The sequence below is a fragment of the Hemitrygon akajei genome, chromosome 17, assembly GCF_048418815.1.
Source record: "Hemitrygon akajei chromosome 17, sHemAka1.3, whole genome shotgun sequence".
NCBI lineage: Eukaryota > Metazoa > Chordata > Chondrichthyes > Myliobatiformes > Dasyatidae > Hemitrygon > Hemitrygon akajei.
In genome coordinates this window covers 56965983-57254340 of record NC_133140.1, presented here as the reverse complement: position 1 = coordinate 57254340, position 288358 = coordinate 56965983, and the positions used below count along the sequence as shown (strand labels likewise).

The following is a 288358-nucleotide window of genomic DNA, read 5'->3' as shown; positions in this document are numbered from 1 at the left end:
CTCCAAAGAAGCAATCCTGGTGTATTGGTTGGAATTGAGGATCAAGAATTTTCAGAAGCTTTAAAGTGGAAGAAATATAGATCAGGAATGGAAAATTGTCAATATTGAAATGTCACTGTTTCAGTAACAGGAGTTGTCAATTGGCTTAAAACATAATTTACAATGTCATTGCCATAAATTCTGTGTGTAATTTGCGGGGTATTTTAAAACCATCATTCCCAGAAGGTACACCAGGGAGAAAGGAGCTACTGTTGATAGGATGAGGTGAGGGCATCTGGATGGGATGCAAACAGATCTGTTGGATAGAACGACGAACAAGAGAAAATCTGCAGATACTGCAATCCCAAGTTACACACACAAAATGCTGGAGGAACTCAGCAGGCCAGGCAGCATCTATGGAAAAGAGTACAGTCGATGTTTCCGGCCAAGACCCTGGAGAGAAAAGGATGAGGTGTAGATTTAAAAGGTGGGGGGAGGGGAGAGAGAAGCACAAGGTGAGAGGTGAAACCTGGAGGGGGAGGGATGAAGTAAAGAGCTGGGAATATTCCATCTGGGTAGCCTCCAACCTGATGGCATGAACATTGATTTCAACTTCCAGTAAAGTCCCCCCCCTTCACCAATCTCCATCCCCTTTTCCCTCTCTCACCTTATTTCCTTACATGCCCATCGCCTCCTCCCTTTTCTATCCTCCATGCCCTTCTGTCCTCTCCTATCAGAATCCCCTTTCTGCAGCCCTGTATCTCTTTCACCAATCAACTTCCCGGCTCTTTACTTCATTCCTCCACTCCAGGCTTCACCTCTCACCTTGTGTGTGTCTCTCTCCCCTACCCTACCTTTTATACCTACTCCTCAGCCTTTTCCTCTCCAGTCCTGCCGAAGGTTCTGTCTTGACTTTTGAACTCAGTGCCTCAACTAATAAAGACAAGCATGCCACATGCCTTCTTAACCACCCTATCAACCTGTCTAACCACTTTCAGGGAACAAGATCCCTCTGCTCATCAACATTGTTAAGGGTCTTGCCCTAACAGTGGACTATCTCTTTATATTTGGCCTGCTTAGGTGCAACACTTCTCATTTGGCTGGGTTAAACTCCAATTGCCATTTTTCCACGCATATCTGCAACTGATCTACATCCTGCTGTTCATTGCCAGTTTTATACACTATCCACAACACTACCAATCTTTGTATCATCTGCAAACTTACTAACCTACATTTTTATCCAGGTCATTTATATACATCGCAAACAGCAGAGGTCCCAGCACAGATCCCAGTAGAGCACCACTACTGGCAGACCTCCAGCTAAAATCAGTACCTCTGTCTTCGTGGGCAAGCTAGTTCTGAATTCAAACAGCCAGTTCACCATGTGTTGTGTATTTAATATTTCAGTAATATTTGAGCAATAATGTAAATATATTGTTTAAGTTTTTTTATTGTTTACATAATTCAGAATCAGGTTTATTATCACCAGCACGTGTTGTGCAATTTGTTAACTTAGCAGCAGTGGTTCAATGCAATACATGATAATATAGAAAGAAAAGAAGTAAATCAATTATGGTGTGTGTGTGTGTGTGTGTGTGTGTGTGTGTGTGTGTGTGTGTGTGTGTGTGTGTGTGTGTGTGTGTGTGTGTGTGTGTGTGTGTGTGTGTGTGTGTGTGTGTGTGTGTGTGTGTGTGTGTGTGTGTTAAATAGTTAGATTAAAAATAGTGCAAAACAGAAATAAAAAAAGTGAGGTAGTGTTTATGAGTTCAATGTTCATTTAGGAATCGGATGGCAGAGGGGAAGAAACTGTTCCTGAATCGCTGAGTGTGTGCCTTCAGGCTTCTGTACCTCCTACCTGATGGTAACAGTGAGAAGTGCGCATGTCTTCGGTGTCATTACAGATTAGATGTAAAAATATGTGAATAGCATATGTCATGATGCCAGCACATCATAAGTGCGTACCTCACTAAAGTAAAAAGCAAAACTAAGTGTACACATATCTCTTGGATCCCATGCTTTTTTAAAAAATTAGTTTTATGTTTTGGAGTTACAAAAATAAACCTGAGAAGACCACCTACCTGTTGAAGTGCAGCGAGACATTTGAGTTTTAAAAAAAAGCACAGCATGATTTCTTCACAAGAGGAGAAAAACTGTTGAGTCAAAAAAGCACAGCATGTGCCTCTTCAGAAGAGGGAGAAAAAGATGGTCAAGTTAAATAAAAGGCAGAAAATGGATTAAACTCAAGGGGTTCATAAACAGTGAGTACCAGGTGATAATAATCAAATTAAAAAAGCAGAAATGGGAATACATCAGAAAGGTTATGTATACTGAATGAATTGAGCAGTATTTTAAAGCATGGAATAGCCAATGAGAAACGAGTGACAGTTTTACTGAGTGCAGTTAGTGGAAGAGCACACAGTTTGCTTAGAAGTTTTACTGCTCAAAACAAACCAGCCAAAATGAGCTTTGCTGATATCATGAAAGTAATGCAGGAACATTTAGAGCCAAAACCATTCGTGATTGCAGAACACTTTAGGTTTCATAAACGGAATCAAAAGGAAGGGGAGACCATTTCAGAATGCATGGCTGAATTGAAGAGATTGTCTGAGCATTGTGATGGACTTAATGATAAACTAATAGATTGTTTAGTTTGTGGAACCTTACAAGAACAGTTTATAAAATGGCTCCTAACTGAAGCACAGCTCGCACTTAAAAGCACTGTATCAAAGGAAACTGTGGCCAGAGGTGCAGCTGAGTTGCAGTCAGGAATGAAAGAGAGCACGAATAAAATTGCAATGTCTAGACAGAACCAATCTGAACAAAATGTGTTACTGTTTTGGCAGGGGCTCACCCACACCAGACCAATACAGGCTTAAAGGTGAACCTTGCAGAGAATGCAACAAAGTAGGACACATAAAAAGAGCATGTTGGACAGACAAAATAAATGGACTGCACAGGGAAGATAAAAAGATTAAAAGTTAATGAGCAGTTTCAAAAAGAGCAGTTAAGGAGCAGTTTCATCTGCATGCTGCTGATGAAAGATCTAATAGTAATAATGATGAGAATGACACAGGACCAGGTAGGTTTGAGATTTACAATGTGAAAACTAGCAAGAGACAAGCTTACGCCAGAAGTGAATGACAAATTAATTTAAAAGCTTGGCTGTTTTAACCACAAAGTAACTGAGACAATTACAATGTGATGGCGATCCATCCACTATTTGCATGCCACGTCCGTGCAACCGAGTCAGCTGAAAGTGGACAAGCACTCGATGGTGCCGCAACAGTGTTCGAGGATTACAATGGAAAACTCAAACATATCAAAGGTAAAATAGTGTTAAATGAAAATGCCACACCCAAGTTTAACAAAGCCCATCTTGTTCCTTATACCATCCATGATAAAGTAGTCAGGGAACTAGACTGCATGGAGGCTGAAGGAATTCTTTCCAAGGTTGACTGGAGCACTAGTTCTCCCAGTAGCCATGAAGAATGGGTCTGTCAGGATGTGTGGTGATCTTGAGGTCACCACCAATCCAATCAATATCCTCTGCACAGAGTAGAGGATATCTTTGCAAACCTTTCAGGAGAGAAACACTTTAGCTGAGGCCTACCTACAGATGGAGATGGAAGAAGAGCCCAAAGTGTTTCTCACCATAAACACTCACAAAGAGCTTTATCATTATACTAGGCTTATTTCTGGAGTAGCATCTGCACCTGCACTCTGGCAGAAAGGTATGGATCAGGTGCTGCAAGGCTGCTCGGGCACTCAGTGTTACCTGGATGACATCATTGTTACCAGTGAGGTTGACCAGGGTCATCTCCAACATCTTAAGACAGTGTTAAAAAATTAGAAGGTTATGTGCTCAGAGCACAATGCAACAAGTGTGAATTATTTAAACCAAACATTACTTATTGTGGTCACACCATTGACACACAAGCATTAAACAAGTGGGCTTAGAAAAGACAAGTTGCGGTGGATACCTCAAGGCCAAAGGACGTGTCACAGTTGCAATCCATTTTGGGATTTGTCAGTTACTATAACAGGTTCCTGCCAAACCTGGCACTGCACTCCACCCCTTCAACTCATTACTACAGATTGGGAACAAATGGCAATGGACAAAGCAGTGTGAGGTGGCTTTTCAAAAGACGAAGGAAATGATGACATTAGACACTGTATCCACATTGTTCAGTGAAGCTTGCCTGTAATTCCTCGCCTTATGGTGTATGTGCAGTCATGTCACATGTTATGAATGATGGAAGTGAAGGCCCCATAGCCTTCGCATCACATTCCCTTACCGCTGCAGAGAAAAATTACACACAGTTTTTTCAGAGAGGCCTTGAGTCTGGTTTGGGGTTTTTCAACCAGTACCCATATGGGAGAGTTTACCCTCATTACTGATCCTTAACCGCTGGTGTCCATTTTCAGTCCAGAGAAGGGTGTTCCACTAATAACAGCAGCAGCACAAATGCAGTGATGGACTCCATTTCTTGGAGGGCACAATTACAAAACTGAATTCAAGAAAACAACTAATCATGGTGTTACGTACCCGTGACACGTGACAGTGGTGTACTTGTCACATGACAGGTGTTGAAGCTATACTGGACTTGAGGTAATGGTCTTGTGATGGTGGAATGATGTCATTTTCCTGCCAGTAGAGGTCATGTGACAGGTTCTTTTTACAGGGTATAAAAGGAGGACCCCTCCCTGTGAGGAAGGGCAGTTCGTGGCTGGATTTGCCATGTTGACTTCATGCCACTGCGTGATTTAATGTTATGATGCAGTTTAGTTGAAAGATGGAGTTTTATTTAATGCCTAAAGTTTAAAAGGTCATTGTCAGCAGTTTTCTTATAATACTGCTAGTTAAAAATCAGTGGAGAGTGAAGATCGGAGTTCGGGAGTTAAAAGATCGAGGAAAGTCTATTTCGACGGTGAAACAGGTTCGACCTTGTTTGATCCTCATTCGGAAGGAATTCATTGACTGTGCTCGTGTTAATCCCTGTGAATAGCAGAAAGGATTGAGTACAGTTTTGTAAAGGAAAGGTCAGTGCCTTTAAGCCGTTTCATTTTCTATCTTCGTAAATTCTTCGTGGGAAAAGTAGTTCGACTGGGAACCGCAGCAAGACGACGTGAAAGAGTATTTAAATCATCTTAAAAAGTCTCTCCCTTAAATGGACTGTAAGCATTTTGAACTTTTGCAATACTACTTTGAAGAACTGTTTTTGCAACATCGCTTTAAAAACTGTTTAAGCTTCATTGCTTTAAGAACTGTTTAAGCTGCCGCACAGCAGCTGATTTCCGGATACGTTAGTGATGTTTACTTTTGGGGGTTTGTTTTTCAGTGTTTAATAAATGTTTTATTTGTTATAAAAACCCCTGCCTCACTCATATATTTATTGTTGCTGAATCCGTAACAATGGATATACTGATAGATTGTCCCCTTTAACCTCGGAAAAGTAAATAACTGAAAAATATACCTCTCTTGATGTAATCTCCCTAGTGCAAACTGGAAGTTTCCCTATTATGGCAGAGATGATCCAAAGGAACCCAGAAAAGATTCCACACTGTCTCAGGTCTACATGACAACCCAAAATAGTGGAATGTGCAGCAGAGACTCCAGTTTCCCTTTTTTTTAAACCAGCGATGGGATGAACTTGTGGCTTATGTGTGAATTTAGAGTTATTGTACCATCCAAGCTGAGAGCTAAAGCACTACTCGCCAGTCATCTAGGCATGGTCAAAATGAAAACATCGGCTCTAAGGTGGACCAGTCAGATTGAGCAGCTTGCTAGGCACTGTTTGGGATGCCAACATGTCCAGTTTCAACGTGTCCAGAGCTGTCAGAACCACTTCCTGCAGTCCCAGAATCAATTCCAACAACTACCAAGGAGGAGACCCCAAAACCTGAGATTGTTTCACAACCACAAGTCTCACCTCCAAAGTCAAAGTGCATTTATTAACAAAGTATGCCCTCCATGTACAACCCTTGAAAGTTGTCTTCTTACAGGCAGCCACAAAGACAAAGAAACCCAGTAGAACCTATTAAAAAAACCCATCAAAAGCCCAATGTGTGAAAAAAGAACAAATTGTGCAAACAATAATAAGTAAACAAATAACACTCAGAAGTAAAGTTCACGAAAGTGAGTCCACAACCACAAAGGCAGTTCACCGCAGCAGCCGATCAGGAGCCTGTTAGTTGCCTCAGTTCAGCGCAGAGATGAGTAGGCCACAGTTTTCCAAATGCTCATAAATCCGATCCCTAAGAATGCTCTCCCGTAACTTCCCCACCATTGACGTGAGACTCACTGGTCTATGGTTTCCAGGATTATTCCTTGGTTTCCTTCTAGAAAAATGGAACAAGTTCCTTTCTTGAATAATGGAACCAAATAACTTAATAACTACCCTATGTAATTTTTCATGCATTTTCTTTTAGATTACAAACAACAATTTCATTGTGCTACGTGGTTACAAGTTGTAATTGAAGCCACTTCCTGGGAGCATAAACGATACAGCTTTAATTTGTAAATCTTAATAAGTGTGCAAAAGTTTTGTATATAGATGGCATAATTAGACAATTAAAGATGGATCCTGACCTCTAAACATTGTATAATGCCCAATGTGTTGGCACTTTTAATAGGCCTTCAAGAAATCAATTCTAATAAATAGACAGTTCCATTATAGAATTGCTGCTGGTTACGTTCTGGTAGTTCATCTTCCTCTGTGTTCTAAACCCGGAGCCTCATATTGTAGTTGCCATTTTTATGAACAGTGATTCTCTATTGCTCATTATTTTTGTACAGTAATTACTGCAGCATCTCAATATACATGTTGTTAGATGGCGCATCAAGAATGCTAACAGTCATCCATTAGTACTTTAAACCAAAATCCAGAATCTATTCCTGATCTTTTTTTTAATTAGTAATCAGGGAAATAATCTTTCTACTTCTTCTATTCCTTTCAAGTGATTTCATCCCAAAGAAAATGTCCTTTTAATGATATTAAGAATTAGCAGTTATCAACTGCAACAGTTAGAGCCACATCTGGTACCCTGCATGAAGCTCATTAAATCATTAAGTCCTTTTCACAGAGAATAATTCCCTCCGAAAGCAGACGTGCCGTGGTTCTGAAATAATAAAAAAATTGCAAACTAAGATCAGCTAAAATGATTTACATAATGAAAACATTTTTAAGAACTGCAGATACTGGGAATTGGAAATGAAAGAGTAAATGTTGTAAACATTCAGAGGTCTGACAGCATCTGTGCAAAGAAATGGAGAAAATATTTCAGGTCCAAGATACAGTTAATCTTTGAAGGCCATGTCAGTATACTACAATCTGGTAAATATTTAAATAATAAACAAGAACAAGCCCCCCCCCCCGACCCCAATAAGGAAAGACCCACAGTAATTGCTTGCTTTTGTCATTTATCATCATAAACATCAAAGTTTAGCCTTCCTTCAGTAACTAGGCCCAGTGCGCAACAGCTTCATGCCTCAGTGCCCCTCACAGGATTCCCATTGGCATCATATTTTAATATCTTTCATTTATTCAGGAAGCTGGGCATAAATTGTCCATCCATTGTTGTTCTTCCAATGGTTGTTTTGAGGCATCTCCTTGAACTATTGCATTCACTGTGATGAAGCTATTCCTACAATGTTGGCTTGGGAGTTCCAGGATTTCGATCTAGTGATACCTGGAGTGAAAACTGCAGATTGTGGTGTTCCCATGCACTTGTTGCTTAAATCTTGCGGCATGTATAGCCAAGGCCAGCTCTATTTGTTCAGGTGTGTGAATAGAAATGAACATTGTGTAATCATTATTAGAAATTCCCAGTTCTGATCTTATGGAAAGAAATGTATTGATTTAGCAGCTGAAGATTAATCCTTGTTGCATGCGGAGAGTTGTTGTTAGAGGAGTTCTGATGATTAAGCATGTTGGGTTTTGCAGATGGTACAGTTTGCAGCCACTGTGTGCCAGAGATGGAGGGAATCAATAGTAAGGTGTGCCTTTAAACTGGATTGCTTTTTCCTGGATGGTTTTGAGATTCTTGAGAGCTGTTGCTGCTACAATCAACCAGGAAAGTAGAGGCTATTCCATCACACCCTGACTTGTACTTGAGGACAGTAGAAAGTCAATGGAGTTTCAGGACCAGTTGATAGTGGGGGAACTGAGTGATGTTGATGTCATTGCATGTCAAATGTGATTAGATTCTCTCTTGTTGATAGTTATCGAATGACATTTTGCTGTGATACTAACGTTACTTCAAACTTATCAGCTCTTGACTGAATGCTTAAATCGCGCTGCACGTAGGCAAAGGCTGTTTTATTTATTCAGGTGCGTGAACGGAACTGAGCATTGAGCATTATTAAAAATTTCCAGTTCTAATCTTATGGAAAGAAGTTCATTGATGAAGCAGCTGAAAGTGTGAGGAACTCTTGTGGTTACCGTTTGAGTTCAGGCTGGGTCGACTGATCTCCAACAGCAATCGTCTTTGCGTCCAAACATGAGTAGTTAGTCAAAGCAATGAAGGTCCTTTTGGAGAGTACGTTCAGAGATGTACAATCAATCAATTACACAGCCTCAACCAAGCCTTCTATGATCTGGGTGCCAGAACTGTTGTCTTTATAATAGAAGCACTTCGTTTAAATTCTGCGAATGAAACCACAGAGGGAATTATCTTTTACAACAGGGAAATCGCTTTTGAGAAACTCATGAAGGAAAATACAATTGCTAAATGTCAATGAAATTAGTATTTTGACATAATGGATTTGCACAATGCTTGAGAATCTAACATATGCAGTTTATTTTTCTCTTACACTGTTCCATGCTGTTAAAACCACTTTATGTGAGTGGATATATTGCACTAACTTCTAATGTCTGCATGAATTCTGTCTCTTGGTTCAGTCTGATGTTTTCTAATAAAAGAGAAATCAAACTCTCTAAGGGAGCAAAAATCACACACTGAGTGAAGTGGTTTAGTGCCTGTAGCCAAATCTTCAATCCATTGTTGGATTGCTTGAACCCAAGCAGAACCAAACATCCCCTTAACAATTTGGCAACCATATTCAAGTCATTTATAATTACTTTAAAAAGACTCTGGAGTTGTAATATTACATACTGCATTATATTTTGTCATAAAATTAGAGCAGTTTCACCTCAGCAACAATTTAGTTGTATCTTTTACTCTGTAACTCCGTAAATAGTTTATCACATTGTGATTTTTTTGTGCTTCGGAGCAATTTTACACAATTGTAATCTCAAAAGAGAGTACCATCTGCTGAAATACATATCAGGAAATCAAGCAGTCTTAGATCTGGATATTAAAATTAATGGCTAAAAACATTGCGCCAGAAGACCTATAAGCACCTGGCTTTGTGATTCATGTGGGCAAGGTTCTGTGCCAGGATCACACATTTGCCAAATTGGCTCTCAAAGGTAAACCACCACATGGCCACAGGGCTCCACCTAGTTGGATCAATGCCAGATTGGCTTTAATTTGTACTTGGTAAAATATCAAGTACTACAGGAACCAAACATAACTAGCTATGCATTTGGGAGTACGAATTTCTGTGGCTAGTAACACTGTAATTGGGTCCAAGAGAGAAATAAATATTCTCGTTTCTGTTTTAAATAACATACCAAACAAAGGGCCAGACTACAACTTCTATTCTGGGCAATCTGCCAGAACTTGTTGCATTTTCTCCCACCCACCACACCCACCAGAGCTACCTCCAGGCAATAGATCCCTTCATCATTAAGAGGTTTTAGGGTCTCAATGGATTATGGGGAGATTATCACTGAATATAGTCCAGGCTGAAGTAGAGAGGTTTTGAGCTATAGGGAGATGAGAGTTACAGGAACTGAGCAGGAAAATGCAGCTGAGGCCATGATTTTATCGAATGGGGAGCAGTTTCAAAGGGTACTGGCTTACCCCACTTGTTATTGACTATTTCTTATGTCCATAATGCCTTTAGTGTTTTATGACTGCAAGCTATGATTCTTATTGCATTATTGATGTTGTTCAGAATTACAGATATTTTCCATATGTCACTTAAAATTAGGGGGCAAACGCTTGGATATCCACAGTGACCGACAGAAATGTGATTGTTCTGGTTCAATGACATCATTCCATTAAGTCAAATATGATATTTCAAAAGCGGCTGTCAAAATACTCTTGATGTTAATACCGTTTCCATTATTTATGAACAAATACCATAACAAATTCATGTGGCTGAATTCAGGCGGTTGATTGAACAAATAAACTGAGAAGATTTTGATGGAGCAGACCCTAGTTCTGCAAAATGCCATCTCCAGTCAAACATCTTGAGCAGTGCACGGTAGATCCAAAGTAAATTTGCCAATCGTTCTGAATCAAGTCATTGTGCGTATAATTGTCATTAGTGTCAGAGTAAGCATTAAATATTACTAGTAGCTACTCCAGAGGTTGAATTGTGAAGTCTCATTCCTTCAGATTTTAATTGTTGAATAATTTTTTGTAAAGCTAAACATTTTTTCCATCTATCTCTTAATAACTCTTTTTATCTTTCCTTTAATGCAGACTTTAATATCTGCACTTTATTTCCTCCGTATATAATTTGACACAGAGCCCACCATTCTAACTTACACTTTCTTCAGAGGTCTTGTGTCATTGGTTTCACACATCTTCAGACTGATTGGTTGTATAGAGACATATTAGACACTAAGTTTGTGCAAGGCTCAGAGTGACTAGTAATAGCCTTCTATTCTTGCTGTCACAGAACTCGCCAATTTGCAGGACAAAATATCCTGACATTCAGCTGGGCAAGGACAAACACATTGAACGGCTTGACTCAGCAAATGATCCTTGTATCCAAGGCTGTGTAGCCCACAGATTTTACTTGTGGTATTTCATAATCACACAGTGACAGGCCTTGGGCTGAAGACTGATTCACAATAAGATGTCCTTACCACAAAGGACATCGTGCAGACTGTAGCAAAGAAACTGAGTTAGTAAGTTTGAACAGAAGAATATAAGAATAGAAGCAGGAGAAGCCTATTTGTCCCTTTTTTGTGTACTTTGTCTTTTGATAAGATCATAACTGAACTTCATTCTCATGAAACAATTTCTGTATTAACCCATATATTTTAATTCCCTTAATATTCAAAATCCTCTTGAGCTGGGAGGTTCACTACCAGTTGGGTGAACAAATGTTTTCTCCCAATCCTGATTGGCTGGATATTAATTGGAAACACTTAGAGCATCTGGCAGTCTCTTGTGTCTCCAAGGAAACAGTTATCCCTGTATTTATCCGATCAAGCCCTGTAATAACTTTGTATGATTCAACAAGATTATTTTAATTTCTAGAGAGTGTAGGCTCAGCCTCCTTAATTTCCATAAGAACACGATTGTAGCCATTATCTATACATGTCCAATTCTCTTTAACTTTTCCTTGTCTTAGTCAGGAAGCTAGATATTTCTCCTTCACTCATATTGTTGGTATTATCTCTTTAGTGATATTACATGTACAAATGAATTGGTTCAAGCTTTATGAATGACCTTTTAAGAGTATAATGGAAGTGTGTCTGATGATGCATATATTAAGGACAAAGTTTTTGAAGAGATGTGATTATATATTAGGAACATCCATTTTCATACTGTGAAGTTTTTGGATTGTGAAGCCTACAGCCATAGCCTAACCTATTCGAAGACATTGATAATAAATTATTGAAATCCACTGGTTAGACATCTTAATGCAATGAAAGTTCATACCCATTAAAAACATGCATTCTCAATAATCACACAATGTAGTTCCCACCCACTCATCACCGATGGTTAAGATCTTAAAACTTGTTTGATTTTGCTCAAACAACCTAAATGTCATGTGTAATGGGAATAGAAGTGTGTGATAAACATGAACCTGAACTCTAAATTGCTAACAGCACCAGCATCTACTGAATTAGTTTATTTATCATGGTTACCTTGGATACCGTGATTAGGAAAAGAAAAAAAATAAAGGAATCATGCTTTGCTAGCAATAGAAGTGGTTAATATTTAAATATTTGTCTTTTGTTTTCTTTGGATCTTAATATTATTTCTCTGAAAGATTCTTCAGGCTCACATTTTAAATCCATCTATTATTTCCAAAGCCATTTGATATACAGTCATAGAGTTCTACAACACAGAAACTGACCCTTTGGCCTAATATGTCCAAGTCTACCTGAGCTAGTCCCACTTGCTTGTGCTTGGCCCATATCCCTCTAAACCTCCCCTATCCACAGCCCTATTTAAATAACTTTTAAAAGTTGCTTTTGTATCTGCCTCTACTACTTCTCTGAAAACTTCTTCCATAAGGCCACCATCCTCTGTGTGAAAAGGATACCCCTCAGATCCTCTTTGAAATGTTTGCTTCTAACCTTGAAGCTGGTTTTAAAGCGGGGAAAAGACTAGCCATTCACCTTATCTATGTGCCTCATGATTTTACACTCCTGTCTAAGGTAAACCTCTCAGCTTAAGAATCCAGTGAAAAAAAGAACCAACCTGTCCAATCTCTGCTTACAGTTCAAGTCCTCCAATCCCATTTGCATCCTTGTAATTCTTTACTGCACTTTTTCCAGCTCAGTGACATCCTTTCTATAGCTGTTACCAGAATGGCACACGTTACTTCAAGTGCACTCTCGCCAATCTCTTGTACAGCTATAGTAAGACATTGCAACTCTTGTACTCTCTGCATTGGCATTCATCAACCGTGGGATTGAGTTCAAGAACGGTGAGGTAATGTTACAGCTGTACATGACTGAGAAGGGGGAAAAAAAGGAATTTGGAGTGTCACCAGCCAGGCCAAATAACCTGAGCCCACTGGATATACAGTAAGATCAGTCTTCTAGATTGAACCCCTGGAAAGCATCTGCCTGGGTCCTTAGATCTTGTGTAGATCAGCTGGTGGGGGTAGTTGCAGACATTTTTAACCTCTCTCAGTTTCAATCTGAGATTCCTTCCTGTTTTAATAATGTCATTATCTTCTTGGTACTTAAGAAAAATAAGGTAACATAGCTTAATGACAACACGGCTCTGACATGCATCATCATGAAGTGCTTCAAGATGCTGGTCATGGCGTGGATTAATTGCAGCCTCCCATTCAACCTCAATCCAATACAACTTGCCTACAGTTTGATGTAGCCACCACCTCCCTGGTTCTTACACTCATCTCTGGACCATCTGGACAGTAAAGACTCCTACATTAGCTTTCTGTTGATTGACTATGGCTCCACTCCAGTGCTATAATTCCAAGCAGACTCATCTCCAAGGTCCGATACCTTCAAAACTGGATCTTTGACTGCCTGACACAATAAGAATAGGCAGCAATACCTCCAGCACATTTAAAACAGAGAAGTGGAGAAATTTCTTTAGCCGGGGGTGGTGAATATGTGGAATTTTTTTTTACCACAGGCAGCTGTGGAGGCCGGAATGTTGGGTATATTTAAGGAGGAGATTGAAAGCTTCTTGACTGGCCATGGCATCAAAGGTTATGGGGGAGTGGGACCGAGAAGGGGAAAAAAAGGTGATCAGCCATGATTGAACGGTGGAACAGACTCGATGGGCCAAATGGCCTAATTCTGCTCCTATGTCTTAAGGTCATATGTTCTAACTCTGAACAATGTTCTAACTCTAATAACAATATGTACAGCAGATCTTCTGCATCCAACTGGATGCAGAAGATCTGCTGTACATATTGTTATTAGAGGCAAGAGTGGTGTTACTATGTATAAAAACACATTATCAAATAAAAAAGCATCTTTGGTTGCCCTTGAGAGGCTGGCTGTGTGTATACATGCTGCCATCTTACTAGAAGTCACCACTCCAGGGAACTTTGTGCTTTTATCTTTTGGCCTCTCTGGTCTACAAACTCTCCACGGCCCTGCCATTTACTGTGTATGTCCTGCCCTAGTCTTTGATACCCTAGACACTAGACACTAGGATACTACAGCACAGTACAGGCCCTTCAGCCCTTGATGTTGTGCCAGCCCATATATTCCTTAAAAAAAGTACTAAACCCACACTACCCCGTAACCCTCTATTTTTCTTTCATCCATGTGCTCTTAAATACCGCTAATATTTTAGCCTCCACCACCATCCCTGCCAAGTCATTCCAGGCACCCACAACCCTCTGTGTAAGAAAACTTACCCCCGATATCTCCCCTAAACTTCCTTCTCTTAACTTTGTACATATGCCCTCTGGTGTTTGCTATTTGTGCCCTGAGAAACACCATATCTATGCCTCTCATAATCTTGTAGACCTCTATCAAGTGCCCTCTCATCCTTCTATGCTCCAAAGACAGAAGTCCCAGCTCTGCTAACTTTTGCCTCATAAGACTTGTTTTCCAATCCAGGCAACATCTTGGTAGATCTCCTCTGCACCCTCTCCAAAGCTTCCACATCCTTCCTATAATGAGGTGACCAGAACTGAACACAATACTCTAAGTGTGGTCTCACCAGAGATTTGTAGAGTTGCAAAATGACCTCTCTACACTTGAACTCAATCCCCCTATTAATGAAGCCTAGCATCCCATAGGCCTTCTTAACTGTCCTATCAACCTGTGCAGCGACCTTGAGGGATGTATGGACTTGAACCCCAAGGTCCCTCTGTTCATCCACACTCTTAAGTAACCGACCATTAACCCTGTACTCAGCCTTCTGGTTTGTCCTTCCAAAATGCATCACCTCACAATTATCCAGATTGAACTCCATCTGCCACTTTTCTGCGCAACTCTGCATCCTGTCTAAATCCTCTTTTAACCTTCGACAACCTACAGCTCCATCCACAACTCCTCCAATCTTTGTGTCATCCGCATACTTACTCACCCATCTTTCTGCCTCTTCATCCAGGTCATTTATAAAAATCACAAAGACCACTTGCGGCAAAGATCCTTGCGGCACTCCACTAGTCACCAACTTCCAGGCAGAATACTTTCCTTCCACTACTACCCTCTGCTTTCTTCCTGTAAGCCAATTTTTTATCCAAACAGCCAAGGCTCCACTGATCCCTCATGACTTTCTGGATGAGTCTCTCATGTCAAATGTTGTCAAATGCCTTGCTAAAATCCATGTAGACCACATCTACCGCCCAACCGTCGTCAATTTATTTTGTTACCTCTTCAAAAAACTCAATTAGGCTCGTGAGGCATGACCTTCCCTTCACAAAGCCACGTTGACTATCCTTGAGTAGACCGTACTCCAAATGCTCATAGATCCTATTCTTAAGAATCCTTTCCAGTAGTTTGCAGACCACCGACGTAAGACTCACTGGTCTACAGTTCCCAGGATTCTCCCTATTACCTTTTTTAAACAAGGGAACTATATTTGCCATTCTCCAGTCCTCCGGCATCTCCCCTGCAGCCAAAGAGGATTCAAAGATCATAACTACTGCTCCAGCGATCTCTTCTCTCACTTCCCACAGCAACCTGGGGTATATCACATCCGGCCCTGGGAACATATCAACCTTGATGTTCTTAAGAAGATCCAAAATTTCTTCTTCCTTAATCTCTACATTGTCCAGCACACAGGCCTGTTCTATTTTGACCTCACCCTGATCAAGTTCCTTTTCACTTGTGAATACTGAAGCAAAGTATTCATTTAGAACCTCCCCAACCTCCTCCGCCTTCAGGCATATGTTGCCTTCTTTATCCTTTAACGGCCCCACCTTCATTCTTGTCATCCTTCTGTTCTTCACATACACATAGAACGCCTTAGGGTTCTCCTTAATCCTACATGCCAAGGCCTTCTCATGCCCCCTTCGAGCTCTCCTAAGCCCTTTCTTAAGTTCCTTCCTGGCTACCCTATATTTCTCATGAGCCCCTCCTGCTTCCTGCTTCTTATATCGAACATATGCTTCCTTCTTCCTCTTGATGAGTTGCCTCACGTGTTTCATCAGCCACTGTTCCCTTTTCCTACCATTTTTTCCTTGTCTCAGTGGGACAAACCTACCCTGAACTGGTGTTGGCGGCAGGAGGATGGTGTGAGGGTAGACACACACGACATGGAAGAGATTCCGGTGAGGGCCGTGTTGGTGGTGAAGGAAGGGAAGCCTTTTTTGAAGGAGGACATCTCAGTAGATCTGGAATAAAAAGCCTCACCCTGAGTGCAGATGCGGTGGGAGGGTCTTGCCCTGCAGCGTCGCCTGATTACTCTTTTCCATAGATGCTGCTGAGTTCCTCCAGCATTTTGAGTGTGTTGCAAGAGGTCACATACCTAGTTTTTGCTTAACATGAAAGCTGAAGAGATGGATCACATTTTAACTCCTTCCTGAATCTGCACATCTACATTTGATGTGCATTTCTTAATTGCCAGGCTGTTGCATTTGGTGCATTTTATTTTCTCAGTCCACAAAAGAGACCCATATCAGAATCAGGGTTATCAACACTCACATATGTCATGAAATTTGTTTTTTTTTGTGGCAGCAGTACAGTGCAATACGTAAAATTACTACAGTACTGTGAAAAAGTCGTAGGCACCTTAGCTATATATGCTGTATGGGCCCAAGACTTTGGCACAGTACTCTCTGTGTATTCATTATTTTACTGTTAATTAAAGTATAACAGAACAAGATTGAAATAAATGAAGCATCTTAGAAAACCTTTCAAAAATTATTAAATACCAGCTCTTTCTTATTCATCTCTATAGATGTTGCCTGACCAGCTGAGTTGAATAGGATAGGACTTTATTCCATGAACAGCAGGAGAACGAGGGGAAATCTTATAGAGGTATTCAAAAAGTGTGAGGGTATAAATAGGGTGAATGCATGTAGGCTTTTTCCACTGAGTTTAGGTGAGACTAGAACTAGAACTCATAGTTTAGGATAAAGGGTGAAATATTTAAGGGGAATCTGAGGGGGGACCAATTCAGCCAGAATGTGGAATGAGCTGCCGGGGGAAATGGTAGATCCACGTTCAATTGTAATGCTTAAGAGAGGTTTAGATTGGTATATGGATGAGAGAGGTAAATGGGTCCAAGGCAGAATACCAGAACTGCATGGACTAGATGGGCTGAAGGGTCTGGTTCTGTGCTGTAGTGCTCTGTGTCTCTATGATTCTATAATGCCTGTTTCCATTGGCTCATTATGTTCATTCCACCACCTCACCGACAACTGATTAAGTGCAACCAAATCGGATAACTAAAAATGATTGGCCCCGATTATGCCCTGGCTTGCTCCAATATGTTGTCTTTCACACGGAGGATATTATTGATACATCAATTATTTAGCTTTACAGTACCAGTGACCCGCCGCTACCTGTAAGGAGTTTGACCATGTGGGTTTCCTCCAGGTGCTCCGGTTTCCTCCCACAGTCCGAAGATGTACTGGTTGGTAGATGAATTGGTCATTGTAAATTGTCCTGCGATTAAGCTAGGGTTAAATCGGGGGATACTGGGCAGTGCAGCTCAAAGGACCTGAAGGACTGTACCACAATAAATAAATGAATAAATAAACAAACAAGCAGATCATGACTCACAGTGATTCAAATTGACTGCAGAAGAAAATTATTGTGGTACTTGTTGAGATTTCAATGATACCAAAGCCTTTTCCCAAGCATTGCGAAGCTCTATTGAGTAGAAAACTGTTATTTAACAGCGATTGAGTACTGAGCTCCTATATGGTTTGACATCGAGTTTTCATCTCAGATCAGTGGAGAGCAGAGATGAATCTGCTGTTCACTGGAGAATAGAGATGAATCAGTTGTTCTACAGCACACAAACTAGAAGCTAGTACCTAACGTGTAAAGAAAAAACAGAGAAAGCTAGAAACACACAACTGGGGAAGCAGCGTCAGTGCGGAGAAAAGTTTCATGTCAGGGACCCTTCATCTGAAGTGGAAAAGCAGTAGATAGGAGAAGGCGGAGAGAGAAGAAGCAATGTCTGTGACATGGTTCAGATCAAAGGCGTCAGGGTAACAAGTACTTCACAAACCACCAGCTGGAACCATCTGTACAACAACGTCTGTGGAAAAAATATTGAAGTCAGCGTTAAGTCCCAGCATTTGTAACATGTCTAATCTGAACATGAGGTGCTGTTCTTCAGGCTCACATTGGGCTTTGTTGGAGCAATGCAGATGTCCACAGATGGAGAGGTCAGAGTGGGAGGGTGTCAAGTGTGAAGGCTCAGGATGACCATCGCTGACTGTGTGGTCACCCAATCTGCTCCCAATTTGTTTTTCTCATTGTAGAGGAGACCAGATTGTGAACACTGAATGCATTATGGTTAATTGAAAGAAGAGCAAGTGAATTGCTGCTTAAGCTGTTAACTAATCACTCACTTACTTACAAACGTAACTTGCTCAGTGAGTGTTTTGTGATGTTTTCCACTAGTTTTCCACTAGTAAAACACTAGTTTTCCACTAGTGTGGAAGCTTTCCTTTTCAATTTTTGCCACAATGTTTGGTATGAACAGGCATTTGTGGATGTGCTAGGCATTCAGTTTTATGTGTTTTTCAATGTCAACGCATTGTTGCTTTCCTCAGACAAGAACGTTCTCTTGTACAATACATCCAAAACTCTTGTGATTTGGGCCTAACATATAGTACACAGCTAGATTTTTAGGCCAAAATATTTGGAATGCAGGGTAGCTTAATCACAAATTCTCTGAAAAAAAGAAATAGTTGATCCATTTATGACTTTAAATCAAAGCTTTGTGACTATTGATTCTAAAGCTTTGGATTCAGTAATAATATTGAGATATTTATATATCCTGAATAAAAACTTAATGAAGAAAACCGTTTAATTAAAATAGAGGTTCCCAACCTGTTTTTACGCCATGGACCTGCTGTATACCATTAAGCAAGGGGTCCGTGGACCCCAGTTTGGGAACCCTTGATTTAAAATAATTAAAGTTAAAGTTCTCCCACAGAATACAGCCTGGCCTGCGGAGTATTTCCATTAAATCATTTTGGTTTTTGCAAAGCAGAGCTCTATGTTGTGGTGGATATCAAAGTGTCAATGTTGAGCAGCCTGCGACAGAGGATTCTCCGTGCTAATATCAGAGGGGCCTTTGGGAGGCTTCTGATATGTTGCTGCCTTTACAGAAACCAGTATCATCCCAGTCCACTGCAGCATGCCTGTTGCTTGGAATAAACTTCCTGGCATTATTCTCATCTGGTGATGCATCCTTCTCTGAGGCCATTAACACCTTGTCTGTACCTTTACTTACCCATTCTGTTTCCTTATCTGGAGAAGCCCCCATGCCCAGCACTCTTGAGACAGATGATATATGTTAACTTCATTCTGAAGCTTTAAAACAACCAAACCCTATTTTTTTCATTATCAGCAGCTATTTAACTTTAGATGAAACCCCTTTTTCTTGGGCATTTCTGGAAATGCAGCCCGTTAACTCCTCGCTAACAGCCATTGGACTCCACGGTGAGAAACCCACCTTTCTTAGACTCTACTGTCTAGGGTTTATACGAATCTGGTTCTGCCAAGCCCGCGAGGTTGGGAAGTCTCGCCCACCCAAACCCAGGCTTATGTGAATGCTGTGTGATTCACAGCCGCTGCAATCGCCCGTCGGCAAGAAATAAAGGATCGTACATTGCATGCAACTATGAAGAAAATATATTCATGAATTCTAACCAGTTATTATAGAAAAGAAAGTAAAAAATAAAACAGAATTCATGACTAAACAGAGTGTGCATAATTGGAGCTCATCTTGCAGTTTTCATTTACTCACGAGCTGAACCCTCGGTCTGCTTGGAAACACACACCACCTTCTGAATGTCACTCGAAATCCACCTCAAACATACGGGAGAGTTCTCCAAGTTCTTCCTCCTTGGAGCCATTCATCTGCTCAAAGCACCTTGTCCAACAGGAACAGCATCCTCAGCCATTTTCCCTTGTCTTCTCCCTGCTCCCGCCAAAAGGACCAGTGTCCCTCACAAAAACCTCTCCACCCAGGACTTCCTCCCAATTCCACCAACCTGATTGGTTGAACAACAATCTCATCTCAAACGCAAACTGGCTGAAAGCAGAAAAGACTTCTCTTCCAGAGCTACCACAATGAAATACCCACAGCATAGCAGTAAGACTCTTAACCAGGTCGTTACATAAATCTACAATGAAAAGTAGCGTTTAATGTGAGCACTACTGAGAGAGGAAGTGAAAAAGGAATAGAAGAGTTTGTGGATAGGTTGAGATGTGATAGGAAGGGGTATGTGTAGGAGTTGGTGGTCTGACCCAGTGCGGTAATTTGTATGTTCTCAAGTTGCTCTGCGCAACTCTCAAATGTTTCTTTAACAACACCTCTTTTGAGACTGACCAGTGAGAAAGACAAAGGCAATGTGGAAAATTGCCCAGGTATGTTCTGTACACAAGAAACAGGACAAGTCTAACCCAGCCAATTACTGCCCTGTCAGCCTACTCTCAATCATCAGCAAATTAATGGAAGGGGCCATCAACGGTGCTATCATACAACACCTACTCGGCAATAACCTGGGTTCTATCAAGGCCACTCTGCTTCTGACCTCATCACCTCCTTGGTCCAAACATGGACTAAAGAGCTAAGTACCAGAGGTGAGAGTGATACCCTTGACATCGAGGCGGCATTTGATCAAGTATGTCATCAAGGTGCCCTGGATAAAATGGAGTCAATGGGAATTAGGGGGAGAACCACCGCTGGTTGGAATCATACCTGACATAAAGGAAGATGGTTGTGGTGGTTGGAGGTCAACCATCTTATTCACAGAACATCACTGCAGGGGTTCCTCAAGGAAATATCCTAGGGCCAACCATCTTTAGCTGCTTCATCAATGAACTTCCTTCCGTCATAAGATCAGAAGTTGGGATGTTCGCAGATGACTGCACAATGTTCTGCACCATTCATGACTCCTCAGATAGTGAAGCAGTCCATACCCAAATGTAGCAGGACCTGGACAATATAAGAGGAATAGATAGAGTGGACAGCCAGCGCCTCTTCCCCAGAGCTCAGTACAAGAGGACATGGCTTTAAGGTAAGGGGGGGGGGGGGGGTGGGAAGTTCAAGGGGGATATTAGAGGAAGGTTTTTCACTCAGAGTGGTTGGTGCGTGGAGTGCACTACCTGAGTCAGTGGTGGAGGCAGATACACTAGTGAAATTTAAGAGACTACTAGACAGGTATATGGAAGAATTTAAGGTGGAGGGTTATATGGGAGGCAGGGTTTAAGGGTTGGCACAACATTGTGGGCCGAAGGGCTTGCACTGTGCTGTATTGTTCTATGTTCTATGTTCTAATATCCAGGCTTGGGCTGACAAGTAGCAATGTTTGAGCCATGCAAGTGCCAGACAATGACCATCTCCAACAAGAGAGGCTCTAACAATCCTCCCTTGACATTCAGTGGCATCACCATCACTGAATCCCCTACTATCAACATCCTGGGAGTTACCATTCACAGGAAACTGAACTGGTCAAGTCATATAAATACTGTGGCCACCAGAGAAGGTCAAAGGTTAGGAATCCTGTGGCATGAAACTCACCTCCTGACTCCCCAAAGCCTGCCCACCATCTACAGGGCTCAGATCAGGAGTGTAATGGAATACTCACCACTCACCCGGATGAATGTAGCTCTATCAGCACTCAAGAAGCTTGACACCATCCAGTACAAGGCAGCTGACCTGATTGGTCCCCCTTCCACAAGCATCCAATCCCTTCATCATCAATGAACAGTTGCAGCAGTGTGTAATATCTACAAGATGCATGGCAACAGCATACCAAAGTTCCTAAGGCAGCACCTTTTGGACCCACAACCACTATCATCTAGAAGGACGAGAACAGCAGATACCTGGGAACACCACCACTTGGAAATCCTGCTCCATGTCACTCACCATCCTGACTTGGAAACATAACACTGTTGCTTCACCGTCGCTGGGTCAAAATCATGGAATGCCCTCCCTAACTGCACTGTGGATGTACCTACACCTCAGGGACTGCGGCGGTTCAAGAAGGCAGCTCATCACCACCTTCTCAAGGGCAACTAGGGATGGGCAATAAATGCTAGTTTAGCTGGTGATGCCCATATCCCATAAATGAATAAATAAATAAATAAATAAAAGCCACAATGCTGATTTGGAAACAGAACATTTTTTTTCACTGAGATTTTTGTTTGATTATCTATTTGAAGATTTGACAAGAAAAGATCCATTTACTTGTTAGGCTTCAGAGCGCTTACTTGAAGATTGGTAAGGGAACCGAATCTCTACTCAATCTGAAGGATCTGAGACAGATTGGTGAGCAATGCAGAGGCTTCATTCACTGATTCAACCAAACTGGTATTAAACCCAGGTGATTTCTCAATTCTAAAAAGGTCAAGGATTCATCTGATTCCTTTTCATTCCAATGTTCATTTGTGACAGCAGTTTAATTTGCCTCGAAGTGTAAATTTAATACTGTTGACTATAAATGGAAATTTTCTCACTCTTTCTTCAAATCTGATAATTTTCAGTAACTTTTATAAATAGGCTATTAATTTTATCTTTTCTCTACTTATTCATTTTCTTACAGAACAATGGCAGAAACAATCGAGAGAAAGATGTGCCATCTCTACAAGTTAGTGAGATGTTTTGCTCTGTAAGGATACGGCATTTGTTCACTAATGATTGCTTGCACAACAAATTTATTGAAATCAATATTGCCAGGAATAGTTCTGTTTGCATTCATTTCTTCAAAGATATGAGTATTTATACAGGACTGACAGATAAATTATTTCAACACAAAGTGCTTTTCTTTTTCAAAGGAGGTATGTTTAATTTAAAATGTCTGATGCTTGTGTCTTAGCCTGTGAATGTATAGATAATGGTACACAAACATGGATAGGAAAGTTCAGAGGGATAGGGGCCAAATATGGGCAAATGAGTCAAGCTTAGATGGGAATCTTAGTCAAGATAGTCCATCTAGGCTGAAGTGCCCATTTCCTTGTTGTATGTCTATAAACAAAAGAGTCTAATACAGAATACTATTTATTCTAAGCTGTCCCAACATCTAACAACATCTAAGCTATGTTGTTTCTGAATATCAGAACAACTGTAAAATTATACAACTGCAGATTTAATCTATACTGTTTATCAATAGCTGAGAAAGATTACACTTTCAAAATATCTGTATTTAGTGTATTTTAATTGAAAGCTTTGTCTCAAGCCTGCAAATTTCTTGCTTTTAATAGTCGCAGAGATTTTACGCACCATAGCAATTTATGTGTCATAGACTAGAATAAGGAGCTTTTATTAACACATAGAAATTCAAAGATTTTCCAAGGACCAATTATTGAATTAGTACCTGTAGTTTGTATACAGTTTAAATATGATGATAGTTATTATTAAAATTGTCAACTTTGTGTTTTCTCTAGATCTGTTTATCATTTAGTTCTTTTATACCAAACGGTGTTAGATGCCTTTTCTGCAATTCTTTGGTTTTGCTTTAGCAAAGCTTTAGAGAAAGTGTGGAGAAGATTTACCAGGATGCTGTTTGGATTAGACAATGTGTCTTATGAAGAAAGGTTGAGCAAGTTAGGGCTTTTCTCTCTGGAGCAAAGGAGAATGTGAGGCAACTTGATACAGATGTGTAAGATGATAAGAGGTAAGATGATAGAGTGGACAGCCAGCACCTTTCTTCAAGGACGACAATGGCTGTTACAAGAGGACATATTTTAGGATGATTGGTGGAAAGTACTGCGAGGATGTCAGAGGTAAGTTTTTACACAAAGATGGGTAAGTTCATGGAATGCACTGCTGGGGTGATGATAGAGGCAGATACATTACCGACATTTAAGAGACTCTTAGACAGGCACATGCATGAGAGAAAAATAGAGAGCTATGTGGGAGAGAAGGGATAGATTGATTTTGGATTAAAAGTTGGAATAACATCATTGGCTGAAGGACCTGTACTGTGCTGTATGGTTCTGTGTTCTATGATGTGCAAAAGATTTTTAGTAAATTCAAAGAGAAGTCTAGACTAGTTTAAAAGTAGATAGTGATTTATGATTCTCCACTCCAGGTGCTGCATTGTTATATTTGTACATAATAAAGAACTTCATTTCCCAGTAGGCAATGTGGGTGCTTCACCCGGAACCAGAAGTGAAATTGGTGATCTGGTAGTCACACACGATCGTGTCAAGCTGGAAGACATTAACTGTAAATAAGTATGTGCTAACATTTTTATCCATGCTGTTTGTTAAAAAAAACATAACACGGTGTCAGAAGTCGGAGTGAGGTCTAACCTCCGAGTGTAAATGAACACCGTGCTCTACCGAGAAAGAGATAACGCGGGGGAAAGGGGGAAAGAGAAGCTGCAGCCAGGAGGTCAGCCAAGGAGGCGACATAGCACGTTGTGTCCAGAAGTTCACTGGATTCACCAAAAGAGATTCAGGAGAGACAGCCCAAAAAGACCCATAATTGCTAACATAGGTCCTCCCGCACTCATTCAGTTTACTGGCAATCTAACTGATAACTGGAAAAAACTTCAAATAGCAATTCAATATATGTTTACAGGTGAGTAGAGCTGGTGGGACAGAGGAAAAATAGAAAGTGTTTATCTTTCTACATGTAATTGGCGAAGATGCTTTGGACATCTACAACAGCTTTCAAATTAATGAGACAGCCTTGACATTGGCTACTCTGATGACAAAAATCGACAAGCGCTTTGTCCTAAATAAAAACATCATGTTTGAATGATGTAAGTTCTTCTCCTGTGACCTGAAACAAGGGTTAGCTTTGGCCAATACTTAACTGCGCTTCACACGCTGAGTAAGTGCTGTGAGTTTGGAGATTTGAGAAACTCACTAGTTAAAGACAAATTCAAGCAAGAACTAGCACGTGTGGAGTGGATAAATGTTAAACAGAAAATTGAAGAACCAACAGATTGGGTGAGCTCACTGGTCATTGTGCAAACGCAAAATGGAGCATTGCAGATAGGTCTAGACCCAAGAGATCTCAATAAAGTCATCTCAATAAAGCATTTTAAATTGCCACCATGGGAGGAGATCATGTCCCAGTACGCAGGTGCCAAATGGTTTAGCAAACTTGATGTGCATTTGGATTTTCGCAGATGAAGCTTGATGAGGCAAGTTCGATACTGTGTACTTTTAAAATAGAAGAGGGAAGATATCAATTTCTCTGGTTACCGTATGGGATCCTGTCTGCACCAGAAATCTATCATAAAGCCATTCACATGATCTTTGAGGGCATACCCGGTGTTGAGACCATGATGGATGACATCATTGCTGCACATCCACCAAGGACGAACATGTTGCATGACTGAGACAAGTGCTTGACGAGACATGGAATGTCAATTCAAAATTAAATAGAGAAATGTGAGTTTGGTGTTAAGACACTGACTTTCATAGGAGATGTTATATCAGAAGAGGGAGTGAAACCTGACCCAAGAAAGACATCAGCATTGAGAACATGGAGAGACCCCAAAACAAAGCTGAGGTAAGACATTTCCTGGGGGTGGTGACTTACCTAGCTAAGTTCATCCCTCAACTGTCTACTGTGTCAGCACCACCTAGTTATTGCTTGAGTAGTGAGATGAGTGGATTTAGTTTAGAATATAGAACATAGAAATCTACAGCACATTACAGGCCCTTTGGCCCACAATGTTGTGCCGAACATGTAACCTACTCTAGAAACTGCCTACAATTTCCCTACCACATAACCCTCTTTTTTTCTAAGCTCCATGTACCTATCTAAGAGTCTTTTAAAAGACCTTGGTTTCACAAGCAAGAAGTGTGTTTCCAGAGGCTGAAAAAATCCTAACTGAACAGCCCATGCTGAAGTTTTATGACCCAGAAAGGTGTACGAGGATCTTGGCTGATGCGTCACTGTATGGCTTTGGAGCAGTACTACTGCAGCAGCATGATGACACATGGCAAACAGTGGCCTGTGCATCAAGAGCCTGAACAAGTACAGAAGCCAACTATGCACAAATAGAGAAAGGGCTTCTTGCCAGCACATATATATGTGAAAGGTTCCATCAGTACATCTAGTTGCAATGAACGAGGTGAACCCAAGTGCAGGACACAGGCACGGAGATTTAGTTAGGATGCAGACATGAACAGCAAACAGGCGGGAGAGCAGGAAGGCTGGAGACAGGAAGAATTTATCTTGAGAAGGGAAAACGGCAGACAAAACTCTTCTCAGCATGGAAGTAACGCAGTAACGCAGGCAAACCCCGGTGCTGAAGTAAAACTTTAGAAGACTTGTCTTGACACGGTGAGGCTGGGTTTCACAGGTAAACCTCGGAACTGAATTAGAACTTAGAAAACTGACCTTGACACGAAGAGACTGAGTTTCACAGGTAATTATCAGTACTGCAGCAACACTTAGGACACGTAGTCCTAAGCAGCTGGGAAACGTTAATTACCACACTGGCAAAACCAACCATCTGGCAACTAGTGGTTGTAACGCTGGGGTTTTTATGCTGCAGGCCTTGATGGAAACTAGGTGTGCCGTCATCAAACAGAATGAGGAGCAAATGGGGAATTAACGGTCGGAACCATGGCACAATAAAACAGGGATTAGGCGAAACTAGGGTATTAATGGTCCGGACCATGACACATCCATGGACAAGCTTTTGAAGTGGAGGCAGACCATAAACCATTGGTCTCAATTCTGTTGAAACCACTGAATCACAATCCAGTGAGGATACAGCACATGTTGATAAGGCTGCAGAAATATGACGTGAAGATGATCGACAGAATAGGAAAATATATGTCTGCTTCTGATGTGTTTTCTCAAGCAGTCAACAAGAAAGAAAAGAGTGACAAAGAGATTAATGCTGATATACAGGCCTATGTTTACATGATTGTTGCCTCCATTTCAGTATCTCCTGATAGAACCAAGAAGATTTGGAAAACAGCCGGGACAGATGAAGCAACAAAATCACTCAGACAGTACAGAAAGGATGGCCAGCAGCTAAGAATGACAGTCCAATGTGTATTGGGATTATTGGGCATGTAGAGCTGAACTGTCAGTAGTCTTCAAAGGGAACAGTTCTGTGATTCCAGTGTTACTACACAAGGATGTACTCCAGAAAATACATGAAAGGCACATTGGAGAGGAAAAATGTAAGCAAAGAGCTTGTGAAGTGACGTGCTGGCCAAGAATGTACCATGACACCAGCCAGACCCCTGCTTCATGTAAAATATGTAAACCAAAGCAGTAAGCAGAACTGCTTAGACTAGACTGTACCAGACAAGCCATTATTCAAAGTTGAAGTGGATTTGTTTGATTGTAATGGAAAGAGTCATATTGTTGTAACAGACTCTTTTCCAATTACCCTGAGTTTGCAACACTGCAATCAAAGTGGTCTTCCTTTCTGGACCATGTGAAGCAGTATCAGATAATGGCCCACAATTTTTGAGCTGTGAGTTTGAGTCCTTTGCCAATGATTGATGGTTTCAACATGTAACTTCAAGCTCACATCATCCAAAATCTAATGGCATTGCAGAGAGTTCGGTCGAGGTAGTGAAGGGTCTCATAAAGAAGGTGCAAGATGGACAAGAGGATTTCCACACAAGTCTGATGATTTACAGAAGTGTGCCACTGCAGAATAGCCTCTCACCAGCCCAAATGCTGAGGGGTTGATGCATACACACTAACCCTCCGGTGCATGGAAACGTGCTGACACCTAAAGAAGCACGCAAGGTCAAATTGGCTAAAGAGAAGGGGGAAGAAAAACAGAAACAGTATCACAAGACTGTGAAAACCCTACCAGCCCTAAAACCTGGAGATCAAGTGTGAATCCGAGGTCACGATTCTGGCACATGGTCCATGCAAGGATATGTTCAAAAGGAAGTAGCTCCATATTCCTACCAGATCCAGAAAGAGCGGAGAACACCTCTGAGAAGGAACCATGTAGATCTACGACCACAAGCTCCAACACATAACCCTGACATGTCACCTGTTAGTACACAAAAGAGACCTGCGGATGAGAAAATAAATTTGTTGGTCAGAGTTTACAAAAAAGCACTAATACTAACACAGGTAGTGAAAGCAATACATCTGTGAAGATGAACAGCAAACCAACAAAGATCATCAAACCATCTCAATGACTGACTGAAAGTTGATGAGGGAATAAAGGACTGTATTTGCTCATTTAAATTGAAATTAATGTAAACATCTTTGTTGTAAAGCATTATTGTTTCTTCCAGGTTTATGAGGACACAGTACTGTGTTTGTTTTTTCTTTACAAGGGGGAGATGTGTAATTATGTGTGTACAGTTCCCAGTGAGCAAAACAGGTAGTTCACCTGGAGCCTGAAGTGGCATTGGTGAGCTGGTAGTCACGTGCGCTTGTGTTGAGCTGGAAGCTAATAACTGTGAATAAACATATGTTGCTTTACCCATGGCAAGTTTGTCTTTTATCAAGAACAAACATGGTGTCAGAAGTTGGCATAAGGACCAAACACGGAGAGTAAATGTACTGAAGTGTCCTGTGAATAAAATATGCTAGCATTTTTACCTATGCTGTTTGTCTTTATTAAGAACAAACATAACAAGTGCAGCTCTCTTGAAGTAAGGACTTCAAGCACAAAAAGGTTTCAATGGAACATCTGTATGAATTAACCAACCATCTCATATCCTTGAGGAAGCCATTCTGAAGGCTTTTCAAGATTCAGTAGCACACAAGGAAGACAATGCTCAGCCTTACAACAGTCACTGATATTGCAAGTATTCATCATCAATAACAATAATTGATTAGACACAAACAGAATCTTAAAGAATATTAACTGACTATTACTTCTATTAGTTCATTTAACACTAAAATGTAAGACATACAAAACTAAATATCGCTGTGTACACCCCTCAGTTTCCCTGACCCTGCCTGAACAGTTAAAGAATAGTAAAGGTAATACTGGAGAGTAGAAGCCTACTCCAGCCAGGAGTTCCTCTTGATCCCGATGTCATCTCCACACTTCCAACATGGGGTCATCCACTTCTGCTATGGTTGGCCTCCAGGTTTGTTGCTGCCTCTACTCTCAATACCCTGCATTCTTAACCACATTCTCATCAGATCAAACTGTTGTTTAAGGCCCTTCCCCACCGTGTATCTATCCAAACACCTCTTAAATGTTGCAATCATACCTCCTCCTCCATCACCATCCAGGGACCTAGACACCATTTCCAGGTCAGGCAACAATTCACAGGCACCTTCTTCAACCTGGTCTATTGTACTTGAAGCTTGTGATGTGGTCTCCTCTACATTGACAAGATCAGGGGTGCAAAGCACTTGCACTCCACCCATAATGGCTAACGTGAGCTTCTAGTTGCATGGCATTACAATTCCCCTTCCCCTTCCTGCATCAAACTGTCTCCTTTGGTCTTTGCTGCTTTTAGTGGCGCCAAATGTAAACTAACTTTACCTCACATACCACGTGGGCAGCCTACACATCAAGGACATGAACATTGGAATTTCTCTTCTGCCCTTCTCACTCCAACCAATCCTCTCAGGTTTTCTCTCCTTATGTTTACTTCTTCCATCCCTCTCTGCCTCCTCGACCCAGTTCCATCTGCCCATCATCAGCCCCTGTTCCAGCCCTCCCCCCCCCCAATGCACCTCTATGTACATTTTCCTCTTCTCAGCTCTAATTCAAGGTCTTAACCTGAAGTGGTGACGCCTACCTTCGCCTTCACTGATGCAGCTTGACTTTGGAGATCTTCTGGCAGTTCGTTTTTTGCATGTTAATGTAAAATGGTCAGCTGACCAAAAGCTGTCATTTTTCCATAAAACAAGTTAGATTAAGTTGCCTTCAATACTACACACAGATGACCTCATCGACCCCTCTTACAAGTACGAAAAGAAAGCTCACCGTTTAGAAAGAATGTACAATGAATACAGGCTGCATACCAACTATTCATTGAAGTGAATAGGAGAAGAACTGAAAATGGACGAAGCTGCCAGTTCACAATTGTCTATGTTACTCAGGCTGCAAAGCTCAATTTCATTCCTTTCATCTTTTACGTTTCAGTCAAAACTTCATATCTATTCTGAATATTCTGTATCTGATCATCTCCAGATTTCCTTTCACTTTTTCAGTTGCAGCTTCTCTGAACTTTAACCAGCTGCACTGCGATGTTGAAAATCCTGCACTGCTAGGTTAACATAGGGATTATTTGCATAGAAACGTAGTGTTCCACTGAGTAATTCAGCCAATCTCTACTGAAAACATTTTTTGAAGACAGAATCAATTAATTTTGGAACCTAGATGACAAGTCAAACCTGCTTGAAGTGAAAGTAAAATATATAGGAAATGTGTGGAAAATTATGCTGCCTTTTATGAGATCAAGGATTGTGTAAACTGTGTTTATCTCTTCCCATTCAGGACAAGAGAGATCATTAATAGCACAATCAGTTAAGTATAAAAGAAATTATTGCCAGCAGTCATAGCTTTTAATATATTTATTTTTAGACTACAGATAGAATAGATGTCAAACTCAGTTTGATGTACGTACATGTTGATGTATCCAGAAGTATAATCATTTTAACAAACTAAATAGACCTCACACTGTGCTATCCATGCTGCCTTTCTTACCCCTCTGTAATGTTTCACTTGGTTAACCGCACATACACTTTGATTCACTTGTGTACCATTTGCTTAGCTTCTTTTTTATCTTTTTCAATGCAGCCAGTGCACCACTAATGGCAACTCCTCCTCTCACACAGAATGGCATAGAAACCACACCAAGCGGCTGTTCAGTGCAACGAGTCAGGCCAGTGCCTTATCTTCTGAATGTTTTACTGTTGCCCTTCATTTTCTCCAAGTAAGTGTTAGCTGCATAATTTTCTGATGCTCCCAATGTGGCCTTCTCTACATTGGTGAGCCCCGTTGTAAATTCTGGAAGAAGATGACACCAGCAAACAACGCAACCAAGGGCGACATCCTCCATTATGTTCATGAAACTACTTTCATTTCTTTTACCTCTTCTTTATCTTTCAAATGTGGTTCTGCTCCTGTTGGAGCCTGTGGTCTACACTTTGGTGGCATGTTTTCAGGCCAATTGAGGGATGTGGCGCTCTGCTGTCTCGGAGGGTGTTTCCTGAGGCTTCAAGCAAAAGGATGTGGCCTTCAGGCCAAGAAGGCTGGAGACGGGGTGCGAATCCATGTTTGACTCCTTCTCTCGTCAATCTTGCTGATTATAGCAGTGAGAAAGATTGAAATCATTGAGGTGAGTGCAGAGGACGAGCAGGTGTTCCACGCTATCTATCAGCCTCTTGCTCGCTGTTGCTGGAGGAAGATATCTGCGTATGATGGTCTCTCTCTCTCTCTCTCCCTCTTGCTTGCTGCTCCCGAAGGAAGGTCCCTGTGTCCTGTGTCCTGTGTTCGAATGTTCTGTCTGTCTGTCTGTCTCTCTCTCTCTTACTCTCTCTCACAACAGTAACACAGTTTGTTCGGCCAGGGAGCCCTCTGCCTAGACACTGAAATTTTGTTCATGCTCACTTTAATTCTTGGCTGCAACTCATTTGCGTCTCTGCTGTTTCCATTGAAACAGCGATTTCAACTGCTCTTTTAAATGTCAGTTGTGCTTCAGTTAGGAGTCATTTCTGAATGATTTCTTGTAAGATTCCACAAACTAAATGATCTCTCAGTGCAGTGCATCATTAAGACTATTATTGTTCTGGCAATGACCAGACAGTCTCTTCAATTCAGCCACATACGTCAAAATGGACTCCCCTTCTTTTTGATTCCACTTATGAAACCTAAAGTATTCTGTAATCAACAATGGCTTTGATTCTAAATGTTTCTGTGTTACTTTGACAATATCAGCAAAGCTCATTTCGCTGGTTGGGTTGGAGCAATCAAATTTTGAAGCAAACTTTACTTCTTTAAACCCAATGCACTTGGCAAAATTGGTGGTTGTTTCTCATTGGTTATTACATTTGCTTCAAAATAGTGTTCAATTTGCTCAGTATATAACATCCAGTTATCTGTTGTGTAATCAACCATGTCAATATCTCCAGTGTAGCCAGCCATTTCTGCTTTTTTATGATTATTATCACTGGGTAATCATTCATTATGAACTGGTGGGTTCTTTCATATTCTGACTTATTTTAAAATCACGTTAAATCTTCCCTTCCGAAGAACTTGTGTTGTACAGCTCTTCTTTTAACTCAAATGTCTCTGCATGTGCTGGGCTGTTTTTTAAAACAATTAGACCATCGCATTTTTTTTAGTCCAAACATTTTTCTGCACTTCAACAGGTTAATAGCCGACTCTGGTTTATTTTCAAACTACCTCGTTGCCAATGTTATGTTTTGTAACTTCAAAACTTTAAACTAATTCAAAGGAAGACAGTTCAGGATTGCAGGTCTAACTTGGTGTTTACTCAGGTGGTAGGTAGCGTGATGATGTTGCAAGTCATGTATAGGCCATAATTAATTATTTAAATGAACAAGCATGCTTAATCAAGCAATGTATTTATATATATATACACACACACACACACACACACACACTCAAGATTACTCAAATACAAGTGAAATATTAAATACACAATATCCTCTCCCCCCAGCTTTTTATTCTGGCTGTCATCTTCTCCCTTCCTTTCCTGTCCTGAAGAAGGGTCTCGGCCTGAAACATCGACTGTTTTCTCATTTCCATAAATGCTGCCTGGCCTGCTGAGTTCCTCCAGCTTTTTGTGTGTGTTACTTGAATTTCCAGCATCTGCAGAATTTCTTGTGTTTATTATTTTCCCAATATATCTCATTTAATTATATTTCACATTAAATCACTAAACTTGTCAATGATATTGAGTAGATGGTATAGAAAATTATCTCATGACTATCAAAAATCAGCATTTCAATTGGTAGTTAATTTTTTTTCATCTGCTGACCTTACAAGGAAGAAAAATGTGAAAAGAAAATGTGATATTTCACAATCTCATCGTTAAATGTGAAGTTTCCATTCAAGTAGTGTGTTAGTCTCTGAATGATTTGAGGCTCTCCCAAATGCCTGATGGTTAAGTTAGTGTTTTTGTTTAGATTAATGATCTGATTTTAGTGAAATATCACATTGTATCTGTGATGCACTATCAATTACTCCAAAAGACTGGAAGTAGAGTAAATACTGAAAGGCTTTTATTAACAATAAAATGGATCCACGTCCATGCTGGATGTCCCTCCTGGACAGTGGGAGGAGCAGTGACACAATCACCTTTATACAGGGGTCTGTGGAAGGAGCCACAGGAGCAGTCAGCAGAGGGGCGTGCCCAGGCAAGTCCAGACAGATAACCCAGTTACAACCTATATACATGGTTTACCACAATCTGCCTCACCAACCTGGGGTTATATAAACTGTTATATAGCTCTCTGTTAAATATTAAAGTGGTCCTACCACAACCTATTTCAGTATATAAATACTGTTCTCTATTCTGTGAATCACGATATGATTTGAGAACCCTGGAATCATAAGGACAGAAATTCTTGCATTAGCAACCAACGGGTGGCATGTCAGAGCAAAAGAACTCTTTGCAGCAGATAGGTGAGCTAGATGTATGATAAGAACAAGACCAGTTGGGGTAATTTTTTCACTGGACCATCCCTTGTAATCCTTGGTAGACTAGTGCTGGTTATGAGGCCTGGAGATTACTAATGGAAGTCCTGGGTGTGAGTGATCCTCACACTCAGTTTGTGTCCAGGTTTATTTGTTCACATTAAGTGAAGGAATTGCTGCCTTCCCTATTTGATACTCAACTGGTTCAAGGTCATGAGGGCCTGACCACAGGTCAGAATTGTTACAGAGAGTAGAATTCCTTCCCTGATCTAGAAGATTATAAGGCTAGCAGGAAGGAGCTTAAGAATGAAATTAGGACAGCCAGAATGGGCCATGAGAAGACCTTGGCGAGCAGGATTAAGGAAAACCCCAAGGCATTCTACAAGTATGTGAAGAACAAGAGGATAAGACATGAGAGAATAGGACCAATCAAACATGATAGTGGAAAAGTGTGTAAGGAACTGGAGGAGATAGCGGAGATACTTAATGAATACTTTGCTTCAGTATTCACTATGGAAAAGGACCTTGGTGATTATATGGATGATTTACAGTGGACTGAAAAGCTTGAGCATACGGACATTAAGAAAGAGGATGTGCTGCAGCTTTTGGAAAGCATCAAGTTGGATAAGTCACCAAGACCAGATGAGATATACCAGGCTACTGTGGGAGACGAGGGAGGAGATTCCTGATCCTCTGACAATGATCTTTGCATCATCAATGGGGACGGGAGAGGTTCCGGAGGACTGGAGGGTTGCAGATGTTGTTCCCTTATTCAAGAAAGGGATTAGAGATAGCCCAGGAAATTATAGCCCAGTGAGTCTTACTTCAGTGGTTGATAAGTTGATGGAAAAGATCCTGAAAGGCAGAATTTATGAACATTTGGAGAGGCATAATATGATTAGGAATAGTCAGCATGGCTTTGTCAAAGGCAATTTGTGCCTTACGAGCCTGATTGAGTTTTTTGAGGATGTGACTAAACACATTGATGATGGTAGAGCAATAGATGTAGTGTATATGGATTTCAGCAAGGCATTTGACAAGGTACCGATGCAAGGCTTATTGAGTAAGTAAGGAGGCATGGGATCCAAGGGGACCTTGCTTTGTGGATCCAGAACTGGCTTGCTCACAGAAGGCAAAGAGTGGTTGAAGACGGGTCATATTCTGCATGGAGGTTGGTGACCAGTGGTGTGCCTCAGGGATCTGTTCCAGGAACACTTCTCTTCGTGGTTTTTATAAACGACCTGGATGAGGAAGTGGAGGGATGGGTTAGTAAATTTCCTGATGACACAAAAGTTGGGGGTGTTGTGGATAGTGTGGAGGACTGTCAGAGGTTACAGTGGGACATCGATAGGATGCAAAACTGGGCTGAGTAGTGGCAGATGGAGTTCAACCCAGGTAAGTGTGAGATGGTTCATTTTGGTATGTCAAATATGATGGCAGAATATAGCATTAATGGGAAGACTCTTGGCAGTGTGGAGGATCTGAGAGATCTTGGGGTCCAAGTCCATAGGACACTCAAAGCTGCTGTGCAGGTTGACTGTGTAGTTAAGAAGTCATACGGTGCATTGACCTTCATCAACTGTGGGATTGACTTTAAGAGCTGAGAGGTAATGTTACAGCTTTATAGGACCCTGGTCAGACCCCACTTGGAGTACTGTGCTCAGTTCTGGTCACCTCACGACAGGAAAGATGTGGAAACTATAGAAAGGGTGCAGAGGAGATTTTCAAGGATGTTGCCTGGATTGGTGAGCATGCCTATGAGAATAGGTTGAGTGAACTCTGCCTTTTCTCCTTGACGGAGGATGAGACGTGACCTGACAGAGGTGTGCAAGATGATGAGAAGCGTTGACCGTGTGTATAGTCAGAGGCTTTTTTCCCAGGGCTGATATGGTTGCCACAAAAGGACACAGGTTTAAGGTGCTGGGAAGTAGGTACAGAGGAGATATCGGGGTAAATTTTTTACGCAGAGGGTGGTGACTGCGTGGAATGGGCTGCCAGCGATGGTGGTGGAGGCTGTTACAATAGGGTCTTTTAAGAGACTCCTGGATAGGTACATGGAGCTTAGAGAAATAGAGGGCTCAGAAAAATGAGAGGACATGATTTGAGAGTTAGGGGGCAAAAGTTTAAGGGAAACACGAGGGGGTATTTCTTTACTCAGAGAGTGATAGCTGTGTGGAATGAGCTTCCTGTAGAAGTAGTAGAGGCCAGTTCAGTTGTGTCATTTAAGGTAAAATTGGATAGGTATATGGACAGGAAAGGAGTGGAGGGTTATGGGCTGAGTGCGGGTAGGTGGGACTAGGTGAGATTAAGAGTTCGGCACGAACTAGGAGGGCCAGAATGGCCTGTTTCCGTGCTGTGATTGTTATATGGTTATATGGTTATATGGTTATATGGGTAACCCTAGGTAATTCCTAAAGTAAGTACATGTTTGGCACAGCTTTGTGGGCCAAAGGGCCTGTATTGTGCTGTAGGTTTTCTGTATTCTATGTTCTATGTTCTAACGCTACAGGAAGAGCATTAAGTATTCTATATTCTTGGTAAACCATACACCTAGTACTCCTTTCTCAATATATCTGGTTCCCTTCTCCTCCCCACCCCAGCCCCCAGAACCCATCGCTCAGCCTTGTTCCCCACTTCACCTGGTTCCATCTGCCGGTCACCCACACTCTATTCCTTCTGGTTTTCCTGCCCCCTCCCCACAGAATCTATCTGCCCATCATTCCCCACTTATCACATTCCTTACTTATCAATATCTAGAATCTGCAGCCTCTTTCTCCACTTAGACAGACAGACAGAAACAGACATACTTTATTGATCCCGAGGGAAATTGGGATACCACCTTCTAGTCTCTGTTTCTGCCTCCATCCTTCTCTTCCCCACTTGGCTCCATCAGCATCATTTTTTCTTTCCCTTCTTTGCTTCTAATAATAGTTATTACTTATAATTATTATCATTAATCACCAACAAGCCACCACCTCCCAACTCCAAATCCTTCCACACCTGGTTCCATCACTCCCCTTCTTACCCTGCTCAACCCATCCCCTACCAGCCCCCATCCCACCCCTCCTTCTTACCTCATTACAATGGCTATCTCTTCTCTTCATGTTCATTCTTTTTGCCTCCTCAGATGCTGCCTGACCTGCTGAGTCCTTGCAGCAGTTAGCATTTTTTCTCCAGACTTTCTTCCCTTGTGGATGTTAGTGACCAGTTAGAGCTTTGAAGGACACTCTGGTAATTCCGTGGATACTATTACAGAGGATACTTTTCCTTAAAATTCTAGATTTATTTAATTATTGGCATTTACATTTCCCAGCTTCTGTCACGTGCATCAATCTATGCTTCTGGATCAATGGTTCAGAACTATAAGACAATAAGACACAGGGAGTAGAATCAGGCTATCCAGCACATGAAGTCGATTCTGCTATTTCATCACAGTCCTAGTTGTTGGTTTAGTAACTTAACCACCCTGCCTCCATATCCCATCCTTGATGATGCTATTGGTCAGTTCTCAGACCGGGACCTCAACTTTAACAGCTCTTCAGAGTGCACGATATCTTAGTGCCTCATATCATACTATTCCCCCATGGGTCTAGCACAGCACACTACTAAATAATTAAACAAAATGTATTTTTATTACATTCCCTGAGCCAAAACAAAAAAGCTGACATATTGGTTTGACTTCTACATCATTCAATGCAATGACAGTAACATAATTTTTATTGTTAAACTACAGTGGTTAAATAACAGTGTAGGAAGATTTTTGATACAAAAATAGGCTTACATATTGATGCACCATCAATAACTCTCGGAGACGGGAGGCAAACGATAGGCTTTTATTAGCAGCAAGAGACCACCACACAACATCCTGGAGACTGAGGGAGGAGCAGTGCCTCCAATCGCCTTTATACAGGGGTCTGTGGGAGGAGCCACAGGAGCAGTCAGCAGGGGGGCGTGTCCAGACAGGTATATGTAGTTTACCACACATATTGCTTTATGGTAAAACAAAGGAGCCCGTTGTGTACTACAGGAGGAATGGAGACAGGCTAACCCCTATCGACATCAATGGATCTGGAGTTGAGAGGATGAAGAGCTTAAAGTTCCTCGGCATAAATGTCCTGAGGAACTCACATGGTCTGTACATACCAACTGTGTGGTGAAAAAGGCACAAGAGTGCCTCTTTCACCTCAGATGGTTAAAGAAGTTTGATACAGCCCCCCAAATTCTAAGAATGTTCTATAGGGGCACAAGTGAGAGCATCCTGACTGGCTGCATCATTGCCTGGTATGGGAACTGTACTCCCCTCAATTGCAGGACTCTGCAGAGTGGTGCGGACAGCCCAGCGCATCAGTAGATGTGGACTTCCCACTATTCACAGGGAAGTTACTATTCCCACTACACTGGACATTTACAAAGACAGCTGTGTAAAAAGGGACTGAAGGACCATTGGAGACCTGAGTCACCCCAACCACAAACCGTTCCAGCTGCTACCATCCGGGAAACAGTACCTCAGCATAAAAGCCAGGACCAATAGGCTCCGGGACAGCTTCTTCCACCAGGCCATCGGGCTGCTTAATTCATGCTGACACAACTGTCTTTCTATGTTATATTGACTATCCTGTTCTACATAATATTTATTATAAATTACTATAATTGCACATTGCACATTGCATATTTAGATGGAGACATAACGTGGATTTTTTACTCCTCATGTATATGAAGGATGTAAGTAATAAAGTCAATTCAATTCAATATAATGGGATATAACATTTTTATAGAGGTTAGATTTCTGCTATTTCTCAGTGATGACTATGAACTGACTGAAGCTCAGTAAATGGAAAACAGTGAAGCAGTATATTAAGTCTGCAGCTTCCAAGGCCATGATTGAACTATGACCAGGTCTGCTTGTCTCTTGTTCCATACACTATTGAGCTATTAATGTTAATGGAGCAGCTGTGAAGAGGGTGGGAAGGGATGGGTAGGGAGGTGGCAGAAAGCTGCTTTTCCCTAGTAGGAAGAAAGTTAAAGGAACTGATTGTTAGCAGATAACTTTAATATACTTGTTAACTACCAGTTTAGGAAAATAAAAGGTGGATACTTGTAAAAAAAAGTGGAACACACTGGAGGAATTCATAGCTTAGGCAGCATCTATGGAAGGAATTGAACAGTTGACATTTTGGGGTCAAGACTCCTTATCTGGACCTGCATCTGGACTGTTCATTTCCCTCTATAATTGATGCCTGCCCTGCTGAGTTTCTCCAGAGTTTTGTATGGAATTCCAGCATCTGCAGTCATCTGTATCTTCAGTTTGCAAGGAGGTACTAATGATGATGTAGATCCAAGAAAAACAATATTAACTCAGTGAAACTCACTACGTCCACCTCAAAAAATAAATATATGTGTAAAACTACTCAGTGTAGAGTATGTGGACCATTTACAATTCCATCATTATTTTCTTCATCTACTAAAATCTTGAACAATAGGGATTAATATCTCTATCTGGAACCTTTCTGTGAACAAGTTGGCTGTCAGGTTTTCTACATTGCATTTAAAATATACTCTATTAGCTCCAAAATATTTTGGATGTCCAGACATTGAGAGAAGCTCTAACATAAATGCAAGCTCATCCTTAGCTGAATTAAGAGTCAATACTCTAGTACATTCCAAATATTAATCTCAATTTCTATCCAGGAAACAATGAGTGAAAAAGTTTTGTATTATGTCTGGAAAAACCTCTGTAACATTAGGCCAAAAGGATGATTAATTATTGCTCACTATAAAATAGGCAGGGTCTTTACCCTGCCTATTATCACACAATTATTTCAAGTTCCGTACTGCTTAACATTTCTGTAGGTATCCTTGGTGTTACAGTGGCAAATGGTCTAAAGTCAACAATTAGCAACACTGCAAAAGAGTTGAGAGAGAGAGAAACCAAGCAGCTCAGTTGTGCTTCAGTGATTAGTATTAAACGCCTTTGACTAAGCACAGAGAAGCTCTGGGTGTGTGGGTTCTGCATTTAATATCACTTCCTTGGATTTACATGCTTTCTCCCTCAGTATTCTCAACTTTTTTGAAATCTGCATTGGTGCCTTTACTTTCAGTTTTTAAATTCAAACCATCTTTGCTTTCTGTGTGGAGATAGGTACCTGTAATTTCTATTTCACAACATAAATCAGAAAACCCTTCATAAATAGAACCCTTTGAGCTCCTCACTACCGGTCTACCAGTCTTTTGTTCTATTCAGTAGCATTAAGTCTTCAGAATAGTTTAATAAATTGTTTTTTTTAAATTACATTCTGATATATTCTATTCCATCCAGGAGAACTTTGATTCCCCAGTAAAGTTTCCTTCAACTATTTTTGGATTGATAATAAATGAGACATCTGTCTGACATCGGTGGTGGGGAAAATGCTAGAGTCGGTTATCAAAGATGTGATAACAGCACATTTGGAAAGAGGTGAAATCATTGGACAAAGTCAGCATGGATTTGTGAAAGGAAAATCATGTCTGACGAACCTTATAGAATTTTTTGAAGATGTAACTAGTAGAGTGGATAGGGGAGAGCCAGTGGATGTGGTATATTTAGATTTTCAAAAGGCTTTTGACAAGGTCCCACACAGGAGATTAGTGTGCAAACTTAAAGCACACTGTATTGGGGGTATGGTATTGATGTGGATAGAGAATTGGTTGGCAGACAGGAAGCAAAGAGTGGGAGTAAACGGGACCTTTTCAGAATGGCAGGCAGTGACTAGAGGGGTACCGCAAGGCTCAGTGCTGGGACCCCAGTTGTTTACAATATATATTAATGATTTGGACGAGGGAATTAAATGCAGCATCTCCAAGTTTGCGGATGACACAAAGCTGGGCGGCGGTGTTAGCTGTGAGGAGGATGTTAAGAGGATGCAGGGTGACTTGGATAGGTTAGGTGAGTGGGCAAATTCATGGTAGATGCAATTTAATGTGGATAAATGTGAAGTTATCCACTTTGGTTGCAAGAACAGGAAAACAGATTATTATCTGAATGGTGGCCGATTAGGAAAAGGGGAGATGCAACAAGACCTGGGTGTCATTGTACACCAGTCATTGAAGGTGGGCATACAGGTTCAGCAGGCGGTGAAAAAGGCAAATGGTATGTTGGTATTCGTAGCAAAAGGATTTGAGTACAGGAACAGGGAGGTTTTACTGCAGTTGTACAAGGCCTTGGTGAGACCACACCTAGAATATTGTGTGCAGTTTTGGTCCCCTAATCTGAGGAAAGACATTCTTGCCTTAGAGGGAGTACAGAGAAGGTTCACCAGATTGATTCCTGGGATGGCAGGACTTGCATATGAAGAAAGACTGAATCGACTAGTCTTATACTCACTGGAATTTAGAAGATTGAGGGGGGATCTTATTGAAATGTATAAAATTCTAAATGGATTGGACAGGCTAGATGCAGGAAGATTGTTTCCGATGTTGGGGAAGTCCAGAATGAGGGGTCACAGTTTAAGGATAAAGGGGAGGCCTTTTAGGACCGAGATGAGGAAAAACTTCTTCACACAGAGAGTGGTGAATCTGTGGAATTCTCTGCCACAGGAAACAGTTGAGGCCAGTTCATTGGCTATATTTAAGAGGAAGTTAGATATGGCCCTTGTGGCTAAATGAATCAGGGGGTATGGAGAGAAAGCAGGTACAGGGTTCTGAGTTGGATGATCAGCCATGATCATACTGAATGGTGGTGCAGGCTCAAAGGGCTGAATGGCCTACTCCTGCACCTATTTTCTATGTTTCTATGTTTCTATGAGACAATGAGCTGAATGCGTCAGTGATTGAGCCAATGATGAAAAAATAACACGGGAAATGTTCAAACACACACTGTAAACTTATGAAGCAATTACAGATCAAATTGCCCTAATGTTCAATGTTCGTCTCAATCATGGGATGTGTATCCTGCCCTAAGATGATTGAGTTAAACCCAGGAATCTTCACAACAGATATGGGCTGATTTCGTATAAGCAAAATGAATTATTTTCATTTCACTTAGAAGTATCGCTGATGGAAGGGGACTTCTTAAGGAAGAACAGAAAGAGATAAATCTCTAACAGAGATATAAACGATCTTCTGTGATCATCCTTGAGCAAAGGGCACAGGAATTTTTGTAGCACTTAGGTACTTAGTAAACTTACTGAGTGCAAACTCTGACATTTTGTGCTTTAATTGTATAGAATGATAAATCTAATGCACAAATTAATTTTATGCAGAGTGGACGTACCTGTGTCTCTCCTTCCAGAATCATACATAGCAGTGGCCTTGTTGGAGGATTGTCCGGTCCTTATCCCATGCACTCACCCGCCAAAGGAAGGCTCCTTCCTAGGTCACCCGTGAGCCAACTGCCTTTGAATAGATTTCAATCGTATTATTGGGTTCCATTTTCACGAACATTTATTCTGATTTTGGAATTTAAATCTATGGTTAATAATAATTCTATTTAAATGTCAAAATGTCCATGATATCAAGTCAACGATGAATTGCAGTGCTTATATTAGGATGTCTGTTCTGTGTCTGATGGTGTCTCTGCCAGAATGATAGGATGCCAATGAATGGTGACCCACTCTGAAATATTATCTAGGCCAGGGGTGGGCAAACTTTTTGACTTGTGGGCCACAAAGGGTTCTAAAATTTGACAGGGGGGCCGGACCAGGAGCAGATGGACGGAGTGTTTTGGTAATACACCTCATAAGAGAAAATAAAATATCATGGGATATGTAGAAAACATGTGCTTTAATTTCAATTGAAAATGAACAAATGCATTACAACAAAATATCTGTCTTTGAAGTCCCATGGTATTTAGCTATTTATTGAAATGACTTTTAAAACACTGAAAATTAAATGAATAAAATACAGCTTTTTTTAATAGTAACAGTTATTATTTTAAAGCACTGAAAATTCTGTTATCCTTCAAGATATTATCATCATCACTCTCCTCCTGACTGTCTTTATTTCAAAAACGGTAGGAGATGCAGGTCTACTTGTCCTGCTCCTTCTTATTCAATTGTCCCCTGTGCCAAAACTCAACAACGACCAGCACAAGGACAGAACAGTGACAGCGCGCCAGTATGCGGAGCGCGTTATTTGATCTGGAGCGCATCTTTTATTTTGAGAACGTACGTGCACCTGTGCACTACTCATGTCCATCACTTAACAGAAATGACATGTAACATGTAAGGCTTATTGAAAAAAATATTTTCAAATGCATTTTTTACATAACACAACGAAGAAACTTATTTTTAATTTCAGTGGGAACAGTGTTGTTGGTCTCCCTTTTTAGCCAGCGCATCAAAGTCTGAATTTAGTTTTGTTGTGGCGATTCTCAGGATGGATCTGAGGTGTTGGTCAGTTAACTTGGATCTGTGGCTGGCTTTGTTGATGTTCATGACGCTGAATGCCTATTCACACAAATAGGTCGAGCCGAACAACGCCAGCATCTTCTGTGCCGTCCTCCGGAGGTTTGGAAACACCTCTTTACCAAGTGAGGCATAAAAGTCATTCAGTTTAAGAGAGTTGAACTTCTCTTTTAAGACGGGGTCAGACTGAAGGTCGATCAGTTCCAGCTGTAGCTCCTCTGGTGCTGTTTCAGGATCTTGTGACAGGGGACAGGCCACCAACTGAAGTGACTTGTCAATTTTTTCAAAATCAGAAAAGCGACGGCAGAATTCTCTGTGCAGCGCATCCAGTGACTCGCTGTATTTTTTCACATTTGCGCCGGCCTCTTCCAGCGTGGCTAGTGTGGGAAAATGAGTGAATAACTTATTCAAAATTTGCCTGGAGAAAAAAGCCAGCTTGGATTTAAAGGCTTTCACGTTTGTGTACATGTCATGCACAAACTGATCCTTCCCCTGTAGCTTCATGTTCAGTTCATTCATGTGTGAAAATATATCCACAGCAAACGCAAAGTCACAAAGCCAGCTCTTGTTGCTCAGCTCAGGAAATTCGCCGGCCTTCCTCAGTAACTCCAAAAATGCACCAATCTCCTCTTTGAGCTCCCATACTCATTGAAACACTTTGCCCAAACTTAACCAGCGGACACGGGAGTGATAAAGTAGGTCCTGGTGATCCGCATCAGTTTCCTCCAGGAACGTGATGAACTGACAGTGCTGAAGTCCCCTTGCACGTATAAAGTTGACAAGTTTTACGACAGGATTCACAACATGATTCAGCTGTAATACCGATTTACATAGAGATTCCTGGTGGATGATGCAGTGAAGGAAAATAACATCCTGGTCAGGATTTTCATCTTTCACTTTATTCTGTATTCTCCTCAGCAGGCCAACATTATTCCCTGTCAGATTAGGAGATCCATCTGTGGTGACGTTGATAAGTTTACTCCAAGGGAGCTTCATATTTTCGATGACAGCAGACACCCGGTCTCCCCGTGTTTTTCCTTTCAGAGACTCCATTGTCAAAAACTCCTCCGTTATTTCAAAAGTATTGTTAATTCCTCGGATAAAAATGAGGAGCTGAGCAGTGTCTTTTACATCATTGCTTTCATCCAGTGCTAATGAATATAACGTGAATGACTCTGCCTTTTTATTTAAGTCGCTGGTTATATCTTCATCTATCAGTTCCACATGGCGAGTCACTGTCCTGCGTGATAAACTGATTTTTTCAAATTTGTCTTTGCTCTCCGGACACAATACACTTGCTGTCTCCACCATACATTCTTTTAAAAACTCGCCTTCAGACAGAGGCTTGCTGGCCTTTGCTAATTTGAATGACAGCATAAAACTCGCCTTGGTACTTGACTCATGAATGGCAGTTTGACGGTGAAAAAAATTTTGTTGAGCCTGTAAATTAGCTGCCAACCTGATGCACCATCAATAACTCACGCTGAGACTTAGGAAGTGAGATATCGGCTTTTATTGACTGAAGAACAACACTACATCCTGGGAAAATGAGGGAGAGCAGCAGACCACAGTCGCCTTTATACAGGGGTCTGTGGGAGGGGCCACAGGAGCAGTCAGCAGGGTCTGTGGGAGGAGCCACAGGAGCAGTCAGACAGGTATATCTAGTTCACCACACAACCTCTGAGCATTAGCTTCCCGTTCTTTCGTTGACTGGTTGCTAGCATAGTTGGCATGTTTTGTGGCAAAGTGACGGCTGATATTATATTCTTTAAAAACCGCCACAGTCTCTTGGCATATCAGGCATACAGCAGTTGATCGGTGTTCGGTAAAAAGATATTTAGTTGTCCACTCCTTATTAAACACCCGACATTCTCTATCCACTTTTCTTTTCTTAGCTCCACTCATCTTTACAGAAGGGGTGAGAGGTCAAAGAGTAAAGCGCAAATGTGGAATAATACGCTGCACCTCAACAAAGGTCAATGTATATAGGGTGCGTCATCTATTGGGAAAACGCCAGAATTGCGGGGAAAAAACATTAACAAGGTTTATTAATATAATTTCATCAAGTTCTGCGCGCCGGATTAAAAAGCTTAATGGGCCGCATATGGCCCCCGAGCCGTAGTTTGCCCATGCCTGATCTAGGCTCTTTGGATTAGCTTCTTGTGTCCTTTATACCTAGCTCTAGTATTTCATAATTAACATTTCTGGATAGAAGTAGTGCGAACATTACAATGGTATTTTAAATGGGACCTCCTGGCTGCAGGTGTACAGAGTGTGAATGTGTGGGCAGGTGAGTAGTGAGACTCACTGTTCAGAATTGCTGTTGGCATTATTCAGTGAAGTGCAGACGAGTTCAAGACTGTCACACAGAAGTCCCCCAGGGTCTGGGAGGCAGTGCTGAAGCTTTTGATTGTAAAGATGCTGCTTCCTGCTCTCTCCTTGAACCAAGAGATTTTAATCCTTTGCTGCCAATTTTCACCCTGAACTCACTTTTAACCAGCTCATCTCATGATTCATCTCATCTGGTTCATAGTTCCAAGGAATATTGCAACTGTCACTCCACTTTCCAAGAAGGAAGGGAGGCAAAAGACAGGAAATTATAGGCCAGTTAGCCCGACTTCAGTGGTTGGCAAGATGTTAAAAGTCTTTTATTCATGATGAGGTTTCGGGGTACTTAAAGACTCATGATAAACAGGCCGATGTCAGCATGATTCCATTAAGGGGAAGTCTTCCCTGACGAATCTGTTGGAGTTCTTTGAGGAAATAAGTGGCAGGGTAGACAAAGAAGTGGATGTTGCTTACTTAGATTTTTAGAAGGTCTTTGATAAGGTGCTGCACATGAGGCTGCTGAACATGATAAGAGCCCATGGTATTACAGGAAAGATACTAACATGGGTAGAATATTGGCTGACTGGTGAGCAATTGACGTTTGGAATTGATTAGCAAGAGCAAGTTAAAGGAGGGCAGGGCATGCACAGTGGCTATTGGTGGAGTGGACAGGGTCAGAGAGGTGATCTTGAGGCTTTAGCTCTTCAAAGCTTCAGTCAGAGAAGGCAAAAAAAGTATAGAAAAGCTCTAGGGAAAGTTTTCTTTTCCCTCCCCTCTTTACATCTACTCAGTTAGGGCAGTAGTAATGCCAGGCAGGATAGCTGAATGCTCCTCTTGCGGGATGTGAGAAAGCAGGGAGATCTCCAGTGTCCCTGATGACTACAATTAGGAGAAGGGCATCCAGATGCAGCGTTAAGGAGTTGGAGCTGGAACTGGATGAACTCTGGATCATTCAGGAGGCTGAGGGGGTGATAGATAGGACATATAGAGAGGTAGTTACACCCAAGGTACTGGATGTAGGAAACTCAGTGACATGCAGGAAGGGCAACGGTGTTAAGGAGCCAGTGCAGAGTACCCCTGTGGCCATCTGCTTCAACAGCAGGTATATCACTTTGAATAGTGTTGGGGGGAATGACCTAACAGAGGAAAGTCAGAGCCTGGCTCTGTGACTCAGATATGAAGTGGGGAGAAGAGATGCACTGTTCTGATAAGGGATTCATTGGGTTGGGAAAAAGAAAAGAGGTTCTGTGGGTGAGAATGAGATTCCTGGATGGTATGTTGCCTCCCAGCTTCCAGGGTCTGGGACATATTGGATCAAGTCCTCAGCATTCTCAAGTAGGAGGGTGAACATCCAGGGGTCGTGGCCCATGTAGGTACCAATGACATGGGTACAGTGAGTGACAAGGTTCTGCATAGGGAGTTCAGGGAGTTAGATGCTAAGTTAAAGAGAAGGACCTCTAGGGCTGTGATCCCAGGATCGCTACCTGTGCCACGTGCTACTGAGGCCAGAACTCGGGAGATTATACAATTAACATGTGGCTAAGGAGTTGGTGTAGGAGGGAGGGTATAAGATTTTTGGATCATTGGGCTCTATTTCAGGGAAAATGGGACCTGTACAGAAGAGTTGGTTTGCACCCGAACTGGCAGAATAAAAGTTAAAGATAACAAGCGTAGGGAACCTTGACTTTCAAGAGATATTGAGGCCCTGGTTAAGAAAAAATAGGAAATGCATAGCCGGTAAAGGCAGGTAGGAACAAATAAGGTACTTGTGGAGTATTAGAAATGCAAGAGAACACTTAAGAAGGAAATCAGGTGGGCTAAAAGAAAGCATGAAATCCTAAGGGATTCTGCAGATATGTTAAGAGCAAAAGAATTGGAAGAGACAAAATTGGTCCTCTGGAAGATCAGAATTGTGTGGAGCCAAAACAGATGAGGGAAGATCTTAATTTTTTTTTGCATCTGTATTTACTCAGGACCCGGACACAGAGTCTGTAGCAGTGAGGCAAAGTGGCATCGACTCCACAGACCCTGTACTGATTACAGAGGAGGAGATGTTTGCTACTCTGAAGCAAATCAGGGTGGATAATTCCTGACAAGGTGTTATCTCAGACCCTATGGGAGGCAAGTTCACAAATTGCCGGGGTCCTAGCAGAGATATTTAAATCATCTTTAGTGACAGGAGAGGTACCGAAGGACTGCAGGATAGCCAATGTTGTTCCACTATTTAAAAAAGTCTCTAAACATAAACCAGGAAATCATAGACCAGTGAGTCTGACATCAGTTGTGAAAAAATTATTCTAAGGTATTCTAAGGGACTGGATATATAAGTATTTGGATAGGCAGGGACTGGTTAGGGATAGTCAGCATGGCTTTGTACATGGTAGGTCATGTCTAAGCAATCTTGTGCGCTTTTCAAGGAAGTTACCAGAAAAATGGATGAAGGCAAGGCAGTAGATGCTGTCTACATTTGACAAAGTCCTGCATGAGAGTTTGGTCAAGAAGGTTCAGTCATTTGGTATTCAAGATGAGGTAGTAAATTGGATTTGACATTGGCTTTGTGGGAGAAGCCAGAGAGTGCTAGCAGATGGTTGCCTCTCTGACTGGAGGTCTGTGAATAGTGAAGTGCTGCAAGGATCGTTGCTGGTTCTTTGTTGTTTGTTTGTTATCTATATCAATGATCTGGATGATAATGTGGTTAACTGGATCAGCAAATTTGCAGATGACACCAAGTCTGGGGGTGTAGTGGACGTTGAGGAAGCCTATCATGGCATACAGAGGGATCTGCATGAGCTGGAAAAATGGCAGATGGACAAGTGTGAGGTTTTGTACTTCGGTAGGATCAACCAGGGTGGGTCTTACACATTGAATGGTAGGATCCTGAGGACTGTGCTAGAACAGAGGCTTCAGGGGATACAAGTCCATTTTTTGTTGAAAGTGGCATCATATGTAGATAGGTTTGTCAAAAAAAAAAGATTTTGGTGCATTGGCCTTCGTAAATCAATGTATCGAGTAGAGGAGATGGAATGTTATGTTGAAGTTGTATAGGGCATTGGTGAAGCCTAATTTGGAGTATTGTAAGACCATAAGATCATAAGATATAGGAGCAGAACTGGGCCATTTGGCCCATCAAGTCTGCTCCACCATTACAAGGTGGATGATCCAATTTTCCTCTCAGCCCCAGCCTCCTGCCTTCCCCCTGTATCTCTTCATGCCCTGGCCAATCAAGAATCTATCAACCTCTGCATTAAATCTACATAAAGACTTGGCCTCCACAGCTGCCTATGGCAAAGAATTCCACAGATTCCTCACTCTCTGGCTAAAGAAGTTCCTCCTCATCTCCATTCTGAGGCTGTGTCTTCTGGTCTTAGACTCTCCCACCATAGGAAACATTCTCTCCACATCCACTCTATCAAGCTCTTTCACCATTCAATAGGTTTCAATGAGGTCACCCCTCATTATTCTGAATTCTTGTGAATACAGGCCCAGTGTTGTAGAACTTTCCATATGACAAGCTGTTCAATCCTGGAATCATTTTCGTGACCCCCCTTTGAACCCTCTCCAGTTTCAGCACATTCTTTCGAAGATAAGGGGCCCAAAACTGTTCACAATATTCCAAGTGAGGCTTCACCAGTGCTTTATAAAATCTCAACATTACATCCTTGCTTTTATATTCTAGTCCTCTTGAAACAAATGCTATCATTGCATTTGCCTTCCTTACCAATGTCTCAACCTGCAAATTAACCATTAGGGAATCTGGCACAAGGTCTCCAAAGACCTAGCTTTGGGTCCCAGCTATGCCAGCCTGTTTGTCGGCTACGTGGAACAGTCTATGTTGCAAGCCTGCGCTGGTGACCGTCCCGCACTTCTCCTGCGCTACATCGATGACTGCATTGGTGCTGCTTCCTGCTGAACTTGTCAATTTCATCCACTTTGCCTCCAACTTCCACCCGTCCCTCAAATTCACCTGATCCATTTCTGACACTTCCCTTCCCTTTCTCGATCTCACTGGAGATGGCATATCCACCAATGTCTATTATAAACCTATGGACTCTCACAGCTACCTGGACTACATCTCATCCCACCCTGCTACTTGTGAATATGTCATCCCCTTCTCTCAATCCCTCCCCCTCCAAGTTTCACCTATTTCCTGGCGTTTCTCTTTCCCATCCCCCCACCTTTCAAATCTACTCCTCAGCTTTTTTCTCCAGTCCTGCTGAAGGGTTTTGGCTGGAAATGTTGACTGTACTTTTTTTCATAGATGCTGCCTGGCCTGCTGAGTTCCTTCAGCATTTTGTGTGTGTTGCAAGGTCTCCAAAATATCTGTCACCTCAGATTTTTGTATTTTCTCTCCATTTAGAAAACAGTCAACCCTTTCATTTCTTCTACTAAAGTGCATGGCATTTCCTGACACCATATTCCATCTGCCATTTTTTGCCCATTCTCCTAATCTGTCTAAGTCCTTCTGTAGCCTCCCTGCTTCCTCAAAACGACTTGACCCTTAATCTATCTTCATTTCATCTGCAAACTTTGCAACAAAACCATCAATTCCAAATCATTGACATATAACATAAAAAGAATTGTCCCAACACAGACCCTTGTGGAACACCACTAGTCACCTGTAGACAGCCAGAAAAGGATCCCTTTATTCCTAGTCTTTGCTTCCAGTCAATCAGCAACTCCTTTATTCATTCTGGAAACCTTCTTGTAATACCATGGGCTCGTAGCTTGTTAAGCAACCTCATGAGTGGCACCTTGTCAAAGGCCTTCTAAAAATCCAAGTACACCACATCCACCAATTCTCCTTTGTCTATCCTGCTTGTTATTTCTTCAAAGAATTCTAAAAGATTTGTCAGGCAAGATTTTCCCTTGAGGAAACCATGCTGACTTTGGCCTATTTTATCATCCTAGTACACTGAGACCTCATCGTTGATAATCAACTCCAATGTCTTCCCAAGCACCAAGGTCAGACTAATTGGCCTATAATTTCCTTTCTCCTGCCTCTCTCCCTTCTTGAAGAGTGGAATAACATCTGCAATTTTCCAGTCTTCCAGAATCTAGCGATTCTTGAAGGATCATTGCTAATGCCTCCACGATCTCTTCAGACACCTCTTTCAAAACTCTGGAGTGTACACCATCTGGTCCAGGTGACTTATCTACTTTCAGACCTTTCAGTTTCCCAAGAGCCTTCTCTCTAGTTGTGTTCACTTCACCCACCTCATGCCCCTGACACCTGGAACTTCCACCATACTGCTACTGTCTTCCACCATGATGGCTGATGCAAAATACTTATTCAGTTCATTTATTTCATTGTCCTCCATTACTACCTCTCGAACATTGTTTTCCAGTGATCCAATATCCACCCGTGCCTCTCCTTTACACCCTATGTGCAGTTTTGGACACCTACCACCAGGAGAGATGTAAACAAGGTTGAAATAGTACAAAGAAAATTTACAAGGATGATGCTGGGTCTAGATGTCCTGAGTTATAAGGAAAAATGGAACAGGTTGGGACTGTATTCATTAGAACGTAGGAGAGATTGAGGTACACAAAAATTATGAAGGGTATAGGTAGGGTAAATGCAAGTAGGCTTTTCCACCAAGGTTGGTGAGACTACAACTAGAGGTCATGGCTTAAGTGTGAATGGAGAAATGTTTAAGGGGAACATGAGGGGAAACTTCTTCACTCAGAGTCATGAGAGTGTGGAATGAGCTAACCAGCACAAGTAGTGCATGCAAGCTCAATGTCAACATTTAAGAGGTTTGGAAAGGTACACGGATGGTAGGGGTCTGGAGGGCTATGGTCCCAGTGCACGTGGCTGGGTGTAGGCAATTTTAATGGCTTCAGCATGGACTAGATGGGCTGAAGACCCTGTTTCTGTGCTGTACTTCTCTATAACTCTAAAGCAAGAGAATGGGGATTTAAGAATGAAAATACATCAGCTATGATCAAATGGGGAGCAGACTCAATGGGCTGAATAGCCCGTCTGCTCGTACAGTATGTCTCAATGGGCTGAATGGCCTAGGCCTTCTCGTACAGTATGTCTCAATGGGCTGAATGGCCTAGGTCTGCTCCTACAGTATGTCTTATGATCTTCTCTTCAACATTTCCCTTGCCTTCATCAAGTTCTCTACATTTATTTCAAAGAACAGGATGGTCTCTTACCTTAGGGCATTTAGAAACCTTAGGTCCACTAACTCTACTACCCACTAGAGCTCCATTCTTTCCATTTCCCCAGCTCTGCCGTACAGATGTTTTGACAATATATTCCACACTGTGCTTCCAATACAACTTCCTTTGTATTCAACTGTGTACTCCCAGGTTAGGGCCTAAGCTATGCCATTTCCATTCCCGACACTTGTCACCACACTCTCCTCCCAGCCAGAATTCCTATTGGATTATCCTTGTTCTTGCGTTCCACCCGACCCAGCCTCCACTCTCAGTGCATCATTATTGCAATGTCCTCGTGTCCAAAAGGTTGACTGTTTATTCCTCTCCATAGATGCGGCCTGACTTGCTGAGTTCCTCCAGCATTTTGTGTGTGATGCTCTGAATTTCCACCATCTGCAGAATCTCTAGTGTTAATGATTTGTATCCATGAAAAATACCTCCCTTTCCTCTTCCCATTTTCTAGGCAATTGTGACCTTTCCAGGCAAAGAAATAATTTTCCTTTACTTTTTTTCCCAATGTCATCTCTTCTACCTGGCGGAAATCAAATATGGAGGGGGTAATCTCTGTCGTTCAGATTGAAAACATGACCCCATGCTTTTCCAAAATTTGCAATTCACATTGCTAGCATTCAGTCACTTTGTTGTGATAGTATTATTTGCTTATTCCTTTCCTCCCTTTTCTTAAGCTTTCTTTATTCACTAATCTTTTTACAATCCATTCTCCCCCTACACAACTCACCTCTTTGTCATTTAATTACTCTTGCTTATTTATTTAATGGTGATGGAGAGATATATAACTCCCAGGAGGCTGGGAATAACTCCCATGCCTTAATTTTCTATATCTCATCTAAAAAATTACACTTCCAACAGTGCTGAACTCCTTCACAGCTGCACTGTTTGAGCTTAGCTCAAATCACTGGGGAGATACCTTCTGACTCAGACACCAACCAAGCAACAACTGCTACCTGTTTATAATTGCAACTCTATAGCCCAAATCATTTTCTGACTTATGTATATATTTTATGTGCATTTTTGAGAAGCTTTTTTTTGTGAGATGATACAATGCCAGCTTCTTGTAAGTAGGAGATCGTTCACAAAAATGCATACAATTCTGTTCCCTTGACAGTATGTGTTCTGTTAATTAAGGGAGAATCCAACAGGAAAATTAGACTGTGGCATGCTGTGTGTAATTGAGACCTTGCTCTCTGGGGAATTTTTATATTCCCCTAATTAGTCCATCTAATTAGCACTTTTACTTGTAATTGAGGGGCAGGGACGCAGGAGATCTTGAATAAATCTTTCCTAACCAGAATGAACACATCATTTAGCAGTGATTGAATTGATACTTAATTACTTATGATTCAGTAGTTCTGCTTTTTAAATATATTTTTCTCAAAGGACAATCAGACATTACTGTATTTATGAAGGAAAAAACAATATAAATATTTCTTAAAGATAAGGGATATGACATGAGAAAACATGAGAAAGCCTTAGGATTCTGTTCAGCTTTGTCATTCTTGTTTCAGTCTAAACAAGAATGAAAAATCAAAGTAATAGAAATAGGAAGAAAATAGAAGCATGTTATGCCAGGTTCTGTTTCTGAGGTAGAAATGCAGTAACTCTGGTTATTGGGATGTTCAAAAACTGTACTTTAATCATGAACATATTGACTGGGGTAATTTCATGAACACATATTCTAATGGCCATTATTTACATTTACTTATTTATATTTTTCTTTTGCAGAGGTATTACACTGCATGATTTGATGACTCTTTTCACAACTGTTTATATTTTCACCTCTCCTCCCTGAAGGCAATGAATTAGGTTAATGCCTCACATCTGTTGGCCAGCCTCTACAAATTTACCATATGGCAGCCCATCATGTTTTGCTCTTAGTAGTGAAGGTTAGAAGGCTGCTTGTTTACAAACACCATTACAATACTTCTCTGCCTCCCCAAGGCTCACTTAACCATTTCCAGACAAGATGGCTTGTACATACGTGAAACTTTTCCTTTTGTAATCCAGAGCCAGTGAGGTCAATGTTATTCCAACCATGATCAGTGAATTCAGCATGGATGATGCTTCAAAACTTTAATCTCTCTCATCTGTACTTGTCAGTTATAATTAGACAGACTCACTGTGGTTCCTGAGGTTGTCATAGCCGGGGGTGGTTGTGGGGATAAGCTCCCACGACCTATAAAGTGCTCAAAATGGCATGCAACTCTAACAGCCTGTGACAACCAGCTCTTGGCCTTCACATGAGGCTTAGCTACTAGGCCTAGCGGAACCGATTCACAGTACTGACTAGTGAAGGGGTAAAGGCGGACCACTGGCACCTCAAAACCAGACTGCCTAGGAGAAGGTAAACTTTGATTTTAAACCTCTGCTGCCTTGCGGCCATACCCACCCATGGGAAATGCTTCAGGAGTAAATCCCGAGGAACAAATCCGGAGCCGGGGTCCCTAAGGCAGTTTGATGTTGTTTACAACTTCACTCTGGCAACCTCTGCGACGACACTGGTGCCAAGCTGTGTCGGTGCTTGCCCTTCCCTTGGACTACATCAGTGACGTGGAGAGGGGGAACCCGCTACACGGGCAACAGCCGGTTCTTCAAATCTTCCCGCCCAGGCTTGCACCCTGGAGAGGACACAGTCCACCAGGGGCACAAACCCATGATCCCCTGGGATCGACTGCTGCCTACTACTAAATTCACTGAGTTACTAAAGCAGGTTAATAGATAGTTTATTATGTCCCGATTAGTAACTTTTGGTAATAAATGAACCAGCAATATCGGGTATCTTTTCTAAACTCAGTGTGCACAGTGAGTGACGTCCTATTGAATTCTAGCCAATGCAGTGGAGAAAAACAGCTAGTTCATATTGGTTGTAAAAAAGAATGTACAATTTTACAGCATCTATCTCTTTCAGTAAAGTGGCTGATTTCTGGGTTGACATATTGTTTACAGAAGATAGGAAAGTGGACTGAGGCAGTGAGAACTGTAGACAGAGTCCACGGAGGGGAATTTGATTTCTGTGACGTGCTGAGTGGTGTCCACAGCTCTCTGTGCTTTTTGTTTGGTGGGCATAGGCAGAAAGGACGCTTCCTATGGTTTATCAATAAAAATCGGTGAGGGTAAAAGGAGACATGCCAAATTCCTTTAGCCCGCTGAGGAAGTTGAAGCACGTGCAAGCTTTCTTGGCTGTGGTGTCAACATGGTTGGACCAGTATAGGCTCCTGGTGATGTTCAGTCTTGAGAATATCTGATCTGATCAGCTGAAGATGTGGCCTGTCTATAGACTGGGTGTGAGTTGTGTGGAAAATCTGTGTGGTTATTCCTGGAACTCTTCAAGGGTGGAACTTAAGTAATTTCCATGCCTGCTATCTTGGTCTGTTACAGATACATATGGTGGAGGTAGTATCTGGGCTTGCTTATTGACCTGGGGTAGACCAAGATATTGAAAACATGGTTAATGCACGTTCAACTTCACAAAATCTGAAGAGTAGGTGACAAGATAAGAATGAGGCAAGGAAAGAACATCTAGGTGAGGTCTGGGAGAAGTGATTGAAGATGAATTGCTGGTGGAGATCATCTGAAAGTCCAGGAAGGTTATTAATTACTTGTACTTGTCTCCCATAGTGCAGAATTGGTTGCAACCTAAATCAAGTCACTGAAGATGCTAAGGAAGGTGTGATGGTCAAACATCGGTAAGTTGTAGACAATGTTATGATTGGGAGATGGAGACCGATTAGAATGAATCCTAGGGTGATGGTCAGTCAGCATCTAGGCTCAATGCCAGAGATATCTCGGCCACATTGAGACTGCTGAAAAGTCAGAGCCAGAGAGGACTTGTGCTGAACCTGTACATTTGTAAACATGTTCTTTTAAGTTAAAGGGCAGCAGAGTGCACATCTATAACTGGTCGTGATTCTAAGGCGGTGACATCCATAAGTAGAGTGTCAGGTGGTTGATGTTATTTTGAGAGTAACGTTGCTTTAAGAGCTTCACGACATGCTCAAGGGAAGCCACTTTAATAGGCAGTTTTATTCACTGGAGCTCCTGGTATCCTCGTAAGACTCTCCCACATTTCACATTTTGGTCAGAGAACTCAAACACTGCGTGATCTGCTTTTGCTTTATTGGTTGTAGGATCAACGTTGGTCAGACCTCCAAAGGGAATTCTGTGGCTCTTCTTCCAGAGGGGGGATGAGTTCTTAGTCAAGACAGGAGGAGCTTCTGTTAACCAGATCATTGGCATTTCTATAGCTCTTTTAGTAAAGTGCTGCTGCAGTACTTCTCTGAAAACTCATTCATGGCCTGACTCAGAAATGATAGTGTTCCTCTGAACTAAGGCTGATACTGAATAATTAATTATTCATTAATTAAAAAACCCTGTTTTTGATTTAATAAAACTAAGTAATTCTCTTGATGTGGTTATCCATTTTCTGTTCAATATGGTATCTATTAATAAAACATTGGCTGTTCAGTATTTGTACAAGGTGTTTCTTTTCCCTTCACCTACATCACTCTAACTGAGTTCCAAATCTTCCCAAACCTGTGATGAATATACACCTTTCCTTTTCAAATCCCATTTTAGGTCATGGGGAACTTGGCTACTCCCTGCTTTAGTTTTCTTCATTTCAATATAACTTCTGTGGAAATCTGAAATGTGAAGGGAAAGTGGTGGAAATAATCAGCAGACCAGAAATGTTCTCCTTCTCTGCAGTCATTACAGTCTTGGCACTTTCTGTTTATGTTTGATCGAAATAATTATTCACCTCCGGATTTCTTAATCTCATTCATCTGTGCATCTCCAGATATTCAAGGCTGAAATTAACTCCCGTGTTTGATCTTCAAATGCTGAAGCTCTTACTAAGCTAAAAAAAAGGGCACTTTTAATTCCACGTACTGTACATACTTGGTACTTAATTCATTTTCTAGTGCAGCTTACTTGAGTGCTGAATGGAAGTGGTAATAAATGTCATTTGTGTGCTTCCACTTTATCACATTATCTCAGCCTTCCCGTCTTTGGAAGCATCACGTGGCTGAAGAGTTCTGCAATTAGATTCAAGCGCGCAGGCTACATAATCTTATTACCAAGCCAACTGAGCTTGTATAAAGCATGGGCTACATTAATATTTATGTTCAATTTCAGAAATATATTATCTTATCAAATAAAAATGATTTGTACAGAAAAAAAATGAACTAACTGTTACCCATGTGTTTCTTCTTATCTTTTCAGAATTTCGAACCAAGAAAATGCAGTGGCTCAGAAATCCTTCAGTTCCCAGGTAGACGTTCTCAATGTGTGATATACACAGCCAGGCAGAATTACTGCTGCAAAAATCCTACTGTGGAGCAATTCAAGGCGAAGCGTGTGGAAGAGAACAGATAAGTCGTTGAGGTGGTGGCAGCTTGAAACGGTGGGGAGGGGCAATAGTGAGAGGGCTGAGTGTCATCTAAGTTAGGTTTGCGTTTTTGGGGTTGTGATGAGAAGGACGTTGAGTGGATGGGTGTCGTTGTAAAGTATGGAGCGGCTGTGTGGAGGTGAAGGGGAAAAGGCACAGTGTTTCGTTTAAAGTGCACGTGTCAATGGCCAGCACCAAGCTCCAGACTCCAGGGCTGGTACACCCTCACATAAAGCCACCTCCCACTTGCCGCATTGTGTTGGTGTCTTGTTCCAATGATAAGGTGTGGTGCAGATTCTGGGAACAACACAGATGTCAAACTGTCTCCTGTGGGCATTGTCTGAAATGATAGGGAATTCATTAAGAATAAACTCCCAGTCAGGTTCCAGGAATCGGACCGTACTTAAAAACACAATGTTCTTGAAAATGTGCCATTACATTCAGAGGTAAATCGTAAGGGTAGCACTCCAAGAGCATATGCAGAGGAAAATAGAGAAACAACTAATTTTTAAAAAGTTGGCTGTTTACACATTTCCTCTGAGTGACAAGCCCTGCCCTAAGCCAGGAAGCTGGAGGCATTTCCTTCCTGTATACCCTCAATAACCACTACAGCTCTCAGCATGGGCTTTATCTGAGAATTCCTCATGTTTCAATGCATGTCTGTCTGTAACAGCAGTAAAACCAGGAGGGAGGTTATTAAAGTATTTTAGAGCCCATTCTTCGGTACCAGCCCTGCCTGAAGAACACTATGAAATTTCAGTTGCTTTTGGCAAAAGACTGTCCCCTTTCTCCTACACCCCAGGATATTAAGTGATCAATTTGGCAACTAGCATTGTATTGTACCATCTGGTACACTTCAGAACAATGGTATTGTATATTTACATACCCATACACCAGGGTAGCACACAGACTTGGCTATGGATGTAGATGCAGGTTCAGGCCAAAATAATACAAATGGGCATTCAACTGTGTTTGGGTGCACAGGGCCTCCCTGTGTCCAGATGCACAGGGCCACACCTCCCTCTGTCCGGGAGCACAGGGCCTCCCTGAGTTTGGGTGCATAGGGCCTTCTTGTGTCTGGGAGCACAGGGCCACACCTCCCTCTGTCCGGGAGCACAGGGCCTCCCTGTGTTTAGTGCACAGGAGAAGCCCCGAATTTGGGTGCACAGGATCTCTCCGAGTTTGGATGCGCAGGACTTCCCTGAGTTTGGGTGCATAGAGCCTCTCCGTGTTGGGAGCACAGGGCCTCCCTATGTTTAGGTACACAGGGAAAGCCCCAACTTTGGGTGCAGGGGATGCTCCGAATTTGGGTGCACAGGACCTCCCTGAGTTTGGGTGCGCAGGGGAACGTATCAACACCTTTCCCAAGCCCAAATTGTCTTCAGATCTTTATAAAGCTGATGATTTGACTTTTGCTCAGTCCATGTTGAAATACTCTTCAGGCCCAGGCAATGTGAGTGGACCTAGATTTGCATGAGTGCAGACGATGAGCCACGAGACCAGTCAGGTAGTGTGTTGAAGCTGATGGAATAGAATCCAGCAAGCTTTGAGGCAGGTAATTAGCCTACGTACTTTAAATCCCCTGTCCATTTAGCATTGGTGAGAGGAACTCAATCATTGTGAAATCCATGAATGCAGAAACGGATTGATCCATAAAGACATAAAGTGGATGTGAGCTTGATAAAGGAGTCCTGTTGAAAAGCCACAGTCCAGAACATTGCTGTCAGTTTGCTCCTTAGCTGCCTGACTTGCTGAGTTCCTCCAGCATTTTATGTGTGTCGCTCAAAATTTCCTGCATCTGCAGAATCTCCTGTGCCTCGGTAAAGGTGTCAATATGCTCAAAATTGGAAGGTAGGAAAATATTTTTCTCCTCTGATCCAGTGGTGTATCTAACGTATGGCAGGTATGGCAGGTGCCCTGGGCGCCACTGAGCAGTTTCTATTAAAGTTAGACAAGCCATCCTCAGATAGTGGAAAAAGAATTTCCTTCAGATGTATGATCTGTCTTTGATTATCAGGGTGAGAAGCACTAGGATGGCCTTATTTCAGAGCATTGTGTAAGAAGACCATGTAATGTTTCTTCACGAAGAAGAAGGAAAGTGGAGCTGAAGGACGGAAGAGATGGAAGTTGGAGGCGGAGGAAGCCAAGAAGTCGAGCAAGTTCTTCAGGCCCTTCTTTGAAAAGCCAGGAACAAGTAGTTCAACACGTTCCATGGAGTCGCCTGCACCTGCTACAAGTTTGTTAGAATCCGAAGGTGGATCAAGTACAAATGCGTCACAAGCCGAGGAGGAAGTCAAGTCAGGCAAATCCGAGTACGACGAGATTAAGAGTGAGGCTGCCACAGAGAACATGGACATGACAGGAGGGGAAGACGATGGTGGTGGTGGTGGTGTTGAGTTTATTGATGAGATTGAACCTGACGACACTGAACCTAGTGAACTGGATGTTGTCAAAGAGCCTCGAACTGTCATACCAGAAGTGATTGAACAGCATGACATTGGACTTCTGAAGTTCGACAAGGATACTGGAAAAGCAATTCTGTCTGACGTGTTGAGAACAGAAATAATTAAACTAGGTTCAAAGTATTTCCAGAACAGTGAGGGGCCTTTCCTACCAACAAATAACCGCTCAATGAACAAAACTTGGTTCAAGAGGAAATTGGGAAGTGGTTATGGTGAGGAAGTGACTCGCTCATGGCTGGACTATAACCCTTCTTAAAAGTCTGCATTTTGTATGTGTTGTCTTCTCTATTCCTGGTCAGACCATCAATCCTCATTGGAGCAGGAAAGTGGATTCAACCAGTGGAAAGCACCTGAAAGGATTAGTCAATAGACAATAGACAATAGGTGCAGGAGTAGGCCATTCAGCCCTTCTAGCCAGCACCGCCATTCACTGTGATCATGGCTGATCATACACAATCAGTACCCCGTTCCTGCCCTCTCCCCATATCCCTTGACCCCGCTATCTATAAGAGCTCTATCTAACTCTCTCTTGAATGCATCCAGAGACTTGGCCTCCACTGCCTTCTGGGGCAGAGCATTCCACATATCCACCACTCTCTGGGTGAAAAAGTTTTTCCGCATCTCTGTTCTAAATGGCCTACCCCTTATTCTTAAACTGTGGCCTCTGGTTCTGGACTCACCCATCAGCGGGGACATGCTTCCTGCCTCCAGTGTTCATGAAAACGCCAAGAATCATCCGGAATGCTTCACAGAGTGGAGAGAAATGGAAAGAAATTTAGCTGGCTACAGAGGAGTTATTAGCGCGGTATTTCAGACACAGATTGAGAAGGAAAAGCAGAAGTGGCGTGATATCTTGACGAGAATCCTTCGCTGCATAAATTCCTTGAGACTGTCGCTCAGAACCTGGCTTTGCGAGGACACAGGGAGTCACTTCAGCTAGATGATGACTCCAGTGTGAGAAATTTCCTGAAACTACTGGCCATCTTTGACCCTGTCATAAAAGAACACTTCACTCATTTGGAAAGTCATCCTGGATCCACGTCTTATCTTTCACCGGGTGTCCAGAATGAATTCATCCACATGATGGCATCCACTGTTCGCCAAAGTTTACTGAGAAGCATTCATAAAGCCAGGTACTATGGTCTCATGTTCGACTCGACTCCTGATCAGGCATACTATGAGCAGATGTCAGAAGTAGTGAGATATGTGCAAGTTGATTTTGAGAGGAAAACAGTCCGTGTTAGAGAGTCCTTCCTTGGTTTTATCCAGATAAGCCAGAAGGTTGCTGAGAGCTTGGTTGAAGACATCTTTAAACAGCTAGAGAAGGACGAAATGGAGCTACAAGATTGTCTGTCACGGTGCTATGACAACACTGCTGTGGTGGCTGGACACAGGAGTGGTGTTCATCAAAGAAAAGTGAGAAAAACAACCTGGCAGTGTTTGTGAATTACGACAATCACTCACTCAGCTTGGTGGGTGTACATGCAGCCAATCAGGATACAATGATGGTCACGTTTTTTGGAACCATCCAAGCTATCTACCTGTTTTTCGTTCAACACAGCGCTGAGAAAAACTCAAAAACGCTATGCCTGTGGTTGTTAAGTTGGAGTCCGAAACCAGGTGGAGTGCAAGGACAGAAGCAGTGAAGCCTGTCAACAAGTACCTTGAGGAGATACTTCAAGTTCTCCAGGACATGATAGACAATGAAAATGAGACCAGTGAAACAAGAAGTGATGGAAGGCAGCTGTACAACCACATGTTGAGTTATGATTTTCTGATTTTGCTAGGATTTGGAACAAAGTACTCATTGGCATTGACCGTATTCAAAAGAGGCTGCAGGATCATAGCATGAACTTCCACGATGCTGCCCTGGATTTGAAAGCCCTCCGAGATCATTTTTATGATGAAAGAGAAGTGTTGGTCAGTGAATGACTTGAAGAAGGAGTCAGTCTCTGTCAAGAATGGAATATTGAAGTTGAAAGACGTCAGAGACGAAAGAAACGAATGGTTGATGAGAACTCGAGAGACGCTGGGTTAACAGCTAAGGAGGAAATGGAAAGAGTCATGAAGGAAGCACTCGACCATCTTCACAGAGCAATGGACGAAAGGTTTGCTCATTTGCATGGCATTGACACCAAGTTTGGGCTCCTTCTCGATGTCGAGGGACTGTGTTACAGCGCCAATAGTAACAACCTAAAGAAGAGTTGCGAAAATTTGGGCGAATTGTACAGCTCTGATGTTGATGGACAGCAGCTATATGAAGAAATTTTGGATTGCAGAATGTTGCTATCAAGGCGGGTCAACGTGAAAATATCAAGACCTGAAGAACTTCTTGAATTTATTGTTCAGTATGGAGCATCTGAGCATCTTCCCCAGTCTTCGCATTGCTATTCAGATAATGCTAACCATCGCAGTTTCCATCGCCAGCTGTGAGAGATCATTCAGCAAGTTAAAACTAATACTTTCGTATTTCAGAGCCTCCATGGGTCAAGGCAGACTCTGTGATCTTGCTCTGCTGAGTGTAGAAAGAGAAGAAACTGAAAAAACTGAATTTGATCACATCATAGACCAATTTGCATCAGTGAAAGCAGTTATAATTTTCATGTAGTGCCATAATATGTTCATTAAAAGATTAATGAGTTTGACTTGTATTTTTGAGCTGATATTATGGTAAAGTTATCTAAAAGATGGGTGTCAGATGTTTGGACAGGGGCGCAATTTCAGTGCTTGCCATAGGCGCTGTATTCCGTAGATACGCCCCTGCTCTGATCTATTAAGACTTCATCACAATTTTGGTGTAAGCACAAACAAAAGGAACTTACTGCCCTTAACATCAAGTCACTAGTTGATTTGAGTGTGGCTTCAGGATCTTAGATAAAACTAAATTCAATAGCAAGCAGGCAGAAAGCTGCCTTTTGTCTAGAACAGGGGTTCCCAACATGAATCATATCCAGCACAAAGGTGTTTGTGGTTGTCAGTGTCCCCTGGCTTCCTCACCTCTATCACTCAGTGAATGAATATCGTGCCAGTAGAGCAGCTGAGAAGTGAATGACTTCACACAAGGCACAGGTCAGCAACTGAATCTGACCACTGGTAAACCTCGGATCAGAGTTGAGAACTGAAAGAGCAGGCAGGGATAAACAAAGAGACAGTCGGGAATGGTTGAGAAGGCGGGGTGAGCGAAGCAGGTGATTAGCTATCAGAATAGTGGGCCTGGGAGGTATCTGTAATTAAACAGACAGGCGGCCTGAGGGAAGAACTTGAAAACAGAAAGAAACACTGGAAGTCTAAAATAAAAATGCTAAAAACATTCAGTAATCAGACGGATCGGCCACTTGTTGACAGTGTTGTTTGACCTGATGAGCATTTCCAGCATTCTGTGTTTGGCTCTAAGTGAAATGCCACCATGCTACTGCTTCACTGAATTGCTGCCCCTGGAGACGAGAGTCATCACCCAGCACTGTGAGCTTCAGACAATGATGCAACAGCATTAATAAGCCTGTATGATATTTAACCCTTGAAATAAAGGTGCTGTCCTTTCCCCAGTGATCAAGCATCAAGAAAGGAGAACATTTTAAAACTAAGAAATAGTTTGTTTTGCAACAGGTAATAAAGTAACCAACAGTCGAATTCTTCAAACATTTGCAGCCATGGCTATAGACAGCTACAAGTTGTCAGCGTTTGCTCATTTAACATCAGTCTCTCACCTGAAATTTATGACGCTTATCAGTTCAGTGCAGGCAAAGGAACAATAATCCTCAGTTCACGGGGGTTTCTGGACATGACATTCACCGATTGTTTAAATGGTGAAATGCCTCCGCAGAGCCATTCTGTCTTCTCACTTATGTTTATCAACTGGCAGTTGACAGTAATAGTGTGATTTTATTTAGGCATCCTGTGGCATGGATGTTATTAGATACAGGTGCTAATGAACATTTATCTCAATATACCCAGCATCCACTATGTTGTGTTCATTGTTATCTTTGCCGAAGATCACATGTTAAACTTTAGACAATTGCATATAAATGCTCTCAAGTTCATTCCATTATTTCCATTGCTCAATCAACATTTTAAAAACTTGCTCTGAAGAGGTATCTGTGCAAAACTCTTTTATTTGCTGCTGTTTGTTTGGGTTGTCCATTTGGTAATACAGGTGAAGTGTCCGGATCTCTACGTACAACTGTGGTCTCGTTGACTGGAGACAATCAGGACATATCTGGAGCAGCTGAAATTCGGCAATTGTCTCGTTGACCTGTTCACAGTCTGATTGACTAATACTGTCAGAAAGGGTGACACTCTGTTCACATTGACTGTACTTTCCTGATAATTGATGGGCACAGGTATGTACCTGCAATGCCACAGTTTGGATGAGCCATCTGAACCACAATCAATCCTCATGGTCAACTGTAATTCTCTTATCCCTTGGCAAAATCATGAGTGGTAGACAGTGAAAAACTGTAAATTACTGGAAGCCTGATATAAAAAGGGAAAACGATATAAAATCTCCTTCTTGGACAGTTCCTGTGGATTGGGGCTGACGGCACTCAGCAGGTCAGGGAGTAACTATGGAAATGAACAGTCGATGTTTCGGGTCAAGACCCTTCTTTAGGACTGGAAGGGAAGGAGGAAGACGCTAGAATAAAAAGTGGGGGGTGGGAAGGAGGACTAGATAGAAAGTGATAGGTGAAGCCAGGCGGGTGGGAAAGGTAAAGGGCTGGAGAAGGAGAGTGGAATAACTAGAGGCCTTTCATCTACAGCTGAAGTCTTATTGGCAAGTAAGAATCACGTAGCTCTGATGAAATGCCAATGACCTTCCTGTTATACAGAGTCAAAGAGTGACACCGCACAGAACTGGCCCTTCAGCCCATGGAGTATTCATCAACCAAGCAATCATTTACTGTAGTTGTACATTAATTCCATTTTTAAAATTCTACCACATTTTCATCAGCTTTGCTCTGATTCTATTGTGATGGTATTGGGTTTGCTGAGCGTGAAGTTCTAAACTCAGATGAAAACATTAGGCCCTATCAGATGTAAATACCCACAAGTACTCGCACTGAAGAGAGATTATACTGTAAATACCCAATCTTCACAGACTAGCTTACTTCCCTGTTTATTCTCCACGGAAACATTCCCTCTAATATTTTTTACTGCTGTAAGGTCCAACCATTGCTGTGCATTGAAAATTTTTACATGACCTGAAAACTGTGTGGCACTCTAATTTAAAAAAAATGTAATATGTATACTATGAATATTCAGAATGAAAATTGAAAAATCACATACTTTTGATTTTATTTATTAATTGAAACGTACAATGAAATACAGCACCACAGAAATCTTTCACCTTTCATAAACTTTTCCTCATCTGTCTTTATTACAAGTTCATTGTTTATAAACACTGACCAGATACGTCCAAATCCTCACTGGATCATCCCAAAGTTCCATTCCTGGTCTATTTCTGGATGTACTTTTGATATTCGTAAAACTGAATTCATGTTTGTATTCAGCACTAGGAGCTTGAAATATCAACAAGAATTCTCAGTTCTTCAAACTCTTTGTATCTAAACATACAGTTCAATGTGAATGTCTTAATTGACCCAGTCTTAACTTTAACAGAAAGGGCAAATTTGAAATCACAGTATTGCTGTGATATTTTTGAGGCAACACTTTCATCGTGGTTCGTAATAATAGCTGTTATGTTACTTCTGTTTAAACGTACCGTGGGTTAACAATGAAGAATCATATTCTGGAAGAATTAGGGAACTTTTATTCACAGTAATAAATAAACATGTCTTAACCCAGTCACGTGCTGGAACATTCTGGCAATCCGGCACATGCTCAGTGCTCTGTCCAATCATGTACTGGCACATCATTGCACGTTGATATTACCACATCTTCCTTAAAAAAAAACAATTAACAACATTAGTCAAAGCAAATACATAATTCAACAAGTCTCTATCTGCTGCACGGAGCAACTGAGGAGAACCCAAGTGCAGGACACAGGCACGGAGATTGAGTTGGGGATGCAGGCGCAGACATGAATGTTGAACAGCAAACAGGAGGAGTCTTGACACGGAGCTCTGCTATGGAGTCTTGACACAGAGACGGGGTTTTCATGGAATAACTTGAAACTGGAGCTGAACTTAGAACTAACGGTTCTAAGCGGTCAGGAAACAAAGTTATCACATAGGAACGGACCAACAAACTGGCAACCAGTGGTTGTGACGACAGGGTTCTTATACTGCAGTTCTTGATAGAGACCAGCTGTGCTGTCATCAAGCGAATTAGCGGTAAATGGGAAATTAATGATTGGAATCAAGGCATAATCAAAGGAGATTAGGGGCAAGATAGGGGATTAACAATCAGGACCATGACACTATCAGTCTCTCTGTGTGTTTATGAATACAAGTAGACCTCCTAAGTGGTACACACAGATCTTGTATTTCCTTGTTATTATTTACATGTTTTGTCCCGTTTGCATCTGTTAACTGAATCTCTGAAGTAGGCTCTTTCTTGAGGTCTTTGTGATTTCTTCTCACTGCTGCTCCCTCCTCTGTTTGGACCATGTATGATCTGGGTTGTACTTCTTCAAGTATTGTAGCTTTCTGTGTCCATCTGTTCACTTTGTCTTGTATTCCTACTTCACCTCCCTGATGCAGTTCAGGTAATGGAGGAGAACGTCTATCAAAGTGTATTTTCTGCTTTGCTTGTGTTCATCTTTCCATCTTTTCACTTGTTCACCTCCCTCTGTTCTCAGAAGGCTCTCATCCATTGGCAGATTGGATCTCAAACGTCGTCCCATCAAGAGCTGAGCAGGGGTAAATCCACATTCAAGTGGAGTACCTCAGTAGGCTAACAAGGCTTTATAAAAACCACTTCCACTATCTTTTGCTTTGTGCATCAATTTCTTGATAATTCCTACCGATTTTTCAACTAATCCACTAGACTGAGGGAAAAATGGACTAGATGTTGCACGAACAAAGCCCCATTCACGAGCAAAATGCTTCTTGCATTCACTGCTGAATTGTGCGCCATTGTCTGTGAAAACTTCATCAGGTACACCATGTCTTGAAAAAACTGATTTCATGCATGTAATTACATTTTCTGCAGTTGTTCTACCCAGACAACACACTTCAGGATACAATGAGTAGTAATCTGTTAGTGCAGGAGTGCAAAGACAAGGAATAGCAGGCATAGTTGTTCCCTGTGGAGATCGGCTGCAGAGGTTTCCCAGCCAAATCAGCATGGCGGTTGTTGTCAGCTCTGGGCCTGGACGAAAGGAGCAAAAACAAGCAGCTCGTAGGATGGGCGAAGAGGCAGAACGAGCCTCTTGTTGGATTTGGAGTAGGCCGAGAGGAGGGAAGCTGGAAGCCAGGAGCAGATGGGCAGTGATTTGGCCACCACTGCCGGCCCACCAACTGGAGAGTGTCGTGGTTAAGGGTCGAAACACTCTATGAAGGTAGGGAATCATCTGCTCCTGGCTGAAGGCTACGGTTACCTCATAAGGTATCTGGAGAATGCACCCTAACAGGTGTATGTAACAAGTAATGGTGCATGGGTGTTATCAGCAAGAACGAGCAGCTGTCAGCAGTGCGCAGACGAGCATGCACACGCATACAATCCCTCATGTCCTCCACCGAGTGAACACTGGAGGGCAGCACTAATGGGAGGGTCAGCCCCAACCTAGCTTGGATGCCACACGACACTGCCTCTGGCGTCTTCTCTCGTGAACTGCTGCAACAGGCAAGCCCGCAGCTTGAGGCCCAGTCCTCGCTACAGCCAAGGCCAAGCAAGGCCCCCACTGCCTTGCTCTCCAATAAACAAGGCAAATGGCTTGCAGTATTATCAATGTCCAACAGGGTCTTGTGATCACAAGGGAAACGTCCAAGACCATCACTTGCTGTTAGACTGCCCGCCACTTTCGATCACTGACTCCGATGTCTTCCTGCAGCAGGCAGTAACACGACCCACACCAAGTACAACTCCTCTGCCAAAAAGCAGCTCGCTGACGGGGTAGACCTGCAGGACTTGTAATTTTTAATGTCCTGTATTGTCTTGCGATCATAAATACGGCTTATAAAAGAAACAAAATCACTTTGGTTGGCCAATGTGCTGCCATCTTATCACAGATATCCAAGAATATAGGTTGTGGATACAATGAGAGCAGCCACAGTTTTATTTTAAGTGGGTCAGACTCAGGTGGCCAAGATGTCTTTTTCCTGATCCGAATTCGCATGTTTGTGTAAAATGTTATATAGAGGAGAGGTAGCTTAAATATGAAATGCAAGTTGTTTGAAGTTTTACATCTTGCTCTTTTCAACAGGTTCTTCCACAAGAACTGCAGTAAGTGCAGTTTAATTTTCATAGAACATTGCAATTATTTAAATAAGCCACTATTTTAAAAGTTAGATAATATAATGAAATAAAAATAGTGAAGATAAAACTGTGCTTTACTGTTCAACTTCCTATGAAAAAACATTTCTGAATTGAATTAATCTTATACTGGAATATTGGTCTATTGAAATAATCTAAAAGAATGATTAGTGGGTGTTAATTAAAGTTCGGAATTAGAGAAAAACAGAAAGTGAAAAGGTCAGCTTGCAGCTCCCGTGCTGATCATTTGAAGAATTATTTGCTGCAATCTACAAAAAGATTCTATTTCCCTTCATGTTATCAGTCTTCGCTGGAGAAGACACAAACAGTGTGCCGGAAGTTCGCAAGTGTCGGGGCAGAAGTGTGTGAAGCTGCAATTACCAGGGAGAAGGCTCTTGGGAAGCTGAAATGTCTGAAGGTAAGTAAGTCACCCGGACCAGATGGAATACACCATCAGGGCTCTGAAAGAGGTGGTTGAAGAGTCTGTGGAGGCATTAGTAATAACCTTTCAAGAATTGATTGATTCTGGCATGATTCCACAGGAGTGAAAAATTGCAAATGTCACTCCACTCTTCAAGAAGAGAGGGAGGCAGAGCAAAGGAAATTATAGGCCAGTTAGTCTCTCCTGAGTGGTTGGGAAGATGTTGGAGACTTCATTGCAAAGCTATAAAAATAAATTCAATCCTATAGTAGAAACAATGATACACTAACAAATTTAGTACTAACAGTAATAGTTTTGGACCCTCATTGGAGAGGGTTCAAAGGAGGTTCACAAAGTTGATTCCAGGATTGAAAGGCTCGAACCATGACGAGTATTTGATGGCTCTGGGCTAGTATTCACTGGAATTCAGAAGAATGAGGGGTGACCTAATTGAAACCCATTGAATGGTGATAGAGTGAATGTGGGGAGGATGTTTCCTATGGTGGGGGAGTCTAAGATACAGGGGTGCAGCCTCAGAATATAGGGGTGTCCTTCTAGTACAGAAATGAGGAGGAATTTCTTTAGCCAGAGACCGGTGAATCTGGAATTTGTTGCCACAGGTATCTACGGAAGACAAGTCTTTAAGTATATTTAAGGCAGAGGTTGATAGATTCTTGATTAGTCAGGGCATGAAGGGGTACAGGGAGAAGGCAGGAGCTTTGAGCTGATGAAATGGCGGAGCAGACTTGATGGGCCAAATGGTCTAATTCTGCTCCTATGTCATATAGTCTTATGGTCTAAACAAATATAGCTGAGATTCAGGAAACTCAACTATTAGTGAGCAGTGTTTCCTAAATCATTTAACTTAATTCAATGAAGTATTTCAACATCTTTCATGCCTTTATAAATGGCAGTTCCTCTGAATGACGAAGTCTACCGATGGCTGATTTTTTTTTGCGCAGGCTATGTGCTGCTGTTCAGAGAAACGAGTGCCAACCCCTGGTCCCAGAGGGTTCATCCGCAGCAATGAATTGCCCCATGGATTGTGGTGGAGACCAGTCCAGCGGTGTGGCCTCTCACCGCTGAGCTTTACGGCTTATCGGGGCTTGGGGCTTTCTGTGTTGACAGACAGCTTAGATCCCACTGGCTGTCTCCCTCACCGCGGCTGGATGTGATGGGAGCAGCTGTCCAGCTCTCCCTGTCTCAGTGTATGAGGTTCAGTGGAGAGCAGCTTCCCTCATATCCAACAAGGAGAATTCAGGACCTGAGGCTCAAGCGCTATCGGTACTCGCAGTGGTCCGGGCCAGACAAAATGCGGCCCGAAGACCCCACATCACTACGCTTGCCCAACGGTAGCCCCAACAACAGGAGCACCGCCAGGGTGGCTGGGCGCGGCAGAGGTTTAGCACAGGCTGTGATTCTTTGGTTATGTTGGATGCTTTACCAAAGAAGCAGGAAGTCTAGACAGAGTCCATGGAGGGGAGGCTGTTTTCTGTGATACGCGGGGCTGCGCCACAGCTCTGCAGTTCCTTGTGCTCACAGGCAGAGCAGTTGCCGTACAAAGCCGAGGGGATGTCAGTAACATATCTCTTTACATTTCTACTAGTATAATAACCCCACTCATTCACTCACTCCTGGGAATATATCCTGAGTGCCAAGTGAGCTAACAGTACATTTTGTTCCAATGTCAGCTCCTTGAGCCCTGTTCAGATGAATAGATGTTCAGTGCTTTTTATTTCTGTATTGCTCTTTTCCATGGTATATGTGAAAAATTTGTTAGTGTATCATTGTTTCTACTATAGGATTGAATTTATTTTTATAGCTTTGCAATGAAGTCAGTTTTAGAGCTGTTCTAGGCAGCTCAGATAGTCTAATTGTAATTGTTCTATTTTACTTATGTCAGTCATAACCGAGGTGAATTTGGTGGAGAAATATTTGGCAGCAGTATGCTTGTCACAAGGTGAAGGAGGTAAGTCACATCTTCCTCTGGTGCCTCTCCTTTGTCTGTGTCGGTGCTGTGATTATGGTGTCATACAGGATTGGACCACGAGGGGGCAGTGTTGCACCACAGGCAGGGATTTCTCACTGGAATACGCTGTGTCAGAGGGACACGGCAATTTCCCATGGCTATTAACTTTACATTATTAACAGCTAACACTCCACTTCATCACTGGCTCTCGCAGGGGCACTGTTCAATGTGCAGTCATGTACGCACGACAGCAGAGAAGCTCCCATCCCTCGGGGTTTTGCAACCAGTACTTGCATTTACGTGGAGACTTTAATATTGTCTAAAGGTACTTCACAGAATGTTATCAAATGAAACCCAAATAATGAGAGATTAGGACAGGTGTACAAACACGTACTCTGGCTTTAGGGAGTGCCGTGAAGGAGGGTAGGAAACAAAGCCAGAAGGAATTCCAGAGGTCAGGGCCAAGCCAAATGAAATCAGTGACAGTGTCACAGCAAACGTCTAATGTGGTAATAGACTATTGTGCCCATGAGTTAGTTGAAGAACAGTTCTCCATTCTGAACAGTCTATAGCCCTGCAGGCCATGGCTCTTCAAATGTACATTCAGACGTTGTTTTCTCCCTCTTCCCTCCACTCAGTGTTTTCCAAGACCTCACCAACCTCTGGTCTGTGAAAACATCCCTCAGCACCCTCCGAATCTTTAGGTCCTTCCTATCATGCTATTTAGGTCCTTCACTATTTTAAACAGCACAATTAGGTCTCAATTCATATTCCCCTGTTCCAAAGAAAACAGCCTAGCCTGTCCTGTCTTTCCTCAGTGCTGATGGTGAAGTACTTGGGGTTACATGGAGACTGGGGCTTGGAATAGCTTCAAAATTAACATTTCTTTTAAATACGGCTATGGTGCAATGATAAGTGGGGGCATAGGTTCTTATATATTAAATTAGAAGTTCATTGAGATTTTATAAACATGAGTCCACATACACATCCAATAATATTAATGACATTACCACTCCCCTTCAACAGCTGGCAATTTAAAAGTCTGCTGCCCACCACGACACACACAACATGCTGGAGGGATTCAGCAGGTCAGGCAGCAGCGAAGGAAGTGAATCGATAGTCGATGTTTCAGGCCGAGATTCTTCTTCAGGATTGGGGGGGGGGGGTGGGGGAAGGTGGGGGGAAGGGGCAGGAGGTTAGCTGGAAGGTGAAAGGTGAAGTCAGGTTGATGGGAAAGATCAAACACTGGTGAAGGAGGAGTCTAATTCGAGGGAAGAGTGGGCCACTGGAGAAAGGGAAGGAGGAGGGGAAGTGATAGGCAGGTGAGAAGAGGTAAAAGATCGGAGTGGGGAATAGAGGAGGAGGTGGGGGATGGGACGTTATTTTACCAGAAGGAGAAATCGATATTCGTGCCATTTGGTTGGACAGAACATAAGGTGTTGCTTCTCTACACTGAGGCCATGGATTGGCACATTGTAACAGGAATGGGAATTGAAATAGTTGGCCACCATGAGCCCCGCTCAGCGGTGCTCGACGAAGCAACCCCCCAACTTACAACGGTTCTCAATCAGCGTGGAGGAGGCTGCATTGGGAACAGTGGTACAGTCAACGTCCCCGGCAGATTCGCAGGTGATGTGCTGCCTCACCTGGAAGGAGTGCCTGAGGCCCTGAATGGAAGTGACGGAGCAGGGTGGTGGTGGAGGGGGTTGGTTGGTTCTTTTGTCAAGAAAGAAGTAGAGAACTCTGGGGCCTTCATGATGGGGGATAGATGTGTATGGAGACTAAACGTCCATGGTGAAAGTCAGGCAGTCAGTTACTGAGGAGATCAAGGACATGAGAACTGTCATGGACATAGGTGGCAAGGGACTGAACCAAGGGGGACAGAATGGAATTGAGATGTGAGACACGAGTTCAGTGGGGCAGGAGCAGGCAGGGACAAGAGGCCTACCAGACAATCCGGTTTGTGGATCTTCGGCAGGAGATAGAAGCAAGCAGTGCAGCAAAGGGAACTATTTTCTATAGCGAAGGAACATCATTTATTGATTAATATAGAGTTTAAATTGCACATTTATAAGCTTATGTATATTGTATTAAACATGCAATGTAAATCCTGTGTTAGCGTATTTAGAAAAATGATATGAATTTTTAATGTTTATCTTTTAATTATTTTCTCTATTATATTAAAATAGTATCAAGATTACTTGCACAGCTTCTTCATATTAACTTAATTCTGCTCTTTCTTTCCAAGAGGGATCTCCATTGATTTTACAAAACTATTAACAGGGAGTGAATCATATAGTTCTGTTGTACTAATCATGAATATAAATAATATTTCCACATATTTCTTGGCCTCTAGAGTTAATGTGTTTTAGAAAAGCTGATATTCTTCTTCATAATATATTGCAGTACTTCCTAACTCATTTTCACAAATGTATTATTGTTGATTTGGTTATTCTCCATTCACTCAGAGCCCAATGGAAATCAAGCTTTATAAATGGCAAATCTCCCAGGCAACACCAACCTGATCCTAAAAGGCATTTTTTTTGCTCTATTCAGAGTCTCCAACTTCTATGCAACTTACTCTGAAAGTTTCCTTCCTTTTACTTATGACAGTGAGTCTTTATTTTGAAATATTAAACCTACACTATTTCTCTCTGCATAGATGCTGCACAGCTTACAGTTTTTGGTGTTGTTATTTTTATTTTCCAGCACCTGCTGTCCTTGGAATTTTAGTTGATGCAAAAGGCTGATTTATGCGTTGACTGTGATCTAAGAATTAGATGAGAAGAAACTGTTTCTTCTCTCAGAGAAGTGTAATCATTGGAACTCTTTCACCATGGAGAAAATGGATATTTTCAAGTTGGAGACAGATTTATGGATTAAAGGGAACAATGGAGAGTAAGGAGATAGGCAAGAAAATTAAATTGAGGCTGAAGCCCGATTGACTATGCTCCTATTGAATGACAGAGCAGACTTGAGGGGATAAATGGGCTTCCCCTGCTCACATTGTTACTTCGTGCCCTCCATATCACTGATAAACCTCCTCACAAAGTTTCCACCTTCTCTCTCCTGCCTTTATCTTTGTGCTCTTGTATTATCTCCTGCTTCTCAGCAATATCAGTGTGATTCTTAACAATGATCCCCTGATCTCATTTCAGACCTAACTGGCCTTTCATTCTTTCCCAAACTCAACATTCATGTAAATTTACTCATTCAATTTTTTTTAAGAATCTTTGGTCTTGCTGGACAAGATTATAATTGTAAATTATTACCTCTCACCCTTCTTCTAAAAATGTTATTCTCACCATCTAGATGTAGAACTTCTCTAGTTCCTGCACAATTCAATCCTATATATCCAGATTATTGGCCTCCTCCCTCTAAGAACTGTGAAGCTGCTCATAATGGTCCCCCTGTTCTAACCTACACAAACTCACCGAAAATCAGCAAATTAATATTTCAGTAAGATTTGGGTAGTATTGTAAATATATTGTTTGAATGATTCATATGGGTTATATGTAAAAATACATAAATCGCATATGTCATGACACTGCCACGTCATCCATACGTGACTTGCTTAATGTAAAAACAAAGTTAAACTCGCACTCTGGGCTCTGTGTTTTCCTTTCAATTAGTTTTTATGTTTTTGAGTTTCTAAACATAACATAATTGTGGCCACTTTCCTCTTGTAGAACCTAATCTCCTTGTCTATAAGGAAGACCAATAGGTTTCCTCATTGCCAGATTTGATTTGATTATAATTTATTCTTTCAAACTGAAACAAGGATCATTTTAAAGGAATAGAAACTCTGGATAAACTTTTATCAGAACTAACACCTGCCTAATTCCATCTGGCTTGCACAACCATCGTAACGACTGAAGCCCCTTCAAGCAGAAAAGCCATTAACGGCTTCTCAGAAGCAAGCAGCAAGTGCAGCTCGGGCAGGGTCACAGGTGGAGATGTTGACGGATGGAAGATGAAACTTTAGCGAAGGGTCAAAAGAAATGACAAAGAGAAAGAGAGATAGATGCAGGAAAAACGATGCTGTGTGGATGAGCAAGAGGACAGTAAGACCTGGCGGTGACAGTGCAAGGAGGAATGAGGAAGTGAGAAGATGCATTATCTAGGGTGAGATAATATTGAAATCATGCTTTCAAAGTAAATGACAGAGGAGAGGCAATAGATAACAAGATAAACAACATTTAACAGTACATGTGATAAGTAAATCTAAATCTGAACCCTTTCCCATTTCTTTATTGACCATTTCTAGAACCCCATCTTGGCTGAGCTCATCAGTGATTCTCTGTTCTAGAGCAGCATTTATCTTCCTTTCAAAATAAAAAAAAACATAACTACGATGTACTTATATCTTTCATCCATTCTTCATTAATCTCCCTTTGTATTCAGCTCATTGAATGTAACGTTTTCAGAGTCTGCATCCTTGTTTCTCAAAGCTCCCTAATGTATCGGTCCAATCGGGGTGCCTTTCTCACTTGCCTTTGTAACTTCTTGACCTAAAGTGATATATGACAAATTCTGTGTCTCTGACTCTGTTTATCCCCTGTGTTTATACAGATCTTCCTTCAGATGGCCCTGCAATTCTCCACCATCATCTAATTGTATAGCCCTGACCTCATACGTTCCTGATCTTACCTCAACACATCATCAGTTATTATCTGTGCCCACCTGCATTGTCATCTCCTGGGTCTCTCAACAACGATCATCCCTTTTCTCATTGAAACAAACATCCAGCACCGTTAATTTTAAAATGTATGCGGCTCTCTCAATCTCCCAGTGTTTCTTTTGGCTCTTTTACTCTCTGTGTCATTATCCAGGATCTAATGATGGGCAAGCCAACTAGAACAGGCAGTTCTTCTAGTTATTTCTCCCCTTCTACTCTCATTCCATTCCAAACCCATCTCACAAGCTCCCCAGGCTGAACTAGAATTTATGAAGACTTGGTGCTCTGCCTGGATTAAAGTGGAACTTTACATTTAACTGAGAAAAAAAGAACAGTCACTTCCAGCTTCATAACAGAACCAGCACTCTCCACCAATAACATCTTTATCCATGCCTCTCTCCACTATCAGCCAGCCTGTTTCATGACACTTTGATCCTTACTGAACAACGTTGGGTTCCCAAACCTTCGTGAATTAACCCGTCACTGACAAACAACGCAGGCACACTCAAGGATGTGTGCTTGACTCTCTCTACGCTCATGACTGTGTGACTAAGGACAGCTCGGATGCCATCTATAAATTTGCCAACAGCATCGCTGTTGTTGGTTGAACCTCAGATGGCGATGAAGAGGTGTACAGGGGTGTACGGGCAGAGGATTGGCTGAGTGATGTCAAGCAACAACCTCACACTCATCACCAGTGAGACCAAGGAATTGATTGTGGACTTCAGGAAGGGAAAGTTGAGACAACACACAGAGGGATCAGTGGTGGAAAGGGTGAGCAGCTTCAAGTTCCTGGGCATCAGCTGCCCGGAGGATCTATCCTGGGCTCATTGCTTTGAAGAAGGCACGCCAGTATCTCCACTTCATTAGGAGTCTGAGGAGATTTGGTACGACACCAAAGACTAGCAAATTCCTATATATGTACTGCGGAGAGAGTCTGACCGGTTTCAGCACTGCTGTACGGAGGTTTCAACGTGCAGGATCGAAAGAGACTGCAGAGGGTTGTTCACCCAGCTAACTCCACCATGGGCACAACCATCAAGGACACCTTCAAGTGGCAATACTTCAAGAAGGTGGCACCTATGACTAAGCACCCTCACTATCCAGAATGTGCCCTCTTCTTGTTACTACCATCAGAGAAGAGGAACTAGAGCCTAAAGATCCATAGTCAGCAATTCAGAAATTTCCCTCTGCCATCAGATTTCTTAATGGAATATGAACCCATGAGCACTACTTCACTATTCCTTTTATTGCCGTATGTATTTATGTTTGTAATTGATAGTAACTTCATGTCTTTGCACTGTACTGCTGCCACAAAATCACAAATTTCACACAGTGATAATAAAAATCGGACTCTGATTCCCTTTCCTTTTGCCGTCTTATTTGCTCCTTCTAAGTGTTGCCCCCCTAACAGCCGTTCTCCCTGCCTCTGCATTTGTTGCTGCTTTAATGTTTGCGTGACTTGCATGAATCCGTGACTTTGGTTATGGAAGCAGATTTTTACCATTTCTACTTCGGGCTATATTGGATGATCCGAGATCTACCAAGTACAGAAATAATGGGTAAGCCCCTTCATTACCGAGCAATCCTCCTGGGATCATTTTTCTCCGTTACAGGGTGATCGTTCAATACACCCAAGAATAGGAACATTATTTACAAATAATTTTATGACCCATTTCCCACAAATTGCTCCTTTAATGTAAGGTATATATTCCTGAATGGCTATCTCAAGCACTAGAAATCTAATAACCTGTCTCAAATACTTTGACCGAGCTGCCAGAGCCCTCTTATTTGGAAAATTCCAAACATTTAACATCTACTGAGTGATGAAATTTCTTCACCTCTTGGTCCTGAACTGCTAACGTCTTATTTTGAGACTGTACTCCTTGGTTTTTGTTACCACAGCTGAGGGAAGCCTCAATGCCGCATCTTCTCTATTAAAACCTTCAAGGTTTTTTTTTCATGTTCTAACGTGAACGCCTGTCATTCTTCGAAATGCAAGAGACAACAGGCTGGCTCTACTTTAAAACTTTGCATTGGACAAATGCACTATCCCTGGAATAAATCTAGTGCTCCTTGGCTGCCCTCCCTCCATCTTAGTATATACGTTCTTGCATAGAGAAACCAGACCTGTACATAACATTTCAGATGCACTCTCACCCGGGTCCTATAGAAATGGAACAAGACAGCTCTTATACTCTAATTCACTTGCAGTATAATCAGCAGTTACTGCATGAACTTTTATTCTCCTAGTGATTGCTTTAATTTGCAACTTTGATTTTGTTATTCCTTTTTTAAATTTATTAGCATGGTCACCCATCATTCTGTCTCATTGACTTAAGTATACCTAAAAGCCCCATTCCCCCATGTTAACTAAATGTAAAAGTAGGTTGAGATGATGCTATTGTTCCTTGGACATCAATCTGTTCCTGGGATGAGTCCAGTGAAAGTTTCTGCAATTTCTGTTGCCATATTCTTTGACAAGTTTTGATTTAATCTTTCAAGGGCTTTAGCTCAGCCTCGCTGAATGATACTAAGAGAAAGGCTCTTCAGGTTAAATTTTTAATTGTCTGTTCCTATGTGCATCTTCCCATTGTATAACAAAAACAGAACTGTAAGATGTTTTTCTGAAGGTGATAACCAAATCTTGGTGAAGACAAAACACTTTATTGATGGAGAATTATTCTTTAAGAAACAGAGTAAAGCCGGATTTAATTTGACCTGAGAGAACAATTGGCAAGGTCTGCTGCGTTAGATTGGGTGGGATTCTGTTGCAGGATGATTTAATCCTTTCTCGCTGCCAAGAAAATCAGTTAGCCAAAAATCTTCTTGCTTGAATGAGAAACAAATTAATAACATCTATAAATCTGTTGCTTAAATATTCTGCACTGTGTGTTTTTAAATGCTTCAGGTCCCCTTTTAATTACAAAACTGCATCTTATGCACATATTCTTCATCACACTCAGATGTTCATTTGCATGCAGTCAACACAGTGCCAATTTCACTGTCACTTTTGAAATCCAGGCCTGAGCAATGCGCGATCTGCAATAGAAAAGATGCTGCAGTGGCCCTAACTGCGGAGATTATAGAAGTCATTAAAAGGCTCCAGGAAGAACCCAATTCTACTGATGGAGTGTGACAATGGTTGAAGGATTTTAACGCATTTCTACAAACCTAATGCTTCCAGGAAGCAGTTTTTTTGGAGTACAGCCATGATAGGAGAATGAAAATGGAAAGAGCTGTAGTTGAAGTGGAGGAAGTCAGGTGTGGTTAGAGAAGGTGATTCATTTAAAAGTTCAGCCAAACCAAAGCACACCTTTTGCTCAGAAATGTTACTGTTGCACTTCCAGTTAATATTTTCACAATAAACAATACTGTTTTACAATTGTAATGGAAGTGTTGCCGTGAATGTGAGTTTGGAGTGGGCTTGTATCAACATTCTGCAGCCTCCTGGGTCATGATGGCATGACTCCAACCAGGCCCAGGCCTGCCTGAGGTTGTCTCCCAGCTTTCATGAGTTTTGATCTAGCCGGCATGCAAAGCTCCCCAAGTAGCTGTAGCACTTCAAGGCTGCTGACTTTGAACGGGCTGAATTATAGATGCCATTGCAGGACAGGATAGAAGGGTGCACTGGAGAGATCTAGAGTCAGACAGGGCTGGGATGGAGGCACTGGGGTATGCAATCATGATCAGATACAGAGTAAACCTCTTAATGTAGCCCAAGGATTTGGAGGCGGGGCACAGGGAGAGGACATCTTCAAGAATGGTGATTGCTGGGGCAAGTGAGCGAGAGGAAATCCAATTACGACTAGCAGAAAGGGAAATCATGAACTCTTAGGGGTGTCCTACAGATAGCTATACTATTTATAAACGTGAGGAGAACTCACTGCACAAAAAACATTCAATCCAGCTATCCCAACCTGGGGTCCACGGATCCCTCAGTTAATGGTAAGGCTGCATGGCATTAAAGAGTTTGTGAACCTCTGCATTAGAACTACACAGATATAAAGAGTTATACTTCTACAGCCTTTATACAATAACCATATCCCCCTATTATTTTGCATTGCTTCTGGAATCCTAAAGACCTAATCTCAACCATATTATCCATGCACAAAGTATGTTGTAATACACAAAGCTATTAATATCTTTCTGTACTGTTATTACACAGCAAACACGAAAAACCAAGCTATCACTGAATGCACATTACAATCTTACCATCCTCTTTTCCTCCTCACTTTTAGAACATGGGCTCATTTTTAGAGACCTGGTACCACTGACATGACTTGAGCTTATTACACAGCCCTCACAGCTTTTGAAAGCACCACAGCAAGTTTGAACTGCCACAGTCCCATGGTGCAGTTGGGTAGGGAGTTCCAGGAACTCAGAGTCAGGAATGTCAAAGAAATGGTGATTTACTTTCAAGTCAGGCTGTGGTGGTGCTTGGGAGAGAGATCTGCAAGTGATGATATAAAATTTCAGCCCAGGTGGAGGCCATTCAGCCCTTTGAGTTTATGCTGGCCCCAGGTGAAGCTCCTGAGTCCTATTCCTTCCTTTTACCTCCGTGCAATCAATTCTCCATCACTCACCAATGCTAGGGATGGTTTAAAGCAGCTGACGGATCTACTCGTATGCTTTTGAGACGTGTGTGAAAACCAGAAATCACTGCTGTGGGGGTGTGCCCAGTCACAGAGGGGTTGTGCACACACTTTGCTCAAAGGCGGCATTGGTCCCGAGATGAAACTGTGAAGCAGCAGCACCACCCACTCTGCCACTATTCCCTCCTTTGGGGGTGGAGTGCTGCAACAGGCAAGTAACTGCAATGCATTTCATAGACGGCAGCTAAAACAGTTCCTGCATCAATGAGTATTTAGTGTGGCAGAGGAGGTACCAATTAAACAGACATCTTTTCGAGAAGTTTTGATTTGGATAATACAGCTACACTATTCAATGGAAGTGGAGATAAGTCTTGGGGAGATGCACGACTCAAAGCTCTTGTTGTTGGTGCTCATTGTCTAGCAATTTTGTAGTGTGAATTTTACTTGACACCATCAATCTGGGCTTGAAAGATACCCAGATTCGACTGTGTGAGGACAGTTCTGTTCCCGAGGAGTTGTTCAGTTTGGGAGCATCTGTGAATAATCCCAGTTCTGAAGTAATGACAGAAGGAAGGCCCAGGACTCCTACAGTAACATCTGAGGGCTTGGATGATTGATCTTCAACAACTGGAACCATGTTCAGCGAACTAACAAAGAAAGTCATGCTGGATATTTGTGATTACTGATATTTACAGATGGAAAGCAGGGCCCTCAGCATTGACAAGGATCCCTCCAACCCATTCCACAATCCCTACCAGCAGGCAGGAGGTACCGAAGCATCAGGATAAGGACGATGAGGATGGGAAACACCTTCTTTCCCCCGGCCACGACACTACTGAACTCTCTGCCAGCACCCAGGTCTCAGCACTCATGAAGCGCCAGTAGCATTATACGGTTTACTTTTTGACTTGTGTTTAAATGCTAAGCTTTTATGCTAAGTGTCAATTTCCTGGAATATATTTTATTATTTGTGGTAATATTACCTTGTGTTGTGTGTGAGTTGTATGTATTGTGACATGCACCATGGTCCAGGGGAAATTTGTCTCATTTGGTGGTATACATGCATTCCGCTGAATGCCAATAAACTTGATCATTCACTCAACAATCAGAATGGCTATATACTGTATGCTTCAGCTATCTTTTGTGTTCAAGTGCTAGGCCTGTCATTGCTGACACTGGGAGGTTCTTGGATCCTCCTCCTCTTACCCCCCCCCCCCAACAGCTATTTAAATATTGTCCACCATTAATGACTGGATGAAGTCCTGAGTACTGAGCTACATCCTGGTCTCTTCCTGCACTGTGAGTCTTGCCCAAAACCTGTTCATCATGATCCCCTAAGGAAATGCAAAGTTACTTGAATATCAGTAACCATAAAGTTACCGACACCCATAAAATCTTAAATCTTATAATGCATAGAAAGAATATCCAGGACTGTTTGGCTTTTCCAACAAATGATCTCACATTATGTAAGGTGTCGAATGCTTGCTATACAATGAGGGAAACACTTAGTGCAGGGACCCATGCATGATCCTGACCTCAACTGCTATCTGTGTGGAGTTTCCATATTTTCCCTGATTTCCTCCAGCTGTTCCAGTTTCCCCCCACATCTCAGAGATGTACATTGTTGGTAGATTAATTCATGGTGTAAATTGCCTATGGTAGAACCTGGAGGGGTTGAGGGGAATGCGAGGCAAATTTAATAGGAGTTAATATAATATCGGAGTAGCTTGATTGTGTGGACTCAGTGGATGAAAGAGCCCGTTATTGTGCTCAACAACTCTAACACTGATCACAATGAATGCTATTTTTAAAAGAATTAATATAGGAGTTACAAAGACACTGAAGAATAATTCCATTTCATAATATACTTACACATCATTATCATAAACAGGAAATTTATGCACCAGGAGGGAGGGAATTGTGAACCAACTTACAACAAAGGAAAATGTTATTGAAGAATCCTTATGGAAACAAAATACAACACTGACTTTCGAACTGCTGTCCTAAAAAAAATAATTAACCTATGGTATATAGGATTAACTTTGACATTAGCTGGGAAAATATCTGTGAAATTAGTTGGAAAATGTTCAAAGTTCATTTATTATCAAAGCACGTATACATTTTACAACCTTGAGATGCATCTCCTTACAGGCAGCCACTGAGTATTAAGCTATAGACTAATTTTAATTAAGACTCATCTTTTGAAAAGTGGAACTCTACATTTAAACTGCAGGTCAGTGCAAACCCATTATGTCACTGAGAAATTTTAATGTGTTCTCCACTTTTGCCATAATTGTAAATTTTAAACGCTCACCACATGTTGACATTTTAAACATGTAATTTAATGTCATGCCTTCTGAAAATCATTTTTGAAACATGGATCCAATAGCAAAACTGTTCCATTCAGAACTTTGTTTTAAACCAAAATTTAAGCCCACTATTCTCCACAGAAAAATACTTGTGCTATTCCTTGTCTACATAATGTTGTTTAATAACTACATATGAAACCAATTCTGTGCATAGTTTCCAGTAGATGTAATCAATATGAATCATTTCAAAGCATTATTATGTTGTCACTTCACTCTTTTTCAAAGTATGGTGGCACAAACAAAGTTATCCATGTGATCCATCACCAGACAGGGCTTACTACAGACGCTGCATACATGAAAATGTCCAGATTTATTGATGTGATGTAGTTGCAATGATCTGTTTCTAAGTAATTAGGTTTTTGCTCTGAGAACTACACTGCCTCAGAGAGAAACACAAGAAACCAAAGGACACACACAGACAAGGGAGGCAGAGTAGTGCTTCAAGATGTCCCATGGGACAATTTATTAGCATGCATAGCTCAAACTAGTGTGTAGTGGGTCAATTCCCAATTGGAAATTAAGAATGACATTCACTTTAATAGCACGATCATTTTCAGACATGGTTAAATCATCGAAGGCCACTTTCAACTCAAAGTTGAAAGTTATTGGTCACTATAGTAGGCAAATTCAGAGAGGTATAAAATTGGTGAATTGAAACATAAATATTCTGTAAATAGCTTCTAAACTACATCATTCAGCAGAATTTATACAATACAGTGCAAAAAGTGTAAAAATGGATTTATTAAACTGAACATCCATTAGCACTGCTTTGTAGAGAGAGGCTTATGCCAAGATTTATTCCACAGATCATAGTAAACACTGCTCTACAATATAAATAAATTAACAGCACCTTCTGGAAAAGTAAAAAATCTTGTATTTCATAAAGTTGTAGAAAGACACACATGCAACCAAAGCCTAGCTTTTCCAATTACATAGGAACAATCATGCAAACAACAAGAGTTTCAGAGACTATATACCTTTTGTTTGATTCAACTTCATTTAAATGTCATTGCTTTTATTTTTAATAAAATATTTGTAGTCTACAAACTCTATAGTCGCCCATTGAGTTTTATTAAATTTAGTGATGTAACAATGTTCTTGATGAATAAAGTCAAAATTATATTTAAAAATATACCACAATAAACCTTCAAAAAGACTAGCAAGGCATTGCAGGTAACAGTCTACAGATGTAATATTTGGTCAGTAACATGTTTTGACCCTCAAGAGAGAACGTCTATCTGCCAGTGAGTGGATCAAATACTTGCACCGTTTGGTTCAAGTACCAGTGCTGCCTATTACTTTCATTCAGAACAGGAATAAGTGTGTTTCTTAAGGTCCAAACAAGCCACAACGTTCATGGGCAGAAATTGGGTGAAGAAAAAGGGAAGCAATTAAACAGAGAAACTAAGATTAAAAGCTATTGCTGGCAATCTGTTTAGGTTGGATAGTTTAATTGCGTGCTCCATCTTTTATGAAACTTATTCAAATAGAAATGGCAGAGGCAGATGGATAGCATTCTCTCCCTTCTTCCATGTTGCTTTTCTCCCTCCCAAATTTAGAAACATTAAATCATTTTAACTAACATGAATGCCCTTGAACATTGTGACTTGCTCCTCACTTCTAACATTACACCTTTTAGATGAGTATTATTAAATATAATAATGGTGAATGTTATTCCTGAAGAACACCACATTGATAAAGATTAGGAATCATTTACATTTAAACACCAAGATACCATTTGATCCATTAAGCACATTTAATGTGCATTATAGCAATAAGCTACATCTACAAATAAAATGCAAAAAGGGGAAAGGGAATTAACCGCAGGGGGATACATTGAACTTTGAAATCTTGCACAATCAAACAATTCAAATTACTGATTGATCAGAGCCCTGTTTTTGGTAAAATAATCTCAAAATTAAAAGAAGATGCATTTCTGTCAGCACTTTTTTTTAAATTAGTGCTGGCTTTGCACATAAACCCTCATAATAAATACAACACTAATAAATAAAAATTAAAGACATTTCTATGTTTGAACTAAATGCACTGAAACAGAAGTCAAAAGGATTAGCATGCACTAAATAATTAACAAGATTATTAAGTCTACACGAACTAGCTTTAAATTATCCTACCCCCAATTACTTTTTAATATCTCAGTAGTATTCAGCCATCAGTTTCATGTGATAAGTATTGCATGAAAATGTGAGCATACTTCTTTGGCATCACTGCCAATAATTTGACATATAAATACTGAATTTGTAAGTTCTGCTCATTCTGTGACAACCATGCCTATCTGAAAATTAAACTACATTTGATACCTGAAGTAGTTTGAAATTTATGGCCAGTTAGCTGTTTTTAATGATTATTAGGACTTCCTCAAGGCTGAAATAAAAATAGGAAACAGAGGCACTCTGTTAATAAATCCTTTAGTAGAAAGAGGTTTAACCACATGTACTGAGGATTTAACATAAATACTTTCAATGAAAAAATTAGTGGGATATCTCAACTTTAACTAATCTTAGGATTTTCTTCCTAGTTTCAAGATCTGCAGGCTATTCTCCTAAATGGAAGACAAAAAGTGGATGTCAGGTTGTCAGAAGTGTTGAATTTCTGATATTTGTTTGATTTTATTAACTTGCCCAAAGGCCGCAAATGGGCATTTTGAAAAAGAGAGCTGATATAGCAAAATTGGTTTCCAAAACTTCACTAATAAAATTAAGTTATGCAACTAATAAACACACTTTTTAACATGAGAGACATGTTAAACCAAGCACATAAATGGAAAAACTATTTTGTTTTGGTGAATGATATTTATCATCTAAGCATGAAGTTTCAAATTAATCCAATTTAAAGACAGTTTTGAAGCAAAAAAATCTTTCCACCCTGGGTCAATTCCACCATTATTAAAATTGGAATTTGGTTAACCTTTGAACGTGAGAAACCAATGTGTTTTCATGATTGTTTCTAAACTGCACGAAGGTATTAAGGTGTGAGATAATTTGTGTCAAAACACCACAGCAAACATTTAGGATATAGTCCGTAGCTGTAAAAACTCATTTAACATGTTCTGCAGTATGAGAAGAACAGTAATACTTCTTGTGAGCTATAAAAGTTGAAAGACTACTGAACTTGATGTTACACAAGCGACAGTATCTGCTGTTTCCATTCTGCACAGGGCTTGGGAGTGTCATAGCTGTTTGAACAGATTTGTCAACATTATTGTGTGGACTGAGGGATTTGAAGCCTAGATCCCTGGGGCTATCAGGCACTGGTGAGATTTTAAGAGCAACATTAGGGGATGGCATTATTGAAGGTTTAGGTGAGATATTCTGCAGAGGAGATTCAACTGAAGATTGGGATGAGACAGACTCTCTTTGATCTTTGGCATTTGGAATATTCTTCTGTATTTGAGCACTCAACTTTGGAGATAGAGCAGGAACTCTTGAGTTTTGAGGACTGCTTTCAGAAATACTATTTGTCATGAGTTTACTTTGTGATACTATGTCCTCCATTGCACCTTCTACTGCATACCCAGGTGAAAGTTGCTTGGTCAACAGCAAATCATGTGCATTTTTAAAATGCTCAGTAAGGTCTCCTTCAATTGGCCCATTGAGTGGGCAATAAGGACAGATGACTGAATGAGTACGTTTAGGTGTTGAGAAGGTCTTAAAGTGAGACGATAACTGAGGCCCAGCTTGCAGAGTATCTGGACTGCAGTGGTACATTCCTGGTGAGTTACTTGGAGTAATGGAGGCATTAACTAAGTTTGGACTTTCTGGAATACATTTAGTGCTTGTTTCTTTCTTCTTCAATTCCTCTGCTTGTACATGAGGATCTGCAATTTCCATCCTATTCTTCTTAGCTTTCACTGACGCAGGACTCTGCATTTTCACCCTGCCGAGAAGATCCACCTTATTATGCTGAAGGGCAGTAGCAGAACAGTAATACTTCTTGTGAGTAAGATAATTTTCCACACTGTTAAAACTAATTTTACAGGAGGTACATTCATGGTAGTCTGTTGAAAAACGCAAAGCTGGAAGCAAAGGGGTAGCGGGAATTACTGGTTCTTCCTTAATACGAGGCTTTTTGCTAAGATCAATTGGTCCATCAACATCAGAACTTGAACCTGGTGATGAAGTTGCACTGGACTGAGTAGTTAACATATAACTTGTTGACAGGGAAAGGGATTCATTTGACCTTGAAGAAATTGAGAGTGTTTCCTGTTTTACTTTCAAAGCTTCTACGTTGTTAGAAGCCCCAGCATTTTGAAGGGTGCCAGCAGAAGGACTATGAATAGGCACTTCACTTGGAGAGGGAGGTGGAAGTGGGTGGTGGCCTGAGCCATGAATCTCATACAGCTTTCTACGTCTGCGCGTACGTACAGTTTGCTGAAGGACTGCCACTTTCCCACCATTTGGCCTCCGCAACGGAGGGTCATGTCTCGAAGCGCAATACAAACGTTTGTGCACAACATAGGTTTCATGACGTGTAAACCTTATATTACAAGCTTCACAAACAGTTTTTGAAGGGTCCAGGTCAAAGTCTTCAACAGAGTTGCTAGGACTTCGACTACCTTCACTAATTCTACTCACGCTTTCTCCTTCAGAGGAAGTATCCTTCATTGCAATGTCCTCAGATTTGATTTCCGGTACTTTATTCTCCACAGGTGGAATCCGTACGTCTTTTTCAGAGTCTGTCTGTGAGGAGGAAGCAGCATGCTGATTTTCCATTACTAAAGTTGGGCAATGAGATGTTTGTTCAGTTTTGTTTATTGATGCGGAATCCTTCCCAGTTTCATCAACAGCTGGGTTATCTACCTGTTGATGCCTACTAGAACAATACAATCGTTTGTGTGCCAAGTAGTTGTTAATATTATTGAATGTAATGTCACATTCATAGCATGTGGCTCCTTTTTGAATGGGCGCTCCTGCATAAAGGACTGGATAGTTGTTAACCCCTTGTTTCAGTCTGCTATGCACCAGCTCAGACATTTTAGCTAAAATTTCTGAAGCTTGTGGAAATGAGGAAGTATCATGACTGAACATGTATGGAAGCAGAACAGTCCCTTCAGACATAACTGAGCCAGTCCCAGAATGGACTGGGCTGGAGGCTGGTGTTGGACTTGAATGTTCTGACTTCACTTTTACTAACAGGGTGCTCCTTGGGGACAAAATGCTGTTGGAATGGTCAGGGGTGGGATCTTCCTGGCCTTCCATAGTTCTATCAACTTCCACATCAGCTTTCAAATTGAGAGGTTCTTCTTTGATTTTCACCATTACATTGAGTTCCTCAGGAATGTCTTTATTCACAGGAGAACCTCCATCTTCCTTGCCCCTAGTTTCCTCCATATTGTGCTGTAGCTCATTGCCTTGGTGAATCTCCATGTGTTTGACTAGGTCAGCTGAATCTTTTAGCTTTTCTTGACTTTGATGACATTGAAATGTATCCTGAGACGCATGAATTGAGCTGTGCTGCTGTAAGCTTGATTCGGAATCCCCAACGTACTCACACTGGCTACATTTCAAATTCGGGAAAGGACTTGCAACTTTCCCAACTGCAATGAAGAAATTGAAAAAGTTATTACAAATAAAAAAAAATACAGCATTATTTCAGTTTGGTTATTATACAGAATATCTCAAAACCATCAATTCTACACAGCTGGCACTACATGCAAATGTGATGGTCTTTTAAAACCAATCTTAGTATTTACAAATGGTTTTCCTTAGAATATGAAAACATGATTCTTTTGAAAGTGTATTTTATATTATTATATCAAATAGATCATTAGTAATGCAAACTTTTCCAATTTTCCACCAACACTAAGAGAACCAAATTTCAGACCATTCTTACTTACCTGTTAAAGGTAGTGCTGGTACTCCTGGTGCTGGAGATTGTGCTTCACTCTTTGAACCGGGCTGGCATACCATATGATTGGTAACTAGATGACTATACAGGATGTCTCTTGTGGTAGAGACAAATCCACAGCCATGACAAACACCTATAGCAAACCACAACAGCTTTAGAAATATTGGAAATCTATACCCTCTCTATCAACTTTATATACAACATATGCTATTTTGCCCTATGCACAGTATTTTAGAACTGATACCTTTTTAAAAATTAAGTTCACTGATGTGTTAGCATTAACAATTACATAGAAACATGTCTGGATCATTGAGCTCCTTCAACTTTCTCTCCCATACAGATAAACTGTAGATAAATTATCTGTGCATAAAGTAAATTACCTGACTTTTGGGGATGTCACATAACATATCCTGCTAATTAACCATTTCTTTTATTGCACCACTGTGTTGCTTGTCTTCAACTAATCACAGATGCACACTTGAAAGTTATTTGCTATTTGATGAGTTCATATTTGAAAATTCCGAGTACACAACCACTCCACATTCACTACTTCCATGAATACTTCCCAATTCACCATGCTATTAACTTTCTTAAAACAGTTATTTTCTTTTCTTTACAATACTTCTGAATGGAAACAAAAACAGAAATGTTGGAAGAGTTCAGCCGGTGAAGGGTAACATCTGTGGAAAGAGAAATCACTTAACGTTTTGGGTTAGGGACCCTTGCTCAAAACTGGGAGAAGGGAGGAGGGTTGTCAGTTTTGAAAGCAGAACTGATAGGAGGAATGAAACGTAAAACAGAAGAGTTTATGGAATTGATTAAGTCAGATCAGGTATTAAGCAGCACGAGTACTGAATGTCAACAAGACAGTTTATAGAAACAGTGAAAGGGACATTGAGTGAGTTGCTTTGGTAGAGAGCCATGAGACAGATCGGGCTAACGGACCTTCACCATGCTGTAGTCACTCTATTATTCTGTGCATTCAGTTCCCTGAGTAATAAACAGTACTCTGTTAGTTCTCCTAATCTTACTGTGTTTTGATTTTGCCTGATTACATTGATTTTTTTCCCTAACTGTTCGGGTGTAAGATCCTGTTTCTTCTCGGATGTATTAAATCCGCCTAACAGCGTTGACAATTTCTGAATTAGTCTAGCAAGCTACTCAATTCAGTGCATAATTAAAGAGTGACAATAAATATTAACCTCTCACAAATGACTGAATCATGTAAATGAATGAAAACTCTACTTGAAAAAAAAATCTGCTTAGTCTCCTGGCCTCAATCGGCTATTTTAAATCTAAGAATAGGATTTTTACTTACAGATCTGCCATTGAAAACATAAGTAATAACTTTTTCTCAAAAGTCAAAAATTGGAATGGAGAAAACAAGAGGACCACAGTCAGTCTGAGAGGCTCAATAGAATTATGAGAAGAGATTAGTAAACACTGTTAATTGAAGTTATGCACTTCATTTATGCAGCTAGGTTACTGAAGGGATCCATTGAGCAATTTTGTAAATGAACATTTTTTAAGGTAGGCTAAAATTATCTATATTTACACACATGCATATTACAAATATTATGTGTATGTATATATATTTGCATACATATATACACACATATACATACATATATAAATATTTTTATCATCAATTGTATCACAAATGAACTCTGTACAGGTATTTTAGTACCGTGTCCAAGATTATAAAGTATTATTTCAAAAACATCAACTTAACTCTAAGGCAGCAATATTGTCCTGTCAAATCTTGCCTTTAGACTGAAAAAGATGAGTTTATATCCCAGTTCCCAAGGAGGGAAATGTAAAGGAATGTTCAAATTACTGAACAGTTTCATTGATTGCATGTACTAGCAAGGTAATGTTAAAGGTCATGCAAGCAAGTCTCCAGCAATATATGGAAGGAGAACTGCGAGATGTACAAGCTGGTTTTAGAAGAGGCAGAGGCACCAGACACCATATGCTGGATAACGGAGAAATTGAGGGAATATCAGAAGAGTACTTATCTATGTTTTATTGACTACTCTATAGCCTTTGAGAGTGTGGACCATAATAAACTATGGCAAATCCTTAAAGAAATGGGAATGCCTGGACATCCGATCTGCCTTGTGAGAAACGTGAATGAAGATCAAGAAGCAACAGTTAGAACCAAACACGGAACAACAAACTGGTTCAGGGTTGGGAAAGGAGTACAACAAGGCTGCGTACCATCACCCTACTTATTTAATCTATATGCTGAACACATCATGAGGAATGCTGGTCTAGAGGACTCAAATGGAATTAAAATTGCTGGATGAAACAGTAACAACTTCAGATATGCAGAGGATACTATTCTAATGGCTAAAAGTGAGGAGGATCTGAGGAAGCTTCTAATCACAGTGAAAGAAGAAAGCATAAAAGCTGGCTTGTTGCTCAATATTAAGAAAACCAAGATTATGTCAACCAGTTCCATTAACTCCATGGTAATTAATGGAAAGGAAGTGGAGGCAGTGATGGATTTTGTCTTCCTTGGTTCAAAGATTTCTATAGATGGTAACTGCAGCCACGAAATTAAACGGCGCTTACTTCTTGGGAGGGCAGCAATGGCAAATTTAAATAAAATACTGAAGAGCAGACACATAACACTGTCTACGAAGATCCGTATAGTCAAGGCTATGGCACTTCCAGGTGTGGTATATGGCTGTGAGAGCTGGACTGTTGGTAAGGCTGAATACAAAAGAATCAATGCCTTTGAACTTGGATGCTGGAGGAAAGGGTTAAGAGCTCTCATTGGACAGCAAGAAGATCCAACAAGTCAACAGTTGAAGAAATATAGCCAGACTGCTCACTAGGAGGCTCGATTATGAGACAAAATCTCAAATATTTTGGCCACATCATGAGAAGACAGGATTCCTTAGAGAAAATTCTCATGTTAGGTAAAACAGAAGGTAACAGAAGGAGTGGACAACAGACGCTACGATGGATAGATAATATTACTCAGGCAATTCATGTAACCTTGGGGGATCTTAGAGAAGCAGTTTCCAACAAGAAGGCTTGGTGTGTAGGAGTCCATGAGGTCACTAAGAGTCCGACATGACTTAACAATTGAACAACAAGCAATATTGTCTCCAAGTTAGAACACTGTGTGTTTGAAACTTAAGCACAAATGCAAACACACATCACATTGTAGTACCAGAGGCATGCAACATTGTTTAAAGTAGACTCATATTATACGATCTCTAAAGCTGACTTAAAAAATTCAGAGAGGCTACAATAAGCAAAGCTAAGTTTTGTTGATGTTGGAGAGAGTTCAAAGGAGGTTTGTGAAAATGATTCTGGGATTGAAAGGTTTTGATGTATGAGGAGCATTTAATGGTTCTCAGCCTCTACTCACTGGAATTCAGAAGAATGAAGGGTGAACTCTTTGAAACCTATCGAACGTTGAAAGGCCTAGAAAGGGTGGATATAGAGAAGACGGTTCCTATGGTAGGGGAGTCTAGAACCAGAGAACACAGCCTCATAATAGAGCGGTGTCCTTTTAGAATGGAGATGCCTTTGGAAGGGCTGCTGGTTTGAGTCACTGCCCTCTGAGGGGCTGCTGGTTTGAGTCACTGCCCTTGCAGAAGAAGCTGGTTTGTGTCGCTGCACTTGGAGAGGCCTCTGGTTCAGGTAGCCTCCCTGGGTCCTGATGCTCTCGGAGATGTTATTGAAATTCTGAGATTTATGGATTGGACTTTAGTTCAAACCAACTGTTGTTCATTTTGGTCTTTTTCAGTTCTTGTTGCCGATTGGTGGGCTGTAAGTTCGGGGTTTGATGTTCTTTTTTCTCCATGTGGGTGATCTGTTAATTTTTGTGCGAGGGAGAGGTTGGGGTTTGCAAGTTTTTGTTTCTTTTTCTTTCTCGACTGGGGCAGGAGTGATGTCTTTCTTCCAACGACTCCTATGGTTTTTGTATTTTATGGCTGTCTGGGGGAGACCAATCTCAGAGTTGTATTCTGCATACATACTTTGATAAAATAAACCTTTGAATCTTTGAAGATGAGGAGGAATTTCATTAGTCAGAGAGTGGTGAATTTGTGGGATTGGTTGCCATGGGCAGCTGTGGAGGCCAAGTCATTGGGTGTATTTAAGGCAGAGTTTGATAGATTCTTGATTAGTCGGGGCATGAAGCGATACAGGGAAAAGGCAGGTGAGTGGGACTAAGAAAAAATTGATCAGCCTTGATGAAATGGCAGAGCAGACTCAATGGGCCAAATTCTGCTCTTAAATCTTATGGTTTTAATCTTTCGATCAATATCCCCAAAACAAAATAAAAACAGACTCATCATTCATCACATGACTAATTTTACTTGTCTTACCATTTGCTAATATGTTTACTAAAGTAACCCCATTATGCCTACAATTGCTGCATATTTGCTGAAATAGAGATTGAAATAGCACAAAAAAATGAATAGGCGCTATATAAACAGGGTTTAAAAATAATAAAATTTAAATGTGGTGAATTATCACCTTACTGCACAGATGAGGAATGGGGATTAGTCACTTTTGGTGAGTAAAGCATGCTGAGTAGAATAGTCATCAATAACTCATTCACTGAAACCAATGTTTCACAATTGTGGAAAATAGAAGATTATGAGGGAATAATGGATTGAACTAGGAGATTACATCATCATAACTCTATAAGCATTTGATCATTTGTTAACTGTTAAAGCAAAACTCCAGTTCAAATTTAAATTCGGGTGACTACAAACCTGAATAATCTGTTTCTACAAACATGTCTTAAAACTAAACACATCTTTACCTCATCCCCCTCCCCACTTTCCGCAAGAACTGCTCCCACTGTAATTCCTTTATCCACTCACCCCTCCCCACTAATTTTCCTCCAGGCACTTCTCCCTGCAAGTGGCTAAAGTGCTGTATGTGCCCATTCACATCCACCCTCACCTCCATTCAGGGCCCCACACAGTCTTTCCAGGCGAGGCAACACTTCACCTGCGAATCTGCTGGGGTTGTCTATCGTATCTGGTGCTCCCGATGCAGCCCCCTCTATATTGGCGAGACCCGTTGTAAATTGGGGGACCGCTTTCTTGAGCACTTCCACTCCACCCACCAAAAGCAGAACTCCCCCGTGGCCCAACAATTTAATTCCGATTCCCGTTCCTGTCCCAACATGTCAGTCCATGGCCTCCTCTTGTGCCATGATGATGCCACTCTCAGGGTGGAGAAGCAACACCTTATATTCCATCGGGGTAACCTCCAACCTGATGGCATGAATATCGGTTTCTCCTTCCTGTAAAAAAACATTTCTTTCCCCTCCCCTCTTTCTCTGTTCCCCATTCTGGCCTCTTAGCTCTTAATCAACTGCCTATCACCTCCACCAGGTCTCTCTCCTTCTTCCCTTTTTCCAATGGTCCACTCTCCTCTCCTATCAAATTCCTTCAGCTCCAGTCCTTTACCTTTCCGACGCACCTGGCTTCACCTTTTAGCTATCCTTCTTCGCCTCCCCCAACTTTTTATTCTGGCATCTTTGTCCTTTCTTTCCAATCCTGAAGAAGGGTCTTGTCCTGAAATGTCAACAGCTTGTTCATTTCCACAGATGACGCCTGACCTGCTGAGTTCCACCAGCATTTTGTGCGTGTTACTTAAAACACATTCTAGGTTACTAAAGTAGATGGAGACATGAGACAAACTACTGTAGTACTTGCATGAATGACCAATTTAGGTCACATTTACTTTGGACCGGTCTAAATCAGAGTTAAGAGTAGCAACTAAAATAGCTGTAAGTTGAGTTTTTTTTTGCTTGGATAATCTGGTTATATGCCCACTGTTACTGATTTACATCCTTGCAACCCTATGCATCCCAAGTAATAGATAGTCTAGGGCAGCAATTAAATGGTATTCATTATTTTCTCGATTCTGTGATCCTTCAATAAAAAATGCAAAAATTGAAGAAAATAGAAGAAAAATTTCAAGATTTTATATGGATTTCAACAAAAAAATTGGGATTAATGTTAGTTTTTTCCCTAAAGCATTTATGTCCCAAATATAGATGTATCTTAATCTATACTAATTACCACTGGAATAATGAAAGCTTTCAGAAAAAAAGGACAAGAGTTCTAATGTAAATAGAATGATAGCACTTTGAAATTATCTGAGCTGTACATGTGGCTTGAGGTTCTCTAGAAGACCAACCAGTAAATAAAATCACTTGCCTCTCAGTTAGGGCAACCATCTTTTGATCTCATGCCTGCCCAACACATAAAAATGGGAGCTCGGTCAGAGACCAATGGATACGAACTGAATCATCATATTGAAATCCCATCGTGAAAAGCTACACCCTATGGAATATGTCATTCCTTTGTGTCTTTGGATAGTTGGCAAAGTGCACTTATGCAAAATATTAAAAGTTATACCACATTCTATCCTATGTTATTTAGCAGTTTTAAACATGTAGAATATTTACTTAAAGTTTTAAATGAATGAGCAGTTTAAACACCAAAGCTTAGAAAGCTATGGATCAAGTGTTGGTACATGTGAGAAGAAATGATGAGTAGTGGATGGTTGACTTGAATACAGTAGCTAGAAAGGCTTATTTCTGAGCTATATGACTATATAAATATATATATTTATATTCTAACATCTCCTAACATGCTGTTTGTTACAGGGCTATATATTTAGTTACATTGCAAGAACTCATGAGAAAGCCCTACATTACATGTGGCGAATTTTATCCTAAAACTTCTTGTAGACTCTGAGGTTGAAAGATAAATTACCATTCAGGGTGTCCGTGTGCACTTTCAAGTGTCGTTCACAGTTTGCCTTTGTTGTAAATGCAGACAAACAGATTAGACATACAAACGGCCTTTCACCTGGGCAATAAAAGAACATCGATCAGTCTGAAAACCAAATCATTGAAAGGAATCACTTTAAAGCAAAGTGAATATGGAATGACGCTGTTCCCATCTCTGCATTTTTACTTAGTGCTTTGATAATATTGAAAATTGGCAATGATTAGCCACAGCCTGCCTATTTAATTCAGTTCATTCTGAATCGATACAGCCAAACGGCAGGAATATATTCCAATTTAAATTCTTTTCTGTGTTATCTCAGCACAATGCAATTGTACATAGATTCTCTCCATTCCCCTCATCCCATTCTCTCCCTATGGTAAAATGAATTAACTTTCGTTGTCATATTGTCTTGCTTCACATCTCAGAATTTTGAGAGGGCAATTGTAGGTGTGAGTATGGTGGGCAACTTGACCATGAGGTCCAGAAGCAACAATTAGGTTTACTACACTGCCAGACTCCTGCTTTCTTTAGCATCTCTACAACCCCTCGCTTCCCATCTTGAGCCCTATTGCAAAACGGTTTTTTGCTGCCCCTTGCTAAGCTCCCCTAACATGCACATTTGAGTCGAATAGAAATTCTGGGCAAATTATATCCAATTCAATGTTTCCAAATTTTCCAGTCATTGTGGGGAAAATAAATGGCATTAGTGTAATGCAAGGGTTCCCAACCTGGGATCCATGGTTAATGGTAAGGGTCCACAGTGTAAAAGATAATGGGAATCCCTGATGTAATGGATAGTTGATGGTTGCATGGACTTAGTAAGTCAAAGGGTATGTTTCCCTGCTCTCTAACCATCAACATTATGACAACAATTTGAGCCTTCTGCAACACCATGTTTGTCCATATCAAACGTTCTGCTATTATTACATTATATTCTTTCTGCTTATGTCATCCATGCATATTCGTACCCTTCCTTTAATCATAAATTGTTTTAAGTGGTCTCGCAAATGCTATCCAACAATTCTTCTAGAAAAGCTTAAATAGAAAATTGCTGTAGGTAGACATGATACAGGATTAATCCCTTGGATATGATTCAACTTCCTGTTTGAAACTAAGGATTTCTTGTCTAAACTGAGGATGTGGCTTCCCTAAGGAAAATGATATCCTGATTATTGATGCATTTCCAGATGTAAACACTTCATTTTTACCAAGAGAAAGCTACAAGTGTGAGCTATCCATTGATATTCTTGTTATAATTATAAACAGAATAAAAAAAAACAAATTTAAATAAAGACTGTATCAGATATAAATATTTCAATATATCAAAGTAAAATGTACAGGTTTCCTTCAATGTTCAAGTATCAGATCTGTACCATAATATCTCAACTCCTTGGGTATTGTTAATATGAACAGCACCCCACTTGTGCCCACTATGATTAATTTCTCAATGTTTCGACCATCTTTTTCAAACGTAAACACTAATCTCAAAGCAAGGAACTGCAGATTTTGGAAATTCGAAATGAAAACCAGAGAATACTAGAAATACCTAGGAGGCCAGGCAGCTGTGTAGAAAGAAACAGAGCTAGTGTAATGCTTTACAGCACCAGCGATTGGGGTTCAGCTCCCGCTGCTGCCTGTAAGGAATTTGTACATACTCGCCATGACTATGTGGGTTTCCTCCGGGTGCTCTGGTTTCCTCCCATGTTCCAAAGGCATAAGGTGTAAGCTGCGGGCATGTTACTTTGGCACCGGAAGCAAGGCAACACTCGTGGGCTGCCTCCAGCACATTCTTAGACTGTATTAGTCAGTGCCACAAATGATGCACTTCACTGTTTTGATGTACGTGTGATAAACAAAGCTAATCTTTAATTTTTCAGTCAGGCCGCATCACTCTCCACTGATACTGTCTGATCAGCATTGCTCTAAGCTCTGATCTCAAACTAGCTTTTCAAAAGTGCTTGAGAGGTTGCTCCATTTGCTGTGAAATTTGTATGAGATTATGTAAATGTGACTCAGGGGGAGAGGCTACCTCTGAGAGGGGTGAGTAGTATGGGTGCCCCATTACAAGATGTGGGCTAAGGGCTGGATCCTGGATGGCACAGATTGCTGATGGGCTGGTAGTGACTGCTTCTCTCTGTTTCACAACACCGCTTAGCACTCCTGACCCGAACATTTCTTTTTGGCCCTGAACTCAAAAGTGCTTGGGGGAGCTATATACAAAGGAGACAGTGGCAAAGTGTCAACACAAGCAGCATGTGGCGATGAGGGATGTGGGAGGTTTGTGAACACATGGAAGAGGTGTTCCCTGTCTGGCACATCATGCCTGTCTGAAAACAGCTCCAGGCTTCACACCTCACAATATACCAACATGCAGTAACAAAGAGGGCAGGAATTCACACCAGGTTTCTGGCAGAACATGAGTGAAGGCCTTTGAGGAACATGGGGTACCTACCGGTCGGTGAGTGCTGAAATTGGAGAGCACAGCCACAATCGTGAATCGGTACTGTGTGGGCAGTCCTACGTAGAGTACCAGAGTGTAAAGAAAACACTAAAATAATGATATCTACAAGAACTTTCTTTTAAAATTTAACAAGTTTTGGTTGGGGGAATAGGTTCAGGAACTCTGATGAATGAATGTCTTGCATCAGGATAAAGGATTGTGCCAGCTTTCTCTGCTCTTAAACACAGCTCCATTTGATGGATCTTATCCTTACTAAGGGATAGCATTTTTTTTTCCAAAACTGTTAAGTTGAATTTTCAAACAAATTTAATTTGGGTGAACAGTATTTGAAAGTTTTACATCATTTCAATTAAAACTTAGATGAATTCAGGACCGGCCGATGTTCAACCTGAGGGTCCGGCTCGAATTCAGAAGCTTAAGATCTCAGGGCTCCGGAGACGGGCGGATTGAGGGTTAGTGACACGGCAGGAGACCTGTGTGTCGTTGGGGGAGTCTGGATATCTGCTGTGGGCCCTAAGACTCGAGATCTTTGTAATCTTCCGGCACAGAGCTCGAAAAAAGTGACGTAACGGACTTTTAGCATTAAAACCAGTGAGTTGTTTGTTATGTCTCCCCGCTCGCTGGGAAAATGGAGACACCTTTTTCTCTCTTGTTAGGGAGAGAGAGAGAGAATCTGCAGCACGTCGAATGCTGGGTGTAATGAGAAGTCTTCGGGGTAACTGCGAGTCTGTGTCTTTGCTGTTGCTTTGCTCGTGCTTGAGTGCTCAGTGGCGGGTGCCGATGTTTATTTTGCCAGTGAGGGGGTGGAGGGGGATCGTTGCTTGCTGCCGCTTACGCGCGGGAGGGAGGGGTGATGGTGCCGAAACTTGTTTTTTTTTGCCGGGGGGAGGGGGGGATTGTCACTTGCTGCTGCTTACATGCAGGAGGGAGAGGAGCTGGAGGGGGGACTTTGGGTTCTTACGTTTATCTGACGTTCACTCTTTGGGGCACTCCTCTGTTTTCGTGGATGTTTGCGAAGAAAAAGCATTTCAGGATGTATATTGTATACATTTCTCTGACATTAAATTGGACCTTTGAACCTTTGAATGCTAATTCTTCCTTGTCAGATTTTCTACTTCTAGTGGTGAAATCTTTAAACTCTTTTCATAAACACTGTTTGGGCAATTATAATTCCACCAAGGAGTGAAGGATTGATTTCTGTAATGGCACGATTGATACATGGGGAGAGATTAAACAGACTAAAATCATTGTTTCTTGAGGTTAGAAGTATGAAAGGTAATGTCATGGAATCATATAAAATTCATAAGGAGCCTGACAGGAAGCTGGTGCTTCCTCTTGGCTGGCATGTCTCAAAACAGGAGGCAAGGTCTCAAAATGAGGTCTTCAGAGATGAGATAAGGAGCTATTTCTTTACCCAGCCAGAAGTGAATTTATGGAGTTCTCTACCCACGAGGACAATGGACATTCAATCACTGATTAGATTTTTAGCTATTAAGCGAAACAGGGCACATGGGGAGAGAATATTATTGCAGGAAAGTGGAGCTGAGGTAAAAGAGCAGTCATGATTTTGTGAATGATTAAGCAGGCAACAGTATCTAAGTGTTCTACAATTTGTTATATTCCCATATCTATACCAGATGCCACCAACTTAGACACCTGTTCACAGGAAAGAACTCAACAATCTCTGCATTATCTTCTTGGAATATTATTATTTGCTTGACAGAAGGTCCAAGGAGATGGTGTCTTAAAAAATCCCAATATCTTTATGAAATGAAAATGAAACTTGCACTTATCTAACTGCTTTTGGAGCTTCAGCACATCACAAGGCGAGACATTACTGTAATGATGCAGAAAAATATTCAGCCATTTTGGGCACAGCAAAATTACCAGATAATCTTGGGTATGTTGATAGATGGAAAAAATGTTGACCAAGAACCGGGGGAATATCTCTGCTCTACTGTATAATATTGCCATAGATTATTTTTATACACATCCAACAGAGGGACAGCTTAACAGTTTAAAAACTCATTCATCAAATGGCACCTTCAACAGTCGAGCTGTGCTAAATTATTTTTACAAAGAGCTCTGTGGCGGACTAGAATTACATATCTATGAAAAGACAATTACTGAACATTAAATGAGTAAGAAATAAAGTATAAATTTTAAAATATCTTACAAATACAATAGTTGAGGGAAACTATTTGTGGACAGTTTTGGAAAAGTATGGCCTTGCATATCCATATGTATCTGGGAGCAATTTCATGAGTATCATCAGAACATGGAAGTCAATGACGTGGTCTGTAGCTTGCTGTCGTTTTCTGAATGCACTTTCGTACAAGGTTGCGATGGTTCCCTGACATTTATAGTGGGGTATTCATGGGAATTATCCTGTACTAAGTTAGATGACGATAAAGGGGCTAACAAGCACATTTAGATTTTGTTTTTAATTATTTATGTAATTTTAATTTTTAAAAATGTAAATACTTCTAATACTTTTTAGTATGTCGTTTTGTACAGCCGAGACATTTAATTTTACAAATCTTAAATATTTGGTTAGGGAGATGATGTAGGAGAGGCTTGCACTGCTACCCAGGTGAACTGATTACATTACATCCTCTGATGATTGGGCTTGCATCCCCCATCTTCCCCAAATTCCCGCGAACGGATGATGGATAAAAGGAAAATAAATCACTAGTTCTGCCTGAGCTGCACGGTAGATCAGTGGTAAGCACAGTTCCTACATTGAGTCAATGCCACAAAAGTTTCTATTGAAAAATAGGTACATTGGAGTTAATTTTATTATTTTAATTGTTAAAAGTCTGGATTCAGAAATTCTTTTACTGAATGATAACAAAATTGGATTCATTGTTTCAAATATTGTTAATGTTTAACTTCACGTGGTATAATTTCAGTAGAAAGACCATTTGACTTTATTTAGAATATAGAAAACTACATTATTTACAAAATCAGGAATAATTACTATGAAGACAGCATAAAAATTAAAAGGGACTTAAAATGCATTTACTATTCTGTACTAACTGCAATCTAGTCACACTTAGAAAATAAATAAAAGATAGGCATAATGCTAGCTTTAAATCTAATACATGATTATATGAAACACTCAATCCTTTCAGGAAATCAGTGTAATCCAAAGCACGGATTGGTTGCTTGTGAGAGAATTCTCAGTTATTTGGAATTGACTGCCACTTTCTGATCTTTATTTATTATTCCCAGTATATTCCAGTGACCATGGAGCCACTGTGGGTTGCCAAAGTCTGTGTCTCTCATTTATACTGGACACTTAATACCCTGTAGTCGAGCGCACTAATAAACCTGCATTTGGAATTTTGAAGTTATGCTGTTTTTGGTAATTTCTAAATGGTTTAATTTGCAGCATGCTTTACAGACACAGCGAGCATCTTTCATTTCCTAACGCAAACAAGTTCTGGTTTGATAAAAGTGCCCTGCCTGTCATTTTTGACGAGGCATGATTTGGCAGATTCCAAGTTGCGAAACTGCACAACAAACAATTTCGTACTATCAATATGGAATAAAAGTACCCATTTCCTCACATTAACTCAGTGATCAGATTAGGTCCGCAAACTGGCTCCTTGCCAGCTCTACTTCTAGATTCATTCCAAAATGAAGCCTACTGAATGAAAAGAGCTTATTTATTGATGCAAGACGACTTACCACTGTGACTACGCACGTGAATCTCCAGTGAACTAGCACTGGGACAGCTTTTGTTACATTGTGGGAAGGGACATATGCGCTCGTGTGGGGATGGTTCCTTCAGTTTGTCTTCCTTGGGTGTGGATGGAGACTTCTGTCGACTGGCACAGTAGTACATCAAGTGAGCCTGCAGGTTCCTTTCACTCCGATACCAAATCCCACAAGATTTGCAAGGGAAGATGTCCTCTGGAATAATCACATTTAAAATAAATATTCAGAGCTAGCACGAAGACTACAAATTAAGCCGGTAACTAAATTTGTTACTGATTGTTTGCTTTTTTTTGGTATTTTCCTGGCACTCCGAACCCAGAAAAAGGACAAGCAAGTACAACTCAATAAAGATACCAATTCATGTTAAGCTCTTATCAGATGTAAGAAAATATCCTGTGCCACAAATATCTTATACATTCTACATTCCAAGTAGATAGGCCAAAGTAAGTTCACAAAAATGATTCCAGGATTGAACAGCATGTTACATGGGGAGTGTTTGATGGCTCTGGGGCTACATTCACTGGAATTCAGAAGAATGAGCAGTGACCTCATCAAAACCTATCGAATGGTGAAAGGCAAACATGAGGAAATCTGTCGATGCTGGAAATTCAAACTACACACACAAAATGCTGGTGGAACGCAGCAGGGCAGACAGCATCTATAAGGAGAAGCACTGTCGACATTTCGGGCCGAGACACTTCATCAGGACTAACTGAAAGGAGAGATAGTAAGAGATTTGAAAGTAGTTGGGGGAGGGGGAAATGTGAAATGATAGGAGAAGACCGGAGAGGGTGGGATGAAGCTAAGAGCTGGAAAGTTGAGTGGCGAAAGTGACAGAGAGCTGGAGAAGGGAAAGGATCATGGGACGGGAGGCCTCGGGAGAAAGTAGCGGGGGTGGGGGGAGCACCAGAGGGAGATGGAGAACAGGCAGACAACTAAATATGTCAGGGATGGGGTAAGAAGGGGAGGAGGGGCATTAACAGAATTTAGAGAAGTCAATGAACATTGACTTCTCTAAATTCTGTTAATGCCCCTCCTCCCCTTCTTACCCCATCCCTGACATATTTAGTTGTTTTTTTTCCTCTCTCTCTGTGCCCATCACTCTGCCTGTTCTCCATCTCCCTCTGGTGCTTCCCCCCCACCCCAGCTTCTTTCTCCTGAGGCCTCCCGTCCCATGATCCTTTCCCTTCTCCAGCTCTGTATCACTTTCGCCAATCACCTTTCCAGCTCTTAGCTTCATCCCATCCCCTCCAGTCTTCTCCTATCATTTCGCATTTCCCCCTCCCCCACTACTTTCAAATCTCTTACTATCTCTCCTTTCAGTTAGTCCTGACGAAGAGTCTCGGCCCGAAACGTCGACAGCGCTTCTCCCTATTGATGCTGCCTGGCCTGCTGTGTTCCACCAGCATTTTGTGAATGGTGAAAGGCCATGATAGTGTGGATGTGGAGAGGATGTTTCCTATGGTGGGAGAGTCTAAGACCAGAGGATACAGCTTCAGAATAGAGGGACCTCCTTTTAGAATGGAGACGAGGAGGAATTCCTTTAGCCAGAGAGTGGTGATCTGAGGAATCTGTTGCCACAGGCAACTGTGGAGGCCAAGTCTGTATGTATATTTAAGGCAGAGGTTGGTAGATTCTTGGTTGGTCAGGGTATGAAGGGGTACAGGAAGGAGGTAAGAGATTGGGGCTGAGAGGGAAAATGGATCAGCCATGATTGAATGGTGGAGCAGACTCAATGGGCTAAATGTCCTAATTCTGCTCCTATATCTTATGGTCTTATGTTGGCCTTATGTAATGACTGGAATTCAATTCAATAACAGACGATCTTATTGATGTACTAGATGGACCAGACAGATGTGGAGAAGTTGTTTGCCCTCTAAGGAGGATCTCAACATAGAGGATATACATGTTCAGAATAAGATATGGCCTATATAATAAAATGATGAATAGCATTCTCTTCTATCGGAGGATCATGAATCGTTAGGTATTTACAAAACAGGGAGCTGCAGAGATCATATAATTAAATGTTTTTTTAAGCCAGGACAGATAATTAGTGTAAAAGTGAGTTGAGTGTGAAGGAAAACAGAAAGGAATATGGAATCAAGTCCAATATCAGAATAGCCATGATTTTATTCAAAGATTTAGCAGGTTTGAGCACTACATCACCTACCTGAGATTCTATTTTTATAAATTCAGATTTAAAGGAGGAAGGGAAAGAAAGAAAAGCATTGGGTAAAGTATTTCATATTCAACATCTTATCATTACTTTAATTAGTTTTCTAACTTTCCCTGCTGAAATTTTTACCACATCCCAGAACTTCTACTCATCCAGATTACTATTTCAGTATCAAAAGATTGCAGACTATTGAAGGCAACACTTTCTAGGACATTAAATCAAAATCTTAAGACAACAATAATCACACATCAAGAATAATTATATTTGGATTAAGCTTTCCTGCTAAACATTAAATCACTTAAGAATAAAACAGCACAGCAATCACATATTCTATTTCTATTTCACTGTAACTTACTGTTGACGACTGCAGTGGCTAATATGGCAGCCATTCCCGCCTGCTGAGGAAGCAGCTGGATATCTGAATGCATTGAAGCTGGATATGTAGCTGCCTGCTCTGAGCACTCTGCGGACTCAGCTGGTTCCATCTTAACACTGAGATTCAACACAGGATTTTGAGTACTCTGTTCCGAAGGATCAACAGTTGCTCTTAAACATTCCCCTTCTACGATGGGCTTTGTGGTTTTACACCAGATCTGATCATCTGTAGGAGAATACAATATGCTTCTGTGAAATAAATTCTAAAAGCTATTAACCATGCTGCTACCAAAAGAACGCAAAACACAGTAATGATTCTATAATCTGCAACAAACTACTCCCAAGAAATGCACAAATACTCCACAAACAGAATTATATTTTAATGACTTACAAAGATAATTTTCCTTTTACGTTAAAACTTGTAAATTTGTTTTTCTTCGTTTCCATGTTGAGACTCATTTCACCTTCACTGAGTCACTACCAGCTGTTGTTCTTTTCTTCTCAAAACATTTTTTTAAGAACATGGCCAATAGTTTTTTTCCCCACAACTTAGTTACCTTTTGCTTCCCGATTTCACTCTGAAAATTTAAGATTATATTTCAAATAGTATTTCCTCATCCAGATTATCCAAACAGGAGAAAAAGCTTTTCCATATTTACTATAAAACCAAAACTACATTTATTTAAGAGTAATTTGTACATTGCAGCAACTATAATTTCCAAGATCCAATTACGTAGATTGCTAAAGATATTGAATACCAACTTCAGGAAAAATGTGCTTATAACCTCAGTCTTTATGAATTCTAAAGTCAAAATATCCTTTCTGAGGTTTGGTATAACTAAGAATAAAAATTGTATTCCAGTTTGCTTGACATAAAGGTGATATCTACAATTATTATTTTTAGTCCCTCTGTAGACTAAACCGATGACCTTGTGTTGGTTAGCTCCAACGGCCATCTAAAAATTTGCTAATGACACTACTGTTCTTGGCAGAATCACAGAAGATAACAAGGAAGCATGTTTGTACATGAGGGGCATGAGGTGTATTGTAGGGTAGATACAAGCAGGCTTTTTCCACTGAGATTGGGTGGGACCTCAACCAGAGGTCATGGCTTAAGGGTGAAAGGTGAGAAGTTTAAGGAGAACATGAAGGGGAACTCCTTCACTCAGAGGGTCATGAGAGTGTGGAATGAGCTGCCAGCACAAGTGATGTATGCAAGCTCGAATTCAACGTTTGAGAGAGTACATGGATAGTAGGGGTATGGAAGACTATGGTCCTAGTGCAGGTCGTCGGGAGCAGGCAATTTAATTGGTTTTGCCATGGACTAGATGGGCCAAAGGGCCTGTTTCTGTGCTGTATGCATTCTATGACTATGACTCTAGGAGTTAGATACCGTAGACCAGTTGACTGAGTGATGTCATAACAGCAATCTTGCACACAAACATCATCAAAACTAGGAACAAACTGTGGACTTTAGGAAGGAGAAGGCAGGCAAATCAACAGCATTGTCTCATTAAAGCACCCGTGCTGGAACGGGTGAACAGCTTCAAACCCCTGGGTGTCAACATCTAGGTGAAGCACATAAATGCAATCATGAAGGAGGTTTCTACTTTCTTAAATGTTTAAGGAGATTCAGCAGGTCATCAAAGACTCTGATAGACCTCTAAAGTTGTGCAGTGGATTTCATCACCTAGTATGAACACTCCAATGCACAGGAATATTACAGGCTACAGAGAGTGGTAACCCAGCTAGTTCCATCACTGCTCCTCCCACTCCCACGAGGATATCCACAAGAAGCGACATCTTAGGATGATGTCCACTGATAAGGACCCGCTGCCTGGGTCATGCCCTCTTCTCATTCTTGCCCTCAGGCAGGAGATGGAGGACCCTGAAAGTTCACGCCTAAAAGTTCAACAACAGCTTTTCCCCCACTGGCATCAGGTTCCTGAACTGACCTGTAAAAACCCACTTCCTACTTGAGTATATTTTGTTCAACTTGCACTAATGTCAATATGTTTATATTGATTTATTCATGCAATTTATGCATAATTTATGCTAATTTGCATGATTTATATTGTCATATTTATAATGTACTGTGCAGCTGCTGCAAAAAGCTAATATTTGTAGCGTCTACAGCCCCTGACAATAATCCTGAACTTGAATCTGTGCACATGGAAAGATAAATTGCTTTGCTTTATCACAATTATCTTAATGTTCTTAATTAGATTTAGGACTGTGAGGTGTTCAGAATTAAACTGTTTTTCAATGACAATTGCAACCACTTCAATTCGAAAGGCTTTGACAGCAGCTGGTGGTCAAGGGGCTATTTGAGTGTACTGGGGTAAGATTCTACTCAGAGCCCACTCTGCCTCACACGACAACCACCAGTATACAAATCAACTTGGGTTAGGAGTGGGTAGTTGCTGCAGATGCTGTGCAATGGGACAAATTCAGGACAATCTAGCCCATGATGTCAACACACAAAACAGTCTTGAACATAGCAGAACTCAAAGACTAGCTCTAATATCCCCCACATTAGTAATCCATGATTTCAAGTGCATTGTACAACTTAGCTACTCAGCCCAGCGAAGTCATTTCTACCGACAGGAGAAGGGGCAAAGGTGGGTTACTGGCACCCTAGAACCAGTTGCTTCGGGCAGATGGAGCTCATCAGCTGTGGCTGGCAGCTCATCTAGGAGAAGGAAAACTGTGACCTCAAACTCCGCTGCCTTGTGGCTGCACCCACTCATGCCAAAGGCTTTGGGAGTAAGCCCGGAGGACAAATCCGGAGCTGGAGTCCTGAAGACAGTCCTACATGGATTTCAACACCAACTGGCGACTCCGGAGACGCTGTAGGTGCCAAAGTGTATGGATCTCTGCCGCTCTTTTGGATTTATCAGCTGCACGGAGAAGGGCAGCCTGCTGCAGGGGCAACACTTGCTGTCTACATTGTACGGCCCTAGCCTGCACTATCATGTGGACAGCAAGAATGCAGTATTCAGGTTCGACCCCGACTGAATGAGTGCCCCCCCACTAATGGATAAAAATGAACCATGTGTTGCTTTTAGCTTTCAGAACATGAAGTCCTTCTGCAAAGCCCGGATTCTGTGCTCTGCACTGTGTGGATAAGGCAGCTACATTGGAGATCATCTATTACCAGAATGTACCAGTGACAAAATGTACAATTACAAATGCAATTAATACAATAAAAGTAATCGATTAAACTGCTGACTATAAAAAATGAAAACAATGGGTTATAGTTAATTTTGTTCATCAGCTCAAAGACACAAATTACGAATGTAGACATCTAATGCTGAAAAAAATGATAATTGCACTGAAGAAAACTATAAAGCATCGATATAAATAATTGGCAGAAAGCATCCAGAGGGTGCTCATGTTAGCCACAATAGCAGACAGCAGGAGCCTAGTTTTGAACAAGGTTTACGCTGCTTTGCTGTTGGGCAGGGCCAATATGGACAGCAGAAGTCGGGGAATGTTGAAAGGAGGGGAAAACAGAGACAAGATTGAGGAAAGATAAGAGGAAGGGAAGAAACAGGAGGACCACAGATTGTGGGAAGCAGACACAAGAGAGACTTAATTGCCGATAGCGATGGATTAACCGGGAAATGGGAAATGGCAAACGCCATGCCACATGGACCAATCAACGATACAAAAACACCACAACTGAACAAAATTACAGCCAGACCACATCACACACAAATTTTCAATTAGGAATATTTTAATCTAAAATATTTTCGACTAATGTGAAACCCTACTCCTGCACAAAGAATACATTGTTCCCCCCCCCCCACCCCCCACCAAAACATCGTGACTGAAAATTTATGTTAGCAAACAAGGACCAAATGTTTACATAAATTATGGGATCTGTGGTGAGACAGTGCTTTTATAACAGGGAAGGAGGGGGGCCGTGAGGGACAGAACATTCTATTCAAAGTGGCATCCCGAGGCAAATGTTTAGCAAGAAGCTGCGTTGGGAGGGGGGAGTCCAACTTCACAGATGCTGACCTTGATTGGCTGAGGAATAAGGGAAACAAATTGCTTTCCATTTTAAATAACCTTCTTAATTGATGAAGGATTAATGAGAGCAGACTAAATCTCTACCACACTATTTTAAATAAAGTAAAAAATTAGATGCCTTTTTTTCCCCTAAATAATTTTTTATCAGTCTGCTGGCTGAGAAACACATTTGGCTTTAAGGAGAAACAGGAGGCTGGTTTGTCGGGAACCACACCATGGTCATCTGTCATCCACACTTACATTTCCTGGATGTGAAGACCCTGAACAAGCTAGCACTCTGCAACTAACCAGAACTGGTGAGGAGAAGCAGGCCCCATGTAGCATATATAATCAAAGGGGTCACACACAAACTTTAGAATTAGTGACCGTCGCTCTAATGAGTCAGGGCACTGTCCATATACCAGCTCTCGCTGTTCATGAAATTAATGGATACAAATATATCTGGACCCTCTCTTCAGCACATCACTCTCTTGTCATTGAACTCAAAGGCAAGTCCACCGTTTGAGGTCTGATGTGTTAGCTTCTGGCTTTCAGGTTGCCTTGGTCATGCGTAATAGGTGGACATGCTCTCTATGAGAATTTCAGGCATGAACTTTTTCCCTTCAGCTATCAGCTAGCAAGTCTTAGAGCTTGAAGTCTTAGGGAGGTAACATTTGATAAATTTCACTGCGCAAACAAGAACGTTTTTTTTTCCCTATGGGAACCACTATGGCATAGCAATGCTACTACAACAGCAAAATAACCACAGAGAGTTTTATTCTGATAAATCATTATCAAAATCCTTCTAACAGACATCACATTGCTGCCACTAAATAAATCTATTGGTCCTACAGTAACACAGCGGTTAGCGTGACGAGATTACAGCCTAGGGCATCTGAGTTCGGAGTTCAGTTCCAGTATCCTCTGTACGGAGCTTGTAAATTCTCCCTGAGAACGCATGGCTTTCCTCCGGGTGCTACTGTTTCCCCCCACAGTTAATGTACCAGTTAGTAGGTACATTAATTGGTCATTGTAAATTGTCCTGTGATTAGGCTAGGGTTAAACAGATGGGTTACTGGGTGGTGTGGTTCATTGGGCTGGAAAAGTCTCTTCCATGCTCTATTTCTACATAAATAAACAGTGGTTATATGGTTTTTTTTGTCTTCTACAGATCTGAGCAGAAATCTTATTAAACAATAAGAAATCTAATATCCATTTTGTTAAATAGTTTTATAAATCAAATAGAATTTATAATTTTTATACATTTATATAATATTTACACTTTAAACATTCAAATTGTGCTATTTATTTATTGCTGAAGCACATTTCCTGTTCACAAAATGGCATTCATTTTAATATTCTCCTGTGTCACTATTCCCTTTTTATAAAGTACAAGTTTATTTCCTTGAAATTTATTTTTATATATTGTCTTTCATAAAACATTCTTCATGACATTGGCAATATGGTATACTGGCCTGTGAGAACAAAATAGCTTCTAAATTCATAAGGTCCACTGATTACACTGAGTCATTTCTCAGTTCAGGGACCTTGTCTCCAGCTCTAAGTGTCTGCAGTATGTACTGCAACCTTGAAAACATACACAAAGTACAGTTGTTAAAAACATCCTGGTGGTACACCATGGGTGATCTTGGTCTGTTAAGCTTACTTGGTAACATTAATGGGATAGAGAGTTAATTTCCCAAAGCTCGGCTTCTGAAACTGGCCTAAGAGAGTTTTGCATCCCTAAAGAGGCAGTACGCATTCTGATTAAATATTGGCTGCAGGAGCTACCATGCCGCAGGAGAAATAACAGGCCTAGAAAATGTTAGCTTCACCACTTCGGGGTTTCTCTTTCATACAAGCCCTGTCACAACACACATCATCTAATTTATGTCAGGAGGTTAACCAATTTCAGAAAAAGGAATTAAATGGCTATCACTTTCACAGAAACAAGCATACTGCCCCATTTAGTTATGCTACATAGCAGTGCCAGAATACCAACCACAGCTCAAAGCAAACTACCCTCGTGTTTCAGGTTCAGGTAATGCTATGCCGGCCTGGCCCAGTGCTTTACTGAGGACAGTTTGACTCAGTGTCAGTAGGTAGAGACTGTGCTGAATTGAAACTTCACTAGGAACTGGACATGGGAATTGAGCAAGGATTGAAGCACGATTTTGAATGTTGATCTTAAGGTTGGCTTGGTATTAACAACAGGAATTGATATTTGTCAAGAGACCTGTGGCCAGGCTTTGATAAGGTTTCAGATAGACAAGGGAACTGTGGGTCTTGGAGTTTACGAGGAACGTTGAACATCCTCAGAGTACTTCACAGTTTGGTTCAGGCCTGGTGGCAGGATGTGATACTTGGTGAAGGAATCCAATTGTTACTTTGTTTGGAGCTTGGGGAGCTTATCCTTTGATATTAATCCAGGTTTGTCGCAATGCCATAGTCTGGTCGAAGGTTTCGCCCGGGGACTGGATAGAGAACATGCCCGGGGTGGGGGGGAGCAGCTTTCTCAATGCTGGCATCATTTGTCTGAGTTCAACTGTGATCACATAATGGGTGGCAGCAAAGCTTTTTCACAGGCTTGGAATGTGGAGGTGGGTATTGCCCCCAACTCTGTGTCAGTGTCTGGGTGCGATGTTTTGCAAATGTCTCCAGGTTGTCAGGTATGGGAATCAGTATAGGTCCCTGGATTAGGGAAGGATTCAGATTGGTTCTGGTGGAGTTAGGTTTGGTTTTAATTTTGATCCATATCAGGTTGTTGTAACACAGCACTGTAGGCCAACAATAGATGTATAAATCCTCAGGAAAAAAAAAAGAGAAAATGCTAAACATGTTCAACAGCTCTTACAGGACCTGTGTAAAAAGAAACAGAGTTAACACTTAATGTCAAAGTCCTTATGTCAGAGATAAGACAGGAGGTAGCAAGTCAGTAGACAAGGTGGTGAAAAGGAACGACAGGACAAAGGGAATATATTTGGTATCAAAAGTGTTTTGGTTTGTATCAGAAATATTACAGATCTGGTCTCCTCAGCCAAGGAACACAACAGAGATTAACATTACTGTCTTCTGTGATGACAGGTTTGCCAAATGAGGACAGATTTGAGTAGATTGAGTTTGTATTCTATTATCTTCAAAAGGAGAGTGGACCTCACCAAAACATACAAAATTCTTAAAGGACCTCACAGGCTTGATGCAGGAAGAGAGTTTTACCCTGACTGAAGAGGCACAGTTTTAGAAAATGGATAAGCCATTTAAGATTCAGAAAATTCTTATGTTCTTAAGTAAATAATATCTGAAGGTTAAAAGCAAACTTTATTCTTACTCCTAGATTTGTAAACTTCTCCCCAATCTACACCCCCTAAATTATTGAGCTTTCCCCTAAATGAAGGGGGGTTTTTGTGTTAACTCTTTCTATGAGTTTCATAATTTCTTTATGCCTTAACTAAACAGATCTCCTTTGTTTAGAAATTGAGATCTGTTCCAGCAATATCTTCTCTCAACTATAACTCTCTGGCCATCTGTGTGAATTCCCTCTGCATCATCTCTACCATCGCATTCTGCAGATTTTGCTGGGCTGAGTTAGTGTTGCAGAACCCTAGCATGAGCGCTCTGCTTTAGCATTATAAGCTTCAGTCAGTAAAAGTAAATATCCTGTATGCCTTCTTCACATCTGTTTATTCACATCACATTTTAACCAGTTTTTCTAAAGAAGTTCCAAGGTATTTGATGCACCATCAATAACTCACGCCGAGACTTAGGAAGTGAGTTATCGGCTTTTATTGACTGAAGAACACTACATCCTGGGGAAATGAGGGAGAGCAGCAGGCCACAGTCGCCTTTATACAGGGGTCTGTGGGAGGAGCCACAGGGGTAGTCAGCAGGGTCTTGGGAGGAGCCACAGGAGCAGTCAGACAGGTATATCTAGTTCACCACAGTATTTTAATCAGTTTTTATGACGTTCCATTACAGGAAAACAATACAAGTGAAATCGTAAACTTGCTAAGGTTACACCTGCTGTTATACACTGCATGGGCCTTACTCCAAGTCAGTGAGAGTAAATATCTCAATGCTACAACATATTGTATTTCCTGTCAAACATATTCTGGTGCTGAAACCTATGGGTGAACGATTGTTCATCCCTTCAGATTTTAATTATTGTGGTGATTTTAAAACAATAGATTAAAAAATGAATACCAGAAAGTGCTGGGTTTAGTCACCAATTCAGGCAACATATATGAAGACAGAAACAGATTTATGCTTTCAAGTCAATGATCTTTCATCAGAACCACTGAAGTGATCAAATATATGCACTTTAAGTTACAGGAAGCAAGGTGGGTTGAATGAGATATCTGTGAAAGCGTGAGAATCGAAACTGTCCAGGTGATACAACTGCATTTGAGAGAGTGATGAATGCATGTAAATCATAGCTGGTCTGCCTAGAGAGGCGCACAGAGGTCAGTGAAGGAGAAGAGTAGAAAATGCCAAAATAGAAGCACAGAGCAAATAGTCACTGGAAATCTGAAATAAAAGAGAATGCTGAAATTAATCAGATGAGGCAGCATCTATGGAGAGATAAAACTGAGCTAATGTTAGAAGTTGGTGACCTCATATCACAAAATTGTCAGTTCTGACACAATACAGGAAAACAATGTTTATCTAAAATTGTTGAATTTAGTACTGAGTCACAAGTACTGAGTGACATGCCTAAATGGAAGATGAAATGTTGCTTCTCAAATTTATTTGGCTTTGGTTGAATCATGCAGGAGGCCAAAGGTAGAGTTCAGGGTTGAGAGGGATAGGAAATTACACTGAAAAGTAATTTGAAGCTCGGGGTGACCCTTTCACACCAAATATAAATATTCCTTTTCATTATCCTACACTTCTTCCCTGTGTTTCTTTTTCTATGCTTAATCATCATTGTTTTAAATATTATGTTAATTCCTAATTAAATAGCATTTCTTCAGGATGACTAGTTAAGGAAATAAACGGTAGTATTTCCTTCCCAGTCCTGTTCAACACTACTAATTATAAAGTGACTCTGGGACAGTATAGGTGCAATGAATGCACATACTGTTGACTACTGAGAACAAAATCCAACTCAACACCAAATTCAGTCTGAAAGACAAAGGAAGACGGCAAGAAAGAATGGATTGAAGGAGAAAATAACAAGTGTTAACCTGAAAAAAATAAAGTCTACACATGATAATTATGTTTCAATTCACAGCAGCAGGAATGGCAATATTCAATGCCATCAAACTGTTAAGTATTTTTCCAAGTTGAAATGAAAACTTTCTAAGGCAAGTTTAACTCGTTCATAAATGGATAAAGATAAGGATTAAGTTTATTTGTCAAGTACATTGAAACGTACAGTGAAATGCATTGTTTTGCATCAAATCAAGTCAGCAAGGAGTGTTGCCATTGCATGCCCACAACTTACTGACCCTAACCCTAACTACATGTTTTTTGGAATGTGGGAGGAAACCGGAACATCCTGAGGAAACCCACGCGGTCATGGGGAGAACGAACAGACAGTGGTGGGAATCAAACCCTAAATGGTCATTCGTGGCACTGCGCGACTGTGCCGCCCGCAACGTTATATCATTCAAGTGGTTTCAAACGGGAAGAGAGAAAGTAACAAGTTATTTCACTGAAGAAAATGGTGCGCTGAAATAACAACTTTTGGGTGCTTCTAGCCAACAGTCCCTTGACTGTGTGGATTTCATATTTAGAATAGAGAGTGCTGTTCGCATCCGATTTTTCAAGAGCAAAATTGACGCTTAAAGCTAATGTTTTGCAGATGGAGATTTGAGAAAGAAAATTCCCTTTTCTGCACAAAACATTACAGAATATTTGGATACAGTGGATTCTGGTTAATTCGGTCATTGGTTAATTGGAACAAATGTTTATTTGGGACAACTCTTAAAGAACAAAATCTAGGTATAGATAGAGATCCAGAAGATTATAAGGCTAGCAGGAAGGAGCTTAAGATTGAAATTATGAGAGCCAGAAGGGGCCATGAGAAGGCTTTGGCAGACAGGTTAAGGAAAATCCCAAGGCATTCTACAAGTATGTGAAGAGCAAGAGGATAAGGCGTGATAGAACAGGACCAATCAACTGGTCAACAGGACCAGTGGAAAAGTGCATGGAACCAGAGGAGATAGCAGAGGTATTTAATGAATACTTTGCTTCAGTATTCACTATGGAAAAGGATCTTGGCGATTGTAGGGATGACTTACAGCAGACTGAAAAGCTTGAGCATATAGACATTAAGAAAGAGGGTGTACTGGAGCTTTTGGAAAGCACCAAGTTGGATAAGTCACTGGGACTGAACGGGATGTACCCTAGGGTACTGTGGGAAGCAAGGGAAGAGATTGCTGAGCCTCTGGCAATGATGTTTGCATCATCAATGAGGACAGGAGAGGTTCCGGAGGATTGGAGGGTTGCGGATATTGTTCCCTTATTCAAGAAAGTGGGTATAGTCCAAGGAATTATAAGAGCAGTGAGTCTTACTTCAATGGTTGGTAAGTTGATGGAGAAGATCCTGAGAGGCAGGATTTATGAACATTTGGAGAGGCATAATATGATCAGGAATAGTCAGCGTGGCTTTGTCAAAGGCAGGTTGTGCCTTACGAGCTGATTTAATGTTTTGAGGATGTGACTAAACACACTGATGAAAGTAGAGCAGTAGATGGACTTCAGCAAGGCATTTGATAAGGTACCCCATGCAAGGCTTATTGAGAAAGTAAGGAGGCATAGAATCCAAGGGGACATTGCCTTGTGGATCCAGAACTGGCTTGCCTATAGAAGGCAATGAGTAATTGTAGACAGGTCATATTCTGCATGGCGGTTGGTAACCAGTGGTGTGCCTCAGGGTCTGTTCTGGGACCTCTACTCTTCGTGATTTTTATAAGTGACCTGGATGAGGAAGTGGAGGGATGGGTTAGTAAATTTGCTGATGACACAAAGGTTGGGGGCGTCATGGATAGTGTGGAGGGCTGTCAGAGGTTACAGCAGGACATTGATAGGATGCAAAACTGGGTTGAGAAGTGGCAGTTGGAGTTCAACCCAGATAAGTATGAAGTGGTTCATTTTGGTAGGATAAATATGATGGTAGAATATAGCATTAATGGTAAGACTCTTGGCAGTGTGAAGAATCAGAGGGATCTTGGGGTCAGAGTCCATAGGACGCGGTGAATGGGTGTTTCTCGGAATGGCAGGTGGTGACTAGTGGGGTGCCACAGGGCTCGGTATTGGCACCACAGCTGTTTACCATTTACGTTAACGATTTGGATGAAGGCATAGAAAATAACATCAGCAAATTTGCTGATGATACTAAGCTGGGTGGCAGTGTGACATGTGATGAGGATGTTAGGAGAATTCAGGGTGACGGATAGGCTGGGTGAGTGGGCAGATACTTGGCAGATGGCGTTTAATGTGAATAAGTGTGAGGTTATCCACTTTGGGAGTAAGAACAGGAAAGCAGATTATCATCTGAACGGTATAGAGTTGGGTAAGGGAGTAATACAAAGAGATCTCGGAGTCCTTGTTCATCAGTCACTGAAGGTGAATGAGCAAGTGCAGCAGGTAGTGAAGAAGGCTAATGGAATGTTGGCCTTTATTACAAAGGGAATGGAGTACAAGAGCAAGGAAATCCTCTTGCATTTGTACAGAGCCCTGGTGAGACCACACCTGGAGTATTGTGTACAGTTTTGGTCTCCAGGGTTAAGGAAGGACATCCTGGCTGTAGAGGAAGTGCAGTGTAGATTCACGAGGTTAATTCCTGGGATGTCTGGACTGTCTTACACAGAGAGGTTAGAGAGACTGGGCTTGTACACGCTGGAATTAAGGAGATTGAGAGGGGATCTGATTGAAACATATAAGATTATTAAGGGATTGGACAAGATAGAGGCAGGAAATATGTTCCAAATGCTGGGAGAGTCCAGTACCAGAGGGCATGGTTTGAGAATAAGGGGTAGTTCATTTAGGACAGAGTTAAGGAAAAACTTCTTCTCCCAGAGAGTTGTGGGGGTCTGGAATGCACTGCCTCGGAAGGTAGTGGAGGCCAATTCTCTGGATGCTTTCAAGAAGGAGCTAGATAGCTATCTTATGGATAGGGGAATCAAGGGATATGGGGACAAGGCAGGAACCGGGTATTGATAGGAATTGATCAGCCATGATCTCAAAATGGCAGTGCAGGCTCGAAGGGCCGAATGGTCTACTTCTGCACCTATTGTCTATTGTCTATTGACGCTCAAAGCTGCCACACAGGTTGACTGTGTGGTTAAGAAGGCTTACGGTGCATTGGCCTTCATCAATCGTGGGATTGAGTTTAGGAGCTGAGAGGTAATGTTGCAGCTATATAGGACCCTGGTCAGACCCCACTTGGAGTACTGTGCTCAGTTCTGGTTGCCTCACTACAAGAAGGATGTGGAAGCCATTGAAAGGGTGCAGAGGAAATTTACAAGGATGTTGCCTGGATTGGGGAGCATGCCTTATGAGAATAGGTTGAGTGAACTCGGCCTTTTCTCCTTGGAGCGACGGAAGATGAGAGGTGACCTGATAGAGGCGTACAAGATAATGAGAAGCACTGACCATGTGGGTAGTCAGAAGCTTTTTCCTAGGGCTGAAATGGCTAGTTTGAGAGGGCATAGTTTTAAGGTGCTTGGAAGTAGATACAGAGAAGATGTCAGGGCAAGTTGCTGTTTTTTTTTTTACGCAGAGAGTGGTGAGTATGTGGAATGGGCTGCTGGCAGCGGTCGTGGAGGTGGAAATGTTAGGGTCTTTTAACAGACTCCTGGATAGGTACATGGAGCTTAGAAAAATAGAGGGCTATGGGTAAGCCTAGGTAGCTCTAAGGTAAGGACATGTTCGGCACAGCTTTGTGGGCCGAAGGGCTCGTATTGTGTTGTTTGTTTTCTATGTTCTAACAAAAACTAATTGACAAAATAGCCAGGATTCCCTTCGCTTATTTGGGACAGGAGACGGTTGCTGAACAGTTTCTAACTAGCGTCATGCGCGTGCATTTGTGTGGTTGTCAGACCCTTTGTCGTGCTTACAGCCACCAGTTTATAAATAGAGTCAGTTCTGTGTGTTTGTGTTCAAAAAGCAGTGATTTTTGTCACTGTTAGTTGGTGAGAAATATGCAGGACGGCAAGTCAGAACTTTTTTTGCTTATTGTGGTTTCAAGTATTCAGACTTGGCAATGCTAGAAATGGCCAGGAGTGTGATTTCACTTCTTCATCAAGTTAGGAACCATGAAGAATTTGAAGGTAACAACAATCTTCTTGAAAAGAAGACTTGGAGGATGTGGTCATCAAAAGCATTGTATGAAGGCAGCATGTAGGTATCTGTACTGATATTGTTTGTTTACAGATAGTCAAAAGAACACGGCAACATACACTGGATAAGTTCCCCTGTTGATAACTATTAGGAACTAATAGTTTTATAGTCATATACTTGCATTGGTAGTGTTCTAATTTGTTCTGTATTTCATTTAAATACGTAATTGTTATTCAAGTAAATAGTAGATCATCTTTTTTTTAATACCTTTTTTAAGCATTTCCATGAAACCACTAATTGGGCAGCCACTTAATTGGGCCAAAATGCACTGATCCGAATGTGTCCCAATTAATCAGAATACATTGTATCCTTTCTTAATTAAACAAAACCTGCCCATTTTCTAAGCAGGAGATATGATAAACAAACAAAATTACACTGAAAATCTAAAAATTATGTAAAATGCACATACCTTTGCAATAGATGGTACAATTGGCTGTTTCTTCATTCCTAGTTATTTTCAGTTGCCTTAGCCAGCAACGTTCCTCTTTTAAATGCAGAGGTACAATAACAGGCTGCGAGGAAACAAAGCATCCAGTTTAGCAAGCTGTTTATTATTCAACCATTCTTTCTTCACCTAAATTTGATAGGCTGCAAAATAAATTCAAGATTACAGCAAAGCTCAAAAAATGTGGTTAACAGCTTTGATTCATTTAAAGCTAATGACTCTGTTGCAATCAGTGCATCGACACGTCTCTCATCTATGAGAAGAAACTTCATTTGCACAATTCCAAAGTTGTTATATTGAATTCTGTCTGAGATAGAGATTCAATTGTTAAGCCAAGAGGAATTATCACTGTTGCAGAGTGAATCTTGTTACAGATTTACAAAGCTAACATTGATGTTAAGAGGAAATCGTTTTGCATCATCGTCAATTTGCGCAAAAAATGCACACTTAAATATATAAAACGCAATAAAGTAGTAACATTTCTAATTATATAGATTTTTATTAATCAATGGAAATTCATTTATACTATATTGCCTTCAGATTTTGTTGAGTCAAACCTTTTAGTAATAAATGCAGAATCTCATAAACTAGCAATTTGAAATGTGCAGAAAATTTAAGTAGGCACATCATAAGAAACATTGAGAAAATACTGGATTGTAAAACTGAATTATATTAGTATTTCACCTTACTTATGAACAAGTGGTTATCCAAACTTTTTTTTAACAATCATTCTGAAAAGTGCAGAAAGCAAATACTCTACAAAATCAAAATATGCTGCTATTGAGTGGAGACCCAGAGGCCTGTCTGTGTGTGAGAGTGAGTGGGTGAGAAGATTGTTCTGCTGTTGTTGTCTTGTTTTGTTTTGTTGTTGCAGCTTGCATTGTTCTGCTGAGTATTGTGGGCGTGCTACGTTGGCACCAGAATGTGTAGCGACACTTGTGGGCTGCCCCCAACATGTCTTTGGGTGTGTTGGCTGTTAATGCAAATGAAGCATTTCACTGTGTGCTTCAATGTACAATTGATAAATAAATCTGAGCTTGGTTGAAGTCCCACGTGACGATCCAGAAGGCATCAGGATGCACCGTCTCTTGGCTTCTGATCAGTGCTCGTGGCACCATTGCTTTAATGGGTTATTTACTTACAAGGTTATTCCTTCATCATTACTCCATTTTTAAAGAAAATTTGTTAGCTGCTAGATATTACTAACGGAGTCTGCAGCTTGTTGCTAGTAAATGGTTATTAACTAAAGTTCCCACATTTTAAAAATAAAGCATGTTACAAAGTTTGTGATATCCTTGACTTTCCTTTGATAAATACCGTAACCCGAAAAAATCCTCACTGTGTTAAATAAAGCAACCAGCCACAAGATGGTGCCAGTGATGGACTTACCCTTGCACCCATTTCAGAATTTCTTTTCCTGTCTAAGCAACGTCACAAAATGTTTAACTCAAAGTACAGTTGGAACAGACCCAGATTTAAAAATGAATTAACAACAGACAAATCTTTTTTATGTTTAGACTATCAAGCTGGAATGATTGCTATGCAGCTAGATTTACTAAAATTATTTCATAGTAAATTATTGCACACAAAAAAAAACATAACATGGATTTGAATGGTACGGTTAATAAAAAATGCTGGAGAATCAGTGAAAAATGTTATTACAATAAAGTTATACAATAGCACTTTTCCTGTAGTATTCTTGCAACAGTAGTTCCATTGCAAATGTATTTAGTCATAACTAGATCATATCCTGGATCTATATTTGCAGTGATCACAAGTGACGCATTAAAAGAAGTGACAGACAATATTTTTAGGGAACCATGGGGTGGCTAAATTAAAATTGGCAGCATATCAGAGAAAACAGGGATGCTTCTAAGTGAGTGGGTTTGTTGCCATCAATAATATTCTAGGGGAAAAATATATTGTTATTCCACAATTTCACATTCTCCCTATTCCAAACCAAAGCAAAAACGATTTAGCTTCCATCCAGACACTTTACAATGTTTTTTATGCCAATCAGTCTGAGGGGTCTGTGGACTCCAGATTGGGAACCCCTACTCTAAAATGAACATCTTATTTCCCTCCCTCAGTGAAATTGCTCCTTCCTAATTTTTCATTATGCTAATATCCTCTTTTCACCAAGTATCTTATTAACAGTCAGCCTTCATGCTCCTCGTTACCAGATCATTCCCAGCCCCTCTCATTACAGGCTTTTGCCCCAGCTCTGCTGCAAAACAATCCCTACACTCTTCCTTTCCGCCACCAGCCCACCCACCCACTTCTGAGGAGAGGTTGCTGACCCACAATGGTGACCTGTTGCTCGTTCCACAGCTGCTGCTTGACTGGCTGAGTTCTTCCAGAAATTCCATTTTTATTTCAGGCTCCTGCATCTACAAATCTATTTCTTTTTCAACTGAAATGCACATCATTTGACACAAATCCTAAGTGATGGAGGATAAAAGGAAACAAGGTTAGGCTCTTAGTTCTTTCAGAAAGTCAGTAAAGACAAAGAACTGCACAGCCCTTTGGACTATAAAATTTGACGATTCTCGGTGTTTAGTGCACTAAATGTCTCATATTAGTAGAACCTTATTAGCTATGAAGAACAGTCATCAAGAGAAGTTGCCCCTCCAAAATGCAATAATTTTTGCCTGTGCACTTGGCAAAAAAAGTTTTAGTCCCTAGTCTTACTGTTATATCTGCTTCTGAAATTACTCAATGCTTGACAATGATGCTGATGTCTGCAATACTGAAATCTCTCACATCCTTTTCCAATGAATGTTAATGATGGTGAAAATTTTAATCTGGGATGATCCCCGAGCTGTTGCTGAGCTGTTGATATGAAATCCAATTATTCAGCCTCAAACCAAGAATTACAGTCATCACTGAGAACTCATCAGTGCAGTAGCTGGTGTTCAAATCCTGATGCAATATCCAACATTCACAGCAAAACCCAAGTTTAACCAAAAATAAAACATCTTATTTATGCATAGGAGAAAGCATGTCTTAGATTTGATATGCTCTAGTCAGCTTAATATGATTATATTTCAAGCTGCAAATTAAAATATATGGTCACCAAAATCCTTTTACTAAATTTGATACTAAAATTTGGTCAGGAAAGTTAGCAACTTTGTTTTTCTTAACTGTAGATCCATTTTGGGATGCTAAGTGGGGAGAATGGAATTCAGTTGAAGAGGACTTTCTTGTAAAGTCAGATTTTTTAAAACTTATTATGAGAAACCTCAAAAGCTATATCAGTATAAGTACACTGCGTGCTACAGCAGTTAGTAAATGTGGGTTGCATTAGAATCTGTTGATAATTTGAAATCTGTGGAAGATAAAACTGAAACCAGACCAACTTCATTTTACGAATCCCATCCTACTGATGGATTACCAAAGGTTGTCAGATTCTAGCCATATTAATTAACAATTCAGATGCTCCACTTGTAGTTATGTAAATTTTCTACTCGATGAATTTCCCAGTCTTTTTATGTTTGTTTACAGGCATGATTATGTTGTCAAATAGCAGGGTAACTGGATAATGGGTTTTATTTTCACCACTAGAAATGGCCTCTCAATTTTTGATTTCAATTTCCACACTTCCAGCTTCTAATATTTTTCTTTAATTGCCTTTTCATGTGATCTTGTGCAGTTACAGGAGCCAATGAACAAAACTGTGTCCAAAATAGGAATCCATGGAAAGCTAAATGAACCACTGAACTAAAAACTCTTTGTAATCCAGCAAGTTTTAAAAATAATATGTAAGGGGCAGGGCACAAGCAAAATATATTTGCAGAAAAAAGATCTAAAGGAAATACTAGAGTAAAAAAATTGCAACTAATCTTGCTGGATCAAATATATTACAAGTGGATGGTTAGAGCAGTACAATTGAACAGAGTGCACCTTTGAAAACCGAATTTTAAATTCAAGTCAGCATACAAATGCAAATTAAATTCTTTGTACAACATATGGGATAATGGCATGTTAAATCAAGATTAGAAATAACTCTTTAGAACCCAGTTTCAAATATGGATGCAACATATAGCTGCCTAAATAGAATTAAAGATTCAGAAAGAACAAAATTTTCACTAGAATCCTAATGTCATGCTTTCAAGATGGTAGTACAAAGAAGCTTAAGTAATTATTATAGTGCTGTGCTTTAAGAAAACAAAGCTGATTACTAACCCAGTGCAAGTATTCAACAAATTGTCCATCTAGTAAAGTATTTGAAATACCAATTCCACTTACATAACATTAGAAAAACTTATTCAGAAATTACTTTGCAGAAGTGTGCTCACCTGAGTAAAACATGCAAATTACACACTACTGGCAAAGTACATTTCTTTAACTATACCTTTTAGTTTTGATATGTATTTTGGAATTTCTTGTATATTTGAAATTTAGAAACTGATCATTAAAATACTTGAGTATAAAAAACATGGTTCTGGTATCTCAACTTACAATGTATACCATACTTTTACAGAGATGAAGGAAAACTATGACAAGAGCTTAGCGCTGGTAATATTAACCAGACTGTCTCAAATACATATCATACACAAACATGTTCCATACCACATCTTTATCATCTACTTATCACTAATTTATCAGGCTTCTCCCCAGTGCACTAGAGGCTCAGATACTTGAAGCTTGCTGAGCTGTTTAATTTATCACACTTTGTAGTTCTGGAAAACATCCATCAAACTGTTGAGTTTCTTTAGAAGGAAAAGAAATTTTAAGAGTTTTTAGGAAACTTCACAGATAACATAAACAGAACACATAACTGCAGTGTAATATCAGAAAGCTGTGATACAACCGACCAAGTTTAATTGCACTATCAAGCAGTTCTAACAGGAAAATAGTTTGCCGAAAATACAATCTGATGATTGGAGAGTTTTAAATTCTCAACATGAAAAGAACTGTACATTTAAAATAGGCCACTAGAGAAACAACTATAACATTTGGAATGAGATTTACATAAGATAAACATTTAAATAACCTTTAATTATCTTGTGGCATTTTCAGGGAATATTTAAAGTCTCGGCAAAAGTTGCTATCACTAAATTAATGCAAGAATCTGTAGGTTTCCTTGTTTTGAGATTGCACCTTCTTTCCAATAATCCATTGCCACATGGTAGTCTGGCAGCAAAAACAATAAAACTACATGAAAATTAGTCAATTTAAAAATATACATCCCTGTAAAATTCATAGTTCAACTACCTACCAGCAGAGATTGACCAAATCTTTTAGAAAATAGCTAGCTGAAGCTGTCATTACACTACAAACCAGTGCCACAACCCATACGTAAAAGGGTCAGTACATTTTACAATTAAGTGAATATTTATGCACAGCAGTGTTTCTTTCTTCCTTGCCATCACAAACTGGTCTTAATCACAAGCAAATACACAATGAACCTTAATGTGAAACTACCGTAATTATCTGCCTCCACAATGTTCAACCCGTGAAAAGGAGAGAAAAAAAATCACCCATCCATACTTGTATTAGCATCAGAGTTGGAGGAACTCTCCTGTGATTTCTTCTACTTCTTCACCTTTTGCTCTCAGTATCCTGCAGCACATTCAATTACTCTCTTTCCTGACTTTCACTGTCCCCCCCCACTAATCTTCCTTTTGCAAATGACTTTGCCAAATTACTTTCAGGTCTTCCTCAGTCTGCTGAGCTTGCCTTGCCTTACAAGTTCACCCACTCCCTAATTTAACAATGAAGACAATGGTGCATCAATGGCTCTGTTAGTTTACCCAACGTGTACACCAGGTACAGAGATGAGAAAATGCCCTGTCTCTAAAGTGCTGCACGATAGCAGCCAGAGAGGGAGTTGGTACGATACTATTAGTATCATTACATTGGGGTTAAAAGTGAAAAACAGGGCAGCTGTTCTATTATTGATCATCTGGGCAATTGCCCATTTTAATGGTCTATTAAATGACTTTTGGAAGAAACTTGCAAAATTAGTTTTTGATTGGTAGTTCTGATTAAATGTGGAAGTGACCTTTTGCAAGAAAAATAACAAGAGCTTAAATGCTAACAGTGGACCTCTTTGCTTTTAATTTCTTTGTCACTGTGCTGTAATTCTGATCAGTGGCAAGCCTTGGTATTTTTCCCCAGGATACAAACAACATGGAATAGACAGATAATCCATCTCTAATTACTCAGGAAGGGATTTCTTGCTGAAATTCCAGTTCTACCACTATGACTACAAGTACTACAACAACAGTACCGTACTTCAACTTCAACATATGACGTTGGACCCAGAGCAGGAGTGCCATCATGTGTATCCCATTTTCAGTGCATGGGTGACAAGCTTTAAAGAAAACCATACTGCCTGCCATTTCACAACTCATAGGGAGTCATGTCTTTCTATGGCATCAGAAGATCAAAATTGCATTTGTAAAGTTGTACCATAACCAATGCAAAAGTAGCAGCCCCTTTCCATCTGCTGCTATGGTACATGCAGAGAATGGTTGCATCAGCTAAAGGTATATAAAAATAAGAAACCAGGATATATAAAGACAAATTATTATGGTTCTTAGAAAATTAGCTTCTCATTATAGCTTCAGTTCTTTTAATTGCTTAAATAGCTACCAACTTAGTTAACATGATTATGATAATTCATCCAGATATTATGAATTTAGTCAGATGGTCATCTCTCAAACTTACGGAAAGCTTAGTTATTGTTCCCAAATTTTATAAAGTATTAACTGATACAAAATAATCATACTACACTGAAGCAATTTTTTATGTTTTAAATGTTTAATGTATAATGTTTATACACGATTTTAAATTATAATGATGTAAATTCTTCACACATCGGGAAGAAGAAAAATCCCAACAGAATTACAGAAATTTAAGACAGAGAAGCGAGATCATTCAGTCCAAAGTGTCCATGACGGTCAAAGAGGTTTGATGTAGGATCATCTTTGTAGCTCCCAGTTAATCATCTGGCTGCTGAAATTAGAACTTCCTATAGTTTCACTGTCATCATCACTAATACAAAACTTCTATCCTCAGTTTATTTAAATCCCCCAGCTGCAATGCCAGGGTTCACACTCATTACTTAAATTTGCTTTTCAGTTTGCCGTCAAGTAACAAATTATTTTACAACCATATACCTTGAGCACAAATTGGTAACAAACAAAAGTGACTTAAAAAAATGAAGCCACTAGGTATGAAAACATTTGAGAAGCCATGGAAAACTTCAGACTGTTCACGATTGTTCTTGTAGTCAAAACTTAAAAATTATTCTATGACACAAACTTAAATAAAATTAATACTGCATTTTCCCACACTGATTTTATATAGAAGCTATTTTACAAAATGAAAAAGTGAATCCTTAAATTGCAGCATTACAAATCCAATTAATGGTGATTATAACATGAGGCACTTTATCAGCTGCTTTAGAAAATCAAACCTTACTTTTGCTTGTTGAAGGTTGCAGATTTTAGTCAAATAGCTAAGAGGAAGAAATGTCATTACTTCAATTTGGCTCATCTTAGCATATTGAGCACAATTATAAATATCTCTTTTAAACCAAGATGCTTAATTCTTCTTTAAAATCCAACAGGCTATTTCATCAAAGCTTGTTTTGTTTCTAAACAGCTTATTTTTTCCCCGTGGCTACGTAGGCCTATTGACTCTTGCCCTTGACCCAACGATTTTGCAGTGATAGTTTAGAAACTTTCAAGTAGCTGATAAGGATTTGTATAGATTAACAGAACCTGTTATGACTGAGAGTAACACAGACCAAGCAGGAATGACGGCTTTATAGAATATTTTAACAATTGTAGAATTAAACCATGAATTAGGCTTGCAGTAGTATCTGGATCCAACAAATTTTTCAGGAATAACAATCCTTTTAAAATACCATTTTCTGCATAAAGAATATGCTGGAATGGTTAACACAAAAATCCAAAAATACTTCCAAAGACTCCCTTATTTTTAAAATTGAACATTTAATGTGCTTACATTTCACATATTGTCAAAACAGCAATGTTGTTACTTATTTTTAAATATGACATTGTATGGCAAATACTCTACAATCAAGTCATATAGGTCAGCTGACATCCTCTAATTACAGAGATTTGAAGTCTGAAAATAGAGTGCATTTCACAGCTTTACAACAACCCACCCCATTTTCCAGTCATTGAAGTTGTTTCAAAAGCCCAGTTTCTGTAACATCAGTAATATTTTAGTAAATATATTAGACCTTTTTTTTAATCAATTGTGATAACTTCACTTCAAAGACAAGTACTGCACTAGAAATGCATTTGCCAAATTATGGAGAATTTTTACAGATTTTTGCTGCCTTGTTAATTGACTGATTAATGAACTCCTAACTGAGAAACTGTTGCATCTCTAGTGAACTGAAATATTCTTCTGCTTATTATATAGTAGGAACGATAACCCTGCTGCCGGAAATCAACAAATATGTAGATAGAAGTCTAAATCTTGGGAATGAACAAGCATCAGCCAGAAATCAATCATTTTTGGACTTGGTGTACCAACAGCCTCCCAGAAGCATGGCGCCTGAGTGAGATAAAGTACAGACTAGAGAGATAAGGGTTAATCTGTATTTAATTCAAGGAGATGATGAACAGGACATTTAATGAACCCAGAAATATAGATGCTTTTAGGTAATCATGCTATGTTCTCACAAACCAGACAACCATATAGTTTTGTTAATTACCAGTTTAACTATTTTCTCTTATCAGAAACATTTGTATGGCCAAAATTAAATTCAGAATGTCACCAAATCATACTAGTTTGTAAAACCCAGTTCCAAGCTGGTCACACACAATAAACATTACTAAGTAATCTAGCTGTTTATAATTTAAACTTGAAATGTTATATTCTTTCTTGCATTTGTACTGTATATTGCCTGCAAGTTTCCAAAATTCTAGTATATATGCAGGTAAAAGTGATGGTAATCCTGTGTGGAAAAATACTGTTATAAATATAGCTTTATTTATATAAAACTTGCTTGTTAATGAAAACAACTGCTGGCTTTTCACTTTTAGAAACTGGGTTTGAATCTAAATCAAAGGAGAATAAATTTCCTCCCACCCTGGATGAACACACTCTGATAAGATTTCTTGATGTCAACATTGGTTCTCCAAATCAAAAATGTTCAATGTCTAATTCTAACAAATACATTTTTTAATAACTTGAGTGATGAAAATTGACTATGCAATATCTTATGTTAGATCTTGAGAGAAGATAGATTTCAGTTTCTTATTAAGCAGAGTGTCTTTACAAGTACAATTTATTCTAATGGTTATTATCAGTCTGGTGAGAATACTAAAGGGGTTGATTCTCATCCATCATTAACGTTTGGTTGCAATTTGGTTAGTGGAATTTTGTGGAAAAACAGACCAACTACCTAAAAACACTTTTATTCTCCCCTGTATAGGTAGTACATCTCACCTGGTCTTGGATGGCACCCGACTATATTCAAGATTATATTTCCAAAGTTTGCCATAGTTTAATTATCTATCCCAGTCATATTCCTAAATTGTCCCAATGAAGCACATCAAGTTTGAGGAAAATTATCTCAACTTTCATGCAGCCACATTGCAATTTCAGATAACCAGCCTTTCTAGTTTGCATCAGAACTGCCAGTTTAGAAGAAAGGTCATTGGTCTGAAACATTATCTGTTTCTCACTCCACAGATGCTGTTCAACTTGTTAAGTGTTTACAGCACAAGATGTCCAGTGATTTAATTCTATGTATTACTCAGTTCCAGCATCGTTTTTCCATCTCTTCTAATTTTTATTCATCCCTATTTATTTATAGCTCTCTCAGATGGGTTATCTGCAAATTCGTGTGATTGTGGTGGCAGAGCTTGTTCCTGCTTCTCTTTTTACTTTCCACACCCCCTCTTCCCTGCAACATAACACTCATATGACTTTAAACTTTTCTCAGTTCTTTGAAGGTCAATGATCTGAAATGTTAATAGTATCTATCTCAATTGATACTTCCTGACATGTTGTAATTTCCAACATTTTCAAAATTGGGGACATAAGAGTATCTGAATCCAGCTCCAAGGGTACATAAATGTAGTCCAATACAAATATTCAATAATTCAGAATAATTGTCAATCTCAGAGAATCGACAATATGAATTGCATGGAATAACTTCATCACATTAATTAACACCGAGGATGTGGAAAGGACTGGTTAACTGGAGTGAACTAAAGAAACCTTTACTTTACTCTTGGTTTTGCTTTCCTTGATCTAGGAGCACAAGATGCCCACATTGAACCATTCCCCAGCATAATATACCTCACAATGATAAGCACCAAATGCTAGAATTGAATTGCTTTATTATTGCCAAAGGTACTGAGGTACAGTCTTGCATACAGATCAAAGGTTTGCACAGTGCACCGAGGCAGTTCGAGGTAAAACAATGAAAGAACTGTCCACAAGTACAGTGTGGACGCTGTACTTGGTTGATATCTATATGTTACTCATTGATCGGAAAATGATTCTAGCTTTGTGAGCTTGCACTGGACGTTGTCCTTGGTCCCACCATCCTGCTGAATGATGCTGCTCAGCTACGTGAATCTGCTGGCACTGGTTAAGTCGCGACCATATTCCTTGAGGGGAGGAGGAGACTCTACATTGAGAGTCATGGTCTCAGTCTTTCTCTGGCTGGCTCCTAGTCCAACTAAAGGAATGCATGTGATAGTAATGTGAGGTCATCTGCAAAGTCAATCTCTTCTAAAGTTGAGAATATACCCTCTAGTTTTTTGATTCCCTTTCTCTGGGAAAAAGTCTGTGTGCACTCATTCTGTTGATGCCCCTTATATCTTCAAGGTAATCCCTCAGTCTCCTACACTGCAAAGAATCATGTGCCAGCATACTTCAGATTTTGGAACGAACCCATGAACACACATTATACCTTTTCCACACTATTTATTTACTTATGAAATTTATAAATGTTTATGTCTGCACTGTATAGCAACAAATTTCGTGACATACATTAGTGATAATAAATATGAGTCAGGTTCTGAAATTATCCCAGTAATCAGGCCCTTGGGTGCTTGTAAAATTCTTGTAAATCATCTTTGCCGTCTTTCTGACTTGAAAACACCTTTTCTGCAACAGGATAACCAAAGTTGTATGTGATACTCCAGGTATATGAATGTTTTTCTACAAAGTACAGCTTAAACAAGAAACACTGCAAAGTTATCTGGATATCGTAATTGATAAAGAATACCTCTATTGGAGTCATAGAGCATCCCAACACAGAAACAGCCCCTTCAGCCCATCTAGTCTGTGCTGACCCAATCTTCTGTCTAGTCCCATCTACCTGTATGTGTGTCATAGCCCTTCATTCCATTAGGGTGTCCCTGAACCTATAAGAAACTTCTCATAAATGCTACGGCAGAACCTATATCTACCACTTCCACTGTCAACCTGTATCACTCTCACTCCACCCTGAATGAAAAAGATTCCCCTCAGGTTCCTCTTGAATATTTCACCTTTCACCCAAAACCTATGACTTCTAGCTAAAGTTTCACCCAATTTGAGAGAAAAAAAGCCTGCATGCATTCACCCTATCTATACCCCTCATAATTTTCTATACATCTATTATACATCTACATCCTCATTCTCCTGTGCTCCAGGGAATAAAGTTTGAACTTATTTAGCCTTTTCCTATAACTCAGGTCCTCAAGTCCAGGCAACATCCTTGTAAATTTTCTCTGCATTCTTTCAAGCTTATTGGGATCTTTCCTGTAGATAGGTGACCAGAACGGTACTCAATGTTGCAAATTCTGCGTCACCGATGTCATATACAATTTCAACATAATATCCCAACTCCTGTACTCAATGCCCTGATTTATGAAGGTCAATGTTCCAAAAAGCTCCCTTTACTACCTTATCTACCTGTGATGCTACTTTCAAGGAATTATGGATCTGTATTCCCAGACCCCTTTGCTCCATGGCACACCTCAGAGCCCTCGCACTCACTGTGTTAGTTTTACCCTGGTTTGCTCTTCCAAGTGCAACATCTCACACTTGCCTGCATTACAATTCCATCTGCCATTTTCCCAGCTGTTGAGATTATGCTGCAAGCTTTAATGGCCTTCCTTGTTGTCCACTGTATCCCCAATCTTGGTATCATCTACAGTTGCTGATCCAGTTGACCACATTATCCCCTAAACTATTAATATAGATGATAAACAACAATGGACCCAGCACTGATCCCTGCAGAATACCGCTGGACACACATTTCCATTCAGAGCGGCAACCATCTAATACCATTCTCTGACCTGTGAATAATCCAATTTATTACTTCATCCTGAATGCCTACAAGATAGTCATGACCTATCTTGCACAAGGTTATGTTGACTATCCATAATCAGGCTCTGACTATCCAATACTCATATATGCTTTTCCTTAGAATACTTTCCAATAATTTAGCCATGACTGACATCAGGCTCACGGCACTGGCCTATACTTTCTTGGCTTATGTTTAGAGCCTTCCTCATTGTTCTTGAACAACAGAAGAACGTTAGCCATCATCTATCTAGAGCAGAGGTTCCTGACCTTTTTTATGCCATGGACCTTATCATTAACCAATGGACTCCAGGTTGGGAACCCCTGATAGTTTGGATATTAGTTAGCTTGTCATCTAGCACCTCACACGTGCCCAAGGAGGTTTTAAATATCTCTGCCTGAGCCCATTATTGTGTAATGAAACAGTATTATTTTCAATCAAACTAACCCAGAGAAACAAGGATGCCTCTGACTAGGAGCAGTGGCTGGATATGGCCAGAGTGACAATGAAATAGGTTCAGCTGTCCAATTACGACTTACTTCAATCTTCGTTTTGTGGTGTTCAGCTGCCTCAAATGTCAGATATAGTTTTGCATATGCCATCAAGCAAGCATCATACTCTGTTCAGTTTTAGTAAGCATATCTAGCAGTGTGTGTGCTTATGCACAAGCTGATAAAGGATTCACAACAAAAAAAAACATGTGTCTTTATACCATATAAAGTGGTCTATTAATTATCATCTTCTTTCTCATTGTAGAAATGTCTAAAATTCTGCTATATATCTTGTCGCCCCATGAATAACATCTTAAAACTTAACAAGCATCTGAACCACAGGGATCCAGTCTTCGGTCAACTTTTAAAAAATGTTTCTCTTGTTTTCATGGCACAGAAGATTTCACCACTCATTCTATATGACGACTACATTTCAAATTAGGACATCTCTAAGGAATTGGCAAAGGCCTCTCCTGTACAATAACGATTAAAATCTGACCTGGGCACTTCGTGGTGGTATTTCTTTTATAAGGCTACAGCAAGCTGCTCTATATTCATCAGCAACTTTACCTTAGATTTTGAACGTAATGCTTACAATTCTTAGAGCATCAAGTCCGTTGTGTAGATTAACAGCAATATGACACTTAGGAGAAGAGTTGCACAGCTTGGAAGCAGGCCATTTAGCCCATCATATTCAGGGTCACCACCGGACATCCACTTGCATTAATCACATGCGCAGATGATACAAGCACTCTTTCTAGATATGTCTTAAATATTAAATATGATTTTCTTGAACCAAAGGGGATAACTTAAATTAACTTCACTTACAACATAATTGAAATGGTCCCATAACCTATGGACTCACTTTCAAGGACTCTTCATCTCATGTTCACAATATTTATTGCTTAGTTATTTATTATTATTTTTGTATTTGTGCAGTTTGGTGTCTTTTGCAGACTGGTTGAATGCCCAAGTTGGTGTGGTTCATTGATTCTCTTATGTTTCTATGAATTTATTCAGTACACCTGCAAGGCAATGAATCCCAGGGTTGTATATGGCGACACACGTAGCTTGATAATACAGGCAGTCCCCGGGTTACATACGAGTTCCGTTCCTGAGTCCGTCTTTAAGTCGGATTTGTACGTAAGTCGGAACAAGTACATCCGGTATTATTTAGCGTCAGTTAGATAAACGTTTGTCTTAGTATATAGTATATATTTTTATCTTTCTATGCATATAAAACTCTTAAGAAAGATATGTATTCCAATAATTAAACCACTGCGTTGCTTAGTAATAATTGTAGCTTTCATCCGGGCAGGGCCTTTCACATGCTCAATTATTCTCACTTTATCCTTTAAAATTGTTCCGATCATTGACGACCATAGCCTAACGCTTTTCCAATGACCGATGGCGTTTCAACTCTTTCCAATCGCTTTATCATTTCCACTTTATTTTCAATCACGATTACTTCCCATCAACGGAACAGAAACACTGCGGGCGGCGGGTCCCAACCTCCGCTGGCTCCCAAGGTCCGTTGGGTCCTAAGGACCACCACACTGAATTCCCCTGGTCCAAAAGTCCACCACACTGAGACAGGTTCAATGTGACAAGTGGGAGCTGTGCTGGGTTTGGGTACTGTATTTGATCCTCCACAATATTCCGTGTGGGAATTTAAACTGGAGGTGGCAGTGTTTTTTTTACGAGGTCGAGTTGCGCGCTCGACATCAACCCGGCACGGATGGTACGGGAGTCACTGGATCAACATCAACCCGGCATGGGAGCAGTCTGTCACTGGATCGAACTCGGAAAACTCCGTTCTCCAGCCCGGCGCTGAACTCATTGCGCCACCAGCTGACCAGGGGTGGAAGCAGGGTCAGGGTGAATCTTGCTAAGAAAAATTTAAGCCAAATACAAAGTTACACACTCAACACAATGTCAACGGCAACGACTTAATGTGGCGGACGGCGTTCTCCTTTCTCGGTTCGTAAGTATGAGTTGTCTGTAAGTCGGGCGTTCGTAACTCGGGGACTACCTGTAAATTTACTTAGAACTTTCAACTACTGTCTCACGTAGTGTACTCACTCTCTGGAGGGAAAAAGTCCTCCTCAGATCCCCTCTGAATCACTTACTCCTTAGCCTAAATCTATGTCATCTGGTTTTATCTACCTCTAATCTGTGAAAGTGTTCCTTGAATGTACCCCGCCTATGCCCCTCATATCTTACATAATTCTGTTATGTCCCTTCCTAACCTCCTCTGCTCCAGGATCTCCAGACTCTTCTCACAACTGAAACACTCCATCCCAGGCAACATCCTGGTGAATCTCTTCTGCACCTTTTCAAATTCCTGGAGATAGTGGAGAAATGCACGTCAAGAAGAAGATAAAATAACTAGGCAATTAAGACAAGGGAGTTGATGCTTCCAGTTTATAAAGTTTGGTCAATGCAAAATGGAACCAAATATATTTATAAAATGGAGAAAAGACTGATGCTGAGTTATGAGCTGGGTTACTTAAAGTGGGGAAGAAAGAATCACACAGGTTGTTCATCAATGATAACAGACCACAATGAAGCTCTTCTTGATCGAACAGCACAGGAATAAATTAACATGATGCTGTCAATCACCATCAGCATCCTTCAGGAAAATATCGCTTGACACTGAAATCCACCAAAAGCAGTTTCTGAATCCCTAAACTTTGTGCTGAATTATAATAATGGAACTATAATGCTTCGGCAAATTTCAGAAACAGGAAAATGATCACAGATAACTGAACTGTGTATCAAATTTATGCTTGGGTCTAGAATGCAGCTAGTTAGTAAACCAGTAAAATGAATCATCAAATTAAACATGGCAAGAAAGCAGGGATGGAGGAAGGTCAACAGCAATGGGATTGGATGAGGGCATAACAATTGATTCAGAGACTGCAAAATAACCTTGCAGTCATTTTTGATTAAGTAGTTACACACTTGATCTGGAAACAGAACTCATTTTACTAACTGTATTTATGTCCTACAGCTGCACATTTATAGTAATCAAGGGCCTAATAAGATGCACATGAGGATCCGAAAAATGAAACGTAATTTTCAAAATTCTATCAGTTAATGTAGTGTATGTATGGGTGAAAGACAAGTGCTGCTCCTATTGAGAAAAATACAGAAATTGTGAAGCAGTGAACTACAGACTAGTGATTTTGAATAAATCATGCATAAAGCGCTGGAAAACCTGACTCTGAGAAAGAGCACAAAGCTGCTGAAACACTTGGTAAAACAGCAATGTATTCATTGAAATCATTTGCATAGAAATAGTCATAAAAACCATCCAAAATAAGATTATGACAAGGTAGTTTTGTCAGTCTAATTTACTGGCTTACTTTGAGGTTGTGATAATGGAGCTTAATAAATGCAAGGCAGTGGATATGACCCACTTAGATTGCAGCAATTCCTTTGAAGCAGTTCTCCGGAAAAGCTGGCAACAAAAATAATGAAAATAGAAATATTGCCATGGATTTGTCTTTGACTGGAAAATTGAACCCCAAGAAAGCTAGTATCACATTTTTCACCAATTGCTTAATAATTTCATAATCATATTCCAAGATCAATAGCCAAAGCTTGAGAGTACTAATTCAATGTTACCACACCCACCCTTGTGACACCCACAATTATACAAAGTTAATGAAGCAGGGAGGTTGCAAAGCGGAGGAAGATTTCACCATTATTGGGAGCAGAGCAAAGAAAAATATCAATACAGAGAGTGTTAAAGTACATCAGATAAAGCAAAATATCTAGAAAGGATTTATTAGTTAAATAGAGAAAAATGTCCCTGAATGAGCGTACAACTGAAGCTTAACAGCATGCACGGTCAGTCATTACATTAAATGTTCATTCCCTCTGCCACCAGCACATTCGTTGCAGTATGTTCCACTCACAAAATGCACATGAATTACTTGGCAAAGTTTCTCCCTTGTCAAGCAGCTTCCACACCTACAACCCAAACCAGCATGAAGAATGTAGAAGGCAAAGTTTTAGCAATATCACTTCCTGAAGTTTCTGCTCCAAGTCACTCTTCACTCTAACATGGAAATAAATTGTTGCTTCTTCATAGCTAGGATTAAATTCTGTAATTCTCAAAAGAAAAACTACAGTGGGAAAACTTGGACCGTTAGAAAGATTCAGGAAGGCAGGTTACCACCAACTTCTCACGCAATACTTGGGATAAGAAATAGACCTCAGCCTGGTCAATGATGCACACATTCTCTAAATCAATAACATCTATAGTTTCCCTACGAACATAAAGACAAAAATTGTGAGTGTCATTGCACTGTTGACACAACTTAGGTCGGAAACTCAGAAATTATTTGCTAATTCCCTGGATTGAGGAAAATACACTAATACTTGCACTTCAAATGGCTACCAAACCTCTCCTCTGAGGGCACGGTGAACTGCTCACCTGTATATCAGTGGGACCAAACATAGATTGGGAGACCGCTTCACTGAGCACTTATGCTCTGTCCACCACAAAAAGCAGGATCTCCCAGTGGCCACCCATTTTAATTCCACTTCCCATTCTGATAAGCGTATCCACAGCCGCCTCCACTGTTGTGATGAGGTCATACTTAGGTTGCAGGAACAACACCCTTATATTCTGTTTGGGTAGCCTCCAACCCGATGGCATGAACATTGATTTCTCGAACTTCCCCTTCACCCCCCGCCTTCACCATTTCCCATCCTCTTTACCTCATCTCCTTGCCTGCCAACTGCCTCTCTCTGATGTTCTTCCCCTCTTTCTTTCTTCCATGGCCTTCTGTCCTCTTCTATCAGACCCCCACCCCCCCATATCTCTTTCACCAATCAACTTCCCAGCTCTTTACTTCATCCCTCCCCCTTCAGGTTTCATCAATCCCCTTGTGTTTCTTTCTTCTCTCACCCCACCTTTTAAATCTGCTCCTCAGCTTTTTTTTCTCCAGTCCTGCAGAAGGGTCTCCACCCAAAATGTCAATTGTACTCTTTTCCATATGTGCTGCCTGGCCTGCTGAGTTCCTCCAGCATTTTGTGTGTGTTTCTCATGCTTAGTGACATTTCTATCCCCTAATACATACTCAGCAACCACTCTTGCCTGCACTGGGGCAGAACACGTGGATCCTGGAACCAGCTGAGGACCCACCAGTAGACAACCCCTGAGGACAGGGGCCCCGAACCTTCTTTATGCCATAGACAAGACCATTAAGCTAGGGGGTCTGTGGATCCCAGGTTAGAAACCCCTGCCTTCGCAGAAATTCACACTTGAGTGATTGCACTACTACTCAACTGTGGAAAAAGTTGGCTTGGCACATTGATCACATTATATGTGCACAGATATATTTATTTATTAATCCAATCAGTACCCTCTCCTTAAGTGGGACCATTGACAATTTTACTGTTCAAGCATTCAAGGATTTATCATTTTTAAAAGCAATGAGTTGTATCATGCAGATTCACAGCAACCTAAAATAAACCATATCTGTAAAGTACACCTGCTGGTACAGGTCAAGGTTGTTTCTTTTTCTCAGAAATTCTGAAAGCAATCTCACAATCAAATCCATCACAATATTTTTAGCATCCAGCCTTATTAAATAACTGTGATTTTTCTAATTCCAATTAAAAGGAATATGTACTCCATAAGAAGATTCAATGCACTAACAATCCCTTGACCAAACAATTCAATGGCTTCACAGCACCCGATTAGAAATCAAGTTTTTGTGCTATAAACCTGCATTCTCATTACTATCACATTAGACTTCTGAGACTGTGGCGTTATTCTTGTTCCATTCCAACACTCCTAAACAACATCACTGGCATGGCCATATGAATAAACTGCATTTGTAATTGAATATTGTTTACCTGAAGATTAAATCCATCCATCCTTGTTTTAAAAAAAGCTTAGAAAGCTAATAATAATAATAATAATTAAAAAATACACATATCACCTGAAGAAAACGAGTCAAAGCTGATGCTAAAATTTCAGGAAAGGATGTGATTGTTGCATGGCTGCAAAATCTGCAGCTTTATTTATTTGAATGAAAATCTCACTACATGCTACCTTATAAGCTCAACCTTAGAAAACAAACCTTTCACCGCGAGCATGATTTCTGTACCCTTCAACTGCAAATAAGTGCCAGATTGTGAACAATTAAATGCTGTGAAGCAGACAATTGGAACAAAGTTGAAAGCATTACAATTAATTCAATAAAAATTTAAACCACAACATAATCCATCTAAGGTACAATGAAAATCCTAACACTTTGAGCACCTTCTTTTAATTGAGAAACAAACCCAAGTGCAACACCAACAATATATTGACCATTGTGCTCATATATATCCACTGTTTTGTGAAACAGCTTAGGAATCATACTTACATCTAGAATAGTCATTGCAAATCACGTTATGGAGAAAGTTTTGTGAGCTCTCTAAAAATTGAGCATCTCCATCAGTTGCTTGACACACTCAACTCATGGAGATACAAGCAATTTTTTCTTAACCTGATTTGCAATAATCATACTACATAGAGTATAAATCAAAGCTCATGCATTTGGAATTACCAGGTTGCCAGATAAGCACATCAGCTTTATTCAGAAAGGAACACAGAATATTAAAAAAAAATATCCTACCGTCTTGTCACTTTCTGGAGTATTTTTGTTACCGCTGTTCATCGACCCCTCATATGGACCCCACGATAATCCTTTTGCCAGGTTATGACACGCGCGCACTTGCACTTCACTATCGAGGTGATGTAGTTCCAAAGACTCTGATGAAATGAAATTTAAATAGATTTATTTTAATGTGTCTCATTTATTAGATGCAATCTACAAAAAGTGTTCCTTCAAAGCAACTCAAAATTGAAAGAAGGTTGGAAGGTACTTTTTAAACAGTTCTCTGCACCGCTTAAAAACAGCCTGCAACAAAACACTATTTTTGTGCTACCACAAGCCGAGGCAGCATTTTAAGTCTCTCTCCACACTCTATCATAATCTGATAATAATGAATGGGAATGGGTCATGTACTGCAAGTATTATACTGCCATTGTTGTTTATTTCTTTTTAAAAAACATCATTAGAATTTACTACAAGATTTTGCAGTGTACAGGAGTTTTGTTTGCTGTTGTCTCCTGTACAGAAAACAGATTGTTCAACTTTTGTTCATTGAATTCACTACAGAGACAGAGCTTTCCTCTATGCCAGTTTTGTCTGTTCTATATAAAAGAGAATATTTAGCATTAGCCAATAACATTTGCACAAGTTACAGAACCATTATGGCACAGAAGGAAGTTATTTAGTTCACAACACACAAGAGATTCTGCAGATGTTGGAAACCCAGAGTAGCATACACAAATTCAGAAACTCAGCAGGTCAGGATCGAAGTATAGTTCATGAAGTTTAAGCCAGCTTAAACATAGAGCAGGCTTGTTGATCCCATTTCTCTGCTTTATCCCCAAAGCCCAGCAAGTTTAGTTTGTCATGCCCATCTTATTTTCTTCCAAAATCATTGATAATCTCCACATCCAACACCATCACAGTCAGCAGTTCTAGATCATTACCATTCACTGCACAGAAACGCTCTTCTGCACTGTATCACTCCCCTAAATCATGACAGCAGATCTGCTTTTACTACTTTAGTTTAACATCAACCCACCCAGTCCTCTCCCACTCACCACCCCTCCTCAATGTTTTCTGTTTCAAGGAGAACCAATCCAGCCTCTCCAACCAAACCATTGATAAAATCCTTCAACATGGGAACCCTTTGGGCAAATCTCCTTGGGAACACCTCAAAGATCTTCCTGGCATTCCTAAAAGGTGCCAACCTGAATTGTGATATAACCAGATCTTCATAAAGATTTAGCGTAACTTTCTTGCTTTTCCTTGTAATACCAAAATTACAACATCAAAGATGCTATACACACTGACAACTAATATGTCCTGCCACTTTTAAAGACATAATTCATATTAACACCCGAGACCTTTTGTTACTGTTCCCTCAATAGGATTGTTTTATAGTTTATGACGGCTCGCTCAATCCTTTCTTCCAAAATGCATCTTTTCCACATTCTCTGTATTAAATGCTACCTGACTGCCATTCTGCTGGCCTATGCCATGTTGTAAATCAATTGTTATCTTCCTCAAAGTCAGTCAAAACTTTGATAGTATACTTTGACATTTTACACCTGATTCTAAAATTCACCTTATTTATATATGAAAAAGCAGTGGACTGAGCAATAATTCTTGGAATTATACTGACCATCCTCCTTCAGTCCACAAGATATTTTGAACTTCTGATTAAGGGTCTTTGACCTAAAATGCGAACGGTTTCGCTTTTTACCGATGCCACCTGATTGCTGCCTTTTTCTGGCTTTGGTTGAGATTTCCAGCATCTGCAGTATTTTTGATTTACATTTCCCACAGCTTACGACTTTGTGGTTAAGCCATTTAAAAAAATTGAAATGAATTGACCTTATTACTTACAACCTTCATATACATGAGTAAAAATCTTTACATTGTGTCTCCGTCTAAATGTGCAATTTATAGTTATTGCTAATAAATAGTGTGTACAACAGGATAGTCAATATAACATAGAAATACAGTTATGTCAGCATGAGTTAATCAGTCTGATGGCCTGGTGGAAGAAGCTGTCCCGGAGCCTGTTGGTCCCGGCTTTTATGCTGTTTCCCGGATGGTAGCAGCTGGCACAGATTGTGGTTGGGGTGACTTGGGCCCCCAATGATCCTTCAGGCCTTTTTTATGCACCTGTCTTTGTAAATGTCCTGAATAGTGGGCAGTTCACTTCTACAGATGCACTGGGCTGTCCGTACCACTCTCTGCAGAATCCTGTGATTAAGCGAGGTACAGTTTCCATACCAGGCAGTGATGCAGCCAGTCAGGATGCTCTCAGTTGTGCCCCTGTAAAATGTTCTTAGGGTTTGGGGGCCCACACCAAACTTCTTCATCCGTCTGAGGTGAAAGAGGCACTATTGTGCCTTTTTCACCACACAGCCGGTATTGTACAGACCACGTGAGATCTTCGGCGATGTTTATGCCGAGGAACTTAAAGCTGTTCCCCCTCTCAACTCCAGATCCATTGATGTCAATAGGGGCTAGCCTGTCTCCACTCCTCCTGTAGTTTACAACCAGCTCCTTTGTTTTTGTGACATTGAAGGACAGACTGTTTTCTTGACATCACTGTGTCAGACTGATGACTTCTTCTCTGTAGGCTGCCTCATTATTATTTGAGATTAGGCCATTCAGTGTGGTGTCGTCAGCAAATTTAATTAGCAGATTGGGGCTGTGGATGGCGGCACAGTCATGGGTAAACAGAGAGTAAAAGAGGGGGCTTAGGACACTGCCCTGAGGGGCATCTGTATTGAGGGTCAGAGGGAAAGAGGTGAGGGAGCCCACTCTTACCACCTGCTGGCAAATCAAAGCTTACACAGAATTCCCTCTTTCATGAACATACATTTTTTTTGGTAATTATTCTCAAGTAAAGAGTGAAAAGGGATGAGAGTTTTATAATGAAACTTCTCTTCTGACTATTCAAATATTTATAACGTTTGCATCGTTTGGGTTGTTTTCTGAACAGCTCTGATTATTTTACAGAAATCACTAAGTTTTACTGAATTTGACAATTGCTTCAATAGTATTTCTATTATAGCATTTGCTTTCATTTCACTCTTAAAATAGACAACTGAAGCAACTAAGAAAAATTGTTAAAGACTACATGTTTAGTTTATTGTCAGTCACTTGGGTACTTAGGTTACCCATTTCTCACAGGGTGTGATTGGGGAAATGGTTCTGTTGTGAGACCAGCAGTCAGAGGTCTGGGCCATTGACCCCCGAGAAATCAGTTTTTTCATTGTCACATTGAAGCATATGACTCTGAGAGGCAGCAATTACAATTCAGAGGCCAGTTGCAGGTATGATTGGGAAGATTGAAACTCACTTGAATAACATTTGAAAATGTGATCCCCAAGAACGGGATAGTCTTTACAATGCAGAACTTTACTAGGGCCTGACTTCAAGGTGGAGACAACTTCAGAAGCAGCTGCCACGTAAAGGAAATAACTTTTCCAGTTTTATCTGCCATAAAATTTCTAGATGGTATTTCTGCAAAATTTACCACCCATTTCCCTTTAAAAATATAACCACTCCCTGTACAGCATTACATTAAATTCAAATGTGGAATTCTTCCCAGTTGAAACACTGGCTGAATAACAGCCAGATTTATACTGATGAAAACAAATAGCCATCATGCCAGAGAAATGCAATGAATCAAGAATCATTAGTCATCTCTAATCTGGTGCTTCAAAATATAAGTTTTAGGTTTTAAAGAATACCTCCCAATATTCTGTTCCAGTTTAAATATGAGGCAATTATTTTAGCACAAGCCCTTTTAGAATTTGAATACGAAACAGGTGGGTGATAATGTCAGGGCTTTACGTTTGCCAACACGGCCGTGTTTCTGTCTTTCCCTCTGGCACAAATGTTGTGTTTGACGTTCAAAGCCACTACTTTTCAATGCTTCACAAACTATACCCAACACAAACGACAGGACAAAACAGTGCAAGATCACTAACACCCTCAATTGGATGCAGGAACCTTACCACAAATGAACTCTAATCCATCACTGGGAATGGGTAAGGACTTTACCCACACACTGTGAACAGCTATTTATTTTCAGTTACTTGGTCCAGCAGCATACATAGCTTGCTCTACCTGAAGTATTTTAGTCATTCTTTAAATAGCCCTTGCCTTTTGCTCCACTCCTGCTCTCAGACCTCAGCCTTCTATCTGATCCACTCCTCAGTCTACACTACTTTGGAAAATGAGTCAGCAGTTTTTCTAAACCAAATATTTTTTAAACTCACTGAAATGAAAGGAATGCTGTACTGACACAACGCTATTGCTACGGGGAACAAAAATAACTTGCGGCAGCTCATTACTTCACTGGAACAGCAGCCACATGTTTCATTTTAGCCTTAAGTGCCTAAATGATAAACAGTGGAGACTGCATCAACCTGCAAACCAACTATTAGAAATAACGTGCTAGGAATTGCAGGGACCCATTTTAATTTTAAGAGACATGATTAACTCTTTCTAAAGAGCTCCACTAAGCAACATACCCTTGAACTGATCACAACATCTCCTCCCATGCTGCACCTAGTCCTGTCCTTAGTTCATCACTCATTCCAGGTCAGGATACTATGGTGCAGAGATAAGAATGTTTGTTCGACATGCTCCATGTCAAAACACTAATCTATCTTCCATATATCAAACCCCACCAGAGCAAAATGCTCTGTTAAAGATAAACAAGCCTTCCTGGCCAACAGAGAATGGCTCTCCTGCTACTGCAATGACACTTTAACCACTTTCCCCAACTGAGTTGTCAAACTGTTTTATGACCACTTGTGTGTCTTTGTTCTAAGAAAGCAAACAGGATAACTGTGATAAACAAATGAAATTTTCTAATGTGATCTCAAAATATTTTCACTGGCATTAATACAAAACTGAGCTAACAGTATTTCTTTACAATGAAACAACTCTCCATATTGTGCTTTAGCTACAAATGTCGATTGTCACGTTAACAAAAATCAGCATTTGCAGAGGTGTGTTAACTAGTTTGATCAGTATGCCGACCACCATTTTGGTCACAGATTTGCTGCTTCCAAATCAGTAGCACTCAGGGCCCAACTACATCAGCTTGGCACAAGAATAGGCCAGTTCTGTGTGCTGCAGTGTTGATAAACAGGCATGTACAGGGTCTACAGCTTCCTTTGTACTGCTGCTTGCATTAAAAAATAAACAGAGGCAGAATTAAAATGGAGGATATCCTTTAATGAAAGCCATAATCTTCTATCAGTAGTGTCATTGTATCAAAATCATAACTCATATTTCACTCAGTTCTTAAATGTACACTGTCATGTGGTAATATATAATGCTGCTTCACCTTTAGAAATAAAGTCAAACAAAACATTAACTATAAAACTTGCATCGCCAAGCTGTGAATTCCACCAGCTGCAAACTCACTTAATCTCGTAACCATTTGGTTCATTGATCTCTTCTCCACAAGCTAAACTTGACTTTCCTGAGGTATCGACTCCAGGCACTGCTAAATCCAGTGGATGGCTTCCTCAAACAGGCCTTATGGACATCTAGCTTCTGTTTAACAATCGCTGCTTCAACGTAACTGCCTGTCCAAAGATTATCTTCTGAACTTTCGGCCATCCTGGATGTCATCTACTTGCACTAAACTGCCCACAAAAATTTTATGCAGAGACTCGTATCCCTTTACAACTATTCATTGTACCTAAAATGGTACATTAAGCAATACCATTAACTCAACACATTTTTCCTGTCTCAACAGAAAATGGTTGTAGGAATTTATGATGCACAATTTGGTTTACAAAAGACAGACCGTAATATTGATATATGTATTTAAAAATGCATTTTAAATGTATTGACACTTTCTTCTACCAGGGTGTGTAACAGAAATCATTTAGCCCTTGTGTTCCCACCAGCTCACTATCTTATTCTACATTTGTATATGGTATTCCGCCAATGCTGTTCCATAACAGTGCTCCATTTGCTGAGCCATCTGGGAATTATCATGGGCAGTATGGTAGTATAATGGTTAGCACAACGCTTTGCGGTACAGGTGCAGGTCCATTTCCTGTTGCCACCTGTAAGGAATTTATACCTTCTCCCCATGACTGTGTGGGTTTCCTCCCACAGTCCAAAGACCTATCAGTTGGTAGGTTAATTGGTCATTATAAATTGTCCTGTGATTAGGCTAGAGTTAAAGGCTGGGGATTGTTGGGTGGCATGGCTTGAAGGGCCTATTCTGTGCTGTATATCAAAAAAATAAATAATAAATAACATCTTTACTGGCTGTTACCTTCCTCAGGAAATATTACCCTTGTGACACATTCCCTACCCTGTGACAATTGTAACATGAATGGGCATTTTAAGGCTGGGTGACTCTTGTAAAATCTCTGGAAATTCCTCCTGTCTTTTGTACTTGCAGTATGTGGCGTACTGGTTTTCTTCTCAATCTACACAGCAGCTGTGTGAAGTGGCCGTAAAGATGTATGATCACACTCTGCTTACAGTCTCTCAACTTGTTCCCTGCTTTTACCCTGAGTGAAAAAGATTGTGTTCCTGAGTGTTACCTCCAAATTGATGCCTGTTTTGTCCAAATCCTTCCATTTGTCAGTCAGCACACAAAGCAATCCCCCATTACCCAATCTAAGGTGGTTGAAAAATTCATCTTTTTATTATTTTGCCCTTTTTTTTTAGCCCAGCTACATGTATAACAACTATTTTATCTGGTTTGTGGTTGCATGTGCCAGACTTGTAGCTGTGAAGAAAATCTCTAAGGTGTTACATAAAAATGTGTCTTTCAGTGTTTTTACCATATCCTCATACAAGATCTGTAATTGGTATGTCATTAGACTCACAAACATCCCACATCTCTCTGGACCTACCTCCAGCATCTATACTGCCTTTTCTCTGTTCTGGTCCTCCCTCAGGACTTATGATATCCTTTAATCTCAAGAACATTTCCATTTGTTCCACAGACAAAGCAGGTGACCAAGTCATATATTCCCTGTCCCATCTAACACATCCATTACCAGCGCCTAATATGGGAAGTCAAAACTAATTTACTCAGTGACTACACTTTTTTCAAATTTGAAGGGACCAAACATGGCTTGCATAATTCTTGCAAAGATAACAAGGCAACTACTGCATACATTTTACATATTTTTGAAGAAAATAACATACATTTCAGATCAATTAATCAATTAAAAGCTAATAATGCCTGCCAATTTTAGGAAATGAAGATCAGTTTATCAGAGTAAATGAATGACAGAATAATTCAGATTACATGCAAATACAATGTGACTCAAAACAATTAAAAAAGAATAAAAGCTTTGTGTTTACATTAAAGATCTTGCATTTCACATTTAATATACAGTCGTCTACTGAAAGGATGACATCTCTCATCTCATCCTTATAATTTGTAGAAATTATATGAGGAACTTCGGCATCCACTAATAGCTAGGCGGTTGTCCATTTTGCTTGCAAAATAATGGATCTTATTCTGATAGTATATGTTAAAGGTACATTTCCTATCAGAGGGGAAAGAAGAAAGTTTGAAGATTCAATAAGAATGTGCTGGAGTCTCTCTCCCTTTGCTACATTTGCTTTCTATATAACCTGATAGGATGTTTTATGAAGTGCTGAAGAAAAAACAACATGAGAATGGTAACTATATAAATTGTGACATGTAAGACCTTTGGTCTCTGAAAGATTTGCAAAGGCAATGTCACCCCATTTTATATGTGAAGATCTGAGGAAGTAGATGAGATTAATTTTTTTCCCAAGAAAACTGTTGATTCTCTTTACTAGAAAACACTGCAAAATAGCCTGATCTTGGGTGATTGGCTGAATTTCTACTTTGTTTTAAAAATGATTGCCATGTTTAAAAGATTAAAAGAAAGAGAATGGGTAGAAATTTTCAAACAATTACCTGAAAATGGAAATAGATTTTTTAAAGTTCACATAAACCATACATGTCTCAAAGTACTCCTGTGAAAGGATTTTCAACTGGGTTATTTTCTGCATAGAGGAATTAAAGAATGAGTGGAAATGTGAAACCAGAACTAGGGATATAATTGAACTTTATGTCATGCATTGAGTTTTAAAAGATATGTTAACAGGGTCATGGAATTGCTGAAGGCAGCAAGAAGTCAACTGAAGTACAGATTTAAGAGAGAGATTGTGAGCAAAGGCACTGTGCTACCAGACACATAATACTTATACAAAATGTAATTTTAATTCCAATCAATGTATTTTCCAGCATGTTATTTACTAATGATTTATTGTTTTATTTTAAAAACTTTTAATAATGAGCTTAACTGACATACATATGAGCACAGACAGACTGAAACAGGACAATTAACAAACGAGGTAATATAAACCTAATCTAACTTTACAATTGGATGTTTTGCAATATTGTTTTTGTAATATTCTTAAGTTGTGAAATTGTGACTCGTATTCCTTAGAGGCAAAGCAAAGAAGCCATAGAAAATTAGGTTTAGTGTACACAAGAGGTCATCAGTAATGACACTATTTTATTGGTCCATGTGATGAAATCTCCCTGATTACATCCATAGTGCGTTTGTAACTCCCAGAGTGGCATCATTACTACACAGCCCAACAGGGAAAGCGGCTGTTCAGAAAATAACCAATTTGTGGCAGGATGCACCAAGTTCCTTATTTACTGTGGTGCTAATTCACTTGCAAACCAGTGCAATTGCATCCATCTCAGTAATAAATGCAACATTTGAAACAGCAATGCAACTGAGTATTTGGGCAAAGGTATTTGGTAAATTATGGCAGCAAAGCAGCTTCTGTCTGAGTATCTTTGCAGTTCGACAAATTATCATTGTGCAAATCCACCATGTCTTTCGAACGATCAGTAGCATTTCTTTCAATGCTTTCTTTACCTGAATATATATGTAATAATTTTTTTAATATATAAACATAAGAGATTCTGCCGATGCTGGAAATCCAGATCATCACACACAAAATGAAGAGGAACTCAGCAAATCAGGTAGCATCTACAGAGGGGAATAAACAGGATGTTTCAGGCTGAGGCCCTTCATCAGGACTGGATATCAGGAAGCATTTCTTTCAAATTCTTATTAGATGCCAAGCCATGGCATCCGAGCATGTTTTGGGGTCAAAAGTAAAATTACACCAATACACAGTTCCTAATTTCATGAAGCAATAGAGAGAATTTCAACAAATACTGGCCTCCACACCAGATAAGGTAAGTGAGCTTTCAAAATGTTGTGACCATTGTTTCTAAAATTGAGGGCAGTGAACAGTACTTCTCCCAAATCCAATACAACACACGACAACAGGAATGCAACTATGTATTCCACCATTTTATGGTGCAAGAGGATTCAAACTATCAGGACAACCATCTAGTTAACAAGGTAAAAAGTTCTTAAGCTACCTGTTCTGATGGAAAAATAAGACGAATGTTACAAACATAAATCTCAGCTTAATGAAAGCAGTTTGGTGGAAATGCAATGTTAATACAAACATTCAGATTAAGATCATAAAGTAGCCTTGCTGTTGTATTATTTTAATTCTTCTAATTCAGTCCATAGGTTTGCTTGTCCAAGGAATGTCAATTACTGACGATTATACATGTCCGCCTAACCTCTTATTTCTAATGGGAATGACACTTTTGAATGGCTGTAAAACAGACCAACATAACTTTGGGAGAAACTAACTACTGCAGTCGGTTGGCAAAGATTTCCAGAGCTGGGAAGCTTTTATTTTGCTTCTAGACTTACGAAAGATACTACACACACAAAAATGTAACATGGCAAATTGTCCAGCATTGTTCCCCAATATCACCAGGAAGACTGGTGGGGGTGGGGGGGTGGGTGGTCAAAATGCCATAATTTCCGTTAGACAAGAAAACTAAGCCTCAGCTTTTGATGCATCTGTCAAATTTCATCAAGAGCGTTTCAAAGAAACTCTGCAACCAATCAGGTACTTTTAAAGTGTGTAATTATAATGCAAAAAAAACAGAATCCAAAATGAGTTTGAATTGATACAAAGTTATATTTTAGCAATACAGATGGAAAACTTTGTGTAGATAACTCCCTTGCACTTCCTTAAAATAATGCCTCAGAGACACTTTGAGTTACTTGGGTGATCCATTGGGACTAATATCTAATACCCCATTTGAAAGATGTAAATTCATTATGCCACATTGATAACATTTCACTTGAGTGCAAGCTCAGATGTGTGTTCTGGACCGAGACTTTTAACTTGTAAACATCTGACTCACGGCAAGTGCATAATCAAACAAGTCTTGCTTAACTTCTTTGCCCTGAGAGTCAACTATATGTGTTACCAGATTTGTGTTTGTTACAAATATTAGACAAATACTAAACTTACAATTATCTTTATAAAAAGAAAGTTTGGGATTTAATCACAGACACTTCCTAGTCCCTGACAGTTAAATCAAGATTTGCAGTTTTACAGAGTACATTATGTAAAATTTTTAAGAATTTTGGAAATAAAATGTTGATAAATAAGATGCCTTTATTAAACTCAAAAGATTTTAAAAAGTTGCTAAGGTATGAAATTATGTTTAAGGAGAAAATGGGAAAAACTCGTATTTTCAACATGCATTAAAACAGTGTACCCCTCCAATTACAGCATGTATTGATTAAGTTGAAAAATCATAAAATGCAAGTTGGTATTAACATTAACATTAGAATGCACCACACAAGTCTACCGATTTCATTCATTACTCAGTTTCCCATTATTATCTTTTCATATTCAATATGCTAAAACTAATAAACAAAACTGCTTAAAGAAAATGATGTATTAAACATAACATTCGGACAATTTCCTTTTGGGTAGCATCAATATCATTAGAGACAGAGACTTTTAGGTAATCCTGGAAGGCTGACTGCTTTCATGCCACCTATTATACAATCATCTCTGCAAGCCAGCACTACAGTCTGAACACTGGCCTAAACTGAAAGGTCTGTTGTCAGATTTGGAAAATCGTTTAAGCATCTCCAATCAATCATAAGTTCAACCACCCATCCCCTAATTTCCAAATTTTTACAACTGGTCAAACCCAGACTGCCCTTTCAAAGTGATTATTTTATTTTATAAACTTTATTTTCCTGCTTCAAAAATCAAAAGCTCAGGTCAGCCTGTCAGATAAGCCTTCACATTTTGCTGTAGGATAGAAATTATGACGCTTTTAAAGGTGCTATCACGTGGTCTAAAATTAATTTTACGTAACTTTCTTGTTGAATGTTTCGGCAATTACCTTCTTTGGTAATACACGCTGAAAGTCAGCATGTTCCTGGCCTTTCCTAGTCAACACCCATGTTGTTTCAGAGGTCATGAGTTGTCAGAGTCCAAAAGGAAAATAGTAGACACCATAAAGGTTTAATTGAGGTGTAACAGTTCATGAAAGAACATTCCAAGAAAAGGACTCAGGAAGGAAGGATTTGACCCCAACAAGAGCAAGAATTCATATTAGTAGAATTCATAAACTAGCTATCCGAGAAAACTCAAGGATCAAAGCTACTAAGAGCATGAACCAACCAAGGAAAAATAAGACTATGGGATTTTGCAAATGGCTATCAAACTAATTCAGTAAATTAAATAATTATCTAAAAAATAAATATTTTCTAACTACTGCTGTTCAACATGGATGTCTGGCAAACAACAGCTCTTCACCTTTCACTGTTTCCTTGCCTCGCTATTCTCCAGAAGCGAAACTCAATGATCTATTAGAGACTAATAGTTCAAATGATCTTTCATTATCAGCTGTAACAAAGTCCATACTCCTGCCTATCCTGGTATCTATAGCAAGGCTGCTTTGTTTGCTGCAGTATCCACGTTAATGCAATTTGATTATCTTATCTTCACATCAGCTTGAGTTTCTAAATTTGATTGGACTTAGCATGATCACATGACCTTAAATTTATCAGAATAATTCCTATCTACAGGATCATTAACCAAATTCTGTGAGGTATCCAGGCTGTTTGCTTTTGATAAAGATACAGAAAATAACAGTTGCTGTCAGCACCATTTATCTAACAAATGGATTTCTTTTGTTCCTACACAAGTTCAGCTCTCTACAACAAAAATATTTCAGATAAGTTCACTCAAAATCATTTTAAGGTACTTACATGAAGAAAGATCCAGGGAGAAGATTAAATGGGGCACAGTGATCTCAGGGTCAGGCTAGATAGCACTTAATATGGGTCATGCCTTTTACAAGGGAAACAACTAAAAAAAATTACCATTTCAGTAAATTTGTTCATGTGTCTCACAAAGCATTGTCACCTTCAGTCATTCTAAATAATATATTTACTTACATATCTTGCTCTATATGCCTGTGATAAAGATCAGAACTATAGTAATTATCCATTATTGTTTCTCAATTGGAAACCATTATTGCAATGGAGGGTGTGACAATGTCTCCAGGATAGTACAGAGGGAAAGAAAGTTAAGGTTTAAGTCACTATTGTTGTACAAAGATTTCAGGAGGAAGTGTATTTAGAATTTGGTGACTCACTGTAATACATCATGTGGTCAAATGTCTTGTTGACATTCCCCATCTAACTCTCAAATAAGCTACTTTCACATCATCAATATGACAGAAAGCTCTTTAAATCAAAGGCATCAAACCACAGGTGAAAGGCAGAAAGGATTTTAAAAATATGAATACATAAATGTCTTAAATTGTTATTGATTTATGAAGGCGATCAGCATTTAGTGGTCCGTTTCTTGACGGATTCAGTCTACTACCCACAGTCCCTGATCACCAGCTCTCAGCTGGAAAAGGCAGAGAGCTGATCTCACTGACGCCTGTCTGCTGCAGTCAGGATTCATGGCCTCAGTGATGATTAAGACTCAGTTAGTACAGTCTAGAGCTTCCAACAAAAAACATCCTTGCTGGGCTTGGATAGAAAACAAAAGCTAGGTGGTGGGCTCGTCTTTTGTCTAATCAAGAATTTTTACAGTTTAATTAAACATTGCTAGCATTAGGGTGACATGTAAAACTATAAAAATCTTGTTACAAAAATGCAAAATTAAAAATAATTTAAAATATTAAAGGAAAGCAAAATAAATAATAATTAGTTTTGCCTCCACTTCCTAATCTGCAAACCTAGAATTTGCATGGAAATTAATGGGGTCGCACTCAGTTCGAAGATAAAGAGGCAACTTTCCAGCATGGTGCTGGGGAACCCTGGTAAAACTGAGCTTCCAATTGGTCTGTACGTGGAGACCAGCCATGGCACTCAGCGACAGTTGAGGCACTGTCCATCACTCGGTAAGTTTCAGTCTAGAGTGTTGAACCTCACAATGTGAAGAACCCTGGGACTAACTGAAGTTTAAACAGATGGACAACAGTTGCGATAGGAAGTGCAGATTCCAACCAGAAGAATTTCCCCTATTATCGATTTCCACACACTGTACAGCTGAGTTATACTGATGTTTCAGTTTATCTACAAAACAAATCATTGCACTTCACAATAATTCAGAGCTTGCAAAGCACTTGTGATACTTTGAAGAGACAACATAGCACGCTAGACAGTTGTAAAAGAGCCATTAATCAGATAGGTTCCAGGCTTTATCCTGGCTGTACTGATATTACCTTTGAAGGGATATAGACAGCACCACAGAAGAGTATGCCCTTGGTAAGGCAGTGGTCAGCCTCATGATACTCAGGCAAACCTCTTTCACAAATAATAATTTTCTTGAGCGCTTGGAAGAACTCAGCACTGTAGCTGAGAGTCATGGGCCTAGCAGGTGGATTGCATAAAGGGCTGCAATGTCAAGGGAAAAAAATCATTCAAAAAGAAAAATCTGTGGATACTGCAAACTCTTTGAAACCTATAATTTAATTTCAATGGCCTCCAATACCCCTACATTTATTTATTCATTCAGAGATACCATGTGGAATAGGCCCCTCCTGCTCAATGAGCTACAATGGCCAGGAACACCAGCCTAATCAAAGGTCACAATCAGAATCACTGGCATCTGTCCTGAAATTTGTTACCTGAGCTGCAGCAGTTCAATGCAATACATAATATAGAAGGAAAGAATATAAATGTAAATAAGTAAATTACAGTATATGCATATTGGAGATTAAAAATCATGCAAAAACAGAAATAATATATATTAAGGAAGTGAGGTAGTGTTCACAGGTTTAATGTCCATGCCAGAGGGGAAGAAGCTGTTCCTGAATCGCTGAGTGTGTGCCTTCAGACTTCTGTACCTCCTACCTGATGGTAACAATGAAAAAAAGGGGTGCTGAGGTCCTTAATAATGGACGCTGCCTTTCTGAAACACTGTTGCTTGAAGATGTTCTCAGTACTTTGTAGGTTAGTATCCAAGATGGAGCCAATTTACAATGAACAATTAACTTACTAACTGGTAGGTCTTTGGACTGTGGGAAGAAACCCATGCTGAAATGGGAAGATCGTACAAACTCCTTGCAGATGGTGCCTGAATTTCAATTTCATATGAAGAAAGACTGGATCGACTAGGCCTATACTCACTGGAATTTAGAAGATTGAGGGGGGATCTTATTGAAAAGTATAAAATTCTAAAGGGATTGGACAGGCTAGATGCAGGAAGATTGTTTCCGATGTTGGGGAAGTCCAGAACAAGGGGTCACAGTTTAAGGATAAAGGGGAAGCCTTTTAGGACTGAGATGAGGAAAAACTTCTTTACACAGAGAGTGGTGAATCTGTGGAATTCTCTGCCACAGGAAACAGTTGAGGCCGGTTCATTGGCTATATTTAAGAGGAAGTTAGATATGGCCCTTGTGGCTAAAGGGATCGGGGGTATGGAGAGAAAGCAGGTACAAGGTTCTGAGTTGGATGATCAGCCATGATTATAATGAATGGCAGTGCAGGCTCGAAGGGCCGAATGGCCTACTCCTGCACCTATTTTCTATGTTTCTATGAATTGAACTCCAACCTCCAACGCCCTAAGATGTAACAGTGCCATGCTGTTATGCTACCCTACTGCCACATATCGATATACAATTTCAAACATGCACGACATTTCTAGCAGTCTGTTACCACTTTCACACTGAATACCAAACCACTGCCTGAACAGGTCTTCATCTGGAGGTCAACACTGAACATGGAAAGGAGGACCTTCGGAGAACAGCGACTCACCTGCTTGCATCTTCGGAAACAGCTCTATTTTTCCCTTTCAGGTTTCTTTTGAAGACCCTGACCTGGAGTCACCGCTGACTACGGTTCTTTGCGGGTACGGGACCCGCTCTCGGGGTTTCACAACTGGCTGTTATCTGGCACGCCAAGAACTCAGCTGGAGATCCACTCGCCTACAGAGGACTGAGTTCTCATGGCTCTGGAGACGGGGGGAATCGGGGATCGGGTACGGGCAGGAGATCGCTGTGTCGTGGGAGATGGAAGATCTAAGACCCGAGATGTTAGGGCACAGAGCTCAGAAAAAGTGACACAACGGACTTTTAACATTGTAAACTAGCGAGCTGTTTGTCTGTCTCCCCTCTGGCTGTGAAACAGAGTCATCTCTTTCTCAGTGAGAGAGCCTGTGGTACGTCGAATGCCGGGTGAACAAGTAGTCTTTGGGGTAACTGCAAGTCTGTGTCTTTGCTGTTGCTTTGCCCACACTTGAGTGCTCGGTGGCGGGTGCCGATGCTTTTTTTTGATGGTGGGGGAGGGGGAGGGGTATTGTTGCTTGCTGCCACTTACACATGGGAGGGAGGGGAGCTGTGGGGTGTACTTTGGGGTTCTAACATTTAACTGTCATTCATTCTTTGGACACTCCTCTGTTTTTCATGGATGGTTGTGAAGAAAAAGCATTTCAGGATGTATATTGTATAAATTTCTCTGACATTAAATGTACCTTTGAGACCATTGTTCTGGCTTCAACCCTTGCAGCCTTGCACAAAGTCCTGCCCTGGCTCCTATCAAAGCCCCCCTATTGATCACAGACCCTTCACCCACAATCCCAGCTTCAAACCAGGTTTACGAGTTTCTGACTGGGCCCCGACCATGGCTATTCCCCACAATGCCCAAATCCTTCCTGATCACTGCTCAACCCTCACTCACAGTTTACCAATCCCGAGCAGCCAAACCTTACTCCAACACCCCCACTGATCCCCAGCATCTAGTCCTTGCTCATCTTTCGCATTGGCAGTGGGCGCGAAGGAAATGCCTGTGATCGTACAAGGTCTGTTCAATGTAAGAATGTAGGAATTAGCCAGAGTAGATCACTCAGTCCCTTTCCTCCTCTTCCTGCCTTTATTGATCTGTCTTGAATACAGTCAGTGACTGAACTCTGGAGCCTCTAGGCCAACTCCTTATTTTCAGAACTTGCCCCATGCTTTTTGACTTTCCAACGAAATGAATCATCTCTATCAAGTCCAGTATTTTAGGCCTAGTGCATAAATTAAAATTTGCTCTGTAGTCATTTAAAAAAATGTCATTATGTCATTCAGTGGCCACTGAAAGTGCCTACATAGGCACCTAGGTGAATGCAGTCTGAGGAAGCAGTGACAAAACTGACAAGAAAATATTTTAAAAGGTCGCGAACTGAGGAGCAAAGCTTTCTAAAATTCAACAATTTCATTTCATTCAAATTAGTTTCCACTATGCTTGCACGCCACTTTTACATTTATCACAAATAACCCCTGGTTTGATGCCAAGTTTTCACTAAAATATGATTTGATGCCTGATTAAAGATAGAAAGTTATTAAAATTCCAATACTATTTATTCTACAGTGTCGTAAGTCAGATGCTAGAAACATGAATATCCACAGGCAGGCCAGTAAAAAAAAACTGTTCCTGTAAGGGCACATGTTTACTGACACTGTTTACTGATGCTGCTGCCAATCCACATGACAATCATGCACTCCTCGATCTGCTGCAGCTTAATGCTCCCAATATACATGGAAGGAGGAAAGGGCATTCCATTTGAATTTCCTCAATTTGCCTTTATAGGGCAACTAACAATTCCCATGGCACTTCACAGCTTGACAGCAAATCACAAAAGGAGAAATAAGAGGTATCCAAAAGCACGGCACGAAGGGTTTATAAGATGATCTTAAAGTGAATCATGAAGACAAGAGTTGTGTAAAATCATCTCAACCTCAAAAAAAATCTTTTTATGTCCACACCTCTCCACATAAATTTTATCTCCCTAGTATCTGCTGTCGATACTTGCTTGACAACATCTTAAATTGAGAATGAATTTAGTCATTCTACCTTCCCTCGTAAGTCCTCATTATTTATATAAATTATACATATTGCTGCCTCAGATGCAACTTACAAATCACTCTGTTCCGCCCCAGTTTCACCGTTGGTTTAATTCACCTTCCATGCATCGAGCATTCCTGTCAGTAAAGCTGTTTTATACTGTCATCCTGATCTGCATCAGTGGTCTCTCTTGCAGCTTTTTAAATGTGCATGGTCATTTAAAAGAATTGAAGCAGTTTATATTCAGTACTGTTTGTACACATTGCTTGGCGGCAAATTATGTTGTGCACTTGGTGAACAAAACAATGGAGGTAGGAGTGGCCATTCAGATTTACTCCACTCCCCCACAAACTCTACCACCACCAAGCAGCTGAAAAGGTTTTAAAACATGGTTCGTGACACGAAGTGGAAATTTTAAAATAGGAGGAAATCATGTATTTCGTATGCTTGCAGGTTACATTCTGAATTACACTTATATTTTTGTTTTGAAATGACTTCACAATGCGATTATAGGAATAACTTTGTGCATTTGAGTTCAAAGTTCAAATCTCATTCCAATTTTAGAGAGTTAGTTTGTGTACAAGTTGAAGGACGTGCTACAGAGATGTGCTGGAATTGTCTTCCCCTATGATAAGTAGCCTGCTGCCCCCAATCAACACTTCTATATCTGCACGTATATCTGGAGGTTGCTGTTGGTGTTCATGATGGGCAAAGACCACCCTGTAAACTGTGCAGCCCCCTACAGCTTAACAGCATGGTGAGCTGTGTACTCAGGCACACCCGGTTGTCAGGACATGGTACTATAGACATTCAGAACTAATCAGAGTTTAGATTTATGTACTGTATTATTAAAAAATACATTTTTTCAGTTTTACATTTTAATCATTTATAATAATTAAAGCTGGTGAAAACAAGGATTTATATAAACTTGTTAATGTCACTAATTCCAAAAATGACTTGAATCTAGTTTCTTCCAGATTGGTTAATACCCAATGAAATGCAGTTACTGAATTATATTTAGCTTTTGTGATTCTCAATGCAAATGCTGAGGAAGTACATGCTCCACTATTGGACTCCAGTAGGAATTAACTTCATAACACAGTGATATTGAGGTTGGCAACAAACCCTGCAAAAAGTTCAAGACTTCCACGTTCACGTAAGAGGTCTTCGCATTTGTTTCAGGTTGTTACTCAGTCCCTCCCATATAAAAGCAGTGTTCTCCTGGGTCAGCAGGATGGTGGAACAGGTTACAGAAAAGCAGGAAGTGCTTTATATGCCTGATTGGAAAACTAATAGAGGTTTGATTAATTGGTCAATTATCCCACCAGTTCTTCGTGTGACCACAAAGACAACTGGCCTTATTGTTTGTACAGTGGATTCCAGTTAATTAGTCCATTGGTTTATAAGGGCAGCTGCTGATCTGGGATAACTCTTAAAAAACAAAAACTAATCAAGAAAATAGCAGGGTTTATTTGGGGCACCATACTACTTAATTGGGACAGGGGACTGATGCTGATTGGTTTCGAACTAGCATCAGTCATGCAACTTGTGCAGCTGTTAAGACACTATGCCATGCTTAGTGCAAACAGTTTTTGAATAGCGCCAGTTGTGTGTGCTTGTGTTCAAACAGCTGCGATTTTTGTAACTGAAAGGTGGCGAGAAACAGGCGGCAAGACAATTCAGAATGATTTGCTCACTGTGACCTCAAGCATTCAGGCCTGGAAATGCCAGAAATGGTTAGGAGTGAAAATGAAACAATTTCACTGCCTCAAAAAGTTAGGCACTATGAAGAGTTTGGAGGTACCAACGATCATCTTGAATGTCACAATGAAAAATGAAGACTTGGAGGACGCAATTGTATGAAGGCAGTCCATTATTTGCACGAGATGTCTGAACTAATTTTGTTTATTTACAGTCAGTCAAAAGACCACAGCAGCATGTTGGTTGTCCCCTGTACCCAATGATGACAGTGAAACCTATGTAGGAGAGTTTTTCCAAGTGGAGAAGCCACTGCACTGAGACAGTTCCACTCCCTTGACCCAGGTCCAGTCAAATGTTCCAGTAGTCGTCACAAACTGGGGTCTTCCTTGGTTGCACGGATAACCCTGACTACTTCTATGCCTTTTCATGGCCTTTGGTGTCCATGAAGCATTGCAGAACTGACTTCTTGGTCACTGAATCTCACCGTTATTTATTTATTTGGAGCCGCATTGCCCATCGATCCTCAACTTAACCCCAAGCCTAATCATGGAACAGTTTACAATGACCAATTAACATATGAACCAGTATGTCTTTGGACTGAGGGGGGGAAACAGGAGCAGCTGGAGGAAACCCACAAACTCCACGGGGAGGACATACAGACTGCTTGCTGAGGACACCGGTTTTGAACTCTGAACTCCGATACCCCAATCTGTAATAGCATTGCACTAACATCTACGCTACCGTGGTTGATCTCATTCGGCCGGTCTGTCAGAGCTGACTTCGCATGCTAGGAGAGGCCTGACCCTATTTCAATGCTGTATGAAGCCCAATGGTTACCCTCACCTGGTTTAATCTGCAGGTCGAAGCGGTACTGCAGTGGCATTGGTATTGTTGGATTTTTTTTCTGTACTCATTTAAATTACTTCCATTAAATTTTGGCTTATTGGGTCACCAACTTAATTTGGCCAAAATATACTGGTCCTGACATATCCCATTTGACTGGAATTCACTGTATCTGAAACACTTCAATACAACATGATAATACAAAATTTAAAGTAAATGCAAATTTATCTGTTTACACTTAATCAAAAAGTCAATTTTAGTAATAAACATAAGGACCAGACAAAGAAGCAGAGGTATGTAACCACACTTTTACTGATATGAGCTATATGTGGTCCCTCGTTCTTCCAGATAACATCATAGCATCATTAACACACATAAAAGAACAGAGGAGCTCTTGGTTCAATGCCTGATTTGAAGGACATCTCCAGCAGTGCAGGACTCTCTCAATACTGCAATGGAATGTTTTGTGCACAAGTTCCCAGAGTGGAACTTGAACCCATAACCTAACTCAAAGGTCAACTTGATACAAAGAAAACAAAATGTCAAAGTTGTTTAAAATGCATCAGTCCTCTTTTGATAAAGTTCAAATTCTTTTTTAAAGCAATGCTCCAGAGATTCTTCCCCCCTCCCCACTCCCAGCCAGAGATACCAAATCACTGAAGTTTTAATCTGTCAATGATAACACACTCCAAGATACTCCTTCTTTTCCCAAATCATTCAAGAGCAAGATGTGCAAGGAAATGCTTGGATGCCAATCAAAGAGCTCAAAAATTAACATCAACTTTACACGAGTTAAATATTGCAAGCTGTAGCCATTATTGTAAAATGACAGGTATGAATAACAACCTTTCCTATCTATATTTGGAACTCCTTCCTATCAAAGACAAATCAGATGATGTTAAGTAAATGGAATGAAGGAGCAGGTCCTTTTTAAAGCCATCTTGTTGATTAATCTGTGCAAATTTGAACAATACCCATTAGCGAACAAAGATATCACAGCACTGAAAGCACAAACCTTCCAACCCTTTTATAGCCTTAAAAGAAAAGTACAGCACCAACATTGACTTTGTAATGACTATAATTACCAGTCAGTTAGATTAACTATTAACAGAATATCAAACTCAAGAAGGAAAATTTACTTTTTGCAGGAAAAGAGATCACAAACATTTCACACATTGCTACACATGACAGGAAGCAGGTCATAATTCTGCAGAAAACAATGATTTATGTATTCTCAATTCATCAACCCTCCTTAATTGCTATATTCTGTGGTGAATTTAACTTAATGGGTGATTTTTTTCTCTAATTAAGAAAATAGTCTTTTTAAAAACATACTTGTTCCTTAACTTTCTCAGTCCCATGCCTCATTCTGGATTTTCACACGACAACCTCAGCTACCCTAACAATTGAGGCCCTTCTCTTCCAGCCTCACATCCTTCCAAGCTATTTTACAACTGAGTCACTAAAGTTAATGCAAACTTTATCCCAAAATTCAAGTATATTTTCAACAGTATATCCTTAGGGAGCAAATGCTAATTTCATCTTTCTTTTCCCTTTGCTAACGTTAACTGACCTTGATAGACATCAATGAGCACTTCCCTTCCTTTGCACTATTTGAAGAGCCCTACCTGGAATTAACCTATTTAGTACCTTGCTCCTCAACCATAACCTTATTAGATAGTGGCAGGCTTATCTGCAACATTGCTCCAATGAGAAAATAGAACTATCACAAAATATCCTTCTCAGGGCAGGTCTCTCGTCTGCCATCCTCCATAAAATTAAATTCTTGAAAATTGCAATTAATTGCACTTTAACTTGCAGCAGGTTTTGTTCAGGCAACAGCTCATCTACATACAATTTCTTTACTTCTCACAATGAATCAGTGAGTTTTTTTTAAAAGACAGCAAGCTGGCAAGGGAACAAGTACAAGACTAAACAAACTGTTTATAATTCTACATTTCAGTACAAGGTTCAAATGTAAAATCATGTTTTTAAAAAAATGGATTTCTTTTCTACCCAAATGTTTTGATTAGCTTTTGAAATGTTTGCAACCAAAGAATTCACCTTTCTTCCATTTCCCTCACTTAGAGCGGAAAAATGATTAATCATCGTTAAATCTTTCCTTTGTTATTTTCACTTGCAAGTTACAGTTCAACCAGTTGAGGAGCCAGAAATACAACTCAGAGCTATAAGTATATAATCTATTTATGCCTTCTATTACAGACAATTACTTTTCAATCATATCAGCAAAAATCTAATCACAATCATCACCACCATGTAAAGAGTTCCTGATATTTTTTTGACTCCCCTGTTGCTGATGAACCAGACTAGAGCAAGATGTACAGTACTGCTCAACAGATGACTGAGTTTGTAAACCACTGCAAATCATGGTCAATGCACAGGCATTTTTCTTGTGTTGTGGAAAAATATCAGATGTTAAGACATCCTTATGCCAGTTATGACATAACGCAAGATTGTCTGGGGTCTCGAGATCACAAAAAAAACAGGAAATGGAAGATAAATGTTGCACGTCAAGGAAGGAAGAGATAGAATGACAATGGGAAAAAAGGAAAAGGAAGAAAAACATAACACAGGAGATGAATATACATTTATAAATAAACTAATTATATCCATTTTTCAATTCAATTTACAATTTAAGAAAATAGCTTTGAATCTATTTGAATAACCAAATAATTCTTCTGGATAAATACAATATAGTGGATGGCACAATAGGAAATATAATTTTTTTAAATCATGCCTTTAACTGCTCATCTGCTCCAACAGGAAGCAAATTGATGGTCATTTAACATGAAAATTTATTGTATTTTTTCTCACATTATAAACTAAATAAAGGTTATACATGTCTATTCTCTAGACAATGATCCTTTTTCAAGTCATGATTCTGAACATTTTGAAACTCAAACAGGGAACATTTCTTACGAAAGCATGCTGCATTTTAAAAATGATTATATAATACATTGGCAAGATTATCAGAAAACGTTGCCATTAAAACTGAAGTATAGAAGAGTTACAATTGTCTCAATATTATATTTAAAATTCAAATGCAAAATGAAATTTCCATTTCATTCTAAAATATGATGCCTCCTTACCATTCAAACTCAATTTTAATCTACCCAAAATGGCATTTGTTTTCTAAATCGCTGAGTGTATACTACTGTTAAAAGCATGTGGTGGTTGAAAATTTATACGTTCATTAATTTGTACAACTGAAAAAATAAAATGGGTTATATATGTAGTATATATTTATGGTACTTTTTAAATGATAATTTAGCAAAGTGTCCACAAAATGAGTTATAAAACCCTACAAAGTACATGCAATAGAGATGTAGAGGTTATTGAAAATTCTTACTTTTGAAATTAGCAGAACCTTTGTAAGGAAATCATGTACTAGGGTATGCTGCTATTTTGATCTCAAGCCAGCACAAAATGGAAGACTGTTTTCTTTGTGTCTTTGTCCCTGTCTGTCACACAATCTCTTAATGTAGAGAAAATTGAACCTATGTCCCTAGAACACATTAAACAACAGGAGCTTTATTCCCAAACCTTATCCACTGCTTCTCATCTCTAACAGTTATCAAGTTTCAGACCCCGTCCCTCTCAGATTGAAACTAAAAATGACAGATCTATAATTTTTATTCTACGAATCTTTTCTTCCCCACCTTATCACCAGTTATGAATTCTAGATTGACCATTATATATAAATTTGAAGGGATCATCAAGTCTCACTGCAAGCATACATCCGTTGCTACCGTTGCTTAATATATGATCACCTGTCCCTAAAAATTCACCTGTTCATTCAGTGCTAGCTAGCGCAGCTTCATCTCACTGTTCCAATTACCACAATTCCCTAAAAAGATGGATCACTGCAGCAAGGACTACTCCTGACTCAAATAGCAGGTCACTTTGCTCTAGAGATCAAATGAGCGTCACCTTCCTGAAGGTAACAGTACCAAGGGCTTAGTTGAGACAACAGTCATCGTCATGATTATGTTCTGTGTCGTATGATGTGGGTGATCATGGCCATGACCATGATTGTTCTTGGCAAATTTTTCTACAGAAGTGCTTTGCCATTGCCTTCTTCTGGGCAGTGTCTTTGCAAGATGGGTAACCCCAGCTGTTATCAATACTCTTCAGAGATTGTTGGCTTGGCATCAGTGGTTGCATAACCAGGATTCGTGATATGCACCAGCTACTCATACAAACATCCATTACCTGCTCCAATGGCTTCACGTGACCCTGATCAGGAAAGGGGGGGGGGGGGGTTGCTAAGCAGGTTCCACACCTTGCCCAAGGATGACCTGCAGGCTAGTGGAGGGAAGGAGCACCTCACACCTCCTTTGGTAGAGGTGTATCTTCACTCCATCACAGTAAGCTACTGAAAATGTGCTTTCACTCTACACTTTAATATAATGCAATGCATTGCATAATTTGACCTATAGACAGGTCCAGCCATTATCTCACAAGGTGAATCATGTGAGAACTCAGCGACTAAGACACCAGGATCTGCAAGTGAAGACAATTTCAGGATGACCAAGATCTGCTGGAGAGGAGGAGGTACTCCATGTAAAGATGGGAGAAGCAGCCATTCAGTCCATAACTCCAATAGCAGGAGCTCCATGCCTGTCATTGAATGTCAAAGAGAACAGCGATGTAACTAGTGGTTGCTCCAATGACCCAGATTCAATCCTCACATAATTTAGTACATCTCCATCAGATCTTGCTCAGCTTCCTCAATGCCAGAGAAAATAAATGCAACCTCTCCAGTCTTTCCTCATAACTAAATGCTCCATTTCCGGCAACTAACTGGTGAATTACCTTTGCACCTCAGCCAGTATACTTCCTGTGCTCTTTATTTTATTCAGAAACAGCGCAGAATAGGTCCAGCCCTTCGACCCATGTCAACCAGCAATCCCCCAACTTTAATCCTAGCCCAATCACAGAACAATTTACAATGACCAACTAACCTGCCAACCGGCACATCTTTGGACTGCGAGAGAAATCTAGAGCACCCAGAGGAAATCCACAGGGAGAAGATACAAACTCCTTACAGGAAGCGGCGGAAAATGAAGCTGGGTCGCCTCTACTGTAAAGCTCCTTCAGCTGTGACCTAATCAATCTCATGAAATTTGGAAGAACTTTATGGGATTTGCAGCTTTTCATATTTACAAAGCTATGGGCAATCACCAAATGGCCCACTTTGGAAAACACATACAATCAATTACACTGATGGATAGTTAGGATGAAACACAAACACTAGGACAACTCACCTGGGTATCTTACACCCTCTTCTCTGTTCAACGGATACAAATGGTCAAGACACATACACTTAAACCTTGTGATATTACTTGAAATCTCTAACAATGGCACAGCAATCTATTCAGCTCAGAATTAATTTAGTATTTTGACTGCCACTCTCGGGTCACAGCCAAGGAAGACTCTGTGAAGAAATGACTCTGCAGTGGTGCAACAATGTGCTTCAAGCAGATAAATCTGTTTCTGGCTTTCTGTGATTCTTCAAGTAACAAAGAGTTTTCCATGACAGACAGTTCTTGGACAGAAAGGCACGAGTCACGGCTTGACTTTCTGCTTGATATCGGTCAGTTCAATCACTAAACTCAGATTATCCGCATTTCTAAAGGCATCTCAACTCACTGGCCACTAGCTCTGCTTGTGGGACTACACTTATAATAACATCACTCCATACAACTTCAAAGGCATCTCCATGTAACTTGCCAGTATCAGCCCTTAAATTGCCCACGTGTGTCCACCAGTATTATTAAAGTAAAACATTGTGCTGTAAAAGAGATTTAAAATAGCAGGCTGCTATTAGTAGTGTTGATTGTTCTCTCGGGTCGGAGCCCATAAGATAGCCCTGGATCATTTCATGTGACTTCATGACACACCACCTCAGACTGACCCCATGCAACTTGGATCACTTACTTGTCAAAGCTATGCAAGGAATGGAAAAACATCACACAACAATGAGACTTTATACCTTTGCAGGCTGCATCTACTAAACAAGAATTTATATTGTGCTCTGAGGTGACAGCTATGTAAAGGGTGTGACGTCTTGTGAAATCACGATGCGTTTACCGCGTTGATTGACAGTGTGGAAAATGTGGCCCCCTGGCATTTCCTGTCAGTATCACCTGCAGATGGCCCTGAAGGAACTTTGCAGTCCTGTCAAAAACAGTGCATTCCCCCTGCAGACATATAAGATTATTAAGAGATTGGACACACTGGAGGCAGGAAGCATGTTCCCACTGATGGGTGAGTCCAGAACTAGAGGCCACAGTTTAAGAATAAGGGGTAGGCCATTTAGAACGGAGATGCGGAAAAACTTTTTCACCCAGAGAGTGGTGGATATGTGGAATGCTCTGCCCCAGAAGGCAGTGGAGGCCGTCTCTGGATGCATTCAAGAGAGAGTTAGATAGAGCTCTTATAGATAGCGGGGTCAAGGGATGTGGGGCGAGGGCAGGAACGGGGTACTGATTGTGTATGATCAGCCATGATCACAGTGAATGGCGGTGCTGGCTAGAAGGGCCGAATGGCCTACTCCTGCATTTGCTGTCTATTGTCTATTGGTTCACAATCCTCTCAAGGCAAGCCTTGGATCATGTTCCCTGCTCTCCGGAATCAATGATCTAACCTTAGTGAATGAAATAGAGTCCAGCAATGGGGAGTGGATTGCTGATGTTGTGCCTTTAAGGGCTGGTTGATGAATTCTCAGTTGCGTGGCCAAGTGCCAGCAGCTACAACAAATTCAATTAGAGCTTGACAATGATGCCAGCTGTTTCTAAAACAATGTGATGTTACACAGGGGAGACCAACAATGCCAATATAAAATAGTTCCATTGAATTTCACAATCTCTTTAGATCTTTTTAAAATAGTGTTAAAGAGACATGGAACAATGTTTTAACACCAAAAAGCATTAATAAGCCTTGGTGTTTTTCAATGTTTGGATCCAGATATATGAAGCACCAAGCTTAAATCATCCTTATTGGGTTTAGCCTTCATTTTTTTAATTGCCAAAATAATACGGCTACACTGCACAAGGAAATTTAAGAGTTTCAGGACCTGGCATGACTTCAAAAGATTTGCTCAACTGCACTTACCTCAGAGATCACATCTAATTACTTTTCTATTCATTTATAGAATACAGGACCTACTGATAAAGGCAACATTGCCCATCCCTAATGCTTCTCAGTAAGGTACAGGAAACTACATTCTTGAATTTTAAATAGCCTTTTTGGTGAATATGTTCCCACTGTTGTTGTGTAGGGGGTTCATGAATTCAGAACCAGTGATGAAGAAGCAATTTGTTCCTATCAAACTTCTAGTGGTACACACAATGGAGGAACTCAGCAGACCAGGCAGCATCTACAGAAAAGAGTAAACAGTTGACATTGAGGGCCAAGACCCTTCATCAAGACTGGCACAAAGATGAGAAGTCAGAGTAAGAAAATGGGGGGGAGGGGGAGGAAGAGGAAGTACAAGGTGGTAGGTGATAGGTGAAATTGGTGGGGGGCTGAAGTGAAGAGCTGGGAAGTTGATTGGTGAAAAAGATAAAGGGCTGGAGAAGAGGGAATCTGATAGGAAAGGACAAGGAAAAATGGGAAGGGGAGGGGCAGCAGAGGGAGGTAATGGGCAGGTACGGTTTACTCTTACCCATAGATGCTACCTGGGCTGCTGAGTTCTTCCAGCATATTGTGTGCATTATTTTGATTTCCAGCATCTGCAGATCTTCTCTTGATTGTGATTCAAAACTTCTAGTGTTTCCCATTTTTCTCACACATCTTTCATCTCTCTGCAGCTTCCCTTATACTGTATATTCACTCGTGGCCTTTCTGAAAGCATTTAGTCCAAGGGACTCACTAGGTGCAAACTAAATGCTAGATCCCTTAAATACCTGATCACCTCACGTCCTTGTGAACTCCACATTACTGATGTAAGTTACTTTCTTTACTCAGGCACTCTCCTCATCTCTTTTAAATCTGCCAACATCACCCCTTATCTCATTATACAAGCAGTCTCTGCATTCAGTAAAGGTGTTGTTTGTAAGGCAATCTTTCTGTAATTCAAAAACATCCATTTTCTATAGCTACCCACATCAGATTACTCCATGTGCACATACTACAAATCTTTCATTTCATCACTCTAACACTACCCATATTTAAAGTAATGGAATATATAATGTACCCAGGAATAAATGAAGACCATGAAGCATTTTATCATTATTTACTAGCTTAGAAAAACTCTCTTAAAAATGCAGGGGAGAATTTGGGTGACGTCAGATTTCTGTAAGTCAGGGCAGTTGTGATCTGGGGAGCTCAGGCTGCCGCCAAAAGCTGCTCCAAAGCCCCTGAGGACATGTTGACCGTGCATGCAGTTCTCAATCAGTTACAACTTTCCCAGACTTGAGCAGTCATCTAGTGGAGGTCTGAGGGAATGTGGCACCTTTTGGATGATTAAAGTGCAGACTTGTCAGATTAATGTAATTGAAACATGGATTAAGAACAAATAGAGACTACTGCCCCAATTTCTCACTAATATCTATCTGTCAATCAACATCAAAGAAATATTAAAAGCTTTGTTTTTGGTTTTCCACAGATGTAGCTGTACCTGTTTGTCATTCTATCTTAAATTGCCAATTTTAAAAGTAATTGCCACCTTGACAAATTTGGTCTGCGCCCTATCACAGAGATTCCCTTTGTTCTCCTGACACTGACCGCCCCCCCCCCCCCCCGCACCTAACATAATCACGAGTGTTTTATAACTTTTCTAGTTCTGATTGACTCAGCTGTGCTCCCAATTAAACATTATTTAGTCAAGATCACATTTTTTGTTTGTGGGAGCTTGTTGCGTCAAAATTGAAATGTGGTAAATAACGATTTAGTCTGAAATGATTGTGTAGATCCTTGGATGGAGGAGATAAAGGGCAGATGTAGTTGTGTGACAAAATTGGTGGAATGAATGATTGCTTCAAATAGAGGAGAAAATGTCAAATGAGGCATCATGTAGTGGAAATTACAAATGATAATGAATTCAGTGTGGAGGCTGGTCGGGTGGAAGATCAGGAGAAGAGGAATGTTCACCCTGTTCTGGAAGATTAAAAGGGTATCTCAGAAGTATTGCAGAAGTGAACAGAACAGGTATCATTGAGCTGAGGAAGCTGAATGAATGGAATGAAATCCACACAGGAAGCAAGATGGAGGGCAATGTGATCCAGACGTATGCGGGTTTGTAATGGATATTGGTCACTCATCTATCTCCTTAAAAAAGGAAAGGGAAGCATCAGAGATGGACACTGCAAAACTTCGATCTGGATGGAAGCAAAGGTAATGAGGTTGTCCAATTGTCCTTTATCTGCTTTCTGTGGTGGCACAAACTACAGAAGAATAAAAATATCGGCCAGAACAATGGCATGAATGATCTGTTCATAACGAAGCATCAGCTGGACACCTGGTGGGTGGAAGTCCTCAAGAACATGGCAGAAGTCACATACAGTCATTAGCATTTTACACTGTAGGGAAAAAAATGACTTCAGTCTTAAAGCCACAATAGAAAATTAGAGTTAATTCGCTTTGAGTAGGGACTGTCGGTGACATTCCTCAGTGAAGTAAATGACAAACAGTCAAATATTACAAATATCTTTACATCGAACTGGGAAGAAGCCTGATGTGCACAAATCAATCTAATGTTCATTTGACAGTTGATAGCAACGAGCTCTTCACCTGTTTTGAGATTGAGTCATCTAGCAGATTGCAGAGAGGTCGTTCCTACAAAAGACAAACATTGCATTCTCATTGCTCATAAAGGTTCAGATCTGAAAATTGTTCTCCAAACATCCTAGCTAGGAATTGTTTTCTGCTGAGTTCTCCTCTGTCTTTTTCTGTCCCCCTTCCAGTAGTTTCTCCTGCTCTGCCTGTCCTCTTATCCTCTCAATCTTAATGGATTCCAAGGAAAATTCCTACTTTTCCATCTGCAAATTTTGAAGGCCTGAAATATACAGTAGGTTGAACAAGTTCCCATTAGCTCTGAATATTGGGTCCACTCTTTTGGTAAGTTTGTGGCTGAACTTGGGAGTTGGAGACTGCAGCTGGGAGCATGGTAATACCTAGGTGACTAAGCCTGATCTCTAGTGATCTGTTTCCTCTAGTCACATACCTTGGTCCCTGAAGCCTGTGTGCTAGCTACTGTGCAATGGCCGCCCCATGTTTAAAAATCAATACAGGCAGTTTCCATTTCAAAAATGTAAATATAAGATCTAGAATGCCAGGACCCTCATGGAAGGAGAAAGAAACAGTAATGTTTCAGATTTAACCGTAGATTTCAGCAATGCTGTCTGACCTTCTAATCATTTCCAATATTCCCTGCTTCTATTTCAGAATATTTCATAAAATGAGGCCTTGGAAATTCTGGTATAGTCCTTTGTTTTGCTGTTTAACTTGTAACTTCATGCACCATTTACACAACAGTTTTAATTCTCACATTTATAAACATCAATTCTAGTTGCCAGTACCACAAAACAGTTACTCACCCGTTTGTTGCTTTTTTAGAAATGGATAGATTTACAAGCTACAAGCAGAAGCAGGAAATAGCAATCCAAAACTCAGAACTTAAATTCAGTTAATAAGTACAAAGTAAATTTATTATCAAAGTACATATCACGTCACCATATACAACCTTGAGATTTATTTTCTTACAGACATACTCAACAAATCCAATAAGCATAATAGAATTAACGAAACATCGCACCAATAGGGTAATCAATCAGGGTGCAAAAGACAACGAATAGTGCACATATAAAAAGAAAAATAAACAAACAAACAAATAGATAAATAAGCAATAAGTATTGAGAACATGAGATGTAGAGTCCTTGAATGGGAGACATAGGTTGTGGGAAAATTTCAGTGATAGGGCAGGTGAAGTTGAGAGACGTTATCCCCTTCAGTCAATAGGCTGATGGCTGAGGGGTAATAACTGTTCTGGAACCTGGTGGTTTGGGTCCTGAGGCTCCAAAACCTTCATCCTGATGGCAGTAGCAAGAAGAGAGCATGACCTGAATGGTGGGGGTCCCTGATGATGGATGCTGCTTTCCTGCGACAATGCTCCATGCAGATATGCTCAATGGTGGAGGAAGTTTATCCGTGATGGACTGGGCCATATGCACAACTTGTAGGATTTTCCATTCAAGGGCATAGGTGTTTCCATACCAGTTTGTGATGCAGCCAGTCGATATACTCTGACAAACTTCTATAGATGTGTGGTGGAAAGTTTCAGATGTCATGAACTTAAACTTGAGTAATCTTGAACTTGCAAAACTATTCATTGGAAACAATTCATAGGTTCATTTTATTATCAAAGTATGTATGCAGAATACAACTCTGAAACTTGCTTTCTCCAGATAGTCAAAGAAAACAGAAAACCACATAAGTAGTTGAAAGACATCAATCCCCCCATCGCATGAAAAAATAAAAACTCACAAACCCCAAACACCCCCAACCTTTCTCTTGTACAAAAATAAACAGATCACCCAAACCCCCCAAGCCTGCCAATCCGCAAAAATTACAACACTACCTGATGTCATATAAAAAAAACCATCTGATTCACTAATATCCATCAGAGCAAGGAGATCTGTTGTCCTTAGCCATGTGAAACTTCCTCTCTCTCTCATTCCAGTATTTCCCGATTTTATTTCAGATTTCCAACATCCGCAGTATTTTTGTTAGACTATTTTTAAGACATAAACTAGCTTATAAAGCAAAAATCAGCCAAGAAAATATATAAATGGATTTATGCGAGATATTAAAATAGTATAGTTTTAATATAACATCCTACTTAATATGCACAATAATGCTCAAACACTATTTGTCACCACAGTCCAACTCAAGACCTGTGAACAAGTTTATTAGACTGTATTTTGAAGTCAGCAGTGGAAGATTAACCAGTCTATGAATTTTGCTGCATTTTGCGTATGGCTTGTAGCAGAGAATTTAAAAACTTGCTCTATATGGAATCTGCATGAACAGCTCAAACAATATCTCATTGACCCATTGTTAAAATCTTCAGTAAGATATCCATTTTCTAACCAGGAAGCATTAAGCAGAATATTACAATGCTATATTAATGTTCATGCTTGATTTTAAGTGGGAAAGACAAAGAGAGGTGACAAAGTTAAAAAAAACTTATTTTTCACATATCCAATAATTATTGCAATCTGGAATGATTGGGTTTACTTTAAGTGGCAAACAAAATCATGACTATTTAAAATTGAAGTGCATACAATATCCTTTATAATACTCAAGTTATTACAAAATATAGCATTTCCGTTGAACCATGCCAGCAGACATTAATTCACAGAAGAATTAAAAAAAGTTACCTCAGTTAAATTCTATGCTGGAAAAGAATTTGAAATAAAAACAGGAAATGCTGGAAATATCCAGCAAGTTGCTTAGCATTTTTCAACAAGAGACACACAGTTAATATTTCAGGTAAATGAAGAGGGCAGATTTCCTCCTCTGTAGAATATTACTGAATGAAATAGTTTTTATGACAATGCGGAATGCTCCCAACAATTATATTTTAATTTACGGATATCCATGACCAAACAATTAAACTTACCGAACAAAGATTGAATTAGATTTTATGACCTAAAAGTAATTAAAGTAAACCTTAAAACATTAGAACATGCATCATTGAGCACAATAAGTTGCACTTATAAAAGATCATTTACTAACTTACAGGGAACAAAATCACAGGAGTTAGGTGTTTCTAAATAAAAATTTCTATATACACCACTTAAACGTTACCTTCAGTCACATCTTTCAAATACAAATTTGTATTAAACCTGCTTGGCTTGTATAATTTATTCACAACACATAATTACAAATTACAGGGTGAAAAAATTTAAACAAAAGAAATATGTATTGATACATGACTTGCTAAAGAATAAATCAAATTTGAGTACTGTTGGCGGTGGCAGCCGACCTGGGGGAAGCAACAGTGGCCATGTAGACTCTGGCCCTAGGCTCAGAAGGGTAGGGAAAGGAAGAGGATGGCAGCAGTAGTAGGGGATTCTATAGTTAGGGGGTCAGACAGGCGATTCTGTGGATGCAGGAAAGAAACACAGATGGTAGTTTGCCTCTCAGGTGCCAGGGTCCAGAATGTTTCTGATAGCGTCCACGATTTTCTGGAATGGGAAGGTGAACAGCCAGAGGTCGTAGTACATATTGGCACCAATGACATAGGTAGGAAAAGGGAGGAGGTCCTGAAAACAGACTACAGGGAGTTAGGAAAGAAGTTGAGAAGCAGGACCTCAAAAAGTAGTAATCTCGGGATTACTGCCTGTGCCACACAACAGTGACTATAGGAATAGAGTGAGTTGGAGGATAAATGCATGGCTGAGGGATTGGAGCAGGGGGCAGGGATTCAGATTTCTGGATCATTGGGACCTCTTCTGGGGGCAGGTGTGACCTGTACAAAAAGGATGGGTTGCACTGTAATCCGAGGGGGACCAATATCCTGGTGGGAAGGTTTGCTAAGGCTATTAGGGAGAGTTTAAACTAGAATTGCTAGGGGTGGGAACGGAACTGAAGAGACAGAGGAAGGGGCACAAATTTGGCTCACAAATGGAGAAATCTTGTAGGTAGTGTTAGAGGAAGAATAGGCAGGTGATCTAAGGGATGCACTCAGACTGATGGTTTGAGATGTGTCTATTTTAATGCAAGAAGCATCATGAACAAAGCAGATGAGCTTACAGCGTGGATCAGTACTTGGAGCTATGATGTTGTGGCCATTACAGAGATTTGGATGGCTCAGGGGCAGGAATGGCTACTTAAGAGTACCAGGCTTTAAATGTTTCAGAAAGGACAGGGAGGGAGGCAAAAGAGGTGGGGGTTTGGCACTGTTGATCAGAGATAGTGTCATGGCTGCAGAAAAGGAGGAAGTCATGGAGGGATTGTCCACTGAGTCTTTGTGGGTGGAAGTTAGAAACAGGAAGGGGTCAATAACTCTGCAGGGTGTTTTTTTTTATATAGACAACCCAATAGTAACAGGGACATTGAGGAGCAGATAGGGAGAGAGATTTTGGAAAGGTGTAATAATAACGGGGTTGTTGTGGTGGGAGATTTTAATTTCCCAAATATTGATTGGCATCTTCCTAGAGCAAGGGGTTTAGATGGGGTGGAGTTTGCTAGGTGTGTTCAGGAAGGTTTCCTGACACAATATATAGATAAGCCTACTCGAGGAGAGGCTGTGCTTGATCTGGTATTGGGAAATGAACCTGGTCAGGTGTCACATCTCTCAGTGGGAGAGCATTTTGGAGATAATGATCACAATTCTATCTCCTTTACCAAAGCATTGGAGAGGGATAGGAACAGACAAGTTAGGAAATCATTTAATTGAGCAAGGGGAAATATAAAGCTATCAGGCAGGAACATGGAAGTATAAACTGGGAACAGATGTTCTCAGGGAAATGTATGGCAGAGATGTGGCATACATTCAGGGGATATTTGCGTGACATTCTGCATAGGTACGTTCCAGTGAGACAGGGAAAAGATGGTAGGGTACAGGGAACCATGGTTTACAAAGGCTGTTTAAAAATCTAGTCAAGAAGAAAAGAAAAGCTTATGAAAGGGTTAAAAAACTAGGTAATGACAGAGATCTACAAAATTATAAGGCTAGCAGGAAGGAGCTTAAGAATTAAATTAGGAGAGCCAAAAGCGGCCATGAGAAGGCCTTGGCGAGCAGGATTAAGGAAAACCCCAAGGCATTCTACAAGTATGTGAAGAGCAAGAGGATAAGACGTCAGCAGATTGGACCAATCAAGTGTGACAGTGGAAAAGTGTGTATGGAACTGGAGGAGATAGCAGAAGTACTTAATGAATACTTTCCTTCAGTATTCACTACAGAAAAACAACTTGGTGATTGTAGGGATAACTTACAGTGGACTGAAAAGCTTGAGCATGTAGATATTAAGAAGAGGATGTGCTGGAGTTTTTGGAAAGCATCAAGTTGGATAGGTCACTGGAACTGGATGGGATGTACCCCAGGCTATTGTGGGAAGCAAGGGAGGAGATTGCTGAGCCTCTGGCAATGATGTTTACATCATCAACGAGGACGGGACAGGTTCCAGAGGACTGGAGGGTTGCGGATGTTGTTCCCTTATTCAAGAAAGGGGGTAGAGATAGCCCAGGAAGTTATAGAGCAGTGAATCTTACTTCAGTGGTTGGCAAGTTAATGGAGAAGATCCTGAGAGGCAGGATTTATGAACATTTGGAGAGGCATAATATGATTAGGAATAGTCAGCATGGCTTTGTCAAAGGCAGGTCGTGCCTTACGAGCCTGACTGATTTTTTTGAGGATGTGACTAAACACATTGATGAAGGAAGAGGAGTAGATGTAGTATATATGGATTTCAGCAAGGCATTTGATAAGGTATCCCATGCAAGGCTTGTTGAGAAAGGAAAGAGGCATGGGATCCAAGGGGACATTGCTTTGTGGATCCAGAACTGGCTTGCCCACGGAAGGTAAAGAGTGGTTGCAGATGGGTCATATTCTGCATGGAGGACGGTGACCAGTGGTGTGCCTCAGGGATCTGTTTTGGGACCCCTTCCCTTTATGATTTTTATAAATGCCCTGGATGAGTAAGTGGAGGGATGGGTTAGTAAATTTCCTGATGACACAAAGGTTGAGGGTGTTGTGGATAGTGTGGAGGGCTGTGAGAGGTTACAGCGGGACATCTATAGGATGTAAAACTGGACTGAAAAGTGGCAGATGGAGTTCAACCCAGATAAGTGTGAAGTGACAACACACACAAAATGCTGGTGGAACACAGCAGGCCAGGCAGCATCTATAGGGAGAAGCGCTGTCAACGTTTCGGGCCGAGACCCTTCGTCAGGACTAACCGAAAGGAAAGATAGTAAGAGATCGTAAGTGTGAAGTGGTTCATTTTGGTAGGTCAAATATGATGGCAGAATATAGCATTAATGGTAAGATTCTTGGCAGTGTGGCGGATCAGAGGGATCTTGGGGTCTGAGTCCATAGGACACTCAAAGCTGCTGCGCAGGTTAAGGCGGCATATGGTGCATTGGCCTTCATCAACTGTGGGATTGAGTTTAAGAGCTGAGAGATAACGTTACAGCTATATGAGACCTTGGTCAGACACCAATTGGAGTACAGTGCTCAGTTCTGGTTGCTTCACTACAGGAAGGATGTGGAAACTATAAAAAGGGTACAGAGGAGATTTACAAGGATGTTGCCTGGATTGGAGAGCATGCCTTATGAGAATAGGTTGAGTGAACTCAGTCTTTTTTCCTTGGAGCAATGGAGAATGAGAGGTGACCTGATTGAGCTGTATAAGATGATAAGAGGCATTTATCATGTGGATAGTCAAAGGCTTTTTCCCAGGGCTGAAATGGCTAACACGAGAGGGCACAGTTTTAAGGAGCTTGGTAAGGGTAAGTTTTTTTTAAACACAGAGAAGGTGAGTGTGTGGAATGGGCTGTCAGCAACAGTGCTGGAGGTGAAAACGATAGGGTCTTTTAATAGACTCCTGGATAGAAAATACAGGGCTATGGATAACCCTGGGTAATTTCTATGTTCTAAGTAAGAGGTGTTACCACAGCAATGAAAAGAAACGTTCGAAGTCAAGCCAACAAAATATCTCCAATTTATTTGGAAAATACTTTCTGGAGTTACTTTGCCTACTCCATGAATCTATGTATTTGGAAACAGAGCAAATTTCAACATGCACCAGAAAATGATTAACCTCCAGTCCCCAACTGTACTTTGCAACCAAAATGCTTTAAATAATATTTTACATCAAAGACATGGCTAAACTGCAGCTTTAAGATTATCCTCAGTCACCATTGCCAAATGAAAATTTTGTATCCATAAACTACTGTTCCCAGCATACTTCTAATAATGTACTATGATAGTGTTCAAGTTTGTAACGTTTGTAAGATAAAATAGAACCTCCTTCGTAAAAATAAAAAAATTCAGGTCACCAAACTGAAGGCTTGTTCATATTTTACTGAAAAAAATTGAAAGTCAAATGCCACATTTCTAAACGGAATTGTCCAATTAGTAATGCAATCATTAATAGTTACAAAAGCTAGCTATTGTTTTTGCTATTCCTTTATACCAATAACTCAAAGCAATTACAGTGGATTTCATTTAATTGGGATACGTTGGGATCAGTATATATTCTGACCCAATTTAGCAGCTATAAAATATATATATATATATATATATATATATATATATATATATATATATATATATATATATATATAGAGAGAGAGAGAGAGAGAGAGAGAGAGAGAGAGAGAGAGAGAGAGAGAGAGAAAGATAGATGGATAGATAGATAGTCAAACTCTTTTTGTATGATGGACAGCCTTCATTCAATGCTCTGGGCAATTACATCTCCAAATCTTCATTTTCATTGTAACATTCAGGATGATTGTCAATACCTTCCAAATTCTTCGTAGTTCCTAACTTGCTAAATTAGTGAAATTGTTTCATTTTCATTCCTGGCTGTTTCTAGCATGTCCAAGCCTGAATGCTTGAAACTGCAGTGAGCAAAAAAAAAGTTCTGAATCGTCTTACTGCTCATCTCATGAGAGCCCTCTTTCGGAAATGACTTCATCAAGATGTGCAGCTATACAGTCCCTAATTTCATACAATAATGTAATATTTGGCTCACAAAGCGAAATTTGAGAAAAATGAACATATGAACAAATAATGCTCAAAATATTCCCTCTGTCTGAAAAGTGGTATTAAACTTTCTTTTTGCAAAATAGTGGGGATAAAGTATCAAATTTGTGAAATTGGTGTAAATAAAAGAGTGGAGACACAACTGGAGAGAAAGGTATTAATACTGCAAGTGATAAACAGTGTGACTGGAAGGGATAAGGAGTACAAATCTAAGAGAAGATCAGCAGATAAGATTTGAGGTTACAAAAGTAATAAAAAGGACAAAACTAAAATCTCTGCATCCGAATACACATAGCATTTAAAATAAAACAGATAAATTGAGAGCACAAACAAACAATAAAGCTTTGATCTGAAAGCTTTGACAGAAAAGTGACTGTAGAATGTCATAGATTGGACCTGAATATTGAAGGGTGTATGACATCTTAAATGGACACGAAGCCAGGAAAGGGTGGATTTGAGATCTCAACACAATAAAAATAGCAATTTCAGAAAACTAGGCTGCAGAGGTGGTATGGAAAGGGATGAAAATAATAAAAACAATGTGTTATTTATGGAAATGGTGTTCTGACACCTCAAGGGTAAATATATTTAGGATGAAGTATAAAAGAAGAAATAATAGGCAATTGCCAGAAAGATAATAGTGATAATCATGGAGCAAACACGAGGAAATCTGCAGATGCTGGAAATTCAAACAGCAACACACACAAAATGCTGGTGGAACACAGCAGGCCAGGCAGCATCTATAGGGAGAAGCGCTGTTGACGTTTCGGGTCGAGACCCTTCATCAGGACTAACCGAAAGGAAAGATAGTAAGAGATTTGAAAGTAGTGGGGGAGGGGGAAATGCGAAATGACAGGAGAAGACCGGAGGGGGTGGGATGAAGCTAAGAGCTGGAAAGGTGAGTGGCAAAAGTGATACACAGCTGGAGAAGGGAAAGGATCATGGGACGGGAGGCCTCAGGAGAAAGAAAGGAGGTGGGGGGGGAGCACCACAGGGAGATGGAGAACAGGCAAACAACTAAGTATGTCAGGGATGGGGTAAGAAGGGGAGGAGGGGCATTAACGGAAGTTAGAGCAGTCAATGTTCATGCCATCAGGTTGGAGGCTACCCAGCCGGTATATATGGTGTTGTTCCTCCAACCTGAGTTTGGATTCATTTTGACAATAGAGGAGGCCATGGATAGACATATCAGAATGGGAATGGGACGTGGAATTAAAATGTGTGACCACTGGGAGATCCTGCTTTTTCTGGCGGACCGAGCGTAGGTGTTCAGCGAAACGGTCTCCCAGTCTGTGTCGGGTCTCACCATTATATAAAAGGCCACACCGGGAGCACCGGACGCAGTATACCACACCAGCCGACTCACAGGTGAAGTGTCGCCTCACCTGGAAGGACTGTCTGGGGCCCTGAATGGTGGTGAGGGAGGAAGTGTAAGGGCAGGTGTAGCACTTGTTCTGTTTACAAGGATAAGTGCCGGGGGGGACGAGTGGACAAGGGAGTCGCGTAGGGAGCGATCCCTGTGAAAAGCAGAAAGGGAGGGGGGGAAGAGGGAAAAATGTGTTTGGTAGTGGGATCCCATTGGAGGTGGCGGAAGTTACAGAGAATTATACGTTGGACCTGGAGGCTGGTGGGGTGGTAGGTAAGGACGAGGGGAACCCTATCCCGAGTGGGGTGGTGGGTGGATGGGGTGAAGGCAGATGTGCGGGAAATGGGAGAGATGCGTTTGAGAGCAGAGTTGATGGTGGACGAAGGGAAGCCCCTTTGTTTAAAAAAGGAAGACATCTCCTTCATCCTGGAATGAAAAGCCTCATCCTGAGAGCAGATGTGGCGGAGATGGAGGAATTGTGTGAAGGGGATAGCATTTTTGCAAGAGACAGGGTGAGAAGAGGAATAGTCCAGGTAGCTGTGAGAGTTTGTAGGCTTATAGTAGATATCAGTAGATAGGCCGTCTCCAGAGATGGAGACAGAAAGATCAAGAAAGGGGAGGGAGGTGTCGGAAATGGACCAGGTAAATTTGAGGGCAGGGTGAAAGTTAGAGGCAAAGTGATAATCATGGGGTATTTTTACCTACATAGAAAGGGGGGAATTGGAGAAAGAGAAGGACAACAGTTACCCAGAGGTAGATTTCTAGTCATTTTCTTCGAACATCACATTCTGAAGCCAGACAGCAGGTTTTACTAGCCCCAGTGTTATGCAATGAGATAAGATTAATTTACAACTTCATAGTGAATGAACACTACAGAGTAGCAATCACAATATGATGATCAGTTTCACATTCAATTTGAGGGAGAGAAGAATTGGTTAAGGGCCAATATTTTAAACTTATACAAGGGCCATTAACATAACCTTAATCACAGACATAAAAGGTATTTTTCAGATTGCACAAGAGAAGGACCCACTATCCGTGTGTAACTGAGCCAGAAATAATATTAAATTTAAAAGCATAGTATTATTTAACAAAGGAGAGACTATCCAAAATATTTCCTAGCATAGACAATTACTGGGATAGGTGTAAAACTGAAGTAGCCACTTGGTCACATATGTTCTGGTCATGTTCTTCATCAAAACCTTTTTGGAAATCGTTATTTTCTACAATTTCTAAAGCTCTGAAAATTAATTTACAACCTAATACATTGACTGTTCTATTTGGAATAGTTCTGCATCATATTCAGGGTATTTAATCTTCAGATCAATGTGTAATTGCGTTTGTTACATTGTTGGCAAGAAGGGCTATTTTATTAATATGGAAAGATACCTCTGTCCCTACATTAATTCAATGGTTTTCTCAAGTAATGTTATGTCTCAGTTTGGGAAAAAAAAATTACAAGTAGAACTTTTGATCCTTGATTCGATTTTGAGAGAAGATGGGGCTCTTTTACCAAATATTATCATTTAATTTGAATTATTTTATTTGGTTTCCTTCAAATTTTATTCTATATAAACATGAATTGGCGGTTGATGATTCTTTTTCTTTATATATATAGATTATGGTAAGACGTATTGCTTCGGGGGTTGATTCCTAATGGTTTTTTCCCCTTTTTTCTTTCTTTTTGTAGTTAGTGGGGTTTTTTTGTTAGTTAGTCGGGGTTCTCTTTTTTCCCTTCTTTTCTTTATAAAGTATTTTTTTTTTCATTTTCATATATTACGATCAGTTTTTTTCCTTCAGCTTTAGTAATTGTATATATATCAATTTGTTGAAGTTTCGTATCATTTTATAGCTGTAGAAGATTATGTATCAATAAAAAGATTATAAAAATGGAAATGGAAAAGCATATGATTGCAGCAAGACAAGTGGCAAGTTATAAAATTGGACAGAATGTCAATAAAGAACGACCAAAAATCAGATAAAACTAGCTAGAAATGCAAAAATGCAGTTTTTAACATATATTTAGAAAGGTATTTTATAAACCAATGATAATCTTAGAGGGAACTTAGGAAATTAATAGTGAAAAATAATATGATGGCTGTTAAGTTAAATGGGCGTTTGCATCACTCTCACTGAAAGATTTGGAATCCCAGCAATAATTGTAAATAGGAATCAGGAGGAGAGGCTGGGGAGGACATGTGGAAAATTACATATCAGAAGCAAGTCATACAGAGCTAATGGTAGGAGTTCTTGGGTACAAGTCCCCAGATCCAAAGACACTTAAAATTTGGGTCTTGAAAGAAGAGGCTGGTAAGATGTTTGATGCCCTGGCTTTAATTTTATAAAATTCCCTTGATTTGCGAAAATTCTATCAAATTGGAGAATAGTAAATATACTGTAGTTCATTCAATATGGGAAAAGAACAAAAATAGGAAACGGCCAAATAGCTTTACATATATCAGATGGAAAATATTATAACTATTTTTCTTAAGGATGATGTATCAGGACAATTATAAACATTCAAGATAATCATGCAAAGTTCACATGGTTTGGTCAAAAGGAAAGCAGCTTTCTGGAGTGCTCTGAAATAGTAGCATGTGCTGTCGATAGAGGGGGAACAAGTCCATGTGCCATAGTTAAATTTCCAGACATTCGATGAAGTGCTAAATCAAAGGTTATAGTGGAAATTGAATGTCACCATGCAGTAGAAAACAAGTTGCCATGGATGGAGGATTGCCCAGCTATTAAGAAACAGCGAGTATCCATAGATGACGACTGGGTGTCAAGGTATCAGGAAAGATGTGCCACAAGGAAGGACGGTTCCTAAATTCGCTGAGATGAGGGTTGATAGGAAATAAATCAGGAAAACACAAGGTGGTTAGAAAGTGATATAGACAAAGAGCATGGGAAAAGATCTGTTGTAGATGGAGTATAATTCAGAAACTGTGAAGTTTACCATTTTGTCAGGGAAAGTAAAAGTATTTATCTAAATAATGAGTACCCATGATAGCATGAAATCTGAGTGACATGGTGTATGATTTACAAGGGACTAGGTACAAGTACAGCAAATACTTAGGGAAACTGGCAGAATTTTATTTCAGGAACTGAATCCAAAAGTATTGAGATTATACCTTAGTTATGTGGGGATCTGGAAAAACCACATCCTAAGCACTGTGCCACCTCATTCATGGAAGAATACAAGTGTGTTAAAAATTGTTCGGAGAAGGTCTATTAAATCAACAAACACCAGCAATAGGCAAGATGTCTTGTGGAAAAGCTGAGAGACCAGGGTTATAAATGTTGAGAATTTTAAATAATAATTATAATTTATAGAGCCATTTTCATACAAATAATGTAGCTCAAAGTAGTATACAATGGGATAAATGTACAAATCTGACAATAAAATAAAAATAAAAATCAAAGACAAAAAGATGTTAGTTGAAAGCAAGGTTAAATAAATATATTTTGAGCTGGTGTTTAAAAGAGTCAACTGAGTCTTCACCCCTTATAGTTTTAAGAATTGAATCCCACAGTTTACACAGGCGTGTAGCTAAAAAGAACTGACTTGCCAATTATCTTTTGAGAGAGATTGTTTAAATTTAAGAAACCAGTGGAAGAAGATAGAGAGCTTGAGAAGGATTATAAAACAAAAATGATTCTGTGATGTATTCCGGTCCCAGAACATTAAGAACTTCAAAAACACGAGGCTTTAAGTCAATTCTAAAAGATACAGGAGGCCAATGTAATTAGTAGAGAAATAATATGTTTCCTCATCCTGGTTTTGGTTAAAAGTCTAGCAATGGCATTCTGAATGAGTTGAAGTTTGTCAATAGATTGCTTTGGAAAGCCAATAAAAAGTGCATTGGAGTAATCCAGTCTATTTGATGTAAAGGCATGAATTAGTTTTCCAGCTTCATTACTTAACAGAAATGGACATAACTTTGCAATATTTCTTAAGTGTAAAAATGCGGCTCTGTTTTATGTGGGATTTAAAATTCAAATCTGAATCAAGGATAATACCCAGGCTAGTTATTTCTGACTTTACAAGGCCAAGTTTCCAAGTTTATTCACAAGTTTCTCTCTTTTGCCTTTGGGACCAACCAAAAGTATTTCAGTTCTATCTGTACTCGGCCAGGTACACTGTCTGGGCTAGATGCTTACAATGGGTTCAGCCTCCTAAAGGATGCTCTCACACGCACTTCAGAGACTGAAACCACAGTGTCATCCGGGGCTGTGGGACTTTTGTGAAGGTTTTGATGGTCAAAGCAAACATAGAAGGCATTGAGCTCATGTGGAAGCAAAGCCTTTTTATCACCTATTCCACTTGGTTTCACTTTGTCAGAGGCAATAACATTCAAGCCCTGCCACAGTCATCAAGCATCCTTCAGTGACTGAATTTTAGTCCAGAATTGCTACTTTGCCTGGGAGATGACTTTCCGGAGATCGTACCTGACTTTTTGTAAGGCCTTGATTGCCAGACCTGAATGCCACTGTTCTGGCCCTCAGCCAATTGCAGATCTCATGGTTCATCCAGGGCTTGCTCCATTTTTTATTTAACTGCCAATGCAACGCTTGTCTTCTTCAAGCTCAACTAGAGACTCACCAAATCATTAATCCTAACCTGTCAGCTCAAACTCTTCAGGGTGTCATCCCTGAATCTTGATCATCTCTCTTCCTTCACAGATGCTACTTGACCTACTGAGTTCCTCAAGCTTGTTTTTTTTTTGCTGAATTCACTATTTCATTTGATTTTCATGACTTTACTGCTGTTAAAGCTACTATGAACCTTCAGCCAAAACATTTCCACAAACCAGTCTTCATTCTGCCCCCCACATACAATTTTTGTTAACGTTCTGAAGTATCTCACTCAAATGATAGATACAGAAAGCAATTCAATTAATCACAGCCACTTCTCTTGGAAGCTCCAAAACAATGCAGGTCTAATAATTTTCCAAAAATAAGAACTTCTAAGAGTACCCTTAAAGGTAATCCAGAGACCATGATAAGCAGTGGTCGAATTATTGAGACAACAAACTGGTCTTTTGGATCAGTAATGCAGACATCATTGTTAGACTCACATTCCAGACTCCCATGTATTCCTTTGAAATAGTTTAATGTTTTGAAGTTACAAATCATAGTAATATTGAATTAAATTAAGTAAAGTTGCAATTTTAAATTGTTACTAACCATAAACATGAAACTACTAGATTGTCATATTAAAAAATCCACCAGGTTCTTTCAACTATCTACCAATTTGATTGTCTCTTCTATCCAGCAGATAACAAATACTGGTATTAATGAATAAAGTAAATTGGATTTACCCTTGAGTAGCACACTAAAAACAACCCATATATAGTGTAATTAGATTTTCTGCAAATAAATTTATGAAATTAGCCCAAAAAATTAGGTGCTATGATAATTTACTCCCAAGATCACGTGCTTCAATAGAACTTCACCCATCAGCATGGCTAGAAATAACTTGCAATGCAATAAGCAAATCTGTCCTTAAAAGGCCCACTCCCCATAGCAGCCAAAATAGCAGCAGCAACACCTTATGGCAACCGGGCAGTAGGGAGGTGAAGCAGAGGAAGAAGGAGATTCTCTCAAAGTGACGTCCTAGCGAAAGGGAGAGAAACATAGAGGAAGCTCACTGAGTCAAGGGTTCAGGAGACCTGACATTTGAAGAGCCGTGCATTTCTTGTGATTTCCAGCAGGAGTGAAAATCCCAGTTCAACAGAGCAACACTGGAAGAGATTGCATTATCTCTTATGGCTAAAATCAGTAAATACTGGAAAGAGTCCAGGTTAGAGACCAGACCCTTCATCATAATGTCCTCATCAATGGGTTCTCAGCAGGAGCATACATTTTATTTTTTATTCCGAAGATGCTGGCTGACTTGCGGAATGTTTCCAGTATTTTCTGTTATTTTAGATTTTTAACAACTGCATTAAAAAAAATCTCATGAAACACCATTGGTGCACCTAGGCATGCTTTGAACATCAAGGTAAACACTAGACTAGCAAAAATACCATCCTCTCTCTCCCTCACACATATACAGAGATGTGACTGCACACACTGGAATTAGAATTGGTTTATTATCTAATTAATGAGATACAATGAAAAGCTTGTCTTGCATATTGGTCATGTAGATCAAATCACTATACAGTGCATCGAGGTAGAACAAGGTAAAACAAGGAATGCAGAATAAAGTGTAACAACTACGGAGGATGTCCAGTGCAGGTAAACAATAAGGTGCAAGATTATAACAAGATAGGATGTGAGCTCAAGACTCCATCTTATTGTAATAGGAAATTATTGGGGTCCTATACCATCACCATTCAATTTCCTCTTCCACTATTACAACCCAACTCCTCAATACCCAGAGCCTGGACTGACACCTTACTGCCCTATTGTTTTATTTATAATTTATTGTAATGCCTGCACTGTTTTGTGCACTTTATGCAGTCCTGGGTAGGTCTGTAGTCTAGTTTTTTTTTCTGTGGTGTTTTTTACGTAGTTCAGTCTAGTTTTTGTACTGTGTCATGTAACATCATGGTCCTGAGAAAACATTGTCTCATTTTTACTATGTATTGTACCAGCAGTTATGGTAGAAATTACAATAAAAAGTGACTTGACTTGACTTGAACTCCACCAGACACACACAAAGTCAACATTCTAAACCAGGATATTTGCCTCAAATCTACTTCACCTTCCCCGGTTGGCAATGAAGGAAATAGGAAGCAGCCTCTGCATAGGACAGGGAGATCTTCACAAGCGGAATTGGAATTGGATTATTACTGTCACATATACAGTGAAAAGCTTGTCTCGCATACTGGTCCTACAAATCAAATCATTACACAGTGTATTAAGGTAGCAGAAGGTCAAACAATAAAGGAATGTAGAATAAAGTGCAATAGCTACAGAAGCTAACTACAGTTAGCGTAGTTAAACAGTATGCTGCAATGTTATGCTCATAAAAGGGTAGGAGTGTGATGCCAGGAGTCCATCTTATTGTACTAGGTAACTGTTTTATAATAGCAGGGTAGAAGCAGTCCTTGAGACTGGTAAATGGTGTTAAGCAGGGGATATCATCGTACCCACAGTATATGAAAAGGGACTAGCACAATGTGCATTCTAGTTTTGAGGAACACAAGCCATTGGGAGATACAGCAAATGTTAGTACAAATGTTTGTAGATTAGAGTCTTGCACTAGTAACAAGTTTGGTTGTGCAGCAACTTGTACCATTGAGGTCAGGGTGATCTTTGAAGTAGAAGAGATTTTCAGATCAAAGTTCAAATTAAACTTATTATCAAGTACACACGTCAACATATACAATGCTGAGATTCATTTTCTTACAAGTATACTCAATAAATCCATAGAATAATAATCAGAATAGAACCAATGAACGAACACACCAACTTGGGTGTTTAATCAGTGTGCAAAAGACAAGAAACTGTGCGAATGCAAAAAGAAATAATAATAATAAAAAAATATTGAGAACATGAGATGAAGACTCCTTGAGAGCTAGTCCATTGGTGGTAGGAGCTTTTCAATGATGGCACAAGTGAAGCTGAGTGAAGTTATCCCCAATTAGTTCAAGAGCCTGAAGGTTGAGGGGCAGTAACTGTTCCTGAATCTGGTGGTGTGAGTCCTGAGGCTCCTGTACCTTCTTCCCAATGGCATCAGCGGGAAGAGAGCATGACCTTGGTAGTAGGGGTCTCCGATGATGGATGCTGCTTCCCTGCGGCAGCATTTTATGTAGATGTGCTCAATGGTGGGTAGGCTTTTACCCGTGATGGTCTGGGCCATATCCATTACCTTTTGGAGTATTTTACATTCAAGGGCATTGGTGTTATCATACATCACAGCCAGTCAATATAATTTCCACTAAACATCTAGAGAAGTTTGTCTAAGCTTTAGATGTCATGCCAACTCTTTGCAAATTTCTAAGGAAGTAGAGGTGCTGCAGTGCTTCCTTTGTAATTGTACTTATGTGCTGGGCCCGGGACAGGTCCGCCAAATTAATAACACCAAGGAATTTAAAGCTGCTGACCCTCTCAACCTCTGATGAGGACTGGCTCATGGATCCCAGGTTTCCTCTTCCTGAAATCAATTATCAGCTCCTCAGTCTTGCCGACATTCAGTGAGAGGTTGTAGTTATGGCACCACTCAGCCAGATTTTCGATCTCCCTCCTGTACGCTGATACTAATAAACAAACTGTTGACCATGGAATTTACCGTGCAGCTTACTGTTTGCCAGTACTGCATTTTCTCTGCAACTCTAACACTTTATTCTGTATTCTTTTGCCTTTCCTCTGTACTACTTCAATGTACTGATGTGATGATCTATAAGATGGCACGTAAAACCTAGTTTTTCCACTGTTTGACACTAAACGTGACAATAATCATAAAATCCAATAAACAAAACCAAGATTAAATCGGTGACAAAGCTGAGGGAGCTGCTGGCATCATGGCAGACTCTGCTAAGCCACCGGTTGATAGAATGCAACGCTGCCAACCTGGCAGATAAGCATAACTTTAGGTAAGTTCTGAAACAAGTAATCTACGCTATGAGTTGTGAAGCTGGACACTTCGGTCACAAACACGAGATAATCTACAGTTGCTGTAAATCCAAGCAACAGACAAAATCCAGCATCTTGTGTGCATTGCTTGGACACTTAGCTCTCCTGATGTCAGCACAGTGCTCCGTTAACGGGCAGAGACATAACAAGATAGTGCAATGTACTCCTAGATGTGCTTAAATTATTTATCAAAGGTTGCACTCATAATCTTTGATTTTGGTAATGAAAAAATATGCAATACATGACGTGTAAGGTACATGACTGATAGTGAGGAAAAAAACAACAGATGCACTAAGATGAATTTAGCCTGTCTATGGCTATCTATTTATTGTTCTGCATCCTATATATCAATTATTGTGCATTTAAAGGTCAAAAGCATTTTAATTTTTATGACAATCAATAAATTCAAGTGCCACCTGATATTGCAGAAGTTCTGCAGATGCACAAAATACATCTCTCTTGCATAAGCAGAACTATTGTAAAAAGGTGAACATTATATTCTGCAACATTCTACCTAAATGTTAGTTTACTAACATAAAGCCAATCATCTCAACATATGGAGCTGATAACATTTGTTAATCTATTGGACCTTGTAACTGGAGTTGCAACTTTAGATTCATTTAACCTAGCATTTAGTAAAGGCTGAAAAGTAATTAAGAAAACAAATTTGATGTAAAAGATTATGAAAATACATGGTATTTTACAGAAGAGAAAAAATGACATTCAGGTCTAAGCTTGTAATTATATTTTGAAATATGCAAGCAAAAAGCTTATACAGCATTATTTAATGCAAATCTTAAACACAGCAAGAACATTTTTGGCAGCCATCTGTTAAAATGTTTCTGTTTCTTCAGAAAAGACTAAGACGGCTCAATATTGCACGAGCACAATCTGTAGACTGAAGCTGCAGAATGCTATTGAGTGGTCTGGCAAAAAGTACAGTTGGTTTTGGGGAGACACCATTTTCAAAATTTGATTATTCCTTGCATAATCAAGAACTACCATCACATTCAACCAATGAGGCTGAAAAATCATGTTGTAAGGCAAAAAGTTTCAATATTGCTGTTGTCACTGAAGTGACACCATGACTATATTTCTTGCACTGATGAAAATCCTAATGGACATTAGGGTCACATTTCCAAGATTCCAGTTAGAAGACCACTTGGAGAACTTCACGCTGCACAGAATTTTACTTTACTGTAGGCTGAATCTATGTTCAATTGCATAACTCTGATTTCAGTTAACAGACAATATATTTCAGATACAAATACCAAACATGAGGAAATCAGCAGATGCTGGAAATTCAAACAAAAACACACACAAAATGCTGGTAGAACACAGCAGGCTAGGCAGCATCTATAGGGAGAAGAGCTGTCGACGTTTCGGGCCGAGACCCTTCGTCAGGACTAACCGAAAGGAAAGATAGTAAGAGATTTGAATGCGGTCCCGTCCCATGATCCTTTCCCTTCTCCAGCTCTGTATCACTTTCGCCAATCACCTTTCCAGCTCTTAGCTTCATCCCACCCCCTCCGTTCTTCTCCTATCATTTCGCATTTCCCCCTCCCCCACTACTTTCAAATCTCTTACTATCTTTCCTTTCGGTTAGTCCTGACGAAGGGTCTCGGCCCGAAACGTCGACAGCGCTTCTCCCTATAGATGCTGTCTAGCCTGCTGTGTTCTACCAGCATTTTGTGTGTGTTGTTGTTCAGATACAAATGTTTGTCTGACGAGCAATCTCAATTAAATTTCTTGTTGTTGCTGGGCGCCTAGAGCCAAGGAGGGGCAGAAATCTTGAAGAAAAGATAAAAACAGTGGGCAAACCCTTTGATAAATATATTATTGCAACATTTTTTATTAAAATTTCAGCACACCAGCAATTATTCCTTTAACCCAGAAAGAAAGAGGGCAAAGCAAATCTATTCCCTTTCAGAATGTTCAGCCTATTCTCTTTTCTATGGTAAGGCGTATGTATGAAATCACAAGTGAAAAACAGAATTCTACATTAAATGAGATTGAGATGTTACATAAAGTAGAATGAAATTTGTACTGCAGTGTATTCAATTCAATTGTACCTTACACATGATCTGTAGAGTGGAAAAATATTTTTCCACTCTACAGTTATGATAGTGGCTATATTTTATTAGGAGCTTGAGGAGATCTGCTATGTCACCAAAGACACTTGCACATTTCTACAGGTGTACCATGGAGAGCATTTTAACTGGCTGCATCACCATCTGGTATGGGGTGGTGGGGTTTGGAGGACTGCACAGGATTGAAATAAACTGCAGAGAATTGTAAACTTAGTCAGCTCCATCATGGGCACTAGCCTCCATAGTATCTAGGACACCGTTAAAGAGTGATGTCTCAAAAAGGCAGCATCCATCATTAAGGACTCCCATCATTCATGTCATGCCTTGTTCTCATTGCTACCATAAGGGAGGAGGTACAGGAGCCTGAAGGCACACATTCAATGATTCATCAACAGCTTCTTCCCCTCTGCCATCCAATTTCTGAACGGACATTGAACCCATCAACACTACCTCACTACATTTTATTTCTATTTTTGCACTACTTATTTAACTATTTAATGTATTAAATATTTGCTGCAATTCATGTTTGTTTTCTATTAATTTCTATTATTGTACTGCTGCCACAAAGACAAATTTCATGACATATGCCAGTAATATTCAATCTGATTCTGATCAATACTTATAATTTTGATCTTTACCAATGTCCCCTTAAATTGAGAATGCTGCAAAGAACAAAAAAATGAATCTTTGTTGCAAGAATGCAGCAAACAATGCATTTATAAAGATGCAGCCGACATCTGCACTAAGAGTAGTGCCACACAATGGCACCCATGACTGTGGCTGGGCATGGCTCAAAGGTATTGATGAAACCGTATTGATAACACAAACTAGTTAGAAAATATTGGCTTCAAGCAGAAAAATACAAGCTGTGGTTTTCTAGAATTTGGGATAGAATTATGATCTTATAAACAAATGTATTCAGATATCACTTTAAAAATATGCTTTTCTTTCATGTCTGACAGATTGGACATTTCATGCAACCATATTCATTGTTTACTTTCAGGCATTTACTGGTCATCTGTTGTATTTCTCACTCTTATTCCATGTTGGTTTGAAATGCGTATCAAAAAAATTTTGGTAAGATCTCCTACAACGTATGAGACTTCAACATTACAAGTGCTGAAATGGTTGCCACAAGAGGACACAGATTTAAGGTGCTGGGGAGTAGGTACAGAGGAGATGTCATGGGTAAGTTTTTTACTCAGAGAGTGGTGTGTGGAATAGGCTGCTGACAATGGTGGTGGAGGTGGATACGATGGGGTCTTTTAAGAGACTTTTAGATAGGTACATGGAGCTTAGTAAAATAGAGGGCTATGAGTAAGCCTAGTCATTTCTAAGGTAGGGACATGTTCGGCACAACTTTGTGGGCCAAAGGGCCTGTATTGTAGTGTAGGTTTTCTATGTTTCAATTACAAAGGAAAAACAAACTAACTGAAATTGCTTCCAATTGAAAACATAAATTACATTTTTGGTTAATCTAAAGCCAATAATTAAAAAAAACAATAACTTTACAGATTCCAATTCAATGTGGATCAAATGCACAGTGCAGCTGTCAAACTCATAGTAATTGTTACATCCTGAAATTGTACTAGTTTCTGCAGCTTCATCTGGTTATTATTCTTTGGAAGCTTTGCTTTATTTGTTTGGAAGCCAATTTTTGAATTTGGTTTATAAACTATATTTTAATTCAATTAGTCATGATGCCAGAGTCTAGCCAGAGAGTAAAAATTACCTTTTTATGATTTTTTATCATCAATCTTTTCTTATAGAGAGAAAAAAAATCATTAACAGCTTTGGTGAACACTGGCATTGTAAGATTATACTGGCCAGGAAATGATTTGGATGTAGCTCTTTTAAATATCTTTTACCCTTCCTCACCATTCATCTTTCTCAAAAGCCCTAAACTCAATGAAAGCATTTGTGTTGTTAGACACCAAACATGGTTACAATGCCATTATCCTGCTCATGGAAGCTCCACCAAAGCCCCTTTCAATTCTACCACACTCCCCCACCTAAATACTATTGAGCTCTGGATTCCTAACCACATGGATCTCCCTAATCCAGGGATTCTCATGCACTCCCTGGTCCACTCCATATTGCTATCCTCTCCCCATTGATAACCACCATTTGAGCCAGAGTGTAGGCCCAAATCAACTTGTAATCCTCCAACCACAGTGTTAAGGAGAACATTACTGAAAATGAAAAAGTACGAAACAAAATCAGATGCATCCAAGGGTTTTGACAAAACTTAAGTTTGCATCAAAAGGCAAACTGAAAAAGCCCCTGTTCATAACAGAAAAGCAGAATATTTGTATAGTGAGTATTGGTCATGTTTCAAGGGACAAGATTGCTTGCACATATTGGCAAATCCCAACATGCAAGTTCAGCAAACAATTAAGAGGGAAATGGTACATTAGTCTTTAGTATAAAGGAGTGTGAGTGCCAGAGCATGATAGTCTATTACAATTTTCTAGGGTCTTGGCAAATCCAAACGTAGTATGTTGTGTGCAGTTTTGGTCTCTTAACTCGAGAAAGAGAAGGCAGTGAAGTTTTCCTGGTCTTGTTCCAATGAAGGATGGTTTGATGCATGAGAAATTGAGAAGAATGAGACTGCGTGCTCTGAGATGCCTCATTTGAAACATACAGAATAGTCAAATAAGTTAACAGGCTAGATGTTGGAAAGGTCTTTCATTTCCTTGGAGTCTTGGGCCAGAAGACATAGTTTCTGCACTTTAGGGCTGAGATGATTAAAAAAAAAATCACTCACACGGTGATGAACCTTTGGAATCCTTTAGCCTGGATGACTGTAGACACCAAGTCTTATTCAAAACGTCAACAGATTTTTGAAGATTAAGGGAATCGAGAGATACGGGGGAGGGGAATGATGCAGGAAAATGGGGCTGACATAAAATCTTAATGAATGGAAGAATAGGCTTGAAGGATTCTATGGACTATTCCTGCTCCTATTTCATATTTTCTTATGCTCATCAATTAAAAGGATCTTCCTGAACCTCTTAGCACATTCTGCCTTGACACTTAAAACTTGCTTTGTATTTCTTTCTATTTATTACACAGAAGGTCAGGAAATAAAAAAACTTTAATTCTGCTTCTTTCTTCAGATGCTGCCTGGCCTGTAGTTATTAATGCAGATTTAGATGACTTTTTCCGGATTCAAATATACCAAAATATTATAATAACCTTTGCAACATTAATGCCAAACGAATAAATTAATTCAATTCTCTTTCAGTGCAATAATTATGAGGTAAAAACATGCAATGTGATAAAGAAATCCTCACATATAAAACATTCGTTTTGAAGTACAAAGTAGCATGGTACATTGAGATTATGGCCAATAGATAGATTTTTTTTTTATAACTCTTAAGCTCATAATAATGAAAACTAAAAGATAAAGCTCCGAAAGAGAAGCTTTTAATTTCTGCAGACTGACTCTTACTTAAACCCCCACTCTTGATGAAAACAACCGTGAAATGAAAAGGAATTACTTCACTGATTTCTGTCCCACACATACCATGCATCTGGCAATGTATAAACGAAAAACATCTGAATAATCTAAATAATTTATCCCTCCTGCTGCATCAGGACAACAAGTACTACCACAGACTAGTGTTCTCTGTGATAGCAGACCTTGGGCTTCAATTGAAAAAATAATGGTTCAGACAGAACTTTATGGAAAAAGAAGGGAATAGTAATGACAAAGTGAAAAATAATTGAATTTCAATTGCTCAATAAAATTTCTGCAGAGCTCAATAAATAGAATATTTAACAACATTGAATATGTCCTAGAGAGCTTTTCCAACATGCAAATTGTTTTTCAAAATAAATTGATTATAACAGGAAATGCACATATGAAACAAAAATGTATTTATTTACTTGCTCAAAGTTCACCAACCATACCTGTCCCCTCAGTAAGTGATATGGTTGGGTCACAGATATTTTGGTATTCCCTAATAAATAACATCTCGTTAAACTGGAACCGATCCTACTTCTCTCTTTTTCCAGACTGAGCCGAAAAGATTACAAATTTCCAAGTTTCCAATCCAAATTTGAACCTCGTGGATAATGCTAGCTTTAGTGGTTGAAAGAGTATAAAATAATCTCAGCCATGCACGATATATTGGAAAAAAAATCTCAAAGTATTGCCATATGTATTTGTACAATAATGGAACACAATGGTAACATACTGGCCCATTGGTTTGGAGTTTATCGTGTTTGTTTAGAAAAAATGTTCAGAATGACCTATATGCTTGCATATTTCACAACCTAATTTAAGTCATGACAGATTAATATTTGTGAATGGAGAAAAAGCAGATGCTCGCTCAGCAATGATAATTTCCAGCATATGTAAATTTTAAACTGAGTAGTTGGGATTCACTTTCAAAATAATTATCAAGATTGAAGCAAATGTGTAATTATGGATAAAAGATACAATTTTTAATCCAAATTTTTCATCTCAACTTTACCCATTCAACACCTTAATATTTGAAAAGAAAAAAATTACATTACACATACATTTCATTTTACACATTTTCAGAATAGCCCAAAGCATTTCATAATCTGTGGATTACTTTTGACATGCAGTGACTCTTATTATGCAGATAAGATATAGCAACTAATTTTGTATATCGCCAGGTTCGACAAAGCACGAAGGATTGAGTAACACTGGATTATTGTCATGTTAGTTCAGAAAGTACTGTTAGGCAGTTAACAGTCCCTAATTTCATACACTACCCATAAACACACTAAAAACATATAGTTAGTCAATTCTAGCAAAGAATAGTATAATGTTGGCAGTGTTATGAGTTTATTCTGTTATTCCTAGACGACAGTAGCTGAAATCAGTAACTCAGAAAACAGTAGAAAAAAAAGTTAACTGATGCACGTGTTCCCTTTTACAGACGCTCTATAGAAGGAATGAGATTTTAGTGCAAAGTATTCTCATACCAACAACTAGAAAGCAAAGTCAGTACACTTTGTGTCTTAAACAGGAGACATCACTGCTTTGTGCAGTTACGTAGAATCAAACAAACTCAGTTCCTTTGCTGGAAAAAAAATCAGTTTAAGTAAAAGCTAACATTTACTGCTAACTAACCAGTATTGTACTGGGATCTTAAAATTTATCACAACTCACAAAAATATAGACTGGAAGTTCAAATTGACTTCTAATAACAAAATACAGATGAGATTTACCAGAATGATACCAGGGATGAGGGACTTTGTTTATGTGGAAAATTGTTAAAGCAGAGAAGGTTCAATTACTTTATTCAGAATTACGAAGAATTTTGATAAAACAAATAAGCTATTTCTAAAAACTGGGGGGGTCAGTAACCAGGCGAACATAGACTTAAGATAATTTATAAGAGTTAGAGAGGAAAGGAGAAGAGGCAGGATGCCTGACAAGATGTAATGATTTGGAATGCATTGCTGGATAGAGTATGTGTACTAGCAAGAGTATCTTTTAAGAAGCAATTGGATATACATTTGAAAAGGAAGTGATAATTGGACCACAGGGAGTGAGAGAGGCAGTAGAGCTTGTTGAAGGAGTCCTTTAATGAATTGGCACAGTCACAACAGACCACTCGGACTTCTCATGTTACATTTGTGATTGATTTTGATTTGAGCTGTACATGTCAATAAATACACACACACACACACACACACACACACACACACACACACACACACACACACACACACACACACACACACACACACACACACACACACACACACACACACACACACACACACACACACACACACACACACACACACACACACACACACACACACTCACTCACTCACTCACTCACTCACTCACTCACTCACTCTAGTCTCCTGAAGACAACCTACTTATATTCTTTCGGATTATAAATTAATCAACAATCTCAATATTTTTTTTAAAAAAGAGCAGTACAGGGATTAGAGGAATAACCTTAAAAGTGTCCCAAAAGCACCTATGGTTTAGGATTTCAAAATTTAAAATACCTTTTGTATGATTACATTTTATTATACAGGTGCAATTTAATAATAGAAAGCACCAGTTAAATTATTAAATTAATAACATTTTAAATAATTACACAACCTGTTGCAGCTTGATGTGAAAAGACAATATAACCTCAACCAGTGTGTTTGGGAAATGTGGTTATTGTATTTCCCTAGTTATCTCACAGCTTTCTGGGGATGATTTTGAATTGTTCTTCTGTGAAACATAGAAGGTGATTAAAGTTTCTAATATAGATCATGGCTTGTTAAAAAGAAAAAATACTGGAGAAAGTGAAATTACCGTTGTTTGTGGGTAATGCATTAATTAGTGGTTGAAGTCCAATTGAACTTAACAAAAACTGTCAGTAGCAATCAATTAAAAATTTCACCAAATACAATTAAAGGACGATCTTCCTAAGAAATACACAGCACAGTTAGTTTATGAGAGAGCTACTTCCTTTGACAGTGATGTAAACTGGGAGCACTGAGTTATATATTTCTGGTACATACTGCTTTCTAATCAGTGAAAAGCAGAGCACTGTGCATGCATACTTAAAGAACCCCATTCTTGGCTGTCTGAATCCCAATTAAATTTTCATATTAACACCCATTTATAATACCACTTAGCCATTTAAACAAGTCAGGCTGTACAATGGCCTGAATCCCAGTTATCCAACAAGAACGCACAGATGTCTTGCTTCTTTGCATGGTGCATATTTTTCAATCAGTGCTCCATTATCATTGAGCTATCCACTCATTAGACTATCCCGGAGCTTTCTTTCAAGGTAGAACAATTCAAGCATGAGTCATATCATACAGATCTATTCAAGATAATTTGTTTTTGTGAATCAAAGGGAAAAGAGTATGCAGTTTTCGTGAATAATGCAGATCAATAATTCATTCTGTAAAGGTAATATCTGAACTGTTAAAATAGCACTGCATTTAATTTTATAAGAGCACATTTTCATTAAAGTGGTTTTTCTAGTTTTTAATTTAGTAGATTGCTAAATTATTTAAAAAAGCACTTCAATAGAATAATATCACAGTGAAGAACTTTGCATTTATCATTAAATGCCTCCTTTACTATTGCTATTCCCATCGTCTTTAATCTATGTAATGAATCTTGGAAACAGAAGTTCAAAAGACAGCTAATGAATATTAATACATCGATTAATGATTAGAAAATGTAACAATAATTGATTTGCAAATAGTCAAACTATGGTACAGTTCCTTTTGTCATTTCCATCAGGAACTCGAGAGTAGTTTTCACAGTGAAAACAGATGTACCTTGATGCAACCCATGTGAGACGGGGAAAAAATTTCCCTCCCCGGCTGCAATTATAATATTTCATATTTTCATTAAAAGTTCCATACATTTCCAGGTGTGCAGCTTTGGTTGTTTAGAAATACAACCAAGACTGAGACAAGACCTCTCCAATTATAAGTGGCTTGCTAGACAGATTCTCCAAGTCTAATTGAAAGATCTATTATTATAAAACATCTGAAGAAAACAAAAGCTAAAAGAAAAATTGTGCTGAAGTCAACTATACGATAAGATTCTTCTTTACCCTTTTGAGTGTCTGTCAATTCTTCTAACTTTGCTACATAAACAAAGACATACATTTTGAGTAAATTGTATTCAAACTGTTCTTCACATTACTCCTTTGTTACTTTCATCCGTGTACAAGCCTCAACCAACTATTCAATCGGTAAACATGTTTACAATGAAGAATAATTACTTTTAGCCTTAACGCTAGATAGTTATTTTGAAGTCAATTTTTGTGGATGAAAAACAGCCTAACAAAAAACTGCCAAAAAGATACATTTACACAGAAGATAATCACATGATATAAGTATATCAAATTCTTCTCTGATAAGAATTACTTTGTTCTAACAGTTTTCCCGTACAGGCCAAAAGATCAGCCTCAACGGCCCAAGATACAAGATGGTCTTGAAGGCCGCTTCAGTTCTCTCACGGTGCTGATTATACTTATCAGTTTTTTGCATATCAAAGTTCTGAAAAATATTGAACCCTCTGGCATACAAGGTTATTTTGAAGATTAAAAGGAATACTTCAACTCCGTTTGCATAACTAAGCTAATATTTTCGTGGATGCATACAGAGACTGGATTATTCACTCCGTCTCAATCATATAACTTTTGTGTTGCATTGCTTCAGGGTTCTGGTCTTCAGGAAACCATCCTGCTTAAACAACAGAGCAAACTCAATGACAGAAAACTTGATGTGCACTGTGGCAAATAGGCTGCACATTGGCCTGAAACAAAAAAAGAAACATTTATTTGACTGTTTGGAGATTCTGATACCTTAAAGGATAGAAAATATCTCAGCTTGTAGCACCTATACCACTGATATGAAAAAATACATTCCAAGGTCTACTAACAACCTAGACCTTTGGAAGTGCATGGCAGCATCTTGTCCACTTCTGCAGATTACATAGTTTTAAAAAGTAGACAAAGAGACTTTAACTTCCACTCTATATCTCTCCCTTTTTGATTTAATCACTCTAAATTTATGCCTTGGCCCTCCTCTTGCTGACAAGTAAATGGATCTAATTCACTTCTTTCTTCAACTTTAAATTCTTAACCCTGGAATTTAATTCACGCTGTGTTGTCACCAACTTCCCAAACCCCAATCCTCCGGCCTTCACTCCATCACTGACTGCAAAGGCTCATTCTCAAATTTTCACCCTAAATGCCTTGATTTCAGTAGTATACTTATACCACTCTTTGAAAATTCTGCTTAACCTCTGTTCATTGCTTAAGCTTCTGGTTACCTCTCCCATGCTTCAATTTCTTTGACATCAAACTTTTGTTATAAATGTTGAACTCTCTGTGTTTGTTTGTATCCAGCACTCTTTCTTTTCTCTGATGTTTCCTTTTTGATTTAATGTTCAGTTTCTTCTCCTTCTGCATCTTTTTTGACAGCTTTCCCATTTCTTCTCTATGCTTATCAATGTTTATTATGCCAAGCAAATAAATAAATTTGTTAAATCCTGTTAAACCCTTGTGCCACATCCTACTGTAGAAAAATTGTATCCACATCTTAACTTTCTACTTCCCACACCAATTCCGCCAGGGTACCATTGACATTGCTGGTTCATCAGTGTTTCATACGTGCAAACTCAGACAGCTGACACCCCACAAAGCAATGCTTAACTGAAAAGTTACCAAATGGTAGGGGTATCGAAAGCAAGATGATAAAGGTTTAAGGTGAAGGCAAGGAGTTCAAACAGGATCTGAACGACAAGTCACACAGAGTGGCTTATGTTTGGAACATTCTGCCAAAGAGATCGCAGAATCAGATGCAATTAATATGTTTAAGAGACATTTAAGCAGACACCTAAATAGGCAATGCATAGATGGATGCCATCTAAATGCAGGAAAATAGGACTCATGTAGAAGGGTAAGCTGGTTAGCATGAACTCGATAGGCTGTAGGGCCCATTTTTCGGCTATACAACTCTATGATTCTAAGTGACCAAGACTACTGTTGTAACTAAGTTAAATTCATTGTGACTTCTTATGTTCCTAGTTTTAGGATATATTCTGCAAATCAAGTTTGTTCTTCCATGTAAACTCAAATGCATGGCAACAGATCAAATTAGTTCTAATAGAATTCTGAATTCATGAATGGAACTGTTGCTGAGGACACTGTAAAAGATGGGTGGTTGATGCGAGGCACTAACTAACAATGAACTTTTTAAAAGGAATAATCTACCTGAAAGACAACAGCTCTCTGGCAAACAGACAGAATCAGGGGTCTGTAGGTATTACTGAAACAGGCCACAATCTTCCAGTTAACACCTGCTTCAATATTCATACTTACAGACCACAAACACTTGACTCCTTGTATAGAGCAGTAACCTTTATCGTCGTCCACTCATAAGGAAAGAGGAGCCGATGAAAAATCTGTTAAGTGTACTAGTGATGTACAAAGTTATCAAGTTTTTTTTGAAACCAAAAAAAAAAAACAAAAGCACAGTGGTACAAGCCAGAATTTCTCAGCCTTTGCAGAGAATATGCAGTATTATTGTGTAACACTATCCTAACTGGATGCCCGGTCCCCTCCACACTGATAGCAGTAATGAAGCAAATGGATGCTGAGTATTTATTCTCTTCTTTTAAACACTCTTATTCATTATGTTACAGTAGTTGGAATACATGGCACTTTTCTAGCCATGATGGAGCCAGCCAGCCACTCTAAGCATGGCCCTGGTGATCCAACAGAGTATCGATATGCACACCAACGATACCCAAGTAGAACCAGGTCATGGAAGAGATAGCACACTGAGTCATTAACTGCTTTCTTTTACATGTAATGATTGACCTTATACAGTTTTGAAAGCTAATGCTGTGCATACTATTTATTTGCTAGTGCTGGGAGGGTAGGGAACTTAAGGATGCTCATCTAGAAATCCTATACATTTTGATTCTCCATTACGACCAGCAATTTGGCCTCGCCGAGATCTTACTAGATTGAGATTTATTGAGAGCTTGGTCAATATGATTGATGTAATATCATTACTAATCAAAAGTGCAAAGAAATGTTTCTTTCTAACACTGGGCGCACTTACTTCCAGGCTCAGTGCGTCCAAGGCAATTGTGTCTGAAACTACAGACGTCAAAGAAATTAAATTCATGGTTTACCATTATCAGAACCCTGCCAAACCATACTTTCCAAATCCAGGACTTAGGCTGATCATCTTCTGAATTAATGGTATAGCTGCTGACCAAAGAATTGAGAATTTTATTGTCCATAAGGGAAAGCCCTGAAGTGACAGCAATTTGATTTGACCTTCCAGAATATCAAGTATTTTCATTTTGGCTTTTGATGTAAATCGGGATAAATACATTGAATACTCAAATAAAACTGAAGTTGTTTATAAATTATAAAATATAGACCATAAAACATAGGAACAGAATTAGGCTATTTGGCCCATCGCGAGTCTGCTCCACCAGGTCCTTCAGAAGAGGTGCTTCATAATAAAATTAACTCTTCAAGTTCTCAATGTGAATCAGTATTCTTTGATGACTTATCATGAGCAGCTGATTCATAAATTATAAGTTACACAAATTATTACCAAATTCGGGTCTTTGATTGTGGACCTATGCATCTTGGGATCTGAAGTGAAGTTCACGAACCTCGGGTCAGATTATGATCTTTACAATCAGTCAAAGGACTTTCACCCATTAGGCTGAGCTGGATTCAAACTGTTAACAATTTATCCTATCTCCAGATGTGATAAGGAGCGTAGGTAGTGACCTACGATAGCACGTACAACTGCATATTGAATCTTGAACTTTAGGTCCATTACAAAAGATGCAGGGTTTTAAGAGATAACAGTAAACACATACTCCAAAAGGTAACGGCTGAGATGTACTAGAGCAAAAGAAAAATTGACAGTCCAAAGCCACTAACACTAACTTCGACAATCACAATTTAAACTTTTGGTTTGAGTAAACCTTTCACTTTTAGCTCCTGATGCAAACCAAAAGATGTGACCTTTCTAATAAGACGGCAAAGCGTGTTTGATAGTAGTGGCTTCCACGATGTTATTGTACTTTTTAAAAGTAATTTTTTATGATCTTAAGATCATGCTGAACATCAAGAACTTAAAAGTACTGCAGATAAGTGTGAGGTTATCCACTTTGGGAATAAGAACAGGAAGGCAGATTATTATCTGAACGGCGTAAAGTTAGGTAAGGGAGAAATACAAAGAGATCTATGAGTACTTGTTCATCAGTCACTGAAGGTGAATGAGCAAGTGCAGCAGGCAGTGAAGAAAGCTAATGGGATGTTGGCCTTTATTACAAAGGGAATGGAGTACAAGAGCAAGGAAATCCTCCTGCATTTGTACAGAGCCCTGGTGAGACCACACCTGGAGTATTGTATACAGTTTTGGTCTCCAGGGTTAAGGAAGGACATCCTAGCTGTAGAGGAAGTGCAGCGTAGATTCATAAGGTTAATTTCTGGGATGTCCGGACTGTCTTACGCAGAGAGGTTAGAGAGACTGGGCTTGTACATGCTGGAATTAAGGAGATTGAGGGGGGATCTGATTGAAACATATAAGATTATTAAGGGATTGGACAAGATAGAGGCAGGAAATATGTTCCAGATGCTGGGAGAGTCCAGTACCAGAGGGCATGGTTTGAGAATAAGGGGTAGGTCATTTAGGAGAGAGTTAAGGAAAAACTTCTTCTCCCAGAGAGTTGTGGGGGTCTGGAATGCACTGCCTCGGAAGGCAGTGGAGGCCAATTCTGTGGATGCTTTCAAGAAGGAACTAGATAGGTATCTTATGGATAGGGGAATCAAGGGATATGGGGACAAGGCAGGAACCGGGTATTGATAGTAGATGATCAGCCATGATCTCAAAATGGCGGTGCAGGCTCGAAGGGCCGAATGGTCTACTTCTGCACCTATTGTCTATTGTCTATCTACCCCATCAGTGAGATGCCCATTGGTGGAGAAACTGAAGGAGCTGGACTTGGTATGGATCGTGCTCCCGCCTGCATCCGAGAGGCGTTGGAGATGTCAGTGTGCAGCCTAACTGCAGGTGATTATCTTAGTCGCTTTTCAGTGTCTTCAAGACACTGTGCGAAATTGTTAATGTGGAATGCTGCAAGTCTGACTCACCAATTTTTTGGCGATAGGCAGGGGCGGATGGCGGGGGAGCTATGTGACCTCAGTTGTAGTAAGGACTAGGCCCCAAGCTGCGGTGTTGCCTGTTTACCGTTGCCCAGGAGGGAGGTGGAGTCAATGCGCTCTACCGGAGGGGGTGTCGCACAGCATCCAAGCTGGAGACAGCACTGCCCCCAGTGTTTTCTCAGCAGAAGACAAATCATATTGTGTCTGATTGCAGATCACTGCAACATTCATGGACTCAGGATCTTAGGTCATTTTTTTTTGTGTGACTGTATTTGCCTTGTGCTAGATGTGGCTGTTGACAACTTGGCCCCAGAGTACATTTGCCTATACTTGGACTTGAATTTGAACGTGAAAAGAACCATTAGTTAAAACTAAAAGAATTAGGATACAATAATATTGGTTCAAGGGGGTAAAAATCTATAATTCAGCATAGCAAATATGAATTTAATTGAACCATTAATAAAGAAAAGCTTCTGGATTTAACAAAGATTAATAGTATAAACATTAAGTATTAAGACAGGAAGAAATATTCTCCAAACATTCTGATAATATCCCATGAACAATGAAGTGAGCTAGAAAGTAAGTCACCTGTAAGAGCATGGCTATAATTTAGAGCAGGACATAGACAATTGATGTTCCAAGTTGAGACCATTCATGTTGACTGAAAAAAAGGAGAGACAGCCAGTAATTTACCCTGGCTAACTTGTATCCATGTTCTTGGAATGAGGCAACTGCTCATTATGTCTGAGACCTTCTATACCTTTTTGCAACCCCAAGATATACCATAGCTCATAACAGCAAACAAATTACATTTGCAACATAAGTAATGGGGCAGCCAATTTGTGTAAACCCCAATGTAATAATGGCCAGATAAATCTGTTTCATTGATGGTGGGAGAGGGAGAATGAATGAACAAAATACCATGACATGTTAAGACAAGGCTCTAACGGATTCATTTCCCACGTAAGTACACAAGTATACTATTAAACTGAAGAAAAATACAGAATTTAATTTGTAACATATTTCAAACAGGAAGTCAGTTGCCCATTTCTAAATTAAGTCTTCTAATTTTGGTAAATGCTGCCAAATGTTTGTGAAGTACATTACAATACAAATGATATTAAAATATAGTACTTGCATAAAACTACATATTACACATGTTGAAATGATTGTGATTTCCATAGATGCTGCCTGACCTACTGAGTTCTTCCAGAATTTTGTCTGTGTTACTCTGCAGAACCTTGAGTTGAAATGATATTTATGGCAGCAGCTGCAAGGTACAATTTCTGTCTACAGGAAAATTGCTCAGTTTTCATCTCATAAGTCATTGTCCAAATTATTTAGGCCTGTAATGTGACAGCAAATTCAAGTTCATGCTCCATAACTGCAAAGTAAAGCAAAAAAAAAACAGTTCTACAGCAATATGCTATACAAATGGCACTTACTCAAAGTTCATTATTAATCATTGTTTTTCTGCCCTTGGCAAGGAGCCAAACTGTATCACAGGGCAGAGGTCCACTTCCTTACCTGAAATCAGTTCTCAACTAATATTAAGAGTAGGACTGTAAACGCTGCACCGTTGTCAAACTGCTACTCTGCTCAAGTTGAGGGCAGCTCAAATAGGGAGATGTCAAAGGAAAAGAATCAAAAGACACTGGACTACAAAAGAAATGCCTCTCCTGAATGACCAACTTTGATAGTTAATATCCACAAAGCAGGAAGACCCGATCTAAACCAAAAAAGCTTCCACTTCAGTATGTATACCTTGTGGTCACTACAAAGAGTAATCACATTGCAATCTTTCAAAGATCAACCCTTCCAAAGGCAAAGGAAATGTAATCCCTCTCTTCACCCACCTAAGTACTCCTCTTCTTGAAGAACTCTATCATCCAGTCTTTGCAGTGGGGCTCTTAAGGCTGATCATCAATTTAAGGTGATTTCCATATAACTTAGCTATTCAGTTCATTCACAGAGTACCACTAATTTTTCCCATTACCTATTCTCTCCACATTCCCATCAAACCCCACCCCCACAAATTTTATCATTTACCTATATACTAGGTGCAATTTAGAATTCCTACCTTACCTCCCAAACCATGACTTAGGACATGGGATGGAATCTAGGCAGCTACAGGAAAAATGTGCAGTCTTTACTCAGACTGTTAGACCTGACGTCAGTGGTTGGGAAGCTGTTGGAATCGTTTGTTAGGGATGAGATTATGGAGTACCTAGAGGCACATGACAAGATAGGCCAAAGCCAGCATGTTTTCCTGAAAGGAAGGTGCTGCCTGACAAACCTACTTCAATTCTTTGAGAAAGTTAAGAGCAGGGTAGAAAAATGAGATGCAATAGACATGGTGTACTTGGATTTTCAGAAGGTCTTTGATAAGGTGCCGCACATGAAGCTGCTTAGCAAGATAAGAACCCATGGAATTACAGGGAAGTTACTAGTGTGGGTGGAACATTGGCTGGTTGGCAGAAAACAGAGAGTGGGAATAAAGGGATCCTATTCTGGCTGGCTACTGGTTACCAGTGGAGTTCCACAGGAGTTGGTGTTGGGACAGTTACTTTTTACGATGTATGTCAATGATTTGGCTAAATTTGCTGATGATACAAAGATCGGTGGAGGTGTGGGTAGTGTTGAGGAAACAGAGAGCCTGCAGAGAGACTTAAATAGTTTAGGGGAATGGGCAAAGAAGTGGCAAATGTTGGAAAGTGTATGGTCATGCATTTTGGTGGAAGAAATAAACGGGCAGACTATTATTTAGATGGGGAGAGAATTCAAAATGCAGAGATGCAAAGAGACTTAGGAGTTCTTGTGCAAAATACCCTACAGGTTAACCTGCAGGTTGAGTCGGTTGTGAAGAAGGCAAATGGGCATTCATTTCTAGACGTATAGAATATCAGAGCAGGGATGTGATGTTGAGGCTCTATAATGCACCCGTGAGACCACATTTGGAGTACGGTTTGCATTTTCGGGCTCCTTATTTTAGAAAGGATATACTGATATTGGAGGGGGTTCAGAGAAGTTTCATGAGAATGATTCCAGGAATGAGAAGGTTATCCTATGAGGAACGTCTGGCAGCTGTTGGGCTATATTTCCTGGAGTTCAGGAGAATGAGGGGGGAATCTCATAGAAACATTCCAAATATTAAAAGGCCTGAACAGATTAGATATGGCAAAGTTAATTCGAATGGTAGGGGATTCTAGGACGAAAGGGCACAACTTCAGGATTGAAAGATGTCCATTTAGAACTGAGATGCAGATAAATTACTTTAGTCAGAAGATGGTAAATCTGTGGAATTTGTTGCCACGAGTGGCTGTGGAGGCAAAGTCATTGGGTGTATTTAATGCAGAGATAGATAGGTTCTTGATTAGCTAGGGCATCAAAGGGTATGGGATGAAAGCAGGGGAGTGGGGATGACTGGATGAAGCGGATCAGCCCATGATTGAATGATGGAGCAGACTCGACGGGCCGAATGGTCTACTTCTCCTTCTAAGTCTTATGGTCTTATAGAAACATAGAAAACACACAGCACAATACAGGCCCTTCGGCACACAAAGCTGTGCCGATCATGTCCCTACCTTAGAACTACCTAGGCTTTACCATAGCCCTCTATATTCCCAAGCTCCATGTAGCCATCCAGAAGTCTCTTAAAAGACCCTAACATTTCCACCTCTACAAATGCTGCCGGCAGCCCATTCCACACACTCACTACTCTCTGTGTAAAAAAAGTTAATGCTATACCATTAATGCTATATTCTGCCATAATATTTGGGGAGAAGGCAGGAATGGGGAACTGATTGTGGATGATCAGCCATGATCACATTGAATAGCAGTGCTGGCTTGAAGGGCCGAATGGCCTACTGCTACCCCTATTGTCTATTGTCTACCAAAATCAACCACCTCATACATATCTGGGTTGAACTCGATGTGCCACTTCTCAGCCCAGTTTTACATCCTATCATTGTCCTGTTGTAACCTCTGATAGCCCTCCACAGTATCCACAACACCCCCAATCTTTGTGTCATCAGGAAATTTACTAACCCATCCCTCCACTTCCTCATCCAGGTCATTTATAAAAATCACAATGGTCCCTGAGGCACACCGCTGGTCACCGGCCTCCATGCAGAATATGACCCGTCTGCAACCACTCTTTGCCTTTTGTGGGCAAGCCAGTTCTGGATCCACAAAGCAATGTTCCCTTGGATCCCATGCCTCTTTCCTTTCTCAATAAGTCATGCATGGGGTACCTTATCAAATGCCTTGCTGAAATCCATATATACTACATCTATGGCTCTACTTTCATCAATGTGTTTAGTCATATCCTCAAAAAAATTCAATCAGGCTCGTAAGGCACGACCTGCCTTTGACAAAGCCAAGCTGACTATTCCTAATCATATTATGCCTCTCTCAATGTTCATAAATCCTCTCAGGATCTCAGGATCTTCTCCATCACCTTACCAACCACTGAAGTAAGACTCACTGCTCTATAATTTCCTCGGCTATCCCTACTCCCTTTCTTGAATAAGGGAACAACATCCGCAACCCTCCAATCCTCTGGAACCTCTCCTGTCCTCATTGATGATGCAAAGATCAATGTCAGAGGCTCAGCAATCTCTTCCCTCCCTTCTCACAGTAGCCTGGGGTACATCCTGTCTGGTCCCGGTGACTTTTTGAACTTGATGCTTTCCAAAAGCTCCAGACACATCATCTTCCTTAACAACTACATTCTCAAGCTTTTCAGTCCACTGCAAGTCATCCCTACAATTGCCAAGATCCTTTTCCATAGTGAATACTGAAGCAAAGTATTCATTAATTACCTCTGCTATTTCCTCCGGTTCCATACACACTTTTCCACTGTCACACTTGATTGGTCCTCTTCTCTCACATCTTATCCTCTTGCTCTTCACATACTTGTAGAATGCCTTGGGGTTTTCCTTAATCCTGTTCGCCAAGGCCTTCTCATAATCCCTTCTGGCTCTCCTAATTTCATTCTTAAACTTCCTGTTAGCCTTATAATCTCCTAGATTCCTATCATTACCTAGTTTTTTAAACCTTTCGTAAGCTCTTCTTTTCTTCCTGACTAGATTTATAAAAGCCTTTTTACACCACGGATCTTGTACCCTACCATCCTTTCCATGTCTCATTGGAATGTGCCTACTCAGAACCCCACACAAATATCCCCTGAACATTTGCCACATTTCTTCTGTATGTTTGCCTGAGAACACCTGTTTCCAGTTTATGCTTCCAAGTTCCTGCCTGATAGCCTCATATTTCCCCTTACTCCAATTAAACGTTTCCCTAACTTGTCTGTTTCTATCCCTCTCCAATGCTATGGTACAGGGGATAGAATTGTGTTCACTATCTCCAAAATGCTCTCCCACTGAGAGACCTGACACCTGACCAGGTTCATTTCCCATAACCATTCCATTTTTTCCCCTTTTGGATGTACATCTAATTCTCTTTTGTATGCTGTAATTGAATCTGCCACTACTACTACTACTACCATAGACAATGCATGTTAAAAAAATCCTCATGTTAATTTATGATCTGTTTGTAAGTCACTTCTTTTTGAGCTATAATCCACACACGGGAATGTATTTTCCCCTCCACCTACTCTGTCCCTTGCCCAATATCTCTATTGAATATTGCGTAAGCAACTCTGTCCAAGGAGAACAATCCCAAATTCTCCAATTTAGCCACATTTTCCAGGAAATATTTTATAGTAAATTGTTTCTGCACTCATTCTATATCCTTGGATCTTTCCTAAAGTCTGGCATCCAGAACTGAACAAAACTCTAGCTTTGAATGAACCACTGCTTCCCTTCAACCAATTGGTTCTTGAATTGCCAGCAAAACCTTAATCACTACAGTTTAGCACACTATGACTACTTTAATCACTTTGCATTAAAATGGACTTTGTTCTTGTTTGATCCAATTGTATTACTTATTGTAAAAATTGGGTATAATTTATGATTAATTAATTTTTTTCTTATGAATGCTGTTAATATAATGTTATGTGCCTGCATTGCCGCTGCCAGTAAGATTTTCATTGCACACGTGCATTCATGGATGTGCATATGACAATAAACTCAACTTTTGAACCAGTGTTTTACAAAGACATCATAATTTTCTGCCCCTTCTTCTTCAGACTTCTATTTATAAAACTAAGGATCCAATTTACTTTTTTCAGAAACAATTTTTCTCAACTTGCTTTACCATTTTCAATAAACTGTGCATTTATACCTTCAGGAAGGGGTCTGTTCTTGTCCCCCTTCTTAGCATCTTCTCATTCTTCCTACTAATATATAATTGGACTATCTATCTGCCATTTCCCCAGCCTCTACATCCAAATAAACTTCTAAGAGATATAGTGAATTATTGAACCACTGGAATTTTGTTTGTGCTAATTGAATACACATGGTGAACAATGATGCAAACTTTCAAATATTAAACTTTTTCAAATATTCTTCAAGACCCCGAGATCATTAAAAGAAACAATGAGTGGAAACAAGAGAAAATACCTAAACAAACTTCTTAAATTTTATTAGTATTTTGAACAGGAACCAAAATGAGAGAAAAATGTCTGCAACATTTAGACAACAAAGTGTCCTGGCCATATCCCTCCCATCTCTGTGGTTATCCAGTTGACAGCTGCAGACACTGAGACAGCTACCTCAAAAACGCCAACTCTTGCTTCCCCGAATCTCTTTTGCTGATAAGCAAAATAGCTGGAATGTGTCTGATAGTCAGTCTATCACAGAAAGGAGTTTCGCAAAACCCATAATCATCCCACGTATCGTCATCCTGCCATCAGCTCCAGACCACAGAACAATTAATATTCTCAACAATTGCTGCTCCAATGACAGCCTGTAAGATAGTGATAGGATTCTGCAATACAGTATCTTATTAATAAACACTACTCCTTTCACTGCCACAGTTCTTTATGATTGCCTTGGAATTCCATTCTGATTGCTGAGAAATGCCAAACTTTCATTATGTGTGAACTCAGTGACTAAAATTAACAAAGTTAATCACGGAAATCAATGTGTAACACAGCAAAAGCAAAATGTAAAGAAAATACAAAATTCAGCTGAGAATCTTAGAAATAAAAATGATTAAAAGTTAAACTATATTAAAAAGCAATCATGCTAATTTAGATGTAAATTAAATTCTGTTATAGTCTACAATCAGAACTAGAGAATATGCATGTTATATATTATTATTAAAGTACAGTAAAAGGTAACAGTGTAATTAAACAAAGGATTTGGTAGACATCACAAAGAATCCTGCATTGGTTCTTGATTTCGTAATCAATTTGTGCACAAGAATTCTGCACAAAAGACTATTCAAATTCATTTTACCTTTACTCAAATAAATGTCATTTGATAACCATGCCATTCTATCTCCTGGGAGTATGCCCAATGCAGTTTTAATGCAAAAGGTCCTTGCATAGAATCACAAAATGTGGATAAAATAAATAGTTTAGTTTAAATGTATTCAGTATCCCTCTACACACAATGATGCTGTTAGCAGATACTTGACACGGCCCTGGTGGCAGATATAACTTTATATAAAATCCTCTCCACCTTTCCCTGTTGGGAAGTTTCCAAATACTATTCATCAACTCTTTAATAGGAATGAAGAGCAAACTTGTGTGACTTAGTAACACCAATTTTTTTTATTTTACTGAGACATTCATATTTAGCAACATAATGGGGCACAACAAAAGACTTTATGCCAGCCTTTAGGCATAATGTTGAACTTGCTTCACATTGTTTGCTTGGCATTGGACTCACCGAAAATATAGCCCACATACCTTGTCAATATGACTCCTTGTTTCCACATTTATATCATCATTACACTTTGGAAAGTTCTGTCATAATTTCTTGATTAGATGACAACTCATTCAAATCACCATTATCCCCACTATACCACAAAATCATTTGAGTGCATTCCAGCTCTACGCTTTTGTGAATCCTACTACAAACTAATGACACAGCAGTTTGGATTTGCCATGGAGTTGGTATTAGAAAACTTCACCACACCCCAACTTTACCCAATTCAAACTCACTTTACACTGCACTTCATCCCAACAATTAAACCTCATTGCACTTTTTTTTTTGGTTAATTCTCCAAATACAGTGGAAAAACCCAAAGGTAACATAATTAAATGAAGCTTTGAGCTCTGTGCTGTGTAGTAGTTTAAGCTACATATATCTTGCAAAGGCACCATGGAGAAAAAGTTGAAGGTACTGATATTAGATATAATGTTTGATTATGTGGAACAGCAGCCTTTTGGCTGTGACACACAAAAAAACATATGCAGGCTCCTTATAGCTCCTGCAAAGCCCAAGTATCCACCGTGAGGAAATCTTACAAGTGAGGAAATAGAGGATCCAGTTACACAAGAAAGTATTGAGGCCAAAGTCTTGAAGCTTATTGATTAGTTTTGAGGGGATTATATAATTATATAATTATATAATTGAATGCTGAATGCTGAAGACCATTCATCAATGAAGACCATACTGATATATGCATCTTCGCTCTTCAGATATTCCAGGCTTGACTGAAGAGCATCTACTGTTGACCTGTTGTGATGGTGGACAAACTGGAGTGAATTTAAGTTGCTTCTCAGGCAGGAGTTGATGTGGTTCATCAACAACTTCTCTTACAGCACTTCATCAACTGTATGCAAGCGGATAGTCATTGAAGCAGGTCACCACACTCTCCTTAGGCACAGGTACAATTGAAACCTGTTTGAAGCGGGGGTACATCAGATTGCCAATGCAAGAGGTCAAAGATATTGGTGAAAATCAACAGTTGATCAGCACAGGTGTTCAGTACTCAGTCAGGTATGCTGTTTGAGCTGGATACTTTCCATGGGTTCATCTGCCTAACTGATGCTTTCACATTGGCCTCAGAGACTGAAATCATAAGGTCAACCGGGGCTGGGGGAGTTCATTAAGATTCCTCCATGTTTTGATGGCTAAAGTGATCATAAAAGGCATTGAGCTCATTTTGGAGCTTGGTTTCACTTTGTAAGCACTTTGCATGTGTGATGGCTTTCAGAAGATTGCACCTGGACATCCTGTATTTTACTTGGTCTCCAGACCTGAATGCCTCTGACCTGGCCCTCAAAAGATTGTGGATCTCATGGTTCATCCAGAGCTTCTGCTTGGAGAAGACTCAGAATGACTTTGTGCAGACACACCTGTCTACAACTGTTTTAATAAAGTATATGGCACCTATAGTGTATTCATTCAGATCCTTGAACACGGCCCAGTCCACCGACTTGAAGCAATCCCATAGCTGATCCTCCGCCTCCCGTGACCACCTGTTGGTTGTCCTCATCTCTGGAGCCTTGCTCTTCAGCCTCTATCTGTATGCAGGTAGGAGAAAGACAACCAAGTGATCAGATTTGCTGAAATGCGGTCTAGACATGGAGTAGTAGGCATTCCTGATCTTAGTATAGCAGTGGCTGTGCATTGAGACTCCTGGTGCTGCAGGTGATATGTATCCAGACCTTGTCCCCAACTTGTGCAATTGGATCCTTGATTTCCCTACTCACAGACCTCAGTCAGTTCAGATTGGCAACAGCATCTCGTCCACAATCTCCATCAGCACAGGTGCACCACAGGACTGTGTGTTTAGACCTCGCTCTACTCACATTACAGTTATGACTATGTCTATAGGCAAAGCACAGCTCCAATACTGTAACACCACTGTGCAGATGACACCACTGTCGTTGGCTGAATCAATGGTGGTGATAAATCAGAAGGGAGATTGAAAATCTTGCTGAGTGGTGTCACAACAACTACATCTCACTCTGTGACAGCAAGACCAAGAAGCTGATGATTGACAAGGAGGAAACCAGAGGTCTATAAGCTGGTCCTCATCGGGAGATCAGAGGTGGAGAAGGTCAGCAACTTCAAATTTTTTTGTATTAACATTTCAAAGGATCTGTCCTGGGTTCAGCATGTAGGTGTCATCATGAAGAAAGCACGTCAGCACCTCTACTTTCTTAGAAGTTTGCAAAGATTCAGCATGTCATCTAAAACTTTGATAAACTTCTATAGCTACGTGATGGAGAATATATTGACTGGTTGCTCATGGTATGGAAACACCAATTCCCTTGTACAGAAAGACATACAAGAAGTAGTGGATACTGCCCAGTCCATCATGGACACCATAGCCACCACTGAGCACATCTACATGGAGTGCTGTCACAGGAAAGCAGTTCTATCATTAAGGACCCCAACCATCCAGACCATGCTCTCTTCTTGTGGTTGCCACCAGGAAGGTGGTACTGAGTCTCAGGACACAGATCACCAAGTTCAGAAACAGTTATTACCCCTCAACATGAGGCTCTTGAATCAGAAGGGATAACTTCATTTGCCCCATTACTGACGTATTCCCACAACCTGTGGACTCACTTTCAAGGACTTTTCATCTAATATTCTCACTATTTATTGTTTATTCATTATTATTATTATTATTATTATTATTATTATTTCCCTATAATTGCACAGTTTGTTAGCTTTATCAGATTAGCTGTTTGTCCATCCTGTTGGGTGTGGCCTTCCATTGATTCTATTGCATTTCTTGTATTTTCTGTGAATGCCTGCAAGAAATTGAATCCCACCGTTGTATATGGTGACGTACATGTCCTTTGATAGTAAATTTACTTTGAACTTTGTACTTTGAAGCGCACGCTTACTTGAACTTTTTACTTTGAAGTGCACATTTACTTCAGCATTAGCTACAACCGCTGAGATCTTCAAACCATGTAAATGGCACAGGAAATTCAACTGAATTTCAAAGGCATCATATTGAAAACATCCCTGATTCACTGAATCAAAGGTACCTTAGGTAGTGGGTACAGTCATTTCCAAATTTAATATGAAGAAAATTTATAAGATGATGAAATGAAATGATCACCTGATCTGATAGAAAGGAGAATACTTCAGTAATAGAATACTGAGGTGGAAGTGGTAAAATTCCACATGGGGGCGGGGTGAGGGGGTGCTGCAGGGGAATGCATCAGGTTTGTATAACTCTGGGAAGGTTGAGGACGAAAAACTGAAAGACTTTCATCACTAATTTTCAAATCATTAATACCTGGTATAACCTGCAGGCACAAAACTATGAAAGCTTGGAAACAAACCTTATATACTAAGCTATAATTTAGTCACATTACATAACACCACATTTCAAACTAAAACAAAATATTTTTGATGCATTTCACTCTCAAAAGGTCACAGCTCATGAGCACCAGATTAAATTTGCAAGTTATTGATTGACTATTCAGAGTAAACAGCATTTAGATGTCCTTAGAGATGCAATAATGGTTCTTTTGTTAAGTCAAAAAGAAATCAAGGTGACATTTCTCCTGAAAAATTAATTTTCTATTAACTTTGTCAAACATAAGATGTTGAAAGTTACAAGAAAGCCTATGCTAACTAGTCCCTTAGATGAAAATTAACATGCCATGCACCAGAAGTGTATAAGCAATTTAAGTGCACAATGTACAGATCATAAATAGCTCATAAAATCCATAAATCCATAAAATAACTTACAACTTTTAATGCAACATTTGATAAAAATAGCTCTCCTTCTGGCCAACTTCAGCATGTGTTGCTTCCCAAGCTACATTAATATGATTAATTGCAATGCTTATCAATATCTTAATCTATAAAGGCAACAGCAAACACATCTAGATCCAGGTACTACATTTGTTAATAAGCATCTGTTGTTTTCTTTTCATCCACCTGTTTTCCAGCTAATCAGTTTGTTAGAAAACATAACTGCTATGAACATTGCACACAATCCACAGCAGCTCTGCATTAACAACTTGGCAATATTTCTGATGTTACTTTGTGAAGTCATATTTTCAATGGAATACAACTGTCTGCTCAGTGGCCCCAACAGCACAACCAGCAATATTGTTAATACAACAACACACACAAAGTGCTGGAGGAACTCAGCAGGCCAGGCAGCGTCTGTGGAAATGAGTAAACAGCAGACATTTCAGGCCGAGACCATTCATCAGGACTGGAAAGGAAGGGGGAAAGAGTTAGACCAAGAACATGGGGGGAGGGGAGGAAGTCATACAAGGTGGTAGGTGATAGGTAAAAAGGGGGGGATGGGGAGATGAGAAATGAAGTAAAGAGCTGGGAAGTTGATTGGTGAAAGAGATAAAGGGCTGAAGAAGTGGGTATCTGATAGCAGAGAACAGAAGACAATGGAAGAAAGGGAAGGGGGAAGAGCACCAGAAGGAGATGATGAGAGGTAAGGGGAGAAGGTGTGAGTGGGAAGGAGGAATGGGGAATGGTAAAGGGTGAGGGGGAGGGGAAGTTCAATAGATCAATATTCATGCCATCAGGTTGGAGGCTACCCAGGCGAAGTACAAACTTGGCTTCTCCAACCTGAGTGTGGTCTCATCATGGCAGTAGAGAATGCCAAGAAATGATATGTCAGAATAGGAATGAGAAGTAGAATTGAAATGGGTAGCTGCCAGAAAAATCACACTTTTTGTGGCAGGCAGAGCATAAGTGCTCAGCAAAGCCGTCTTCAAATCTACGTTTTGTCTCACCGATACACAGGAGGTCACACTGGGAGTACCAGATACAGTAGGAGAATCCAGACCCACAGGTGAAGTGTCACCTCATCTGGAAGGACTGTTTGAGGCCCTGACTGGTCGTGAGGGAGATGTGGCACTTGTTCCACTTGCAAGGATAAGTGTCAGGAGGGAGATCAGTGGGGAGGGACAAGTGGACAAGGGAATCGCACAGGGAGTGATCCCTGCAGAAAGCAGAAAGTGGTAATAAATTCACTTTGAACTTTGATTTGACATCAGACCTTGAGATTCTTAGCAATAAAACTACATTTACAGCTCCTTTTATTCTTAAGATTAAAAAATATTATTCATAATTTCTCCATTACTGGAAGCAGATTTAAAAAGGGGTCAGAACTTTATCCTGAGATTTAAAACTCAGATTTTAAATCAGAGATTTAAAACTAAAAAATTACCAATTCCTTATAGTATACAGTCGATTCCGGTTGGGCCATTGGTTAATTGGGGCAGCCCCTTGCTTGGTACAACTCTTAAAAGAACAAAATCTGGTTGAGAAAATTGCTGGGATTCCCTTCATCTATTTGGGACACTATTCCATTTAATTGGGGCAGGTGACTGTTGCTGAACAGGCTCCAACTAGTAACAGTCACTATGTGGCCATTAGATGCCACACTGTGCTTCAGGCAAACATCTTTTAAATAGACACATACAACAAGCTGGAGGAACTCAGCAGGTCGGGCAGCATCCGTAGAAACGAGCAGTCAATGTTTCGGGCCGAGACCCTTCATCAGGACTGAAGAGGGAGGGGGCAGGGGGCTTATAAAGAAGGTGGGGGGAGGGTGGGAAGGAGAAGGCTGGTGGGTGTCAGGTTAAAAACCAATCAGAGGAAAGACATATTCCCAAAAATAAGACGTGGCTGTGGTCAGGACATGATCGAAGAGTCGGAGGGAGGCAGAGATCACAGAGGGTGAGCAGTGAGAAAGGGTCTCACTGATCTCCCGTCGAAGAGAAGATATAAACTTCTTCAGGGTAGGCATACCTCGAAGAGACTTTGCAGCGGAGTAATGAATAGTAAACACAAAGTACACTGCAGATGCTGTGGTCAAATCAACACATACAATAAGCTGGAGGTTGTGGTCAAACCTGCTGAGTTCCTCCAGCTTGTTGTATGTGTTGATTTGACCACAGCATCTGCAGTGTACTTTGTGTTTACTATCTTTTAAATAGCATCTATTGCGTTTGTTTGCTTTCAAAAAGCAGTGACTTTGTCTCTAAAAGTTGGTGAGAAATAAGCAGTAAGACAACTTTGAACTGTTTTGCTCACTGCAGTTTCAAGCATTCAGACTTGCAGATGCCAGAAATGGCTGGGAGTGAAAATGAAATGATTAAACTACTTCAACAAGTTAGGAACCAGGAAGAACTTGAAGGTATCGATGAACATCCTGAACATTACAATGAAATTGAAGATTTGCAGGATACAACCAACGATAGCATAGTACAAAGACAGTCCATTATCTCCACTAGGTGTTTGCACTTATTTTGTTTATTGTGTACACTGGATGAATTTCTCTGTTGATAATTATTATAAACTAATACACAGTTTTATAGTATTGTCATACTATTTATTGGCAGTGTTCTAACTTGTTTCAACATTTCATTTAAATACATAATTTGTTACTCAATTGATCTTTATTTTATACTGTGTTAGCCATTCCCATGAAACTTCCGCCACTTGGGCCAAAATATACCACCCCCAAGTTGTCCCAATTAACCAGAATCCACGGTATTTGGCAATTTTAAAATGGCAGCTTTGAATCTATTTTATAAACTATAAAAATACATCAACACTGTTTACTAGTTAATGTGAAGTCTTTGCCTATCTCCCAAATGTCAACAATTCCCATCTTCACATAAGGAATGCAAACTTTATAGACGGGTAACTCAAAGGGTGGCTAATGAAGCTACATCTTATCAGATTCAAATAATAAAGTCAAGACTTTCATTTCACCACTATGAAGTCAAATAGATATATTCTACATTTGAAATTAAATTTAAATTTTTGTTTCTTCACATTTTTTCAATTTATAGAATTAAAAAAACAGATGAAATTGTTGATATATAACATTTCAAGTAGTTTATAAATTCAGCTGATATCCAAGATATTTATTACTCAAAACTGGAACTATACAGAAGGCCAAAAATCAAGGGTATCTTGTAAAGGGCAAAAGCAAATATTATAGTAATAACAATTTTAAAATTACCAAAATAAATCTTTGTGAATACTAACACATTGCAAGGATACTAAACGTTGTGAAAACTGTGTCTATGCTGAGATTTGATGTTTTGGTTTAATTTAAATACAGCCAAGAATCTGAGTGAATTTAAGTTGACAGCTTTTTTGTTAAATGATGTTAAATATTACAGATAATTGGTGGTTTAAAACCCTGGTGAGTAAGCTTTATCTTGGTCTTCCCCTATCATTCCCAATATTTTGCTCACAGCATATGCTTCCTTTGAGCAGTGATATATCACGTGATTTAGAGAATGGCTGATGCTGTTTGTCCGAATTTTCAGCAAATTGCAACAGGGGCTAAAATACTCCAAAGGCAACAGAATTGGAAAACACGACAGCTCAACATAAGACCATAAGTCATAGGAGCAGAATTAGGCCATTTGGCCCATTGAGTCTGTTCCGCCATTCAATCATGGCTGATCCTCTTTTCCCCTCTGTTTACATCTCTGTTTAAAATGGACACCCCTCTATCCTGAGGTTGTGCCCTCTTGTCCTAGACTCAACTACCGTAGGAAACATCCGTTCCACATCTACTCTGTCTAGGCCTTTCAACAGTTGAAGGATTCCCCCTCTCCACCATCCTTCTAAATTCCAGTGACTACAGACCCAGAGCTATCAGATGTTCCTTGTATGATAACCCTTTCATTCCCGGAATCATCCTTGTGAACCTCCTCTGAACCCTCTCCAAAGCCAGCACACCTTTTCTTAGATGAGGGGTCAAAACCTGTTCACAATACTCAAGGTGAGGCCTCACCAGTGCCTTATAAAGCCTCAGCATCACATCCCTGCTCTTGTACTCAAGACCTCTTGAAATGAATACTAACAATGCATTTGCCTTCCTCACCACCAGCTCAACCTGCAAGCTAACCTTTAGGGAATCCTGCACGAGGACTCCCAAGGCCCTTTGCATCTCAGATTTTAGGATTTTCTCCCCATTTAGAAAATAGTCCACACATTTATTTCTACTACCAAAGTGCATGACTGTGCGTTTTCCAGTATTGTATTTCATTTGCCACTTTCTTGCCTATTCTTCTATTCTGTCCAAGTCCTTCTGCAGCCTACCGGTTTCCTCAACACTACGTGCCCTCCACCAATCTTTGTATCATCTACAAGCTTGGTAACAAAGCCATCTACTTCATCATCTAAGTCATTGATTTACAGCATAAAAAGCAGTTCCCAACACCGACCCCTGCGGAACACCACTAGTCACTGGCAGCCAACCAGGAAAGGATCGTTTTATTCCCACTCACTACCTATTACAAAATAATTTTAGAAATTTTTAAGAATAAAGATGAGAAACTGAGGGAGGCTGGTTAACTATATTTAAAATTTGGGTATAGTGCATAAACGTGCAACTGGGGAACAAAATGGCATGGTAGGATCAGGGCTTTGGTGGGCTGTTCGCATGGAACTTGCAGGTTCTCTTGGTGAGTGCATGGGTTTTCTCAAGATGCTCTGTAGAGGTGCCAGTAGATTAATCAGCAGTTGTAAATTGTCCTTTGTATAGGTTAATGGCAAAAAGATCTAAAGATGGACATGTGCGAGACAAAGTAAGTAGCAGGAGTCCCGGGAAATTTTAAAAAAAGGGTAATGGGATTGCCTGCTTGGGAGCTGGCAGGGAGTGGAATTGCCAAATGGCTCACTCTGTATTAACACACACAAAACGGCGGAGGAACTCAGCAGGCCAGGCAGTATCTATGGAAAAGAGTAAACAGTCCTAAAGAAGGGTCTCGGCCTGAAATGTCGACTGATTACTCTTTTCCATAGATGCTGCCTGGTCTGCTACGTTCCTGCAGCATTTTGTGTGTGATGCTTGGCCGCTCTCTGTATTATTTAGTTTATTTATTGAGCGATAAACTATGGAGTAGGCCTTTCCCGCCCTTTGAGCAAAGTCGACCCAGCGACCCCTGACAAACCCGACTTAACCCTAACCTAACCACAGGACAATCAACAATGACTAATTAGCCTATCCGGTATGTATTTGTTCTGTGGGAGGAAACCAGAGGACTCGGAGCAAACCCACACATTCCACAGGGAGGATTTACAGAGACTCCTTACAGAACAGCACCGGAATTGAACTCTGGTACGGCCCAAGCTGTAATAGCATTGTGCTAACCACTAAACAACCATGATACCAGACATGCATCAACTTAAAATTTGCTGATTACCAATACAGGTTAATGTATTATCTAGTCTGGGTAAAAGCAAGATGGAAATTTATTCATCAGGTGCGTAACCACCAATTACATGCACTGCTTCACAAAACATACACAAATTTACATTTACTTCCACCAGGCTTGCATATTCTCCATGGAAACTTTGACAAGAAATTCCCAAGATGCAAGAATAACATAAGCAAAGTGGAGGATATACACCTCAGTAGGTGCGTATAGAATGTACCTAATAAAATGGCCACTGAGTGAAAATTCAGACTATAATTGGTACTTCGTTCTGCAAAAAAAAAACACATCACAGTTACCTGGCAGGTGCCATATTTCAGAATTCTTCTGATCATCTGTTGGGTACTTTACTTCCATTTCTTCAGGAGTCTTTGGTACATCCTGTAACCATTGGTCTAAAATGGCAGAAAAACACCTGTTAATGGCGCGTTCATATAAAGCAACCTTCAAGCATGTATTAAGAGAGACCTAATATTTAGGATCTCTGCATATCTATCAGTACTAATTTGCTTAAAGGCGGATTGCTACATGACTAGAATATATAACAACACAAAAGGAATGAAATTGAAATATTTAAAGGAATTTGTTGCAAAGGTCCTAGAATTTGTAAAGCATAGAAGGATGGTATTTCCCTTTTGTAAGAGCAAATTTCCAGCTGTATTCCCCAGTGCCCTGATAATTTGTTCTTCCTTGGGTATTCAACTTTTTGAATTTTTGAAACCAACAACTGAAACTACATTCACCAGCTTCTCAGACAGTGAATGCTATTCTCAGAGTACTTGTTGCATGCTTCTCCTCTAGATATTAAGCCAATGTCCTCTGACTTTTGTTCTCAATCATTCTTCCAATGTTTCTTTTTATTTATTTAATCTTAATGATTTGAACACTATCAAATCATCTCTCAAACTTTGATAAATATTTCATATTCATCAACCAACTGAACAAAGAAAATACCATGCTAAAATCCCCCAGTCAATGATCAGCAATCTTTTGATGGGTATGAGCATTTAACAACTAGACCCAAGCCTCAACCAGCTCAGCCACATTTAGAGGTCATGTATCAAAAAAGGTTTGCACTTAAGACACTGGTCAGACCGTACAGGCTCCACTTCAATGTTTTGGGATGTTACATATTAAAGCTTAACCTATGGAGCTAGTAAACCACTCGGCATGTCATTAGTACGTTAGAGAAAACCAGGGCATCCGCAGAAAACCCATGCATTCATAAAATGAATATGAAATCTCTTTGCAGGGCAAACCCAACTTCATGATTGAGCATAGGCCCCCAGAGCCATGAGACATCATCCTGAAGTACAGTGTCACATTTTATGTATAAGATGTTAGCAGCTGAGTTGAACTTTAGCAGAGCATTGCAAGCAATTTAAGCAATTGTGGCACATGACAATCATACCCAGGTACAGATGAATTATGAATGGTTTTACAGAGAATTGGAAGACATTACTTGATTACTGTCTTTGGGAATATCTGAGATTTCTAGGGATATTTCCTGTTGAGCCTTTAGAAAATGAGGAAAAGTAAGTTTATGTTTGAGACTGAAATTAGATATTGATGACGGTGGAATTAGAATTGACATTGGTTCCAAACTTCAGCTGTCCTGCATTGGAAAATCAAAACTACAATTAAAGAGAGCAAAAAGCAAACTGCTGGTGGAACGTGACAGATCTGAAAGCCTCTGTGGCTGCAAAGACATAGTCAGCGTTCCACGTCAAGATCCTGTAAATGGTGTTCTTTTAGCTTACATTTGCGCAATCTAAGAAAAATACACCTCACATTCAAGTCAAGTCAAGTCACTTTTTATTGTCATTTCGACCATAACTGCTGGTACAGTGCATAGTAAAAACGAGACAGCATTTTTCAGGTCTATGGTGCTACATGAAACAGTACAAAAACTACACAGAACTGCGTGAAAACAACACAGAAAGAAACTACACTAGACTACAGACCTATCCAGGACTGCATAAAGTGCACAAAACAGTGCAGGCATTACAATAAATAATAGACAAGACAACAGGCACTGTAGAGGGCAGTTCCACTGATAGCTCCCATCTCAATGGTATGAACATTGAATTTCCCAAATTCAGGTAATTTATATTTTTTCTCTCTCTTGCTGATCCACCTAGGCTCCTTCAACTCCCCATTTCTAAACCCTCCCAGCCCCATTACCTAATTCCATTCCCCTTACCTACATGATTCCATCTGCCTGTCACCCACACACTTATCTAACCAGATCTCCTAGCCCCTCCTTCATCTGCTCGTCATCCCTCCCTTATCTCATTTCTAGCTATCACCTTGCATCTTTACCATCTCATGCCTCCACTCTTCACTTTTCAGCCTGTCTCTACATTGCCCATCCTCTCACCTCACCTGCTTCCATCTACTCTTTAAATTTCTCTCCTTGTCTGTCTCTGCTTTCCATCCACCGGCCAATATCTTATAACTTCATTCTTTCATCCTCTGTAAGACCATAAAACCTCTCACATCCACTTCCACCTATTGCCTGCCAGCCCCTGCCTAACCCATCCCTGTCACCTCTATAGCGGCTACCTGCCCTCTACATTCTCAATGCTGATGGAAGCTCTTGATCCACAACACTGCAATCCCTTTTCTTTTACAGATGCTTCATGATCGGCTAAGTGCATCTAGCAGGTGTTTTTTTTAGCTCCGAATTACAGCATCTGCAAACTCCAGAAATACTGAGATTTGGTATTCAGCTTTATTCTACAACAAATCATTTCTGCAATCAAGTACTGAAAAACTATATTTGAATTAAAATAACTTCCTCTTTGAATGCAATATTACATATCTCAATGAAAAAAATGCTCATTACATCCTTTTATACAATTTTTAAAAAATTATGTACATGACTGAGATTTCTTCTGCCAGATATTGTAGAAGAGAAAACAAGGAATGCAAGGGAATATTATTGGGCGTTCTGTAAACTGCTACCATAGTCCATTAATACACAATTGTTCTTTCAGAGTATGCTTGCAGGAAAAAAAAGTTCAGGAAAATTATTTGGATGTGGTCCAAAAAAGGCAGCTTGCTTTCACCAGACTTTGCCCTCATTGTATAAAAGGGAAGTGTATGCTTATCAGATTGAGCTGGGATGGGAATTATGCTTAGGGAGTTTGGAAGCAGAATGTACGTTACACCTGGTACTGGCTTGTTTGTCAAAACGATAAGTTGATAAACAATATTAAGGTTGGACAAGGCCTATATTCCTAATTGACTATTTCTTTTAAAAGGAAAAGATAAGAATTTGAAGGGAGAATAATCTGTTTCTTTATTTATTGCTACCTCTATAGCTATATTCTGAAAAGTTTTCTATCTTTATTAATATGATTTTGTTATCTTCACAATATTGATAATCTAAAAGTTACTGACGTGGCAGAATAGAGGTGTATGACAGTTAACGATTTGAAATATTAGTTAACATGGATTCAATATAAAGACAAACATGTACTTTGGGCAATAACTTGTAACACTGTCACAGGGAAAGTAAATAGGTGAACTTATCAAATAAGTCTAGCTGCCATAAACTTAGGAAAATATCTTTATCAAATTACTATGAAACATATGTAACAGTTAAGGCACATCAGTGCCCATCATATTATACAAATAATTCTAGCACTATATTATATGTGTTTTCAAACAGAGACAGGATGAACCCATTGTGCTTATAATTAACTGGTCATTGGTTAACAACATGGCCCCAGTTTTCTGCTCTTGGTATAAAACTGCACAACATTGTGTTCCAGCCGAATCTTGAGTTTTTGACTGAGAATGGCAAGTAGAAGTTAATTTCCTTTTTAAATTTTGTTTAATGAAATGTATTTCATTGTCTTTGTCAATTAAATTTATTGATGAATTTAGCTTTCAGCAGTGTAAATGTCATCCAAGAGGACCACAACCTTGTCATAGGGCTTAGAGGCTTGTGTACCTCAATGACATGGAAACCTATGTTGGCTGGAGTCAGAGTTTTGGCTCCTAATAGGGTCACCCATGTCAAACAGGTCAAAGGGTTGAAGCCAGACTCCACGTTCAGGGGTTCAGCTGAGGGCTAACAACTCTGACACGGCATCAGCAATGAAGAATCCTTCCACATCTAAGTGTGACGGTATTCTTGAATTTCCACCTGGGACTTGCATGATTAATGGTAGTGAAAACCGAGCTACTGACACGACGAATGAAGTCCTGACCACTATCAGAGATGGAGGACTTTCAATGCTGCCCTAAATTCCTGTGGCATAACAGGCAGTGGGTAGTTGTAAATGTGTTGGAATATCTGTTTCAATAATAGTTTTAAACTTTTGGGTGAAATACATAATTGGAGATATTTGCTGAGAAATTCATTTTCTGCCAATATTATTTACAAATTGTACGTGTGGTGTTTTGTATTCTGCATCTGAAAATTACTTTAACTGATGTCACCTGAACTCAAACTGGTATTTATTGCTTAACTCAAACTACCCTTGAGAAGACACATAGGCAATCTTCTGGAGTTTTTTTGATCCAAAGATGAAGGAGGAGAGGCAATGGCATACCCAATTAGTATTCAATTACTTATCGGATTAGTGTGTGACATTTATACAAATGTTTTCTTGAAAACAATCTGTAAATGATTATTAGACTGGAAAATGACTCTTGCATGCATCTGCTCCTCTTCTCAGAGGCAACAAGATTGTGCGTTCGTTAGAATTGGTATACACTTGCACCATGAACACATCATTGCGTACAGAAGGTATACATCTCAGAAGACAATGTGCATTATATTCATGATGCTGTAATGTTTGACCATGTCTGCAGGGATCAGAATCATGTTGGGTGGATTAGGGACAGGGAAGTGAGGAAGAAACTTGTGGTATAAATATCAATAGATCATGCTACAAACAAGAATCTACCAATCATATGTGGACACAGTAATTATAAATGTTCTTATCAGTATTTTTAAAAAATTACTGAAATCAAGTAACATGCTCACAGATTTGACTGTTGTAAATACGAATCATATTTTGAAGACAGAGCTGCTGTTAATGATCTTATAGCTGTATGATGCATTTCAATTTTGACCAAAAGCAGAGATTGCCTTGATCCAGTCAGGAACCCTTAGATTAGCATGGGGTTTCAGAATTCTAGCTTTTGTTGGGTTATAAATCTAGCAGATAACGCTTAAGGAGTAGATATTACTTATTTCAACTTGATACGGCATTTCTTAATCTTCCACATAAAAGCACGGAGGATGACAAAATATTAAGGCTGTACCGATGCATGTCTGGTGGTTATATAAAAGGCCTTGGTATGTAAACCAATTTTACTAAAAAGCTCAAATAAGTGAATTAGATAACTATAAGGTTAAATCACACAATGGATCAATGATCAAACACTGTCTGTTATTTTTATAAATTGCTTATTGCTTTTGGAGGGCAAAACTTTTCAAGTTTGCTGATGACAAAAGGTAACTTGCTGTGTTGATGAATTTCTGAATATTGAGATAAATCTACACTGGTGATATGAACAGAGAGATGGCTTCTCTGTGAAGTGTGAAAGCATGAGAGGAAACAACGTGGAACACATTAACTGATAATGTAGTTAAGGTTGCAGAGCAGAAAAGATTGAGACATTTTGTTACTTCATTATTTATAGGGCCAGTAGAAAACAAAGAAATTGTTGGCAAACATATGCCGGCCTTTAATTACAAGTCAAGATTGCATACTAATTTGGTATCATTCAGAAATATATAATCAGAGCTGGAACTGATTACAAAATGAAAAATTTTTACAAAGATCCATGCAGGACTCATCCATGCAAACATCACATTGAAGAAAAGTGATAATCATGTCTCTTCTCTAGAATGCAAGTAACATTATAACTTGACACATGAAAGAAAAGGACTTTAGCATTTTCATTGGTATTGATAATTAGTTTCCAGGGAAGCTTTCCTTGTGGCTATACAACTGAAAGATTTGAAAGTAGTTCAAAATTATAAAAGTAAAACAAGAAATCTAGTTCATTTTCTAAGATAATAGGAAATTGGAATTTTTGAAAACATGAACACATTGCAAAAAGAATCATCGGTACTGGTTCTAAAACTGCATCAAGGAAACTGCTGGGTCACTTGAAGCTTGAGTAACCAAAGTCTTCCCTTGCTGGAAAATTGTGATACTACAAGGCTCTTAAGGTCTAATACTTTATCTTCACCTTCTTAACCTGATTATTTAGATTTTAACCTTTACCCTACAGAAAGTAAAACAATGATATATCACAAACATTTCGAACAATCTAAGATGCTTCCAATGCGATTACTGACTCTAAACGTTACAGACCACGACGCGAAATTGAAACACATGGTGAAATGTAAAGAGTAATAAAATCACACAATGACTTCCCACCACTGACATAAAGATCAGGTAGATAGTCAATCTTTTTTCCTATGGTGGGGCATAGGTTAAGGTGAGGAGAAGGAGTTTTAAAGGAGATTTGAGGGGATTTTTTTAAAAAAAGAGTGCCTTTGACACCTGGAACATGGGATCAAAACAAATCCAATACAATCTCTACATTTAAGAGACATTTAGACATGGACTTCAACAGGCAAGGCATAAAAGATGCAGATCTAATGTGGGCAAATGGAATTTGTGCAGATGGGCAAGGTGGTTGGCATGGACATGGTGAAGCAAAGAACCCATTTCTGCACTGTGAAACTATGATCCCTTACAAAAAAAAAATGGACAAAAACCAAAAAGCAAAACAAAGATGATAAAATGCTGGGCAATCCAGATGAAACTGTCAAATCAACTTGAGAGTCCTTTTCATAGAATTTTTGGTCTGCTGAAATAATAAAAACTGATCAACTGAACTCCGGTAGATATGATAATCAAGAAGAAAAGATTTATTTGCATATTAAGATTCCAAAGTAAATGTCCATACTTGTTGGGTCATTTTATCTGAACTGAAATGTAATATCCCAACTAGAGAGAAAAAAACACCACAGCTAAATTGCCTTTGTTCAGAAAATCATCAAATCAAGAGTGATGTGAACACATGATGATATGCCCCAACAGAGCATGAAAGACAATTTCAGATCAAGCATCAAATATAGGCACAGTGCCAATTTACTATGTACCTTCTGTACCTAATAAAGTGGCCACTGAGTTTCTATTTGTGGTATTATGCTGCTGTAGCCCATCCACTTCAAGGTTTGAAGTGTTGTGTCTTCAGAGATGCTCTTCTGCACACCACCGTTGTAGCACGTGGTTATTTGAGTTATTGTTGCCTTCCAGTCAGCTTAAACCAATCTGTCCATTCTCCTCTAACCTCTTTACACTTCATTGTGATCGCTTTACACTTATGATAAGTTTGCTGACAACACCACTGTCGTAGGCTGAATCAAAACTCGTGATGATTCAGCATACAGGAGGGAAATCGATAGGGAGAGGATCAGAGGTGGAGAGGGTCAGCAACATAAATTCTTCAGTATATCATTTCAGAGAACCTGTCCTGGGCCCAGCATGTAGGTGCTACAATGAAGAAACCACTTTCTTAGAAGATTGTGAAGGTTCAGCTTACATTATTACTGAGTTAAGTATTGTATGTAATGAGTTTTTGCTACAACAAGTGTATGGGACATTGGAAAAAATGTTGAATTTCCCCATGGGGATGAATAAAGTATCTATCTATCTATCTATCTATCTATCTATCTAAAGCTTTGACAAACTTCTATAACTGTGTGGTGGAGAGTATGAGGCTATATCAAAGCCTCGTGCTGAAGCACCAATGCCCTTGGACAGAAAAAGCCCTCTCTCCACTATTGACCATATCTACTCGGAGCTTTGCTGTAGGAAAGCAGCATTCATCATCAAGGGCCCCGACTACCCAGGTCACGCTCTCTTCTTGCTGCTTCCATCAGTAAGAAGGTACATGAGCCTCATAACTCATACCACCAGATTCAAGAACAGTTAATATCCCTCAACCATCAGGATCTTGAATCAGAGGGAATAACTTCATTTGCCCCATCACTGAACTGTTCAACTGAACCTATTGACTCACTCTCAAGGATAGTTCATCTCATGTACTTGATATTTATTGGTATTTATTATTATCTCTTCATTTTCTTTCTTTTTGTACTTGCACAGTTTGTTCTCTTTGCACACTGGTTGTCTACCTTGTTGGTATGGTCTTTCATTGATTCTATCATGGTTAGTGGATGTACTGAGTATGCCAGCAAGAAAATCAATCTCAGGTGACACACATACTTTGATAATAAATTGACTTTGACCTTTGAACTAATTAACAAGGCATTTTTGCCCACAGAACTGCAGTTCACTGGATTTTTTTTTTGTTTACCACACAGTTCCTCTATAAACTCTTGGATTATTGCACATGAAAACCACAGGAGATCACAGTTTCTGAAATACTCAAACCATACACCCTGGCACCAATAGTCATTCCACAGTCAATGCCACTTAGATCACATTTCGCTCCCATTCTGATGTTTTCTCTGAACCCCTTGGCCATGTTTGCATGCTTTTAGGCATTCAGTTGCTGTCACATGATTAGCTGATTAAATATTTGCACTAACGAGCAAGTGTACAGGCGTACCATGTATACTGAGTGTATACTTGTCTCTGGACAAAAGGGGATGATGTTAGTATTGAACATGCTGCATTTGTAGCAGGATTTAGACTATAAATTCTACAGCCAAGACCTTGGCAGCTTACTATAGAGCCATAAATATATAATGAATCGAGAAATTCCAGTTTCAGAGAGCAGTAATGGAGAGGTATAGACACCCTGGAGCGTCGCCAAGCTAAAGGAGGTGGTAGTGAGATGTAACTGGTTACTGGCAGCTTACAATGAAGAAAAGAATGCTGTTATCAGGCATTACCGATGGATTTGCAGATGGGAAATCAGAAGGGAGCACAAATCATGATTTAAAGAATAAAGGTAATGAGATGCCTATGGAAAATGCCAGAGACACCTTGTTATGACTCAGTAATTGAGAATGGATCCAAGTGTGGTAATAGAGCTGGATAACGTCAAACAGAAGGTTCATTTATTCTTATCAGAATTGCAGAAAGTGTCGTTAGTAACTTTGATAAAGTATGTTTTAATGCTAAAGACTGGAGACAAACTTAATGACGACGATTCATACATGGAATTTGAGAAAAAAAAAACCAAGTGATCTTCGGGGCAATAGCTTACTTAAAGCTTCAGAGAAGAATACAAGTCAATGGATGGAGATGTCACAGGACATTTTAATTGAGCAGAGGGATGATGTTGATAGATTTGAAGGCGATGGACCAGTAGCTCTCAAGAGAGAACTATTAAAAGCATTAGCTAACATTAAGATAATTGGGTCGTCAGCAGTTTAATGGACTAGGGTAATAGAGTAGGAAGTGAGTCTCACGGGTAGTAATGAGGTCAGATGGTACTTGACAGGTGACAGAGAAGCTAGAGAAAGATATCGATTCAGCACTTGGGAAGCTTGGCCAACAGGGTCAGAGTAAGGAAGTGAAGCAGCAGAGGAAGTTAATCAGGCAATTTTGATCTTATTGAAGACCTCCCCTCACGTACAACTGCCAGTGAAACTGGAGGACCCAGGAAAGAAGGGTTTACAAAAATGGCTTGCATCAAAAATAAACTGCTAACAGTTAATTCTGTATTACAGAATGATCTTGGAATAGGGTACAGATTACACTATGCTGTTGATTGTAAGAGTAAGATCACAATCCTGTACAATTAAACAAGTTGTTCACCTATTTTATTCATCTATCAGAGCTCAAGAAGCAGACACATACCGGAGGCCAGGTTGAGAGAAGCCAATGGATGCTGCAGCAAAGGTGAGAAGGGAGCATGGGAGAGCAGATCAACAGCAGCAGTAAAGTTTCGGTGGAAGATGAAGAAAGATGAGAGAGACAGCAGTACTCAAGGGTCAAGATAGGGATTTGGAATGGTAGAATTACTCTGAGTTAAGAAAAGTATGTCAGTTTGCAGAACGGAAAAAACTCGTAAGGTTAGAGGGAAAAGATGTTCTTTGGGAAAATGTGTTCTTTTAAAAAAAAACAATAAAAAATTCAAAGTAGACATGATGTGCCCATGACTGGAGTGGTAGCAAAACCAACACAAGAATAAGCACAGGGAAGCTTAATAATTACATGGGTCTACTTACACAGAAGCTAATATGATACATATATCCTGAAGTAAATGGAGACATTGAAAGGAGACAATAGGAGATTAGGGTGAGAGGGAGGGAAGGAGGGGGCAAGGGGAGAGTACAGCAGAGAATTAGCTCCAGATGCTTAATTTCTTCAACTGACCTTTTTGAAAGATATAGTCATAGTTCCCACTCTATGGATTTCCTCATCCTTCTAAACAGAATGTGGTTTCCATGCTATCTAAAACAGCTTTATTCCCTATTGTTGCAAGATAAGCTGTGCCAGTCCAACATTCTTGACTGCTGCATGAGCAAGGAGGATACCATCTTAAAATAGAGTGGGTGGAAGGAGAACTTAATCACACAATGGGCTTGAAGGGTGATTTAGTCAAACAGAGATATCAGGTGTCTCAGTAAAGTCACTGATAAACTTTTCTTTAAAGGAAGTTGAATAAATAAAACATTATTAAATTAAATGAGAAAAAATGTAAACTACCTAATGCAGATATTACATTTAAGAAATAAATGTAATTTCTTAATTTAGGAGAGGAAATCAATGTGACAAGTAAGAAAATTGCCTCCAGACAAAACTGAATACTTTTCTAAATATTGAATCATGCTACCATTCCCTATACTGTCTAAAGAATGCTTACAACAACCAAACTGAAATTCTATTACAATTTCAGAAAAACAGGGTCACCATAAGTCCATTCTTAAATGGTTCCATCATTCCATCTACAAAGTCACATATTAAAAGCCAAATGATTTTCTAATATTTTTGCTACACAATTTGGCTAGGCAAGTGTTCACTTACTAGCTCCCTGTGTGGCGCAACAATTATTTCTCTGGCTCCACTCTGCAACCCCTCTCCATTCAGTAATATGGATGATGACTATTGACTCAATTTAACATACACTGAGGATAACCAATTCCAACTTTTTGATATTATCTATTGGGCTGCTTTCCAAATAAAGCTCTAGTTGAAGGGAACCTTCTTCTAATTTAAATTCAAAGCCATATAACTTTACTTTTCTCTGCACCACTCTGCTTTTTAACCTTCCACCCAGACCATTTTAACTTGATTCTACCACCAACAGAAGTTCCCATTTTATACAGCAAACTCAAGAGTGCACACAAATCAACCTTCTCTGTAAGGTTCTTGTGGCTGAATCGGTTCACAAACATTTTACCCTTGTCTTTGGCACTCACATGTTGGGCTCTGTTGTCATTTAGGTTAAGAATAGCTTTTTCCTCATTATCTCTTTACTATCACCTTCCTTCTGCATTACTGTGATGGCTTCCAGAAAAGTAGAACAAGAATCTATGAACAGATCAGTGCCGAAGGATCCAAGAAGTGGAAAACTGCTTCACTATGAGGTTCACAGGAATGACAAAGTGCATGTGTTCTGTCAAGATTCCACTGGCCCCACTATTTCTACAGGCAGACACCGAGTGACATGAACTCCTTGACCCACACATGAAGGCTGTGACACCAACACAGCATTTTAATGTAGTTAATTTCCCTAAGGCACAATATTGAAGAATTATCAAAGCAAACAACATTTTGAGTTGAGACCCTGCCTCGGGAATGAAAGTGGAGAGGGGAAGTATTGGCTCAAAGAGGAGAGGGGAACAGGTGAGACAAGGATCAGTAGATGATAGATGGATCTAGGTGGATGAAAGATGATGGGCAGTTAAGAGTCAGATTGGGAGGGGAGGATGAAGGTGGACATGGAGACTGGAGAGTACTGAGCAGGGACGCATTGGCTAGTAGTGCAGAAATTTGATAAAGAAAGGTGATAATGGTATCTATTCAAGGGTGGGCTGGGCAGATGTTACCAGATGGGTTGGTTAAAGTGGTAAATGGATGGAACCAAGATGGTGAGGGGGGTGAAAATGGCAATCTGGAGGGGTAGAAGAATGGAAAACAAACAAAATTGGAGAAACAGTGGTAGATCAAAGAGAGAGTGAGAGGAAGGTTAAAGGCTAGCTGTAATTGGAAAGTTCAGTGGTCATACTATTGTGTGTAGACTACCCAGGCAGAACACAAAATGTTGTTCTCCCACTTTGCATTTTAGCCTTGCTCTGGCAGCGTAAAGTCCAAGGACAGTCAGGTCAGCGTGAGAATGGAAAGGGGACTGGGAATGGCTTGCAGCCAGGACTACTGGATGGTCACTGTGGACAAAACACAGGTGCTCTGCAACTAGTCACCTAGTTTGTGCTTGGTGTTGCGGATGTAGAGGAGGCTATGTCAAAAGCATGCTTTTTCTCCTTCTGATCCACCTCTGTTCCTTGTATTTTTGTTCATTTTCCCTTGCGCCCCTTCCAGCCTCCCTCATCCAGTTTCACCCCTCCACATTCTTGCTTCCTTCCACCTACAAAGAAGCTGGATGAACTCAGCAGGTCGGGCAGCATTCGTTGAAATCATACACTTTTCCTGCTGGATCCTTTCCCCGAGGGTAAATGGATCCATCAACCCATTTTGAATGGTTGCCATTATCAGCCTATTTATCAGATACCAGCACTTCTAGCTCTTGTGAACCTGCTCATCGCCCTCCAGCCTCTATCTCCACATTCACCCTCCCTTGTCCCACCTGGCTCTGCCATCCTTCCCTCATAAAGTGAGAGCACAACGAGCTGAAGAATCTAAATCATGGCATGAGATAGGAGATGAAGAAACGTGCTGTAAGAAGTTTACCAGTTCTGTAACGAATTGATGTGAAATGAACTGGCTAACCATTGTGCAAGGTGTAAAGTTGAAGTCCTCCTGAAGTAATAGGTTGACTTAGTTGAATGTTAGTTGCTGAGGTAAAGTTTAAAGATGACTAGGTCCACAAAGTGGAAAAGAGTGCAATCAAGAATGCAAACTTGTTTAAAACATGGAACTCCTTTCAGCTCTGCTCTACAATGCATAGGAGACTGAAGACAGTTGGAAAAAAAAAGATGCTGGAGGAGCTCAGCAGGTCAGGCAGCATCTCTGGGATGTCCAACATCTTGGGTCAAGATCCTGCATTGTGTCACAGAGTAGTCAGCTTGAACACCCTCCCAGCAACAGAAATGAACATTCTTGGTCATCAGATGACAGCTACAGCAAGGGATTTGTTTGCTTCATTTGCAAAATATATGAGTTGACCATTCTTTGCATCTGGCTAAATGCCATTGTTTTGCTGTCCTCTGGGCACAAAGTAGTTTGAAATGTTTCAATCGAGAATATATTGCTAAGCCATGTTCTAAAGTTAACGGAACGGCATATACCAGGAATGTTGTTCCATTACTACATGCTTCCAGTCTGCTAGAGAGTGCAGACTAAAATGTCTAAAAGTTGCAAAGTCACCATGAGTTAAATTTTGTCTGGGGTTCTCTCTGCTATCACATGTTGATTATAAATTGTTCATGTCGAATTTCCAAAGATATGGCTAGGGAGCAGAAGTGGCTCAGAGGAAATTGTGTCCTCATGCTTCTGCAAAGGAAATTCTGTTCCACTGATTAAAGCACCAGCAAGATATATCTTTCGATTTGCAAGTCTGACATCCATCATCCATAGGATTCAGAACAATCAAGGAAGTGACATTTTCAACCAAACCTCATGCCAACTAGTTCCTGCATAAATAAAAGGAAATGAGAACCTTAAACTATTAATAGACAGTAATTCACCTTAACAATAATCTTGAAATCTGCCTAAAATGTAATCAATATAAGTTTAGAATCCCATGCATATAATTGTTCAAAAAAAAAACAATACAGTAGTTACAAATGTAATTAAAGTGAACAAACAACATTCTGTTTCCAGAAAATGCAGTTTCTTATCTAGATTATCAAGAGATTATACACAATAGTTTAGAACTTTTCTATATAATCAGAGGAGTCCTGATAAAAACATATGCCTGGATTTGATGTTGCAATACTATTCCTTCACCCTCTCCATTACCTTGGCACCCTTTGTAAATGGCGGCAAAAATTGTTTTAACTATGAGACAGACAACCAATCATTTTGTGTGCTTGGCATCCTTTATTTGTTACTGTATTCCATGCATGTACTTCCACAACACAGACTATAGTATCAATCCATTGCTCATTGGCCTTCAAGGATCTATTTGCTAAAATTGCTGGACAGCTTTCTTTGCAATTCCACTGAGTTTTTTTTAAAACTTGGTGCCACCTGTATTATTTTGTTGTCAATGTTAACTGGTCTTTAGAATGTCATTTGGATCAAGGATTTAAGAACAGAACAGGAGCAGAGTAATTCACGTAAAACTCAAAATAAAGCACTGGAGAAATCACTCTGAGCACTCTTGACATTACAGATCAGCACTGATACGTTGGCCATGAACCAAGTGGTGTGAACCAAATCCAGAATGAAATTGACTCCTGGGAATAAATTGCAAGGGTTGATAGTGCAACTTTGGATAGGATGAGAGAAGGTTTAATAATATTATTAAAATTATAATTAGAAATATCATTTCTTTCTGCTGACTCCCATCACTTACCATTAGCTAAGTTTGCAAATGCTTCTTTCAGGATTCAGCCAGTTTGATCAATAGTAGTACTTCTGAGGCTATTTAAATGATGAACGCTCTTACCCAATGTTCAAATATGTACTTGTTACTTTCAAGCTTCCCCCAAATAAGTGTTTGACATAGAGAAGTGCTGATTCATCAGCTGGAGGGCAAGAGGTAGAAATCAGCCAGAATTTTCTGGCTTTGTTTAACTTGAGCCATGACAATTCATGATGCAAAGTCATAGACTCCCAAAGTCATTCCCATCTCTTATTACACCATCTCCTCCAGTGGAGACATTCTATGAAATCATCATGCTTTTATTTCCTTGAACTCAGAGGTGACCATATCTTGAGGACAGAAAAATGTGCCCAGAGGAGAAATTTTGTTGAAGATTGGAGAAGTTATAAAAGATTATCCATTGAATGTGTGGGCTACTGGAGTGACAAATAAACTCCAGAAGGAGAGGGTGTGACAGCAAAGCATGGGAAACAAATAAAATGCATTTAAGAACTTTTTCAACTATAAAAAGGAAGGCATGGTCAAGTAAAAAGGAAAACATCTCAGACACACCTTTGTGATAAGTCTCAATACACAAGAAGATGTGACAGAGAAGGAGAATTTGTGGAAAGCACTGCAGTTTTAAAGGTGGCAGGGATAGAGAAATCCATAAAAGGAAAGAAAGAGTCAGACTTGGAACAAGAGAAATTGAGACCAGAAGGAAATTCATTGCAAAAGTTAATGAGTTGTGTCCAGGCACAGGTCACAAGATCAATGTATTTGTCAGTACACCAGAGAATGAGCAGAGGGATGGGTCTGAGCAGAACTGAAACAATGACAGTTCATCTAGCCCACTAAAAGACAGAGGGAAATTAGGCCCATGTGAGTTCTCATAGCTTTACATTTGATCTGAAGAAAGAGAGTTAAGTTTGTGGACAAGTTGTTTGGTGTGAGAATGTCAACATACCCAGGCAGAAGATGAGGTGTAGTTCCTCTTGGAGTGGGCCTCAAAACAAAAATATAAATGTTGGAAGTCTAAAAATACTCAGGAGGTTAGGCACCTTTCTCCTTCCATAGATGCTAAGGTTTCATGTCCAAGAACCTTCATCAGAACTTGGGGAGGTGGGGGCTGAAAGGAAGTCATTAGTTTTAAGTTATCTCCTTTTACTAATGACATTTCCTCTGCCCTATCCTTCTCTCTCCTACCCTCTCTGCAATTTAAACCCAACTTCTTTTCCCCCTTTTTAAACGTTTGAGAAGAGTCTTCAAATCGCTTTTCTTTCCACTGACGCTGCCTCACCTGCTGAATACTTCCAGTAATTGACACATGTTGGACCCCAGTGGAACAATTTTGAATTTAACAATTTCAGGCATCTCATTTTCTCCTTTGCTCATTTCTGCTGTACATTATCCATTTGCAACTGCTACTCAGCTTTTTCTCTCTTCCCACTAACATCTGACCTGTTGAGCATTTCCTTTGCCTCTGACCTGCACTGCACAGCTTTTGCAAGTCCCTTTGTTCTCCCTCGAACAGCCCTCGTTAATCTCTCAGCCAGATGGCGTTATCAAGTGCTGATCACCATGGCAATGCTGGACCCACTTTACAGATATTCCCTAGTCCTATTCATTCCTCCCCCACATTACCTGCAATTTAAAACTACTTTGTTTTCTCTCTTTTCCTGTTTTGATGGAGGGCCTTCAACCTAAAATTTAAGTTTTTTGTCTCCCACAGATGCTGCCTGACCTGTTGAGCTTTTCCAATATTTTCTGTTTTCTTTATTTCATATTTCCTCCATTTTCAGTTTTTCTGTTTTCATTGCTTCTTAATATACATATTTTAGTAAATGTAGGAAATAAGCAGATGTATTAAATATTTAATTCAGATTTTGAAAATTACGATGGAGGCATGTCTAAAAGCAATTCACATGTGAAAGCTTTTAAGGCCCTTTTCATTGCAACCTCTTCAGCAGGCACCTGACTATAATTATGTGCTGATTTGGCAATAAATGGTAAATGACAGTTGCAGTAAACATTGCACTTCAAATATATTTATAGATTGCTGAAGAATCTATGTTCAAACCACCAAACTGTTTTACATACCATGTAAAAATATTATTTTATTAATCACTGTATTGGTAAATTACTAAAGCATGACATGAAAAGGATCTAACCGAAAATGAACAAAGAAATTCATGTAAAGCAAAGGGGAAATATTCAATTAGTATATGAACTAAATGTTGCTGAAAGCCTATAGATAATTTTGTGCTGATGTATTAGTGTTTATTGTTCAAGTTACATGATGAGAAGTCAAATGAAAATAGACCAGTTCCTTCTTATTACTTCCAAACGTTATCAAATAAAATATACTGTGCACAAATACATTCTACATACATAGCATTTGAACATTGTTTAATTTTGATAAATAAATATAGTTGTAACCAAGATACTCAAGAGAGGCTTATGAAAGGAGCTGTGATTTTCAGTCTCTTGGGAGTCTGAAGGAAGAGACATGGTTGGAACAACCTGCACTGTGTAAGATTTGCCTGATTAGAGCTCAGGAGCCATAGGGGTTTCAAATAGGAGAGGAAAGTATAATACGTTGGTAAACCGATATGTTAAAACTTCGAGATTTTTGTAACTTGCTTGTGACATCATATGTGGAATAGATGTATCAAATTTGGGATTTCAAGAAATACATTTGTGTCCCCAAGTCCAACTTGCAACAAAAAAGATAAATTGATAACCGTAACATCGTATTACCTTCACTATAAAAAGAACTTGATGTATCACAGTCTGCTGATTCATCGTGGTTTGAAGCTATTGTTTCCCTTTCAGACATATTGTTGTCATCAGTTAGATTCTCCTCTCCTTTCTCCATTTCATCAACGGAACCTTTAAACAAAAATAAATTTCTTTGCTAAATCAGAAAGAACATGGAGACTGAGAAAGCTTTTCTATTTAACATCAAAGTCCTTTAGCTAAAACAGTCTCCTGTAAATCTACATAAATATTATTTCCATAAAAAATATTTTGCAATAGTGTCTGATCATCATGATTATGATTCTGAAAGGAAGCACAGAGCACATTAAATCCAAGTTTAAACTAAAGTTTTCCATTGAATGCGTCAATTAGAAGACCACATGAATTTAATTAGTAGATAACTCTATTACTGTCTTTCGAGAATCAGGATTAGGATTGTATGAGAAAAACATTTACAGGTGTGTAGATGATTGTGCAAGGATATAGCATTTATTATTTTTAACCAAAGTTATAAAAAATTAATCTTAGCGCCAAGAATTACATTTTCTTAATTTTGTACCAGTTCACTCAAAAACATGGTGGGGGGGAGTTAATGTCAGGATAATTTAACTATGCAACAAAACCTTCATTTTTGAGCTAAGATTGGCCTACATATTTTACTAAGATTGCCAGAATCTCATGAACTTTGGATTTTGCAAAGGACGACTAAGTTTTTGTCAGGCATTTAATTCCTTAATGTAAATTTCAAGAAAAATTAATTTATTTCTTCTACCAATTTTAACTGAGTTAATTGGTTGTACATGGTTTATAGCAGGAATTGAAAGCACAAAGGGAGTAGTGCAAAACAAGGCAACTTTGAAATTGCCATTACAGCAATGATTTGAATTTGCAATTTACACCAAATAAAAATTGGCTGTCAAATTAATGGTATTAATGTTTTTAAAATTTTCATTCTTAAGATATGACTTAGTAGATTCATTTTGCAAACAAAAGTAAAGCTGCTGTGAGAGATTATGTGAAATACAATTTATATTTGTCAATTGAGGTGGTTTCTTGATTAAATAATTGCTTTAACAGGTATATTTCTGTCATCATGAATAAGGCAACTCAGCATCACTGCTCTGCATCTTGGCTCACAGAGTGCTGTCATTCAGTGCTGTTTGGGGTGCACCATCGAAGCCTGACCCTGTTGTCACCGGAAGTCAATAATTAGAACTTTGTGGCAGAACAGCAATCAAGCTCAGAAACCACATTTGACTTTTCCCATCTTCATTGCCCAAGAGGTAAAAGGGGCAAATGTAAAAACCTCGCTAACATTCGGATGAGAGCAGATAATTCATTTTCAACGGACAACTAAACCTGCACCATCCTTGCATACGTGGCGTAATGTTACCCCAAGAGGTTTCTTGTGTGTGAATCCATGAACCACAGGCTTCTGCTTTTTAAAGATTAATAAATTACAATCTTGTTACATTTAAAATATCAAATCAAATGATCATTTTTACCACAGTCTTTGGGTACAGAGCCCATGGACAGATTGCACTGTGAAGAACACCGGATTGCTGGATGAGTCCCACAGTACCGCTTGAATATTTCCTACAATGCCATGTGGATTAGGTCCTCACAGGGCAATTACCCACAACATATTTTACAATGCATCTAAACAAAATACAGATACTAGTGTTGAATTCCTATTGATTTGCTAAGAATCAGTATTATTTTAAAATCACGTTTGCTTTCTTTGATTCAAAACTTGAACTAGGCTCTGCTTTCCGGTTGTATGTATATTGGAAGAAAGCTGTGGAATGTTGGTTGTGTGATCTGTCTATTTCAATCTACTCCTAACTAACCCCAAAGAACATAAGCTTCTAAACCTCTGCACCTCTATCCTAACCACTATTAAATTCTTTTGCAGTACAATGTCTGGTCTACATGGCTTTCCATTTAATCTAATCTTTTGCTTTCAATTTCTGAACATAATTTCAAACTCTGATCTGGCTTTATCCCACTTCTTTACTTCAGATAATAATCATCCAAAATATCTGTGCAAGTCAGAAACACAAGGGGAAACAAAATTAACACTACTTATTTTACTTGTGGAGACCAAGCATGAAAGACAGGTTTAATTTAGTCCACCAACTATCAAGCTGATGGTTCTTTTAATTCACCATCCCATCTCCAGTTCCATTCCTATCTCTCTTCCCTGAGCTTCTTACATGCTTTCAATGAAGTTCAACATCCCTTCTGCCTTAAAACATACATGATCTTGTCTTTTCTTCCCTGTCTCATCTTCTCTACCTCTCCATTTTCCTCAAAAATAAAAACACAAGAAATAAGAGCCGGTGTAGACCAAAGAGGTCTTTTGAGCTCTGCTTGGGTATTTATCAAAATTATGGCTAATTTTCTACCTCAGTGCTATATTCCCGTACTATCCCTATATACCCCCGATTCCCTTGATATCCAAAATCAATCAACCTGTTTTCAATGAATTTAGCGAGCCTTCACAGTAAATGAAGTAAATGCTAGAAACACTGAAGACAGGCAGCAGATGTGAAAGGAAACACAGCTTTAACACTTCAGTTTGAAGCCCCTACATGAGAACTCTTCCTTCTCAACCTCAAGGACAGAGAATTCCAAAGGTTCGTCACCATCTGACCAAAGAAATGTTTCATTTTATTTCTCGGCATGCTACATCTTGGTCTGAGACTGTGACCTTGCTTCTAGAGTTCAGTCAGGGAAAACATCCAGCCCGTTTCCACCCTAAAAGTATTTTTTAAACTTTAATGAGATCTTCTTTCATTTCTTCCAAACGCAAGAGAATTACATCTCCAATGTTTGTCAATTCCAATGAAAGGTATTTAACTTGAAACACTAACTTTATTTCCATTTCCACTGTCAAGTCAAGTCAACTTTTATTGTCATTTTGATCATAACTGCTGGTACAGTGCATAGTAAAAATGAGACAATGTTTCTCAGGACCATGGTGTTACATGACACAGTACAAAAAACTAGACTGAACTACGTAATAAAAAAAAACAGAGGAAGTTACACTACACTACAGACCTACACAGGACTGCATAAAGTGCACAAAAACAGTGCAGGCATTACAATAAATAATAAACAGGACAGTAGGTCAAGGTGTCAGTCCAGGCTTCGGGCATTGAGGAGTCTGATAGCTTGGTGGAAGAAACTGTTACATAGTCTGGTCGTGAGAGCCCAAATGCTTCGGAGCCTTTTCCCAGATGGCAGGAGGGAGAAGAGTTTGTATGAGGGTGCATGGGGTCCTTCATAATGCTGTTTCCTTTGTGGATGCAGCAAGTAGTGTAAATATCCGTGATGGCGGGAAGAGAGACCCCGATGATCTTCTCAGCTGACCTCACTATCTGCTGCAGGGTCTTGCGATCCAAGATGGTGCAATTTCCAAACCAGGCAGTGATGCAGTTGCTCAGGATGCTCTCAATACAACCCCTGTAGAATGTGATGAGGTTGGGGGGTGGGAGATGGACTTTCCTCAGCCTTCGCAAAAAGTAGAGACGCTGCTGGGCTTTCATTGCTATGGAGCTGGTGTTGAGGGACCAGGTGAGATTCTCTATCAGGTGAACACCAAGAAATTTGGTGCTCTTTACGATCTCTACTGAGGAGCCGTCGGTGTTCAGCGGGGAGTGGTCGCTCTATGCCCTCCTGAAGTCAACAACCATCTCTTTTGTTTTGTTCACATTAAGAGACAGGTTGTTGGCTCTGCACCAGTCCGTTAGCTGCTGCACCTCCTCTATGTAAGCTGACTCATCGTCCTTGCTGATGAGACCCACCACAGTTGTGTCATCGGCGAACTTGATGATATGGTTCGAGCTGTGGGTTGCAGCACAGTCGTGGGTCAGCAGAGTGAACAGCAGTGGACTGAGCACGCAACCCTGGGGAGCCCCCATGCTCAGTGTGATGGTGTTGGAGATGCTGCTCCCAATCCGGACTGACTGAGATCTCCCAGTCAGGAAGTCTAGGATCCAGTTGCAGAGGGAGGTGTTCAGGCCCAGTAGGCTCAGCTTTCCAATCAGTTCATACTTGACCAAAACGCTACCATCAATTTTCCAAATATACTGTTCAAGCTGTACCCCGATTGGTACATATTGTTAAATCAACAGAAAGATGTGGTTATTATAGATTTGTGTGGAACTGCACAATTTTGGCACTAAATTTGAATAGCTTCATGGTAAGCATGTCACCTGGAGGAATTAAAATGTCACTGACCATTGGAACTTAAATTGGCAGAACAGCTACTTCCCCTCAACTATCCAGTTGTCAAACCAATTGGCACAACCCTAACCACTACAGTATAGTGACCACTTTGGTCACTTTGCACTAAAAATAGATTGTATTTTTTTGTCCTAATTGTGTTCTTTCTTGTAAAAATGTATAACTTACATTCAGTGGCCTTTTATAATAGTACCTGCAACACACACAAAATGCTAGAGGAACACAACAGGCCAGGCAGCATCTTTGGAAAAGAGTAAACAGTCGATATTTCGGGCCGAGACCCTTAATAAAGACTACCTAATCAGGTACCTCCTGTAGCTAACAGTGTGTCCACCGAGTGTATGTTCATGGTCTTCTACTGCTGTAGCCAATCTACTTCAAGGTTCGATATGTTGTGCCTTCACAGATGCTCTTCTGTACATCACTGTTGTAATGAGTACCGTAGTTACTGCCGCCTTCCTGTCAGCTTGAAGCAGTCTCCTCTGATCCCTTTCATTAACAAGACATTTTCACCCACAGAACTGCTGCTTGCTGGATGTTTTGTTTTGTTTTGTTCTTCACACCACTCTCTGTAAACTCTCCAAACTTGTGGATGAAAATCCGGGAGATCAGCAGCTTCGGAGATACTCAAACTGCTCCATTTGGGACCAGCAATCACTCCATGGTCAAAGTCAATCAGATCACATTTCTTACCCATTCTGATGTTTAGTCTGAAAGACAACAGAACTTCTTGACCATGTCTGCAAGCTTTTATGCATTGAGTTGTCGCCACATGATTGGCTATTGGCATTAACAAGCAGGTGTACAAGAGTGCCGAATGATGTTGCCATTGAGAGTAGGTTTAATTTATGTATTTCTGGCATATTTTATGTCTAGCAGCCTACATCATGCTACGTGCCTGTGATACTGCTGGAAGTTTTAACTGTACCAATGCACACATGTACTTGTACATCTGGCAATAAACTTGACTTTGCTTAAGAATCGAATGAGGTGTTTAGCACAACCATTTTCACACCATTTGATTTATCCTACCCAGCTACTGATACCTGTAAGTCTATGATATGATTATTAATTACAATTTAACAGCCCTGGGGGAAGTAGAAACATTTTTAGCGCAAGGCTTGCATAAGATGCTTTAAAAAAATTAAATATTATACTCCAATTTTCACTGGAATTTTATAAAATGAGGTAAAGCTGAACTTCAAAACATCCAAAATAATTAAGTTATTAATGTGTGGTTAAATTGTAAATTTCTGCATGCTTCGGGCATATAATATCTCTATTTATCATAGTACATCAGAAATTACAGCACAAGATCTCGATAAGATCTCGAACTGGAGCCACATAACCCAATATTAGTTTGGAAGAAGGGATCCTTCAGGGAAATTATTTTGCAATTAGGAAAGGTAGAATGAAGATATAGAACTTAATTTTCAAAACTCTCAAAGACTGTGGGGAAGTGGAGATCAAAAAAGGCATTTTGAATGTCCTGGAGTGGATGTCAGAAAGATCTTTAATGGTCATGTCAGAGACCATTGCCAAGGAAAGACTAGAAAACGGAAGGTGGAGGTGGGGATTAAAATATGAAGAGCTGCCAGAATATAGACAGAATATAATATTAATTGGTAGTGTGGAGGATCAGCATGATCTTGGCGTTCATGTTCATAGGACACTCAAAACTTGGCCTTCTCTCCTTGGAATGACGGAAAAACAGAATCAGGTTTATTATCACCCGCCATGTGACGTGAAATTTGTTCACTTAGCAGCAGCAGTTCAATGCAATACATAATATAGAAGAAAAAAATAATAAGTGAATCTTATTCAGTATACTCATACAGTATACATATATTGACTAGATATGTATTGTGCAAAAATCAGAAATACTTTTTTTAAAAAAAAAAGTGAGGTAGTGTCTAAGGGTTCAATGTCCATTTAGGAATCGGATGGCAGAGGGGAAGAAGCTGTTCCTGAATCGCTGAGTGTGTGCGTTCAGGCTCCTGTACCTCCTACCCGATGGTAACAGGGCATGCCTTGGGTGCTGGAGGTCCTTAATAATGGACGCTTCCTTTCTAAGACACCGCTCCTTGAACACGTCCTAGGTATTTTGTAGGCTAGTACCAAGACGGAGCCAATTAAATGTACGACCCTCTGCGGCTTCTTTCAGTCCTGTGCAGTCGCCCCCCCTACTCTCCATGAGGTGACCTGATAAGAGGTGTACAAGAGAGGCATTGATCGTGTGGATAGCCAGAGGCTTTTACCCAGGGCAGAAATGGCTAACACAATGGGGTGCTTGGAAGTAGGTACAAGAGGGATGTCAGGGGTAAGTTATTCCACTCAGAGAGTGGTGGGTGCGTGGAATGCACTGCCGGTGATGGTGGTAGAGGTGGATACAGTAGGGTCTTTTAAGATCCTCTTAGATAGGTACATGGAGCTTAGAAAAATAGAGGGCAAAACGGTAGGGTAATTCTAGGCAGTTTCTAGAATAAGTTACATGGCTGGCACAATGTTCTGTAGATTTCTATGTTTCTGTCAAGCAAGATCCAGCAGAAGAATATGGCAGTAACCAGAGACTCACATCCCGTAAAACTGCTGGTCAACACTAACGTAATAAATATGCTCATTGTCTCCTCTGAGTAAGCAGGCTGTCAACCCCTTGGGTGGTAATGAGGATAGATCAGTTGAGAGAGGAGAAGGGGGCAAGATAATGAGATACAGTGGGGAGAAGAGAAGACCATCAGTGATGGAAAGCAATGTTGAGAAACAAAATTTCAGAAGAGGACCCTTGAGTCCTCCAGAAGGACTGGAAGTTAAAGAAATTAGGGAGATGGGCAGAGGGCAAGGCCACAGGAGGACTGAAATATGATAAATATGTTGAGTTGATCCAACACGAGTCACTTTAGATCAGCAAGCATAGGAATGGTGAATGAGCCATAAATGAACAAAGAGCACTTGTTCTGAATGTAGAATGAGGAATGGATGATTACCAGCAGAGCATCAAAATGATTAAATTAGGAGGGGAGCAAAAGCATAAATGAGAGTTAAAACAATCGGTGGGTTGGGCCAAAGACAAGGCCTATGTACAAGAAGTGCTTGGGATGGAGAGTAAAGCAGGATCAGAGCACGGAGCTCAGGGAACATGGATTTGTAGGGTAACATCATTTGATATCTCTAGAGAAGGAGAGGGAGTGTGGCAATTTGTTAAAACAGAAGGCCTGAAAATAAAGTTTTGAAGCAACGTGGATAGTATAACGATGGTGGATTTCTGAAAAGTTGAACTACACAGAATCACTCACAGTGTCAGCTGATGTAGAAACTGCATCTTCATTCGTTTGGTGGGAATAGGGACCTCGGTACAAAAATGGATTTGGTAAAGAAGATGGAAAGAGAGAAAGGGGTGTAAAATATGTGGAGGTTGGATGATGCCAAAGAAATCTTGCTTGCTGGGTAGAGAATTTGCTGGGTTGGGGGGGTGACAAAGGCAGCCAATATCTTACAAGAGGAGAAATTATGTAAGAGGAGAAAGGGCATTTAAAATAAATTTAAGATAATGAAGAGTAGAGAAATTTTGCCAAGGGCTTTTCACCTTCCAGGGTGTTTCTGGAACATTAAACAGTTTTAATAGAGAATAGGGCCTGATAATGTTTGATGAGGTCTAAATAACATTGGATATTGGCTCATTGAGTTACCCACTACATACATTCCAAATTTTCACAAGGGAAAACAATACCAAATTAACTTGTAATGAATTCCCACCTGTGGTTTATTAAAAACATATGTTAAATATGAAGAAAATCTCATGTACTAAATATGGAAGCAATCTTTTCCTGCTGCAGAACAGATAAAGAAAGTTCAAGGTAGCAGTATCAGTTGTTGGCTTACACTTATTAAAAACTCATATTTCTCATCACTGACCAATAGGGAGAGAATTGTTCAAAGAACCTGATATGATTCTAGTGTAATAGTGTAAGATCAATGCATTGGTATCTATTTGCATTAAACTCAAATATTAACCATATGGTTTGATCTCAAAATATTAGGGGGGAAAAAATCTCTTCCTGATCTAATTTCACTCAGTTGGCTGAGTAGCATATAAAAGTAGACCAGTCCACTCCCAAGTAGTGCAGTGTTGGTATCCTGGTCACGAGATTTATTCACTCATTTTTTTTGTGCTAAAGCTGCATTGTGAGTCTCTGGCAGATGTGTATTGACATGAGATGATGCATAATAATTCTTTCATTTTTATTGTCAGGCAAATTTACAATTTGCAGAGTAAGACTTAGGACACATCAAACTCCAAAATGCATACTAATCAACAAAGGTAATTTCACTGTCCTCAAAATTAAAATTTTACACTTGGTTTACTGTGCTTCAGCTATCATGTGAATGGTAATGACACTACCTCTCTGGACCCCGTCTTTGCCTTTAACTAAAACTGAATTACCAGTAACGTATTCCAAACATTGGGGTCACCAGTCTCCCCAGCACCCTTTCCTACCAGTGCCTGCCACTTGCACTCAACCCCTCCCAAACTCCATCACATAATTTAGATCATTTACTATTATCACCTCATCATTCCATGCAAACACAGCTGCGTCCGTGTGCTCCTGTGCATCATCTGGCCTTCTAATTTCCATTATGTTGGATAATGAGAAGATCAGTATTGATTCATTTTCATTGGTTTGACAACAGTGTCACCTGACTATCTAAACACAACCTAATCATGACAACAGCACTGCACATCAGGATCCAATACAAAAGAATCTCATTGAAGAATGATTAAAACTCCCAGAGCCTATCTGGAAAGTTAACTGAATGAGTATGTTGCTTTGTCTTCTAGTGGCCAGATCTAAAGACTGCAACTCAAAAAATGGCAGATAACAAATATCTTCATTCAAAAGATTTTCATCCATCCATTCAAATAAAGCACATCTTGTAGTTTCTTTGGTTGCTCCTAACCCCCGTTGTTCTAATCATGGCACTTATTATAATTTTAAATGATGATGGTTTTTGCTTCCATTTTCCCGACAGTATGTTTCAAGGTTTAATGACGCATTCAGAAATTTCTTCTCCTACCAGTCAGAAACTTAACTTTTATTAACATCCTGTTGCATCAATACAACATTCCAGATTTACAACTTCTGTGCTAAATCAACATGAATCCAAATCTTGTTTTTAGGTTATGATATCAATTTGAGTAGCAGGCCAACAAAATCAAAGTTACCCACAATTCCTAGAACCAGCCAGTATCAGGAATTATCAGGTCAACCTCCCAGTGTACCGTTTAATATATATTCTGTATTTAATATTTTATAAGGTTATTCACACCCCTCCCCACCTTTCTTCATTTATATTTTCCAGCTGTTAAAAGAAATGAATGCAAAAACGGCAAACTTATTTGCAATCTTACCGTTGCTTCAATTACATAGAAGTTCTCTCAGACTAAAAATGGAGCAGAAGATGGTCATCTCAGCAGGTGAGCTCTGCGAGTTTCAGCTATAGACTGGGAACTGGTCTAGGCAAAGTCTGGGGGTTCTTTGAAGACAGGACAGCAACCAAAGGCCAAGTACTGGGTGGTGGGCCTTAGGGACTTGGGTCAGAAATAGATGGGGGTAGATATGGAATGAGTAGCGGTGGGTATGTGTGAGTGGCTGATTAGGTTGGCACGTGATATACATGGTGCAACCTGGGGCCTGAGATCATCGATCAGGTAACTGGCTGAGATCAGCACTAGGTCAGGTAAGTGAATGAGGATCAGCAAGCATGGAATGCAGGAAAAATAGTAAGTAATGGAAAGGCCTAAAGGATCAAATTTAAGCAAGGATCTCAGTCTAGCATTCTGTTTCTAAAACATGTTTGTCTTGGAACTATACTGCAACAGTTGTTCCTGGAATAGCTTGAGCCAAATTCTCCTGCAACACTCCAAAAGGAGCAATGATAACTTCCATGCACGTCGGCTGCAGGAATTTTGTGCAAGGGGTGACCCAATTCTAGAAAAGACTACACAAGTTTCTACTGACATAAAATGACACAGATATTAGTCATGACTGACTGACTCTGGCCAATTTAAATTTTCAATAGCGTAATGCGGGAAATTACAATGTATCTGAACTTCTCGTTAAATGCTTCTGAATAAGGATATGATAACCAGTGTCTGTTGACCCAGAATACAACTTTACCAAAGGCTCTTAATTATTTGCGACTGCTGTATTTCTACAGGAGTTTCGTCACTTTGGACAATGTTTGCTTTTCCTGCAGGGACTGCAAATATCTGGGAATTACACCGCAATGCGTCATAGTCCAACTGCCTTTAGTTACATATCCAGTAATGGAATAGACTCTATTTTCCAAATACCCCTTAATGCAAAAGCACTCTCTCTAAATTGGAGCTCAATTCAAATAAATATGAAGAAAATTTTAAATGACAAGTTAAAAATCCATTTTTAATTATATTTAAATCATGAACATACGAATGCAATTTTCCAAAGTCTTTACTTAACTTGAACTTCAAAGGATTCAGAACTACTTTTTCTCTATTATTGAACTTTTTTTGCTTTAATTTGTTGTCTTTAGCTCAGTATCTGCAGGCATATATATTTACAGCAAGAGAACAAAACAGCTGGTAATCTCTACATAGCACACAACAATATCCATGAATAATGAGGCTCCAAGCAAGAGAAGGTAATTTTTCTAATTCTACTAATTTCAGCTCGACTCCAATTAAAAGAATGCCTGATAATATTCTGAAACAATTGGCAGCTGATAAAGAGCCATCCTGTGCAAATGAAACAGCAATAGGCTCATCTTTCCTTCCAGAGCTTCACAGCTCCATGTTTCCCAGATAAAATTAAGCCAGCACTTAAAGACTGATTTGACTAGTGGCATCATTTCTGTGGATTGCTGGAAGCCTTGCTTGGTTATCAAGTCGAACAGGCACGGCCAACCAGTCTGATCTTTCTATTCTTCATTAAGCAAATACGCAGGAATGGAAATGAAAACATAATAGCTATTTGATTTCCATCAAGATATTTTGCATATTGGTTCAGGACTGATAGTGGAATTTCATCAACTCTTTTCATGCTTTAAAAAAATATTGCATCACTGAGCGGAGGCATCTGCAGATTTCTTTACAACGCAAGATGGAGTATTTTTGCAAAAGGACAACTTAATGATAAAATGCCCTTTCTAAAACACCTCCCCAAAATTTATAATTTAAGATCAATGTAATTGCAATTCAAAAAGGTCTTAGGATCAAGAATAGAATTAGTCAAAATTAACAATTCGAAATGGAAAGGAAATATTTTAGGAAGAAATAATCTAAAAAAAATAATCTTAGCCAATAGCAAATCTCTTCTTAAAAATTAACTCGTTAATGGGCAGAAATTGTGAATTTTCTGAGGGAAAAGCTGTTAATGATCTTACAGGAAAAATGACAATTAAGTCATTTTTTCCCCCAAAAACATCTACTAAATTGAAATAATAAGCTTACAATTGCAGCTTTACAGCAGTAATTTACTTGGTTCATACAGATTTGATAGTGCAGTAATGGTCATAATTCAGACAGCCAAATATACAGATTGTAACAACTGTTCTATCACCATACCCAGGCTAACAAAGAACAATGTAATCATAAGTAATTTAAGGTAGCCATTTTGTCCTTTCTTTGATAGGAATAACATCTTCCCTTCTTAAAAATGAACTAAGTTTTCCAATGAAAGCAAAATTTTGCCTTCAGTACATCATTGCTTCCTGGTATAGCGTACAAAGAAAGAATAAAAATATACCTCTCCACCCCACTCCTTTAGCCTGCTCCACTGTTCAATAAGATCATGGCTGACAATTTCTAACTTCAGCTGTTCACTTCCACCTGCACTCTATGACTTTCCTCCTCTTTGCTCATCAAGTACATCTGCCTTAAACCCGTTCAAAGACTGCGCTTCTGCTGTTCTTTGAGAAGAGCACCATGGACACGTAGCTCCAAAGATAAATGACACATCATCTGCCTTAAATGAACGATTCCTTAGGTTTTTTTTTGAATAGTGAACTCTGGATCGAAATTCTTGCACGAGAGGAAATATCCACACCATATTTACTTTATCAAGACTTATCATGACCTTGTACGTTATGAAAAAGGGAAGGAATTCATAGGAACAGATGGCTTTTACTGGTGGAAGAACATAATACAAGACAAAAAAAAATACAATGTTTGGTATTCAATGACCGTGTCAGAGACCTATAGGTAGACATTTCCGTGAAATTGACAACGCAGGAGACGGGGTGGTTAATAAAGGCATTTGGCATACTGGCCCTTATCAATTAGGACACTGAATACAGAAATTGGGATGCCATGTTAGAATTGCACAATCAACAAGATCACTCCTGGAGTACTGTGCACTATTCTATTCACCCAGCAATAGGAAGGACGTTGTGTGGCAGGGTATTACCAGGTCTGGGGGGGGTTTGAGTTCCATCAAGAAGCTTAACAAGCTGGGACATGAGAAGTTGAGAGGTGACCTTATCAAGGTACAGTATATAAAATCACGTGGGGAGTAGATAAGGTGGATGGCCACAGTACTTTACCCAAGACAGGCGAGTCTAAAACTACAGGGCACTGGTTTAAAGTAAAAGGAGAAAGATTTTTAAATAATTTTCACTCTGAGGGTGGTGGGGATATGGAATGAGTCACTAGAGGAAGCTTTAGAGGTGGTACAATTACAGTGTTTAAACAACCTTTGAAAAGGCACATGAATAGAAAAGGCTTAGATGGAGATCAGCCAAATGCAGACAAATGGGACTGGCTGAGATAGACATCTTGGTCAGTATATACGAGTTGGACAAAGGGCCCGTTTCCATGTTCTGCAACTCTATAATCTGTATATATATACAGCCTGTACAAGAAGTGCATTTTTAAAATGGTGTTAAAATGCATCACTGCATCTCCAAATAGATATTTGAAGCAAATTACATGGGAAAATGGATAATGTATAAACTGGCTAAGCAGAGGATCACAGTGAATGGTTATTGGATGAAAGATCAGTTTCGGAAAGTGCTTTTTCCATTTTTATTTATATCTATCAATTTAAAGTGGAGGTTGATAGGTTCTTGACAAGTAAGAGGTTCAAAAGTTATGAAGGCACAAGGCTGGGGCTGAGAGGGAATAATAAATCAGCTATGATCAAATAGTGGAGCAGATTCGATGGGCCAAATGGCCTGATTCCACTCCTGTATACTGTGGTACATATACAATACTGTGGATATATACCCAGGATGGGTAGCAGACAAGGAGTGTTGGGGTGGGGAGATGGTGTGGGTGCAGATACACCTAGCCCAGAGACACCAGGTAAGGTAATTTGTTTTCAAACAATTGGTTTATTAATCATTACAGAATGTCTCTGCAGTGTTTCCTGTTTCTTCCCCTCTCCTTGCCCTCTTCCCAATAAACACCCATATCAGAATCAGGTTTATCGTCACTCACACGTCATCAAATGTATACATTTGTGCCTAAGATTTATGCACAGGACTGCATAAGGGGCATGATTACACAAATTTTGTGTTTGCTGAAATGTAGCAAACAGCAAGACAATGGACTGGTGAATTGTGTGTACACACAGCAAACAAAGCATGACAAAAGAGGAGCATGAAGTAATGAAGTAAAGCATTTTGTAAGGAAAAATTAAGAGAGGCAATATAACTTAAAAAGTGCTCAATTTTTAAAGGGTTGCAAGGACACAGAAAATTAAGAATGCAGAGCCAGGAAATCTTTCATGTTGGCAGGACTATTGATAAGGCTGTTGAAATGCTCAAGATGTTTCTTTCTTTATTGAAGATATGAGTATTTTTAAAGAAGCCTTAAAATAATTTTCCCTTTATTCCAGTGCAAATGCCCTGAGGTGTCTGAAGCCAGATGGTTACATAACACACTCCTCCCTGCTCCCCTGAATTTTGGGAAATAGCCTCAAATCAAGATGTGACGTTAGGGAGAGTTCAGCATAAAACTTTGTTTTCTATCTGCCTTCAACCAAAGCTATACAAACAGAAGATGACAAAGGCATACTTGTAAGAACATTGGCTCAGCCAGTACACTTTGGTGCCTATCTAACAATAAAGCTCAAGTCTTAAAAGTGAAAGGAAATTGCAAGGCGCCTTAAAGAGCAAGCAGGTGAAAACGGTTAAAACCAGGAGCAGGTCAAAAGTGGATACTCAAGAGGTAGTGGACACACTCACACACATCTCTACAAGCTCCTCTTCCTTCTTCAACCCCCATGCTCTCCTACCCCTCTCTTCCTCCAGCTCTCTCCTTCTCTTCCTTCCCTCCACTGTATGCCCTTTCCTTCTCCTATGCAACCCCTCCCAAACACACATTCTTCACCACACACTATCCTTTCAAGACAATCTGCGCTGTTACTCCATTATCATTGTATTTAAAACCATGGATAATATCAATTAATTGTGATTTTTCCATAATCACTCAGCATTCCTAATTATACTGACGTATTGTGACCAGCCCAATATAACTGTGCAATTATTTTGTGACATCATATACAAAGACGCTTAAAATTTTGTTGTTTAATTGATTTTGCACAGAATTTGAGAAGATGAGAGCATCTAATTTACTGAAATTTATCTAATTTTCTAATTTTATTCAGAGGAAAATTACAAAAACTAATCTGACTTTAACAAATTATCAAGGTTTCATTCAGTTTACAGATTAAGAGCTGCGGGGCCTTATTTCTGTTATTTTTCACAAAATGTTTAAGCTCTTTCGAATCTGATAAAATGTGTTCAAAAGTTGTACAAATAAAATAATGGCATCCATTCCTAAAGAAATTTTGAATAGTGCTTTCATGCTTACAAATTAAATACAAATCAAAATTTGTACAGATTAATTAATTAGTTTGCTGCCCAATTTCCTGAGGGGCAATATTTTTTCATCATGGTTAAACCAAATATTTCTCCAGATCTATTTTCACTACTCAATTTGTATACCTTGTATAGCTCAATTAAACTCTCCTTTGCATTGCTATTTTTAAATGTGAAATGCTTTGCTAAGTTGTCCCTCTGGTCAGCCTTCCCACACAACATTATCTTACAAAATCTTGAACTATCCAAAAGGCTTAATATAAATACTGGGGACTACACATGATTTGTCTGTTTAAGTAAACTTTAAACTTTGAATAGGCAGGCTTCACCTTGATTAGCATAGTGACATACTCCTTCCACTGGAGGCACATCATCAGTTTAATACTTTTCATCTAATTATTACCATTATTTCTTCCAAAGTACAATATTTTTCTGCAGTGAATTTAATTGTACACAAATACAATATAAATTGATCCTTGGCTACCAAGTCATATTTGGTTGCTCAATTGCTTTTTACATGAATTTTGCTCAAGTCAGATTTCATTTTTGAATTCACAGTGTTCATCTAGATTAGGGGTTCCCAACCTGTTTTATGACATGGACCAATACCATTAGGCAAGGTGTCTGTGGACCCCAGGTTGGGAACCCCTGATTTGGATCAAAAATACATAAATTTCACACAAAGCATCAGGCAGTCTATTTCATTCTTAAATCTGTATCCATTTTAACCAAGTCCCTTACCTAGTGACAGCTTTTTATCATGCCATGAATATGTGAACACACTTCAGCAATTCAAAAGCAGCTAGTGTCCATGAAAAGGCAAGGAAATTAAACAAGAGCGGTCTCACCTTCCAAAACAATACTATTTGCAAGTTACTACAATTATTACCCTATTGATTCTACATTGTTTTATGGTGAAATGGATTGTACAAATAGAATACACCAATTAAGTTATTAAAAATCTTCCTTCACTTCATTCACGTTTCTCTCAATTTTCCCAAAATATGATCTTCATGGAATACTGTGGATAAGTGATACAGGAATTCAATAAAAATGTTTGACAATTAATCTTTTACTCTAACAAAAGAACAAAACCTTTGCTCAATGTTCAATAAGCTCCACCACAAATCAACTTCACCATTGAAATTATAATGTCTTGATCAGTATTTATGTCTGTCTTCAAAGCAGTTGGTTAAAGGAAAGCTTGAAAATAAAATGGAGACACAAAAAACTTCAGATGCTGAATCTAGAGCAACAAACAATCCTGCTCCAGCAGATGGGTTGCTTTTTGAACAGAACAATTTATCAATATATTTAATGCTGTACATAAACTTGCGGCTACTTCTCAAAACTTGGGATACAAAGAGAGTTATGTGAAATGTTGCCAAGAGATGAAGAAGGTTTTTAAGCAGAGTGATGAAATGTGACAAGACACATCAATGGTTAAATACAGAGCTTGCTTCATAGTAAAGGGATACATTTGCTAAAATATATTTCCATCTTCAAAGAAAGAGAAATTTTCACTATTCAGTACTTTGGAAATGTTTATTCACCATGAGTTTTCAGGTAGATTAAAGCAAATAGAAGCAGAAGAGAATATGCAAATTCCTCTGAATTTATGTATAACAGTTCCACTTCTGCCCCCTTGTTTTCTATTGGCATTGGCTTTCCACCAGACTGACATAAAATGCACGCTTATTTCAGAGTTTACAGTTCAAAAGTCAGCTTATTTTTCAGGTAGATAAGAACCTGCCTTGCATTTTCTACCAGTTTATTATAAAATAGATCAAAAGGTTATATTTATATATACCATCATCATAAAGGATGTGACAATATGAATCTATATATTTGGATCGGGTAAGCTGACAATCCTGATAGTAGGAAAATATGCATTTTTGCTTTTTATCAGATTGAAAAAATATACACAAAAGCTTCAATATTAAAATACAGTGGATTCTGGTTTACTGGGCCATCAGTTAATTGGGACAACTTATTTGCAACAACTCTTAAAGAACAAAAACAAATTGAAAAAATTGCTGGGATTGCCTTTGTTTATTTGGGACACTGAACTGGGGCAGCAGAATTGCTGAACAGGTTTTAACTGGAATCAGTCTCGCACACTTGTGTGGTTGTTAGATGCTACACCGTGCTTATAGCGAGCAGCTTCCAAGTAGCGTCAGTTGTATATGTTTGTGTTAAAGAACACAGCGACTTCAATCACTGATAGCTGTCAAGACATAAGACAATTCAAACCGTTTTGTTCACTGCAGTTTCAAGCATTCAAGCTTTGAGACGCCAGAAACAGCCGGGAGTGAAAATGAAATGATTCCACTACTTCAACAAGTTAGGCACTACAAAGAATTTGACGTTATCGATAATCATCTTGAATGTTACAATGAAAATTAAAAACTTGGAGGATGTCATTCAGTAAACAGTTTTGTACAAAAGCAGTCTAGGTGTCTGCGTTGAATTTGTTTATTGTGTATACTAGATGCATTCCTCCGTTGATATCTATTAGAAACTAATACACAATTTTATTAACAATAACACTGTGGTACTGTTGGTTGTGTTCTTACTTGTTCCTCATTTTATTTAAATACATAATTCATTACACAGTTTGTTTTTTATACCTTTTTAAATATTTCCATGAAACTTTGGCTAATTGGGGCAGCTGCTTAAATGGACCAAAATGAACTGGTCCTGATGTGTCCCATTTTACTAGAATCCACTGTATTGATCTCTTTATTTATTTTTATTCAGATGCCGTATGGAGTAGGTCACTCTGGGCCTTCTGCCCAGCAACCCCCAGACTTAATCCTAACCTGATCATGGAGCAACTGACAATGACCAGTTAACCTACCAACCGGTATGTCTTTGGACTGTGGGAGGAAACCTGGAGAAAACCCGTGCGGTCAGAGGATGTTCAAACTCCTCACAGGCAGCAGCGGGTATTGAACCTGTGTTGCTGGCACTGTAAAGCGTTGTGCTAACCACGATGCAACAGCATTGCCCTTATTATACTAGAAAGGGGCAGATAAATGAGACTGACAATGAAAAGGGCAAGTCTCATGTGCCAGTTTCACTTGGGCCAGCAAGAAGTTAGGCTTAAGTGAAGGAGACATTGTGAGAGTGGCCATTGTAGACAGGGTTAGAGCGGAAAACTGAGGCTTTGGCTCAAGAGGCCAAGATGAGCTTCTGGTGCATTTCTCTTTCTTCCTCTACTATTGAGCAGGTAAGGCAGTGAGAAAGGCATGCAGGGCAGTGGTGTGCTCCTCCTGTATGATGTGGGAAGTCAGGGTGATCTCCAGAGCCCTCGAGGGCACCACATCGAGCTGCAGATCGAGACAGGAGCTAGCTGACCTTTGGATCATTCGGGAGAATGAGGAGCTAATAGATAGCAGCTATAGGGAGTTGTAGGGGATAGGTAGCTGGGTGACTGTCAGGAGAGGGAAAGGGAACAGATAGATTCCTAATATCCTAATATGAGAGGACATACTTTTACGGTGAATGGAGGAAAGAATCGGGGCAGGGATTTTTTTTTATTGTACAGAGTGCGTGCATGTAACACACTGCTGGGGTAGTGGTAAAGGTAGATACTTTAGAGGTATTTAAGAGATTCTTAGATGGATGAAAGAAAGATGGAAGGCTATGTGAGAGGGAAGGGTCAGTTTGATCTTGAAGCAAATTAAAAAGTTGGCACAACACAGTCAGCAAAAGGATCTATTCCTTACGATACAGTTCTATGCAAGAACAAACACATCTAAAATAGCTGGTCATGTAACTGGTTCGGGTGTAGTCACTTTTATAAGTCACGTGCACAACCATTACACTTCACTAATTTTCACATCTTTTTGTAATCTACAAAGCCTTAAATAAACACTCACATATCAAGTCCAATTTTATTCTCAGTTTGTCAGATTTCTACTGCTTCTAAAAGCTCTGTCCAATGTTACATACTATAGAAAGAAATGCTAGAGTGATATTTTAGAGTTAGATTAACAGTGTTTTTGTTGGACATGAAAAAAACCCTTATGTTACAAACAAGATGTTAGATCTCCAGCATCATGCTGAATGCAGTTAGTGGCGCATATGATGACTTTTGAATAGTTAGGTCCACAATGACATACATTAACTTACACTGACAAAACTTGGAAAGGCTCATCATGAATCAGAGTTAACTGCAAGATAAGTAATTGAACTGTTAACCACACTGGATTAAAAAAAATACTAATGAACTTTTAAATGTTAAAAGTTCTGTAATCCCAGGGGACTGAATACAAAATCACACTGAAACCAAAGTCAATGCAATATGCATTGAAAGCAACTTCGTTCCATTTATACAACCTAAAAAAAGAGAAAATAATTGTAAAGTTGGCTCGTGAATTAGAATGACATAATTTGCTGTGGTAAGAGGATTGAGATTTATCATGAAGACTTTTACAAATTATTGCTTGATTGCTTAATTTCAAAAGAGCTACAAATTAAGCTGACTTCAAAATCAAAAGGAAGACAGGTATGACTGGCATGACTCATTCCAGAAGAGAACCAGAGGTGAGGAGCAAGTTACTTCAATTAATTAATCAAGCGTATACAACATGCTTCTCTGATGAGATCCAATGCTATTGAGATATCCATCATTCTGCATACAATCATGATACTGACCATGTAGCAGAAAATGCATTTATGGACTTTCAGAGGACCACCTGAAAGATGTGGCCCAGATGAATGCCAATCTTCACAGACAGAGAAGGTCAGTTGATTGATTAATTGCTTCAAATCCTATGGGATTACAATATTATGAAGTACAAATCTTGCCTAAAAAATTGCACTAGTGCAAGATGGTTTAACACTGAGCCAAAGACTGGAGGTAAACAAGTAAATTTTAACTAACTCATTTAAGCCCAATTCCATTTTTCAATTAATAAAAGCAAAAACTTTCAATATAAACTGAACAACTCCCCCTATGTAACAAGACCAAATGTGGTTGCAATTACACTTTATTTCATTACATAGGTAGAGTTACCCATATTAGAATAAAAATCTTTTGAGTTGTCTGATATTTTCATAATTATTCTCACTTGGTTAAGAAAAGTCACATAAAATCTTCTAACATTAGTCTTTTAATATTTAACTGTCCTTAACTATTCTAGTTTAATCACTAAAACAAAATAAAGCACACTTTGCCAGAACTCAATGCACGGACTAACCAGCCAAGTATGCAGACAAGAGTTCCATGATAAGCATCCTGATAACAGATAGAAAATAGCAGCATATTCGAACTTTCCCACAATCCAGAAATCTCGAGACAAGGCAACTGGCCTATCAGTCCACTAACCCCTTCTGAAAGTTTCCAGCCGCTCAACAGCTCCCTTCCTGAACTTGACCATGAAAGAGCAGGGGGAGTGATTATGATGGAATGAACTCGCCACAAAACAGGTCCCCCGCAATTCACTGAACTTGATATAAAACAGATAATCTCTTTGTCCTTCAGACTGTTATCTAGTCTATGACCCTGAATTCATCTTCAAAACTGAAGGAAAAATAACATACTGCAGATGTTTTTTATTACTTGAAAAGCTCCTGAAACCACAACTTTTAATGGCACAAAATCAGACCCATTACCAAGGGAGGCTAGCCTGTCACAGATATATCCATAGCCAAATGTTTTAACAGAGAACATTTTTGCAAAGCAACAGTAACATTTGCCACTTGTAAATGAAGTCAAATCACATGACATCCATCTGAATGTGCAAACTACTACAGAAATCCTAAAACACAAGAGATTCGGCAGATGCTGGAAATCCAGAGCAACACACACAAAATGCAGGAGGAACTCAGCAGGTTAAGTAGCATCTACGGAAAAGAATAAAGAACTGATGATTCGGGCTGAGACCCTTCATCAGGACTGGAAAGGGAGGGGAAGAAGCCATAAATAAGGTGGGGGGAGGGGGAGGGGGAAGGAGTACAAGCAGACAAGTGATAAATGAAACCAGGTGAAAGACAGGTTACCAGGTTGAAGATAAGAAACAGGGCCCATAGGTACAGTATATCTTTGCATGACAAAGACAGTGACACATAGAATTCTGAGGGAGAAACAGTCAATCGAACACAGGCACTTGTAACAGACAGGGCCCACTAAAGAAATCTAGTTTACTTAAGGTAAACAAAATGTCAGGCATTTCAGGGTTCAACACTGCTGGTTTAGCATCAAATATTGATAAATTGATAACATAAGCCTAAAATTGTGATCTCAAAGCAAACCAACATTTTCCCCCTAGCATTGCATGCAAGGCGATTGATTCCCTCCACCTGAACCCCAGCCCACCCAGAGTAGAACAAAATCACAACCATCTCCAGGTCATCTTGAACCACTCTACGTAGTAGACCATACTTTTCCTGGTATGAGGTGCACTAGCACAATCAGCTGGCTTCCACACTGATGCCCAGAAATTTGTAGCATGGTCATTCTCCAGGTTATGTTACTTTAGAGCAGCGTGAGGAAAATTAGTTTACACAGGAGATGGGGGACATCTCGAGCACAGCTGCCACTGGCATTCTCAACCTGGGTAATTTTCACTGCATTTTGCATTGCAGCAAAATCATATAATGGGGCAAAAGTAACAACATTTCTGAGAAACTCCTGCAGTTCCTTCAGCAGTTTGTTTGTTGCTCCAGAATCCAGCAACTGCAGTCTACAAAATCAAGGGACCACCTGCCAGGGTGACAATAACTTATTCATATCTTCCCCAATTTATTTTCCTAACTGGTTTCCTGAGGACCCAATGTAGTGCTCACCCTTTCCTCAACACTATCACTTAACAACCACCAAAACTAATTGACATCAACTCTCCAAACCCGATTACCTGATCCAACCCATCGTTCATGCAGAGCCATTCAACACTTGAAAAATCCCAACCTGACTCAAGCGCCCAGGTCACGGACTCTCAACTCACCAGCATTAAATTTTTACCCAAATTATTTCCCAGCCATAATCCTACCGAACTCCTACTCCTATTTTCCTTGTACACAAGAGATTCTGCAGATGTCAAACATCTTGAGCAACATACACAAAATGCTGGAGGGCTTCAGCAAGTCAGGCAGTATAAACGGAGGGGAATAAACAGTCAATGTTTCGGGCTAACAGAGCTGGCTGATCTGTCCTAATGAAGGATCTCAGCATAACATTGACTGCATATTCTCCTCATGGATGCTGCCTGACCTGTAGAGTTCCTTCAGCATTTTATGCATGTTACTCATGAAATTATGCATACTTTATATGTTTATATTAAGATACCAAGGCCAGATAGTCATATGCATAAAATTGAACTCTGCAGTTCAATATTCCTGAATATCTTAACACACATTAGTACATGCAATTTCTGAATTCTCAGCAAATTTTCAATGGCTCAAGCACTTCAGTGTCAAAGATTGTTACTCACAGAACATCCATATTTTACTTATCCCATCTCCCCAATACTATGCTAGTTAAAGGGCCAACATTTGGACTGAATTCTTTGTCTGCTCTGTCCTATACCCACAAACACCACCCCAGAAGTGTTCATTAACGGCATTACCCGTGAAAGTTATGATCCACCTAGTTTTAGGATAATTCCAAGCTGCTGTTGACCATGTTCACTCTTGTATTAGGGAGGCAAGGAATTAAATCTTCATCTGCTTTTCCTTCAGCCCACAAGAATAATAAGTCTGCACTTCAGACTTGGATATTCATGCTGTTCATATGCTCTCACAGAAATTGCTAGCAATCTCTCACCAAGAGTGCCTGGATAAAGCCTAGAAGGTCCTGCGAATCCATGCAAAGAACAACTTTATGAATAAATATACATTTCTGACTTCAGCCGAATTTTATTTCTCAAAGGGTGCTACGAAGTCCAGAATATGCACAAAGTGTGTAATCTTCAGTTAAGCAACTTTCAGTTGTAAAACAACGAGGCAAGGAGGATCAGGGGCAGAGGAAATGAGGAATATTGTGATGATGATCTAAACACTTGCAAATGAGAAGATGAAACACAAAAGAGCAAAAATTCTAAAACTGCGGGCATGCAAAACAACCAATTTTATTCCAGAAGAACCAAACGAAAGGGTGGGATGTGAACTAGTCCACTAGAGACAGCTTGCAAGAAGACAAAAGTAAACTAAGGGAGGGATTTGTAAATGAGAATAAGACCTTTAAGTTCAAAACAATGGCATCAAGGAAATGAAAGGAATGTTGATAGTAGATGAGATGAGAGATTTGAATTCTACAGAAGATATGAGGGACAATTTATAGCTCAAAGGATTCTGAAACTATGATGAATCTGAAGTACTTGTTCTATGTCTTTGTTCACAGATGCTGCCTGACCAGTTTTTATTGTAGATTTTCTGCTTTTACCGCAGACTTCACAACTCCAATACATTTTGCTTGGGATCTGCAGCACTTAAGTGAAAATGGATGCAACCCAGTGAGTAGTAGCACGACAGAACAAAGAAATGAACAATAAGGGAAAGCCAGTTAGATTTTGTGAATAATCAGCCATGCAAAAGAGAAAAACAAACAACAGTAGAGGAGAAATACATTTGTCAGTGGCTGAAACAGAATGGCAGGGCTGCTAAGTCCAATGGACCACAAAATGGGAAGCTGCAGAAAGCTGCTGTCAATGGGGCAGCCCAGTGGCATTGTAGGCTATGCAACTGATTCACAGCTCCAGTAATCCAGCTTCAATTTTGGCCACCAGTGTTGTCCTAGAGGAATTTGAATGTTTGACCCATAATCAATTGGATTTCTCCCCGATACTCTGGCTTGCTCCCACAGTAAATTGGCTACTGTGACCTTCTGGTGTACGGTACTTGAGTGGTATGAAGATCGGAAAGCTGGTGGTGTAGCTGGTGGATAACAAAGGAAATATCTGAGAGAATAAATTATAGGGAAACAGTGGGAGAATGAGATTGATTGGATTGGAGAGTTGTGTTGATCCAAAGGCCTAGCTTCTATCTAAGTCACAAGGGAAAAAGTAAAATAAAAACAGAAGAACATAGGGGAGAAGATAATTTACGTGTATCAGATAACCTGTAGGCTGTGAAAAGAATAAAATTCAAGTTAAAATCATCAAACGATGGAAAGGTAGTCATTAAACTTTTCAGAACTTCAATAGTAAATATAAGCTCAGAAATGTGATGGAATAATGAATGATGAGGATGAGACCCTTGGGTTAGACATTTTAAGGACATAGAAAAGATACCACAGCAGCTCTGAACACCAGTCCTGAGATATTTGAACAATTGGGCACATTGGCAACCTGATGTTTTCTGGAGCAGAAAATTATAGTTCTAATCTTCAGTGGAAGATCAAACAGATAATGCCTTTAAATTGTATTCTTCATGTCCTCATGTTATTTCATGTGTCCTCACTGGGACATTTTGAGGGGCAGCATGATAGCATAATGGTTAGCACAACACTTTAGTTTGGGGATCAATTCATGTTGCTGTCTGTAAGGAATTTTTATGTTTGCCCCACAATTATGTGGGTTTCCTTCAGGTGCTCTGATTTCCTCCTACAGTTAAAAAAAAAGTATGACTAGGGTTATTGAACAGTGGGTGGTGAGTGTTGAGGTAAGTGAAGTTATTTACACTGGTTCAAGAACCTGACTATTGAAGAGAATTAACTGTTCCCGAACCTAGTGGTGGAGGACCTAAGGCTCCTTTACCTCCTTCCAAATATCGTACCACAGTATCATGCAAAAGCCTGAGACATGCCGGAGACATTTGCACAGTACTGCAGTAATTTTATGTATTGCATTGTACCGATGCCATGAAAAACCAAATTACATGACATATGTGAGTGATGATAAGCCTGATTCCGATATGGGTCTCTATTGCAGACTAAGAGTGGGAAGGGGGCAGAGAGAGGGGAATCATGGTTGGGAAAAGGGGAAGGAAAAGGGAAGCACCAGAGAGACATAAACCAATTGTTTGGAATTCTGACCTTGCCTGGTGTCTTAGGGCTGGGTGTTTCTGCACCCACACCACGCTCGGCTACTGGCATTCCTTCTCTGCCACCTGTCCCACAGCACCCCACCCTCATCATATATGTGCCTATGACTTTTACACAATACTGTCTGTTGGTGCTGCAAGCATGACATCACTGCAGGGTGCCCTGTTCCTGAACCTACTGGAGCATGACCCAAGGCCTCTGTACCTCCTTCCCGGTGGCAGCAGCGAGAAAAGAACACGTCTTGGAAGGTGGTGTTCCTCGAAGATGGATGATGCTTCCTTGTGGCAGCACCCCTTGCAGATGTGCTCAATGGTAGGGAGTGCCTTGGCTGTATCCACCACTTTTAGTAAGCTTTCCGCTCATGGGCATTGGTACTTTGGTATGGATGCAGTCAATGCTTCTTAAGCAGGGGAGGCTATGATGCCACTTGTGCATTAGTTGGAACATTGATCATGTTCCAGGCAAAAGAAAATATAGCTGAGAATCAAAATAGGGGCTAACAGATCCAAGAAAAGGCATCAAAACTGGTAGTTTGAGTTATATGGAAAAAGTTGATACATTTCCCCCAACAGCCAGATGTGAAGATAAAAACGGGGCAAGCTGAAGAATTTGGAAACAGTTCACTGTGGAGAAGTTTAAGAATTTCCTTTCCCTTCAGAATTACAATTACAAATCATTGAAGTATTCTGTTTTACTAACTCTTGCTTGGCATTGTTAAATTTTCTTCCAAATTTCCCATTCACTCTTTTCATAATACTACTAAATTCACGTGCCTTAATTGGTGTTTCCCTTCCTACAGGAAATCATCTCAAAACTGAACATCTCTGTTCAGTCAAATTTTCAAGCTTTTCTTTGTAGCTCTCTAACAATCACTCAAGTGAGTTTACTGTAGCCTTCCCTTAGCTCTCATATTCTTCCTGTAATTCAATGACAAGATGTTCAATTGTAACTAACCCACGTTTTCTAGAGATTAACGCCTCCTCGCTTATCTATTTAATGTCCCTCTATGTAAAATCGTCACTCGATTATTCTTCTACCTGTAATCTATCTTGCATAAAACTCTTAATAATACTACTTGCCTGCTGTTTACTCATTATGGTACAACCCTTCTTCCCACCCACAAAGCCTGTTGTTTCAGATTTCTCAACATTTAAATGCACCAGTAAACCCTTTCCACCCAGCAACTCCGTATCCTCTAAGTTTTTAAGATTCTTTTCATTTTGGCAGTTTCAAATTTGATATTATTATTAACTCTCAATGTTATTCCTCAGTGTTCAAATCCAAATGGTTTCTAAATAACAAAAATATAGGACATCTATGCTAAGTCAATACCAGCAAGCACACTTCCACCATTAAAAATGTAACTAAATCTTTTCAATATCCTATACAAAACCTTAGCAAAATATTGAACAGCATATAATATTTATTATATCCTTCTCTCGTTTAGAACAAAATTAGTCAAACAGAACACACTTTTACTCAGATAAAATAAAATGGTCAATAGTTTATTGGCTCAGTCCCTTTCCTTGATCAGGCTTGTAACATTGGCCATCCTCCAGTACACTGACACAATTTCAATTTGCAAAGATATTTGGAAAATTATAGTTAGTGCGTCTGATATCTCCTCCCTAACTCCCCAAGTACTCAGGAATGTATTTCATTCAGCCTGACAATTTTCTTCTTTCAGTTGAACTAAGCAACTTTCCTTTCAAATGCAGTTTACCATCCTCCTTAGAGATAACCTACTGCCTTAACTTCAATTCTGTCTGCAAGAGCATTGTTAAAATACCAACTGAATACCCTCACAATTCCTTTAATTTCATGTACAAAATGAAATACCTAGTTTTTCTGATGACCCCCTTCTACTTTCTTTTCTCCATCTTATTTTTTGGATTTACTTGGTGAGTACATGTCTATATGTTGATTGTCATTCTACTTCCTTCATCATATATCAGCCTCTTCAACTTTGCTCTTATATTCCAATTCATTACTTTCCAGTTTTCTTCAGTATTGTCCATTTCAACTTTTATCATAAACTCCTGCTAAAATGTCTTTCCAGCTAATTATTTATTCTAGGAAAATCATTCTTTGATGCCTCTTCCTTATCCAACCTGCTACTCATAAATATAATAATAAAATACCTTCAACTGATAAATCACCATTTGAACTATTTTCTTCTATCCAACTAATCTGGATTAAGCATTCTTTGTGCCACTGAAAATAACTGATTCCTAATCCAACACCTTCATCTTGAAGTCATCTAGTTTTATTGATCAGAAGCTAATTATGTTGTAACTACTACATTTTAAATGTTCTGCAATCTTTATCACTCACTTATCCTGCTTTACTTACCAGAATGTGCAACCCTTCTCGATGGACATGCAACATTTTGATTAATGAACATTATAGGATGTTGACGTTACTTTGTTTATTCCTGTTAATGGATTTGGAGGATTTTCTATCTTTGGTATTTATTTTTCCAGTGCCTTGAGGTACCTGTTGTAAGTGGTCAATAACCCAGAGTCTCTCAGATGGATAAGGATCATTGCTACCCGTGTGCAGCATCAAAACTAATCAATAAGATTTAAGACCTTGGCCTTAATACCTCCTTATACAATTGGAGCCTTGATTTCTTTGCTTGCATGGAGATTGAAAATCTGGCTGAGTGGTGCCATAACAACAATCTCTTACTCAATGTCAGTGAGACCGAGGAGCTGATTATTGACTTTGAGAGGAGAAAACCGGAGGTTCATTAGACAGTCCTCATCAGAGGTTCAGAGGTGGAGAGGGTCAGCAACTTTCAATTCCTTTATGTTTTTGGAGAACGTGCCCTGGACCCAGCACTTAAGTGCAATTATGAAGAAAGCACGGCAGCGCCTCTACTTCCTTCGAGTCTGCAAAGATTCAGCATTACATTTAAAATTTTGACAAACTTCTCTACATGTGTAGTGGAGAGTATGTTGACTGGCTGCATCACGGCCTGGTATGGAACACCAATGCCCTTGAATGGAAAATCCTACAAAAAGTTGGGGATACACCCCAGTCCATCACAGGTAAAGCCCTCCCCACCGTTGAACATATCTGCACAAAACACTGTTGCAGGAACACAGCATCCATCATCAGGGACTTACATCACCCAGGACATGCCCTCTTATCACTACTGCCATCAGAAAGAAGGTACAGGAGTCTCAGGACTTAAATCACCAGGTTCAGGAACAGTTATTACCCCTCAACCATCAGGCTCTTGAATCCAATGGGATAACTTCACTCAACTTGACTTGCCCCATCCTTGAAATGTTCTCACTTTCAAGGACTCTTCATCTCATGTTCTCGAGATTTATTGCTCATTTCTTATTATTTCTTTCTTCTTGTATTTGCACAGGTTGTTATCTTCTGTACATTAGTTGTTATGGTTATCATTCTATTAGGAGTTATTGAGTATGCCCAAAAGAAAATGAATCTCACGGTTGTATATGGTGACATAAATGTACTTTGAACTTTGAGCTCTTGGTCTTCGAACACTTCCTCAAATAGTTAAAAACTGTACTGCCGCACTGAGATGAACAATTTGGTCCATCCCAAGAACCCTTTCCATTAATTGTCCAGGGCAGTTCAAGACAATTAATTTTAATTGCAATATTACTAATTACCACAAACTGCTCAATTATCCAGAATCTCACCTTTCTTTGCTTGATAAAATGTATGATAGTGCTCCCAATGAGATAATTACTTCAATGTTTCTTAAGTTAAAAACAGAAAGGGCTGGATAACTCCACAACTATGTAGCATGAATGTAAAGAGGACAGCACTAATATGTCAGCTTGGTGATCTTTTGTTAGAACTGTGAAATGTTACAGACGAACAGCCTATAAAGAGAAGAAAACCAAGGAAAAGGGAAGAGAAAGAAAAAGGTACTGCTGAGACAGAGACTGTAAGATGATTAAATGACAAAAGTGATATTTGTGAAAGAAGGGTCAAACCACAGAGGATACACATATCCTCATGGCCTGTGGTAAAGCAGGAAGCACAGAAAGCTACAGTGAACCGATCGTATTATGGAATTTAAAAAGCAGGTGACACTAGAAAGCAGATCTCTGAAAACTGTAGCTGTGCAGATTCACCCCAAACACTTGCTCATAAGAGTTATTGCATTTCTAAAAATAAGGGAACCATCCTTTACCAGATGTTTTCCATGTAAAAGCAGTTCTATCAAACAGAAAGACACTGTGCCCATCAGCAGTGCTGAATTCCTATCAACTGCTGTCTGTCACACTCCTCCCAACACTATGATCTTTAAATGGCATCACTTCATTCTGAATGCCAACTTCAGTTCAAGTCCTCTTTACTGAATTAAAACTAAAGATTCACCAGAAGAAATGAGGAGAAAAATGCATTTAGAATCTACATTGAGGACCAGAACACAGATCCTGAGAGACATGATCCATTTAAGAGCTGGAGCTATGGTACAACAGTTAGTTAGAATGTACACATTTAAAGAACAGAAAGAAAATCCTTTTCCCAGGTAGCAGTTCACTTGCAGGTGGTCAGTAATATTTAATACTAATCTGATTTTCTTGTTTTTTTTGTATGCCTGTGATATTGCTACAAGTACGTTTTAGTTGCACCTGTATTTCTACATATGACAATAAACTCAGTTTTGTATACAGTTGATACATTTCACATTATTTTTAGAATGCATGCAATTGTACATTCTCTCATTTTGGTGATAATTACAAAATAAAATTCCAATTGTAAGTAAATTTTCACATTAATCTGACACCCAACCTCATGGCCTGAATGAAGTTGAAGCTTCAGTGGGAAGCTTGATATTGTGCACTCATCTTAATGCTAATCATGAAATGCTTCAAATTTCATTTCTAGCCGGATACTCCAAAATGCTTGGTTAATTAATCTTCAAATATCAGATGTCACCAGCTGGCATCTATTGAATACCATAAAAAGTTCTGGACTGCTGCAGCAAATGGAACTACTAATAAGATGGTGTTTGTTGCAATACTTTGTGGCATGCTAAATGATTTTAAAATCCCGATGGCTTGTATTATGAAGGAAACTATTGCAATGAAGATCTGAATAGATAAACAGATAATCTTATTTTCAAAGTACCTTTCACATAGTCTTCATAAAGTGAAGACAGTCAGAAGAGGGAAAGGGAACAGGCAGAGCGTGCAGAGTACCCGTGGTCATTCCCCTCAATAATACGCATACTGCTTTGGATACTATCAGTGGATGGACAATCCACCATTGTGAACGAGTCTTGGGCATTGAATCCAGCTCTGTGGCTCAGAAGGGATGTGAGAGAAGAGGAATGCAGTAGTGATGGGGGATTCCAAAATTATAGGAGCAGAAAACAGATTCTGTGGATGTGAAAGAGACACCCAGATGTTAAGTTGCCTCCCAGGTGGCAGGGTCAGAGATGTCTCAGACTGGGTCCACGGCTTTCTAAAAAGGGAGGGTTGACAGCCTGAAGCCACATATTGGTACATATGTGTAACAATGACATAGGTATGAAAAGGGAGTAAGTCCTGAAGAGAGAATGTAGGGAGTTAGGCAGAAAGCTGAAAAGCAGGACCTGGATCGCTGCCCGTGCCATGTGCCATTGAGGGTAAGAATAAGATGATTTGGCAGATGGTGCAGCTGAAGAGGTGCATGGGGCCAGGTTTCAGATTTCTGGTTCATTGAGGAATACCTTCATTGAGGAATACCTTCTGAGGAAGGTATGACCTTTATAAAAAGGACAGGTTACACCTGAACCCAAAGGGGACTAATATCCCTACTGGCAGGTTTGCTAGAGTTGTTTGCGAGGGATTAAAATACTTTGCAGGTGGATAGGAACTGGTATGATAGGGCTGAGGGTGGGTTGATTGATTGGCATACAAGTAGATGGAGTGTGTAGTGAGACTGTGAGGAAGGACAGGCAGATGATAGGGCAAAAATTGTAGTCAGTGGGATGAGTTAAAGTGTAAAAGGGGGCCAAAATCAAAAAGAGTGATGAATACTGGACTGAAGATGTTATATTTAAATGCACACAGTATATGGAATAAGGTAGCACTGTTAAAGAATGGCAGGTATGATACAGTGGGTATCTCTGAGTCATGACAGAAAGATCATAGTTGGGAGCTTAACATCCACCAACACACATTGCATGCAAAGGACAGGCAGGTAGGGAGAGGTGGTGGGGTGGCTCTGTTGGTAGAAAATGAAATCAAATCCTTAGAAAGAGGTGACAAAGAATCTCAGAAAATGTAGAGTCCTTGTAGATAGAGTTAAACTGCAAGGGTAAAAAGACGCTGATGGGAGTTATATACAGGCCTCCAAACAGTAGCTAGGAAGTGGGCAACAAAGACAATGTTGCGATAACCATGGGGAATTTCAATATGCAGGTAGATTGGGGAAATCCATTGGATGTTGGATGCCAAGAGAGGGAATTTGTAGAATGCCTACCAAGTGGCTTTTTAGAGCAGCTTGTGATTGAGCTTACTAGGGGAATGGCAATTCTGGAGTGGGTGTTACATAATGACACAGATTTGATTAGGAAGCTTAATGTAAAGGAACCCTTAGGAGGCAGTGATCATAATATGATAGAATTCATCCTGCAGTTTGAGAAGGAGAAGCTAAAATCAAATTAATCAATATTACAGTGCAGTAAAAGGAATTACAGAGGCATGAGAGAGAAGTTGGTCAAAGTCGATTGGAAGGGGGCACGAGCAGGGATGATGGCAGAACAGCCATCAGTTGTTTATGGGAGGAAATTCCAAAGGCAGGGAAAGATACAGCCAAAAAATGAGGAAGTATTCCCAAGGGAGGCTGAGGCAACCATGGCTGACAAGGGAAGTCAAAGACAGTATAAAAACAAAAGAGAGAGCATATAATAAAACAAAAGTTAGTTGAAAGGTGGATAATGGGAAGCTTTCAAAAACCAACAGAAGGCAACTAAAACCCCCATAAAGAAATTAAAGTTGAAATATGAAGGTAAGCTAGCCAATAATATAAAAGAAGATATAAAAAGTATTTTATCGATATACAAGTAAAAGAGAGACGAGAATGGATATTGGTCTGCTGGAAAATGATGCTGGAGGTAGTAATGGGGGAACCAAGAAATGGTGGACAAACTTTAAGTATTTTGCATCGGTCTTCACTGTGGAAGACATGAGCTGAATGCCAGAAATGTGAGAGTGTCAGGAGGCAGAAGTGAGTGTAGTTGCTATTATTAAGGAGAAGGTGCTTGGGAAGCTGAAAAGTCTGAAGGTAGGTAAGTCACCTGGAGCAAATAGACTACACCCTAGGGTTCTGAATGAAATAGCCGAAGAGACTGTGGAGGCATTAGCAATAATCACTGAAGAATCACCAAATCTTGGGATGGTTCTAGGACTGGAAAATTGCAGATGTCACTCCACTCTTTAAGAAGGAATGGAGGCAGAAAGAAGAAAATTATAGGCCAGTTCGCCTGACTTCACTTCAGTGGTTGGAAAGGTGTTGGAGACTATTATTAAGGATGAGTTTTCAGGAAATCTGGAAGCACATGATAAAATAGGCCAAAGTCAGCATGATTTTCTAAAAGGGAAGTCTTGCCCGACCAAGCTGTTGGTATTTTTTTGAGAAAACAACAGGTAGGATAGACGAAGTAGAGTCAGTAGATGCTGTTTTCTTGGATTTTCTGAAGACCTTTGACAAGGTGCCACGCTTGAGGTTGCTTAATAAAATAAGAGCTCGAGGCATTATGGGAAATGTACTACAATGATTGGTGGACTGGCAGGAAGCAAAGAGTGGGAATAAAGGTGGCCTTTTCTGTTTGGCTACCTGTGATTATTGGTATGCTACAGAAGTTGGTGTTGGGACCGCTTCTTTTCACGTTGCATGTCAATGATTTGGATGAAGGAACTGATGGCTTTGTGGCCAAGTTCATGGATGCTACAAAGATAGGTGGAAAAGCAGGTAGTGTTGAGGAAGCCGGGTATCTGCAGAAGGATTTCGACAATTAGGGGGAATGGGCAAAGTGGCAGATGGAATATATATGTAGGGAAGTGCATGGTCCTGCATTTTGGCAGAAGGAATAAAGGTGTGGACTATTTTAGAAATGCAGAGAAAATTCAACAATCAGAGGTACAGAGGGACTTGGGAGTCCACATGCAGGATTCCCTAAAGGTTAACTTGTAGGTTGAGTTGGCAGTAAGAAAGGCAAATGTAATGCTAGCATTTATTTTGAGAGGACTAGAACACAAAAGCAAGGATATAACGCTGAGGCTTTCTAAAGCATTGGCCAGACCGTACCTAGGAGTATTGAGAGTAATTTTGCACACCCTATCTAGATAAGGATATGCTGGCACTAGAGACAGTCCAGGGAAGATTCACAAGAATGATCCCAGGAATGAAATGGTTAACATATGAGGAGCTTTTGATGGCTCTGGGCCTGTACCTGCTGGAGTTCAGAAGAACGGGCATGGGGAATCTCATCGAAACCAATTTAATATTGAAAGGTCTGGATGGAGTGAATGTGGAGAGGACATTTCCTATAGTGCAAGGGTCCAGGACCAGAGGGCACAATCTTAGAATGGAAGGACATCCATTAAGAACAGAGATGAGAGAAACATTTCTTTATCCAAAGAACGGCGAATCTGTGGAATTCATTGCCACAGACTGCTGTGCAAGCCAAGTCATTGGGTATATTTAAGGCAGAGGGTGATAGGTTCTTGATTACCGGTAATCAGAGAATTAAATGCTACATGGAGAAGGCAGGAGAATGGGGCTGAGAAGGATAATAAATCAGCCATGATGGAATGGTGGAGCAGACATGATGGGCCAAATTGCCTAATTCTGCTTCTAGGTCTCATGGTCTTAAAATACTGAAGTTAACGATAAATATCTCAACTCTTAACAACTTTACTTCCATTTGGAACCTTTTCATATTCTTTACACATACTTTTATTATAGTAACAACAACTTCAACAAGAAACATAATTTTATAAAATAGTTTAAGAGGCACAAGGGAATACAAATTGAGAAAATGTTTCCAGTTTCTTCCAAAGAAAAATCAAAAGGCTCATGTGAATTCTGCATTTCACCCTTTGTTCTCCAGTAAAATTAACATCTTGGGTTGATTATCATAAACACACTATCTGTGACTTTGCTCATATACCTATCACAATTACACTTTTTCCCTCCCTTTATTTAAAAGATGAGCACTCAGGAAATAGGTAACCATCTTACAGTACTTTTTTTAGAACAAGTTGAGAGCACATTAGTATGAACTGAAGGATTTTCAAAAGATGGATACATTGTCTGACTATCTGCCCCTCTGGATGTACATGATGATCCTGTCTCTGCTGCTTCAGCTGCCGGAACAAATAGCTTTCACCACATTGTGTCCAGATCTAATCGTATGGTCTGACACCAGTAGAGAAGTGGTTATTGGTGAACTCAGTCTCCTGGGAAGACAACACCGATGAAGCCCATGAGCATAAGTTAGCCAAGTATGCAGAATTAAGGTCAGAGTGCAGAGACAGGGTGGAAGGTCTCATGCTACCCATTTGAAGTAGGTTGCTGTGGCTTTATTGCATTCACTTTCCAGAAGTGGCGGCACGACTTTGGCTTCACGAGAAGAGAGATCAAGTCAACCAGTAGGGCTGTAGCTGAGGCAGCAGAGACAGGATCATCATGGGTGTGGGCCAAGTACGTCCAGAGGGGCAGATAGTCAGACAGTGTATCCATCTTTTGCAAACCCTTCAGTAGGCACCTGAAGAGTAGACTATCTGTTGCATGGAAGCGACCAACAACTCTGATAGAAGCAGATGCCAAGTTTTTAAGCTCACCAGTGGGAGGTGGTGCTTTAGCACTACTGGCCCACTGCCTCGAGGGAGTCTTGATCATAAGCAGCTGAAACTCCTAAAGACAGGTGGCAGTTCAACTGATGATCCGACTGGTGATAACACAGGGCAGTTAACATCTTAATCCAAGTGTATTTTCAGTTCTTGTTGCACAATCAGAAAACAGCTAGGTGTCTCGTATGTTCAGGTTCCCAGCCTGTTTGAATGGCTTGTAACCAAAATCCTGGATTGTAACATGCACATAAGCCAACTTGTAGCAATCCAGAAACCTGCATCATGCATGCATAATGTACTGTACAAACTGCTCTGAAAGTAAATTAAAGACTTACACAACAAACGATTTCTTCACAAACTAGAAAAAAAACCACACAACATAATCATCTGCAATAAAAATCTGTTCCAGTTCACTACTTTTTGACCTTGTAATCTCCTCAGTGCAATTTCAACATCAGATTTCATGAGTTTTTTTGAAGCATTGCGAAACAATACAGCAGCTATTATACTACTTGGTACATAAAGGAGATAGAGACACAGAATTATTGAGAGATGGAAAAACAGAAAATTATTGATGTGAGAATTTAAAGGGGACTGGCAGATTTTAATCTACCAGGGCAATTGTCTAGAAGTCTATGCTTTTGATTCAGAAACAAGTTTAAAGCTCACCATGGAAGCTGAATAATTTAAATTCAGAAGCACAGCTGATTGGCAAACTATCAGATTGTCTCAAAAACTATTCAGCTCATTTAACTTCATCCAGTGAAAATATTTATTTACTAAATTAAGAATGCGTTTGCAGCACCTACTAGAATGTAAACAAATAATAGTTCTGCACTGATGTCTAATAATGTATTGATTGAATTATAGAGGAAAAGATTTCAAGCATATTTGAGAGTATATACTTGATTCCAATCCCCATAAGGGAGGGAGCTCTGCAAGATATAATCGAAGTGAATGAAATATAGGATATCCTGGTTAGAGCCTAATTCAGGAATAATGGAGGAGGTCAAGATGCCATTTAAGATGATAAGAGTTAATTGAAGGAAAACTAATATCAGTAAAATCAGGAGGGCTTTTTTTCCCAACAAAATTGATTCAAGACTATAAAGCAGAAATATAATAGCACCATTAAACAAAAAGAGAATGGTCTGGATACAATATAAAAAGAATCCAACAAATAGAAAAGGAAGGGAAACCAAAGTCAAAGACTCACGGATGAAGAATTTGGAGAAGAGTGAAGGCAAGCTGAATATAAACAAAAACAAGAGTAGGAAATTGAAGAGATAGAATAAAATTAGATACAAACACCTTCTAAAAGCACATGAACAGTTGACAGAGGACCAATGGATCGTAATGGAGCAAGAAAACATGGTTCAGTAATTTGCATTAATCTTATTGAATGGCGGAGCAGGCTCAACAGGCCATTTCCTGCTCCTGTTACTTCTGTTCTTATGTATCAATGACTACCATGGAAGAGGATTTGCTAAAGTTTAAAAGCAGGTAACTACAAGCTGGTTAGCATAATGATTAAAGCTATCATTAAAGAGGAAACATAAGGTCATCTAGACAGAAATCATTCTATCAGGCAGAAGCAGCACGGATCCATGATGGGTAGGCAAGTTCAACAATATTATTGGAGTTCATTGACGATATAATGAGCACAGTGGGTAGAAGGTAACAGATAGCTGTTGTTTACAGGGTGAGTAGCCCTTATCTCAAATTCCAAAACCCTAAACTTTTTTGAGCTCTGACATGATGTAACAAATGGAAAATTCCTCAAGGCACTGGGAAGGTTCACAGGCAACGCGCAGGCCTCTGCGCACCACAGACAGTTCTGAGCAGTGACCTCACATATGTAATGAATGGAAGTTAGTGAAAATAGAGGAACAATGTATAATCAAAGAATGAAGGTCTTGATCGTGTACTGAAAGGGTGGATTTATCAGCATCGTTATAAACAAACACCATTTCACCATGGTTAAGAGAGTGGGCAAGGGGTTGGTGAGTGGAGTACTATGCTGGTAAATGCAAGGTCATCCACTTGGGAAGGAAAAATAGCATAATCAGATCAGTATTTAAATAGTGAAAGATTGCAGCATGCTGTTGTGCAGAGGCACTTGGAGGGCTTGAACATGAATCACAGGAGGCTGGCTTACAGGTGCAATGGGTCATCAAGAATGCAAATAAAACACTGGCCTTCATTATTGAATTTAGGAGCAGGGAGGTTATGTGGACTGGTGAGGCTATACATGGAGCACTGCATGCAGTTCTAGTTTCCTTGATTGTGAAGAACACCTCTGGAGGTGGTGTAGAGGAGGTTCACTGGGTAGATTCTGCAGATGAGGGGTTTAGCCTATGAGGAGAGATTGAGTTGATGGAATTCAAAAGAATGAGAGGAGATCTTACAGAAATTATGAAAGGGACAGGTAACATAAAGGCAGGAGAGTTGCTTCCACTGGCATATGAGACTAAAACTGAGGGTCACAGTCTCAAAATTCAGGGAGCAGACCAAATGGCAAAGCATACTTGGTGGGCCAACCTGCCTATTCCTGCTCCTTCACTCAACGAGAAGAAAAATGGAACACTGAGTGAGATCAAAGAAATAGAAAGCCGCATTAGAGGTCTTAATTAAGTCACCCATTCAGATGGGATTCATCATTGGTTGCAGAGGGATGTAAAAATAGAAACTGTAGAGATTTTGGCCATGGTCTTGCAACAATTCTTAGATATAGTGTTAGTTCCAAAGGGCTGGAAGCATTCAAATGTGCATCCTCACCTTACTAAAAGGAAGAATAAATTTTGCCAGTGAACCTGTTACTCACCGGAAAACACTAATTTTAACCTAATTATTGTTTCTTAATTACAATTTGAACCAGCACAATCTTGAACCAAGAACAAACTGTCCGATGCATGGTTTCAACCTGAAAGGCTGTCAATTCCTTTCCTCCCACAGATGCTGTTCGACCCACTGAATTCCTCCAGCAAATTGTCTGTTGCTCAAGGACAAACTGTGTTTGATGAACTTGACTGAGTTATTTGATAAAATAATAGTGGACTGAGGGCAGTGCATTTTATTTTCCCGCATCATTTACTACACGTACATACACTCCTAATTACCTTTGAACCTATTGGCTTGGTAGACCATTCCTGAAGGCTGAAAGCAGATAGACACAACAGGCCTATGTCTCACTACACGTTATGGGTCAGGTGACACAAAGGCCAAACCAAGTACAGATTGTATTTTCTTCCCTAAAGGGAATCAGTGAAGATGATGGACTTTTAAACAATAACTTTATTGCCTTAACAGATAAACTTTCCAGTCTAAATATAATTGGACTTTAAACTTCCAACAAACTTAAGATGATATGAACGTAAACTCCAAATTATTAGTCTAGGTCTCTGTATAGCTGGTCTAGATTAATGAGATTAATAAGTAGAACTGTTGTTTTTGAGGATGAATAAACAAGGGTCACTACTCCTAGGGTCATCTCTGTATTATATAATCATTAATTTTTTCATCATTAGTTAGGAATTTCAATTTGGGAACTACTGGGCACTACTTGGATGTTTTCATATAACACAAATTTAGAAATATTGCTAATAGTGAAGAGAAAAAACAGCCATTGGAATGGATGGGAACATGTCAGCTGAGATCTAACCAAAGAAAACATGGTGGATACAGGAATTCTGAAATAAAAATAGGTTGAACCCATGAACGCTACCTCACTTAAAAAAAAATTATTTCTGTTCTTGCACTACTATTTTTAATTTAACAATTTAATACACATATATACACGTAGTGTAATTTTTTTTCTCTATATTACCATGTATTTTATGTACTGCTGCCGCTGTTAATAAATTTCACGACATATGCCAGTGATATTAAACCTGATTCTGAGGTAAGGTTTTGGAAATATTCAAATCAGATAATACCCATGGAGAGAGAAACAGGTTTGATGGTTCTGGTCAGATATCCCATTAGAATTCAAGAAAGATGAGGAGAAGGCTAGTCTTGAAGGGCAATGGCATATCTTCAATAGTTACGTTCCCATATTCCAGATACAACAGTAGGAACAACAATTTCACATAATTAACATTTTCAACAATATTAATTTGAGACATCCGGCATTCATAGTAGTTTCCTGTGGCAAATTTGGACAATAATTGTGAATTCCTCACTGACTCCTCCTAAAAACTGACTATTTGTTCTCTAAGCTAATGTTCTCACCATCTGTTAAAATAAGCATTATCACTGCTTTCACATTGAATCGCACCAGCATTTCATTCAAAGTTGACTTCTCAGGTTGCCAAGCATACATCAAACCTTTCACTAATTCTAATCGGCTTGCAGCATTAACTATTTTCCACTCTCCACAGAGTTTGATTTACCTTCTTTGTCCGGTCAGTATTTTAAATTTTTAATTCAGATTTCCAACATCTGCAGCTGTTTGTTTTTGTGCAACCCCAAGTATCCACTGATTTTCATGACTTTTGAAAAATATAGTTGCCCTTTGCAAGTTATATCAGATATCGAAAACAAGTTATCTCCATTAAAATACTATTCTTGGTGTAAAGGTCAATGGCTCATCCAGGATTGAATATCAGACAAACTGTCTTACAATATTATAGGAATCACCAGAGACAATTGATGATAAATGGTTTTAGTAATTTGTGTATGTTGTCTTCTACTTCTCTTTGCACTACCAATAATCTTATTTTTATGTAATTTAGAAAGTACCCAAAGTCATACAAAAAATGGAAAATAGAAGCATGAAACTATATGCCAGTTACCTTAACAAGTGTCATTGAGAAAATCTCAGAAGCTATTAGGGCACTTGACAAATTCAGGTAAAATCAACATGGTCATATAAAAAGGAAATCATGTTTAGCCCACTTACTGGATTTTATTGATGAAAAGACAGATGCTGCGGATAAAGAGGAGCAATTTAACATATTACAATATATTTAAGTTTCTAGATAATATTTGATGAGATGCCACAAAGATTATTGTGGAAAATGAAAGCTCATAATATTATAGGCCGTATTTCGGTAAGGCAAGACATTAGGCTGACTAACAGGAAACAGTAGGTAAAATTGAATTTTTTTTCCACTGGTTGACAAGATGTCCAAGATACCACAGGCATTGGTATTGTAGCCCCAGCTTCTTACAGCACATACAAATTACATGAATGATAGTACCAAAGATATGGTCGCTATATTTGGTGATGATGTAAAGATAAATTGTGAAGAGAGCATAAGGAGGCTATAGATATACCAATAGGTTAAATGATCTTGTAAAGTATAATGAAAAAAATTGTGAAATTATCCTTTTTTTGCAGAACAAAAATGAAGCCATATATTCACACCATGGTGAGATATTGCAGAGCTCCAAGATGCAGACGTCACACGGGGCACAAGCTGGCAAGGGCTAATTTGGAAGTACAGCAAATCATTACACAAACTAAAAGAATATTATTGTTTGTTTCAGGGAAAATTAATTCTAAATTAGGGATGCTAAGCTTCAAATTATACAGAAAACTGATGACATCACAGCCGGAGTATTGTGTAGAGCACTGGTCTTTTTATTTAAAGAAAGATGCAAATATGTTGGAAGTTCACAGAAAGTTTTCTAGACTGATACCTAGAATAAGTAGTTTGTTGAATGAGGAGAGATTGAACAAGCTAGCCTATCTACTGAAGCTTACGAGTGTGAAAGATAACTGAAATGAGCAAGATCATGAAAAGTCTTGAGAAGGCACATGCAAAAAATGGAGTGATAGAATACAGAAATAGGGTTTAATTTTAAAATAAGGGGTTTACCTTATAATCCTGCGATAAGACAACAAAAATTCTGAGGGTTGAGTCTTTGAAACTCTTCCTCAAAGGGCAGTGGAAGCAGAGTCTTAATATTTTTAAGGCAGAGGGAGATAGAACCTTGTTATGTGACAGGCTGAAAGGTTATGCAGGATTGCATTACAGTTAGAGCAGTCATGACTTCACTAAATGGTGGAGCAGGGGCAATAGGTAATCCAGCTCCTAATTTTTAGCTCACTTATCCTTCCAAGAATTAAATGATGTGATTTATGCTTCACTTTCCCATATTTCATCCACTCACTTCATCTCAGTCCCACAGCAACCTCTGCTCCCATCTTCCTGACTTAATGTTGCTCCCATCAAATATCTCAAATTTTTTTTTTTACAATCTGCCTCTTCTCTTCAGAAAATGTTTCAATCCAAGTCAGAAGATTACCTTGAATTCCGAATATACTCATTATTACGCAGTTTTCAGTGTGGAACCTCTGGAACCCTTGCAGGTAAGATTCCCAGACACACTCTGAACTGTTGTCATCCTCTACTCAAATGGATTAGTCAGAGCCATTTGAGTGTTCTGGTAACAACATACAATTGTTAAGTGCTCAGGCAAACTCTCCGTGGATTGAATTAAAAGGATAAATTGTTTATGGAGGGTTTCAGATTGGTATAGATGTAAACAGGTACAGGGCTTTATGAATGAAACTCTTCCAAGTGTGAAGCTCAGATGATTGAGGACTTGGCTGCCAATGGTGGACTAGGGAGAGATTTGCATGTGGCAGAAGTCAAATCATGTATTTTGGAATGACAAGTTCTAAAGGTGGACGCTACAGCAATATGGTAAAAAGCCATGAGAATTTAAATTTTAAACCACTAAACTCAAAGCCAATGTAGTTAACAGGATGTAAGAAGCAGTATGGGAATTGCATTGGAACAAGATGGCTTACAAGGAGCAGAGATGAAAGCTATAATGAGTGGCATAGAATTGTTGTCTATTGTGCAGATCGATCCGTGGTTGTGGTCATTAAGTACATGCCACAGGTCAACAAGTTGGTAAAGGGCAAGAGGTTTAGGAAGCAGTGAGATTAAGAGACAAGAACAGTAAATGGAGGTAGAGATTGAGATGACTACAAAGGAAAACGGCAGAATTCTCAGTTGGGAACTAACATGTAATAAGGAGTTAAATTAATTTAATAAACTTGCCAATATCCCTTTTGCTTACAAAGGAAGCGTCACTGCCTGACTTTTGTAAAAGCATTGTCAGATCAAAATAGATAAAAACAATTAAGTGATACAAGATGTTTTTGCATCAAGATCTGATAAATAGCAGTAGGATGGAATTTCAGCCTCTCAGAGTTGATTCCCCATGCTGATTTTTAGGAGGGTGACAACCCTCAGGCTACTTCTCCATAATGCCACTATAGGCTGAAGAACAATTGCAAACACTAAGAGGAGATCAGAAATTTGCCATTTCAATTACAGTTTTTGCAGGGATAAAGGTAAACACAAGTAAAAAGCAGCAAAACTCTGTAAGGGCAGTAACAAATGCTGCAACATCCACGTCGCGTAAATGAAAAGAAAAGGACATATTTTGATGCTCATAAATTCTATTATTGCTATCCACCTGCTAAGTATTATCCTTCTTGCTGAACGTAACAAATCTTCATTTTACTGTTGTAAATTTTAAAACATATAGCATGAGGAAATCAATTCATTTCAACTGAAGAAACCTAACTGCTCTAAACCCCTGGCTTAGAGGCAAAGCTGAGCTGAAATTCGCGAGTACAAGAGATTCTGCAGGTGCTCGAAATCCAGAGCAACGCACACAAAATGCTGGAGGAGCTCAGAATCTATGGAGATGAATAAACTGTGACGTTTCAGGCCAATTACACTCACTATGAGGAAGAGAAGAGTGGAAAAAAAATGCAAAGACCTTTCCTCTGTCAAATTAAAAGATTTATGTATAAATACTCCATATTAAAATAAAAGTAGAAAGCAGATCAAATCCAATCTTCAGATTTCTTCCTCACAATTCAAAAGACGTCAATGGTTAATAGACTGATTAAAATAAAGCTTTAGTATTATTCAATAATGCTAAAAAACACAAGCATCATTAATTCAGTACATATGATTAATTGTATCTTATAAATGGGATGTAAATTAAACACACTATTCTGCCAAATTTAACAGCAACTGTCATTTCACTTTTCTATTTATTTATTGCCCCTGTGCAAAAAGACTAATATAGTTGAAAGTAAAATTAAAAGAAAAAGTAAAAAGACATACATGTCACCATATACAACCATATAAAATATGGATTATTTTGCTTCAAAAAATGGACAGGCAGTTCAAACTTGTAACTGGTCACTTACTCAGATAACATTGAGAACAATACAAAGTCTCAAAGTGATCCCTGGTTTCATATCAATGACATAGACTTATTGAAAGTGAATTTAACTATCTGCTGAATTTTACAATTCTTTACATTTGAGCAATATTTGCAGACTAATAAGCTAGCAACTTTTTATCTTGTGTGAATTGATATTTCCCCTTCTAAGAGTGTGAAAAAGTCGCTTGCAGATAAAACCTTTTATTGAAGCAAAATGTACCATCTGCACCTGTTTTAATTTATGCTTCACAAAGAACATTATTTTGAAGAAATGTTTTAAAATGAACTATTTCAAGTGATGCTATTCTGTATTATAAACAATTTCTGAAGCATAAAAACAAAATTAAATAATATACAACTTTTTCTTTAAAAAGAAAGTGCCCTGTTATGTTATGAACAGTCTTAAGAGGAACTCTGGATCTCTCAATTTAAAGCCTGACATATATCAAATGACTCATTTAAAAGCTAACATTAGGTGTGTTCAGTTTACTTGTACCTTCAGAGACTGCAGATAATTTTAATATTGCACTGGTGTGCATCATTGATAATGGGTAGAAATGCTGTTAGACTTTGCCAATCCAATACCTATCTCTAATTAGTAACTGTCTGTATCATGATAAGGCAAACTCAGTTTGACCTTTCCATCACGTATCTATAGCAACCCAGCCATTTAGTTTATTTTTTAACTGATTAAATAGCAAATAGAAGGAAGATCTTTAAATAGATATGCTGATTAATTTACACATTTTGATCAGAATAAATGTTTCTTTCGAGACTTGCTTGATTCAATAATGTTAGAGGGCTATTATTGAGAGGAGCCCTGAGAAAGCCAGTGATTAAGATGCAGAGTAGCTTAGTTTCAAATACCTAGTCCTTCTGCCAAGTCCATATCCTATCTAATGAGGGTGTAGTTACTTAACATTCATCACCAGTGAACTCTGTAACTTTATCAGCTTACAAGCATGGCGCCATTGCAAGGGCAGGCCATTTTCAGTTCTCAGATAGTACAGATAAAAGTGTGATAGATTACAATAGATTGTTTCACTTGAGAATATGTGGCTTCCAGAACACACAATACAGCTCCCATCAGTTGTTTCAGAGAGAGAAGCTGAATGACAAAAGACAACGTAAGGAATATGTGACATAAAAAAGCAGGTAAGAACGGATGTATCAAACTACAAAGAACAACTCAAATATTGAATTAAAACTGCAAGGATTAAAAGAAGTAGGGGACTTCCCTATTCATAATAAAGTCTGTAAATGGAGAAGGAAAGCAGAAGGGAGAAAGAAAATGCAAAGAGGAGTGAATGTAAATTAACTAGCTACAGGAAAACACAAGCTAAAGAATAATCACCAGAAACCAAGTTTCACTGCATTTATAGTACTTTGTAAATTGGGTCAGCAAACCCTGCTGTATTAATATTAAACAAAAACGTGAAAGAATATGGAAGAAACTCCTAACAGCACAAGTTAAATAGTAATTATAATTTCTTAGCTTAACTTGCACCAGAAAACTTCAGGATATATCTTATTCATTGTTTGATAATAGCCTTTTTTTCATGGAGTATTTTGTTTCAGTCTTTGTACAGTAGGATACTGTACAGATGATGAATATTTTGTCAGGCTGAATACTATTTCAGAACACCTGCTATACTGACTATATTACATTTATTAACTGCCTTATCCAATCATAAATCAATTTTCCCCCCAGTTTAGTTTATGTTGCAGTGGAGAGCAATGAAGTTAATTTAAGAAGTCAGTATTTTGAAACATAGAACATGGCAATCTATAAGGTACAACAACAATACAATGTGGGCTGCTTACTCAATAGAGGCACACATTAGAAAGTCATAAATCAATAGCAAATGAAAGTTGGGTTTTGAAGAACAGAAACTTGACTCTTTGAAAGAGGATGATGGGAAAGTGGTAGTTGGTGGGAGGGAAAGTGAGTAGGTCAAAAGTATCACTAGTAGCTCTTTTAAGATATTATCCTAAAATTGTGTCTTCAAAACTATGGTCTCCAAGATTTGGCAATCCAAGTCAAGCACTGCTGAAACTATACACGTTTTCTGTGCCCATGGTGCAAGACAGAAACAGTATCTGTTGTTTGTGAAATCCCAAATGCAACCCAGCAATTGACCACATTCTTGTGCTCAGCTTTACAGCGAGTTTCTGTCTTGGGACGATTTGTTAGGCACTGGCCTTTCTGTGTGCACCTATCTGTCTGTTTCCTTATCTTCCATGGCAGAGTTTGGAAATGCTTTTTGGAGTTCATGACTTATGAACACTGGGAAAGATGGGATGTTCTGAAACCTGTTATTGTCTCATTTTTTATACAGTTTTATCTAGTCTCACTTAAATGGAACTGAAACCCCATGAATGCATCGAAGAGTACAATTCCAAAAGGGCCAACTGGGAAATGTGAGCTAATATAGTATCCACTATGATTTAAGTAGGAATTTTCCTTCATTTGTTGGCTCAGTCTTGTGTCTACTGGGTGATGTCATAGCAATTACTAGGTTGAAATCACCAACACTGAGCACAATATTTCAGAGTAAACTATGTGAATGTATTTATTCTGAAAATAAATCTCAAATTTAATCCTATTGAGAAGTAATATCACAATGACTCCTGAAGTGGAAGAATACAACTGCTGCAGAATAGAGTGCTCTGTAACTGAGACAGAGAATCTTTTGTTGTCAACTACTTCTATTAAACTTGCCCTAGGAGTGCAATAGTGCACTGCAACAATTATAGAAAGATTTAGCTCCCAATACTGAATTGTACTTAGAGCTTAAGCCTCTGTCATGTCTGTAAATGCTTTCTTTTAAACTAATAATTGAAATATAGCACAGTATTCCATCCCCTTAGTCAAAGTAGCTATCTGTTTTGATTTGGTATGTTAACTGGATGAACATAAGAAATGACATTCAGGAGTAGAATTCAGAAGAATTCCTTCTTCTCCAGCCCTTTGCCTTTTCAACTCATCACCTCTCAGTTTCTTACTTCAATCCCCCCTCCCCATCGACCTGGCATTTCCAATCACCTTCTCGCTTGTCCTCCCTTCCTTCCCACCACCACCTTATTCTAGCAACTTCTCCCTTCCTTCCCAGTCCTGATGAAGGGTCTCGGCCTGAAACATCGGCTGTTTATACATTTCCATAGATGCTGCCTGACCTGCTGAGCTCCTCCAGCATTTTCCGCGTGTAGCTCTGGATTTCCAGCATTTGTCGGATCTTGAGTTCAGGAATAGCAGTAGGTCACACAACCTTCCAGCACACCATTTTGTGAAATTATTGCTGATCTGAACATCGGCCTCAAATCCTCTTTCTTCCCCGATTCCTGCAAGACACTGCACCTCCTTTTCCCAAAGAAACTTCTCTCAGCCCGTGAGATGTTAATGATTCAGCATTCCTAGTCCTCTGACTTAAAAATATTCATTATCCGTAGGGAAGAACATCACCAGTATTTCAACCTTAAATGGACACACCTTTGTGAGGTGAAGCATTTTATGAGTACTAATGCGACTAAGACATCCACAACAAATGTTAGGATCCTAGGGAGTACTGAGAAACGGAGGGACCTCGGTCTATGGTTAAGAAGGCATGTGGGATACAGGCCCTCACTTTTAAGATGTTGAGGAAAATAGCAGGGAGGTTATGCTTCAACATTGTTCAGATCTTCGTTGAAATAGTGAAAGCAGTTCCGGTTATCACACTACAGGAAAGATGTAACAGTGCTGGAGACAGTGCAAAGGAGAGTCGCCATGATATTGTCCGAGAAGGAACTTCTCAGTTATCAGGGAAGACTGGAAAGGCCAAGTGTGTTCTCCCTGCAGCAGACGACTTTAAGAGTGGACAAGATTGAGAAATGCTAAATTATGAGGTAAATGGGGGTGGGGGGGGGGGGGTGACAGCAGAAATTTTTCCCAAGATAAGAGGCAGATAAAGCTAGAGGACACAGGGTAAAGGGCATAGTGTGGATCTAAGGGGTATTCAGAGGATGGTGAATGCCTGAGAGAACGGTGGAAGCTGAGTCGAGAATGCATTTAAATGCTGAGATGAGCACTTCAATCAACTCAGTATAGAAAGCCATGGAACAATTGATGGAAGGTAGGACTAATGCCAATGGGTACCTACATGGTGGACCAAAAAGCTTGTTTCCATGCCTTATAACTTTAACCTTTACCCCAAGATCAGCCTCAATGCATCTACCATATAAAACCTCTTCAGAAATCATATACTATTTTAGTAAGATCCCTCTACCTCATGCCTTTCTAACCTACCAATAGTATAGCCCAAGCTACTCAATTGTTCCACACAGACCTTAATCCAAGGAGATTTGGTACATAGCCAAAGCAAATGTCTGCAGAGGCTCCATGGAGAGCATTCTGATTGGCTGCATCACTGTCGAATGCAGGATTGTAAGAGTCTTCAGAAGCTTGTAGCCTCAGCCAGCTCCATCACAGGCACACAACCACTCACTATCGAGGCAGTGCTTCAAGAATGCAGCATCCATCATTAAGGATCCACACCATCTGGGACATGCCCTCTCCTCATTATTACATCAGGGAGGAGGTACAGGAGCTTGAAGACCCAAACCCGACATTTTAGGAACAACTTCATCCCCTCTGCCAACAGATTTTTGAGCCATCCATGAACCCCTGACACTACAAACTGTTCCTCTTTTGCACTGTTTTTATTGTGTCTTTGTTAGTCCGGCATTGTACCGTGGTCACTAAACAAATTTCATGAGTTATATCAGTGACAATAAACCATTCAATCACATGAACCTTCACAGCACTTTCTTGAGTTTAGAGGCCCAAACTGCACACAATAAACCATGTGCAATCTCACCAAAGCACTGTCACAGTTGCAGCAAGAACTCCCTAGTTGTGAAGTCATTACTTCTTACAAAAAGAGGCAATAATGAACTTGCCTTCCACATTACTCATGGTACTGCCATGCACACCTTCTGGTGCTCTTGCACACAAATACCAAGATCTCTCTGAACACCAACATTCATATTTCATCTCACTGATTACACACAAGGTACAGTTATTCTGCTTTCTCTGTTAACTAATCGTCTTTCCAAGCTAAAATATAACCCTCAATACATGTGAAGTAACTCCGTCTGTAGCAGTTTATCGACTGTCTTTGCAAATTCAAATATAATGCACTGGTTCCTTTTTAATCACCTCCTTAGTTATATCATCAAGAATATATCTTTCAAGATAGTTTTCATAAAACCATATTGTTTTAGCCTCATTGCATTACGATTTTCTAGGAGGTGCTGCAACGACCTCCCAAAAACAGATAATTAGGTCAAATCCAAACAGACACTAATGTGCCAACATAATTAAGCTGCTTCCTCTATAGTGAGCCATCTAGTTTCTAACAGTTCCATTATAATCCTGAACTACTCAGACAGGGACAGACCTTTGTCAGGAAATACAGAAATACACATTACTGTTGGACATTCCTCCATCAAAATTTATTTTAAAATAAAAATTATAATGTTGACCAGACTGGAAAGGTACACAGAGACAATGTCATGCAATATCCCAGAATCTATCTAGCATCCCATCCATTTAATTTTATTCCTATTACCAAACAATTCCAACAAGTGGATGCATCACCTAACTTGTACTGTAAATTTTTATTTTGTTGTTTTCGCTAAGTCAGTGATAACAGTGGTGACATTACTGAAATCATGCCCAAAGTGAATTAAAAGAGATTTGCTATGAAATCATCCAAATCATCCTACAAGAGACAAATCAGAGATGATTTGCTGGTTTTCTAGAAATGCTCATGACACTGTAAAATAGCATTACTCTTCCCCCCCCCCCTCCCCAAATATATATTTTTTTGTTTTTAATCAAAGCCTTGTAATATCACATCAGTTAATTAAGTCCCATTTTGTTTCTATTCCATAATAAACAAAATTCCGGATATTTTATTCTGAGTCATTTTTGGAGGAAAGACAACTAGGAATATCCCCTTTTGACCATGAACAACACCCTGAAAGGCAGGAGACAGATACAGCCTGAGAAACAAGTTGCAAGTGGAAAAAGAACAGAGTTCTCAGCACACAGGACTCAGTTCAGCTCATGAATTTGAAGATACAAGTGGGAAGTCACTTAATAATACTACATGGAAAAATAAGACCTCACAAATATATCAGGTTTCCATCAATCAGAAAGCCAAACTCTTCCAGTCTCTCAACTGGACACATCACTAAAACAGTCTAAAAACTTATTTGTTTCGCCAAAGAAGAAATATTTGATGGAAAAAATCTCCTTGCCATGATTATTCTGAAGAATTCCAAACCCTCAATTCTCTTTTTTTTAAAAAGCTCTCATTCAATTAACATTTCCAGTACAAAATTAATAGTTTTTTTTTAAACACAAAAGGGATTGGAAGACAGTGTGCTCATTCTCCTGTGGACAGACAGTCAATCATGCTGTATCTTATTACAAGAACATTCACCTTGTTTGCTCAAACCCAATTTGAAAAATTTAATTTTATGTAAAAAAAGATTAAAAAAATGTTATCATCAGGCAATGAATAATCCAGGCAGTTTTTTCTCCCTGGCATTTTGGTGGAGTGTGATAAGGCTAAAAACAACAGGCTGCTCAGTAAAGTGAAAAAAAGATAGATAACATTGATATGCACTCCTACACAAAACAGTCCAACACTTATCTTTGCTTTTTATCACAGTTTTTTTCACACAACCGGACTGGAAGCTCCTTTAATAAAACACATTGAGCGGAAAAAAATAGATGTGAAGTTTTAACTCTCCCCCTTTTTAAAAAAAAAAGAAACATAATTTATCAAGGTATTATCGAGAAATCCAGACACCCTAATCAGCTCCCATGAAGTCAGTATTTCCATTCTTATCTACTGGAGGAGTGGAAATGGAGAAGTGATTGTCAGAGCTGTGCAGATTACTGGAGCGGAATGCTAATGGAGGACAAGGCTCGACCATTGGTCGCTTAGTACTTGCTATCTGTACCATTATCAAAGTTTATCAAGGCAACCATCGCTTCATAGTAATGGGGCCAGTTCAACTTTCTGCATTATCATATAGCAAACCTGCCCATGAGGCCTACACTAAGAGTGTGTTATGCAGCTCAGAGTACAAGAGAAGGGAAAAGCACTGATGGTGAAAGCAACAAAGTGTGGAAATAAAGAGGTCTGTATAGACAAAGAGAGGAACAGAAATATATAGAACCCATTCCTCCTAAAAATAACAGAAAAATATAATTAAAAGGAACTGTGCTTGAAGTAAAGGGGAAACAAAAGGATAATGTTACAATGCCAGTTAGAGAAAGCAATGAGGCAAAAAGAGAAAAATAATTGAAATTAAAGAAAATCAAGGACAGCAACCAAATACCCTGCAACCTTTGATAACAGACCACAGAAAGAAATGAAGCAAAAAGAACAAAGCATTAGGAAATGGGGGTTAAAAAACTAAAAAGACACATTGTAGAATTATGAAGAATGCATGATCTCAAGTACATTACATTCTTTGCTTTCACAATGTAGCTGATACAAGATATTCTTATATTAAAACAAAGTTTACAAGGTGAATATTAAAATACTCTCTAAATGATAAATGGTAACTTTAGTTATTATTAAATTATTTTCACATAAGGACGCAGCTAAAAGCAAGTATATTCCCCAACTATAACACCTCATACTAAGCAAACTAAAACCTTATCAATAGTGCACTAGTAAACATAATCATTTTACCAGGTAGCATTTAGCATTATCCTTGCAATAGGAGAGAATAACTGTATTCCACACATGTGTCTTTAAGATAGAGAAGACAATATGCATTCCAAAAAAAATATGCACAAGCAGCTGAGAATATTGAACCAACTTCTATGTTTGGCCAGTGTCTGTTATTTTAAAAATCTGGGGGACAATTGGCAACTGTTTCAGTAATCTGTGGTTAACAAACATTTTTACAAATTAGCACCAATCTATGTTTCTAAAGAGATCATTCATTTTCACTTTCATTTAATCTGAACAATATACAACTACACTAATTTTACATGTGATTTTTAAAGAAATTGTCAGATTGTTTTAGTACAAACCCCTTAGATCACATGTGCATAGAAATCTGTAAAATAAATTCAGACTGAAGTCCAATAAAGAGTAAAATATCTTTCTTTCAGAACAACCATTTCTTTCTACAGTAACATCTTGTATATCTGGTATTTGTGAATACATAATTATAATGCAACTGGTAAAAAAAATTGAATATTTAGTTAATTTTTTAAATACTTAGTAATACAACTTTAGTTACATTGATACACAAGGACGGTGCAGTTGTTGCCGATTAGCAATGACATCCTTTTTGAAAATTTGGATTATATGTAATGGTGAGTAGTCATTCATTTGAGTTATATATGCTGTGGTTTATATTAATACTATTTAGTCTTACAATATATTAGTGCAGTGTCAAACATTACAGCAATTTATTTAATGGTTTTTGCATTGAATCCAAGTGTATGGTTAAGAGCAATGTATTTTTGTTTAGCAATTCTCATGCAACTGGTGTATTCCCCATGGATGCCGGATGGCTGAGAAAATACTGTAATTAGATTATAACACTTTAGTTAATTGTAGTGTTCTCTGGCTTCAGCTAGACTGCAAGCTGCTCAAATCCAGCTCAAAGGTAACTTCATCAGACAAACAGAATATTCATCATAAGAAGCATGATATACATTTTAATTGAGCAGGGCAGCACCATCAATCAAGCCTCAAAGCTCTACAAACTGTTATGAATCCTTTCAAATAACATGGTCAACTTGTGTCACGTGGTTAAAACAATGCTGCACTTGACATACAGAGGCTGGACACATGGGGAAAATGTGGCAGCTGAATTTAACACTGAGAAATATGAAGTGTTGCAGTTTGATGGGAAGAATGAGAAACAAGATCAACCAGAGGGTGCAATTTCAAAACTGGTAGAAGAACAGAAATCTGTGTGCTCATGGGCATGTTCCATTGAAAACAGCAAGTCAAGTTGAGCAAGTTGTTAAGGGCCTGAGCTTTATAGGACAGTCATGATGAAACCTTGTAGAACAATGCTTCAATCAGAACTGGAATATTGCACCAATTATGAAAGCTGCACTTAATGAAAGGGAATGTAGTAATAATTTAAACTGGTCTCCAAGTAGGGAAGACTTCAGTTCTGTGTTAAGAATGGAAAAGTTGGGTTGTTGGTAAAGATAAGATTGCAAGGAGATCCATTAGAGATAGTTAAAATTATTAAGTGTATTAACAAAGTATACAGAGAGAAACTGTTCCCACTGGCAGGAAGGTCCAGACGTAGGTTATAGAACTGTGCACCAGATTGCAACATCAGCAGTCTCTTGTCTCTCCAAGGGGACAGGGAATGAAGGTGACTGGCAAAAGGACCAAAAATGAGATGAGGGATTTTTTTTGAGAGCTTGGAATGAACTGCTAGGGGTAGACGTTGGTGCCGATTTAATTGTAGCATTCAAAAAGGAACTTAGAAAGTATCTGAAAGGAATGAATTTGGATGTCTATGGGGAAAGGTGCTAGTTAATTGTTCTTACAGAGCTGGTACCAACTCAACAGGCCGAACGGCCTATTTCACATGTTCTGACCATTCTGTAAAACAACTGTCACACTGTTTTAAAACTCAAAATGGTAATCAAGTTAAAAACGTGTCTAATACCTCGTGTCTAATGCTCATTCCGAACATTAATTGATCCGTTCTTTATCTTCATCGCAACTATTTTTTGTTGAAACGTTCTCCTGTCGATTTATTCCAATCCCGAATTAAAACATCGGTTAACCAGCTAAATGCAAATACAGTTCGTACATTTTGGAAACAATTTTGCTACACATAATGTTGATGACTACCAAGCAATTTTTGAAAAAAAAAATTAATTTACAGTACCTGAGACGTGGGCATTCCATCCAAATAACCTGCTACATTAAACATTGCTTCAGAAAAGTATGTTCTGTTGCAGCAAAGCTTCAGAACCCAAGTTATTTATCTTTTATAAAGTAAATTTCTTAATAAATTGCCAACGTTACGTAATATCCTACATCTATTTTCCCATATCGCTACATCAAAACAACTTTTTTCTTGAAAAAGAAATAACCGGCACCTGGATCCTAACAGCTGTATACCAGTCTTATAGTCAAAGGTGTACAGTTCTTAAGAAAATAACAAGTGAAAAATTGGAGTTTAGACTAATTCCAGGTGGAATATATATTTTTTAAAAACTGAGACATTTGTACGCCTTTCCTCACACTACTCCAACCATCTCTCTATTTTAGATTTAAAGGAATCAATGGCATTAATAGCTTAACGATGGAATCGATTACATCAGCAGTCTTGTTTTTTCGCGTTTATATTTCTTTGTATTTGTATAACCGTCCCACTCGGTACCTCTCCAGTCTGGTTCGAACTGATAAGAACTGTTATCGCACTTGGCAATCTATATCAGGACCTAGATCAAGCCTCCGGCTTATCGTGTTTTCTCATCACCCAGTCTACAGTCAAACAAGCTCCACTTTTGTTCTATGTTTCCTCTACCAGAGAAAAAAAGTCGTCATCAGTTTAAAAAAACAGTTGAAAAGAAATGAAATTAAAATCATATTTTAAAATGGGAAAACCTAGTGTCATGATCTGGCGTTTGTTACTGCGATATATAAAAATATACTTGATAAGTAAATGTGCCTAATTATTTTTAGCTTGTATTAAGCAGGCATTGGCTCTCTGTCGAGGTCGACTATTAAAAATATCCCGTGTTTTCTACTTCATATCTGAATTATGAACACCTGCCTGTAAACGAATGGTTTTAAAGCTCGTAAGGGAGACGGCAAGGCGTTGTTATAGTTGACAGACAGCGAGAGAGTTTGTAAAGTGATCAGAAGAGCAGAATCGAAGCAACAAACTCACGTTTAATCTGCCGGGGGTTACTCTGTTTCCTCCTAGACATTGTGGTTGTCGGTCGCCGTGGGAAGGGGAGGGGGGATTTACGGGTGGTCAACTGTGGCGTGCTTTCGTAGCATGGTATCTTCGCAGAACACAGGCAGAGTACGGAACTCAGTGACCAGAGCCGAGACAACCCGCTAAGAAACGTCCCATTCACAAGCACCGCGCTATTATCCAGCCAGCACTCACCCGATACACTGTATCCAATCCGACGTCTGACGTCATGCCGCACACGACAACCATGGCAACCCGGCAGCATTGGTCCGTACGTCAGTGCGCAGCGATGTAAATAAAATTCGCCACCTCACGCTCTGCACCTGGGTTCCCTCGCGGAAGCGAACCTGGTGTTGGGAAGTGTGCGAGTAGCGCAGATGCCCGGTAAATCATTGACCTGTGCATTGTTTAAACATATTTTCCAGGTAGGCCAAATTTCACACAGTCTATTACATGATGACGTATCACTCTTCACTTGGATGTTTGATGTTAAATATAAATCTATATCACTGTTAAAACAAACTGCGAGGGAGGGTCTCATTGAACACCCATCGAAAGATTTAAACTTCTTCAGGGTAAGCACAAGAAGCTGGGGGTTTGCTACTGCACTGTGAAGTCTCTTCGAGGTGTACCTACCCGAAAAATCTCTTGTGTTTATGATCACTGTAGGTTTGGATGCACATGTGACAAATAAAGGTAATATTTAAAGCAAATCTGACAAATACCCCTTGCACGAACTTGCTGTGCCCCAGAACACTTCACACCCAATGAAACCTATTTTTGAAGAGTGGTCACGTTTGTTCGGTAGTGAATATGTTAGAAAGTATTTTTAATTGTTGGTCATTGTTCTCGTTCCTGAACCCTTGTTCTTGGAGAAAAACGAGTTGAGGAAGAGAATGGTTCCTGTTGCCCTTTCAGTAGACCTCAACACGAGGTACAACTACTCGTGAGTGAGAAAATTAAAATAGGACACACTTGTGTGGGAGTGAAGGACAATATCCCTTTTGTTGACTTGTCTAGACTGGATTTTAAAACTGTCTTTGGGTAGTTTTCCACGCAGTCACATACTTTGCGACCTCAATTATTTCCCGAGCATTTTTTTTATTAGTAATGTATGTCTGAAATTTGGGGTGAATCTTCCCCAACTCTAAGTAAGCCACGCGGGTTTCTTGACGGGGGGGGGGGGCACTTCCTTTATCTGTAGGAAGACGTACCTCGTAGTTCAAGGGAGCGAAGGACCAGCCGGTGCAGCATCATCTTCGGGCTTCCCAAATCTGTGCAGGAGTACTATCAGAGTTTAACCATTTAAAACCGCACCACTTAGTACTGTATACAAAACAACGATAAACTTGTCTACTGTA

The 288358-nt window shown here is 39.6% G+C and overlaps 1 protein-coding gene across 4 annotated transcripts; it reads right to left on the bottom strand.

Moving 5' to 3' along the window:
• Positions 1–82033: 82033 nt before the first annotated feature.
• On the bottom strand, positions 82034–287223 carry zfpm1 (zinc finger protein, FOG family member 1). Of its 4 annotated transcripts, none has more exons than XM_073070199.1 (10): positions 287193–287223; positions 232884–233015; positions 215756–215851; positions 136218–136354; positions 116752–116854; positions 102961–103206; positions 100400–100624; positions 94228–94323; positions 87453–87596; positions 82034–87152 (listed from the first exon to the last, which is right to left on the bottom strand). In XM_073070199.1, exons 2-10 carry the CDS (start codon positions 232999–233001, stop codon positions 84652–84654), a joined length of 3666 nt encoding a protein of 1221 aa, XP_072926300.1. In that variant the 5' UTR covers positions 233002–233015; positions 287193–287223; the 3' UTR covers positions 82034–84651. The 4 variants fall into 4 exon arrangements, with proteins under 4 accessions (XP_072926300.1, XP_072926299.1, XP_072926301.1 ...); XM_073070198.1 differs by lacking the exon at positions 287193–287223 and adding an exon at positions 286968–287182; XM_073070200.1 differs by lacking the exons at positions 94228–94323; positions 287193–287223 and adding an exon at positions 286968–287182.
• Between the last annotated feature and the right edge of the window lie 1135 nt (positions 287224–288358).

Coding starts and splice junctions, on each gene's coding strand:
- zfpm1 (XM_073070198.1), bottom strand. CDS start 287,007: ATGTCTAGGAGGAAACAGAGTAACCCCCGGCAGATTAAAC. Junction 233,016..286,967: donor TAACCCCCGGCAGATTAAAC/GTGAGTTTGTTG, acceptor TTTTGTTTAAAG/GTTCCGTTGATGAAATGGAG. Junction 87,153..87,452: donor ACCAGCACTACCTTTAACAG/GTAAGTAAGAAT, acceptor TCTTCATTGCAG/TTGGGAAAGTTGCAAGTCCT.